Source organism: Carassius carassius, chromosome 41 (assembly GCF_963082965.1).
Source record: "Carassius carassius chromosome 41, fCarCar2.1, whole genome shotgun sequence".
Lineage (NCBI taxonomy): Eukaryota > Metazoa > Chordata > Actinopteri > Cypriniformes > Cyprinidae > Carassius > Carassius carassius.
This window is the reverse complement of record NC_081795.1, coordinates 4,265,630-4,511,057: the sequence shown is the minus strand read 5'-3', so window position 1 is coordinate 4,511,057 and position 245,428 is coordinate 4,265,630. Positions and strand designations below refer to the sequence as shown.

Here is a 245,428-nt window from a genome sequence, read left to right as displayed (position 1 = left end):
TTTAGCCAATCATACCAGTGAGCATTTACTTGAATGTCTATAAAAACAGACTGCTCTACAATAGCCTATTACTTCTAAATTGTTTGTTTTTTCTTACTAACAAAATAAGTGGACCCTATGGAAGCCTTTTTCCACCAATAAATGAACAAATTAAAACAAGGTAATTGAACCTTTTTTATTTCAGAATTGTGCGATGTAAACTTGATAAAAACTTGCAATTGTGAGTTATAAAGTCAAAATTGTGAGTATAAACTCTTTAAATCACGCAATTCTGACTTTAAAACTTGCAATTGCTTTTTATAAAGTCACGATTACCTTGTTTCATTTTTTTATTCAGTGACAGAAATGGGCTTCCATATGGACCTAAATGAACTTTATAAAATAATAATTAATAGTTCATGACACATATCGTATGTTTATTGTAATTTTTTTAAAATCATTTGTGGGCCCTATTACAACATTGAATATATGTTTTGGTGTGTTTATTTCAGTTAATTTATGGACTAAACAATACTGATATATATATATATATATATCTATATCTATATATATATATATATATATATATATATATATTTTTTTTTTTTTTTAAGTAACATCTTTACATTTAATTTGTACCATGTAGTCTAAAGGTTTAATAAAGCATGATGCAATATATTCACTGTTACTCCTTGTCGTGTGGATTTCTCTCTCAAATCATTTCAATTCAAAATTGCTTTATTGGCATGACTGTAAATGATACAATATTGCCAAAGCTTAGGATACATATACAAAATAATAGTAATAATAATAAAATAATAATATAAAAATAATAATAATATAAAAATAATAATAATTAAATGAACACTACAGTAATATAATTGAATATAACATCTTAGAAATTTTCAACTGTAACAAGTTATAACGTGAACATTTGGTACCACAGTCTTTAACTTACATAGAAACTGTTTGGGTGAGAAGACGTGCAGGTCTGAGACTGGTTCGTGTTAGGGTGCTTTCACATCTCTAGTTCGGTTCATTTGGTCTGAACCAAGGGCAAACAAATATACATTGTAGCATTTTTCAGCTTTTTTGGTTCCTTTTCACACCACACTGATTGCTTTGGTCCGAACCAGTTGAAACGAACCAAAATGCAGTCACATGACAACATCTACATCACTCATTGGCCATGACGTATTTCCTAAACTGCTTTTTCGATTGGACAGAATTTACATGTGGGAATATTCCAACATAAGAGAGAAGGCCAGCAAACAACACGGAGACAACACAACTATGGAGAGACGACTGCATGGGCTGGTTTTGTCCCTGGCCATAATCTAGTACATTGTTTGTATACACCACAATATGCAAACAATAAATTTCTATAATGAAGTGCGGATGCGACTTGAAAACCATGTTCTAATGCACTGCAAAAGGCGAGAGGGCATCGCTCGTAACTTCAAGCGGAGGCGTGCATTAATTCTTCTTAACACTGACATACTCATGGTTATCTTACCAAATTTCTATGATGCTCTGCACCTCCTCACTACTCCAAGTTTGTCCACGAGCTGCCATGCTAAAGTGCAAACTGTCAACATACACTTCCTCATCCCATAATGCAGAGCGCAGCTGACTATGGCAGCTGGTTTAGTCCAAAAATGATCAGTACTTTTTGCAGTTGGGTCAGATCGCGTTCTCACCACAAACGAACCGCTCCAGAGTTCGTTTGAAAGCGTACCGAGACCACCACTTCAAGCAGGTCTCGGTACACGTGTTTGGTCCGCTTTTAGTCCGCACCCGAGTGTGATTGCTGCTTTCACACCTGCCCAAACGAAATGCACCAAACGGGGAAACAAACTCTGGTACGATTCAACCGAACTAAATGAGGCAGGTGTGAAAGCACCCTTAGTACAGTTAGTCTGGTTAGTAGGTCTCGAGCTGACTGGGCGGACTCTTTTCGGCGTTCAGTTCTTGGGTTTTTATTGCTTTAAAATGTAGTGATTCTGTGGGACTTGATTTAGATGCATCCAGAATTTGAAGGATCTTTATGCATATTAATAATCGATGTGAATTGTCCTAATTCTGCCCTATGCATTGTTGGGTGTAGACTGAACTGATATCTGTATTCCTGACATCTACTCTCTCTCAAGATTCAAGATTTAAGTAGATTTACTGAAAAAGTGAAAGTGAAAGTCGTGACATTTGCCAAGTATGGTTACCCAAACTCGGAATTGATGCATTTAACCCATCCAATTGCACACACACAGCAGTGAGAAGTGAACACACCATGAACACACACCCGGAGCATTCACGCTCTCTCACCTTCAACTCCTGCCAGCACCAAAACTCGAACCGGTAACCTTCTGGTAACTACTGTCTGTCTAACCATTAGGCCACAGCTGCCCCTGGGATGGTAAAAAGGTAACTTTGCATTACCAAAGCATATAAACATTTAAGTAAACATTTAACAGAAATATACATTAAAATAGAAGTATATAATGTCTAAACTGTATACCTGTATACAGTAAATGAAAATACTATATAAAAAAAAATTCTAATAAAGAGACTGGAGAACAACTGGATCCTTTAATGTCAGTTTTTGTGTGTTCTGCAGTGACTTCTTCTATTCTTACTTGTGGTTCTGTTCTACTGCTTATCTTTTTATCATGGAAGGACTTATGGTCACTGAGTCTATGGAAGCATATGGGTTGCATTATTCAATTTGGAATGTAATATGCAAAAAGAAAATGCAATATGTAAAATGACAATGCATTTCTGTATTTACATTTACATTTTCCAATACATTTGTGCAACGTTTGGTGCAAAAGGAAAATGAAAATTTCATTACATAATTTTCATTCGCCATTTCATACACCAGTTTTAATATGTAAAATGAATACTAATTTTAACGATTTATAAGTTGCAAAATGAAAATGAAAATGTATTACAGAAATTATTAGATATGTGTAATATGTTCAAGCTAAAACTGTAGCAAAATGATCATTTAAATGCTATTTTTCTTAAATGCATTAACACTCACAGTCGAGACACTTACGATTGCATTTTCATTCAGTGTCCCGCAATGAATGTAGCAAAATTCAATGTGCACATTGAAAATGCATTCCGAGCCGATCACGTGTCCGCCCCCTCGCGCCATGTCAATCACTGCGTGAACAAGGCGGGGCTTGCAGAAGGTCGAGAGACTCAAATCTCAAGAAGAGGATTCAAGTGAGAGAACATGGATAAGACAGTTGGCCCGTGTACGTTTTCATCATTTCGGTTTATGGCTTCAATATTACATTCGCACTTGTGGGCGGAGCTGAAACGCTGCTTTCATCTGATTGGTCGAATCGCTCCAGCTTCAGCTCGGTCTTTTCATTCTTTCAGGCAGAATAAGAGTCAGTGCGAGTGAAGCACTGTAATGTCTGAAACCACCGCTCACTGGTAATTAGCATACTATTTTAATCAGATGTAGCTGGGCACATCATTCGTGCTGCTGCGACTTGCAAGAGACCCCGTTAAATTATTTCTAGGTTGTATACTGTATTGTATGAATATTGTCCCACTGATAAAAATAGTGCAAATAGTTCTGTCTCCTTGGATAACAGTGAAGTTGAAATAAATATAGTTAAATTTATGAAATAAAATAAAATAGGATTTCTTGGGAGGGTAAGTCTGGCAAGTTAAATTAAATTATTTCTAGGTTATAGTATTGTATTAATATTGTCCCACATAAAAACAGTGCAAATAGTTCTGTCTCCTTGGATAACAGTGAAGTGGAAATAAATATAGTTAAATTTATGAAATAAAATAAAATAGGATTTCTTGGGAAGGTAAGTCTGGCCAGTTATACAGCAACACGAGTCAGACGAGTCTGAAGATCTGAGCTGAATTTGGTGAAACATTAAAGTTCTAGTCTGTGTCAATTACTCTCATAATAAATAATAATAATAATAATAATGTTAGCCGTATTTTTCGGTATAAGTTGCATCAGTCCAAAAATACGTCATAACGAGGAAAAAAACATATATAAGTCACATTGGATTATTAAATCGCATTTATTCAGAACCAAGAAAAAACATTACTGTCTACAGCCGCGAGAGGGCGCTCTGGGGTAGGCTACAGGAGCACTGAGCAGCATAGAGCTGATTTTACTATTTTTATTTAGAAATGTAGCTATATTAATTTTTACAATTATTTATTAATGTCACACACACATACCTAGTACCTTATGACTTAAAATATGAGAGTGGTAAATGTTACACACATGGAACTGTTCAGTCTATTATTGATTTTTATTTTTTATTTTTATTTTATTTTTATTTTTTTTATTATCCAAAGAGAGAGAACTATTTGCACTGTATTTATCAGTGGGACAATATTCATACAATACTACAACCTAGAAATAATTTGCAGGTCGCAGCAGCACGAATTATGTGCCCAGCTACATCTGATTCAAATATTTGTCATGATTCTGCCTTCATGTCCTGATTTTTTCTCTAGTCTTGAGGCAGGATCATGACAGACCCGTGTTTTGTGTACAAGCACATGGCCTTGTCTTTGGGCCATGTGCTTGTGTTGTCTCGTTTCCTTGCCCCGCCCCCCTTGTTACCCTAGTTTTGTCATCATTGATTTACCTGTTCCACCTGTTGTGTTCATTATTAGCCTCCCTTTATAAACCCCTTGTGTTTCTCTGTCCTTTGTCGGTTCATTGTCAAACATTGTCTAATATTGTCAAAGACTGTCTAACATTGCATGTCAATCTATGTGAGATCTGTCTGTGAGTACGTCTATTGTAAGTCTTGTCTAAGTAGAAGTGTGATCCTGTTTTTGTTATAGTGTAGTTTGTCAAGTGTTAGTCTAGTTTATCTCCTGTCAGTCTTGCCCTTGTTTTGCCCCCTCGTGGGTTTTGTTTTCCTGTTTTGTGTACAATAAACTGTGTTGGTGTGACTAATGTCTGCATTTGGGTTCATCCTCCACCTTCCACGTGACAGAATGAACCGACCAATAAGGAACCCAGCAGACAGTATGTCCTCCTATGAGCACAACTCAGACGACCTTGCACAATGGTGGCAGAGGGCTATCGACGATGCAAGGAATGGCAAGCTGCCAATTCCTCCCCAGGGAGAGCGGTCCCTGGGAGAATACGCTCGGGTCGCGAATGAGAGGAGGCGGTTTCTACCAGATAGTCTCTTCAACCGCTACCTCATAGCGGGCCTCAACGCTCCTCCACCCCTGGCAGAACGGGAGAGGCTGGTCTGCTGCTCATTTGGCGACATGGTGGATTGTTTGTCGCGGGGGTCCACCTTATTGTCACCATCACCCAGGCTGTCAGTGATCCCGGAAGGTCATGTCCTGGCTGTGGTTACCCAGGGGAATCAGGCGGGCTCCACTTCCACCCCTGAGGCTTCAGTCGTCCCCGAAGGTCTCCGTGGCAAACGAGGGAGACGGATTTCGTGGGATTCTTCGTCCGAGTCCTCCTCGACTGAGTCAGCGCTGCCTGTGACTGCCCTCCCAACTCGGGTCACAGATCCCGCTGAGCCTCTCCGGCTGGTCACAAGTCCGGCTATGACTACCACACCGCGATCTAAGAGAAAGAGGAGGAAAAGGGAGCCTCTCGCCCTTCATCTCTGCCAGTCCCAGAGCCCGCAACGGCAAGCGCTGTTCCCGAGCCCGCAACGGCAAGCGCTGTTCCCGAGCCCGCAACGGCAAGCGCTGTTCCCGAGCCCGCAACGGCAAGCGCTGTTCCCGAGCCCGCAACGGCAAGCGCTGTTCCCGAGCCCGCTACGGCAAGCGCTGTTCCCGAGCCCGCTACGGCAAGCGCTGTTCCCGAGCCCGCTACGGCAAGCGCTGTTCCCGAGCCCGCTACGGCAAGCGCTGTTCCCGAGCCCGCTACGGCAAGCGCTGTTCCCGAGCCCACTGTCGTGAGTGCTGCAGAGAGCAGCGGCCGATTCAGCTGCCGTGAGCGCCGAACCCCAGTCAGCTGCCGTGAGCGCTGTTCCAGAGACGGCTACAGACAACGCTGTTTCCAAGGCGGAGATGTGGAGCGTGGGATCAGAGTCAGATTCGGTGAGCTCCATTCCTCTCTCCGGTCCTCGGCCGCCTGCTACACCCCCAGTCATGTGTCCTGTTGTGTCCCCTGCTGTTCCCCCGGTCTGGCTTCCTGTTTCTTCGCCCTCTGTACCCTTGAGCGTTTCCCCGGTCACCCCTGTCACCACATCACCCCAGACTGTTTCCCCCAAGTCACCTCATGTGTCTCCAGCCAAGTGCCCCCGGGTCCCCAGTCCTCCGCCCACGTCTCGGCGACCCAAGACCCCCAATCCTCCCATCCACCCTGGACTGCCCCCTAAGGACTTTGTGTTTCCCCCACCTCCTCTGCCTTGTTTATTGTTTTTGATTTTGCACCCTAACCCGTGTTTTGTGTACAAGCACATGGCCTTGTCTTTGGGCCATGTGCTTGTGTTGTCTCGTTTCCTTGCCCCGCCCCCCTTGTTACCCTAGTTTTGTCATCATTGATTTACCTGTTCCACCTGTTGTGTTCATTATTAGCCTCCCTTTATAAACCCCTTGTGTTTCTCTGTCCTTTGTCGGTACATTGTCTAATATTGTCAAAGACCGTCTAACATTGCATGTCAATCTATGTGAGATCTGTCTGTGAGTATGTCTATTGTAAGTCTTGTCTAAGTAGAAGTGTGATCCTGTTGTTGTTATAGTGTAGTTTGTCAAGTGTTAGTCTAGTTTATCTCTCGTCAGTCTTGCCCTTGTTTTGCCCCCTCGTGGGTTTTGTTTTCCAGTTTTGTGTACAATAAACTGTTGCTGTGACTACTGTCTGCATTTGGGTTCATACTCCACCTTCCACGTGACAATATTATGCTAATTAAGAGTGAGACTAGTTTTAGACATTTTCCAAACTTTTGGCCTGTACTGTATCCCCCCCAAAACTGCACAACTGTAGAGTAAAACATTAATAAAAAAGTGATAAAAAATGCGTCTTAAAACTGACATGATTGTACAAAATCACAGTCTGGGGACTCAGAACTCAGAACAACTGCTAACATTAAGTTTAAGGTAAAAATAACTGCCAAGAAATTATAGTATCTTACTCCTATGCAATAAATTGTTCTTTCACTACATCTCTTTACCTCTGTCTTTATCCTCTTCTCTTCTTTTTGGCACTGTATCTATCGCAAACTATGCTCATTTATAATGTGTCATGTAAATTCGGCCTTCCGTCACAATCAGGAAACTTTCACCGTGTCTAGAACTGGCGCGAGCTGCCAGGCCCGTTTCTACGAGCTGTGTGTTAACAAAAGCAGTGCTATCTACATTGGATGCGGCGTCGGGCCCGCTACACAACAAATTACCAACAACTGATCGTGCGCACTCTGTTTCTGACACTAGATTTAATTATATCGCATGGAATCGATCTTACTGCTATAGATATTGTACGTCAAAGTGATGATGTTACAGACCATTTCCTTGTATCGTGCATGCTGCGTATAACTGATATTAACTATATGTCTCAGCGTTACCGTCTGGGCAGAACTATTGTTCCAGCCACCAAAGACAGACTCGCAAATAACCTGCCTGATCTATCTCAACTGCTATTTGTACCCAAAAATACACATGAATTAGACGAAATTACTGACAACATGGGCACTATTTTCTCTAATACATTAGAAGCTGTTGCCCCCATCAAATTGAAAAAGGTGAAAAACGTACTGTGCCATGGTATAACAGTAATACTCACTCTCTCAAGAAAGTAACTCGTAGTCTTGAACGCAAATGGAAAAAAACTAACTTAGAAGTTTTTAGAATTGCATGGAAAAACAGTATGTCCAGCTATAGACAGGCTCTAAAAACTGCTAGGGCAGAGCATATACACAAACAATCCAAGGTTTTTATTTAGCAGAGTGGCTAAGTAAAAAAATTACCAGACGCCACCTGATTCAAATATTCCACCAACGTTAAATAGTAATGACTTTATGAATTTCTTCACTGATAAAATAGATAACATTAGAAATACAATAGCGAATGTAGATTCTACAGCGTCCAACACTTCAGTTTCATCCATCGCACCCAAAGATAAACTGCAGTGCTTTACAAATATAGGACAGGAAGAGCTAAATAAACTTATCACTGTATCTAAACCAACAACATGTTTATTAGATTCTGTACCCACTAAATTACTTAAAGAGCGGTTACCTGTAGCCGAAGAACCGCTTCTCAATATCATTAACTCGTCGTTATCTTTAGGTCACGTCCCAAAACCATTCAAGCTGGCGGTTATCAAGCCTCTTATTAAGAAACCAAAACTAGATCCTAGTGTACTGGCAAATTATAGGCCTATTTCAAATCTTCCATTTATGTATAAAATTTTAGAAAAATTTGTGTCTGCTCAATTGAGCACATTCCTGCACAAAAATGATCTGTATGAAGAATTTCAGTCAGGTTTTAGGCCCCACCATAGCACAGAAACTGCACTTGTTAAAATAAAAAATGACCTGCTCCTTGCGTCAGATCAAGGCTGCATCTCATTTCTAGTCTTACTTGATCTTAGTGCTGCGTTCGACACCATAGATCATGACATACTCATAGATCGATTACAAAACTATACAGGTATTCAAGGGCAGGCTCTAAGATGGTTTAGATCCTACCTGTCCAATCGCTACCATTTCGTTTACTTAAATGGGATGTCATCTCATTTATCATCAGTAAAATATGGAGTGCCACAAGGATCCGTCCTAGGTCCCCTTCTATTTTCAATATACATGCTGCCCCTTGGTAATATTATTAGAAAATACGGAATTAGCTTCCACTGTTATGCTGATGATACTCAGCTATATATCTCTATGAGACCAGATGAAACTTCCCAATTATCTAAGCTAACAGAGTGTGCTAAAAATGTAAAAGATTGGATGACAAATAATTTTCTCCAATTAAATTCAGATAAGACAGAGATATTAATTATTGGACCAAAAAACACTAAACAGAATCTCATAGATTACAATCTGCAACTAGACGGATGTACTGTTACTTCCTCCACAGTCAGAAATTTGGGTGTTATATTGGACAGCAATTTGTCTTTTGAAAATCATATTTCCAATGTTACACAAACTGCATTCTTCCATCTTAGAAACATTGCCAAGCTACGAAACATGTTATCTGTTTCTGATGCAGAAAAGCTAGTTCATGCTTTCATGACCTCTAGACTGGACTATTGTAATGCACTTCTAGGTGGTTGTCCTGCTTCATCAATAAACAAGCTACAGGTAGTCCAAAATGCAGCAGCTAGAGTCCCTACGAGGTCAAGAAAATATGATCATATTACCCCAATTTTACAGTCTCTGCACTGGCTACCTATTAAGTTCCGTATCAGTTACAAATTATCATTACCTACCTATAAGGCCCTAAATGGTTTAGCTCCTGCGTACCTAACTAGCCTTCTACCACGCTACAACCCATCACGCACCCTAAGGTCACAAAACACTGGACTTTTGGTAGTTCCTAGGATAGCAAAGTCCACTAAAGGAGGTAGAGCTTTCTCACATTTGGCTCCCAAACTCTGGAATAACCTTCCTGATAATGTTCGGGGTTCAGACACACTCTCTCTGTTTAAATCTAGATTAAAAACACATCTCTTTCGCCAAGCATACGAATAATGTATCTTTTAAATTGTGAGTGTAGTTGCATCTGATCAAATGTGCATTTTTATTCATTAGCTTGTGTTAAACTAATTTTACTTTGTTGGATCAGCAGCTATGCTAATGATGTCTCTATTTTGTTTCTATGTTTTGCCACGGGAACTAGGATTTACACAAGCTCCAGTCTGGATCCAGAACACCTGAGAAGAGATGATGCCTACCCTCAGAGGACCCCAGATCATGCTAACCTTGAATCAACAAACAGAACTAACAAATATTGCTACATGTGTGACTGCATCATATAATAACTATTAATTAATAATATTGATAGTTCATCGTCTAGCTGACTACGTCTTGTATCATTATTATTATTATTTATTTATTTATTTATTTTTATTATTTTTTCTAAAATCCTGTCAAACGTGCACAAATTACTAGCTACTACTAAATATTGTAGAAACATAATTTTCTGTAAAGTTGCTTTGTAACGATTTGTATTGTAAAAAGCGCTACACAAATAAATTTGAATTGAATTGAATTGACGCACTTCAAGCACTCGAAGGGCGGGGGAAGATTGAAGAGCCGGACTTTTTTTTTTTTTTTTTTTTGCTTTATTTGGTAGAATTTCGAATTAATGGTTTTTAAATAGTAGCCTAATATGAAAAAAATGTGTAAAAAAAAAATTTCACTCGTTCACTCATTCTGGCGCCCCTATGGATGAGTGGCGCCCTTAGCATTTGCCTATATCGCCTATGCCGCGGGCCGGCCCTGAATGTGCACATTGAATTTTGCTACATTCATTGCGGGACACTGAATGAAAATGCAATCGTAAGTGTCTTGACTGTGAGTGTTAATGCATTTAAGAAAAATAGCATTTAAATGATCATTTTGCCACAGTTTTTGCTTGAACATGTTATACATATCTTATCATTTCTGTAATACATTTTCATTTTAATTTTGCAACTTATAAAGCGTTACAATTAGTATTCATTTTACATATTAAAACTGGTGTATGAAATGGCAAATGAAAATTATGTAATTTAATTTCCATTTTCATTTTGCACCAAACGTTGCACAAATGTATTGCAAAATGTATATGTAAATACAGAAATGCATTGTCATTTTACATATTGCATTGTCATTTTGAATATTACATCCCAAATTGAATAATGCTACCCATATGCTTCCATATGAATCTGTACATGGTGAGGTATTTTCTTAGTTTAGAGTCTGCTACTGTGTTTAGGTATTTTGCCAATTTATATTCTCTGTTTAGAGACATATAGCATTCTAATTTACTTTGCTCAGCTTTTGTTTCTGTCCAATGTTTCAGATATTTCTCTTTCTGTGTTTTAATGATTTAGTCTAGCTGGGGTTTTGGATTGTCATATCAGTTCTGAGACCAGCTGTAGAGTTGTGACGTTCGCGAACGAACCGATTCTTTTGAACGGCTCATAAACATGAACGATGGGAGCCGAGTCGCGGCTGGAGGGGAGCCGTTCTTTCCGTCGTTCTTTTTTCCTATGCGTATTTCACACAGATGCACACAAATGAGCTCCTCCGCGAGACAGAACAGTTATAGGGGGAGGGGCGCACCCAGCGCAGGCCAACCCTTTATAGCGTGATGATATTAGTTATTAGTTGTGCATGTTCATTGCAGCCCACTTTGTTATTGTTCATTGACTTGAAGGGGCTGATGTCCTATTTGCAAAGTTTACAGTAGTAATAGTATGTAGTAGACATTTCCATTTTATTTATTCTAATTTTATCTACTTTAAATATTTTTTGTTTTCTATCAAAATGTGTGATAACAATGTTCTTGTGTGAAAGTGTTTCTAGTAAAAGCTGTTTTGCACAGAAATTCATTGCAGCCGGCTTTGTTTTTGATGTTTATTTGAGTAGGTATTGTATGAATAACATAAGTCAACGTAGCTTTACACACACACACACACACACACACACACACACACACACACACACACACACACACACACACACACACACACTTTGTACTAAAGGTAAATCCAAAATAGTGATGTCACTGTCTAAGCAGAGGGATTTGTGCAACCCTATGGAATATAGTCCACACATGACAAATGAGGTAATAATCAATATTTCAGAATAATTCAAACTCAGATATTGGTGTGTGATATCTGAGTTTTAATTATTTGGCTACAAATCTCACCTCATCATTCCTCCCAGTGATTATTTCCAGGATAAACTGAGATGCCCCCAAGCTGGCTTCTTAAAACTGACTAAATATTTAAAAAGAGCCAAAAGAGCCGTTCTTTTGAACGGCTCTTTGAAAGGAACGGATCGCGAAGATCCGGATCCCCTCAAAGAGCCATAAATCCCATCACTAACCAGCTGGCTGAGGGGGCTTTTCTCTGGGTTCAGTTCTTGGTAGCAGGGGCTAAAGACACCCAGCTCTCTGATGCTGATGTTGTTGGTTCACACAATATAAATTGTGCAATTATTGTCTGTTGAACACAATTAATAATAATAATAATAATAATAATAATAATAAAACTGTTTAGGAGTTATGTGTTGGCAAGCATAAATGGGGACATTTGGTGACTTGAAACTGTGATTAATGGTCAAAAAAAATGTGAAAATGACTGGGGTGTTTAGTGGGCGGCGGGATGGAGGCGGGGGGGTGGCGGCGATGGGGGCGGTACTTGGGTTAATGTCCCCTCCAATGTAAAAAACATACCTACGCCCTTGTTTAAGGCTTTATGGTGGACGGTCTCAGTATGACTTCTTTTTAGGTGCACGTGTATTTAATCTCTCTCTCTCTCTCTCTCTCTCTCTCTCTCTCTCTCTCTCTCTCGCTGTGAGTTCGCGCATGCGCATCCGTGGGCGTTTGTGGAACGGGTAGAGTGAATCAGAGCGTGACCGTTTTTTTCTCATCTTTACGGTCTGTTACTTTTATTTTATTATGTGCGTATTGTTGTTATATCTTGTTGTATCTTGTTGTTTTGGTGTGTGAGTGATTGTCGAGGGAAAGGTGGGTTTGGCGGGGTTACACAGTTATTTTTAGCAATGGCTAGCTCAGTGGAAGTTAGAAAGTTGTTGGATATATGGTCTGCATCAAGGATGAAAAGCGTGCCTGTCTTCATTTTAGAAAATACTGACAAAGTAAATTTGCTTGTTGAAAAAGGAATAACACTGAATGATAGCTTTGTGAAAGCGATCCTCTCCTTAATCCAATCAGAAAGTTTTGTTGTCAAATGTCCTTTCATTATAGAAAGGGAACTTTCAAGACATGGTCTGATTGTCTCAGCCATAAAAAAAGATCACTTTAGGCTGTAAATCACCATTGTTGAAACGTTGTTTCGTTTAGGAGACAAGTATATGGTACTGAAGAGTGGTGAAGAGGAATTGAATATATTTTCTGAAGTTCAAGATCGATGGGTTTGTGAATTTTGCATCAACTGAAAACTTAAGTGTTACATAACTCGAAGGGTTATGGGTGTGGCAAAGAAGCTCTATTGCGTTCATGTCCAGAAAAAGAAACTCAAAATAACGGTACTGAGGGGCTGAGGAAGAAAATAGCACAGAACTATAGTGAGTGGTTACAATAGAAAAGAGTCTGAGAAATAATTATTGGTAAGGATGTGCATGAAAGTGTAGAGGATAATATGAAGGAAACACAGGAAAGTGAAGAAAATGATTTCATTGAGCTAGACGGAGAATAGGTTCAGATATGAGGAAAGGATCTTTAAAGTTCCAACAATTAAGAGAAAAACAAATCAGTTTAAGTTAGTGCCTAAATCAAGGAAAAATGCAGAATATTGATACAACTAAGGAAATTGGTGGAGAATTTTACAGTGCTGATGAATTATCACTTTCAGACAGTGAGAGAAAATCTTCTGATTCATTCACTAATGTGAATATGAAGATAGATTTTAGTGGTTTGGAGAAAGTGAGAAGTATTCTGCAGTCTACTGAGGGGAAGTGGAATGTTGAAGTCACTCTGATCAAACGTTTGTTTATTGAATCAGCAAGATTTTTGATGAGACAGAGGGGACGTCTATCTATCCAATCTAGGTGTACCGGCTGAAAAAAAAAATATTATGGTGGAATAATAATAAAAATGTGTTTGGTTGGTGCTTTTTGATTTACTTTGTCCTAATGAGTAATTTTAAAATCTCGTACATCAGTTTAAATGGAGTGAGAGAGGCTGCTAAAAGAGCATCATCATATGATATTTTGAAAATGAAAAATATAGCATTTGTTCAAGAAACTTATAGTGCACCAGGTAATGTAGTAGAGTGGCAAAAAGGAATTGGATCATCGTATCTGTCTTAGTCATAAAAGTGTTTTCCAGAAGGTAGAACAAAAAATAGAAGGGAGATTATTAAAAGTTACAGTGAAATATGAAAAGATGACACTTGAATTGATTAATGTTTATGTGCCAGTAAATGCCTCAGATTTTTTTTTATGATACACTTGCTAATACAATTCAGCAATGTGAAGATCATTATTTGACACTTGGTGGAGATTTTAACTGTACTGCCAGTGATAATGATAGGAATCATTTGGAGCCTCATGGCCCTTCAAGGCGAAGAATGTTACAACTCATTGTATCAAACGAATAACAATATAAGTCAGTATACACATGTTAGAGAAAATCACATTGCTTTAACAAGGTTGGATAGATTTTATTGTTATAAATTACAATCTCAGTGTTTAAAAATTTGCCATATATTTGGTAATTTATGGTATATATGGTGTTTGGTGAGATCAGGGTTGGGAAGCTGGGATTACATAAAGAAAGTGTTTTGGACAGATTGTAAGAGAAATGATTGGAAAGTAATTATTTTTTTTTTTTTATGAAGGAGTTCGGAAATCATGGTGTTTGATGAAAATAACAAGGTCTATTGATGTAAAATATTTACATTGGTTGTTAGAACCATCTGATGAATGGATCTATATTGAATTTGTCTTCCGAGCTACCATCATGGTTTGAACAAAAAAAAAAAAAAAAAAAAAAAAAAATGCACAGATCATAATAATAAAGGACTTGGTGGAAGTGGCTGGAAAGGATTTAAGTAATATTGTTGCATTGACTCATAAACTTGGACTTCGTTCTGAATGAATAGTTTGAGAGATGTTGAAAAAATTTTGAAGTTCCATATCTGAAGAAGAATGGATGCTTCTATATGATTATTCAATATTACAACAAAGACCAGAAGCAGAAGACAATTTTCCAGCAATGATTACTCCGGACTTACCAGATACGGAAATTAACTGTCCTTTAACAGTATCAAACAATTTGAAGGATAGAAATATTAAGCTTATTTGTGGAAAATATTTTTATAAAGTATGTTTAAAAGTGTTGAACAAAAAACATTTTGTACATCGTTCTGGTTATTCATTGTGAAAGTAATTAATGTGTTGCTAACTTGCTACTAATTTTAAACCAATGTGGGGTACACTGAAAAAAGTTTTCCAAGCAGTACGTCATCCAATTAATTATTTCTCTTTCAATTAAATTGACCATTATTTGTATGCAGCGGACAAAACTGCGCTTGAACCTCGTGTAATTGTAAAGTTTTTACTCATACAGCGGAGGCGAGACGATGGTGGCACTAATATGGTGAGTGCAATAATTTAACAACCACTTTTAATAGGCATGGCTATTGTTAGAAAGTAAATTTAAAGTAATTAATAGTATAAATACAAAATTTATAAGTATACTTCTGTTCTATCTAGGTTCAGAGGCCTCTTAACGACTATCTTGTTTTTGAAGGAAGAAGAAATGCTTTGGAAGTGTAAGGACTGTATGGTCCTCATAACTGTGAAAAGAGAGCATAGCTAATGTTATATTAAACCTATCCCCTGGTTTCACAGAAAAGTTTCAGACTAAGATGCATGTTCAAGCTGTCTTGAAATGAAAATATCTTGTACTGACACCTCTTAAAATATGTCAGTGCTATTGTCGTGTTTAAGGCATTTTTATAGAAGTTATTTAAATATAATGATTCAACCAAGACCTTTTCCTGGCTTAAGCTAAGCCATGTCTGTGAAACCCTGTCTCTATGTTCAAACATAGAAGTTATAACAATGTTGTTGTTCACATCAGGCATGTACATACATTTAAATTTTTGGGTGTTGATGGCGCAGTGGATAAGACACATGCCTTTGGTGTGAAGGACCCGGGTTTGAATCCACTGTGAGACACCAATGTGTCCCTGAGCAAGACACTTGACCCCTAGTTGCTCCAGAGGCGTGTGACCTCTGACATATATAGCAATTGTAAGTCACTTTGGATAAAAGCGTCAGCTAAATGAAAAATGAATAAAAATAAATGAAAATTATTTTATGCACTAAAATGTACACTTATGCCACCTCACAGCAGAACTCCAGATCAGCTGTATGTCGTGTGGGTGAACGGAGACCTGTTCTGAGGAGGATCACTTTATTGAAAGCTACACTGCACAATTAAAAATATAAACCCTTAAGTCAGATGCTCTTATAAAGACTGTAACTTTAATGTTTGATCTTCACAGAAAAGTTGTCAATGACAAGCCTGACATCACCCACATCACCACACATTTTTACAGTAAACCAGGTATGTATAAGTGCATTCATCCCATGTTTTATTTGCCATAATTATAAGATTCCAACTTGTGAAAAGAATTCATGTTCTTGTAGAACTCATTAATTACCATCTGTAATCTGGGAATTTTCTGAGAGTTTCTACTTGTACCACATGACCACTGTACCTGACTGCTGCAGATTAATTTAGGCATCAATATTGATGCCATAGAAACAAACAGTTCCCGGTCCAAGGACATGAACTGCTCTAATTACATAATACTGTCTTGAGTATTTGCCAACAGCATTATCTAACTGGCTTGATAATGTCTTTATAGGATGCAGCTGACAAAACCGAATCCAGTAAGAATCCTCAGCGTTGATCAAGCAAGTCCTCATCTAACCCATCCAGAGTGGGAATCATCTTGGAAGAAAACTTGTAAGTGATGAACCGACCGTTCTCAGGCCTTCTATGTCCATGTTTTCAGACTGATTTATGCCCTGCACCTGGACTAAGTGTTTGAAAAGCACTTTATATTTTATTCACCAGGTAATGCTCAACCTCGGAAAAGGTGAGTTAGCACCTAAAATTCAATACCACTGTAAACCTGAACGTTCAAATTAAATAGATTAAGTAGTGTATACTCAAAGTTTTAGAAAAGGTTCTACTAACTTAATCATTTCAAGTTGGTGTAACATGGTCTTCCTTTTTGAGTAATTTTAACTGATATTTTTTGATTAAATGGAACTTTTTTGTGAATAAGTAAGCATAACTTAAAAGCATAAATTAAATACAACTTAATAGAAATACATAAATTTTACTTAAGTAATTACATGCTAAGAATAATGAAGTCCTGTTATTTCTATTGTTTCAAATAGAGATGATTTTAAAATAAACGTAATTTTATAGTATCTATATATATATATATATATATATATATACAGTGGGGCTCGAAAGTTTGGGCACCCTTTGCAGAATCTGTGAAAATGAGAGTAATTTTAAAAAAATAAGAGAGATCATACTAAATGCATGTTATATTTTATTTAGTACTGTCCTGAGTAAGATATAAGATACATAAGATACACATAAGATATCTTCCTCGACTGATGGCCTTATTCAGACAAAAAGCATCAAAAACTGGAACGATATCAGATGCTCTGGCTGAAATTGTAAAAATCCACGATGAACAGGTAAATAGATTATTACACATTTCATAGGTTGAACCAGTGGAACATTGTGATTTTTGCAACTTTTGTCTGCCATTTGTCTGATTGCATTAAATATGTGAACAGGTTATTTGTGGACATATGTCCTGATTGGACTGTTTAAAATCAGCTTTGTTCAGTAAGCTCTTTAGTATATACAATTCTGTTTTTATCTAAATACAACGTAAAACCGAACAGTGAAATTAATTAAATAAAATGAGTTACTGTCACTCAAATAATGATGAGAGTTCATTAAACTTAATTGAAATAAGTTTTGTAAACTCAAAATGTTGCTGTAGTAGGTGAACTTAATGTGATTGCTTTGCATCAGACAACAAGTAAAATAAATGTAGAAATTAAGTGTTATTTTGTGTATTTTTACATAAGATCAACATAGAGAGACATAAAATGGTACTTGTGTTATGTGATTTACATAGTTTTCTGTTATGTTGGTTTTGTAGTGTTTCCATTGTTGTGAAGAGTAGAGCCTGTGGTTAGGTTGAGGATGGACAGATAAACTTAAAGGCTACATAGTGCATGTTGTTTGACTATTTACATGCAAATATTGTGAGTCTTTTTGGCAACTACACTGTAAAATCTAATAATTTGGGCTTACTTAAAAAAAGCATGCAAACTGATTGCTTTGAAAAAACTAAGTAAAGTGAAATAGGAATAGTATGTTGTACTGACAAATACTTAGTATAGTTAACTTACACAAGAGTTCTAGTAACTAAAAAAGAACTGTAGGGGGTACTTGATCCTTTCATTTAGGTTTACTCGTGACTTAGTATAGCTACTCACTGACTCCCAGAATGCATTGCGCAGAATAAATTATGCAGTTGCTTTGTTTTAAAGTTGTTGTTTTTATTTACCAATTTTATTTGCTGTCTTGTGTCAGCAGTAGCACAACAAAAAGAGCAAATAAAATTGATATTGTTACAATTAATGAAAATAAATTAAATTTAATTGTTACCATTGTTGTGATTCCCGTGATGAATGTTTAAGTCTGTGTGTGACTTCAGCATATTACCACTCACTATTTAAGGATTATATAAAAAGCATATCAAGGTATTTATGAAATATAAAATCTCAAAAAGGTCATTATTAAACAACACACATAAAATGCTTTAATTAAAAAATAGATCACTTTATAAGAGCAATCTATTTATTACTTTTCTTTAAAATCAAATTCAAAGAATTCATGATCAAAGAATTCATGATCAAAGAATTCATGATGCATTTCTCCATTAATAGAGAGAAAATTATAGTAACATTAATTAAGTTTCAAGTGCCCAACCAAAGGGAACGCTACTCACTATAGTGGTGAGCTAAAAAAAAAAAAACCCGGCAATTAGCAACATATTAGTGCACTGCTGCCTCTCACTGGTTTATTAATGTCATTGGTTCCTTTGTGGCTACTTGAATATTTTAAGTAAGTGTCACTCAAAACAGTAAGTAAATTGTTTTATTTGCCTTGAAAGTAGTTGAAACTTAATAAAACCTAGTAAGTATAACAACTAAGTAAAGATAACTAATTAACTCTAAGTAAGGTAAACTATTGGATTTTACAGTGTACATTACATGCCAGTGTACTAACTGTACACAGTGTACTAGTTTGACTAACTCCTTAGAGTTACAAATGATCTGCTCTCATCTGATCGTGGGTGTATCTCTCTATTAGTTTTATTGGATCTTAGTGCTGCGTTTGACACAATTGACCACAACATTCTTTTGCATATACTTGAACACTTTGTTGGCATCAGTGGAAGTGCATTAGCATGGTTTAAATCATACTTATATGACCGCCATCAGTTCGTAGCAGTGAATGAAGATGTATCCTATCGATCACAAGTGCAGTATGGAGTACCTCAAGGCTCAGTACTAGGGCCGCTACTCTTCACGCTTTATATGTTACCCTTGGGAGATATCATCAAGAAACATGGTGTTAGCTTTCACTGTTATGCTGATGATACTCAGCTCTATATTTCTTCGCAGCCCGGTGAAACACACCAATTTGAAAAACGAATGGATTGCATAGTCTTTATACAAAACTGGATGACGAGTAATTTCTTACTGCTAAATTCTGAAAAAACAGAGGTGTTAATTATAGGACCTAAAAACTCCGCTTGTAATAACCTAGAACACTGTCTAAGACTTGATGGTTGCTTTGTCAATTCTTCGTCATCAGTTAGGAACCTAGGTGTGCTATTTGATCGCAATCTTTCCTTAGAAAGCCACGTTTCTAGCATTTGTAAAACTGCATTTTTCCATCTCAAAAATATATCTAAATTACGGCCTATGCTCTCAATGTCAAATGCAGAAATGTTAATCCATGCATTTATGACCTCAAGGTTAGATTATTGTAATGCTTTATTGGGTGGTTGTTCTGCACGCTTAGTAAACAAACTACAGCTAGTCCAAAATGCAGCAGCAAGAGTTCTTACTAGAACCAGGAAGTATGACCATATTAGCCCGGTCCTGTCAACACTGCACTGGCTCCCTATCAAGCATCGTATAGATTTTAAAATATTGCTTATTACTTATAAAGCCCTGAATGGTTTAGAACCTCAGTATTTGAATGAGCTCCTTTTACATTATAATCCTCTATGTCCGCTACGTTCTCAAAACTCAGGCAATTTGATAATACCTAGAATATCAAAATCAACTGCGGGCGGCAGATCCTTTTCCTATTTGGCGCCTAAACTCTGGAATAACCTACCTAACATTGTTCGGGAGGCAGAAACACTCTTGCAGTTTAAATCTAGATTAAAGACCCATCTCTTTAACCTGGCATACACATAACATACTAATATGCTTTTATTATCAAAATCCGTTAAAGGATTTTTAGGCTGCATTAATTAGATAAACCGGAACTGGAAACACTTCCCATAACACCCTATGTACTTGCTACATCATTAGAAAAATGGCATCTACGCTAATATTTGCCTGTTTCTCTCTTGTTCCAAGGTCACCGTGGCCACCAGATCCAGTCTGTGTCCAGATCAGAGGGTCACTGCAGTCACCCGGGTCCAGTACGTATCCAGACCAGATGGTGGATCAGCACCTAGAAAGGACCTCTACATCCCTGAAAGACAGCGGAGACCAGGACAACTAGAGCCCCAGATACAGATCCCCTGTAAAGACCTTGTCTCAGAGGAGCACCAGGACAAAACCACAGGAAACAGATGATTCTTCTGCACAATCTTACTTTGCTGCAGCCTGGAATTGAACTACTGGTTTCGTCTGGTCAGAGTTTTGAGAAGCAACTGGGAAGGATTTGTTGTGAAAACCTGGCAACCCTGATCTGAACGCACGTGCTTGAGATATACTTCTAATTACAGGAGCATCTTTACTGATGAGATGTGCATGAAAATCGCATTCGATTTTTTGCACAGCCCTAGTACTCAAACAGTACACTGACTGAACTGCTGTGAAGAGAGAACTGAAGATGGACACCGAGCCGAGCCAGATAACGAACAACAGACTGACTCGTTCACGAGTCAAGAACCGGTTGCATCGGTTTTCGGATCACCAGTAGTTCTTTCGGACAGTTCGATTCAATAAATCAGTTGAAGAAAACGGTTCACCGGTTCTTTTGCGCTCGACGTAATGGCGTCATTGGCGATGATTGCCCTTGATTCAAGCCTTCGGTTTACCAGCGCTCATAACAATAGCACAGAATCAATTCAGAATCAATCACCAAAAGAATCAGTTCGATTCAGACGCTCTGTGTGTCGGTCTGCTTCACGCTGAATCACACATGTGCAGTATCATCAGCTCCTCGGTTCTCGAATCGGACACATCTGACAGAAACTGTTCTTGACTTGAGAACGAGTCATTATCTGGCTCGGCTCAATGTTCATCTTCAGTTCTCTCTTCACAGCAGTTCAGTCAGTGTACTGTTTGAGTAAATGAATTACTTGGGGATATTGGTTTGTTTAAACTCAGAGGGAGTGTCAGCCACATTAAAAAAGTTAGCAGCTTAAGTCATTTGTGGATTAATGCGTATTGGAGACGCGAACCGTTTAAAACGATTCAGTTCTATTTGGTGAACTGGTTCAAAAAGATCCGGTTACATCGAATGACTCATTCGCTAACCGGATATCACAAACTGCTTTGTTTTGAACTCTCTCACAACAGACACAGAAGAGAAGACAATGATGAATAAAGTCGTATCTTTTGCTATTTTTGGACCAAAATGTGTTTTCGATGCTTCAAAATATTCTGACTGACCCTCTGATGTCACATGGACTACTTTGATGATGTTTTTCTTACCTTTCTGGACATGGACAGTATACCGTACACACAGTTTCAATGGAGGGACTGAGAGCTCTCGGACTAAATCTAAAATATCTTAAACTGTGTTCCGAAGATAAATAAAGGTCTTACTGGTTTGGAACGACATGAGGGTGAATTATTAATAACATAATTATAATTTTTGGGTGAACTATCCCTTTAAGTTGTTATTTTATATTGGTTTCCAGCAATGAATTAATGTATCCCTGGTGGTAAAAAATAAAATAAAATCTTATGTTGTTGCCAAAATAATTTGTTCTAATGTTACCGCTGTATTTATTTATTTAAAAAAAAAAAAAAATTCTGATTAGGGTGATGCAGTGCAAGATATGCCGATTTGAACACCCTGCCCAGGAGGTCCTTTTGAAACATGACCAATTGTGCCACTTCCAGGGAAGATATTGCCAACTACCCTGCCTCTACACAGAGTGCATCTGCTCCTTTAAAGTCGGCATGAAATCAAATTTGACAAATCTTCTTTTTATATGTAATATTGTAGTGTTTATTATAAATTATTTATCTGTGCACTTCATTATTTTTTTTAAATTCATGTACCCTTATAATCTTTAATCAAATACATTACCCTACCATCCCCCCTCGAAACGACCTCTCTTCTCTTTCAGTCACGTGCCATGGCGAAAGGGTGCGGCCAGAGCCGATGAGGGTGCGGCTATAGGTGTCTGTCTCGTTTCTGCACCGCCTCTCAGAGAAACTTGTCAGTGTCATTTTGTTTGCAATGCCCAACCTCCAACGAAACCAAGCCCCGCCCTACATTTTTTTCTAATTTCAGAAGCCGTTTAACTCGGATATACGTCACAGCAAGGAAAAAATGAAAATCTCAACTACCATTTCATGCCGACTTTAAAACCACTGGCGGAAATCTCACCTTTTAAGATCACACAAGTGCTTATCTTCACTTGAGAGTCACTTAACATTGAATGCTGAATTGTGTGACTTTAAGGAAATTTGTAAAACATCCTATTACGCCAAACATGTAAGCAGAGGTGGGTAGTAACGAGTTACATTTACTTCGTTACATTTACTTGAGTAATCTTTTGGGGTAACAATACTTTTCGGAGTATATTTAAAGATGGGTACTTTTACTCTTACTTGAGTAAATTTTTGGGGAAAAATCTGTACTTTTACTCCGTTACTGTGGGCCACGCTCCTCTCGTTACTTTATCTTAATGCAATAAATGTTATAAATGCTTCAGTTTATTCCAAACGCGCCGTCTACTTTTCTCTGGGCAATGAGAGATGCCCATTCGCGAATGATTCATTCTTTTGAGTCAATTCTGTTCAAAGGCTTGATCAAACCAATTGGCAAACGAGTGAATTGGTTCATGAATCAGTTTGAATGATTCGTTCAGTTCCCTGCCGCGTGCGCTGAGCGTCTAAAGCGGTTCACTCAGAGTTGTAACGTTTAAGATCATCAGCAGCGTTGAAAACGGGGCTATGGAACTGCACTGAATTGAAAGCAAATCTGCAAAGGCTATTATTTGTTTGTGATGGAGATCCTTATTAGATGAACACCGCGTGTGCTGTCTACTGTTTAACAGATAATAACTTGGGCTACATTCGATAACAGTACACGATACCACTGTGACATTAGTTTGTTGTACGTGTGTGGCTTATAACAGAGGGGAGTCAAGTTGAATGCAGCTACCAAAAGACAAAAAATAGCCGTTATTAATTTGAATACAATCACACCGGTGCGAGTACGTTCAGCAAGTCATATCATCAGCTGCTAAATTCAGATCTGTGATCGCTTGCTGGCGCTGAGCTAGAGACAGACATGTTTTTACACATGATTCTGTTGAGCTTTTGAATGCATTGGCCAATCAGAGGTGTTCCGATGAGTCGGTCGCTAAACTTCACTCGCTCGTGACTGAATACCTCTTTCTGGCAAATTCACTCATCAGAAACAACAATGTGCAGATGTGTGTAAGAATCTATAATCAAGATATTGATTTCACAGTGTTAACAGTATCAGTGATTTTAATGGGAGTTTCTGAGAGTGATTGAACTCTAGACTGTCAGTGAAAATGATCTTTAATAATGTAAATGTTATTTGCTCTCTTTCTGAACAATGAAAGATTAGAAGCAATATTTATATCAAATTAACTTTCAATGTTAAATTCACATTTAATTTAAAGTCAGTCGTATTAAAAATATGTTATGGCATGACACCTATATCTGTTACTTAAGTAAACAGACAGGGTTTTATAATAAATTACATAAATTGGAGTAAAGGCTGATGAAATATATACATTTATACACACACACATATATTTTATCTATATATCTAAATAAAAATAGGCTCAGTATATATATGACCCAAAGTAACTAGTAACTAACTACTTGAGTAGATTTTTTTATCTGATACTCTTTTACGCTTACTCAAGTAACTATTCAATACTAGTACTTTTACTTTTACTTGAGTACAGTTTTTGGGTACTCTACCCAACTCTGCATATAAGGAGCCATTTAAAAAAAATCATGAAACTTTAAGATGCCCTTTTAGCCAGTGTGGTTTTTAAAACACATCTGATTTCATCGTCCAGTGGTCACAGAAGTCAAAAACATTTTTGCTTTTCCATTACAGACTTTAAAGCAAATATCATTATTCAAAATGCAGAACCAAAACACAGTGAGCCACAAACTCTTTGTTGCTATGCACACACTTTTATCACCATTGCAGTTAATTTTATATTGCTTGTGATAGATATGAAGGACAGATATGAAAGCCAAAACATTTTTGACTGGACCCATTGTTATTTTTGCACATTATTTTGGACTTGAATTTTGTGATAGTTTTTGTTTGATGCTTTCCCAATTTAATTAACTGTGTAGAAGTTTTTAATTTTGCAACACAAATGAAAAATAAGATAAAAACTTTAAATTGTAATTTATTTTATTGCGACTTGATTTGGTTTGTGATTTAAACTTGCTGTTCTACAAAAAAAAAATATATATAAAAAAAATAGGCTATTTAAAGATTTTTTTTGAGGACCAATGTTGTACTGACTAGCATTTAATAAATTAATTCACTCATATTGGATTGACAGTTTTGTGCTGAACTTTAAACTGCTTTAATAAAACCTAAAGTTCTGAAGCTGCACTGTAAAAACCAAAAAAAAAAAAAAGTTCAGAGCTCAAAAACCTCCGGAAGCTGGTTACCTTAAACTCAAGTTTTGTCAACTTTTTTTTTTTTTTTTTTTAAGCAACTTCAACTATCAGGTTTTGTAAACTTATGGAGTTTTTATCATTTAAAAATGAAGTAAACTCAAAAATCTGCTGAAGCTGGTTGCCTTAGTGATAAGTTGGGGCAACTTAAAATTTTAAGGCAACCAGCTTCAGCAGATTTTTGAGTTTGCTCAACTTAAAGGTCAATTAGTTGTAGAAACTTTTGTGCATGTTTAATCAACATAATATATTAAGTTAAGTTAACTTTTAGTTAAACTTTCAATTTTGTGTTTAGTTGACTTAGTCATAAGTTGGGCCAACTTAAAATTTTAAGTCAACTAAACACAAAATTGAAAGTTTAACTAAAAGTTCACTTAACTTAATATATTATGTTGATTAAACATGCACAAAAGTTTGTACAACTAATTGACCTTTAAGTTGAGCGAACTCAAAAATCTGCTGAAGCTGGTTGCCTTAAATTTTAAGTTGGCCCAACTTATGATTTTTTACAGTGTACAGAAGTCTTAGCTTTATAGCATAGACTGACTAAAATTTGATCATGATGTAACAGCCTTATTTGGAAAAAATTAAAATGTTCCTCTCTGACACTGTCATAGTCATAGCAAAGAGCGTTCACGCCTCCTTTTATAGGTTCTTCTTCATATAACTGTGTAGTGTTTTTGTCTTTTACAGTCCACATTTCGCAGCGCTTGGCATAGAACTTTTCTATCCAATCCATTTGTTTGTGAATGAGACTTCATTAAGAAGGTAAGAATGAAAATTAAAGTATATTACATTTTATTTAACCAATGTCTTTAAGGTTTCATTTTCCATAAATTTTAGCCCAATTTGTCTTGATTTGGTGGCTCCACTTATAGCATAAAGTGACGGAAAACAACCATTTAGTCTTGGGGAAAATTTGTTATAATCTGTTTTTTTTTTCTTTCCTTTGTTTTTGTACATGTAAAACAAGTTATTTTTGTTTTTATTTAAGGGCCACCCCAGGAACATGATGGGACCTCTGCTACTTAAATTGCTTTTACAAGGTATAGCATCAGTTTTCCATCTCTTTTACTTCATACATGTAGATGCTGTATACAGTACATCAAATCTAAAAAGGCTATTTAAGAAATGTATTTAAAGTGGCAGCTTTTTTCAGGTCCGGTCTTTATTTGTGAACACTTCTGTTCTATCTTTCCCATTGCTCCCTCATGGTAATTGTACTGTTTATGATTGTGCATAAAATCTGTGATTGCAGATAAGAAGATTAGATATTTACATTAGATAAGACAAGGAATTTGACAGTCACCAGTGTATGCACTTCTCAGATATTTCCAGACCACAGGCAACGCATTCAGCACTCGCAAAAAAAAAGCGCCAACCAATGCCACCAGATACGGACGAGGAAAAAAACTGACACAACAACATCTAAAAAAAAAAACAAGTGTTTGCTAGCGTTGGTCTGAGTGTGAATAAAATAATTAGAATAATACGTGATGGATGCTATAATACTGATTAAATGTTGGGAAGTGTTCTGGATATTGGGTGGCATGCAATAACCAGTATAAATATAAATGCAGTAATAAAAATTTAGTTTTGACCGAACCGGGCTAATAAGGTCATACTTCCTGGTTCTAGTGAGGACTCTAGCTGCTGTATTTTGGACCAGTCAAATCAGCATAAGTGAATAAATTAATAAGTTTTCAACCACCACCTGACATTAGTCCACCCAACATTTAATGTTTGTGCAAAGAACACGTGGTTAGAAAACAAAAATAAATATTTTTGAAAAAAATTGCTTAATCTTCCTGCCATGAATGTTCTCCAACTTTTGTTCCACAGGTGTTCTGCTGTTTGATGCTTTGGCATGGTATGTGAATATGCCATCGGAAATTCATGGCCTCAAAGGTTCCTGTCTGGTCATACCATGTTCTTTCTACTACTCATCATACCCACCCAATGACCCACGTAGAGTTGTTTGGTATCAGTGGGTCTCTAGAGGTTATCCTTTAGTTTATGATCCATGGTATCCAAGTTATGTCATTGAGAAATTCAGATTGAAAACTGCTTTATATGGTGATCCATCAAAAAGGGATTGCAGTCTGTTGATTAAAAATCTGGACACGTCTCACCATGGAGAGAAATTATATGCATGGATTGACCCTGAAAATGTTGGACGGTCCACCTTCAAATTTTATGACGTCACCTCAACTATTGTTGTTGACAGTAAGTATATATTCCTGTGGTGGTCAATAATATGAAGGACTAAAAATGACAGAAGGAAAAATAAATAAATAAAAGTAGAAATAAATAAATGCAGAAATAATAGTGAAAATAAATACATTTTGGTAATATAAATGGCTATTTCTGTATTTTTGCATGTATTTGTTTATTTATGCATTTCTATATGTATTCATTTATGTATTTATTTATTTATTTCTACATTTATTTATTTCTGTATTCTCTAACCAATCCTGCTTCAGACTGATGTTGGCACCCCTTCTCAATTAGCATACAGGCGCAGGGAAAAATAAATGTGGAAATACAGAAATAAATAAATGTAAAAATGTGGAAATACAGGAATAAATGTAGAAATGTGGATATACAGAAATAAATAAATGTAGAAATATGTATATATATATATATATTTTTTTTTTTTTTTTTTTTATATATATATATATATATATATATATAATACAGAAATATAATACAGAAATAGCCATGTTGTATTACCAAAATTTATTTATTTTCACTATTATTTCTGCATTTTTTTATTTCTACTTTTATTTATTTATTTATTTTTCCTTCTGTCATTTTTAGTCCTTCATACAATAATATCCATAACAATAGATCCATTGACTTTCTTCTAACCAATTTTTGGGTTTAAACTGATATGATATTTTAATTCCAATGTTTATGTCAATTGTAGCTCAGCCACAGCAGCCCAGCATTTATATTTATGGAGGTGAAAGGACAGGTGACAAAGTCACAGTAGCCTGTTCAACTTTCCACACGTGTCCATATAGCAAACCAACAATAACTCTGAACGGTGTCGAAGGATCTGACGGAATCAGGGATGAGTCTGTTAAGAACAATCTATGGAAAATCACTTTGGAACGAAAAGGTATCATAATGACAGAGCGCTCGACTATTAAGTGTTCAGTAACACATTATGGTGGCATAATAGTGACAGCTACAAAGGACAAAAGTGCAGAATGTAAGTAAACACGAATTTGAACTGTTATGTAGTTTTAAGTCCACTATCCATGTCACAGGGGAACCTATTACAAGTTTTCAGTTCAATTTCAGGTGTTCATCATAAAATAACGATTGAGCCTGAACTGGCAGATGTCACAGAGGGCATCACAAAGAACTTCATTTGTAGCGTCTACCATTCCTGCCAGAAAGAGAATCCAACCATCACATGGAACTATGAGAACATGCAGGTCACAACAAGGAACAAAAAACTCCCTGGTTTAAATCAGATCAGCTATTCCAACATAACCTTTCTGGCTGCAAAAGAGGACCATGGAAATAAACTGATTTGCACCGTAAAATTTTCTGGAGCAGACTTTGATGCATCCGTTGTTTTACGTGTACAACGTTAGTAATCTTACATTAAATGCATTGTGGTCTTGTTCAAATTTTTATAATTGATTCATTTTGAATCTGCAAAAGCAAAAAACAAATCGTGTGCTGACTGCCATGAAGATGGTGAAAATTATAAGGTCTGAAAAAGATGCAATGCAAGTATATGAACACGAAGGCTTTGAGCTACTGTATGAAAGTATTTGTGCAACCAAATGTTCACATACTTGCATGACATACTGTATTTTTCTAGCATAAAGCACAAATACAAGAGTTTATTTAAGAGGAACCCAACAATAACTAAAACTTTATAAACCTAAGCTTATTGTTTTCTACTAATTGTCTTACAGAGTATCAAAAACCAGCCAGTCCAATGCAGAATGAAAGTACGTTTTTATGTTTATTCTCAGATTAACAGTGTATGATTAGAAATTTCATTTTCATTTCTGTGATAACCGATTAATCCACTATATGGTGTCACATATAATTATAGCTCATTTCCAGTATGTGGCAGGTGTGATTCCCAAGATCACTGCACTGCCTCATTCATGTGTGGTAATACCGTGCAGTTTCAAGATGGAAGAGGAATATGTCACTCAACTTCGGGTTCTTTGGGTCAACAAAAAAGGTGGCTACATGTTTCACACCGACCCAGTCGATGTCTTGGACAACTTCAAAGGACGCACAAGACTCCTCGGAAACCCAGATGAACATAACTGTACTGTGGAGATGGATAATGTGAAAACTCATGACAACGGGCCGTTCTGCGTCCAAGCAGAAAGAGAAAATGAGAGATACAGCTTCAACAACAGCTGTGTGTTCCTAATAATGCTGGGTGAGGAAATATCACATACTTTTGAAAGTGTTTTTCATCCATGACATTCCTGAACTAATATAAACATTTTGTGATTTTTATTATAAAGCATCTCCCGACAAACCTGTGATGTCATCCCTCCCTGAAGACATCGAGCCCGGGACACGAGTCACCATCAAATGCTCAGTCAATCACACATGCTCCTCTCACCCTCCCCAAATCACCTGGAACATCCCAACAGCCCGAGAAACTATCAGCCACAGTCACATGGGTGGAGGCGTCTGGGAAACAGTGTCCTCTGTGACCTTTATTCCAACTGGATATGAAGAGAAAGATGATATTGTCTGCACTGCCAACTTTTGGGGAGGTAGAACACAGGAAAATACTGGCTTCCTCAGTATTAGACGTACGTACAGACTGATAGATGTTTTCATATTACTGGTCAAACAGAAACTGTACTTCATGATTTGTAAGAATTGTGACTTTTAATAGTTTAAAAAATCTAATTATCATAGGAGTTCAAGTGGTTGGAATTGGGCCTTATGTTATTGGATCGTCACTTGTGTTCATCCTAATTTGCATATTTGCTGGAGTCTTCATTTATAAGAGACGACAAAAGTAAGTTTACTTATTTATTTCTGGCTTATGCTTATTCTTCAAAATGTCTGTTGTAACCTGTATCTTAAACCATCTAGCAACACTAATAATTCTGAAGTGCACCGTTTTCTGCTTATAACTCGAAAGTACATGGAGACCAATTTTATCCAGACATTATAATACGGATGGTGATATTACATTTACGAATCTGCTACTGCTGTGCTTAGTTTCTGTTTTTATCAGTCAGCATTGACAACTTCTCATTGTCTTCACATTGTCATTATCGATTGTAGACGGCCTCATCAGGATATGCAAGGTTCACTAACACGATCTGAGCCAAGGTATGTATGACATACTCATTTATGTTTTCAATTAGTTTTTACACATTGATTCGTGTTCACGAAAGTCTCTGTATGAATGCCAACAGTAAAGATTTTCTGATTTGTAGTACACTAGCAATTTTAACCCTTTTCTTTAAAATAGGAGATCAATGTGGAACAGATTCTCAAGGTTGGACTTGACATTTTCTCATCTTTGCATCTGTATCTTTTTTTTTCTTCTTATCCTGAGACTATTTAAACATTTTCCCCCAGTCATTTTAGTATGCCTGAAGGAAGAATAGCTTGGATTAACAGGGGAAACAGGAGTGATACCAGGCAAGCACAAAACGAAAGAAAATCTGATTAGTGTTGGTTCTTACCAGTGAATTAACTAGTGCTATCTACAGGTACACTGGAGATGCTCCAGGAAGACCACCAAAGCCTGAACAAAGGCAGGTTGAAAATATATTTAACGTAACTGTAATTAACCATAAATTATGTTAACAATTAATCATATTTTACATTACCTGATTAAACATTACATGACAAACACATCTCAACAGACGGAGCATCTGGAGTCAATTTTCTAGGTAATCAGTATTCACTTTTTTTTAATCATTGTGTTTCATTATTAAATAATAAAACCCTTCAATTTGTTAATTTTTTTTCTCTTTTTGTTGTAGACGCCAATCACCCAGAACCAATACAAATCTGAGAGCAGAATACAAGTTAGTATTTTATTTAAAAAAAAAACATATTAATAATAATATCAGTTATATTTTACACTACAGAGTTTTAAAAATTAATGGTTGTCATTGTATATTAAACAGAGATGAGAAAGTATTTTCCCAAAGTGGCATCACTGATGAACCTTCTCTCTTCACAGGGCAAACAACACACGTACAGTGTCAGGAAACAAGCCTTTCTCCAAACCTCATATGCCATCACCAAAGAGGTACAGTGCATTTCAACCACATACAGTATGAATCCTTCAGTATTTACATCACACCACAAAATAATATTGAATAAAGTCAGAGTGTCAAATTAAACGTCAGTGCCACTTCAGGATTCCTTCCACTTTAAAATTGATCTTTATAACAGAAAAAACAATGATAGATTTTCTTTAAACTGTAGTTTGGTCATTACAAATGTACCAAATGAACACAGTTTATTGTAATATCAATGTATTCATACATTATAATACATAAACCCTGTATGTGCTGGCATACGGGTCTATGAATAGTCTATTAAATTCATATACAGTAGCTTAACAGTTGTTATGATAAATGTAAACATGCAATTTTTAAATTCTTATTTTCCCCATGCACTTCAGTGAGTCAAAACCCTACCATGTGAGTAAATTTGTTTGTTTTCTGTGATTTATATGCTATTCACTGACTTCTGCATATCTTAAATTTTCGTTTAAGGGTTATGATCATGATGCTGATTTCACCAACCTATATGGAAATGTCTTATGAAAATGTTACATCAGGGCTGTGCATGTGCTCTGACAGGTGGATGACATGTCCAGATTGCATAATTTCCTCATCCTGTTCAACATTGTTTAAACCCAAAACAAATATTCTGAAATTAACAAACTGAAACGTATTTTTACTGACTTTTAACATACTTTCTGTCTTAACCACTAAACAGCTTAAAAATCTTGAGCACTTAATCAGTCAAACTCAATCCAAAAAAAAAAAAAAAAGCGCTATACAAATAAATAAACTTGAAATAACATTTTGGTAAAATGGCCAGAAAGTATTAAACAACCTTTTTCAAAATACATTCTTTTCAAAGTTTGGATAAATGTATTTTTCTAATTAAATAAATTCATTGAATTACTTAAGAATGTGGAATACTGAAGTGCCGCAATAGAGTCCCCAAATAGCCTAAAAACTAGAGATGTAACAATCTTTATTTTTAATATTTATTTTGCCCCAGAGTCATTTAATGTTGATTATTTACAGATATAGTCCTGATCTGATGTTTGTATTTTCGTAGGGTTGTGATAACAGCTTTGTAATTTTAGTGGTATTATTTTAGTGGCATTTAGTGGTAATGTAATGTCTTTTTGATAAAACGTGTTTTTACATTTGTAATGAGGGTGCTGATGCAGCATTAGAATCCATATGCAGAAGTTTATTGCAAATATCCAACAACAAACACGTGGAAACAAGCAGAGGGTTGAGAAGTCAAGCAGTCCGATCTTACAACAATCCAAGGGATGATCTAAGAGACGTTAGTGAGAAGCCAGGCAGAGAAGTCAAACCTTGAGATCAGTCCACACAAGCAAACAATCCAGAAAGGGAAATCCGTGGAATCAATGGTCAGAGAACGAGGCAGAATCATACACATGCAGACAACCAGAATAACAGGTAAACGCTTGGTAAGGCAGGGTAAACTGGCAATACTTCGCGATGAGAAAGCACATGGTTCCAGCTTAAGTAGTCCCAAACAGGAAGTGAATGTAGAAGCAGCAGAGGGAGCGCTCAGTCAGTACTCGGGTGATGGCTCCCTCTGCTGGCTTGGCATTACAGAACCCCTCCCTCTAGGAGCGACTCCTGGAGCTCGACGAGGACGTCCCTGCGGTCGGGGTGCTGGACGGTCAGGTCTAGCTCGATGGAATTCCTCTGTGAGCGATGGATCCAGAATGTCGTTGGCGGCCACCCATGACCTCTCCTCAGGTCCATAGCCCTCCCAGTCCACCAGATATTGGAGCTGACCCCCTCTACGCCGAGAGTCCAGTAACTCCTTTACTTGGTAGGCGGGCATACCACCTACATCCAGGGGTGGCAGTGGTTCTGGGGTTACCTGGCCGGGGTCAGCCTCCGGGTGGACCGGTTTGAGAAGGGACACATGAAAAGAGGGAGAGATACGGTAGTTAGCAGGAAGCTCCAGCTGGTACGTTACCTCATTAATACGTCTGAGAATCTTGAAAGGGCCTACGTACCTAGGGCTGAGCTTCCTGCTGGGCAGCCGCAGCTTGATGTCCCTCGTAGAGAGCCGGACCCGCTGTCCAGGTTCGTAGGGAGGGTGTGGACGTCGGCGTCTGTTGGCCTGGATCTCCGGATTCCTTATAGCCCGTTGAAGACGCACATGAGCACTGTCCCACACCCTCTCACTACGTTTAATCCAGTCGTCAACTGCCGGAACCGAGGAAGGTTCACCTGACCATGGGAACATAGGGGGCTGATACCCCAGGACACACTGGAAGGGGGTGAGGCCTGTAGATGCATGAGTGAGAGAATTCTGGGCATATTCGGCCCAGGGAAGAAACTCTGACCACCTATGTTGTTCCCTACTACAATAGGTTCGTAGTTATCGGCCAATCTCCTGGTTGAGTCTCTCCACCTGGCCGTTGCTCTGAGGATGGTATCCAGACGTGAGGCTAACCTTAATATCCAATTGCTTGCAAAATGTTTTCCAGACTTGGGAGGTGAATTGTGTTCCTCTGTCGCTGACAATGTCCTCAGGTAAGCCATAGATACGAAATACATGGTTAAAGAGAGCTAAAGCTGTTTCCATGGCAGTAGGTAATCCTTTTAATGGAATTAACCGGCATGACTTTGAGAATCTGTCGATGACTAGAATGGTTGTGAATCCGTCAGATGGTGGCAGGTCAGTGATGAAGTCAATGAGAAATGCACATCTCTTCTCAGGTTCAAATCGATCCTGTTGAAACTCAAAATATAGCTTTCCTTGTCGAATGAATCCTTTGCATTGTTCAGCAGAGCCATCAAACTTATTAGGAAGAGCAAAGCTTACCGTTGAAGGCGTGGGAGGAGGAAGAGATCGTACGTAGAGCATCAGGTGTTCGTTGATTGATTGTAGCTTTGCAAGTTGTTCCTGAGAATTCTTCAGAATCTCGCTTTGGTAAGCGAATGCGGCTTGTAAGTTGGAAACCTCCGCTGGATTCACGGTAGGCGAAGTATTCTGTAATGAGGGCGCTGATGCAGCATTAGAATCCATATGCAGAAGTTTATTGCAAATATCCAACAACAAACACGTGGAAACAGGCAGAGGGTTGATAAGTCAAGCAGTCCGATCTTACAACAATCCAAGGGATGATCCAAGAGACGTTAGTGAGAAGCCAGGCAGAGAAGTCAAACCTTGAGATCAGTCCACACAAGCAAACAATCCAGAAAGGGAAATCCGTGGAATCAATGGTCAGAGAACAAGACAGAATCATACACATGCAGACAATCAGAATAACAGGTAAACGCTTGGTAAGGCAGGGTAAACTGGCAATACTTCGCGATGAGAAAGCACATGGTTCCAGCTTAAGTAGTCCCAAACAGGAAGTGAATGTAGAAGCAGCAGAGGGAGCGCTCAGTCAGTACTCGGGTGATGGCTCCCTCTGCTGGCTTGGCATTACAACATTTAACATTTGAAAACTCATGTCTGAAGAATCAGTGATTAATTATTATGTTTAACTGTATTATGAACAGAGTATTGATTTTTTTTTTGTAAATACTTTGTGCCTTATTTTAAAACAAGGCAGCAAACTTTTTGTATCATTAAAATCAAATGTTATTGTTTTTGTGTAAGAATCTTCAGTATGTTCATAAGCGACTAACACAATGTTCATTTATTTTAAAATGTTTCGCTACATTTCTCCAGCTTGTGGTTCTATAAATGAATGCTCATCAGAGCAGTTGTAGGAGGTGGTTATCACACATTCATCTGTAGAAAGATAGCTATGATTAAATGTCAAACTGCATTATTTACATTTTTCAGTTCCTCATTTTGATTTAGAAAGTCTGTTTGGAGTAGATGGGAAGGTACCCACACACTGCCTTGTCAGTTTGTTAAGGGCATTGTCTTGTCATACGCAAGAATAGGCTTTCTATTTGAGCCTGGTATCTGCTTCTAGTCTGAAAAACAAATAAATAAAAAATATTAAAAACTGGGTCACTATTGTACCAAAAAAAAGTTTATTTATGTTTAGGGATCAAATTAGTTACATAAACATGGATCTAAAACATGAACAGTAAGCTATGCAGGCACCCAGTCTTCTGTCACTGTCTTCTGTGATTGTTGTGTTTGTTTGGTGCCATGTGCTTTTGTCCTGTCTCTTTTCTTACCCCGCCTATCTTGTTACCTCATCATTGTTTTAGTTGCTACACCTGTGTTTCTCCCTTGCTCCCGGACTCATTTACCTTCACGCTGCACACCTGTCTCTCAATCACACACACAGCTGTTGCTCATTGTCATGGACTATATATTCTGGTCTCACACATAGTGATGGCAAAATCGAGGCCTCGTGAACCAATGAAACAGTTGAACCAAATGTGCCATATTGTTTCGAGGCTTCGAATCAATCCGACACCCGTTTCAACGGTGACACCTAGTGGTCACTTGCAGGTGTTGATCTGAAACAACCTTGACGAGCCATTAAAAAAATGTTGTTTTTTTATTATTATAATGTTCTAATATGTGAAGCTTGTAACCTATAGGCTCCTCAATGTGCATAATGTTATTTTGGTCATGAAAAATGAACATTAATAAAAGAAATCAAGCCACAATGTCTCACTTTTTTAGAGATTTTTATTCAAAAATATTAATTTATCTGCTGTGGAAGGACTTAGCCTACTTCTTTTTTTACAGATAATTTCTCCAGCCTTTGAAAAAATCCTCTCACAAGGGACACTTGTTGCTGGCATACAAAGATATTTTTTTGCAAGGACATACAAATGAGGAAAGATTACTGCTCTCTCTTTCCAGTAAGTTAGTGGATCATGAGTTCTGGGCAAATACGCATCGTTGATGTATTTTTTCACTTCCACTGTGGCATCAGCTGTAGCATTGTGTATCATCTTGGTTTGATGGATGCGAGTATCAAAAAGTTCCCATAAACTGTCCTGTGTTTCTACTGGTGTTGATGTTGATGGTGATGGTGATGATGATGATGATGGGTGTGATGTTGACATTTCTGGGTCTGAATAAAAATGAAAACAGCAATTAGTAACAAATCCTAAACTGACGGCATATATGAAGGATATATTATATTACATGATTCAGATTACATAACATAACACAGACTGAAACTGCTCACCAGGATTTGTGTTTGAACGCATCAGTGAAGCACGCTCCAGTGTGATATGCTTTTCAGCTTCCTGGGCTTTGGCAGTATTTCCAAATGCCACATTTTTGAACCTTGGGTCCAGCAGTTTAGCCAGTGCCAAGGCTCTAAAACTCTCATAACCTCCACATCTGGAGTGCAGACCTTCTTGCAGATGTGAGCCTATGAGCCAAAACAGGAGAAACACATATTTATAATAATGACAATAATATGACAGTTATGGCCAATCACATGGGTAGTATGGTCATTGTGGCCTACCTAATTGAACAGTTGATTCCTGCGTTGCATTTCCTTTTTTCTGTGCAAGCTTGTGCTGCAACATCCTGTACAGTGGTATAAGCTTTGAAGCAGACACTCTCTTTTCCTCTGACATCTCTGTTGTTGCGAGTTTGAATGGTTGCAGTATTGACAATGATTGTTCAATAATGTCATAATCAATACTTGTCAGGGGAGCAGTATCATTGTTTAAGTTGGAAAGTGCAGCAGCCACTGGTTCACGTTGGTCATACAAGCGCTGTAGCATGTCAAATGTGCTGTTCCATCTCGTGTCAACCTCCTGTATCAGTTTCAGAGTTGGTCTTCCCATCAAGCTCTGCATCTCCACAAGCTTGTCCTTTGCTTTGCAGCTGGATCTGAACAACCCCACTATCTTTCTGGCCTTCTGTCGTATTTCATTGATGACTGGGGTTTGATCTAGTGCCTTTTTCACAATAAAATTTAAAGTATGAGCAAAACATGGGACATGGCGAAGGTGGAGTAGCTGGGCACTTAGGATCATGTTAGATGCATTGTCAGTCACCATGCACTGAACTTTGGAGGTTATTCCCCACTCAGCCATTAGCAAGGCTTTAGCCTCCATGAGATGCTGGGCTGTGTGGGTTTGGTAAAACCTCCTTACACCCAGTACAACAGTTGCCATTTTTGCCTCTGGTGTTATGTAATGGCAAGTCACACCAAGATATCCATCCATATTAATGGAGGACCACATGTCAGCTGTAAGGCTAACAAATTCTGCCTTTTGTAGGTCCTCCATTGTCTTCTCCTTGGCTTTGTTGTACTTTTCGCTGACCATTATTTTAAGCACCTTCCGGGATGGGAGGACATAGCTTGGATCAAGCTTGTTCACAAATGCCCTGAATCCCTCATCGTCCACGATGGTGAAGGGCTGCAGATCCTTCACCACCATGTTTATAAGAGCCTCATCCAATTCCCTCTGTCTGACTTTTAAAAGAGAAGACAAAACATACTTTCAGACAAATACATTGGAAAAATACAGCTTCAATTAGTGCACATCTATTAAAAGTATAGCCTATTGGTTCATTATTTGGAAACCTTCCAGTGTTTATAATCAGTGCTTTATATAACTTATAAACTTTATAAACAGTGTCCCAAAAGGTTGTAATTATATTTCAATTATAATTATATCCCAAACAATGCATACCTTGCTTAGATGGCCCAGCAGTGTCAGTAGCAGGCCTAGGTACAGGGGGAATGCCATCCTCTGCACCCTGCAAAATGGCAGGATGAGTGCTCCTCAAATGGCGCATCATGGATGATGTATTGTTGCAGTAGGCTAGCTGCCGATCACAATACACACATCTCACTTTATTTGGGGTTTCTAAATGGAAATGCTCCCACACCACAGATGTACGGCATCTCTTCTGGGGAGCTTCCATTTTATCTATCTATCCAAATCTATCTATCTATATATGAATCGATCTATGTATCTAGATATGTATCTATATATGTATCTATCTATAATATATGTATTTATATATGTATCTGTAATCTATCTATATATGTATCTATCTATTAATCTAGCTGTCTATATATATTTATATCTATGTATCTATTAATGTGTCACTATATGTATACTCTGTCTATCTCTAGCCTCTCAGTCAATGTGTTGTGTAAATTTAAATGTAAGTCTAAATTGCCTATAACTAATCAAATCGCACTATGTCACTATATCACCAAAAATCCGCTATCTCAAAGTCAAACTCCTCTCACAAAAACCCACGAGGTCAAAATGCGTTTATTTCACTTTTATACAGATGTGCGATTGTGTGGTCTGTTCCCGACCGTTCCAATCAAACGCTGATTCGGCGGACCACACCTGATGAAACAATTAGTGAAACACTTCGAGGCTTCGTTTGGTCATAGTCACGTGACATGGGTGTTTCGAATCACGCTTCGGATCAGTGTTTCGACACATCTGCGCTTCGGGATCTCGCAAAGCTTCGGAACGACTGTTTCGCTTTAGCCATCCTTACTCACACACCACTCTGTCTGGCTGTATTAATTGTGATTTGTTGGTTGTTGCTTGTCCTTCTTGTTTTACATTAATTACAAAAATTACAAAGAGTAATTTCTTCCCTGCACTTGGACCCAGACCCTGTTTCTTCCTCTGCGCGTCCTACCGCGCCGTGACCGATCCTAAAGATTAATAACTATTATTCCTACATTCTAAAAGAGAGGTCAGGGACATCTATTGATTGGAATTATGACCATAGGTAAGTTTAACAAAGTTTGTTAAATATTGGTATAATTGAGAGAATCTGATAACAGTAATATCAGTATTTTCCTCATGAAAATATTTTTAGTTATATATATATAACTACTGTAGAAACAGAATAAAGAGTTCAAGGGTCAAGTGTGGAAAAAAATTGTCTTTAGCCATTTCTTGAAGATGCTGCAATCAGATCAGGCTGGTGGGTCAATCCACCACCAGGGAACAGTTAAGGTAAAAGTCTGTGAAAATGATTTTGTCGTTGAAATCATGATCCGCACTCACAAAAACAGTCCTTATTTTAATTTTATTTTACGTTCATCGTTGATGGGAAAAGACACAAACGTTTCAGCTCAAAGCCTTCTTCAGTGTCCAAAGCAATTCAATCCCTCCACCCCCTTTTCAAATGACTAATTATATTGCTGTCATCATTCATTAGCCAATGTTCAATTACTGAAATCATTATATCATTTCCATTTAAATATTAGACAATTTCATGTAGCCCAACATAGATTATCACCTCCAAAAGTACACCACACAATATATCTGTGATAAAAACAATAAATATCTGGGATCTTATATTTATAACTATTGTAAAAAAACAACCATTAGTATCTACTCCACCAATTCACTTAAAAATGAAAAATTCAATGATTTAAAACATCAGAAATACATCGTCATAAACGATCATTGTTTTCCACGCTGCAGTAGATACTCAAGATTTATTGTCCAAAGTATTATTTATGAATTCGTCCAATTATAATTCATTATAGGAAGACAGAGTTCCTCAACAGTGCAATATGGGGTCAGTGACCTATAAGTTTATAATTACAAAATGCTTCTTGTTTCAATAGTCCTTTATTTATATTAGCTGATCTACATTACTCCAAAACTTCCTTGATTCCTGTTTTGTTCAGTCCTTAAAATTTCTCAGTGCAGTCTTAACATGTCTGTCTTTATTCATCTTAACAACAACCCAAGTTTGTTTTTCTTAAACTTTAATTGCTATGTGTCCAACATATAACACATAACACAGTGTCATCTAGTGGCATCTTAGAGTAAATGGCACACTCACTTGATATCATTGCACCCCCCTTTTTAAAAAAAAAAAATATATAAACAGTAGCCTTAGTACAGTATTATTTTGTAACCTCTTATGTTGCACTCAGTATAACATTATAACTCGAAGTTTATGTTTGCACATTTTATGTAGTTAATACACATGATTAACTACCAACATGAAATTTAGCTGTTTCTTTCAGTTTTTTTAATGCATCTTGTACAGTAGATCTTCTAAGTGTATGGCAGTTTGATGTTTGTGTGTATATGTTCGTATCAGTGTTGCAGTCATTTGTTGTGTACAATGCAGTTGATTCTGACTTCACATTGCATTGATTCGGGTCATTCACTTCTTTTTCAGTCTTTTAAAGATCACGTCTATTCTGTCTGAAGATTTGTCCACCATCTGTTTTCACAGTGTAAAATATTGGCTACTTCTTGCATAACTGTGGCCTTCTTGCTCCAACTCTCGTCACTTTTGATTCTGACAACATCATCCCTCACCAAGGGCTGTAGATACTTTGCAGCCATCTCATAGTAGTAATTTTGTCACACTTCAGTTACTTGAGTTCCTGCTTTACTTTCACATTTGCTTTTTGTTTTGAACAAGAGGGCAGTGTAGTGCGAATCATCTCGGCTGGGGCCATACCACACTTTACAATTCAGGGCAATTTGAGTAGTAATCAATCACCACTAGGTAGTTGTTGACTTTCGGATGGAAGAGATCCATTCCCACCTTCTCCCAAGGTGATGTTGGTAAATCTGCTATTGTAATTGGCTCCTTAGTTTGCTTTTTTATATATTTAACCTGTGTCACACTGTCTCACCATCTTTTTGACATCTTTGTTTCTTTCAGGCCAAAAGACTGTATCTCTTGCTGTCCTTTAACATTTTTCTACACCGAGATAACCTTCGTGAATTCTGTGTAGTATGTCTTGTTTCATGCTTTGTAGAATAACCAAACCATTTTTTTTTATAGAAGGATTCTATCCACCACACATAGATCACCTCTGATGTCCTGAAATCTTGGAGATGAACTGGTAGGCCACCCAGTATACATCTCGTCGACAGCTTGAGATGTTTTTTTTTTTTCTGGTTCAGGAGTGGCTTGGTTTTAGGAATGTGAGAGCTGTAGCCCATTTCCTGAAGATGTCTGACTGTGGTGACTCTTGATGCGCTGACTCCATCTTCATTCCACTCCTTGTGAAGCTCTCTCAAGTTCTTAAATCAACTTTTCCTGATAGTCTTGCCAAGGCTGGGTTCATCACTGTTGCTTGTGCACGTTTTCCTACCACACTTTTTCATTCCAGTCGACTTTCTATGAATATGTTATAGCACTCTGTGAACAGCCCGCCCTTTTAGCAATGACCTTCTGCAATTAAAAAAAAAAAAAAAAGTTCCATGAAAAACCAAAAAGGGGGTTATGCGTTGATGCCATAAAATAACTATTTTTGGTTCCCTGAAGAACCATTTTTGAAAGGTTCTTTAAACTGCATTTCATAAGCTCTTTACTTGTACTCTGCATAATGACAATAAAGTTGAATCTAATCTAATCTAAAGAACTGTTGTTTTTCTTGGTGCCATAAAGCACCTTTTCTGTTACAACAAATCCTTTTTAAAGGTTCTTCAAAGAACAACTGATGAATAGGCTTTTTATGGCCCCATTTCTTCCAGATCGATATCCTTACATTTATTATATTATCAATTATAAATTAATAATAATACCAATACAAATATAAATCCAGAAGTAACAAGACTTGACAAGATGTATGATTAAAATGTTTATTGTATTTACAGTATACAGTCGTGGCCAAAAGTTTTGAGAATAACATAAATATTGGAAATTGGAAAAGTTGCTGCTTAAGTATTTATAATAGCAATTTGCATATACTCCAGAATGTTATGAAGATTGATCAGATGAATTACATAGTCCTTCTTTGCCATGAAAATTAACTTAATCCCAAAAAAAACTGTCATTAAACCTGTCACCTGTCATTGCTGTCATTAAAGGACATGCCGAGATCATTTCAGTAATCGTCTTTATTAACTCGGGTGAGAATGTTGACGAGCACAAGGCTGGAGATCATTATGTCAGGCTGATTGGGTTAGAATGGCAGACTTGACATGTTAAAATGAGGGTGATGCTTGAAATCATTGTTCTTCCATTGTTAACCATGGTGACCTGCAAAGAAACGCGTGCAGCCATCATTGCGTTGCATAAAAATGGCTTCACAGGCAAGGATATTGTGGCTACTAAGATTGCACCTAAATCAACAATTTATAGGATCATCAAGAACTTCAAGGAAAGAGGTTCAATTCTTGTAAAGAAGGCTTCAGGACGTCCAAGAAAGTCCAGCAAGCGCCAGAATGGTCTCCTAAAGAGGATTCAGCTGCAGGATCTGAGTGCCACCAGTGCAGAGCTTGCTCAGGAATGGCAGCAGGCAGGTGTGAGCGCATCTGCACGCACAGTGAGGCCAAGACTTTTGGAAGATGGCCTGGTGTCAAGAAGGGCAGCAAAGAAGCCACTTCTCACAAAAAAAACATCAGGGACAGATTGATCTTCTGCAGAAAGTATAGTGAATGGACTGCTGAGGACTGGGGCAAAGTCATATTCTCCGATGAAGCCCCTTTCCGATTGTTTGGGGCATCTGGAAAAAGGCTTGTCCGGAGAAGAAAAGGTGAGCGCTACCATCAGTCCTGTGTCATGCCAACAGTAAAGCATCCTGACACCATTCATGTGTGGGGTTGCTTCTCATCCAAGGGAGTGGGCTCACTCACAATTCTGTCCAAAAACACAGCCATGAATAAAGAATGGTACCAAAACACGCTCCAACAGCAACATCTTCCAACAATCCAATAACAGTTTGGTGAAGAACAATGCATTTTCCAGCACGATGGAGCACCGTGCCATAAGGCAAAAGTGATAACTAAGTGGCTCGGGGACCAGAATGTTGAAATTTTGGGTCCATGGCCTGGAAACTCCCCAGATCTTAATCCCATTGAGAACTTGTGGTCAATCCTCAAGAGGTGGTTGGACAAACAAAAACCCACTAATTCTGACAAACTCCAAGAAGTGATTATGAAAGAATGGGTTGCTATCAGTCAGGATTTTTTCCCCAGAAGTTGATTGAGAGCATGCCCAGTCGAATTGCAGAGGTCCTGAAAAAGAAGGGCCAACACTGCAAATACTGACTCTTTGCATAAATGTCATGTAATTGTCAGTACAAGTGTACAAGTGTTTGTTATTGTATTTCAGTACATCATAGAAACAACTGAAACAAAGATCTAAAAGCAGTTTAGCAGCAAACTTTTTGAAAACTAATATTTATGTCATTCTCAAAACTTTTGGCCACGACTGTACATCAATGCAGTATATATCATACCTCAATACTGTTTATATGTGTTTAATAGGGATGTGTACAAGTACTAGAGTACTCAGACTTGACAGCAATAATTCATCATTTTTTTTTTCAAAGTCACTACAATCATTGGTTACTTGATCAACCATCGCAGTCAAGTCTGAGTACTTGATGATAACCTGACTTTATATATTTCTCTTTTTTTAAATTTTTTTTTTTTTTTTTTTTTTTTTTTTTAATGGCAGCATTTTGGGTTGTACCTGAGCTCTGACTAGTTCGTGTTAGAACCGCATTTCCAAGACCATTTCTTTCAGAAACTTAGAAATTTTGGAGCTTCTCTTCTGTTGTAGAGATATTATATCATCACTCCTGAAACCACAGAACAATTTTTATCAATATTTTTTCACCACGAAAGATAAAATCATACTTCATGCAAGTATGTGAACATTTGGTTGCATGGGCGTAGGTTTAGGAGGGGGACGCTAGGTACTAGTCCCTATCAATATTTTGAGATTACAAATTTGTCCCCAGCTTTATTTAGCAAGCTCATTTGAACTGCTATTTGGATCGATTCTAACGGCCAGGACGACTACAGTGCAAGAAATGGCGTTATTTGATTGGCGGCGGGGTATCTGACAGGCTACACGCGCTTTAAAACGTGTTAATAAAACGTTTGGTTGTTCAGCATTACACTCTCAGGTGTTTTTTTTTTTCTTTTGAGAGTGCATTTTTGAGATTATACAGTTATACTAGCTCTTTAGGGACAGTATACAGGATGGTATATCAGGGTCAGGATACAATATAATGAGATGAAGTAGATTCACTTCTGTATTGTAATATTCTGTATTGCCAACAGTCTGAAATAAAAAAGGAAATCACCATTAAATCACTGGTATCTTACAACAAGAATTCCGGGGGGCGTTGGGGTATGGGGGTGTCCCCACCAAAGCTGAGACCAAACCTACGCCCATGTTTGGTTGAACACATGCTTTCACAGGTCAAAGTCTCTGTGTTCATATACTTGCATTGCATATCTTTTTCAGGCCTTATAATCTTCACCATCTTCATGGCAGTCAGCACATAATTTGTTTCTTGCTTTTGCAGATTCAAAATAAATTTTGAATTTTGAACTCGTTGTGACCTGCATGTTCTCATAGTTCCATGTGATGGTTGGATTCTCTTTCTGGCAGGAATGGAAGACACTACAAATGAAGTTTTTTGTGACTCCCTCTGTGACATCTGCCAGTTCAAGCTCAATCGTTATTTTATGACGAACACCTGAAATTCAACTGAAAACTTGTAATAGGTTCCACTGTGACATTAATAGTGGACTTATAGTTACATAACTGTTCAAATTTGTGTGAACTCACATTCTGCACTTTTGTCCTTTGTAGCTGTCACTATTATGCCACCATAATGTGTTACTGAACACTTAATAGTCGAGCGCTCTGTCATTATGACACCTGTTCGTGTCAAAGTGATTTTCCACAGATTGTCATTAATATACTTCTACACCATTCAGAGTTATTGTTGGTTTGCTGTATGCAGGGTTGCCAACTCTCACGCATCTGGCATGACACTCACGCTTTCAGCATCAATCTCACGCTGAAGTCCAAGCGTGGGTGTCATGCCAGATGCGTGAGAGTTGGCAACCGTGTGTATGGACACGTGTGGAAAGCAGAACAGGCTACTGTAATTGTGTCACCCGTCCTTTCACCTTCATAAATATAAATGCTGGTCTGCTGTGGCTGTGCTACAATTGACATAAACATTGGAATTAATACATCATATCAGTTTTAACCCAACAATTGGTTAGAAGATAGTCAATGGGTCTATTGTTATGATTATTATTGACCACCTGTAACACCAAGCCAGCAGAGGGAGCCCTCACCCAAGTACTGACCGTGCTCCACTCCCTCTGCTTTCACTTCCAGTTTGACTCTCATATAAACTGAGACCTGTCCATGTGCGAATCACAAATTATTTCCAGTTCATCTGCCTTACCAAGCGTTATTCTAACACTGTTACTGATTGCTTACCTGTGTATGATCCTGTCTAACTTCTTGACTCATGGTATTTGTACTCTCCCAATTTGGTTTTGACGCCTGACAGGACTGGGGGGTATTCCAGAAAGCAGGTTATGTGACATACCTGGGTATGTTTCCAAAAACAGAGGTAACTTTCTGGGTATGTATGTAACCATAGCAACTGACTCTCTGAAGATAACCTGCTCGAGAGCAGGTTATGTTTCAGTGTAACTTCGTTTCAGAAGGTTGGTGAGCATGGCGTGCCCTTTTGACGAGGATCCTGTGGACGTACAGTGTGTCTGGCACTTAAACAGCTGTTACCCACGTTTGTACAGTTCCCTGGCCATAAACCTCTGCTTGTTATTAAAGACGAATTCCACAGAGTGGCAGGTTTGTCCTTTGTAGTAAAATATATGACGCAGTCACGCATATTTAATATTTAGTCATATTATTAATATCTATACATGTATTCATTATGCACACACTTCATACTTCCATAACTTTGTTTCAGGGTTTCCAAATGTAATTGGGTGCATTGATGGCACTCACATTCCTATTAAAGCTCCATCAATAAATGAGGGAGACTATGTTAATAGGAAATCTATTCATAGTATCAATGTGCAGGTAACAACTTAATTTTTCCCCTTCTTAAAATCATCAAAGTCATTACTTTTTCCACTAACTATAGGTGACTAATATGTGAGGCAACCCAAATCATCACCAATGTCGAGGCAAAATGGCCAGGATCTGTGCATGATGCCAGAATTTTCCGCGAGTCATCATTATGCCAGACATTTCAGCAGGGTATGATTTGCTTTATACAATTTTTGTTTTTCCGTTTTTTCTATATTTGTGTTGTACACTTCAATCATTACAGGACAGTACAATGGTTACTTGCTGGGGGACAGAGGATACCCTTGTCTGCCCTATTTAATGACACCCTACCCTGAACCTGAGCCTGGACCACAGACACGGTTTAACCTGGCTCACAGCCGAACACGGGCCAAGGTGGAGATGACTATAGGGATCCTCAAATCTCGGTTTCAGTGTCTGCTGGGCTACGGGTTAGTCCAGAGAGGGCATGCAACATTATTGTGGCTTGTGTTGTGCTTCACAATATTGCCACTATAAGAGGAGAGAGCCACCCTCCTTGTATTGAGGAAGATGGCCCAGAGGAACACAGACAGATTTTAGAGGCCAATAGAGACGGAAGACTTTGAGACAGGATTTGTCAAAATTACTTTTATTAGTTTTTTCTTTGCACTGGTCTGCCAGGCAGTTTATTTCTTCATTTCCTGAAAAACAATAAAAGTACAATTCATTAAAATGTTTTTTTTTTTTATATTGCTTTACACATACATACATACAGACAGACAGACAGACAGACAGACAGATAGATAGAGACAGACACAGACAGACAGACCACTTTTAACATGCAACAGATTAATATTCAGACAAGTTCTCACCTTAAGGCGATTCTCAAGTAATTCTATTTCAAGTGCTGCTTTTTTAATGAGGAGCCTTTTCTCTTCCATTTGAAGCTGTATAAGGTCCATCTCCATGTCACTTTTTCTTATTTGTTTTTGAAGATGGACCTTATACAGCTCCTTTGCTGGCAACTAAGGTGGAAAAATGTAATAAATGAGATTGTTTGGTCAGACAATAAAATTCAAATATGGACACATGGACACAAGTTCTTACCCTGCTTAGATTGTGTGCTGAGGCTGAAGGACCCTCATCAGTGGGCAAATCCCTAGGTATGTACTATGAAAGGACAATGACCTTTTGTTTGTTACTCGAATGCAAAAAGGGGCCATACATCATAATGGCATGCATCATACCTCAGTGGATCTACCAGCATTGTCCACTTCTGTCACAGCAGATGTGGTCTCTTCATCGTCATCATCATCTTCATCCTACAAGACAAATATTCAAGTATACATTATTTGGCAAAAAAAAAAAAAAAAAAAGTACCTGACAACAAATCACTTACAACTGTGACAGACTGTGTTCTTTCTGGAGAGTCCAATAATACAATCCGTCCATCAGTATCTATAAGAACACACAACCCGTTAAATTCTCAATATTATCAAAGAAAATAATACATCATATGCAGTTAAATAAAATAAGCCTACATAAAAAATTAATCTTGTTCAAAAAGCCTTTAAGTGACAGAGATTTATTAATAATTAATATATTAATTTATCAGGGCAAAAAATTAAAACAAATCATAGAGGTAAACTTACATGTCACCCTTTTTTCACCATCACTTGTGGTGCATAGTATGTGTGATGAACTGCCCCCTGGAATGCCAGCAACCACTGGTCGCCCTTTATTAAGGGACAGAGCCAGCTCCTCAGATGGGGTGAGGGGAGGTGGTGGTGGCCCCCCGCCAGTTAGACGGGCTTCAGTCTTTTTTCTGTTAGCTGCATGACAGAATGAATATACTAAATCCTGTTATAATAATAGTTCAGTAATTGTGTAATCAAATATTACCTTTTTGCAGAATGTTTTTGTGTTTCATTTTGACTTGGCTTAAAGTTCTTGTGGCTCCAGAAGGATTACACCTTATTAAATAAGAAATATACATTATTATTTCAAGCTAAAGAAATAAATGGCAGGAAAAGTAAATGCTTTCATAGTGATTTAACCTATTCAAAAGGATGTATAAGTCATACTTCATTATTTTGCATTTCAATAAAACGGGAGCCAATACCAAATTTGTAAATTAATACACTCACGCATTTACTCTGTCCGTTATTTTTTGCCAAGCCAGCTCTCTTGCTTTAGCCGATGCAGCTGTATTGCTTCTTTTTAATATTATTGGCTTAAACTCCTCATAAGCATGCATTAAAACTTCCAACTCCGCCTCTGTGAAATTCGCCGCTCTCTTTTTTTCGCTTTGAGTTTCCATGGTGACTCGTGAAATCTGCGATCCATTGAAAATGTCTTTATACATGCACCATGCACGCGCATTAACTCTGGGTAACCAGTCAGAGGTTGATTAAACTAACTCTTCTCAGGTGTTTTGGAACCGACATACTCGTGGTATGCCTGTTTAGGGTAAATCAACCCAGAGGTTATAGTTTATTAAATGGTAAGTTAACCAAGCTTTCTGGAATACCCCCCTGATGTTTGTACTTGGACTCATTGTCTGCCCTTGTCTCTGCTCCTGCCCTTGTGTATGATGAAAGATCGGCTTGCTTCTCTGGTTTTGACTCTCTGTCTGTTTATCGACATTTGTTTGAAGCCTTGACCTTTTAATAAACTTCCACTCATGGATTCTATCCAAACTCCTGAGTCTCTGTTACACCACCACAATAATATTTACATACTGTCAACAACAATAGTTGAGGTGACGGTATAAAATGCGTAGGTGCACCATCCAACATTTTCAGGGTCAATCCATGCATATAATTTCTCTTCATGGTAGAACAGTTCCAGGTATTCAATCAACAGACTGAAAAACTGAAGGATAACCTCTAGAGACTGATACCACACAACTCTACATGGGTCTTTGGGTGGGTATGATGTGTAGTAGAAAGAACATGGTATGACCAGACTAGAACCTTTGAGGCCATGAATTTCCAATGGTATACATACCATGCCAAAGTATCAAACAGCAGAACACCTGTGGAACAAAAGTTGGAGAACATTAATGGCAGGAAGATTAAGCAAATTTTTCGAAAGTATTTATTTTTGTTTTCTAGCCACATGTTCTCTGCACATTCTCAATATTGTGTACCTCCAAAGCGATTAAAGAAATAAAAATGTCAGGTGGTGGTTGAAAATTACCTGAAAAAAAAAAAAAAATTCACTTATTTTGATTTGCCCTGCTTGCTTAATAGATAATACAGCTGTCCAAAATACAGCAAGTAGAGTCCACGTTAGAACCAGGAAGTATGACCTTTTAAAATGCATGGATAATTAAACCTTAAAGCATTTGTTAAATAAAATGTAATATACTTTTATTTTTAATCTTATTTTCTTAAACAAGTCTCAATCACAAACACATGGATTGGATAGAAAAGTTCTATGCCAAGCACTGCGGAATGTGGAAACTGTAAAAGACAAAAACATTACACCGTTATATGAAGAAGAACCTATAAAAGGAGGCGTGAACGTTTTTTTCTATGACTCAGAGTGTCAGAGAGGAATATTTTATTTTCTTCCAAATAAGGCTGTCACACCTAGTCTTGTATCATGATCAAATTTTAGTCAGTCTATGCTAATTAAAGCTAAGACTGCTGTATAGTCCTCTCTGTACACATACACATTAAAATGGTCAATTTTTCAAGCGTTAGGTTTTGAAATAACTTGAATAGTACAGTATGTGCTGCTTGATAAAACTAGACAAACCCTTTAGATGCAAATAAAGAATAAAACAACATCAGTCATCGCCCTGGTTAAGTAAGTTTAGGGATGTATGGTACATTTTACATGCTAAACTTTGACAGTTGTTAAATTGATTTGATGAGGTGTTATAAGTACCGAAATCACAAAAATCCCCTAAAATACATGTAAATACTTTTTAGTTGTGTTTAGAAAGTTGTAATGCCTGTCATGGTATTGCTAAATGAGGTAACAGATAAAATGTTCTGGTCTTGATCTAGACAGTTGTGAATATACAAATGATAGATTGGTTGTTTATTCATGGGTTATTTTTTGTAACTCATTTCAATAGTGATTTTAAAAAGCAGGTACATTCTTTGACTAAGAAACGTCCAGAGTTTAAGATATGACATTCTGCTTGGTTAAAATTATATCCTGAAAACACCTTTGCTTCCATAGGGTCCACTTATTTTGTTATCAAGAAAAAACTAACAATTTAGAAGTAACAGGCTATTTTCGATCCTGGTTTTGACCCTCTGTGTAGAGCAGTCTGTTTTTTTAGGTGGGGCCCATTCAAGTAAATGCTCACTGGTTTGATTGGCAAAATACGCTGTTAGAATCACACAGAAGTTTATCAAATCTCCACAGAGGTACAGTATCTCTCTATGGTTTTGTTAGAGTAATCCTGTGTCTGCATCTTTCTAGCCTTTCCTCTTCTCTAACTACATGTGCATTTCAGTGGGTGGATGTAAAGAGGCAATAATATAGAAGTAGCTGTTGGTCTTGTTCTGCAGAGGTAATCTTTTATTGAAAATATATGATGCCACAATGGGACAAATTTCAGAACGAGACAAGATTAAGTCCAGCTAAAAGTTACAATTTTTCTCACATATTAAAATGATAGCATTATATATATATAACTATTATGTAAATTATTTTATGCAATGTAAGCATCATAGCAATATGTAAATACAGCAATACTGTAGAATATGCATGTGTAGGCATTATAGGTTAGTCTTAAAATGCAACACACAGTTATACAACAGGCTCCTCCCCTGATGTCAAGTCTACAGTGTTCGTCTAAAATGTGTCATTTTCATATAATTTCATATGAAGGTCTGCTGTGTTGGTGTAATCATCATCATAATTGGGATCCTTAATGGAAAAATAAAAATAAAGAAATCAGATTTAATATGAAATATCAAATTGCAGTTAAGAGTAGTGAGATAAAATGTATGAACAACAAGAAATCAAGATCTAAACAAAAGATGTTAACAATACCAAAAAGATTAGTAATGGAAAAGTTATGATAAAGTATGTACTCACAGAATATGATTTGGCCTCACTGAGGTGAATCATGTGAAAAATAATTTTTAAATAAATAAATAAATACATTGATCACAGCAGCTGGCTTATTTGTATTTATTTTTTAGTAGAGGGGGGTACAAAGACATTCTGAATGTAACTAAAATAAAACATTGATAAAAATCAAATTACACAAGATACTGGACTGTTGTAGTAAAGAGAATATTTGAGTACTGAGTCCAAATACGAGTCATTCAATGCCATGATTCTTTCCAATCAGTAAGATATGCTTCATACCTCTTTGGTGATGGCATTCGAGTTTTGGAGAAAGGCTTGTTTCCTGACACTGTACATACGTTGTTTGCCCTGTTAAGATTCAGAAACCTCTGTCATACTCCAGTAATGACAAAAAAGAACAAAAAAACTAAGGTATATTGAAGTAATTGTCCATAACACGTTGGATGTGGAAGGAAAAAATATTTTTATATATTCATTCTATTTATATAATCATACATGTACCATTTCATCAGTTCATTCATCTCTGAGAAGCGAACCCATGACATTGGCATTGCTAGGGCCATGCTTTACCGTTTTACAGGATAAACATTCACAAATTTTTTTTACTGGCATCAGACTTTTATTGATGTATAATACTATGATAAATCAAATCTGGTAAATAATCCTTGAAATATATATATATATATATATAATTTACAAATACGGTAGTCATCTATAATAAACATGCAGATACTTACTTAACGTAAAATTTCCTGTCAAATTGAACCCCTTGACCTCTCCTTGAAAATAAAGGAAAATTTGTATTTAGGATCAGCAACATATTTATATAAGTGTGTAAATATTTATATAATTATATTAAAATATTTACATAAATATTTATATAAATGGGGAAGTCTAATGGTTATAGAGTCGGGCTCGCAATCCAAGGGTTGGGAGTTCAAGTCTCGGGCCGGCAGGAATTGTGGGTGGGGGGAGTGCATGTACAGTTCTCTCTCCACCTTCAATACCACGACTTAGGTGCCCTTGAGCAAGGCACCGAACCCCAACTGCTCCCCGGGCGCCGCAGCATAAATGGCTGCCCACTGCTCGGGGTGTGTGTTCACAGTGTGTGTGTGCACTTTGGATGGGTTAAAAGCAGAGCATGAATTCCGAGTATGGGTCACCGTACTTGGCTGTATGTCACGTAACTTTCACTTTTTTTTTTTAGATTTAATCTAGTCATATTGTCATTTACAGATAAATGTTTGACAGCTACCACGCACATCTACAATGATAGACATTGAAAAGTGTTAATTTAACAGCTTGTGAAACAGTAATGAAACATTTCTATCTCTATTTAAAAACTAATGCTGTATTCTGTGCTGTATATAGACTTCTTTAGAACAGCTATGTGGCCAATTTTTTTATAATTAAAGATACTGTAAGCAGCACATGTTACACATAATAATAGGGAACACTCATTCACTATTTTTCCCTCAATAATTCCTAATTTGCTGCTTATTAATGGTTAGTAAGGTAGTAGAACAGAGGTAGGATTATGGATGTAGAATAATGTAGAATAATAGTGAATAAGTGTAGAATAGGGCTGGGCGATATATATAATGATATGATCATGCGCACCTAGTCAGTAAATCCGGTTTTGTGATTAACACTAAATCGCCATCACCTGCTTTCAAATGGAGTGGCATTTAATAGACAGAGCCATAGATCACTGACAAGCTACAGAATATCGCGTTCATTATCGAAGGCAATTCATCTTGGATAATGAACGTGATATTGCGTAGCTTGTCAGTGATCTACAGCACTGTCTATTAAATGCCTCTCCATTTAAAAGCAGGTGATGACGATTTAGCGGTAATCACGGAACCGGATTTACAGACTAGGTGCACATGATCATATCGTTAGATTTAAAGCCCAGCCCTAATGTAGAACAATGCATAAATCTGCTTGAAAGATCAAAGACCATTTTTAAAATAACTGTATTCTTTCATAATCGTATGAAAGCATAAAGTCGTATACACCTAGGATGACTTCAAGGCTAATTTTAATTTTTGGGTGAACAAACCCTTTAAACTTTAAGTGCTATTACTTTTGAAAATTACATGTCAACCATAAAAGCAAATATCAAATAGATCTGTTATGTTCTGGTTTGTTGCAGAAGAACACATTAGACGCTGTTGTGTACTTGCCTCTGCTCTCTGCCACCAGGACCACTGCTGCCGTCACCTGAACGAAACCTGGTGATCACATAGAAGAATGACAAGATCATTCATAACTGATGGAGGCTGCTCAATGCAATGCAGTTTAAAAACAATCATATATATACTGATTACCTGCGAGACAGTCTTGATAGTCGACTCCGCATTCTAAAATACATTTAAGACTTAATAAAACAATTATGATGATTTATACTTTCAGTCACATTGTTGACGTATTGTGTCTTATTGTCATGTTTTATTGTCGTGTTTTAACTATTCTAATTAGGAACTGTATTATTAGATCATGAAAACAGATCTGTGTGCTTTTATCAGCAGGAAGCATCTTTAAACAAAGACCATAGACTATAGTTTAATATCTGTCTTTATATCTTTTTATAATAGAAAAATTATTTACTAATACATTTTGTTATATTGTACCATATTAATAACACAATTCATTTTATATTTCTTTCTTATGTATCTTCTATTCATTTTCTATATATAAAAAAATAACATTGACTCAAAAAAGCCTCATTTTAAAAGAATTTTAAAGTCAGACTGAGGAACAATAATGTTCCGAGGTAAAACCGCTGGTAATGCTCACCCATTGCCATTTCTGGATTCGAGATCTGCAATGCGCTTCCTGGGAATGATTTAAGACATAAAAATAAATAAACAGATAAATGAATAAATAAATAAAATCACTGAAACATACAAGAATGTCATAATGCATTCTCAAATCCTCACACAAAAGTGCAGTCTTTTAACAGAAATGATTCATTTGTACATTGTTTTTATTCACAGTGTAAAACATGTTTGAGAATGTTTATGTTTGTGTGTGTGTGTGTGTGTGTGTATATATATATATATATATATATATATATATATATATATATATATATATATATATATATATATTAGTCACTGATATTTATGTTAATTATATATTTATAAGTCGGTTCCAGACTCACTTGTATCTCATGACAATGAGGAAACACAGTAATCCAACCAAAAGAGCAGCTCCAAGACCAGAGATGGTTGGAATGAGGATGTGACTGAGAGTTGCTTGTTCTGGTAAAAGTAAATATTAACAATAATACAACTAATAATAATAATTGTAATTATTATTATTTTTATTAATATAATATTTTTATTATAATAACCTAGAATAAAATTTTCTACAAGTATAAACATTATTTACACATAACAGTTTTATTGTTATACCTTTCACAAAGATACGGTGAGTCACTGTCATTTCTCCCTTGACATTCCCGTGGTGCTTGACTGTGCATGCGACAGCGCTGTGATCGTCCTGTTTTTGAGGGGTGAAGGTCAGTACAGACTGTGTTTCCCAGTTTCCATGACCAATGTTCTTGTAGCTCATGATGACTTTTCCAGTGTGGTTCCAGGTGAGAGTGGGCTGGTGGGACGGACAGCTGTGCCGGACAGAGCATGTGAAGACTGCAGGTTCACCCTCCTGCACAGACTGCTCGGCCTGCAGCTCTGGTTTTGATGCTTGCTCTGTAAATGCATTTGGAATGATTCACATTTTGGGCAGTTTTCTTATTTTGTGTCCTCTTTAGTTGTTATAATCACAGATTGGAAGCTCAAAAGCAAACTTACCGATCATTTTAATCGACACACAGTTTTCCACAAAGGAGTACTTGTCTTTTTTAGATGTTTCTAATTCCACTCTGAAACAATACGGCCCGTTGTCATGGTTTTTGACCTCATCAATCTCCAAGGAGCAGTTGAAACCACCCAGTGAACCAATCAGTTTTGTACGACCCTTGAAACTGTCTTTAACCTTCGTAGTGTCTTTGTGAAAAATAATATCATCCCAGTTGTCCTTCGTGTGCCATATAGCTCTAATACGATCAGAGGGCTGTTCTTGAACGGGGTATTTGAATGAACAGGGCAACACGACACAAGATGAGACCAGAGCCTTCATTTCAGGCTCTACAGTTACCTTCCAGACATCAGCAAACACGCCAGCGCAAAAAACTGCAAAATAGTAAGTATAAAATTAATGAAAAATTCTGATTTCAAATAAATAAATAATAAAAAAAAATAATTAAAATTTGCTGTTGATTTATTAATCAACACAAGATGCAGGTGACTTTCTTCATTCAGTACAACAGCAAAGTTATTTTTTAGTTGAACCCAGTGGTACTTAGTAATTCATAAAATGCAAGTCCAGAGCTACAATCACTTTGTGTGTCTTATGAAGCAAACAATCAGTTTGTGAAAGAAACAGAACATTATTTGAAATTTTCTTTTTCTTTTTTCATATGAACAATGTACTGTTCAGTACATAATGAGCGTGAGCCTGCAGGACCATTTGCCTGAGGCTGGATTAGGAAACAATGTTGTAAATAATGTTCAGTTTCTCACACAAACTGATCCTTTTGACTCATAAGACCTTAATAAATTGCCAGGAGTTAAGAGGATTCATTTATTGTTCTTGTATCTGCCTTTTTGACTCTGAAGTGATGGTAGCCATGGACTTGCACATTATGAAACAAAAAATCCTCTTTACTGTTCCACTGAAAAATGTCATCTTGAATGGCCTGATGGGAATTTAACAGTAAATTTCCATTTCTTGGTGAAATATTCCTTTAATAAACTTTTTAAACATTTGAATAGAAACATTATTTCTAATAAATTCATTTATTTATATAATGAATGGAAAGAAAGCTTTAACATCATACTATGAAGCCAGTAGAGAAAAATTCCTGTCAGCACATCCATGATGGACTGGACTCTAGAAACTGAAGAGGAAAAAAAACAATATTGATTTCTAAGCACTTACAATCATTTTTGTCTAGGGCACTGGAGAGACAGTAATTACACTGTCACATAATTATATAGAGTTTCTATGCATTAACCTGAGAGTTTAACAGGGACAATAGTAAATTAAAACTAATAATAAATAATACACACTTATGAACTCTCTCTCTATATATATATATATATATATATATATATATATATATATATATATATATATATATTAGTGGTGGGCATATATAAACATTTTTTAATCTAGATTAATATCACTGTAATCTTGGAATTAATCTAGATTAAAATGGCTCATTTGAATTCTGACAAAGGCATTCAGAATATGTGTGCTACCCAAATAAAATAATGCTTAAAAGTAAGTCTTTTAGAACGGGTTTCTCAAGCCAGGTGGTGCATTAGACCAGGGGCTCATCTCCTCTTTCCAAAATGCATCACAAAGTGCTTGAGAAAGCTGTAAAGAAATTCCACATTGCACAAGGTGCAAACAACCTTACGCCTGTTACACACCTGTTGCACACTCCGTCTGCAGTGCATATGTGTTTCGTATTTTTTTACGCACCCATGTTAACGGATTCCAGCGTTCACGCGGTTGCAGTCCGTCAGTGCGTTCCAGGAGCGGTGCGTCTGCAGCAGTGCAGTGATTGTTTACGTACTGAGTAGCGGACTGCAAACGCGTCCTGTGTGAAAGCACAATGAGTATGAGTCCGTGCTGCTTCTGCACCACATACGTAACGCACACGGACTGCATTTGCACTGCAGACAGATTATGTGTGAAACAGGCATGAGTCTTGTTGAGGTTTCCATTGGGAAGCTTCTTAAACAAAAAAATTTCCCTTATGCAAACCCGGCGGCTTCAGCTGCATCCATGTTAACACGTCACGTTTGATGTAGTGAAGTGTCGTTCTTGAACGATTTGTTCATTTCTTTAATGTGACTCGAGAAGAACGAATCGTCTCGGGGAGGGCAATATTCTATAGGTTCTGTTCTGCTAGTAGTAATTCACCTGTGTCAGTCAATGCAGTCTTGAGCCGGAAAGAGAATTGCTTAGTTCATAGTTCAGGTTTAAAGACTCGTTTTCGCCCCATACAGTGCAATTCGGTTAGGCATACATCCGCACTAAAATATCAAGGTGAAAGTCATCATAGCTCGCCTAGTATAGACCCAGCTCTCAAACCAACTTTGAGAATAGATTAACGGCGATATTTTTTTTATCACCCAATAAGAGTCACCTGTTAACTGTCACGATCATTAGATGGAGTGCCCATGAACTTCAGTAGAGGGCACTCCAATCAGGACCATTCCACATTCAACCACCAGATGTCACTCGGACTCTAGCACCTCTCATCTGTTGCACCACACCCGAACTACATTCCCCATGAGTCACTGCATCACAATCACCCTGCCACACCTGCACATCATTCATCAGCCAATTTCCTTGCCACACCTTCACCTTATTTACACACACATAAAAGCAGCACACTCACTCCCACTCTCTGTGAAGTCTTGTTTAGCCAATCTGACATTTCTGAGCGTTTTCCTTGTGTTTTCCTTCTGTACCTGACCTTTGGATTGTTTATACTGACTCTGATTCTCTGCTGCTTGCCCCCGACATCTGCCTGTTTCTGTTATCGATTCTGGTTATCCCTACATACCTGACGCCATTACTGATCATTGCCTGTCTGACCATTCTCATCATTAAAGTTCTGCACATGGATCCGAACGTCTCTGTCTCATCATTACAGAAGACTTCGCCAAACCAGGATCCAGCAGCTTTATTGAACCCCAGACCAGGTATGGAGCCAGCTCAAAGTTCATTCAACCCTGTAGGTGTGCTTTGCTCCATTTTTCAAGATGGCTGACCAATTGAGCTCTTTGTGGAGGAATTCATCCAGTATAGTCACCTTTTGCCTGGGGATGAGGATCTGGTAAAGGACTGTTTCTGGAGTCGTCTTGACGATAAGATCAGCTTAAGTTTACCAGAAGAAGACCCTAGCTGGACCCTGGGACAGTTTATTGACTTTGTATTGCAGTTTTGTGGCTCTCCCTTTACACTTGAGAAGGTCACTTCTCCAAGGTATCCAGCTCCTATCCGTTCGGTGGTCCCTGTACCTGAGCTTCGGCATAAGATGGCCGCCAGCCCAGCGCCGCTGCACAAGATGGTCGCCAGCCCAGCGCCGCTGCACAAAATGGCTGCCAGCCCAGTGCCGCTGCACAAGATTTAGGGAAGTTGTGGCCTAATGGTTAGAGAGTCGGACTCCCAATCGAAAGGTTGTGAGTTCGAGTCCTGGGCCGGCAGGAATTGTGGGTGGGGGGAGTGCATGTACAGTTCTCTCTCCACCTTCAATACCACGACTTAGGTGCCCTTGAGCAAGGCATCGAACCCCCAACTGCTCCCCGGGCGCCGCAGCATAAATGGCTGCCCACTGCTCCGGGTGTGTGTTCACAGTGTGTGTGTGTGTTCACTGCTCTGTGTCTGTGCATTTCGGATGGGTTAAATGCAGAGCACAAATTCTGAGTATGGGTCACCATACTTGGCTGAATGTCACGTCATGTCATGTCAAGATGGCAGCCACGGTCGACTTTCCAGAGTCATGTCAGGTCCCCGTCGACTTTCCAGAGTCAAGTCAGGTCCCCGTCGACTTTCCAGAGTCAGATCAAGTCACCACTAACACACAAGAGCCAAGGGAAACAACAGTTAAACTTCATGAGTCTAGTCAAGTCTCCGCTGACCGTCCAGAGTCAGGTCAAGTCACCATTAACACCCATGAGTCAAGTAAAACCACAGTTAAACTTCATGAGTCTAGTCAGCTCACCATTGATCAGGTCCCTGTTGATTTCCCGGAGTTGAGTGAGGTTCTGGTTGACCCTCCAAAGTCGAGTCAGGTGCTCATGGACCCTCCAGAGTCAGGGTTAGTCACCATCGATCTTCCAGTGTCAGGGTTAGTCCCCGTCGACCTTTCAGAGTAAGGGTTAGTCACCTTTGACCTTCCAGAGTCAGGGCTAGTTCCTGTTGACCTTCCAGAGTCGAGTCACGTTCCAGTTGATTCCCCAGAATCAAGTCAGATTCTGGTTAACCTTCCAGAGTCGAGTCAGGTGCCCATTGACTTTCCAGAGTTGAGTCAGGTTCCGGTTGACCCTCCAGAGTCGAGTCAGGTGCTCATGGACCCTCCAGAGTCAGGGTTAGTCACCGTCGACCCTCCAGAGTCAGGGCTAGTTCCTGTGGACCTTCCAGAGTCGAATCAGGTGACCGTTGAATTTTCTGAGTCAGGGTTAGTCGCCGTCGACCCTCCAGAGTCAGGGTTAGTCGCCGTCGACCTTCCAGAGTCAGGGTTATTCACCGTTGACCCTCCAGAGTCAGGGCTAGTTCCTGTGGACCTTCCAAAGTTGAGGCTAGTCCCCGTTGACCTTTCAGAGTCAAGTCAAGTCACTGGTGATCTTCAAGGACAGAGTCAAGTCACTGGTGATCTTCAAGGACAGAGTCAAGTCACTGGTGATCTTCAAGGACAGAGTCAAGTCACTGGTGATTTTCAAGGACAGAGTCAAGTCACTGGTGATCTTCATGAGCCAAGTCAAGTCACAGTTGATCTTCATAGTCAAGTCACAGTTGATCTTAATAGTCAAGTCACAGTTGATCTTCATGAGCAAAGTCAAGTCACCATTGACCTCCTTGAGCCAAGTCAAGTCACAGTTGATCCTCAGGAACCAAGGCAAGTCACCAATGATCTTCATGAGCAAAGTCAAGTCACCATTAACCTCTGTGAACTAAGTCAAGTCACAGTCAATCTTCAGGAACCCAGTCAAGTCACAGTCGATCTTCATGAATCCAGTCAAATCACCACTGATCTACCAGAGCCTCGTCACATCTCAGCCACACTTCCAGAGCTCTTGTCCTATTCTGTCACGGCCATGGAGGCCGTCTATGAGCTCTCATTCATTCCAGTCATGGCTACGGAGGTCCTCCATGAACTCACCGCCTGCCCTGTCACGGCCATGGAGGCCATCTACCATCTCATCACGGCCACGGAGACCGCTATTAACCTGTTTATGTTCTCTGTTTCAGTCCCACCTGACCAGACTTGCTTTCCGGTGCCATCAACTCCACTGTGGTGGTCCTCTGCTCTGCCCTGGTGGACCTCTGTCATGTCTGCTCAACTATGGTGGTCTTCAGCTCCGCCCTGGTGGGCTTCTGTCCCCTCTTCTCAGCTGTGGTGGTCGTCTGCTCCACCCTGGAGGGCTTTTGTCTCCTCTTCTCAGCTGTGGTGGTCGTCTGCCCCACCCTGGTGGGCTCCAACGCCACCTGCTCTGCCTTGGTGGACCCCTGTTCCCGAGTTAGGCCCACGGCGGGTTCCTGTTACAGAGTTAGGCCCATGGCGGGTTCCTGTTCCCGAGTTAAGCCCATGGCAGGTCCCTGTTTCCCCTGTCAGGCCCAGGAAGGGCCCTTGTTTCCCATATCAGGTCCAGGAGAGGCTACTGATCTCCATGTTAGGCCCAGTTCTGCCTGCTCTGCCCCGGTCCTCGACCACTGCACTTCCTCATGGACCTGGCCCTCCGTCCCTCCCCCTGTTCCGCTCCACCTCCCTCCCAGATTGTTTTGAGCATCTGCAAGCCGCTCCTTTGGGGGGGGGGGGCTATGTCATTGGAGTGCCCTCTACTGAAGTTCATGGGCACTCCAATCAGGACCATTCCACATCAACCACCAGATGTCACTCGGACTCTATGAGTCACTGCATCACAATCACCCTGCCACACCTGCACATCATTCATCAGCCAATTTCCTTGCCACACCTGCACCTCATTTACACACACATAAAAGCAGCACACTCACTCCCACTCTCTGCAAAGTCTTGTTTAGCCAGTCTGACATTTCCGAGCGTTTTCCTTGTGTTTTCCTTCTGTACCTGACCTTTGGATTGTTTATACCGACTCTGATTCTCTGCTGCTTGCTCCCGACATCTGCCTGTTCTGTTACCGATTCTGGTTATCCCTACATACCTGGCGCCGTTACTGATCATTGCCTGTCTGACCATTCTCATCATTAAAGTTCTGCACATGGATCCGAACGTCTCTGTCTCATCATTACATTTACGCAGCACGTTAATGCCGATAACGGCCCAACACTAATATATATACCTATATATATATATATATATATAAAATAATCATAAATACAAAAAGATTCTCGCAGAAATTTCTAGATGTCATGTTTTTATTGGCTTTTTCGGTTTTCTGAGATGCTCAGAAATTGCAATAACCCCTACATCTACATCCAAGATGGCGCCGCACATGGCTGCTTCAGTGCTTGGCTCTCCAGTGTTTGTACTGTTTTTGTTCGTTTTTCCTGTTTTTTGTTTAACAAACACGATCAGTTTCACCAGGGATGAACTGCTGAACATTCGGCAGAACACACCACATGATATTTTTCCGGATTTCTATTATACAGACGTTTTACTGAACATTGTTATCGGAGGAGCAGCGGCGCTGATCAAGCGCTTCAGGACGCGCAGATGGGGAAAGCGAGCGGGAGCGCTCGTCAGACTCAGGAAGCGCGGATTTCGAACGCCGTTGCCTAGCATCCATCTCGCAAATCTCCGCTCTCTACCCAACAAAACGGACGAACTGCTTCTGCTCTCTCGGACAAATAAGGATTTCTCTCACTCTGCTGCTCTGTGTTTCACGGAAACCTGGCTGAATGACGCCATACCGGACAGCGCACTCCATCTGCCGGACTTTCAGCTGTTTAGAGCGGATCGCGACGCAGAATCAACGGGGAAATCGCGCGGCGGCGGGACATGCTTTTACATCAATGAACGGTGGTGTACAGATGTAACTGTGTTAAAGAAGATGTGCTGTCCTGATCTAGAAACACAGTTTATCAACTGCAAGCCGTTCTATTCGCCGCGGGAGTTTCACTCGTTCATTCTGGTTAGTGTTTACATCCCTCCTCAAGCACAAGTAAGTCTGGCTTTACAGAAACTCGCTGATCAGATCACAGACACAGAACAACAACACCCGGACTCTGTTTTAATCATTCTTGGGGACTTTAATAAAGCCAATCTCTCCCGTGAACTGCCAAAATACAGACAGCATGTTACCTGTCCCACCAGAGACAGTAATATACTGGATCACTGTTACACCACAATAAAGGATGCATATCACTCTGTTCCACGAGCAGCTTTGGGACGTTCGGATCACTGTCTGGTTCATCTTATACCGACCTACAAGCAGAAACTTAAATCTGCTAAACCTGTAGTAAAGACTGTGAAGAGATGGACCAGCGAAACAGAGCAGGATTTACAATCTTGTTTTGACATCACAGACTGGAGCGTTTTTGAAGCTGCTACCACCGATCTGGACGAACTCACAGAGACTGTAACATCCTATATTAGTTTCTGTGAGGATATATGCATTCCTACCAGGACTTATTTAACATTCAACAATGATAAGCCATGGTTTACAGTAAAACTCAGACACCTTCGTCAGGCCAAAGAGGATGCCTACAGAAATGGGGACAGGGTCTTGTACAATCAGGCCAGGAACACACTGAACAAAGAGATTAGAGCGGCTAAAAAGACCTATGCTAAAAAGTTGGAAGACCAGTTTACTTCCAACGACTCTACTTCAGTTTGGAGAGGACTGAGATTCATCACAAACTACAAGACACCATCCCCTTGCACTGAGGCTAATCAACGACTTGCTAACGACCTGAATGAGTTTTATTGTAGATTTGAAACCCCCAACACCCACTTTGACCATCTCCCTACACAACCATTAACACCTCCTGCAATCCCCCTCTCCATACCTCCTGCTCTTCAAATCTGTGAAGATGATGTGCGCCAGGTCTTCAAGAAAAACAAAAGAAGAAAAGCACCAGGCCCAGATGGCGTTACACCAGCCTGTCTGAAAATCTGTGCTGACCAGCTGGCCCCCATCTTTTCACAGATCTTCAACAGATCTCTGGAGTTGTGTGAAGTGCCTTCCTGCTTCAAACGCTCCACCATAATCCCCATTCCAAAGAAACCCAAGATAACAGGACTTAACGACTACAGACCTGTGGCTCTAACGTCTGTCGTCATGAAGTCGTTTGAAAAACTGGTTCTGGCTTATCTGAAGGACATCACTGGACCCTTACTGGACCCCCTGCAGTTTGCGTACCGAGCAAACAGGTCCGTGGATGATGCAATCAACATGGCATTGCACTTCATCCTGCAACATCTGGACAAAACAGGGACTTATGTGAGGATCCTGTTTGTGGACTTTAGTTCGGCTTTCAACACCATCATCCCAACAACCCTCCAGACCAAACTGACCCAGCTCTCTGTTCCTAGCTCTATCTGTCAGTGGATCACCAGCTTTCTGACAGATAGGCAACAGTTAGTGAGACTGGGGAAATTCATGTCAAACAGCTGCTCCACCAACACTGGTGCCCCTCAGGGATGTGTTCTCTCCCCTCTGCTCTTCTCCCTGTACACCAACGACTGCACCTCTAAAGACCCCTCTGTCAAGCTCCTGAAGTTTGCAGACGACACTACAGTCATCGGCCTCATCCAGGACGGTGACGAGTCTGCTTACAGACAGGAGGTTGAGCAGCTGGCTGTCTGGTGCAGTCTTAACAACCTGGAGCTGAACACGCTCAAAACAGTGGAGATGACTGTGGACTTTAGGAGAAACCCCCCTGCACTTTCCCCACTCACCATCATGAACAGCACTGTGGCTGCAGTGGAGTCATTCAGATTCCTGGGAACCACCATCTCTCAGGACCTGAAGTGGGACAATCACATTGGCTCCATTGTGAAAAAAGCCCAACAAAGGTTGTACTTCCTTCGCCAGCTGAGGAAGTTTAACCTGCCACAGGAGCTGCTGAAACAGTTCTACTCAGCCGTCATTGAGTCAGTCCTGTGTACTTCAATTACTGTCTGGTTTGGTTCAGCTACAAAATCAGATATCAGAAGACTACAGAGAACTGTTCGGACTGCTGAAAGGATTATTGGTGCTCCCCTGCCCACCCTCCAAGAACTGTACACATCCAGAGTGAGGAAAAGGACTCAGAAAATCACTCTGGATCCCTCACATCCAAGTCACCCCATCTTTGAACTTTTGCCATCTGGCCGGCGCCTCAGAGCCGCAAATACAAGAACAGCAAGGCACAAGAATAGTTTCTTCCCCCAGGCAATCTACCTCATGAACAGTTAAATGTTTCCCACTTAAACTTATGCTTATGCAAAAATGTGCAATATCCTTATATTTATTTGTTACCCCTCCATCCTAGAACATTCCTGCATCTCACTCAATCCTATTCCATTATCATTTATAGCACAATTGTTTATACACTTATTTATTTGCCAATTTGTAATTCTCCCGTAATTTTTTTTTTTTTTTTTTTTTTTTTTTTTTTCTGTGTGTTGTTGTGTGTCTGTTTACTGGAAGCTTATGTCACTAAAACAAATTCCTTGTATGCGCAAGCATACTTGGCAATAAAGCTCTTTCTGATTCTGATTCTGATTCTGACATTAAACCCCAAACTCCACTTGACAATCTCTGAAACAAAACTATCGCTTACTTCATTAAATAAAGTAAGATCGATCAAGACGACTTCGTCGACGACTTTTGGTTCCAAAAACCCTTATAAACTGATCCTTGCTCAATCAGGCTTACCCGCAGAAAAAATTTTCAGCCACTCATTTCACATTGGGGCAGCAACTTCAGCAGCTCGGTCATTGGTCATCAGACATTTAAAAAAAAAAATTGATTAATCAGAGGCTCTCCTTCCCAATGCAGTCAGTTATCGCTTCTCTGGTCAAAGTAAGGGCCCTCCGGCCATCGTTAAAAATCTCCTCGCCTATTCAGCATCGGACAGGCTCTCTCTTCCTGTGCAGCAGGGCAGTGGCTCCCTTCGGTCGCAGTGTGAGCCTTTCGTGTGTTATTGAGTTGCACTACGTGCTCAGTGGCGGACGGGGTTTTCCCTCCCAGTGTAGCAGAGCCACAGGCCCCCTTCAGTCGTTGTGACAGCCCTCCATCCGATGCATCAAATCACGCCTCGTATCCAGTCGCAAGGGGGACTCTCCTTCCCGGTGGAGTAGAGCCGCTAGTTCCCTTCGGTCGCAGTAGGAGCCCTCCATCTGACACATCAAACCACACCTCGAATCTTCTTGCCTATTCAGCATCTGACGGGGCTCTCCCTTCCAGTGCAGCAGCATGTTGCAAGCTCAATGGTGGTCAGGGATCTCCCTCTCAGTGTAGTAGAGCTGTTGGCTCCCTTCGGTCGAAGTGAGAGCCCTCCATCAGACGCATCAAACCATGCTTCGCATTCAGTCGCAAGGGGGACTCTCCCTTCCGCTGCAGCAGAGCCGCAGCTCCCTTCGGACACAGCAAGAGTCCCTCCATCAGTCACATTTTTCTGCTTATTCAGCATCGGACAGGGCTCTCCCTTCCGGTGCAGCAGGGCCGTGGCTCCCATTGGTCGCTGTAAGAGCCCTCCATCCGACGCTTCAAATCATGCCTCATATCCAGTCGCAAGGGGGACTCTCCCTTCCAGTGCAGCAGAGCCGCAGCTCCCTTCGGAGGCAGTGAGAGTCCCTCCATCAGTCACATTTTCTTGCTTACTCTGCATCGGAAGGGGGTCCCCTACCGGTGCAGCAGACCCACGATTCCCTTCGGTCGCTGGGTGAACCAAACTCCCGATGTCACGGAGGGCTCGCCAGTAAGACGTTGTGAGCCACAGCTCTCGTCGAACTCTGCACGGGCTCTCCCTGTCGCTCTGCACTTTTCTCTCTTCTCAGCATGCATATTTTCGGGGGCAACTAAATTTAGCTCTCTGGCTGTTGTCTTATGCCTTTTAAGCTTCTTTTGGGGAGTTCTTTGGGTTCGGGCTATGCCACGGGCCTGGACCCCTCCCCAAGGACAGGACGCCAAAATATGCTTACTATCCACTTTCAGATTAGATGTAACGGTGAACTCGTGAAATGGGGTTTTATTAACAAAGTTCGGGAGGAGCACGATCAGATAGTCATCCAATTTGGCACAGGTGCATTTCGTTTAGCTAACTATCTTAACTAGCACAACAAGTGTACATATATCCAGCCTTCTTACCTCCTGTCCTACGACGTATTTTCGGCATCCGTCCTCCACCCCAACTCCTCACTTCTAATCTATTTTATCCCAAATTAGGGATAGGGGGAGTTCTTTGGGTTTGGACTATGCTCCGGGCCCGGACCCCTCCCCCAGGACAGCACGCCAAAATATGCTTACTATTCGCTTTCAGATTAGATGTAAGGATGAACTCGTGAACTAAAAATAAAATAAAACTCATAAAACTTCATAAAAACGATGTATTCAGATTTTTGACATTCACAAATGACAAAAACACAACTAACATCACTATAACTTTAAAATTATGGAACATTGTTTAATATTTTTATTATAAAAAAAAAAAAAATGAATAGAACACTACAATAGTATCTCAATGATACCAAAATAACCTGTTTGGTCATGTTTCCTGTTCCAGTCCTAAACTAACTGTTTAGTTAATTTGGTTCCAGCTGTGTGTCCCACTGTGTCATGTGTTTAAATAGTGTTCCCTGTGTTTAGTTCTCGGCCCACCGTTAAATGTCAAATGTGTTTTAGGTCCTGTGTATACCTGTTGATGATTAAATGCTATATCTTGAAGAATTCTCATGTGTCTCGTAATGCTTTCTCAAATGAAACGTGACACACTGCTTCCCTGGAGATAAAAATTGGAACTGAAGAATTATAATTTATTGATCATAATGATGCAAGTGGAATCAGTTGATAATGAAGGATGTTGGCCAGTGATATTTGTTGATATGAGAATAACAATAATAGTAATCAGTGATTACTTGAAGTGAATCCACAGAATACCAATGAGATCTAATAAGTCAGACAGTCTATACAAGTCTAACACCATTCAAGAGCAGGTTAAAGATGGCTTGGGAGAGCAAGTGTGATTTTTTATTAATTTATTTTTTGATTCCGTTACTATGTTCAGTTCTCTAGAAATATGTATTTGAGCAAACAATACTTTGCAAAGAAAAGGATATGATAATTAAAGAAAGAATGATAAATGTGTATCTAATATGAATAACACGCTAGATTATGTTTTATTTATATAGCACATTTTTTAAAAAAAGGGACGTTGGCCAAAGTGTTTTGCAAATCAGATAAAACATATCTGCAATAATCCATAAGCAATCAAACATGAGACAAATGAAATGGAAATTAAGTGTATGATAGTAATGTGTAATATATGAAATGACAGCTATGTTTATTTAGAATTTTCTCATTCATCACATTTACTTATAAAATAAAATAAAATTAGATAGATAGATAGATGATAGATAGATAGATAGATAGATAGATAGATAGATAGATAGATAGATAGATAGATAGATATAAATATTCATATATTCTTATTATCAGAACAAATGTCCATTTATTTTACCACAATTTTAATAATTATTACACAAAGTATTAAAAAGAAAGAGAGCCTACCTTATCTTTTAGATTGTGAGTAATGTGCCTTGACTGACTGACTGACTGAATGACTGACTGAACTTTAACGCAAACCAGGGATATAAACTGCCTGAAAAAACAACAGGAAGTACGTTTAATACCACAGATCTCTGAGAATTAAGACCCTTATTTCATTTCTCGTATTTAAGGATGTTGTGCTGAAGAGCATCAGAGCTTATAAGTTCAGATCTAAAAGTCAACGAATGTGTACTTGACTTGACAAACTTTGAAATGAAGAGAAAATGAGAAAATGAAAGAAACAATGTAAATGGAGAACAAGAAGACTGAGTTTGTTAGGTCCCTTGAAGCTGCAAACACACAGACTTGCTATTAAAAACTCAAATTACATTCTTGGTGGCAAAATAGATCTTTTAGCAAAAATTTAATTAATGTTAAAATTTACTCATCCTTATATCGTTCCAAACCTGCCTGACCAGCTGGTTTTACCAGGTTTTAGTTGCTGTTTTCTCTCAAAATCAGCTGGGTTTACCTTTAAAAAAAAAATTAAAAAAAAAATAATTAAAAAAAAAAAAATATATATATATATATATATATATATATAAATTGGCTGGTTTTGACTGGTTGTTTGCGTTTTTTTTTTTTAATATAAATCAGCTGAAGATCGAGAAATTTATAAAAGTGTTTGTTTTTTTGCTAAATTAATTGCTAAGAAGCAAATGTCCATCTAAAATAAACCCAGGTAAAGTCCCAAGTGAATGCCTTTCTTTATTTACTTTTGCACGTAATGAGTGTGTGGTCATGCTGAATGGTTTATGCATGTCCATGTTTTGTAATTACAGTGGAAGAAAACAAATGAACTCATAGTCTGTTATGTGTCATTCTTTGATTCTCAGAGCATAACATGCCATCATGGGTAATGAAACAAAGGCCTCTGATAACCCAGGAATAGGTTTTAAAAATTAAAAAGCTCACCAAGAATGTCAGAATAAATCCCCTTTTGAGGAAACCCTGCAGAAAGACAAGAAACAAGAAAACAAAACAAGCAAGAAAAATAAATAAATAAATACATCTGCACTAGAAGCCTGAGCAAGAACCATTTTCAGTGCACAGCTGGGAAATGTGCAACCCTTTACCTTTGTAAAGGAGAAAAATGCATTAAGCAATGAGTATATTGACTGTTGTAGGAGCTCTTGAAGCAGTAGATTTAATCAGATGTGATACAAAGTTAAGAAAATTATGTTTCACTCAAATCTTTAAATCAGCCCTGAGAAGTTCCTGTTTGTCTTAAAAATGGAACTTCCTCTTTTTCATTGTGCAGTAGCCACAAATCTGATTAACTTCCTTTCCTCACACTATGTCTGTCACTATGCTAAAACATTTCACTTGTGCAGTTTCTTCATTAGGACGACAAGGTGACACACCATCCAGGTGCAAAAGAGGTTTTTATTTTTTTTCTATCACATTCAACCATGGTGTAATGCTAGCTATCACTGTTCTGCCTCTGGATCTATAGTTCAATCACACACGTCACCTCCCCTCCCCTTTTTGTGCGATTTCACTCGGACCAAGAATTGCCCAGAGTGTTCTCATAGACTTCCATACAAAGATTGATTGTTTCTTTCTGAACTGCAGGCACTGCAATGAAATCTATATGGGTTCCGGGAGGGCTAGCACTGACATGCTTTCGTCATCATAAATAACCTTAAATTGTGCAGCGATTGGTGGGAACGAAAGACCTCTATTAATAATTTTTAGCAGGAGGCCTCAAGTTTAGGTCCTTGTCCGACAACTTATCAAAATTCTCAGGCTGAGTCTGTCTGTAGCCTGTTTCTCTCTCTCTCTCTCTCTCTCTCTCTCTCTCTCTGCTGCAGAAGATTAGAAGATTGTCTAGTGGCCGTGAGTGTAGTTTGTCTGAGCTACGCAAGGGGAGGATCCCTGTTGGATGATTTCAGCAACAGTGAAGTGGAGATAGCTAAGATAGTGGCTGACGAAAATGACATGCCCGTAATCACGCAGCAAGAGTTGAGTTCAGAGTAGATTAATGTAAAAGAGGTCCATGAGGAAGGGTTTAAAGTGCTTGGGGATTTCATTGGGAAAAATCGTTATATGGAGAAAAATTGGGAAGGTTTAATTGACAAAGTGTCTGGCCGTTTACATAAGTGGAGGTGGATTCTCCTAAATCTCATATAGGGCTAGAGTGCTTATTATTAATAACTTGGCAGCATCTATGCTGTGGCATCGGTTAAATGTACTCGATCCACCAGAAAATCCTATTGCAACATCTGCAAAAGATTTTTGTTTATTTTTTTGGGGACCGTTTCCCCCTGCAATTCTTTACTTGAAGGAGGTCAGGGGTTGATCAATTTAGCAGACAAAGTTAAAACTAAGAGCCTGAAAGTTGCTCAGACTTTACTTTATGATAGGGAGCTTTCTACACCATGGGTGTCTTTTGGCTTGGTTTTGCTTTAAACTTTTGGTGGTTTTTCCCTTGACAAACAATTGTTTTTGATGTCCCAGTCAGTAGTGTAGCCAGAAAAGAGACTCTGGGTGTGTATATGAAAATCTGGGTGTGCCACATTTATTGTCAGTTTACTGTGCAAAATTATTAACCCTAACCATAACCATGCCAAACATAACCATAAAACTATATAAAATAATATAGCTGCAAGCAGCAATACAAGACCTGCGAGGCACAGCAAGCACAGCCAGCACATCAAGTACATTTAAGCACCAAGAGCAGTGCGGAGCCTGAAGGTCAAAACATCAGAAATCAGGGACAGTACTTTTATGCGGCTCGACCTGAAGAACATTTGAGCAAATGTTGGACAATTTTGAAGGAGGAGTTTTTTTTCTGTAGACAGGAGTGCAGGAGTCACATCTATTGATGTTGGGCCTGGGGAGGGAGAAACATCCTCATCAGATGTAACGTTAGGCCTTGTGTTCGGCTGTCCATCAAGCCGAGGTTTTTTGCTAAAAAAAATTAAGAAGGGAGCTCTGCGACATATTGCTAGCTAGCAATGTGCAATCAAAAATTCTCTGTTTATATTATAGACAGAAAGGTTTATATGCGGCAAAGATCTCTGGGAAACTGCTGGGGTCACAGTCAGCTGCTGTTTGCTGATTGGTTGGCAGTCTGAATGTCGCCAGATATTTTTTTAACGAAAATAATTTAAAATGTAAATTACATTTTAACATTTTGAGCATTATGTCACCATATATTGGATTCTTATTTCTGTGCCCCTGAGAGTATGATTTAGAATGTTCAGTGGCGTCACAGAACTGCCAGGTTCAAACTGTTTTCGCGCGTTGGCTGGCGCTGAGCCAGAAACGGACACGCTCAGCGCTTGTCATATATGTTTATTTTAGGTTTCATACATTTAAATATACATAATTATTAGTAAAACAATACATTGGTAGTTTGTAAAATACACACTGATGTCTATGGAAGCAGCAAAAACTATCTATCTATTCAAATATAATTTGCCGATGTGTTTTATTCATATATCAGACACACAGAACAATAAAGTTTACTCTATTCTTCTCCCAGTTCAACAGCCACTTACTTTCATGTATTTCGGGAGAAACTGGGGAATTCAAGTGCTGTAGCTACGTTACGTTAAATCCGGCTGACAGAACCCTGAACTGCAGCACTGATCTCGATATAGATCAAGATCATTTATAAAGGTTTTTAAACGAAGAATCGGAATATCAGAGAGTTGACATGGTAAGCAAGTTTGTGAATATATCTTAATAAAAAAAACGAAATAAAACGAATAGCGATACGTGTCACATGACAATCATGACGCGTTGCCATTGAAACAAAGGGTCAGTTAATATATTTGTAAGTTAGGCGTGAAAGGGTTTATTTAAAAATATATATTTTCTAAGTAAACAACAATAGCCCAAGTTTAGTAAACATTTTTTATTGAGACTAAAAAATAATTCTGCATCTATTTTTAGGTGTGCCAGGTGCCACTGTGGGTGGCACCGGCACACCCTGGCACACCCGTGGCTACGCCACTGGTCCCAGTATAGTTGGAATTTTATATCCAATGTAAACTTCTATGTCTCCGTTCAAAATTCCTGGACCGTTCTTAAGGGATTTAGACAAGAAAATTACCATTTTGGCCTGAATGAACCATTGTGTTATTAACCCTATCTTGGTGGTAATGTTTGTACATCTAACTAGGGCTGTGCAATTAATCGAAAAAATTATTCGATTTCGATTTTGACCTCCAACGATTATGAAAATCCAATAATCGAGATAAAATGAGTATTGTTCCCCATTCCTCCCCCTTTTGCAGCGCTGTGCTTTCATTCCTCCATAAAAGCCCAATTTCCCATGCAAATCAGTAAAATCAACGTGACATTTGCAAAATGGGATGTGCTTGAATTATCTAAGAATATTTATTCATGTTTTAAAAGGCAGGGGAGAAAATATTCCCCTAAGGATTGAGACACCATTACTATGCCATCACACGTCATCATTCATCGTCTAGCTCTTACAATACACACATATAGGCCTACTGGTGTGCTGGTGTGCATTAGAGCCTTTAATTATTGTTCTGTATTAATGAGCTGCTTACTGACACACGCACATACCGGAAATCGTGCAGCTCACACATCCAGAAGAAAATAAACTTGTCAACACTGCCTGCCCCACGACTTTTATTAAATACAGTTTAAATACTGAATCGCTACATTATATTTTCCAGCGACGAGAGGATACAATCGCTGTTCAGTGTTGCCAAGTCAGCTTATTATACGTGACTTTGGGCTTGTTTTTCTGTAAAGTTGCTTACAAATATTGGTAGTCGTGGGTCGCGTTTTTTTGGGCTTGTTTATTTGGGCTTGTTCTCAGATACATAATAAGTTGTCAAGCAGATATTTTCTATATGTTATTTAAACGTGGGAGCTCTAGCCTGTTCTCTCTGTCCCTCCCTTTTCCCCATACACACAGGAGACAGCAGAGTTTTTTTTCCCCACCCACATCCTGCTTCTAATTGGCTCTGACCCAGATGGCAACGAGTACTAGCCAATCAGATGCAGAGCAGGACAATCTGTTTTTTTTTTCTGGTTAGGAAAACGTCGTCAGTGAGTGACGTAAACTTTAAATAGATGCGTGTGAGTTGCGACTGATGGTGACTGAATGGACTGTAGGAGAGTTTTTATTATGCAGTAGTAAATAAATAATTTGTGATTTCTAATTATTGGGGGGATTAGCCCCCATCAATGTCTACGGCAGTTATCGTCCTGATCAGACACATGCTGTGGCACTATCATGCAGTCTGTGATATGACGTTAGCAAATATTATCGATTTTTTGCAAACATTTCTTTGAGTAACATGATCGTTAATATGAACTCACAATTGAATGTAACATAAAACAAATGATTACTTTTTAAAATCTTTATTTATGCCAAAAAAGCTTACATTTATGTGTCTTTTTGTTTGCTGTAGCAGCTTTGTTGCCGAGATAATTCATACCCCTTTGTTTGAAGTGTGGTCCTGAGAAATCTTCGTTTGAAGGGCTATCTGGCCCTTACCCTTACACCTGCAACCAAAAGAGAATCGAGACAGGAAAGGGGAAGGGCTAGGGGTAGAATTGGGATTGGGCCTTAAAGTCATCTTTAAGCTAAATCGGTCAAGCACATGCAAAAATGTGTTTATTCATGTATACATTTGTCGGTCATGTAATAAATGAATGTAAAGAGTTGAGAATGAAAATACGCTTGTAACAGTAATTTGGATCCGTGTGGCTCTTAAAGTGACAGCAGGCTATATTTTATTTTACATTTGGTTATTCATTTATCCAGTAGGCTGTACCACCCCTTAAGAAAATTAACAATTTTACTACAAATAAAACCAAAAAACCATGGTTACTATAGTTAAACCATGGTAACCACCAGTGTTGGGAGTAACAGCATTTAAGTATAACGGCGTTACTAACGGAGTTTAATTTTCAGTAACGGAGTAATCTAATTAATTACTTTTCCCATCGTTGCAACGCGGTTATCTTTACTGAGAATGTAAAGTGTCGCGTTACTACAATTTGGTTGAGTATAGAGCGAGGTGTCATGCTTTGGCTAGTGGCTTGCCATCAGCTGCCTGACACCGTCAAGTAGTTCCAAATCCGATGATGATTGGCTGGGTGGGCGGTGCCCTGCTCACTCTGTCTCACTGCACGCTCTGACAACCACTAAACACAAGACAGCATCAGCGATAATGGCGTTCTCGAACTGGAAGTACTGGAAATTAAAGGCGAGAATGTTTCTGTAACATGCACGGTATGCCAGGAAAAAAAGACTTTATCCACGTCTGCCTCAAGCAACTCAAATCTTATGAACAACCTCACATCAACACATGCTATGTTACTGTACTGAATATTTAATGCTGTGTTGTTTTAAACTCAAATGTGCGGATTATTTAAAAATGTGTTTTGCCGATTTTCAGAGGTTGTCTGTTCGCGTCTTTGCATTGACTTGCATCTATTCGCGTCTGAGTTGGATAGTGTTCTGTTTATTGTGCAGTAACTTTAGGCCTAATATACAGTTACAGAGATTTGCACTAATGGCCAGGTTTCCCTTTGTTTCTTTTTACCCAAGTTTAAATTTGTTTTTCTTAATTTTGTACTTGAATTTTATTTTCAATATTTATTTTTTATATGTTTTTATTTCTATGCATCATATGGCAGGCTGCAACCTATCGAGTTCAAGTAAAAATACAACATTTTCTAAAATACTTATAGTGTTTTTATTCTTCAATCAGTTAATATAAACATCTTATATATTAAAGATGTTATTGGACGTAATAGCGTGATAGAACATAAAAATAATGTCACAGTTACTTTGCTTAGTAACTATTTACTTTTACAATGTGGTAACTGAGTTACTAACTCAATTACATTTTGGGAAAAGTAATTTATAACTGTAACTAATTTCTTTTTTCAAGTAAGATGACCAACACTGGTAACCACAAATTAACCATGGTTTTGCTATATTAATCATAGTTTGACCATGGTATTTGTAGTAAATCTGTGGTTATACAAACGGTAGTCAACATGCCAAAAAACCATGGGTTACTACAGTTTTAATTTAATAAAACCATGGTTATTTTTCGTAAGGTATGCTACATGAACCTTTACATATGAACTGCAATAAATACAAAACTAAAGCCAAACTTAAACTGAAATAAGGCATTAATAATAAATGGTATAGTAAATAAATGAAATAATCATACCCGCAAGAGACTTGCATAGAAAAAAAAAAAAAAGCACAGTTTGTTTAATTTGTATCTTTTTATTCTATTGTAGTTGTTCCTTTGCTTTTTTATTACTGACAGTTTAATTATTTTCAATAATTTTGAGGACTTTTTGTTTGTTTGAAATTCCGCTGGTCTCTACAATGTAGAAGTCATAGCAAGTCAAGTCAAGTCTGCTTTATTGTCAATTCTTCCACATGTACAGTACATACATACAGAGAATTGAAATTGCGTTATTCTCAGACCCTTGGTGCATACAGATAACACATTAAATACAGATAATAAAATATAAAGTACAACTATACAAATAGGTCATGTAAAAAGAAAGACAAGTAAAGCAGCACATGGTAGATAGATTGCAAACCAGTGAAGTAAACAGTGCAGTAAATAAGCAACCTTATTTACAGGAAATACATATTTGATATGTGTCACTATCTTTAAATAAATCACTCACATAAAGTTTGGGTCATATGGCCCCCTCATGATCATGTTAGATAATAATGATTACAATATTTACCAAAATAATTGTGATTATAATTTTTGCCATACTCGAGCAGCCCTACATCTAACATCATTGTTAAAACATTTATGGAGAAGGGTTTGACAAAAGTTGTACATCTGATTGATATCGATTCCAGAAAATGGAGACCAACAATTGAAATTTGTAAACGAGTGGGATTTAGGTCTGTGAGGATGGTGGAACATTTAAACGGTCTGAAAGCTGCTTTTTCTTCTCAATTTCTACATTTTGTATTTTTTTCTGTCTGGTGAATTGATGAAATGTTCCTTCCTTAAGTTATTTTTGTCCCCAAAGGGTTGCACAGTGACAAATAGGGGAAGTTGTTGAAGTTCAAGGGGATACAAGAGCTTGATTTTCAAGCTGTTGAAAAAAAAAGTTTTATCAGATGTGTGTAAATATTGATTATTTTGAAGATATTACTCATAGATGTAATACAAAATGGAAGGAACATCTAATGGTTTCTGATGATCTTTCTCCTTCTTGGAGATTATTGTATAAAGGTCCACTTCCCAAATGCTCTGGAGATTTGCAGTGGAGAATATTGCACTGTGTGTTAACTACAAATAGTTTTGTTTCCAAGTTCAGAATGTCTGTTTAATCACCCTGTATTTTTTGTACCAAACCAGACACTGTGTTTCATGTTTTTGCTGAATGTTCCAGGCTAGTGCCACTGTTTACAGTATTTGAAAGAATACTTGGGATTTAGCTTTTTGTTTTAACAAGATATATTTTTTATTTATTTATGGATGCTAGTATTCGAAAACAAACAAAGAACAGTGTATTTTGGCAAATGTTATATCTGAACAAGCTAAATTAGCCATTTGGAAGACCTATATAATGGCTCTTGAGAGGAAAAACATCAAAGACTGCAAATGTTTACTGCTTTTGGTTGAATAGCGGATCAGGGTGGAAAATAAATGTTATCAAATGACAAAGAATTTACTTGAATTTGAGTTTTAATGGTGTGTGAATGGTGCTTTATTGTCAGTATGTGAAGATGAGACGATAATGTTTAACTGGTAATGTTTGTGTAACACACGGACACTGGGACAGAAGGTAAAAGCGAGTTAAAGTTTATTGTGGGTGTTTTGAGCTGAGTACGGGAGAGATGCAGAGGATATGGTAAACTGATGAAGCTGGTCCCGGTAATATGAATAGGATGGGGATTTCCAGAGCCGTCGGTGGGGTGACCAAGAGAACAGACACGTTGCACACACCTTGGAGAATGGGTCACAGGAGACACTCGGGAGAGACGCTGGAGAGACACTGGAGAACCACAGGGGTCTAGGAGAAGGAGTCAATGAAAGGTAAGTAGCAAGGTTTGTCCTGGGTCAATACAGGTAGCTTAACAACAGGAGAGGTTCCGCTATGCACCTACGAGATCGGACAACTGAGTGACTGAGGTGTGTGTTTTTATGTGGAGGTGACCTGATGGGATAATTGTGCACAGGTGCCAGTGTTTAGAATTCTGGTGAATTTTATTTACTTATTTTATATACATATGTATATATACACACATATATAGTTACTATTGTTGCTTGGAGCATTTTTTGTTTAAAGTTTTTGTCTTTTAAAATAACAAACAAGAGGCCTATGGAATTACATCTGCTTCAATAATAATGAACGAAACTTTATAAAACTGAACGTAACTTTTTCAGAAACTATCAAAAATATGCCATTACAAAAGAAGAAAAACACTATGAAAATGAAAAAAATGAACTCAGTCACACAAATTTAAAAGATTCTTCAAATATGCTTCATTCTTTGTTAATGTTTTTCAAAGATTCGTTTTCGCAAATCGTGGATTCTGAATGCATTGCCACAGATTTCGCTTATGTTTGCAGTTTTTTGTTTGATGTTTTGACACAAAATTCTCGTGGGGGCGGGGTTAACAGTGATCTACTCTGATTGGATAGTGAGCTTTTGACGGACAGGTGCTCTCTGACCGGGAAGTAGCCTACAGACGTCACTCAGTGGCGTGCATATTGGAAACCTCTCGTGGTGATTTTTATTACTAAATATGTAAATAATATTTGATCTTCGATCGTCTCAGTCTATAAAGATGAGCTCCTGTCCTTCAAGGCAGCTTGAAGTAAGCTTGTGTTACTGAATGACAATAATAACCCACAACAAACTGTAGCACACTGTTACATGAAAAACTACTATAAATGTTATTGGTTACTTCAGTAACACAAGCTTACTTCAAGCTGCCTTGAAGGACAAGCGGAGGAGGAAGACGATGCCGCTCTGTGTCTCTCCTGAGAGCCTATCTTTACAGACTGAGATGATAAAAGTTCAAATATTATTTACATATTTAGTAAAACAAAGCAGGACGTATTGCATACAAATCACCGCGAGAGCTTTTTTTCTTTTTCTTTTTTTATTAATGCAGAGAACAAGAACATACAAAAGTATAAACATACATCACATAATATCAACCACAAAAAAAACTACAAAAATACAATAAAGATTCAAATAGAACTAAAGAAAAGAGGGCCAAAATCTAAACAAAATTACACAAGGAGATCAAAGGCAGAGCAAATTAACAGTCCTTATAGCTTTCTTATTAGACACTTCAAATAGTTTTCCATTTCTTTTAGTAAAACAGAGAAGATAGGTTTACAGTTGGAGAATTTGCATTTGTGAATGTGAAATTTGTTTAGAAAATTTTTAATTAATAACAAAACTGATATTTTCATTTGTGGGGTCAGAGTCATAATACCCAAATATAATGTTTTTCATATGTACTGAGAAGCCTGGTAACATCTTACACTACCAATATTGACAAACACACCAATATCATCCCAAAGTATCTGAGTGTAGTGACATGACCAAAATAAGTGTACAGTTTCTTCAGAACCGGAACACAAAGAGAATGAAAGATCAATGTCAGATTTAAATCTTTGTATAAACTTCTTTACAGGGTAGGCCCTGTGTATAAGCTTAAAAGAAATTAATTTCACTTTGTCTGTGAAAAATAATTTTTGTGGTAGAGACCAAATTTTATCAACGCGAGAGCTTTCCAATATGCGCGCCACTGAGTGGCGTCTGTACTTCCCGGTCAGAGAGCAGCTGTCCATCAAAAGCTCACTATCCAATCAGAGTAGATCACCGTTAACCCCGCCCCCACGAGAAGTTTGTGTCAAAAATCCAAACGAAAAACTGCGAACCGTAAGCAAAATCTGTGGCAATGCATTCAGAATCCATGATTAGCGAAAACAAATCTTTGAAAAACATTAACAAAGAATGAAGCATATTTGAGGAGCCTATTAAATTTGTGTGACTGAGTTCATTTTTTTCATTTTTTTTTTTGTTTTTCTTCTTTTGTAATGGCATATTTTTGATAGTTTCTGAAAAAGTTATGTTCATTTTTATAAAGTTTTGTTCATTTTTATTGAAGCAAATGTATTTCCATAGAGGCCATGGCCAACAGTGAGTTAACAACATTTGATCTATTAAACCTCTCAAATCAACACTTGACTTGCCCAAACAGGGAGTGTAAGGTGTGTATGTGTCAATCCCTCCACCCCCTTTTCAAATCACTAATTATATCGATTGAGTGATATTTTATTAGTCTTCCTCTACTTTAACCAAAGTACTGGGTTTGTGTAGCCTATACTCTGTCCACCAGGAATACATTTTTCTTAATTAATTTCTCTACCTATTGCTAATGATGGATGATTTTTTAATCTTTTGTATTCTACATTCTTACCCCAATTCATTGTTTGAGCAGGGAAAAAGGGGGAAATGCTGTTAAATTTAAGCAAAGGACATGAGTAATAATTTTTTTTGAAGCCACATTCACTTCTCAGTATTGTAGTTTCTGATGGTTACAAAGAACAACTGGAGACCAAAATAAAACCAAAGATAGACAGAAAGTCCCTGCAATTTAATTGGTAAACCAGTGTTTCTACAGGCGAACATTTCCATTCTTAAGACAACAATTCTGAGAATGACAGGACATTTGTTACTTTATTTCATTTATCAAAGTAGAGTCAGTTTTCTTTCACATTTACATTCAAAAACTTTATTTTAAGGTATCTTTATTACACATTACATGTACTTACTATTATGATAACAATTCATTATGCATAAAAAAATGCAAGTAAACCTAAGACAAACCCTAATCCTAACCATATAGTAAGTACATGTATTTAATTCATATTACTCTGTACTAAAATGTATAATTTCACTGTAACAAGGACACCTTAAAATAAAGTGTAACTTTACATTTTAGCTTCTGTACATTTATTTATACAATTAAATGATAAATGAATGATAAATGCCACATATATAAGTGCAAAATAAAATGCAATAACGTTAATAACAGTTCAGAAAACAATATAAACTATTCAAATGACTGCTGACTTGAATTAAGAATTCATTATAATAATTACACTCTTGAAACTTTGTGTTTGCAGTGGTCACTTTTCAGTTTGCTATTTTTCATATTGTAGTGTATTATTCTAATAATAAAAGTAGTAATAATATAAATGTTATTAAACTGAATGTAAAAACAGACAGCTGCCATTAATGCTCTCCAACGTCCCACATGTGTTCTGCTGTATGATGCTTTGGGATGGGAAAAAACAATGGGAAAATCACGGCCTCAAAGGTTCCTTTCTGGTCATACCATGTTCTTTCAGCTACACATCATACCCACCCAAAGACCTATGTACTGTTGTGTGGTATCAGTCTGTCTCTTATGGATACCCTTTAGTTTATGATCCATGTATCCAAATTATGTCACTGAGCAATTTAGAGGAAATACTTATTTATATGGAAACTCAAGTTGGGATTGCAGTCTGCTGATCAAAAACCTGGATACGTCCCACCATGGAGAGAAAAAATATGCATGATAATGAAATGGACAATGAGTATTTTAAAAATGGCCTGTGGAAAATCACTCTGACATGCACAGGTGTCATAAAAACAGAAAGCATTAACATTCAGTGTTCTGTAACATATCATTGTGGCATAACAGTGACAGCTACAAAAGACAAAATGCACAGTGTAAGTGATGTATGGAAATATTGTATGTGGATTTTTGCTGTCAGATTTGTTTGGATCATTATGAGAATTTGAATTGTGCACTAATAAAATTGCCTACTCGTTATAGCCTGTGTCTATAAAGATACAGACTCGCACTGAATTGGACTGAAGACTATTAGGCATGTGTGTTACATTGCTCCATCACTCGTGTTCCTCCTCGCTTGCTGTTTGTGTTTGTATGTTACTTTAGGCTAACATTATTTCTTCATTAATTGAGAGTTAAATAAGTAAATAAGTATTTATCTTATTTATTATTTAGCTTCTCACATTGCATTTATTGATTGTAGACAGCCTATTAATGATACGCAAGATTCATTAGAACCATTTGAACAGAGTATTGTATTCACTTCTTATTAAATTAATTTACTTGAAAACCCATAAATCAACAACCTACAATTTCCTAAAGTCAAACAGTATTTGAAGTTATCCTAACTTGTATTCTGAAGCACAGTGTAGAAAACTTGATGTTTGAAACTGCAGCTGGAATCGCTTGCCAGGTCAATGCTGAACAGGGTATGGATCTGTCTCGGACTGAAAGCACTCTCTGCAGTAACCAAGCTTCTCATCAGCAGAAAAAAATAAAAGGCTAGGCTCACCTTTGCTGAGGAGCATGTTGTGTAGTGAGAGGAAAACTGGTCCAAAGCTTACTTTAGTGATGAGAGCAAGTTTAATTTATTTGGGTCTGATGGGAAACTTTTTGTTTGGCATCAAACTGGGAAAAGACTGAAGCCTAAGCGCTTAAAGAAGTCAGTGAAAGGTGGAGGAGGAAGTTTAATAGTTTGAGGGATGTTTTCTGCAGCAGGAGTTGAGCCTCATATACAGCTACAAGGCAGGGTGAATGCAAATGTTCATCAGAACCTCCTTCAGCAACAACAAACCCACTACAGTTACCGAACTATGGAGGAAACTGGAAGAAGAGTGGAACTAGATCACACCAGCACAGTGTGAGGAACTAGTGATCGCCTACGGCCGCAGATGTCCTTAGGTCATTCAAAGCAGGGGCCTCTACACTTTCTACTAATTTCTGACAGCCCTCCATAATCTTTTTTCGTGCTACAGTGGTTACTATTTTCTAGTTTTGATCACTGTTTCTTCCACAAAACAAATATTTTTCCAGATTTTTTTTTATTTTATTTTTTCAATGTTAGTGGAACAGTGGTATACCAACAGCTAATATTCCTTCAAATTTTGAGTGATTGAGATTAAAAATATAGAGTTAATAGGAATTAACAAAAGTTCAGAGCAGGGGCACACCACAAACAATCACCTGACTTCTAAAATCCTTCATATATTGAGAGTGAGGAGTCAGGTGCCGATTTGGGTTGATTTTGGCAGGGTCTGAGCCGGTCTGCCATGACGGTAGGAGATGCTATCGGTTGCCTGGGGCAACACCTTCAGAACTTCACAGAGGCACGACTATACATTCCAGAGCTCTTTCATTTTTGCGCATTTATTATTTCAGCAGGACAGAGACGGATCCACGAATACGAGAAAGAAAAGGAAGAAAGTATTCAATTCAATTCAATTCAATTTTATTTGTATAGCGCTTTTTACAATACAAATCGTTACAAAGCAATTTTACAGAAATTTATGTTTCTACAATATTTAGTAGTAGCTAGTAGTTTGTGCACGTTTGACAGGATTTTAGAAAAAAATTAAAATAAAAATAAAATAATAATAATACAAGACGTAGTCAGCTAGACGATGAACTATCAATATTATTAATTAATAGTTATTATATGATGCAGTCACACATCTAGCAATAACTGTTAGTTCTGTTTGTTGATTCAAGGTTAGCATCATCTGGGGTCCTCTAAGGGTCAGCATCATCTCTTCTCAGGTGTTCTGGATCCAGACTGGAGCTTGTGTAAACATAGAAACAAAATAGAGACATCATTAGCATAGCTGCTGATCCAACAAAGTAAAATTAGTTTAACCCAAGCTAATGAATAAGAATGCACATTTGATCAGATGCAACTACACTCACAATTTAAGAGATACATTATTCGTATGCTTGGCGAAAGAGATGTGTTTTTAATCTAAATTTAAACAGAGAGAGTGTGTCTGAACCCTGAACATTATCAGGAAGGCTATTCCAGAGTTTGGGAGCCAAATGTGAGAAAGCTCTACCTCCTTTAGTGGACTTTGCCATCCTAGGAACTACCAAAAGTCCAGCGTTTTGTGACCTTAGGGTGCGTGATGGGTTGTAACGTGGTAGAAGGCTAGTTAGGTACGCAGGAGCTAAACCATTTAGGGCCTTATAGGTAAGTAATGATAATTTGTAACTAATACGGAACTTAATAGGTAGCCAGTGCAGAGACTGTAAAATTGGGGTAATATGATCATATTTTCTTGACCTCGTAAGGACTCTAGCTGCTGCATTTTGGACTACCTGTAGCTTGTTTATTGACGAAGCAGGACAACCACCTAGAAGTGCATTACAATAGTCTAGTCTAGAGGTAATAAATGCATGAACTAGCTTTTCTGCATCAGAAACAGATAACATGTTTCGTAGCTTGGCAATGTTTCTAAGATGGAAGAATGCAGTTTTTGTAACATTGGAAATATGATTTTCAAAAGACAAATTGCTGTCTAATATAACACCCAGATTTCTGACTGTAGAGGAAGTAACAGTACATCCTTCTAGTTGCAGATTGTAATCTACAAGATTCTGTGTAGTGTTTTTTGGTCCAATAATTAATATCTCTGTCTTATCTGAATTTAATTGGAGAAAATTATTTGTCATCCAATCTTTTTTAACACACTCTGTTAGCTTAGATAATTGGGAAGTTTCATCTGGTCTCGTTGAGATATACAGCTGAGTATCATCAGCATAACAGTGGAAGCTAATTCCGTATTTTCTAATAATATTATAAAGGGGCAACATGTATATTGAAAATAGAAGGGGACCTAGGACGGATCCTTGTGGCACTCCATATTTTACTGATGATAAATGAGATGACACCCCATTTAAGTAAACAAAATGGTAGCGATCGGACAGGTAGGATCTAAACAATCTTAGAGCCTGCCCTTGAATACCTGTATAGTTTTGTAATCGATCTATGAGTATGTCATGATCTATGGTGTCGAACGCAGCACTAAGATCAAGTAAGACTAGAAATGAGATGCAGCCTTGATCTGACGCAAGGAGCAGGTCATTTGTAATTTTAACAAGTGCAGTTTCTGTGCTATGGTGGGGCCTAAAACCTGACTGAAATTCTTCATACAGATCATTTTTATGCAGGAAGGTGCTCAATTGAGCAGACACAACTTTTTCTAAAATTTTAGACATAAATGGAAGATTTGAAATAGGCCTATAATTTGCCAGTACACTAGGATCTAGTTTTGGTTTCTTAATGAGAGGCTTGATAACCGGTAATGGTTTTGGGACGTGACCTAAAGATAATGATGAGTTAATGATATTGAGAAGCAGTTCTTCGGCTACAGGTAACAACTCTTTCATTAATTTAGTGGGTACAGGATCTAATAAACATGTTGTTGGTTTAGATACAGTGATAAGTTTATTTAGCTCTTCCTGACCTATATTTGTAAAGCACTGCAGTTTATCTTTGGGTGCTATGGATGAAACTGAAGTGTTAGACGCTGTAGAATCTACATTCGCTATTGTATTTTTAATGTTATCTATTTTATCAGTGGAGAAATTCATAAAGTCATTACTATTTAACGTTGGTGGAATATTTGAATCAGGTGGCGTCTGGTCATTTGTTAATTTAGCCACTGTGCTAAATAAAAACCTTGGATTGTTTTGGTTATTTTCAATGAGTTTGTGGATATGCTCTGCCCTAGCAGTTTTTAGAGCCTGTCTATAGCTGGACATACTGTTTTCCCATGCAATTCTAAAAACTTCCAAGTCAGTTTTTCTCCATTTGCGTTCAAGACTACGAGTTACTTTCTTGAGAGAGTGAGTATTACTGTTATACCATGGCACAGTACGTTTTTCTCTAACCTTTTTAAATTTGATGGGGACAACAGCTTATAATGTATTAGAGAAAATAGTGCCCATGTTGTCAGTAATTTCGTCTAATTCATGTGTATTTTTGGGTACAAATAGCAGTTGAGATAGATCAGGCAGGTTATTTGCGAATCTTTCTTTGGTGGCTGGAAAAATAGATCTGCCCAGACGGTAACGCTGAGACATATAGTTAATATCAGTTATACGCAGCATGCACGATACAAGGAAATGGTCTGTAACATCATCGCTTTGAGGTACAATATCTATAGCAGTAAGATCGATTCCATGCGATATAATTAAATCTAGTGTATGATTAAAACGATGAGTGGGCCCGGTGACATTTTGCTTGACTCCAAAAGAGTTTATTAGGTCAGTAAACGCAAGTCCTAATGTATCATTTGTATTATCAACGTGAATATTAAAATCTCCCATGATTAGCGCCTTATCAACTGTAACCAGAAGGTCTGAGAGAAAATCTGAAAATTCTTTTAGGAATTCTGTATACGGCCCTGGTGGTCTATACACAGTAGCCAGAGCAAGAGATACATTAGATTTCTTTTGCATGTCTGACAGTGTAACATTTAGCAGAAGTATTTCAAAAGAGTTAAACCTGTATCCTGTTTTCTGGGTAACATTGAGAATATCACTATATATTGTTGGAACACCGCCGCCACGACCAGTCTGACGGGGCTCATGCTTATAACAGTAGTTTGGTGGAGTAGACTCATTTAGACCAAAATAATCATTTGGTTTTAGCCAGGTTTCAGTCAAGCAGAGTACATCAAAACTATTATCTGTGATAACTGCTTTTGGTGTGAGTGATCTAATATTTATGAGCCCAAACTTTAAAAAATGTTTTTGTTCATTTACTTTACATTTTACTGATCTAATTACAATAAGATTTTTTCTAGATCCTACATTATATTTTGACCTCACTATTCGGGGAACAGACACAGTCTTAATAGTTTTTACAGCGCAAGTACTTTTATCATTTAAGTGGGTGGAACAAAACTCATCATAATAGTTATCTGAGAATTGTCTTAGTAGTCACATGGAGCGAAGTGTCCTGGAGATGTTGTCAGAAAGCAGCTCCGCTCCGATTCTGCTGGGGTGTAATCCATCAGCGCAAAACAGCCTAGGGACGCTCCCAGAAAAGATTCCAGTTATTAACAAATAGCAGTTTCTGTTCTTTAGACCATGACAACAACCATTCATTTAAAGCAAAAAGTCTACTGAACCTTTCGTGTCCTCGTCGATACGTGGGCAGTGGTCCTGACACGACGATCATCGCCGCGGGCTGCGAACCGTCTCGATCAGGCTGCTGAAATCCCTCTTCAGCCTCTCCGTCTGCCGCAGCGTGGTGTCGTTAACCCCGGCGTGAAGAACGACCGCTCTGGGGCTTTCGTCGGCCTTCAGGATCGCGGGTATCTGCACAGAAACATCGAGAAAACGAACACCAGGCAAACAATGAGTGTGCACTTTACCTTCGGCTAACGTAGCACGGACGTTGATTCCAGCGCGGCTCTCCGCTCTCTCAGCTGGGCATGCCTCACCTCCAGGTCGCGAATCTGCTTCCCCACGGCCTCGAGCTCGAACTGCACAGAATGCAGCTCGAGCGTTACCCCACCTGCAATCAAAGGTAGACATTCATCCGCCATTAAAGCAAGTGACAGTGAGTACAGCAGTGGTAATGTGTGTGAATAGAGTATTAGCAATGTAAGCGCAGTTAGCAGCAACCACGCTTGCTGATGCTAACGGGCTATAAGCTAAAAGCGGACCCGGGAGATCAAAATAAAACTAGTGATAACGAGGCGCTGATTGTTTTTGTTGTAGAATACAATAGAGGATATATTCACACGTTATATAAACGGAAACGATGGTGTATAAAATTGATTTTTAAGTTAAAAATAGTCGATAAAAAGAATATAGTGACGGAGGTCAAACGCAGTACAGAGGCCAACAACAAACAGGAAGTGACGGTTCCTGTAAAGCAATGCAATGCAAAAAGTTAAGGCGAAAGAAAGGGGACCTTACAGAAACAAGCTCACACCAATAATAGATAATTCACAATGTCCATATATGTGCGTGGAGGTAAATGGTTCAGGTCTCTGTGCCACTCCGCTGCAGGGAGCTCGTATGGGTCGATATTTTGGATGTCTGAGAGCTTCTCCAAATACAGCTGTTTTGCGCTTGGTGTAACCTAAAAAAAAACTGTATTCATTTGTTCCTATGTTTCCCATATGTATCGTGTGAGGTATTGGAGCAGTTTTTTAACGCAGCAGTGACTTCCAGGCATGGTGCGAACAGTGCGAAATTTGCGAAAGCCTCCTCTACTACCGAGTTAACAACACAGGTAAACAATCATGTTTGGCCGCCGGGATCCTGCCAACAGGGCGGAGACTGTCATATCGATGGCACTATGTACTATGACGACAACTCCTCACTCTCAATACCGGGCCACATCACACCGCACTGCTAGTCTCGTTCTCTCGAAGGACAGATGGACTCACCTGGTCTGGACGGCGCTCTGTTCGATTCAGTATCACTGGTGGCACTTGAGGATCACCTCTCATCGTCCCGATCACAGTATTTTTCCGAGCGATTGCATTTGGTCTCGCACATTCTGGCCCACGAGCATCTACTCACAGGCTCATCTCTCATCATCTCATCAGGGAGGATTCTCCACCCTCGCCGTCAGTGAGATCCACGGGCCGAGATCGCCATCATCGCTTGCATGGTGGACACAGAAACTGAATTCTCACTCTCCTCATGAGCCGCTTCTCTTATGCTTCCTCAGCGCTCTCATTGCACGTCTATCAGAATCCAGAGCCAAGGACAGCTGAACCACGGGTCACCTTCAACACGCACTTAAATCCAAGGTATCCAATTCAATCATGCAGATAACAAACAGTTATTTCAACTATATTCAGTATCAATAAAACTTCTGTCATGACAAACTTTGAGCCTCAGCACTTCTGGCAACTCCTAGGGAGTCACTCTCCGTCACACGTGATGTCACTAGAATTCTCCTCTACAGCATAAAACTGCAGCGCCCCCTAGCGGCAGGCAAGACGTAATTCCACCTGCATTCACTCAACCTGATCTCTCTTCTCTATGCTCACAGTTTGCTCATAAATCTCCACTAACAAACATCCTTTCATCTCAACATCAATTCCTATACTCTTCCTTTCAGCTGATTACAGCAAATATGGCTCACAGCCCAAAGACGAGCAGGCTGGTTAAATTGAACATTCTAAATTGGTTCCCCCTTGATTCATATGTATTACAGACTTGTGTATGGATTGATTTATGTATTAACTGATTTTCGCCATGAAATATAGCCACATATGCTGGTATGGCTTAATAGGTAAATAAACAAACAATCATCAATACGGCTCCATGTTTTCTAATTAATTCTAAAGCTGCTTCTAAATTCCAGATGCCCATTCACTGTCCCTCATGTCTTGGGTATTCTCTAGTCTTTGCTCAGGCAGACCAGCCGGTCTCCCTTCAACCTCCAATTATATTTTAAAATCTTCTTTTCATTCTCTCCCTCCCAACCTCCTTTCCTCCCTGAATCTTACAATACACCCCACTCACGAACATCCTTTCATCCCAACATACTTTTTTCCCCCCTAAATTCAGCTGTTTACAGGAATATGGCCCTGTGTCTCTAATTATCTCGAACAAATCTGACATCAACCGTGTCATAATGTTGTTACTTCTGCTCAAATAGCATTATTAAAACCACAGCTAACACCACCACCACCATGACGGTACCTCCGGTGGACGAACACACAGATAACAACAGCACCACCACTACAGCACCTCAGCGGTTGAGCCTGCAGCTAACCGGACCACCACAGCAGCGCCTCAGGTGGACAATCATACAGCTACCAACAGCACCACTACGGCAGCACCTCAGGTGGACGATCATACAACCGCACCACCATGGCAGCGCCTCAGGTGGACGATCATTCAGCTAACAACAGCACCACCACGACACCGCCTCAGGTGGACAATCCCACAGCTAACAACAGCACCACCACAGCAGCACCTCAGGTGGACGAGTCTGCAGCTAACAACAGCACCACCACGGAAGCACCTCAGGTGGACGAGCATGCAGCTAACAACAGCACCAACACGGCAGCACCTCAGGTGGATGAGCCTGCAGCTAATAACAGCACCGTTATCTTATTCAGGCTAGATCAGTCTGTGCGAACGTGCAGTCATAAGAGTGTTTCTATAGCAACCGGGACACTTCTAATGGCAGCTGCAGTGACGCGCTGACTTACTGTTCGGCTCTTTCATTCAAAAGGCGGGGCTTCATGTGATTGAGCGACCTATTTAGGATTGCATATTCTATAGTTTTTGGTCACACAGACCAGCCGCTATTCCATCAACCTCCAATTCAATTTCCAAAATCTCTTTCCATTCTCCCCCTCCCTCACTCCCTTCCTGCATCTTGCAACACACCCCACTCACAAACATCCTTTCATCCCAACATCCCTTCTTCCACCCTTCCTTTAGCCTGTTCTCCCTCTCTTTACCTCTCAATCGCACTCTCTCCCTACCTCCCCCTACTTCCTCCCCATCCTATATCCTCTCATCCTAAATCCCCCTCCCCCAGTCAATAACATCCTTCCTACCACCCTTCTCTCAGCCATTGTCAGGGCTGCCTCTCGTCTAACTGCAGGCGGCTTCACACCTGTGCATTCTGTGATGGAGCCATGTGAGAAACTCCTGCTCTCATAACCTTACGACACCAGCAGGCTGACTTGCAAAGCTCCTCTGCACTTCTATCAAGAACCTGACATAGTCGACAGGCCACTAGCAGAAGAGGCTGATTTAAATCAACTTCTCTTCTCTCCATGACACTCTCATTCCAACCATTAACCATATCATCACAACCACAGAATACTCATTCACTTAGCATATCACTAAATGCCAAGTCTTGCCTATCCATCAAGAATCCGGTGAGGCCTCTGGGAAGGTGCCATTAATTCATCGTGAGCCTAATTCATTTGCAGAAGCAGTCCTAGGACATTGGTCTCTCTTTCCGAAGCTACAAAGGATTCTCACTAACAACCATAGTCTCCTTAAGTTTTTCACCTCCTCGAAGACTTCAGATAGTTGCACCTTCATCTGCACCACCATAATGAGTATATCCACACTAATCTACATTTCACTGAACTCTACCTTCCATTATCAGAGTAGAAACCTCTAAGTCTTACACTTCACCTGAGCAAGGCAGATGTACTAAGCGTCAGCTACCAGGACTTCTAGGCCACCTTAACAATGCCATCCAGATAATACCTCGAGTAAATCCTTCGCGTCAGACATTCTGTCAAAAGCAGAAACCATCCCTTCCCCTACAACAGAGTCACATTAGATAAACACGCAATGGACTTTTGCATCAGGCAACAAATGGAACAACATTTTGTTACATAATATCTACATCTCTCATCCTGGCTGCATACAAATGTATACTGATGCAACACCCTAAATAGACTTCAGCAGTTAATATGGGGGCTGCCAGGTTGATTCTGAACATCAATTCAATTCCTACAAACACCAGTCAAGAGCAGTCTCCACAGCATAATGAAATGTCTCCCATAGTCATAACAGCCATCCTTTGGGGGTTTAAATAGTCTGAATATACTCAACTGCTCAGACTATGCAGCAGAAGTTGAAACCTTAAACAAGGGACGATTATGTTTGGCAGTTCTGCAATTCATGCATAGGCCCACTTAAGCTAATCAACAACAGTTACTTCTCCAAGCAACTCCTATACCAAGACTGCTCAATCTCGTAAGCGACTCTTTGTCTCATTTCCCATTTCAGAAGTTAGACTTGGCTCCGGAATAAACATGCATTCCTCACTGGTCATACCACAGACCAAACACCAAACAGGCTTCCCAAGAAGCCATTCTTAATTGCCTTGCTCCAAGCATGATCTCCAGGATACCTATCCAGCTGGAACTGTCTCAAAGCTTCCTTTCCCATCGACCGACCCGCCGTCCATCTACAACTTAACATCCTATGCTCATTCCTTCCTCAGATCCCCACGTGCATTTTAAACCTCCTTGCAAGGGATCTATTCCTACGAATGACCACTGGCTATGATTGCCCAGCTTCTTTCATTCTCACACATTCCTACTTCTAAATGCTTAAGAAAATAAGAACCTGCATTAACCATCTAACGCCTGAACTAATCGGCCTCTGCATCCTCTCCATATGATCAGGCATACCCCCACTTTGACTCTCTCTGAGTCATCAATTCAAGATGCCCTGATCAACCTGAACATCATCCTATTCCCTCGACCCCTTCATCCCATTCCCTTGACCCCTTCGTCCTCTTTCTACTCTTCCTCAGTATCTTAGTGTCACGGTTGAGGAATTCATTGACGATCCCTTGCACTGTGGGTGTGTATTTTATAAATGAATGTGTGTGTGTGTGTGTGTGTGTGTGTGTGGGCGTGGTAGCTGATGATCCTCCGGGAATTCAGCAACAGGTGTTGGTCATTACCACGGTCTACTTATACTCACCTCATGCGTCTTGTGTTTGTCAGATCGTTGTTTTATGGATGTACCTGTTGTGTTCCTGTCTCTTCGGCTCCTCGTGTCTCCGTTCGCTGTTGCAGTATATGTCTTCACTATTAACCAACACTAGATTCACCACTTCACGTCAGACCCTCGGATCGAGTTGTCCATGCAAGCCTGCGCTGCCTAGTCATCGTCATCATCGGAGATACCATCACGTTCTGAAGGACCTGTGTTCTGCTTTGGCATCTTCCAGCATTCCTGAGAACTGTGTCTGCTTCTCCTTGATTCACTCTGAGACTGGTGCTATTCATCCTAATAAAAGGATCTGTTTGACTTGCTATTGTCTCCTCTATCCTTACGTTACAGAACGATCTGACCGTGCAGGGGGCAGCAAGCGGATCTGATGTCATTGAATATTTCGCACACAACACAGCCCGTATGGAGCAGCAGGAGGAGAATCTCGCTGCAACTGGAAGAGTGATGCAGGCTTTGGTAGCGCAGGTGTGACACAGCCCATTGCGCCCAACCCACCGCCGATTTCCCCCGCATCTGTCCGTCAATATGAGCCGCGTCTGCCGACTCCGGAGAGTTATTCTGGTGAGCCAAGTTATTGTAGAGCTTTTTTGACTAAGTGCTCAATGTTTTTGCTCTCCAACCCCAGACATTTTGCACTGAAGATTCGAAGGTGGCTTTCGTGCTTACACTGCTGTCCGGACGTGCGGCACTATTTCTCAGCGGCACTCGTTCGCGGCACTCTCGGAGGAGATGAGAAGGGTGTTTGACCGGGCAGTCGCAGGCAGAGAGGCGGCTTGCCAGCTCTCAGACATCCGCCAGGGAGAAAGATCCGTCGCCGACTATTCCATCGAGTTTCACACCCTGGACCTGCCAGAGAAACTCAATGATCTGATCGAACTGGCCTTAAGAGTGGACGCACGCCTGCATCGGTTGGAACAACACACTCGTACGACACAGAGGAGCTTTGGGATCTCCCCACTCAACGCTTGTGATGTGGTCAGTCCCGTCGACGATCACGAGTCCATGCATGTGGGTTGAGCCCGGCTCTCCCGGGAGGAGAGAGAGAGAAGGAGATCCCGAGGATTGTGCCTCTACTGTGGCGGATCTGGACATTTTCTCAATAATTGCTCAGTAAATGAGCGGGCCCCGCAGTGAAGAAGAGGTTTCTGTCAGGCGGGGTCTCCATCCAGAAAGCCTCTTCCACCCTCCTCCCGGTGAGATTGCAGTGGGCAACTTGGTCACAACACAGTCAAGCTCTTCTCGACTCTGGGGCGGAAGGTAACTTTATGGACTGGTCATTGGCACAACAGCTTCAGATACCCACCATACCTCTCACTAACAAAATCTCAGTCAACACACTCAATGGTCAATAGTTACCCACAGTATCTCACACTACCAGTCTGATAACACTCATCACATCCAGCAATCATTCTGAAGAACTGTCATTTCTCCTCATGGACTCCCCTCAGGTTCCCATTGTCCTCGGCCACCCCTGGTTGGTGAAGCATAATCCCAGGGTGGACTGGGGACATAACTCTGTTTCTGCCTGGAGCACTGAGTGTTATGCATCTTGTTTAGTGTCTGCCGTTGGTGTCTTCAGCCTTCGAGAGGTTGCAGGGAGCATCGGTCTTCACAAAACTGGAATTACGTAATGCTTATCATTTGGTCCGCATCTGGAAGGGGAATGAATGGAAGACCGCATTTAACACCCCTAGGGGGCACTTTGAATACTTGGTTATGCCTTTCGGGCTCTCCAATAGCCCAGCGGTTTTCCAGGCACTCGCCAATGATGTGCTGAGAGACATGGTCGATCAGTTCATTTATGTCTACCTGGATGACATATTGATTTTTTCTTCGCCTCTCCAGGAACACGTTCAGCATGTCAGACGAGTGCTTCAGAGGTAGTTAGAGAATGGGCTTTTTGTCAAAGCGGAGAAATGCGCTTTTCATGCACAGTCTGTCCCTTTCCTAGGTTACGTCATTTCTTCTGAGGGAGTCCGTATGGATCCTGTCAAAGTTAAGGCTGTGGTGAATTGGCCAAGTCCAGATTCCCATAAGGCCCTACAGAGGTTTCTGGGGTTCGCCAATTTTTACAGACGTTTTATTCATAATTACAGCCAACTAGCCATGCCTCTGACTGCCTTGACCTCCCCCAGAACGACGTTCAGGTGGTCCGAAACAGCCAAAGCTGTATTCACCAACCTAAAGAGCTGCTTCGTTTCGGCTCCCATTCTTACGACCCCTGACCGGTCACGTCAGTTCGTAGTGGAAGTCGATGCGTCATAGATGGGGGTAGGCACAGTGCTTTCTCAGCGCTCTTCTTCAGATGACAAGATGCATCCTTGCGCGTTCTTTTCTCATCGTTTGTCGCCTACCAAACATAACTATGACATTGGTAACAGGGAGTTGTTGGCAGTCAAGTTAGCATTGGAAGAATGGTGACATTGGTTAGAAGGGTCGGGGGTACCTTTTATCGTCTGGACTGATCACAAGAACTTAGAATACATTCAATCTGCCAAAAGACTCAACTCCAGGCAGGCTCGGTGGGCTCTTTTTTCGGTCATAATGACATTACTCTTTCGTACTGTCCGGGTTCTAAAAACATGAAACTCGATTCGTTATCTCGTATTTTTGATCCATCCAAATGCTCGGCTACTCCCGAGTGTATTTTACCGGAGACTCTATTCATCTCCACACTCCGATGGGAGGTCGAATCGAAGGTCAAGACGGCCTTAGAAGGGGTAACGCCTCCGTCCCGGTGCCCACCGAACCGATTGTTTGTGCCGGAGGAATTATGGTCTGACGTTATTCAATAGTTACGGTCGACCCAGGAGTAAATCTTACTAGATTTCTAGTTAAGTAACGATTCTGGTGGCCATCTATGGCTTGCGACATTCGAGATTTTGTTTTGGCCTGCTCGATCTGTGCGATGGGTAAGACTTCCAATCGACCCCCAGATGGGCTTCATCAACCGCTGTCTGTCCCTTCGAGACCCTGGTCCCACATAGCACTAGATTTTGTTACCGCCCTCCCGCCATCCCAAGGCAACACGGTTGTTTTAACCGTAGTGGACCGGTTCTCGAAGTTCGACTCGTTTTATTCCCTTGCCCAAATTGCCTTCAGCCAAGGAAACAGCGGTGACTGTCATCGATCACGTCTTTCGGTTACATGGCCTCCCGACGGATGTGGTCTCTGACAGGGGATCCCAAGTTGTCTCCAAATTTTGGCAAAAATTTTGTAAATTACTGGGGGCCACTGTCAGTTTATCTTCGGGTTACCACCCCCAGAGCAACGGGCAGACCGAGAGAGCCAACCAAGATTTGGAGAGAATGTTGCGATGTATTGCCGCCAAGAATCCTTCCTCTTGGTGTCAACAACTCTCAATGGTGGAGTACGCCCACAACTCGCAACCTGTGTCATCCACTGGCCTATCTCCATTTGAGGGTAGCTTAGGGTACCAGCCACCTATTTTTCCTAGTCTGGAATCCAAAGTCGTGGTCCCCTCCGCCCACGCTTTTGTCCAGAGGTGTCGTCGTACAAGGACCAGTACGATGACTCTGCTCCAAGTAAGGGCGCGCACCAAGGTTAAGGCCGATCACCACCATTCAAGACCTCCCGTGTATGTTGTCGGTTCCAAAGTGTGGCTTTCTACTAACAACATTCCACTCCATTCCATTTCTAATAAGCTAGCTCCCAAATTCATTGGCCCATTTCCTGTCACCAAAATCATTAGTCCGGTGACAGTTCGCCTTAAACTCCATCCTGCTTACAGAAGAATTCATCCCGTGTTCCATGTTTCCAAATTAAAACCCGTATTTTATTCACCCATTAATCCGCCAGCCCCGGTGCCCCCACCGCCGCGACTCGTAGATGGGGAACCCACTTATTCGGTAAATCGAATTCTGGACTCAAGACTTCAGTATCTGGTGGACTGGGAGGGTTACGGTCCGGAGGAGAGAAGTTGGGTTCCTGCTAGGGACATTCTGGATCAGTCCCTTATTGATGATTACTATCAACAGATAGGTTCCTCTGGGAGCTCCGGGAGGCGCTCCTAGAGGGAGGGGTACTGTCACGGTTGAGGAATTCATTGATGATCCCTTGCACTGTGGGTGTGTATTTTATGAATGAATGTGTGTGTGTGTGTGTGTGTTGGTGTGTGTGTGGGTGTGTGTGTGTGGGCGTGGTCGCTGATGATCCTCCGGGAAATCAGCGACGTGTGTTGGTCATTACCACGGTCTACTTATACTCACTTCATGCGTCTTGTGTTTGTCAGATCGTTGTTTTATGTATGTACCTGTTGTGTTCCTGTCTCTTCGGCTCTTCATGTCTCCTGGTTTGTCTCCGTCTGGAAGTTCGCCGTTGCAGTATATGTCTTCACTATTCACCAACACTGGATTCACCACTTCACGTCAGACCCTCGGATCGAGTTGTCCATGCAAGCCTGCGCTGCCTAGTCATCATCATCATCGGAGATACCATCACATTCTGAAGGACCTGTGTTCTGCTTTGGCATCTTCCAGCATTCCTGAGAACTGTGTCTGCTTCTCCTTGATTCACTCTGAGACTGGTGCTATTCATCCTAATAAAAGGATCTGTTTGACTTGCTATTGTCTCCTCTATCCTTAAGTTACACTTAGGTTGTCTGTGGTGTGGTCCTAGCTTGTGAATTGGAGTTAATTGGTATAAACAAAAGTTTGGAGCAGGGGCACGCCCCAAACAATCACCTGACTTCTAAAAACCTCATTAGGATCAAGGGGTGTACGAAATGTGCTATATAAATAAGCTTGCCTTGAATTGATAAGCCAGGACAATATCATCCACTATCTAGTGGGATAACCTCTGCTTGGAGACAGCCTTTCCCTTCTGCTGGCCTCCGTAACAGACAAAGAGCTGGTCTGAGGTCCTAAGGCACCGAGTTCTGTCCACGTAGGTGCGGAGCGCACGTACTGGACAGAGCAGCGCCAGGGCTGGGTCTGCCTCCTCCCCGACCCTCTTCACTGAAGCCAAAGCCGCCAGGATCACAGTTTTCAAAGATAAAAACTTTAGCTCTACTGAGAGCAAGGGTTTGAAGGGAGCTGCAGTGCTGATAGAACCACTGCGAGGTCCCAAGAGGGGACTTGTTGAGGGCGAGGCGGATTGAGCCTCCTTGCTCCTCTCAGGAACCTGATGATCAGATCGTGCCCCCCCAAAGACTTACCTTCAACAGGGTCATGGTGAGCCGAAATGGCGGCCACATAGACCTTGAGGGTGAAAGGAGACAGCCTTCGTTCCAACCCCTCCTGAAGAAAGGAAAGCACTGACCCAATCAGACATTTCCAGGGGTCCTCACACCGTGAAGAACACCAAGTGACGAAGAGGTTCCACCAAGTGACGAAGAGGCAACCATGAGGACCTGCTCTTCGTCCTCCCTGATCTTGCACAACATCTGTGCAAGAAGGCTCACTGGGGGAAACATATACTTGCGCAGGCCCAGCGGCCAGCTGTGTGCCAGGGCGTCCATGCCGGGGTGCCCTCGGTCAGGGAGTAAAACAACTGGCAGTGGGAATTTTCTGGAGAGGCAAACAGGTCTACCTGAGCGTCTCCGAAGTGCTCCCAAATCAGCTGAACTGACTGGGGGTGGAGTCTCCATTCACCGGGGCGAGACTGCTGCCGTGAGAGCTTGTCGGTTGCACGATTGGCCCTGCCCGGAATGTGAATGGCACGAAGTGACCTCAGATGCTTGTGACTCCACAAGAGGAGATGGCGAGCGAGTTGCGACATGTGGCGGGAGCGTAGACCACCCTGACGGTTGATGTACGCTACGGTCGCAGTGTTGTCCGTGCGGACCAGAACGTGCTTGTCCTTCAGCAGGGCCCTGAAGCGGTGCAGAGCAAGACGTACTGCTAGCAACTCGAGGCAATTGACATGCCACTGAAGTCGGGGTCCTGTCCAGGAGCCCTACGCAGCATGCCCGTTGCACATGGCACCCCAGCCCGTGGCAGAGGCATCTGTTGACACAACAACATGTCTGGACACCAGTTCTAGGGGCACGCTGGCCCGTAGAAACGAGGGGTCCAACCACGGGGTGAAGTTTTGGTGGCAGGCCGGAGTGATGGTCACTCGGAGCGTGCCCTGTTGCCATGCCCATCTCGGGACTCGGTCGTGAAGCCAGTGCTAAAGCGGTCTCATATGGAGTAACCTGAGCGGTATGACCGCCGCTGCGGACGCCATATGCCCCAGGAGCCTCTGAAACAATTTCAGTGGAACGCTCTCTTGCCCTCGAATTGTCTCAGGCAATTTAGCAGTGACTGCGCGCGCTCGTTCGTAAGCCGCGTGAACATGGCGACCGAGTCTATTTCCATACCGAGAAAAGAGATCCTCTGCACAGGGGAGAGCTTGCTCTTTTCCCAGTTGACCTGAAGACCCAGTCGGGCGAGGTGTCTGAGTACCAAATCCCTGTGCTCACATAACCGCTCTCGAAAGTGAGCTAGGATCAGCCAGTCATCGAGGTAGTTGAGGATACGGACACCTTGTTCCCTGAGAGGAGCCAGGGCTCCCTCCGCGACCTTCATAAAGATGCGGGGAGACAGGGCCAACCCGAATGGGAGAACCTTGTACTGATATGCCTGCCCCTTGAAAGCAAACCGAAGAAACGGTCTGTGTCGAGGAAGAATGGAGACATGAAAGTCCGCATCCTTCAGGTCAATCGCTGCAAACCAATCCATCGGACGAATGCATTCGAAAATGCGTTTGGGCATTAGCACCTTGAACGGGAGTCTGTGCAGAGCTCGGTTCAAGGCACGCAAGTACAGAATTGGCCGTAACCCACCTGTCTTCTTGGGTACTATGAAGTAAGGGCTGTAAAAGCCCTCCACCTCCAGGGTGGAGGCAGCAGAGGGCCACCAGGGCAGGATGTGTCTGATAGCCTCGGACTGCTTCTGGGCGACAGAGAACTGCTGGGCAAAGCTCTCTACTGTGTCATCGAAGAGGCCATCCTGGGAGACCGGGGAGTTGAGGAGCTGAGCCCGGTCAGGCTCCCTCATGTCTGCCAGGTTCAGCCATAGGTGGCGCTCCTGGACCACCAAAGTGGACATCACCTGACCCAAGGAACGCGCAGTGACCTTCGTCGCCCGTAGAGCGAGGTCAGTAGCAGTGCACGCCTCCTGCAAAACCCCTGGGTCAGCACTGCCCTCGTGCAGCTGCCAGAGCAGTTTGGACTGATAGACCTGAAGTGAGGCCAGGGCATGCAGGGCAGAAGTGGCCTGGCCCGCAGCTCTGTAAGCCTTGGCCACAAGCATGGATGAGAACTTACAGGCCTTGGAGGGCAGCTTGGGACCACCACGCCAAGCGGAGGCGCTCTGTGGACACAATTGCATCGCAACAGAACGCTCCACCGGGGGAATCCCAGCATACCCCTTGGCCGGCCCGCCATCGAGGTCAGTGAAGGCGGAGGAAGTACCAGAACGGTTTCGGGCAGTTAAAGGTGCCTTCCATGAACTGGTTACCTCCTGGTGCACTTCCGGGAAGAAAGGAACCAGAAGGGGGTGCTGGCGATCCGCATGAGCAGCCCCCAGGAACCAATCATCCAGCCTCGAGCGCTCAGGACAGGATGGAGGGTTCCACTCAAGCCCAATGCTCTCCGCTGCCCGGGAAAGCACGGCCGTCAGCTCGGGATCGGACTCGGACAATGCTGGCACTCCCGAGGGAGGCAACGCAGCCAAATCCTCATCTCCAGAGAACTCAAGCCCGCCTTGTGATGCGGCGATCGACATACAGTCCTCTTCGCGAGGCCCGAATGAGATGTCAGGAGCCTGAGAGGGTCCAGGAAAACTCATCCGGAAACTCGACAGGCTGCGGCGTATGTGAGGGGTGTGTGGCCTGAGGAGGTTGGCTCGTCGGGGAAGCCCACACGGTAGCCCTCAGATCACCCTGGCCACCAACCGAAGTAGCCCTCTTACGAGAAGAATATCTAGAACGGAGTGTGGCAGAGGGGACTCTATACATGAGCCATCCGCAAACGCAGTCTCAGCGTGCTGGAAGCCCAGACACGTGACACAGTGATCGTGACCGTCACGAGGAGCGATTTATCGACCGCAAGCAGAAACACAAGGGCGAAATGACCCAAATCGGCCCGTATCTCTTTTGTGAAAGGAAATTGCTCTTTCAGAGGTGTTGAATCGCTCAAGGGGAATGCGGGATCTGTCGCAGGAAACCCAGACGAACCGCTGAATCACCCCGTCACACCAACACCAGCTCTTGCTTGTAACACTCCGGTGATTGAAGCAAGCGATGTGCTCGGCTCCGAAGCGAAAGCTTGAATGCGAGTTGCTCACGTTTCTCCTTATATACCCGCTCTGCGGGGCGGCGCTCGCGATGCAAATCCCACAGACCAAGGTACTTTGTGTACCATTGGCTCGTTTTGTACCACTCGAAGGTAATTGGGCTCTCGGGCGAGATCCCATTTGTAACGTCGAACGTGACCGACTGAAAGGGAACAAAGGGACACCAATGGTCTAAATAAAATATTAACATGTATTTAATCTGTTGTTGCATCAAAATGTGAAATAAACAGGCAGGAAACAACAGAAACATCTATTTTCTAAAAATAACTCACATTAGTGTGACATGGAATCAGAGATGTTTGGAATCCAATTGCAGTAGTTTAATATAGAATGATCAAACAGGCAGTAATCCAATTACTGCATCGAGTATGTAAAGGGATATCCAGAATCAGTAACAGTACAGAGGTTGGGGCAGGCAGCAGAGAATCAAAGGCTGTATACACAATACAAAATCAGATACGGAGAGCACAAACACTAGAGAAACGCTCAGAAATGCTAGATGGGGCTAAACAAGACTTCGCAATCACTGAGATTCCAAACACAGTATATATTTGGGAGCGGTAATGGGGAACACCTGGTGGTGATTAGCCCTACGCACGGGATTATGGGAAATGGAGTTGGGAATGGAAATACAAGAGTCCCGAGTGGAGTGCCCTCTACTGGAGTTCATGGGCACTCTAGATGATGATTGTGACATAGCCCACCAGGGTGGAGCAGAGGACAACCACAGCTGAGCAGCTTGTCCAGAAGCCCACCAGGGCGGAGCAGAGGACCACCACAGCCGAGCAGCTGGGCCAGCAGCCCACCAGGGTGGAGCAGAGAACCACCATAGTGGAGTCGATGGCACAGGAGAGCAAGTCTGGTCAGGTACGACTGAAACGGAGAACATAAACAGATTAATGACGGCATCTGTGGTCATTAGAAGGTGGTTAGAGAGTTCCCAAACGGCCTCCCTAGCCATGACAGGGCAGCCAGAGAGTTCATGGGTGGCCTCCGTGGCCTTGACAGGACAGGCGGTGGGCTGGTGGATGGCCACTGTAGCCGTGCCAGGACAGGCAGTGAGTTTATGGATGTTCTTGTGGCCTTGACAGGACAGGACAAGAGTTCCTGGATGGAAACTACTGACACCTCCGAAGGTTCTGCAGCAGTTCCCTCTGGAGGTTCCACCACAGTAACAGTCTCCTTGACCGCAACACAACAGGCTGAGATAACATTGCTGGGTGCAACAGACAGGTTGAGATAAGACTCTGGATGATTAGCTGTGATGAAACGAGGCTCTGGAAGCTCAGCTGAGACGTGACGAGGCTCTGGAAGCTCAGCCTCGCCACGATTTTAAAACTAAATGATTTTCCAAAAGGCTTTGTTGAATAAACATGAGCACGTACTGGACGTTTAATAATAATAATAATTCCTTACATTTATATGTTTAAATATCAAAACGAGGCACAGATGTTTTTATATCACTGTATTTCTGAAGTAAGACTTGCATGTTATATGCCTGATACAGCAGCGTTTGTGAGCTCAGCCCTGCTTTGTTTACAGCGGTTACTGGGAAATTTCTCACTCTTTAAAGCATCTCCTTCTTAACATTTTTTCCATGTTTTATTTTTAATAGTAAATCCCCTTTGTTTACCAAAAAATAAAGTTTGCTTAATTTTCAATATTTAAAAGAAAATCTAAATGAATGTTTTGTGGCTTCATTTGATAACCAGAAAAATTTAAATACACAACAGAATTTCTGAGGGGAAAAAACAAACATTTCATAAGGCTATTTTAAGAAAACTTGAATAAATGAAGTTATAATTATTCATTTAAATAATTACACATGCTAAAAAAAAGAAAAAATATGGTGAAGAAAAAAAAAAGAGACATTTCATAGGGCCCTAAACATGTAAAAAAAAAAATTACTTTTAATAAATAGCTGTGAAAATGTATTTAAAAAAATGGAATCCAGAAAATTTTTAACTGAAAACGGAATTTGGAAAAATTAAACAGATTTTATACAGTAGGTCCCTAAAAAAAGTAAAGTAATGAAGTTATTTAAAAAAAAAATAGTAACTAGTAAAAGTAATCTCATTACAATTTACAGAAGTAACTGGTTACATTTTGAGTAACTACCCCAACATGGTCCACTGTACAATGAAACGAGATGCACTGGCGCTGCACAGACCAATCAGTGTATGACAAAGTACCGGGAGCACGATTCAAAAGCTCAAATCATCCGCTCTCCAATCACTCTTGCAGAACTGTCATACGCAAGTGCAATGAAGATTTAATGTACCAAGTTCACAACAGAACCGAGAATAAACAGAAAGCCACACGATGAATAAGGACAGATCTCTCGTGGCCAGGGATCAGGTTCCTAAACCAGACAGCAGGAGAGCGTGACGCAGGGACTGAGATGGGCAATCCTGAGGTAAGTTGAGGAGGTGGAGAACCCACGGTGAGTGCAGAAGTGAAGTGATCCGCCTTGAATGAAACAGAAAACGATCAAGGCTGATAAAAAAAAAAAACACGATGAAAGACAGGACAATAAATAGGGAGCCGGAAATGAGTGGCAGCTGCAGCTAATGGAACAACTGGTGGACATGCCCACATGAAACAATCAGTGATAATGAGACACACACATTACCCTACCCACATAAGATCAAAATGAGACAACTGTTCTACCAACCGTGACACGAATTCATTAAAAGTGATGATTCATTCAAGAGCATCCCATTATGTGCTGCAGGTGATTCTTGGTGGTGCAAAAAAAGACAAAGTAGATGCCATTATTGTATAAGTAAGTTACCTATAATATACAATAACTATTATAGGTAAGTTACTGGGTTTTTTTTTTTTTACTTTATTGATCAAAACAGTAACACTCATGAAAATCAACCAGCAAACATTTTATTTGTAATTGACTTTTTACATTCAGATGGGATATTTATCATCAACACAAAGACTTTGTAATACTTACAACATCACAAATGTTTCTGGAGTCTTAAGTAGGTTGTGTTTAGGTTAAAGTGTTATTAGTTAAAATCTTCTACTTATTTATTTTTATTTTTTACAAAACCAATACATTGTATGGCAACAACATTTTTCTAAACCTCATATGTCCTCACCAAAGAGGTACAGATGCATTTGAAACCCATTTGTTACACTGCAAAATAAGACCATTACATTTTAGTTTTTGAACCGTTGTAATAAAAATTCTTGTGCCACTTCAAAGATTCTTTACCATAACAGTTGCCATAATGATTACAGAAATGTATGTGAATTTGTTTAAAATTTTTTTTATTATATTTTACTATGCACAACAGTGAACCTAAATCCTACTCCGTGAGTATCCCATTATTAAACAGTCAAAAACTTATTCTGATTATATGATTTCAAATGCTGTTATAAAATATGTTATTGGCTGACCTCTGTATCCTTTTTATTTTTACAAATATATTAATGGTTATGATTCTGATGCTGAATACACCAACATTGATGGACTCAATGAAACGTCTAATGATGATGAAGTTTGTCACAGTTTTTTTTTATGCTCTAAATGCATACATACAGAAGATGATATATATATTTTCCAAATAGCCAGTCTGCTTTTCTTACTCCGTCAAGATGCTTGTATTGAGTTTGTTGTTGACTTGCGTTGATTTTACATAGATGTTGTTGTCTCTGCTCTTCGCTGCTTTTTATCAATGTTTTCCATAATTTTTGTGTGAGAACATAACCATAAGCATAACAATAAAAACAGATAAGAACATTCAATCCATTCTTATACCTTGATTTATTTGCATAAATTATCAGTGGGTGGACATGCTCATTCTAAACCAACACATTTGATTAGACAAAAATATGTAGTGCAGGTTAAGTCATATTATACTATATTATATTGTTATACTGTACTATATACTACTAAAGTGTGTGGTACGTGTATCGATGTGGAAGCTCCTGACACCAAGACAAATTCCTTGTGTGTTCTCTTTTGTCCGTCACAAATGGTTGTGTTGTCATGAAATACTATATTTGACTGAGCTGTCATAAAACAAGTGTGTTGGTGTAATATTTTTGGAAGCTTGACAAGACAAGGAAGACAGGAAATATTTTTCATCCTGGGGGTGGAACTCGCATCAAAATACAACACACACACACACAGACACACACACACACACACATACATACATACATATACAGAATGGTCTTTCAGTTTGGTTCACTAGGCTACACAATTATGGGGATGACTGCTGATCTGACAGATGTCCTGAAGACAATCATTGACACCATTCAAAAGGAGGGTAAGCAACAACAATTAATTGCCAAAGAAGCTGGCTGTTCACAGAGTGCTGTATTCAAGCATGTTAACAGAAAGTTGAGTAGAATGTAAAAGTGTAGAAGAAAAAGATGCACAACCAACCGAGAGAACCACAGCCTTATGAGGATTGTCAAGCAAAATTTATTCAAGAATTTGAGTGAACTTCACAAGGAATGGACTGAGGCTTGGGTCAAGGCATTAAGAGTTACACATCATACAGAAGTGTTAAGGAATTTGGCTACAGTTGTCATATTCCTCTTGTTAAGCCACTCCTGAACCACAGACAATGTCAGAGGCGTCTTACCTGGGCTAAGGAGAAGAAGAACTGGACTGGTGCCCAGTGGTCCAAAGTCCTCTTTTCAGATGAGAGCAAGTTTTGCATTTCATTTGAAAACCAAGGTCCTGGAGTCTGGAGGAAGGGTGGAGAAGCTCATAGCCCAAGATTCTTGAAGTCCAGTGTTAAGTTTCTACAGTCTGTGATGATTTGGGGTGCAATGTCAGTTCCACTCATTCTCTACCATAGGAGAGGAAGAATTGTATAAACTTGTTAAATCATCTAAACCAACAACATGTATGTTAGACCCTATACCATCTAAGCTCCTGAAAGAGGTGCTTCCAGAAGTCATAGATCCTCTTCTGACTATTATTAATTCCTCATTGTCATTAGGACATGTCCCCAAAACCTTCAAACTGGCTGTTATTAAGCCTCTCATCAAAAAACCACAACTTGACCCCAAAGAACTAGTTAATTATAGACCAATCTCGAATCTCCCTTTTCTGTCCAAGATACTAGAAAAGGTGGTATCCACACAATTATATTCCTTCTTAGAGAAAAATGGTATATGTGAGGATTTCCAGTCAGGATTTAGACCGTATCATAGTACTGAGACTGCTCTTCTTAGAGTTACAAATGATCTGCTCTTATCATCTGATCGTGGGTGTATCTCTCTATTAGTTTTATTGGATCTTAGTGCTGCGTTTGACACAATTGACCACAACATTCTTTTGCATAGACTTGAATACTTTGTTGGCATCAGTGGAAGTGCATTAGCATGGTTTAAATCGTACTTATATGACCGCCATCAGTTCGTAGCAGTGAATGAAGATGTATCCTATCGATCACAAGTGCAGTATGGAGTACCTCAAGGCTCAGTACTAGGGCTGCTACTCTTCACGCTTTATATGTTACCCTTGGGAGATATCATCAGGAAACATGGTGTTAGCTTTCACTGTTATGCTGATGATACTCAGCTCTATATTTCTTCGCAGCCCAGTGAAACACACCAATTTGAAAAACTAATGGATTGCATAGTCGATATAAAAAACTGGATGACGAGTAATTTCTTACTGCTAAATTCTGAAAAAAACAGAGGTGTTAATTATAGGGCCTAAAAACTCGTAATAACCTAGAACACTGTCTAAGACTTGATGGTTGCTCTGTCAATTCTTCATCATCAGTTAGGAACCTAGGTGTGCTACTTGATCGCAATCTTTCCTTAGAAAGCCACGTTTCTAGCATTTGTAAAACTGCATTTTTCCATCTCAAAAATATATCTAAATTACGGCCTATGCTCTCAATGTCAAATGCAGAAATGTTAATCCACGCATTTATGACCTCAAGGTTAGATTATTGTAATGCTTTATTGGGTGGTTGTTCTGCACGCTTAGTAAACAAACTACAGCTAGTCCAAAATGCAGCAGCAAGAGTTCTTACTAGAACCAGGAAGTATGACCATATTAGCCCGGTCCTGTCAACACTGCACTGGCTCCCTATCAAGCATCGCATAGATTTTAAAATATTGCTTATTACTTATAAAGCCCTGAATGGTTTAGCACCTCAGTATTTGAATGAGCTCCTTTTACATTATAACCCTCTACGTCCGCTACGTTCTCAAAACTCAGGCAATTTGATAATACCTAGAATATCAAAATCAACTGCAGGCGGCAGATCCATTTCCTATTTGGCGCCCAAACTCTGGAATAACCTACCTAACATTGTTCGGGAGGCAGACACACTCTTGCAGTTTAAATCTAGATTAAAGACCCATCTCTTTAACCTGGCATACACATAACAAACGAATATGCTTTTATTATCCAAATCCGTTAAAGGATTTTTAGGCTGCATTAATTAGGTAAACCGGAACCAGAAACACTTCCCATAACAACCTATGTACTTGCTACATCATTAGAAGAATGGCATCTACGCTAATATTTGTCTGTTTCTCTCTTGTTCCGAGGTCACCGTGGCCACCAGATCCACTCTGTGTCCAGATCAGAGGGTCACTGCAGTCACCCGGATCCAGTACGTATCCAGACCAGATGGTGGATCAGCACCTAGAAAGGACCTCTACATCCATGAAAGACAGCGGAGACCAGGACAACTAGAGCCCCAGATACAGATGCCCTGTGAAGACCTTGTCTCAGAGGAGCACCAGGACAAGACCACAGGAAACAGATAATTCTTCTGCACAATCTGACTTTGCTGCAGTCTGGAATTGAACTAATGGTTTCGTCTGGTCAGAGGAGAACTGGCCCCCCAACTGAGCCTGGTTTCTCCCAAGGTTTTTTTCTCCATTCTGTCACCGATGGAGTTTCGGTTCCTTGCCGCTGTCGCCTCTGGCTTGCTTAGTTGGGGACACTTCATCTACAGCGACATCGTTGACTTGATTGCAAATAAATGCACAGACACTATTTAACTGAACAGAGATGACATAACTGAATCCAATGATGAACTGCCTTTAACTATCATTTTTGCATTATTGACACTGTTTTCCTAATGAATGTTGTTCAGTTGCTTTGACGCAATGTATTTTGTTTAAAGCGCTATATAAATAAAGGTGACATTGACATTGACATGTACAGTAAATCAACAAACAGAAGGCCAACAATTCACTAAAAATGTTTTTGTTTTATTGGTCTTATGAAGTATTCTAATTTGTTGAGATAGTGAACTGGTGGGTTTTTGGTAAATGTGAGCCACAATCATCACAATTTAACGAACCAAAGACTTAAACTACTTCAGACTGTGTGCATTGAATTTATTCAATAACAAGTTTGACAATTTGAGCTGAATTACTGAAATGAACTTTTCCACACCATTCTAATTAATATATGGCCTGAGCTCTAATCAGCGTTGCCCTGGAAACAGAGCAGACACACCTGCACATTACAGGCTGAGCGGTCACACCCGCAGCCCATCAGAAGCAGGCTTTATAAGCAGCGTCGTCAAACACAGAGGTGAGAGATGTCTCCAAAAGACTCATCTAACCATTCTCTGTGTTTCCCCTCCAGACAGCAGCGTGTGACCGCCAGCCTGCTAAAGACACGGACCTCACGGACCCACACAGCACTGCGCACCAAAGGAGGAAGAGAAGGCTGAGCACTGAGCGCCGGAACCCCCTTACGTTGGCTATTTTCCCCAACACCACCTCAATAAAATCCACCCTTTTGGGTACTTATCTTGATCCTCGTGTCGTGTGCTTCTTCACCCCGTCACAATATATATATAAGTAACACTTTAGTATAGGGTCCAATTCTCACTAATAACTAGTTGCTTATTAGCATGCCTATTATTGACATATTGTTATTTTATATAGTGCATTCAAACTTTATATAGTGCAGGCAAAATCAAATTATTGGCCTGCTTGTTAAAATAGTTAGATTTCAAATTCCGTTTTAAGTCTTTTGGCCCCATCTTCTTTATATATAAACACTGCACATTGACGCAGTCAAATTTCACACGTTCTGTTTAAAGACTTTTGTTTCCGTCCATCTTCCATCGTATGTCAGATGAAACTGTGGTATTCATTTACACAGACACAACATGCAGACTTGTTAGCAGCATGCACTGACTGGTTGTCACCTTTATTTATGCTGTTTACTGTTAGATTCATTCATAAAGAGTAAAAATGTCCAAAGTTTATAATTGTTATTGACAGTTTTACTGCGATTTCAATATATATCGATTTTTCACCCAGCCCTAGGCAAAACTTCATCCACCACTGGATGCCTTCATTGAGGCAGTTGGGTGGACCATAAAAGAGCATAACTTTTCACTTCTTGTTGTATTCAATGCATATTCAATGTTGAAATGATGTTGTGCAGTGTCAGGAAACAAGGCTTTATAACATGCCATTGTCAAAGGCCTTTCTTGTAATATGTATAGCTTCTGTCATGAGTAACTTTTTTTCAGCAATTCTAACACCTCAGCCCCAGATAAAAATAAAAAAAACACCAACAAACCCCTTCTCTATTTTCTATGACTCTGAGTCTATAGATGTCACACTTCTTAATATTTTTCTCACTTTTATTTTCCCCTTTTTCACATTTTGCAGTAGAGGTTTCATCCAGTTGACTTATTTGCAAGTCAGACTGCCAATAAGGTATGTATAAAAAGGATAAGAATATATTACAATTGATGTATCATTTTAAAATAGATTTTTGGATAACGTAGGATAAAACAAATTACTTAAGATTTTACTTTCTATAAATTTTACCATCCTGTTTTCTTGATTCTGTGGTCAAAATTTTATTGATAGCATTCAAAAATTGAAAAGAACCATTTAGGATGTGCACCAGACAATGTCTCTTTACATGTAAAACAACAGTTGTTTTTGATTTCACCTCAGGGCCAACCTGGGAACATGATGGGACCTCTGCTACTTCATCTGCTTTTACAAGGTATAGCATGTTTTCCTCACTTCTTCATGTAATAAAGGCAGCTGACAAGGGTATACAGTATTTAAAAAAATGTCACTGTAGACTAGCAGACTACTAAATCTGTGGCTAAATTTAAGCACATGCATTTTTAGAGCCTTGATGAAGTTGGTTGGTAAAACAATTCTGTATTTATGTGAGATCAGCCAAGGAATTCTTAGCCAACATAATTTTGATTTAACATAATAACACTGTACACTCTTAAAAACAGTACCAGAAAATGTTTCTTCAGCTTGTAACAATAGCAGAACCCTTTTTGTGCTAAATAGAACCCTTTTTATAGGCTTCCATAAAGAACAATGATTTGAAAGTGCTACAAAGAACCTTAATCGTGCAATAAATAACATTTTTAATGATAGCTTATTTTCATTAATATTAGTATATTAGTATATTTATATAATTAATATTCGTTTTATTAATAATATTTGAATAAATTGTTGATTACGATTTGGTGGTTGTAGGATGTGACAACCAAAAGTTTACAAAAACTGAGTTTAGAGATACAATGTGCCTCCTTCCATTTGTTTATTTAAAAACAATTGTTTATGAAGGCCAAAAGTAGCATGTGAGCACCACACAAAGTTATGTTTATGCAAAAATAAATAAATACATTAAAAATAAATATATCTAACAATATGGACCAAAAAATAAATATCATTGTTACTTATTGGAAATGGAGAAAGAAGTAGCTATCCTTAACTGAACAGAGCTGGTCTTAATTACACGATATTTTAAACAAAAAAAGAGAAAAAGACATGATTGGTAGGAAACCTGTTACAGTTTAAATGTAAAATAATAGACATTTAAAGAGGTCATTTGATGCTTTTTAAAAGATCATTATTTTGTGTATTTAGTGTTTTAGAATATATTGACATGCTTTAATGTAAAATAAAAAATTAAATAAAAACATCATTGTCCTTAGTTTTACCATCAGCTCAAGCCCGAAAGAGGAACAGAGTTGCGTGAAAGACACAGTTGAAGCCCGGTTGAAATTTATTCATATAGTTTGGGTATTCATTTGGTTTAGTAATATTTCCTTAATATTATTTTCTAATATTTTATTTATATACATGTATTGTATGTGTATTGGTTTCCTTGTATAATATTATTTTCATTGAAAAGGAAGGAAAATGTATGATTATGTGTTGAGTTAAAAGTACTTGCCACTGTTAAGAGCTGGGATTGGTTATATGTTGGGGGAGTGACGTCCGGGAAGAAGAGGTGATGGCTGGAAGATCGTTCATGTCTGAGAACTAGTTTGATAAAAGATACCATTTTAGGACAGTTGTCCATACGAGAACTGATTTAAAGTTGGTAAAATGTTGTTTGAACGTGTGGGGATAGTAATTTCCCCTTTGATTGTCAAATGACTGAGTAGCGCTATTCTCAAGAAACAGCGCTTATCACACGTGAGAGACGCGAGGTCGCGTGAGTGGAAAACTACCGTGAATCGTCTCTCTTACCGAATCCAAAGAAGACATCCCAGATAGCGCCCTGAGATACCAGGGATTCTCAGTGGTTCCTCTGGCAGCGTTGGACGAGTTCACTGATCTGCCGTCAGTTGTTTGGACCGCAATTCCCCTCGTGCTGGAAAGTGTGTGCGTCATGAAAGCCGGGCTCTAACGATCGGTAAGACAGTTATTTTGTTTACTCATTGAGTGAAGCGGCAACCTGTTTTGTGCCTCAACGAACCCCAGCATCGTATCAGGCCTGTATCAGGGTATTTATTTTATTTAAATTTGTATATTTGAATTGACACCCGGGTGTTTTTGATTACTGTTAGGGAATGTTTTGTGAGCCGTAACCGTTGTGTAGAGACAACAAAGACTCGTTGAACTTGAGTATACTAATCAACACATTGGTGATATTGGTGGCATTTTGTGTTTACTGTCCATCTTATTAGTTTATCTGTTATATAAATAACCAGAGTGATACGGAATATTAATACAGTGTTGTATTTGTAAATTGTTGATTTGAGTTTGAAGGAGGAAAGATCCTTTTGTTGTAAAACTTTAAAGGGTTAACTTTTATTTTATCTCCAATTGCTATTTGATTTTTTAAATTTTTTTATTTGAGTAAACTACTAAAAGTTTATATTTTATTTCTGACTCTGTGGTTATTGTAGTCTATTATTAAGCACACTAATTGAAAAGATAAGGGTTTATTGAAATAAAATTAATAATATTCAGAGGCTACTTAGAGAGATCTAAAAATAAACTTACCCAGGGCCCCTCCCACTTAAATCGAAGGGAGAAGGGCGCTACACAGTGATGAAGCTTGTACTGTATGTGTTTGCAGTACACTAGCCACAGACATTTAAGACAGCTGATTCTACTGTGTGACCCTTTCTCTCTCTCTCTCACACACACACAAACATGCACAAAACTCTGCATTTGAACATTCAATTGTGCAAATACTTAAACTTATAACAAAAAATACTTACAGTAGCTGATTCAGAAGCGCCAGATTGATAGCAAAGTCAGAATGATCTCCTACTAGGTTCAGGAGAGGGTTGTCCATAAAATATGTTGCTGTTCTGTTGTAAGTAATTATAAAGATTCCTTTTGGGAGGCCAAATAAAGTGCTTTTGCTCTCACCCTAACACACAGCATCTCCCTAAAATGGCTGCTTCAACACTCACTGTGGTAACTGAAACCACATCTTCTTTCTTTGCGTGAACATTTGGGTGGTATTACGCAAATATTTCCACATAGTGAAGCAGACATGTGGGGGTGTGTTTGACTGAGCAAATTTAGGGGGACTTGGCAGAGTCTTAACTTTGATAAAGAATATCTGGTAACACTTTCTATGAAGCCTGTATTTATAATACATTATATGGGTATTCTTAAGGCATTATAATGAATGCATAATGCATTATATTAAAAAAAATATAATATGTTGTATCATCTTATAAATATTCAAAGACAGTTGTAATATATTATAATATTTACTTATTTGTGTTTATAGCTTTTAAGAGTATGATGATTTGTAACACAATGGACACACTGCATCCACTTTTACAATGGATTATATTTATCATAGCTATAATGTATTATAAGTCTCATATCTTGCCATTTTTCTGATGCTACTTTACTTAAAGCAGTCAAATACCACATATAAGTAGTAGTAGTTGTAGTAATAATAATAATAATACTTTTTTTCTCGCTCTCAAACAGCCATAAGATCAGATATCAGATACCAGATTAATATGTGATGCCATATAAAATATAGCTTTTTTTTCCATCTCTCAAGCTCTCATCAATTAATTAACATTAGCTCCACAGAAAACCCTCAAATAATACTCTAACCACTCACCATTTCCATATCTTTCTGAAGACAAGAAGGGCAAACAAGTTGCACTGATTAATAAAAAACAAAGATCAACCAATGTGAAAACTTCATAACGTAAGAGATCTTTGCTGTCTGTCTCAGGTAAGGGTGGCGCTAAGTGGTCATCGCCCGCAATCAATGTTTAAAAATTCTAATTTCAAAGCATTTATTCAATAAAAAGTAATGTATTTAACAATTTGTGATAACATAATATTCATTTCATAAAATCTGTAGTACAGTGGGAAACATAAATTAAATAGAAATGTAAGTTTTTGCTGCTCTAGTCGTCTTCCCTCCCAAGCTGCAGTCTTGAAGTATAACTTGGCCACCATCCATTATGGGTGCACCTGGCACACTTACTCAAATCTTACTGAAACAAACAGCGGATGGGTCTCTGTCTAGATCGGGGTGACATAAGGATGACACAAATATATAGTTTATGTACAAACTGGAAATATTTATTCAGCAATCTGTGCTAAAACATCACCTGTACGGAACATTGTTGTGTGGAACATGGTTAGTCTACATTACAATACAGCAATCTTAAATGATAAAAATTAATAAAAACAGTTAAAATGACTAAAGTGTAAATTAAGTAACGTCAATTAAGTAAAAATGTGTTAATTGTGTATAATTACAGACCTCTGGACGTTTTCTTCATGTTAGCAAGTCCTCTGATAACATAGGCCTTAGTGTTCACCAATATTAAAGTCTGACATAGATCTAAGGATCAATAAAAACACAAAACCATTAGGTTGTCAAGTACACAGTTTAATAAGAAATTATTTTATTAGTAGAACAGTTTGATAGCACAGTGTGACATACCTTGATGAGGTTTTTGAGGATAACAGCAAGCAATATGTGTCTGCATCGACCATCTTGATGTTTTCAGTTCTGAACTCCAGAAAAAAATTCATTTCCACGGACGTGACCGGATCCACTCTGTGACTGTAGTTCCCGCCCATTGAATCCGTGCCCGGGCTGGATCCGTGTTACAGTGGTTGTAACGTGGATTTGCTGGTTTGAAAATTGATCCGGCTCTGAGTCATCTGCTGTCTGGGTCGAAATAAATTGCTTTCAAACTCTCTTGTGTGTTTTTGTGTGCACGCTCTAGTTTTAAATGATAAAACCAAATGTTTCTATTTACAACGTGTTTCTGCAGCATTGAGTATTGTAGCCAATCACAGGCATCTCTGTTGAAAGTACTGGCAAATCAGAGCTGATTATATCAGAAGTTTTCACGTGAGTGAGCTCGGCCATTTGTGCTATAAGGGAAGTACCTGCTCAGTGTCTTTACATACTTACTACTACAGTTACAAGTTTTGTTTGTCTAGGGGCAAAACGTCCACGTATACTGTTTCAGGAATGACAAATGCAAGTGAAAAAAATATTGCAAGTGTATCTAATAAATTATGCGGCGAATCATTTCTATTGATTGACAGTGATAACTAGCAATGGACGAAATGGAACATCTGACACGCCGATGTCAAAAATAGAGCTGTGTAAAAAGGGATATCAACTTTTTCACCCATGATGAGTCCATGGATGTTTCTAATCCATTAATTCATAGCCTATAATAACAGAAAGAAACATTGTGCATTTATGCCATTGTAAAGTGTTTAAAGTGGGCCTCACCCTCTCTATGTATGAAGCGATATGATAGAACAAGTCCATCTCTAAAAACCTAGAAAAACACACACAAAAACAACACGTAATTTAAAGTAGGTTTGCATGGAAAACATGTGCTAGTCAAATCACTATACAGCAGATAATGCATTTCTATGAAGTACTTTTGTGATTGAAAGCAGAAAATATATTGTTTGAAAACAATAAAGAAAATATACTGTATATTTTTATAAGTTTCATTAATCTACCACACAGCCATTGATGCTCTTAAACATTTGTCCCACAGGTGTTCTACTGTATGATGCTGTGGGATGGGAAGTGAGAATCCCAAAGGAAATTCACGATCTCAGATGTTCCTGTCTGGTCATACCATGTTCTTTCAGCTACACATCATACCCACCCAATGACCCAAGTAGAGTTGTGTGGTATCAGTGGGTCTCTAAAGGTTATCCTTTAGTTTACGATCCTTTGTATGCAAACGATGTCATTGATAAATTCAAAGGTAAAACTGATTTATATAGAGAATCGGGTGAATGCAGTCTGCTGATTACCAGACTGGAACAGTCCCACCATGGAGAGAAAATATATGCATAGATTGACCCTGAAAATGTTCGATGGCGCACCTACGCATTTTATGATGTCACCTCTACAGTTCTCATTGATGGTATGTAAATATTATTGAATTACTTACACAATAAAACCTGTGACTGCTGCGAAATATTGTGTGGTCAGTAACAATTGAAATAAGAAAATGCTTCTTCAAAGTTTATGTATTTTCAAAACATCAAACATAATAACATTGTATGAAATTGATTTAAAATGAAGCACAAATTACTTGCCTGTCTGATGTGAAAGCTGGGCTGTCTTAAATTTTTCTTAATTTCAATGAGAGTAAAACTTAAATAATTTTCAATAATGTCTAGTCTTGTCTCTCCGGTCATCCACCCAGAGATTGTTGTATCCCAAAGTCGAAGCTAATCTGCAGGGCTGACCGTGCTTTCTTAGTAGCTGCCACCAAACAGTGGAATGCTCTACCCTTCAGGATTAGATCTGCATCATCGCTATCTGTTTTTCTTTGGTTTAGCATATTATTTATGATAATTAGTTTTTTTTGTCAGTATTCGCTATCGTCTGTTATGTCTTTTTCTCTGTTTTATCATATTTTTTTCATTGTGCAGCACACTGATCAACCTATGTTGTGCTTAATAGTGCTATATAATTAAAATTGACATTGACATGACAATTCATTTGCGCCAAAACCATAAATACAACCGCCTCAGAAACCTTATTGTTACTTATTGTTTTCTACTGATTCTCTCACAGAGTATAAGAAACCAGTCCAGATCCTGAATGAAAGTATGTGGTTTTCCCCCTGGCACCATATTTTCTTATTTATATTATTGTCCTGTACTCATAGGCCTTTTGATAATAAGCAACAATACCTTCAGTTCTGTAATATTTATTAATCCATTATAATATATATCATTTTAGCTCATTTCCAGTATGTGGCAGATGTGATACCCAAGATCACTGCACTGCCTCATTCATGTGTGGTAATACCGTGTAGTTTCAAGATGGAGGAATATGTCACTCGTCTTCGGGTTGTTTGGGTCACTGAAGGAGGTGGCTACATGTTTCACACGGATCCAGTCGATGTCTTAAACAACTTCAAAGGCCACACAAGACTCCTCGGAAACCCAGATGAACATAACTGTACTGTGGAGATGGATAATGTGCAAACTCATGACAACGGGCCATTCTGCTTCCGGGCAGACAAAGGAAGCAAAAAATACAGCTTCAACAACAGCTGTGTGTCCATTATTATGCAAGGTGAGGAAATATAACTAATCATTTAGGTTAGCATACTTCTGAAAACTTAACAACAACCTTTAGAACAACTCTATTTCATGCATCACATTCCAAAACTAATATAATGTCTTTGTGTTTTTTATTATAAAGCATCTCCCGACAAACCTGTGATGTCATCCCTCCCTGAAGACATCGAGCCCAAGACACGCATCGCCGTCAAATGCTCAGTCAACCACACTTGCTCCTCTCACCCTCCCCAAATCACCTGGAGCGTCCCAACAGCCCGAGACACTATCAGCCACAGTCACATGGGTGGAGGCGTCTGGGAAACAGTGTCCTCTGTGACCTTTGTTCCAACTGGATATGAAGAGAAAGATGAAATTGTTTGCACTGCCAACTTTTGGGGCGGTAGAACACAGGAAAACACTGGCTTCCTTAGTATTAGACGTAAGTACAGACTGATGTTAATGGGATTGCCTTGTGCATGTTAGACGCTTTGGACCATTTATAATATGATTGGTCAACTGTATTTCATGATGTGACTGTTAATCGTTTTAACAATAATTGTATTATAGGAGTTCAGGGGCTTAGATTGGAGACTATTGGGTCTAGTATCATTGCTCCCACACTTGTGTTCATTCTCATTTGCGTTCTTGTGGGAGTCTTCATATATAAAATGCGACAGAGGTATGATTTTTTTTTTTACTTATATTTCAGAATGTTCTTATATTTTTATATAATTTTAGGTCTCCATAGCCTTATCCAGATGGAAATAGTTTTACATGGAAAGGTGGGGTTGAATGGTTATTACTAGAGCTTCTGAGATGTACCATCTCAGTGGACCTAACTGATATAATAAGCAACATATTATAAACATCTTGTATTATAAGCAACTTAGTATATACAGGAAGCAATGTGGAATGCAGTGAGGAGATGGCGGTGCATAAATGAAGTTACCCCTCCCACTTCTGGTAGTAGGAGATTTCTTATCCTTTGTAAATTGGTTAATATTACAGACAGTAAAATTGCTGCATCTACCATTGTAAAACTAATCTCATTCAAATGGAGCTTAAGTCAAACCATCTAGAGCCACCAGCAGGTCAAAGTTGCACTGATTTCTGCTTGTAACTTACATTTTGTTAAAGACATACTTTTTTGAACTCTGGATACTTTATCAGATCATCCCGAACTTTAGGTCAAAGAATGTGAGACAGTATCATTTTTAACCGTTCTAATGTAACAGCAAGAACGCCAAAGTAAAACTGTATCTCACTTTTACATTCTCATTACTGATTGTAGACCGCTTCATCCAGATCTGCAAGGGTCACAATCTGAACGGAGGTATGTGCAGTATGACATTAATTTGTCAATTTTCACTTATTAATTAATTAACATTAAAACCTTTGGATTTATAATACACTAGCAATTTTAACTCTGTTCTCTGATGTAGGAGGTCAGTTTGGAACAGATTATCAAGGTGAGGTTTTCTTTACTAAACTTATATTTTTCTATTTGTATTTGTTCCTGAGACTAAATTTAACGTTTCTCTCCCAGTCGTTTAAGAACGCCTGACAGAAGTGATAGAAGGCAAGTATACCAGAGAAAGGTCAGAAAAGTTAGTGTCAGTATTTATTTCTAATGAACTAACTAGTGCCATCAACAGGGACACTGGAGATGCTACTCGAAGAAATATGAGGCTTGAACAAAGGCAGGTTGAAAATATAATTCTACATATAATTATAATTTGTATTGCGTTTGTACTCAAACTACTTAAACGTCACATCTTTCATCAGACGGAGCATCTGGAGCTGATTTTCTGGGTTATGAATATTCACATTTTTGTATTAATTTCATGCGTTTCATAAAAAAATCTTCAGGACAGTATTTCAAAAAAGAAAGATAATAATAACAAAAAGGATTTCCATAAGAAAGTAGTTTTTATACATAAAGTACACATATGAATGATAATTAAAATTAATAAAATGTACAGGTGAATATTGATTGTTATTGATTGTACTGTACATTTAATTAACTACGAAAATTATTTCTCAATTTACCTCGCAACATTACACTTCAGCCACTCAGGCTGTCATTTCGCACCACAGTGTTGAAATATTAAGAGGAAATCATTTTTTCAAATGTTCTACAATTGCATTTTCACACTGAACAGAGGAAGTATTTAAATGTTAAATACAATTCCTCACAGCATCACACATTTTTTTGCATCTATCCCCCACTGACTAATGAAACTCTCTTCACAGAACAAACAACATTTGTACGGTGTCAGAAAACAAGCCTTTCTCCAAACCTCTTATGCTGTCACCAAAGAGGTCAGTGCATTGAACCACATCTATGTTTCTTAAAAGGGTCATGAACTGCATTTTTCTTCTACGCTTATAATGTTCTTTGAGGGCCAATTACAATGTTAGCAAGATTTTTACATCACTTAGAAGTAATTTAGAAGTTCTGTCCTGTTTTTGAACCTGGATGCGAGTAGTGCAATTTAACACAACTAGAGACAGAACTAATTACAATCATGATTCTGTCTACACTGGATGCAGCGCTGCAAACCTCCAACAGTAAACGGATGCCCTGTTCTACTTCTGATGCTCATGCTACTGTACTTAGAACATAAAGAAATAGATTATGCACTAATGAGCAACTTTGAGTTCTGAAACTTACTGATGTTTTTATATCACAATGACCTCTGATGTGAATTGATTTCTCAATTCATGACCCCTTAAAGGCCTAAAATCATTACACAGCATGTTACACTGCAAAACAATACTTATTCAGTTTCTGAGGAAAATAATACTTTAGTTTCTTCCTGATAACTTTAACTCAACAGTTGCCATGATGATGAATACAGATATTTGTTTTTTTCTATTCATTTTCACCATGCACCTCAGTGAGCCAAAATCCTCAGTGAGTATATTTTTATTTCAACCAATAATCAACTGGAAATTGATTGAAATTTCAAAAGCTGCCCCAGAATATGTTATTGACTGACTTCTGTGTCCTTTTTTTCTTTTCTTTTTTATATTACATTAAGGGTTATGATTATGAGGCTGTTTACTCCAACATGGAAGATCTCAACGTGTATGGAAATATCTGATGATAATGAACAACACAAAGTTCAACAGTTTGTTTTTTGTTTTTTTTAATGCTCAAAATAATATTAATCAGACTTTATGCTTTCAAATGTTATCGCTCTTTTTGACTCTGTAGCTTGTGTTGTCTTAACTGATTTTATTAATGTTGTTGTCTCTGTTCTACTCTGCCATTTATCAACACTTTTCAGCATTTTTGTGAAAAAAAATTACTATAAATATAAACATTCCATCCTATTTAGCACCTTGATGATTTATCAGTTCATTGTACTTATCAATATCATTCTGCATGTTAAGTTTCTAAAATATGCTGCATATTGTGAAACAAATTTGCACCAATGTATACAATTCTTACACTGTTAGTATTGACAGAAATCTGCATGAACATAATGTGATTAAACCAAATGTTTTTAGAAATAATAATCGTTGTTACCATGATTGTAAAAGGAAACAAGTATAACCCCATCAAGCACAATAGCAGGTCCAGAATGAATGAAAAGTAGAAAGGCTAATGAGAACAAGTTTAGAAACAGGTTTGCAACTTAATCAGGAATGACAACAAATGGGTATCAGGGACAAATGAAACAGGAACAAAACATGAGAAACTGAAGGAAGTGAAACGTGCTGAAGGGGTGAGAGAAAGGGATAGAGTTTAAATGACTATGGAAAGCAGCAGTATCCACCCTGTTCCGAAAGAGTGTGTTCCATTTCAGGAACTCGAGCTGCGTCGAAACGCTTTTGGGGAACGTCCCTGACGAGACCGACTCTGAATATCGTGTGCAATCAGTCCATCGGAAAGGCGTGACGTCACGGGCGGGGTGACGTAGCGACCAGGAAGCTATAAAAGCACGTGCCGTGCAGCTGGCTTCAGCTTCGAATCTGTCAGCAAGCGCTCTGTGTGTGCATGTCAAAAGTCTGTCCTGTTGGTCCTATTTATTGTTGTCTGTCCCTTAGCTTAAAAAGATCGCTAAAACAGCTCAATATGCTTAAGCAAAAGCAAAAGACCAAACATTTGAAGGGCGATTCCAAGCCACGTTACAGATTGTGTGTTCCTCCCTGCTCTCGCTACATTACGAGCGGGGATACACACAGGCTGTGCGTGGCTTGCCTGGGATCGAAGCACGCTGAGTCGGCTCTCGAGGGGGCCGACTGCCCGCATTGCGAACGTTTGTCAATGCGGACGCTTCTATCCCGGAGGGCTCTCTTCGAGGAGGGAGCCTTCACCAGCGTTCCTAGTGGTGCTGGCCCCGCTTCTGCCGAGGCTGCTGCACTCGTGGGGTTCGCAGGTGGATCTGTCAGAAGGAATGGAGACGGGCCAGTCCTTATCTCCTTCCTCATCTGCCAGATCCGGCGCCCAAACCCTGGGTTCGGAAGCACGCTCGTCGGTTTCTTCCCCCCAGGGTGAGGGATCAGCTCTTCACCTCTCGTCCTCCGAGGAGGTCGATGTGGAGACTGTTGCTGGGGATTCGCCACCCCTGTCGCCCCAGTATGAGGAGCTTTTGGAGGTGGTCATGCGTGCAGTAGATAAATTAAAAATCGACTGGCCTGCGGAGAAACAGACTGAGCCGCAGAGAAGCAAATTAGACGAACGCTTTCTGCGGCCGAAGCAACCACCTCCGCGTCGGAGCCTTCCGTATTTTCCCGATCTCCATGATGAGTTATCGAGATCGTGGAATCACCCGTATTCGACCCGCCTCTTTGGCCCTGATTCACTATATTATGGCAACGTGATGGGGCTGGGAGAGCGTGGTTATAGAGCGATGCCACGGGTCGAACAGACGCTCGCGGGCTATCTGTCACCCGGTTCGGCCTCGTCTCTAAAGGCTCCGACATTGCCCACTAAGCCGCTTCGAGTTGCATCATCGCTAGTGGGCAAAGGTTATGTGGCAGCAGGTCAGGCTGGGGTGTGCCTTCATACTATGGCAGTCCTGCAAGCTTATCAGGCTGACCTGCTGAGAGATGTCGATGAGGGGGAGGGGATTAAGTCTGAAGATATTGAAGAACTCAGAAAGACCGCTGATCTCTCCCTCCGCGCCACTAAGGAGACTGCTCGCGCAATTGGGCGGTCTATGGCAGCCTTAGTGGCCGCGGAGAGGCATTTGTGGCTGACCCTGTCAGAAATTAAAGAACGAGACAGGGTCTGCCTCCTGGACGCCCCGCTTCAATCTTTGGGCCTGTTCGGCGACACAGTTAATACTGTCGTCGACAGGTTCCAGGAGGCACACAAGCAGGCGGCGGCGTTCCAGAGTTTCCTCCCTCGTCGCTCTCGTGGTGCATCTGGGCGGGAGATGACCACGCCACATACCGGCTCCTCACACCGGGAAGCGCAAAAGCAGTCGGGGGCTTCTAGGGCAAAAACCGATTTAAGATCTGTCATCGAAGCCCGGAAGTCCTCGACGAAAAGATCCTGACGCCAGGATCCAGAGGGTAGCCCCTGCTGGGGTAGAGCGCGGTTCACCTCATTATACGGTGCCCGTCTCACCTCAGTACCCTCAGGAGGTCGGTCTGCCAACCCTGCCAGAGCTTCAGGGCGCAGCGGCCTCCAGCGAGCGCCACCCCCAGTTACTTCCGCCCGTGAGCGTAGCGGAGCTGGGATGCTCGCCGCCCCTTCGGGGGCCTCTTACACCAGAGGTCAGTCTCGAGAGACTGATTCCCTTAGTAGATTATTTAGCAGCGTGGAAGCTACTGCCAAATGTATCTCAATGGGTCCTGCGTACAATAGAAAGAGGCTATTGCATTCAGTTCGGTCATCCACCACCGAAGTTCAACGGGGTTACACCGACTGTGGTCGGCCCCCAGCAGGCTCTGGTTATGGAACAAGAAGTGAATACCCTATTAAGGAAGGAGGCCATCGAGGTGGTCCCTCCTCTAGACAGGAAATCCGGATTTTACAGCCGGTATTTCATAGTTCCAAAAAAGTGATGGGGGGTTGCGTCCGATCTTAGACTTACGTCTCCTGAACCGCTCAGTTATGTCCCTGAAGTTCAAGATGCTCACTGTCAACCAGGTTGTAGCTCAAATCAGATCCGAGGACTGGTTTGTCACAATAGATCTCAAAGACGCATACTTCCACATAGCCATCCTTCCACAACACAGGAAGTTTCTGAGGTTCGCTTTCGGGGGCAAAGCTTATCAATATCGAGTACTTCCCTTTGGCCTCGCACTCTCACCCCGCAAGTTCACGAAATGTATGGATGCGGCTCTGGTATCCCTCCGTATGCTGGGCATCCGCATTTTAAATTATATCGACGATTGGTTGATCCTAGCTCAATCAGAGCAGATGGCGGCTCGACATCGAGATGCCGTTCTCGCACACATGGGGGAGCTGGATTTGAGACTAAACGCCAAGAAGAGTGTACTTTCTCCAGTTCAGAGAACCACCTATCTAGGCGTAGTGTGGAATTCGACCACGATGCAGGCACGCTTGTCTCCTGCTCGGATCGAGTCGATCCTCACATCAGTCGAGAGAGTAAAAGAAGGCCAGTCACTCACTGTCAAACAATTCCAGAGATTGTTAGGGCTGATGGCAGCTGCGTCCAACGTGATACCTTTTGGCCTGCTGTATATGAGACCCCTACAGTGGTGGCTCAAGTCCAAGGGCTTTTCCCCGAGGGGAAATCCACTTCGAGTTATCAAGGTCACGCGGCGGTGCCTTCGTGCCTTAGACATGTGGACGAAACCTTGGTTCTTGAATCAGGGCCCGGTGCTGGGAGTTCCTTGTCGCCGTGTAACGCTAGCGACAGATGCGTCCCTCACCGGTTGGGGTGCGGTTATGAGCGGCCACCCTGCCCGCGGTCTGTGGAGTGGTCGCCATCTAACATGGCACATCAATTGCCTAGAGATACTAGCGGTCTATCGAGCATTGAAATATTTCCTCCCAGACCTGAGAGGTCACCATGTGTTGGTGCGCACCGACAACACATCAGTGGTCTCGTATATCAATCACCAGGGGGGTCTGCATTCGCGCCCCTTGTACAAGCTGGCACACCAGATCCTTCTGTGGTCCCAGGGCAAACTCCTCTCGATCAGAGCAGTGTATATTCCTGGGAGATTGAATGTGGGAGCAGACATACTGTCGAGACAGGGGCCGAGGCCCGGGGAATGGATGCTTCACCCCGAGGTGGTGAAGCAGATATGGAGAGTATTTGGCACAGCCCAGGTGGACCTCTTTGCGACTCAGGAGACATCGCAATGTCCCCTCTGGTTCTCTCTAGTTCATCCAGCTCCTCTGGGACTGGACGCTATGGTACAGACCTGGCCGAGGCTTCTTCTGTACGCTTTTCCCCCATCGCTCTGCTCCCGGGAGTTCTGGCGAGAGTACGCCGGGACGGGGCCCGTCTACTACTAGTAGCCCCGTTCTGGCCGGGCCGAGTATGGTTCTCAGATCTAGTCTCGCTCCTCGACGGCTCTCCGTGGGAGATACCGATCAGGACAGACCTACTCTCACAGGCGCAGGGCACGATAATTCACCCTCGCCCGGAGTTGTGGAAGCTGTGGGTGTGGCCCCTGAGGGGGCACAGCTGTTAGCAGCTGGTCTCTCAACCGAGGTTGTTGAGACCCTACTCCAATCCAGAGCTCCCTCTACGAGGAAACTGTACGCCCTGAAGTGGAAGCTCTTCACTTCATGGTGCAGAGACCGCCAGCTTGACCGGGCAGACTGCCCAGTTGGTACAGTTCTGGAGTTTTTACAAGCCAGGCTCTCTGCGGGGTTATCCCACTCCACCTTAAAGGTTTACATGGCGGCCATAGCTGCTTTCCATGTCCCTTTCAATGGTCAGTCAGTGGGTAGACACCCCCTAGTTACACGTTTCCTCCGCGGTGCGCTGAGGCTGAGACCTCCAGTACGATCCCGTGTTCCCCCCTGGGATTTGGTTGTGGTTCTAGAGGCTCTTTGTAAAGCTCCATTCGAGCCAATACAAGATATCTCAGATAGACATCTGACACTTAAAACTGCCCTGTTACTGGCAATCACCTCACTAAAGAGAGTTGGAGATCTTCAGGCCCTTTCGGTGGCCCCCACTTACTTAGACTTTGCCCCTGGTATGGCCAAAGCATTCTTATACCCTCGAGCGGGTTACGTTCCGAAGGTTCCCTCTGTTACACCACAACCTATCGTACTGCAGGCCTTCTGTCCTCCTCCCTTTCGGGAGCCAGACCAAGAGAAGCTAAACTGTATGTGTCCAGTGCGAGCACTGGACGCATACGTCCACAGAGCTGCCCTGTGGAGAAAATCAGACCAATTTCTTGTTTGCTACGGTCCTTCTAACAAGGGTTCTCCTGCCACCAAGCAGACCCTTAGTCGTTGGATAGTCGAGGCTATCAACGTCTCCTATGAGTCCTCTGGTCTTCCCCCTCCTTTGGGTGCCAAGGCTCACTTTACTCGGGGTATGGCGGCCTCCAAGGCCTTCTCAGCAGGTGTGTCCCTCTTGGACATCTGCAATGCTGCGGGGTGGTCCACGCCCTCCACATTTGTCCGATTTTACGATCTTGACATGCGAGCCACGCCGGGCTCTTCTGTTCTCTCGTCTTAGCTGTGCTCTTTTGACTACACACTAGGCAGGGATTTGGAAGTCTGGCAGCGTGGGCACATCGTTCCCCAAAAGCGTTTCGACGCAGCTCGAGTTCCTGAAAAGGAACGTCTCAAGGTTACGTATGTAACCCTAGTTCCTTGAAGGAACGAGACGCTGCGTCGTAGAGCCATACTCCCGGCACCCCTGCCGGCGCTTGCTTCCCTACTCGAAGCTGAAGCCAGCTGCACGGCACGTGCTTTTATAGCTTCCTGGTCGCTACGTCACCCCGCCCGTGACGTCACGCCTTTCCGATGGACTGATTGCACACTATATTCAGAGTCGGTCTCATCAGGGACGTTCCCCAAAAGCGTTTCGACGCAGCGTCTCGTTCCTTCAAGGAACTAGGGTTACATACGTAACCTTGAGACGTTTTTAATTATGGGTGGCACTTCCTGTTTACAGGACTTACATAAAAAAAATCACTGAAACAAATAATTACAAAGCATACCCAGTGCTCACTGGACTGGAGACTATTGGTCTTTACATCGTAACACCGTCACTTGTGTTCCGTCTGGTTTGTATACTTGTTGGAGTCATCATATACATGAAGCGACAAAGGTAACTATTTGTGCATGTTTCTTTAGGCCAAGCACTCCTAAACGTTTTTTATTTTTTTTATTTATTTTTTTCTTTCAGCTGAACCCCTTAGAGGTAAAATATTTACCCCTGTGAGATTTAAAGTTAATATTTAAATAATATAACAACACATGTATGATCGACTTATTTTGGTATAATAAATATTATTTTGCACTTTTCTGCAACATTTCATTTCATATACAAATGTTTTATAGTGCTACTGTTAAAAGCTTTCAGTCGTAAAACTGAAAGAAAAAAAAAAGAGAAAAAGTCTTTGCATTGACTTTATAAAACAAGTGGATTCAAAAATCCAATAAGATTTAATATAATAATAGGAATAATAATAGTCAGGGGTCAATTGTTTTAATTTTTTTGCCAAGAGAATAGGGTGGTAACTGTACAATCAGTAAACTATTATGTTCGCGTGCACTGGGAATCATATCTCAACTGAAGACCACATATTACTAATTTCACATACAGAACACCGTGAATATGACAGACTTTACACCTTTTATCTGAGAAATAAATGTTTGCATTTGAGGAGTGCTAGCAAATGTTTATTAGATTTTCTGAGAACAAATTAGATGTGTAATAAGTTGTTGTATCACTTACCATATACTGTATGTAAATGCTCATTGGATGATAAACAGGAAGTAATGTTTATAACGTTTATGCATTCAGTCTCTTTCACTTCGCTGCTTTATTAGATAATCTTTAATCATCTGATTTTCTGTTTCTTCTTTTAAAAGTTATCATTTAAAGGTTTCAATAACTTTGAGTAATACTGATATGATGATACTTGATGATTACTTTTAGTCAATATGCAAACAATCATGTGGATGTGGAGCAGTCAGGAATGAAAGGCATACATCTGGAGGACAAATCAAATGGGAATAGACGAAGTAGAAATCAAACGAAAGAGGAAAACTCACAGCATCACCTTCTGTTCTCACATATGGCATCTGTCCCCAGGTCAAAAGATGCAATGTCAGGAAACGAGCCTTTCTCCAAACCTTATATGCCATCACAAAAGAGGTACAGCACATCTGAACCCATGTACATTATTAATAAGATGTTTTTGGTATTTAAATGCAATAGCCACCTCAGTGATTGAAAATCCTGCACGGCAGAAAACATCTTTGAGAAATTCTTATTGAAATATGTTATTAACTTATACCTGGCTATCTGTTCTCTCTTTAAATATTTCTATTAAGAATAATGATTAAGCTGAATACACCAACATGGACGAACTCAACATGTATGGAGATAGGCTAACTGATGAAAACACCATCAAAGGTTCAATACAGTGTTTTTTTTTTAAGATTAAAAATAATAACTGTAAATATAATTGTCTATTTTTAGAATTCCAGCAAACAAGCAAAACAACTGATTTTGTTTATGTTTATGAATTATATATTTATATGCAATATTATACTGAAGGTTTTATTTTTTTTTTACTACTTTTGTAGCTGACTATTAAATATGATTGAATATTATCACGTTCAGACAGTGACATACCAAACAAAGAGTCAGGCTTTATCTTATAAATGCTTTTAAAGGAATCGAAAGAAAATTATGTGAATGTTGTCAGTCACCAGCCTGAGAGTAGCAGTATGCGGACAGCGCCACCTACTGGTCAAGAAATCATATAAATTGGACATTCCGAGTAAATTAAAAAACGGAGCTGACACCGCTTTTTCGGTTTTCATCAGTCATCATGGCCAGTGAATTATTATTAGTTAGTGTAGACACATCAATATATGGAAGGGCACAAACATAATCTGAATTGCCTATATTCATGTTAAAAATGATAACAATGTGAAATGGATAGGCTACCGAAAAAACATCTTATCGTTCTGGAAATGTAATTTAACAAACTTAAATAAGTCCAAAGTCTGTTACTGGCTCAGTAGTTTGTATTAAATTGGCCAATAACATGAATTTATCATACATGATTATGTACCTTTTTTATGATGTGTCTCTCTTGGCAGGTTGTGGTTAGAAGGAATACAAAAACCGGAAGTATATGCCTATTGGATTGTATTTTATGAACGTCTACACCTACCCCAAACCTAAACCTAACCCTTAAAATAATGCAAAAATAATGTTTTACAATGTGGGGGAAATTACGCTATGTTGATGTGCCTTTCCCCATATTTTTTGTTGTATCCCATCTAGCCAGAGGGCATGTCTCATACGAAGAAAAAAAGAAAAGAAAAAAAAAATACTTTTATACGCTATTATAACCAAAGTTTACAACCAAACACAGAAACTGTACTTGTTTATGTTGTTTTTATTTATTTATTGGATTTCATTTTGATGGCGTAACGGGGGGAAATAATAACATTTTGGATCAATTCAGTTTTGGTTTCGGTTCGATTTTGATTTCAATAGCCTACTGTAGGCCTACATACTGACTGAGCGCAGTAGACCCTCTGATTTACTGTTGACGTGGACGTGTGTCAAACAGTTTTGGAACGACACAAAGGTGAGTAAATGAAGACAGAATATTCATTTTTGGTTAAACTAGCTATTCCTTTAAAGATATTTTTCAGCTCGTTGGTCTCTTTTGTATTTGCCCCTCTCACATGCAAGTATAATTCCTAAATACAAACCAGAATATTTATATTTGTGATTTTTCTTTACAGCAAAGCTTGTCCGTCGACCGCTTGGTAAATCCGCTATTCTGGAATGTGAAAAAGGCGTTCTTCCACACTTTCGCATTTGGTCCGCTTACTGATCTACATGTTAATAGGTTAATATATCTGAACATTACTGAAACCTATACAGTGGCAGTGTCCTTGGAAAAAAAATATATGTATTGTTAAGAAATCAATAACCTAACTTTTTTTGTTCTTTTTCTTTTGCTGCGTTTTGGCCTCTTTAGTTTCTAGAATCCAGTCCAGCATGGCTGTGCGGTCAGGTGTTCTTCTGTACTGGTTTCACGGTATGTTTATAAATCATTATTTTCATATATTATATTATTTTTGAATGTTGTGCACTGTAAACTCCAATAAACACAAACAAACTAACAAAAAAAAAACTGCAAATCCGATTGCTTTAAACTTTAAGTTAAATGTAATGTATTCCAATAACATTTACTGTAACTTGGAATTTTTTAGTCGTATACTTGAACTGTGATCAGATTTACTTATTAAAACCATGCAAACCGATTGCCTTTAAAAGACTAAGTAATAGTACACATGCTAACATAAACAACAGAGAGAGAATATATAATTATATAATTAAAAATCAACTAATTGTTGTACTTCAAGTAAATTAAATTAAGTCGATTGAAAAGTGTTGGGACATTTGTTAGTGTTATTCAAATGTATTTTATTTTTAAAAGTTTATTAACTTTTATTGTTATTATTTTACAGTTTTTTGCGCTGGCGTGTTTGCTGATGTTTGGAAGGTAACTGTAGAGTCTGAAATGGAGGCTCTGGTCTCATCTTGTGTCGTGTTGCCCTGTTCATTCAAATACCCCGTTCAAGAACAGCCCTCTTATCGTATTAGAGCTATATGGCACACGAAGGACAACTGGAATGATATTATTTTTCACAAAGACCCTACGAAGGTTAAAGACAGTTTCAAGGGTCGTACAAAACTGATTGGTTCACTGGGTGGTTCCAACTGCTCCTTGGAGATTGATGAGGTCAAAAACCACGACAACGGGCCATATTGTTTGAGAGTGGAATTAGAAACATCTGAAAAAGTCAAGTACTCTTTTGTGGAAAACTGTGTGTCGATTAAAATGATCGGTAAGTAAGTTATTTTTTGAGCTCTCAACCTGTGACTACAACAATGAAATGGGGTACAAAATAAGAAAATGGCCTAAAAATGGCAAGTAACTAAATAATTACAAGGTGATCTTGTTTCTGCTTTTGTTTACTCATTGAAATATGTTTTTTTTTATTCATTCCAAATGCATTTACAGAGCAAGCATCAAAACCAGAGCTGCAGGCCGAGCAGTCTGTGCAGGAGGGTGAACCTGCAGTCTTCACATGCTCTGTCCGGCACAGCTGTCCGTCCCACCAGCCCACTCTCACCTGGAACCACACTGGAACATCCGTCATGAGCTACAAGAACATTGGTCATGGAAACTGGGAAACACAGTCTGTACTGACCTTCACCGCTAAAAAAGAGGACGATCACACCTCTATCACATGCACAGTCAAACACTACGGGAATGTCGAGGGCGAAATGACAGTGACTCACCGTACCTTTGTGAAAGGTATAACAATAAAACTGTTCTGGGTATGTATTGTTTTGTGTATTGTGTGAGTAATTAAGTGTTTTTTTTCTACCAGAACAAGCAACTCTCAGCCACATTCTCATACCAGTAATCTCTGGTCTTGGATCTGCTCTTTTGTTTGGATTACTGTGTTTCTTCATTGCCAAGAAGAGATACGAGTGAGTCTGAAACGGACTTCTACATAAATGTCACTGACTAATATTAGAGAAGACATCCCTGAAAATGGTTTACACTGTAATTGTAATGAATGGAAATTAATTAATTTGCATTTTAAAATAAAATTCTCAAAGATAAATCTAACAGTAAAATATGAAAATCTATCAAAACAAATTTGGGCTCATCTGGCTACAGAATTGCTCTTGCAACATTTCTTTAAATACTCCAAAACAAAGACAAAACATCCTTCTAATGGAGGCATGAACTAACAATTAGGATTTACCATAATCAAGGTCCAGATCTGGAGAGTTTACACCTCAAGGGCGACAGAATGTAATCACCAGGAAATCACAGGAAGAAGACACACACTCCACAGTAAGCAAAATATCTCAAAACTCCTAAAATCTTTAATACCTCGTTATTTACTTCTCTTGGGATGAAGACAGGTGGACTGGGACCAAAAATATCTACTGGGAAATTTCGTAGACCACTGGCCCTCAGTGGTCAAAAAAAAAAAAAAAAACTACTAACATCATAGAACCCTTGCAAAATTATTTTATATATATTAAGAAAGCCAACGCTACTGGTCACATCTGCTAATTCCCGTCTGTGTCTAGCTTTGACGACATGTGCTTCAGTTTATTTCACCTGTAGTAGTGTTGTCACGGTACCAAAATTTCAGTATTCGGTACCGATACCAGTGAAAATCCACAGTTCTCGGTACCAATTTCGGTACCAAATCAAAACACAAAAATATGCTAATAAAAAAAATCAAAATAAAAACTTTTTATCACTAATAAATAAAACCAATGCCATTCTTTATACTTATTTACAATTGTATTTAACATTTTTCTACAAATAATATAATTATGAAAAACAGTAAACAAGTTTCACTCAAATTTAATTTGTCTTTTAATTTATGAAATTTAAACACATTTAATTTTTTGGTAAATACAGGGGATTTGTTATTAAAATTAAAAACATGGAAGAAATACTGTGTGATTCATTTCTTTTTAAAAAATTAAGTTTTATTATTTTTTTCAACAGTAGTAGCAGTATCACATACATTCTTCTAAATATTTCTAGCACAATGCCTTTATGTAAAAATTAACTTTTATTTTGATGGGTTGCTGTGAATACCTTTAAATTGATACTGGTTTTAATCAAATGAAATGGTAAAATGCTTGTGAAGTGGGAGCATGTTATTTTGGAGCATGTGTCAGGGAGTAATAGAGGATGAACCAGTCCTACAGGTAATTCCAGATCCACTTCACCTAGTGAGCCAAGCTTTAGAACATTCAGAATGGATATTGACAGATCAATTGGACAGCACTTCTGGAAAGCTGAGAGAGGAGAATTATGTTTTGCAAAGGCAATCTAGCAAGCTCACTGAGATTATTTCTGCATTCCAAGGGATGCATCAACAGAATGCAGCACTTTGGCATGAGCTTCAAAGCTTGAAATCGAAGCGGAGATTCTTCACCTTAGTCAATCACTCCAACAATACCACCACCACACTCTCACCCTCCAGCAGTCAACCTTCAGCCTCCACAGCTGAACTGCACAAAACCAGCTCCATGCTGCCACCACCAGACACTAAAGGCTTTTCACACTGCGCTTAACCCCGGGTTATTGTCCTTTTTTAAACACCCGCTTTTAACCCTGGGTAAAGAAACATTTCACACCTGTAATTTGAAAGCAGTGTTAACCCTGCATTGTGGTGCTAAGTTTATTCAGTGTGAAACGGAGCAGTGTTTGCTTGTTGGTGCTGGATGCTTGGCAACAGACAGCCAATCAGAAATTGAGCAGCGAGGCTCATGTCACGACAGTAACAGGAAACGTGCGTTGTGTAAACAGCTAAATTAAGAAATATCAAAAGATGTGTGAACTGGAGTAATGAGGAGGTGTATTATTCTTACAGTTATGTTCAGAAAAGTCTGTTGAAGACAAATTGGATGTCATGTTCAGAGTATTTAAGGAACTGATTACTTAAACTGGCAAGATGTGGGCAAAGCTGTGTAAACAGGTAGTCCACTGTTCGTTTAATCAGTGACAGTGACACCGCAAATATGCAAATAAGAAAATTAACCCAGGGTTTAGGTAATGCAAAGTGTGAAATGTCTGATAATGGATACCCAGTATTAACAGTTAACCCAAGTTATAGTATGAGCAGTGTGAAACAATATTACAGATAACCCAGGATCCCATTTATCCAGGGTTTACGACGATCCAGGGTTAAGAATTTCAAGTTTATGAAGCTCTTAAAACAGCCATGCCTGGCTTTGCCAGAGCTGACGAGGATCTGAGGAACATGAACCTTTCTTCCTCTTCACATGAGAGAGCTTCCTTTACAGCACATTATGGCAACTCACCTCAATTCAGGTATGCTAACTCTCCCCCATTTTTTCAGCCAGCTGCCTGAATTTGTGGTCCCTTCACAGGAATGGAGGAGGCCAGCTAACACAGAATACAGTTCAGATAATCTATTACCTTTATCTACTCAGGATGTCTTCTGACAATAGGGAGCTTTCAAGACTGAGAATTACTTTGGAGAACACCCTGCCTGATGATTCCACACAACACTTCAACTTACTATTCCCACCTCGCACACACAAAAAGATAAATAAATAAAAGAAAAAGAAAAAAAAATAATAAAAAAGGGAAAGGCAAGGATGAAGGGAACATAGTGATGATAAAAAGAAAGGAAGGAGGAAAGGATGTGTTTGTTCAAATTTCATTAGCATGTGTTGTAGCTATAATTCTGTGAATAAAGCCAGTATTTAAATGTTTTTCTTGGAACCAGAAACATAAGGACCTGGAATAAGCCAAATGCATATACTTTGGATTCAAGATTTGCAATATTGTTTCATTAACATGTTTTATTAGCATAATAATACAAGCATATAATAAACTACTTTTACTGTTTATATTATATATATATATATATATATATATATATATGTGCGTGTGTGTGTGTGTGTGTGTGTGTGTTTTACTCTGGCAGTGAGCGTTATTTTCTATTCAAATATGGTGATTCACAAGTTGCTCTTGTTTTTTAACTGAATAAATAAATAAATAAATATCCGATGGGCAACCATTTACCTCCTTCGACGTATTTTGTAGATGGTCCCTAAACGCTAGCGCGTCACTGCTTGTGATCTCTGCTTGCTTTATGGTTCCAACATGTTGAGGCGGATTAAAACAAACAAGCTACCATCTGTATTCAGTTTTTCGTATGAATACTGTAGAAATAAGGCATTTTTATACAGTTATACTCATCCACTAAGGATCTATTTACGTTTTTCTTCGCTGAATATTTAAAAGTTCAACGTCATCCCGCAAGCCAAGTATATCAAGGTATTAGACTTTTCGTCTCATAAAAATAGTAGCCTATGTGTGTGTGTGTGTGTATAATTATATATATACTGTATATATATATATATATATATATATATATATATATATACCGTAATTCCTCAAATAAAGACCGGGCCTTTATTTACCTGAACTGCAGAAGGTAACAGGCTTTTATTTGAAGCAGGCTTTTATTAGAGGCAGGCCTTTATTTCTAATTCAATCTGTTTGTTAAGTAATTGTTTTAAATAAACTGTTTTAAATTAAAAGCGATAGCATTCCAGTGGACAGAGATCATAACATTAGTACAGAACCAGTTCAAAATCAGACGCGCTCTGTGTCAGTCTGCTTCACGCTGAATCACGCATGCGCAGTATCATCAACTCCTCGGTTCTTGAATCAGACCAACGCTGGACGCGTCTGACAGAAATGCTTCTCGGTTCAGTGTACTGGTGATCCGAAAGCTGATGCAATCGGTTCTTAACTCGAGAACGAGAAACGCGTGCGGCCCGGTCCAAAAATAAGGCTACTGACTTGTCGCGGGAATTCACCGTACAGTTGCCATTAGCCACTGAGTTTACCACTGCCAGGCCGGCGGTGCATCAGTATACACACTCACCTCACGCAGCGAACGACTCACTTTCCTCAGCGAACGACTCACTTTCCTCACGCAGCGAACGACTCACTTTCCTCACGCAGCGAACGACTCACTTTCCTCAGCGAACGACTCACTTTCCTCACGCAGCGAATGACTCACTTTCCTCAGCGAACGACTCACTTTCCTCGCGTAGCGAACGACTCACTTTCCTCAGTGAACGAATCACTTTCCTCACGCAGCAAACGACTCACGCAGCAAACGACTCACTTTCCTCAGTGAATAGGTGTGTTCGACATCGGCTGCGGCTGGATGCAACCGATCGGCGAGAGTAGCCGCGTGCAGGTGGGGAGGAGCTGTTTAAGATGTGTGTATAAGTGGTGTTTTGGAAGGGTGTCTTCCAAAACAAGATAACATATTGGATATATAATTTAGCAGTATGACATGGGTGTTTCTGCTAATACAAAATGATAAAAGTAACCTATAAAAAAAATTCCCTGGTGGGTATGTGATTTTTAAGAAGGTTTCAGCAACAAGATTTACAGTACCCTCCTGCTGAGCTCTCTTTAACATTTTAAACATAACACCACTGATTTTCATATACAGAAAAGCACAATTCTGTTGGATTTATATTGTGATATAGACCAACTATTTGAAAGTGAACAGAATGTTGTCAAGTTGTTAAATTGAAGTTACAGCAAGTTGTTAGCAGTTTGCTAACCACATGCAGGTGAAGTATAAACACAGCAAAATAAAATAGAGAATATGAAGAAACCAAACAAATGGAGGAACATAATGTATTATATATCATTTGTATAGGAGCATACATTTATGACCACATTAGATTGTATGTTTTTAAGTTTAACATTTTAGTTATTAAAAATGCTCATTTGAATAGGTTATGCTGCTGAATACTGTAAAAGGTCTGTATAAAAAAGAAAGTCATGCAAAATAAACATACACAAACTTTATATTAACAATAAAGTAAATACAGTAAAACAATATTTAATATGATTTATAAGATGAAGACGACATAAAAAGTATTGAACTGTTTTAAAAGTCCATATGAGAATTTCTGAAACTGAAGTCCTCGCAATAAACTTAAAATGCACGTCATCGGTGTCATCAGTGAATCCAGCCAATCGTGGATCAGTTGTGTCGTCATCAGAACCTGTGCAGCCGCTCTTCAGAAGCTGCGCTGGCTGAGTTCTCCGGCTACTCTCGAATCGCTCTCGCGGTACTTTGATGGCACACGTCACAGTCACGTGGCGTCAGCACTGTATCAAGTCGGACAAAATTTCTAACCGGCAGGGACTGCTTCAAGTCAGCCGACGATCGGTCTGCGCAGAGCTGCATGAAGTCGAACAAGCCTAAAGACTCACGCAGCGAACGACTCACTTTCCTCAGCGAATGACTCATGCAGCGAACGACTCACTTTCCTCACGCAGCCGGCGACTCACATTCCGCGGCCAGAGACCCACTTTCCGCGGCCGGAGACCCACTTTCCACAGCCGGAGACTCACTTTCCTCACGCAGCAGACCACTGACTCTCTTTTCATGTAGGGACCGAATATTATAATTAAAGTGACTTCTATATTACATCCAAAAGAATATTTAGATATAATATTTAAATATTCAAAAATGTGTACATTTCAATAAAATGAAATAATTGTCTATTGCAAATTTGTGAATGCATGGTTAACTTTTTTTCTCCAGTCACTAGGCTATACTGAGATGTTTTAAAAAATCTATATTTTGTAAAAAATAATAAAAAATAAACCTGAACTATATTCTAAACATCTGTATTTTCATAGAATTTCATAAGTAGGCTAATAAATAAATAATGTTTAAAAAAATATGATATAAACTATTATAATATATAGTGAGAGCTAAACTAAGCAATAAAAATAAAATAAAAATAAAATTATATTCATATGTATATTAATATTATATATTCAAATTTATTTATACAGTGGTCGAATTTTATTTTTTTTTTAGGGGGGATAGAGTCTTTTTCTTGTTCCTGGTCCTGTAGCTAATTTTTCATAATGATTACGAATTACAAAATCATAATTTTTTAAAAACGTTTTATTGAAAATTTTGCCTTATTAAATGAAACTGATTAATTTTGGTAAATATTTTGCTAAATGTGATTTTGTGCTGGTAGTAGGCTAGTGCTGGGCACCTTGTCTGGTTTAGGCCTTTCATGGATAAATAATGATGACAATAAAACCGCCAGTAGGTGACAGCAAATCCATGGTTTAAGTATTTATTGAATCGTTCAAATCACTCTTTTCGTTCAAAACGGCTGATTCCATTCACCCCAACCCTCCCCCCACCCCCCCACCCGAAAAAGACTCTATCCCCCCAAAACACTTTTAAAATTCGACCACTGTATAAATAAATTTGAATATATAATATGAATATACATATGAATATAAATTAAATTACAGTAAAGATTAAAAGATTAATAATTTAGTTTTTAAGTAACGTTTCCTGGGGTCCACAGTTTATAAAAACGTAGTACTGGGGTTTTAGCTGTTTGCTTTACACCTCGACCTAACCTGTGCCTTTTTTGCTTAGCTTAGCTCTCACTATATATTATAATAGTTTATATCATATTTTTTTAAACACTATTTATTTATTAGCCTACTTATTTATGAAATTGTATGAAAATACAGATGTTTAGATTATAGTTCAGGTTTATTTTTTATTATTTTTTACAAAATATAGATTTTTTTAAAATATCTCAGTATAGCCTAGTGACTGCAGAAAAAAAAAAAGTTAACCATGCATTCACAAATTTGCAATAGACAATTTCATTTTATTGAAATGTACACATTTTTGAATATTTAAATATTATATCTAATTATTCTTTTGGATGTAATATAGAAGTCACTTTAATTATAATATTCGGTCCCTACATGAAGAGAGAGCAGGGGCGTAGGAGCGATTTTGAACCTGGGGGGGAAAGTATATCTGGGAAATTCCCCAGATTTATATATATATATATATATATAAAGCACTTTAATGCTCATTTCTAATGAACATTTGTTTTCTAATTTATTAAATATTGATGAATATATATATATATACCGGCTTTATATCAGCCATCAGCCACCCTGCTCTCTATGATTTCGGCATCGGCCATCAAAAAGCCAATATCTGTGGACCACTACAGTAAACGCAATGTAGTAAAGGTGGAAATATTAAAAATGGAATCAGCTGTTAAATGTAGAATATCACAGAATCTGACAAAATTGGAATAAAAAAAAAAAGGATTTCAAAGAGCCCTATGTAGCTTTTCATTATAAAGCTCCAGCGATAAACTATTTTTACATTTAAATATATATTCGTATTTTTCGGACTATAAGTCGCACTTAAATATAAGTCGCATCAGCCCTCTCGTGGCTGTAGACGGCAATGTTTTAACTTGATTCATTTCTCTTGGTTCATGTCAAATTAATTTTGATAAATAAGTCGCACCTGACTATAAGTCAAAGGACAAGCCAAACTATGAAAGAAAGTGCGACTTATAGTCTGGAAAATACGGTAATCATAACAACAACTAGTTAAATTAGGAAAGTAACATGTTTGAGGACACAGAACTGGTTGCAAACTCTGATGACATGCCGTTGGCCTAATTTTACTGACCTAAAGTACTTTTACTATGTGAATTTTAGAATATACTGTATGTAGCTATCCATACAACTTACAAGCTCGTTCTCCTATGTCCTGTTCCTCTTAAAGTATTGTAGGATACTCATCTCTGTGTGAACATTTTGACTAATGTTACTTCTACATAGTTTATGGACACGTATCAATGGCACATTGAATTCACATTAGCGAATTAGTTATCATTTGCCTGTTTTACACAACATAAAATTAAAACATTTGCTTCTAAGGTGGCTAAATTTGACAGTTTTTAAAAATACAATAAAACTAATGATCAAACTGAAAACCAGCAATCTCCCTCAAATACAAAGTGCATCTGTGAATAATGTTGTTTAACGTTAGTTGTAACGTTAAAATCAACCGTCCAAATTCGGCAGATCCAGCTGATGTATTCCAGCCCAAAAACGGTTCAAAAACCGCCAAAATGCACACAAAACCACCAAAAATATGTTATCACTGATCAGTATTTATTTCAGTATTTTTACTTCCACGTTTTTCTTTTCTACTATGTTACGGTTGGTTACATTTACATACAAGAAATAAACACTGGCTGCCGAAGCATACATAAAATAAACCGTTTTATGTGTATTAGCGCCACCTTTTGGACTGGAGTGTTGCCCTCCTTATAAATAAATGATGCCATCAAAACCCTATGGCGAAATGACAATATCCTCCACACACTCGTTGATAAGGCGGCCTCTTGTATCTTTGCTAGTCGATATTATTTCATCCAGTGACATGATGGGTTTTAACTTCATTCAGGAGATTTTGGGTAACTGCACAACTGACAGACTTTGAGCGCACTGCCAACGGTGCGTGTGTGTGTGTGTGTGTAACCATAGCGACAAAACTACCAACTTTCGGAACCTGCACTTAAGCCTATAATTTAGTTTTAAAAAAATTAAATATGCATTTAAAAGTTTCAGAATGGATTAATTTGGAGACTCTGAAATCGGCAGAGATAAGCAGGCAATGCAAAACAAAATCTGACATTGGGAAATAGTGAGGGGGACAAAACTTAGATTTTGAAATGTGGGGGGGACGTGTCCATACGCCCATGAGAGAGAGTCAGTGGTCTGCTGTGTGAGGAAAGAGAGTCTCCGGCTGTGGAAAGTGGGTCTCCGGCTGCGCAAAGTGAGTCGCCGGCTGCGCAAAGTGAGTCGCCGGCTGCGTGAGGAAAGTGATTCGTTCGCTGAGGAAAGTGAGTCGTTCGCTGCGTGAGGAAACTGAGTCATCAGTAGCCTTATTTTTGGACCGGGCCGCACGCTATACGGCAGTGGGCGTGTTGGTTCGTTATCTGGCTCTGCTGATTATCCACACAAATTTCCCCAGGCCTTTATTTAAGATCGGCCTTTATTTCTACGTGTTGAGTAAAAATCAATTGCTTGCAAATACAAATTTGTAATGAGATTACAAAGCTATATTGTTGCTTTTCACAAAGTAGAAAAAAATATAGTGATAGTGGTCGGGGGCGTGGTAAAAAATGCTTTTTACTGAATTGTTGGAACTGACAAGCTGAGAGCATTCGATTGATTTTATAAAACAGTGAAAAAAAAAATTCTCCTTAGCTAAGTGATTTCAGGAAGTAATTGTATCACAAGTTTGTTATAACATGAGAAGCAAATAATTGTTCACAAATAAAATAATTTAATATGAAACTAATATTAATACTAATACTTAACATATAATAATATGAAAACTATACCTGCAAAAGCAAATGAAGTGTATGTAGGTGCCTGAAGTGGCCATGGAAAGTTTTGGGAGGATTCCCAGTAAGCAGCTCGACAAACGTTGTTCAGGACACGGAAAGCACAAGTCTCATAGTTCATTTTCACTAAGACACACAGAAATATGTTCAAGCCGTGCTCGTACAGACGAAATCCCTATTTGTATCAGGGTGTAATTTGAAAAAGCTTTGTCCGGGTCCACTTCCAAATTCAGATCCCCCCTCCTCATGCACCATTGAAAGATGTTTGTGTCAGGGTTATTATAGTTTTGCATTTTTAACCCCTTCAAGCATGGTGTTCACATTTTTGGACAGTTGATTTAACTCCATAGTGTTATTTTATCATGGTAATTTTCTCCAAATAACTTGAAGGCTGTGTCAGTAGATTGACAACAATATTGTAACAGTGGCTACTATTTTGCATCCCAAATATTCATTGCTTGATAGCGATAGACATGTGCTAAATGCCCCAGGCCTATCTGTGAAAAACTTTTATACAAGGAGGTCAATTGATGTAAAAAAAAAAAAAAATTTATGTACAGTAAAGTATGTAAGTATTTTATAAACTAAAATTTAGAATAAATTGTAGTTTAAATTCACCATAAACCAACTGTCCACGTATGTGGACATCTTGCAACAGTGGAGTCAGATTGCATAAAATCTTTTTTCAAAGATGTTATGAATTGTCTTATATTGTAACAAAACAGACATTTAACAAATATATCAACATAAATAGTTATTTAAAATGACATATTATAGCATTAAATGGCAAGTTTACACACACATATGGAGATAAATTAGCATTTTGTCTTCCTAACAGTCACAGCATAGATCAAGGAGTCAGTACAGAATAATAGGGAATATCCCAGAGGGACAAGGATGGAAATATAACTTGTTACAATCAGCAGTGAATGTTTTCATGTTATGATGAACACCTAAAATTGAAATGAAATCTTGTAATAGGCCCAACTTAAGTGAACCTGTTGTAATGACACACAAAGCATGTAGCTACTCACATGTGACACTTTTGTCTGGTGTACTGTTATGCCACTGTGATGTGTTCCTAAACACTCAATAGTTGAGTTTTCTGCCTTTAAGACACCTGTGTGTGTCAGAGTGATTTTCCACAGGCCGTTTTTAGTATGCTCATGCTTTGTTTGATCAGACTCTTCTGTACCGTTCAGAGTGATTGTTGGTTTGCTGTATGGACACATGTGGAAAGTTGAACATTCTACTGTTTTGGTGTCACCCTTCCTTTCACACCCATAAATAAATGATGCTGGGCTGCTGTGGCCTTTCTATAATTCACAAAAATATTAAAATTATTACATCATATCACCTTGATAACAAAAATGTGATTCAAAATGAATTTGGAAAATGTCTGAATTGCATTAGATAAAAAGTGGCATCTGCAAACAAATATAGTAATAGAGCTTTTCTCAGAATCAACTTCCCTTTTCTGAGCCACATTTTAAATAGTTTTAACCAACTGGTCATGAGGTCTTTTTTTGTTTGTGTGCATGTATGAAGTCAGTTCCTCTCATTTCCTGTCATGGCAAAATAAGCAAGGGCTGCCCAATAATGATTAAATCTATATTCCCAATTATTTTCCAATAAACTGATATTAATCTTGATTATAGTCAATATAGAAATGTAAAAAAATTATTGTAAAAATTAGTGTACATGTGTCTGAGCTTTATTACATTTCAACAATCCTGAGGTTTGCTTGCAGATTTAGTTTCAGTTTGCATTTAGTTTGCATTTTATGTTAAAAACAACTATGTATACAATCATAGTCAATACAAATTATTTTGGGGAAGAAAACTATTTTGATGATCTGTTGGGAAATGTGTTGAATGTGACTGACACGTGGTGTTTCTTCTCTGGCAAATTCATTTAAAAGCCTAAATTTAAGCCTAAAACAAGCAGTGTTGGTTGCAGAGCAGTGGTTCCGAACCTTTTTCAGCTCGCGGCCCACACAACCACACACATATGTTTGCGCGGCCCACTTCAAAAAATTAACTGACCCCGCTATTGTTGGGTTAATAACTAACTACTCAGAAGCTAGATTGTTAACTGTATTTGTTGAATGAACTAGGGCTGCGATATGGACAAAAATTTCTTTGATCAATTTTGCGATTGTGTCACACCGATATACAGTATGTATATGCGGTCAGCAGCGAGAGCACATAAATATAACGCGAAAGCACATTAAAATAATGCACGAGCGCGAATCTCTCTGTTCGCACGCAGATTTCCTTTAGGCTGTCACAAAACCAGACGTACTTGCTCAGATACACGCTGCTCTGCGCGGAGAGAGTGTGCGTACTTAAAACGTTTCTCCTCTCACTTAAACTGCGTCCTGTGCACTCACAACTCTCTCTATGCTCATGTGTTAGATATTAATTATTTTCGCACGTTTTTATTTCTAGCCTTTTACCGCATGCAGTGTGAACGCTTTGATCCGTTAACATGGGCTCGGAAAAAAGGCGCATCACAGACAGTGTGTGAACCTGGAGTTATGCCCAGGCATATGCCCAGTCTGTACGAGGCTGACTCCAGCTCCTTATTCGCCAGCTCCTTATTCGCCAAACTATCCGTTCCACCTTAAAAATGTTGAGCGGTTGTTAATCCTTCCCCCTCAGTGCTATTGGTTGTATTTTTTAAAGGAACAGTTGCACAAAAATGGCATGCTTTAGACAGCAGTTAACAATGAACGTTAAAAATATATAGTTCTGTAAAAATGTATTGTATGTTTCAATAAGTGATGCTCGTGAGTGATTCAGGCAGAGTTCTTTTTTAATTTAAACTCAATGCCTTACTCAATGTTTTTTCAACATATCCTGTATGAATGGAACAAGATAATATTGTTTGCCGCTCTTATGTAATTTTTATTAAAATGTATCCATTACTGTAAAAGATTAAATAAACATATACATTATTTAACTGTCGCACAAAATCTTGTATTACTGCAATTTCTGATGTGCTGTTGAAGAAACATGTGCCCTACTCAACTGTATTCTGACAAAGCATGTTGGGCATGTTATCATTTTGTTATTTCAAAGATTCTCAAAAAAGGAGCACCTACAGGGCAAGAGTAATTCACTCTATAACGAAATCCTGCATTAGAACATTTTCTGATATTTTGTTATGGAACTATGATCCAGAGAATATGCCTTCAATAGAAACTTTATGGGCCGAAAAATCATATTGGGCATGTCATCATTTTCTTGTTTCAAAGGTTCCCAAAAAAAGAAGCACGTATAGGGCAAGAGTAATTCACTCTCTACTGAAATCCTGCATTAGAACATCTTCTGATGTTTTATTTTTGAAATATACCCCAGAGAAAATGCCCTCCAAACCATCTGTGTATGCCGAAAAAGCATATTGGGCATGTCATAATTTTCTTATTTCAAAGGTTCTCAAAAAACGGAGCATGTAGAGGGCAAGAGTAATTCACTCTCTAACGAGATCCTGCATTAGAACATTTTCTGATGTTTTATTATGCAAACATAACCCAGAGAATATGCCCTCAATAGCAACTTTATGGGCCGAAAAAGCATATTGGGCATGTCATCATTTTCTTGTTTAAAATGATCTCAAAAAAAGGAGTACGTACAGGGCAAGAGTAATTCACTCTCTAACGAGATCCTGCATTAGAACATTTTCTGATGTTTTATTATGGAAACATAACCCAGAAAACATGCCCTCAATAGCAACTCTATGGGCCGAAAAAGCATATTGGGCATGTCATCATTTTCTTGTTTCAAAGGTTCTCAAAAAAAGGAGCATGTAGAGGGCAAGAGTAACTCACTCTCTAACGAGATCCTGTATTAGAACATTTTCTGATGTTTTATTATGGAAATATAACCCAGAGAAAATGCCCTCCAAAGCAACTGTATATGCGGCAAAGCATATTGGGCATGTCATAATTTTCTTATTTCAAAGTTTCTTAAAAAACTGAGCATGTAGAGGGCAAGAGTAATTCACTCTCTAACGAGATCCTGCATTAGAACATTTTCTGATGTTTTATTATGGAAATATGACCCAGAGAAAATGCCCTCAATAGCAACTTTATGGGCCGAAAAGCATATTTGGCATGTCATCATTTTCTTGTTTCAAAGGTTCTCAAAAAAAGGAGCATGTAGAGGGCAAGAGTAACTCACTCTCTAACGAGATCCTGTATTAGAACATTTTCTGATGTTTTATTATGGAAATATAACCCAGAGAAAATGCCCTCCAAAGCAACTGTATATGCGGCAAAGCATATTGGGCATGTCATAATTTTCTTATTTCAAAGTTTCTTAAAAAACTGAGCATGTAGAGGGCAAGAGTAATTCACTCTCTAACGAGATCCTGCATTAGAACATTTTCTGATGTTTTATTATGGAAATATGACCCAGAGAAAATGCCCTCAATAGCAACTTTATGGGCCGAAAAGCATATTTGGCATGTCATAATTTTTTTTGTTTCAAAGGTTCTCAAAAAAAGGAGCAGGTAGAGGGCAAGAGTAGTTTACTCTCTAACGAGATCCTGCATTAGAACATTTTCTGATGATTTATTGCGGAAATATGACCCAGAGAAAATGCCCTCCAAAGGAACTGTATATGCGAAAAAGCATATTGGGCATGTCATCATTTTCTTATTTCAAAGGTTCTCAAAAAAAGGAGCACGTAAAAGGCAAGAGTAATTCACTCTCTAATGAGTTCCTGCATTAGAACATTTTCTGATGTTTTATTATGGAAATATTACCCAGAAAAAATGCCCTCCAAAGCATCTGTATATGCCGAAAACGCATATTGGGCATGTCATAATTTTCTTATTTCAAAGGTTCTCAAAAAATGGAGCATGTAGAGGGCAAGAGTAATTCACTCTCTAACGAGACCCTGCATTAGAACATTTTCTAATATTTTATTATTGAAATATAACCCAGAGAAAATGCCCTCCAAAGCAACTGTATATGCGACCAAAGCATATTGGGCATGTCATAATTTTCTTATTTCAAAGGTTCTCAAAAAACAGAGCATGTAGAGGGCAAGAGTAATTCACTCTCTAACGAAATCCTGCATTAGAACATTTTCTGATGTTTTATTATGGAAATATAACCCAGAGAAAATTCCCCCAAAGCAACTTTATGGGCCGAAAAGCATATTTGTCATGTCATAATTTTCTTGTTTCAAAGGTTCTCAAAAAAAAGGATTACGTGGAGGGCAAGAGTAATTCACTCTCTAAAGAACACCTACATTAGAACATTTTCTGATGTTTTATTATGGAAATATTACCCAGAGAAAATTCCCCCAAAGCAACTTTATGGGTCGAAAACCATATCTGACATGTCATAATTTTCTTGTTTAAAAGGATCTCAAAAAAAGGAGCACGTACAGGGCAAGAGTAATTCACTGTCTTACAAGATCGTTCATTAGAACATTTTCTGATGTTTTATTATGGAAATGTAACCCAGACAATATGCCCTCAATAGCAACTTTATGGGCCGAAAAAGCCTATTGGGTACGTCATCATTTTCTTGTTTCAAAGATTCTCAAAAAAGGAGCATGTAGAGGGCAAGAGTAACTCACTCTCTAACGAGATCCTGTATTAGAACATTTTCTGATGTTTTATTATGGAAATATAACCCAGAGAAAATGCCCTCCAAAGCAACTGTATATGCGGCAAAGCATATTGGGCATGTCATAATTTTCTTATTTCAAAGTTTCTTAAAAAACTGAGCATGTAGAGGGCAAGAGTACTTCACTCTCTAACTAAATCCTGCATTAGAACATTTTCTGATGTTTGATTATGGACATATAACCCAGAGAAAATGCCCTCAATAGCAAATTTATGGGCCGAAAAGCATATTGGGCATGTCATAATTTTTTGTATTAAAGGTTCTCAAAAAAAGGTAAGCCACACACTTAATTAAAACAAAATTACAGAAATGGCTACATATTTGTACTGCCAATGTTCTACAGCTTTGGGCCCGGTTCCCCGATAACGCTCACTCTTAGCGCACTAAGAAGACATCGAAAGATATATCTTACCAAAGTTGTTTATGTTTCTAAGTGTGTTCCCCTAAGTGTCCCTTAGGAAGCTTCTTAACACGCTGCCGCTTACGTTCGACGTTACAAAAGCACTGTCCCAAGTGAAAGTGCTGAATTAGTATGCATCGATTGCTCAGGAATCAATTTTCCATTTCACGCGAAGGTGCATTACAGCGTTAAGAAAGACAACACGTTCAATGCAAATGAAACATTCCTCAAATTATTCCAGTAACATTTTGTAGCAAGGTTCAGTGATCAAAGAGGAAGGAGACCGGGGTCGGCTTGCTGAGGCTCAAGGAAGATTTTATTATTTTTAAAAAGAAAACAAAACAGAAAACAAAGTCGCGCCACATGTGCATAAACACTCCCGTTCACTCGTCCCTAAGGATTCACTTTCAGCGCTGCTGCTGCTGCGTCCTTCCCCGAGTCCTCAGGTCTCTCGCCCTTCTCCGGATGTCGTGCGGCTTAAATACCGGTTCCCCACGCCAATCACTGCAACAAGATCCAGCTGTTACTTGTCTCTCACCTGAACCACTTACCACCGCTCGCCTCTTCATTCGCTCTCCCGTTGCAGACTTCGCTAAACAACGCTTCCCCCGCCACACATTTATTTTAACATAGTTTGTTATCAGTAAAATATAGACTATAAATTAAATTATAAAATGGTCAGTAATATGTTCACACCATATGTTGTGACGGTTAGATGAACAGAGTATACCTCGCTAATCATCCCTCTCCACCCTCCTTATCCCATTGTGCCACTTGTGCCGCTTCTTGACATGGGTTTAACGACCTCTAAAAATTATGTAATACACTTCTATACTAATGGTAAGGTACTTTACAATCAGAATTGATTGGCAAGCAGCTGCAGTTACTTCTGTTTAATGTGGTATTGATTGCCATTGGTTAATGTTTTCAATAAAAAGCAACCTATCTACAATAAACCGAGAGAGTTATATACAGAATATGGTGGGGAAGCAACATAAAAAAAAAGGTCACCAAGCTTCTCGTCAGAGGAACTTGAAGTTTTGCTGGACCTTGCGACCTAGTCGGAGATCACAACCCTATATATATATATATATGGTCTACTATAAACTGCACATTTATGGCCGCGTATCCCTTTCACGATATGTACGCCAGATCAATCACTGATGGATTGGCTATAGGGACGAGTGTGCCATCCAACAGGCCCAAGACTCTGGGGATGCCAGCAATGTCATGACAGCCCTGCTGCACCTCCTGGACCTCCTGACGTGTTGCCGCCAGCCAGATGTAATCCCCGGCATGGCACAGAGGGGCGTTGGTGACAGTGTGGACGCACCTCCACACCGAGGTCTTGATTAGGCCGTAGCCCTCTCCCACAACCTCGATGAAGCTCTCTGTAGCAAAAAACCCTAGCACTGCAAGCAGCTGGACTTCAGGGCATACAGCAAAATTATTAAAAGGATTATTAGGAACACTTGTTCAATTTCTCATTAATGCAATTATCTAATCAACCAATCACATGGCAGTTGCTTCAAAGCATTTAGGGGTGTGGTCCTGGTCAACACAATCTCCTGAACTCCAAACCGAATGTCAGAATGGGAAAGAAAGGTGATTTAAGCAATTTTGAGCGTGGCATGTTTGTTGGTGCCAGACGGGCTGGTCTGAGTATTTCACAATATGCTCAGTTACTGGGATTTTCACACACAACCATTTCTAGGGTTTACAAAGAATGGTGTGAAAAGGGAAAAACATTCAGTATGCGGCAGTCCTGTGGGCAAAAATGCCTTGTTGATGCTAGATGTCAGAGGAGAAAGGGCTGACTGATTCAAGCTGATAGAAGAGCAACTTTGACTGAAATAACCACTCGTTACAACCAAGGTATGCAGCAAAGCATTTTTGAAGCCACAACATGCACAACCTTGAGGCGGATGGGCTACAACAGCAGAAGACCCCACCGGGTACCACTCATCTCCACTACAAATAGGAAAAAGAGGCTACAATTTGCACAAGCTCACAAAGCTCGAATCATTTCAAATTGGTTTCTGAACATGACAATAAGTTCACTGTACTAAAATGGCCCCCACAGTCACCAGATCTCAACCCAATAGAGCATCTTTGGGATGTGGTGGAACGGGAGCTTCGTGCCCTGGATGTGCATCCCACAAATCTCCATCAACTGCAAGATGATATCCTATCGAACCCCTCCCAGAACCTACGTGGGAGGGGTTCTGAACATCATATTTTCAAAACAACATACAAAAATGTTGTAATTAGAGATTGTAATACTCTACATTGCCTTTTTTTAAACTTTCAAATAATGTAAGTTTGCACTCCATTGATACAATGTCAACATATACGGTTACCTAGGTGGGCCAAGTTCTGAGCTTCATATTTTTATTATAAAATGTTTTTATGCACGATTTCATTAGATAATGAATTGTGAATTATTATTATTATTATTATTGGGAACTTGTAAAATATTTAAGTTGTGATTCCCACTACACTGTAGGCATATACAGTTGCTTTGGAGGGCATTTTCTCTGGGTTATATTTCCATGATAAAACATCAGAAAATGTTCTAATACAGGATCTCGTTAGAGAATGAATTACTCTTGCCCTCTACGTGCTCCTTTTTTTGAGAACCTTTGAAACAAGAAAATGTTGTCATGCCCAATACGCTTTTTCGGCATATACAGATGCTTTGGAGGGCATTTTCTCTAGGTTATATTTCCGTAATACATCATCAGAAAATGTTCTAATGCAGGATCTCGTTAGAGAATGAATTACTCTTGCCCTCTACGTGCTCCTTTTTTTGAGAACCTTTGAAACAAAAAAAATATGACATGGCAAATATGCTTTTTGTCCCATAAAGTTGCTATTGAGGGAATTTTCTCTGGGTCATATTTCCATAATAAAACATCAGAAAATGTCCTGATGTAGGATCTCGTTAGAGAGTGCATTAATCTTGCCCTCTACATGCTCCTTCTTTGAGAACCTTTGAAACAAGAACATTATGACATGTCAAATATGCTTTTCCGGCCCATAAAGTTGCTTTTGAGGGCATTTTCTCTGGGTCATATTTCCTAAATAAAACATCAGAAAATGTTTTAATGCAGGATCTCGTTAGATAGTGAATTTCTCTTGCCCTCTACGTGCTCCTTTTTTTGAGAACCTTTGAAACAAAAAAATTATGACATGCCAAATATGCTTTTCGGCCCATAAAGTTGCTATTGAGGGCATTTTCTCTGGGTCATATTTCCATAATAAAACATCAGAAAATGTTCTAATGCAGGATCTCGTTAGAGAGTGAATTACTCTTGCCCTCCACATGCTCATTTTTTGAGAACCTTTGAAACAAGAAAATGTTGACATGCCCAATATGCTTTTTCTGCCCATAAAGTTGCTCTGGGGGCATTTTCTCTGGGTTATATTTCCATAATGAAACATCAGAAGATGCTCTAATGCAGGATGTCGTTAGAGAGTGAATCACTCTTGCCCTCTACGTGCTCCTTTTTTTGAGAACCTTTGCAAACAAAAAAATTATGACATTCCAAATATGCTTTTCGGCCCATAAAGTTGCTATTGAGGGCATTTTCTCTGGTTCATATTTCCATAATAAAACATCAGAAAAAGTTCTAATGCAGGATCTCGTTAGAGAGTGAATTACTCTTGCCCTCTACGTGCTCCCTTTTTTGAGAACCTTTGAAACAAGAAAATGTCATGCACAATATGCTTTTTCGGCATATACAGATGCTTTGGAGGGCATTTTCTCTGGGTTATATTTCCGTAATACATCATCAGAAAATGTTCTAATGCAGGATCTTGTTAGAGAATGAATTACTCTTGCCCTCTACGTGCTCCTTTTTTTGAGAACCTTTGAAACAAAAAAAATTATGACATGGCAAATATGCTTTTTGTCCCATAAACTTGCTATTGAGGGAATTTTCTCTGGGTCATATTTCCATAATAAAACATCAGAAAATGTCCTGATGCAGGATCTCGTTAGAGAGTGCATTAATCATGCCCTCTACATGCTCCTTTTTTTGAGAACCTTTGAAACAAGAATATTATGACATGGCAAATATGCTTTTCCAGCCCATAAAGTTGCTATTGAGAGCATATTCTCTAGGTTATATTTCCTTAATAAAACATCAGAAAATGTTCTAATGCAGGATATTGTTAGAGAGTCAATTACTCTTGCCCTCTACGTGCTCCTTTTTTTGAGAACCTTTGAAACAAGAATATTATGACATGGCAAATATGCTTTCCCAGCCCATAAAGTTGCTATTGAGAGCATATTCTCTAGGTTATATTTCCATAATAAAACATCAGAAAATGTTCTAATGCAGGCTATTGTTAGAGAGTCAATTACTCTTGCCCTCTACGTGCTCCTTTTTTTGAGAACCTTTGAAACAAGAAAATTATGACATGCCCAATATGCTTTTTCGGCCCATAAAGTTGCTTTTGAGGGCATTTTCTCTGGGTCATATGTCCTAAATAAAACATCAGAAAATGTTCTAATGCAGGATCTCGTTAGAGAGTGAATTAATCTTGCCCTCTACGTGCTCCTTTTTTTGAGAACCTTTGAAACAAGAAAATCTTGCCATGCCCAATATGCTTTTTCGGCATATACAGATGCTTTGGAGGGCATTTTCTCTGGGTTATATTTCCGTAATACATCATCAGAAAATGTTCTAATGCAGGATCTCGTTAGAGAATGAATTACTCTTGCCCTCTACGTGCTCCTTTTTTTGAGAACCTTTGAAACAAAAAAAATTATGACATGGCAAATATGCTTTTTGTCCCATAAACTTGCTATTGAGGGAATTTTCTCTGGGTCATATTTCCATAATAAAACATCAGAAAATGTCCTGATGCAGGATCTCGTTAGAGAGTGCATTAATCTTGCCCTCTACATGCTCCTTTTTTGAGAACCTTTGAAACAAGAATATTATGACATGCCAAATATGCTTTTCCAGCCCATAAAGTTGCTATTGAGAGCATTTTCTCTAGGTTATATTTCCATAATAAAACATCAGAAAATGTTCTAATGCAGGATATTATTAGAGAGTCAATTACTCTTGCCCTCTACGTGCTCCTTTTTTTGAGAACCTTTGAAACAAAAAAAATTATGACATGGCAAATATGCTTTTTGTCCCATAAACTTGCTATTGAGGGAATTTTCTCTGGGTCATATTTCCATAATAAAACATCAGAAAATGTCCTGATGCAGGATCTCGTTAGAGAGTGCATTAATCATGCCCTCTACATGCTCCTTTTTTTGAGAACCTTTGAAACAAGAATATTATGACATGGCAAATATGCTTTTCCAGCCCATAAAGTTGCTATTGAGAGTATATTCTCTAGGTTATATTTCCATAATAAAACATCAGAAAATGTTCTAATGCAGGATATTGTTAGAGAGTCAATTATTCTTGCCCTCTACGTGCTCCTTTTTTTGAGAACCTTTGAAACAAGAATATTATGACATGGCAAATATGCTTTTCCAGCCCATAAAGTTGCTATTGAGAGCATATTCTCTAGGTTATATTTCCATAATAAAACATCAGAAAATGTTCTAATGCAGGATATTGTTAGAGAGTCAATTACTCTTGCCCTCTACGTGCTCCTTTTTTTGAGAACCTTTGAAACAAGAAAATTATGACATGCCCAATATGCTTTTTTGGCCCATAAAGTTGCTTTTGAGGGCATTTTCTCTGGGTCATATTTCCTAAATAAAACATCAGAAAATGTTCTAATGCAGGATCTCGTTAGAGAGTGAATTAATCTTGCCCTCTACGTGCTCCTTTTTTTTGAGAACCTTTAAAACAAGAAAATCTTGCCATGCCCAATATGCTTTTTCGGCATATACAGATGCTTTGGAGGGCATTTTCTCTGGGTTATATTTCCGTAATACATCATCAGAAAATGTTCTAATGCAGGATCTCGTTAGAGAATGAATTACTCTTGCCCTCTACGTGCTCCTTTTTTTGAGAACCTTTGAAACAAAAAAAATTATGACATGGCAAATATGCTTTTTGTCCTATAAACTTGCTATTGAGGGAATTTTCTCTGGGTCATATTTCCATAATAAAACATCAGAAAATGTCCTGATGCAGGATCTCGTTAGAGATTGCATTAATCTTGCCCTCTACATGCTCCTTTTTTGAGAACCTTTGAAACAAGAATATTATGACATGCCAAATATGCTTTTCCAGCCCATAAAGTTGCTATTGAGAGCATTTTCTCTAGGTTATATTTCCATAATAAAACATCAGAAGATGTTCTAATGCAGGATATTATTAGAGAGTCAATTACTCTTGCCCTCTACGTGCTCCTTTTTTTGAGAACCTTTGAAACAAGAAAATTATGACATGCCCAATATGCTTTTTCGGCCCATAAAGTTGCTTTTGAGGGCATTTTCTCGGGGTCATATTTCCATAATAAAACATCAGAAAATGTTCTAATGCAGGATCTCGTTAGAGAGTGAATTACTCTTGCCCTCTACGTGCTCCTTTTTTGAGAACCTTTGAAACAAAAAAATTATGACATGCCAAATATGCTTTTCGGGCCATAAAGTTGCGATTGAGGGCATTTTCTCTGGGTCATATATCCTAAATAAAACATCAGAAAATGTTCTAATGCAGGATCTCGTTAGAGAGTGAATTACTCTTGCCCTCTACGTGCTCCTTTTTTGAGAACCTTTGCAACAAAAAAATTATGACATGCCAAATATGCTTTTCGGCCCATAAAGTTGCTATTGAGGGCATTTTCTCTGGGTCATATTTCCATAATAAAACATCAGAAAATGTTCTAATGCAGGATCTCGTTAGAAAGTGAATTACTCTTGCCCTCCACATGCTCATTTTTTGAGAACCTTTGAAACAAGAAAATGATGACATGCCCAATATGCTTTTTCGGCCCATAAAGTTGCTCTGGGGGCATTTTCTCTGGGTTATATTTCCATAATAAAACATCAGAAGATATTCTAATGCAGGATTTCGTTAGAGAGTGAATTACTCTTGCCCTCTACGTGCTCCTTTTTTTGAGAACCTTTGCAACAAAAAAATTATGACATGCCAAATATAGTTTTCGGCCCATAAAGTTGCTATTGAGGGCATTTTCTCTGGATTACATTTCCAAAATAAAACATCAGAAAATGTTCTAATGCAGGATCTCGTTAGAGAGTGAATTACTCTTGCCCTCTACGTGCTCCGTTTTTTGAGAACCTTGGAAATAAGAAAATTATGACATGCCCAATATGCTTTGTCGCCTATACAGTTGCTTTGGAGGGCATTTTTTCTGGATTATATTTCCATAATAAAACATCAGAAAATGTTCTAATGCAGGATCTCATGAGAGAGTGAATTACTCTTGCCCTCTACGTACACCTTTTTTGTGAACCTTTGAAAAAAAGAAAATTATGACATGCCAAATATGCTTTTCCGGCCCATAAAGTTGCTATTGAGCATTTTCTCTGGGTTATATTTCCATAATAAAACATCAGAAAATGTTCTAATGCAGGATATTGTTAGAGAGTGAATTACTCTTGCACTCTACGTGCTCCTTTTTTTGAGAACCTTTGAAACTAAAAAATTATGACATGCCAAATATGCTTTTTGTCCCATAAAGTTGCTATTGAGGGCATTTTCTCTGAGTCACGTTTCCATAATAAAACATCAGAAAATGTTCTAATTCAGGATTTCGTTAGAGAGTGAATTACTCTTGCCCTCTACGTACTCCTTTTTTGAGAACCTTTAAAACAATAAAATTATGACATGCCAAATATGCTTTTCCGGCCCATAAAGCTGCTATTGAGAGCATTTTCTCTGGGTCATATTTCCATAATAAAACATCAGAAAATGTTCTAATGCAGGATATTGTTAGAGAGTCAATTACTCTTGCCCTCTACGTGCTCCTTTTTGTGAGAACCTTTGAAACAAGAAAATTTTTATCATGCCCAATATGCTTTTTCGGCAAATACAGATGCTTTGGAGGGCATTTTCTCTGGATCATAGTTCCATAACAACATATCAGAAAATGTTCTAATGCAGGATTTCGTTATAGAGTGAATTACTCTTGCCCTGTAGGTGCTCCTTTTTTGAGAACCTTTGAAATAACAAAGTGATGACATGACCAATATGTTTTGTCAGAATACAGTTAAATAGGGCACGTTTCTTCAACAGCACATCAGAAATTGCAGTAATACAAGATTTTGTGCGACAGTTAAATAATGTATATGTTTATTTAATCTTTTTCAGTAATGGATACATTTTAATAAAGACTACATAAGAGCTGCAAACAATATTATCTTGTTCCATTCATACAGGGTATGTTGAAAAAGACATTGAGTAAGGCATGGAGTTTAAATTAAAAAAAGAACTCTGCCTGAATCACTCACGGGTATCACTTATTGAAACATACAATACATTTTTAAAGAACTATATATTTTTAATGTTCATTGTTAACTGCTGTCTGAAACATGCCATTTTTGTGCAACTGTTCCTTTAAAAAATACAACCAATAGCACTGAGGGGGAAGGATTAACAACCGCTCGACATTTTTAAGGTGGAACGGATAGTTTGGCGAATAAGGAGCTGGCGAATAAGGAGCTGGAGTCAGCCTCGTCCAGTCTGTTCAGTTCTCGCGCCAGGCGCAATGCATTCTGATTGGATCGGATAGTACTGCGGGAGGTCAGGGCCGCGGAAAATCGTGCTATAAAGCGATTTAGAAATCGCGCACGCTCAAATCCTGATTTTATGACCATTTCTATAAATCGCACAGCCCTAGAATTGACTGGAAATGAACAGAAAATAACTCTAGCTGGCACCGCTCAGCAAAACGGGAAAACCAGATCCAGGCAGAGCTCGGCAGCGACAGTCACTGGAGTAAGCAGTCAGGAGAAAACACAACAGCCATTTATGCATGTTTGAATTTGTTGTTCTGTAGCATATGCAGCAAAAATATCTAAGATAAATTGGTGGTTTATTCTTAAACCAATCAGCGAGCTCGAATAGTGGAAGCATAGTAACAGTTTAATATTTCTTTTTTGTTATTTAATTATATATATGAAATGATGTTATGTTATGACTTAGACATTTTTACATATATTAACACTATTATTTATTTTAATAGTAATTGGCGGCCCACCTGCAATACCACCGCGGACCACAGGTTGAAAACCACTGCTGTAGAGGACTGTCTATGACTGCAATGGAAAGTGAGCAGTTATGAAATGATACTGATGGCATTAACACTTACCACACATTGTGGTCTATTAATGTATGGAACAAATGCAAATTTGTAAAATTTTAAAAATAGTTATAGGTGATAAAAAGCACATACTTATATGGATTAAAGCATAGGGAATAAACACAAAACTTTTTATATTTATTACCTAGAAAATTGGCTCCAGATGCCCTGTCTGTTGAGAGATTGACTTTAGGATAAATGCTTCTCATATATTTGGCTTCTCTCCAAATATATCTTCAAATTAATTTGAAACTGTCCTGTGATACATGCAATACATCTAAACTGAAAGTCCATACATAAAACACATAAAACACTTTTATGACGCCAAATGTGCCTCTTGGCGTCGCAATTTCGACGCACTACGACCTTCATTCAAGCATGTACGTCTGCAGACTGCAAGACAGGGCCGTAACTTGAAAGAGGCGTAACTTGAAGCTGTCCAAATCACACAGAACCACCCGAGATCTCAAAACGATAAATTGTGGACAATATGGCGGCTTTAATTAGGGCACAGAGTAGAATATTTATTATGTTTTAAGGGAGGCAGGGGTTTTAGGCAGGATTTGCTGCATGATGTGTGTGTAGATATTAATGTTAGGGGACAATGTGAGCAGAGCTGGGTACATTTAATTTAGCAAGAAGAGCCACAATAGCTTCTTTTTCAAGTGCAATATGGAGAGTTAATACTTACAAAATACTAACATTAATTTACCTTGCTGTTAGAGTTTGCTAGTAACACTGAGAAAAAAAAATCACATCTTGTGATTTTAAAGCATATTTACTTATAATTAAGAAATTTTTGAAAACCAATATTAAAAAACATGAAATTCACAGCAATATCACTACTAGGTAAAATATTTAATCTAAAAAAGAAAAACACTAGAAGTGAATAAGACTGTATCAATGAAAAACACATTGCGATCATGAATTTTGAAAAAGACTAAATTCACACAGCGATGACATTTCTATCCATCTCAAACCATTTTAAGTGCAAAGTAACAATGAGGAAAAGTCAAACAATAACAACATAACAAAAATGAATATTAAAGAGGATGAAACTCATATAGCAATAACATTGCTAATACAGGGCTCCACATTAAGCTTTTATATAAGCTTGTCCTTTGGACAAGTAAATCAGTTCTTCACTTGGCAGAGTAAAAAAGTTACTTGTCCGGGGAAAAAAGTGATTTTTTTTTTTGCACAAATGAAATTTATTCTGAAGCAGTCTAATCAGTGCTCTATCAGGTATTACCTTAATCAGTATATTTTTGATATTTGCCTTAAATTGATTGCTGTTACACTTTCTAACTTAAAAAGATTAAACTTTCTAACTTTTAAAAATTAAATGTAGATGTCTACATTTACATTGACTTCTTACATGTTATCCTTACATTAAATTACAATAATAAGACATTATGGTTGTTATTATTATTAAAATGAAATCAGTATCAACAAACTTCCTCTGTCCAAATTTATACATTATGTTATTATATTAATTTTTTACTTTTTTTGACATACAAAATATGAAATGTTGGAAAAATACACTGATACTTTTAAATATGATATTTAACCACCAGTAGGTGGTGACAAGTCACTGTCTTAATGAGTGAATCGTTGATTCAACCGATTCGGTCAAACGGCTGATTCATTCAATAAATGAAGCAAGTAAACGTTTTTATGAATGACTCACTGAATCATTGACTCATTTAAAAATGAATCATTTAGTAACGAAAGAATCTTGCTCGCAGATGTCCGACTGTTCTGCTTTGGCTTTGCTTTGAACTATTTTTTGTTTGAAGTGGAACAAAAACGACCCATAATGTGTCTAAAATGTAAGTTAATATTACTTGTTTATTTAACTGAAGATGTATTTATACAATCACAAAATCACAAAATCAATATCACATTTGCAATCGAGCTGAAAGTCGGAAAAACATCACTCCTGGTCGTGTGATATTGCACATATTTTACAGAATATTTATATTTTTTGAACCGCAGTGTTTCTTTGTGTGTGCTGTTCTTATAGTTTTGATTTCTCCGCGAGCCTCAACTGACGCGACCTTGATACTGTCAATACATTATCTGTTATTAGTCACCGTTTACACTGAAAGTAATACAATCTGAATCATTTACTTCAAAGTTTCGGTGATGCCCTAGTTATTGTTTGTTATAAAAATTTTGATCAGGTTGCAAGTACAATTCTCTTTCACTTGCCCTTTCACAAATTCCACTTGTCCCGGACAAGCGTTAATGTCGAGCCCTGGCTAATATAGAGACCATTTCCAGGTCAAATATTTCATCTCAAAACACCTTAAAGGTCCCATGACATGGATTATTTCCTTTTCTTTAAATGCTTTTTAATGTTTCCTTAGGTGTAATTATTTTGTTAGTATGATTTTTACATTTAAAATTTAGAAATAAAAAGCATTTGTATATCCTGATATTTGCCCTCTGGCTTGAATGCTCTGTTTGAAGGGGCGTGTCTGCTGTGACATCTTTGCATTTGAAATGCGTATTACATGTGGAACCCCTCTCAAATATATATACAGGGCTCTCAAGTGTCACGCATTGAGCGTGACAGTCACTAATTTCGGTCTTTTGTCACGCACTCCCGCCACACATTGTATTTCTCACGCAGAAAAAGTATTTATAATATATTTAATATGCCGCAGCGCCCAAAAGTTATCTGGTCGCGCCGCTCTCACTATGGAAACCGGCAGGAATCAAGCGCTTCTCCCCTGGAGTTCTTAATCGAGCCTGCCACTTATCAGCCAATCAAAAAAAAGAAATAGGCTACACAATAGCCAATCAGAAAATAGCACTATTGTATCAGGGTAAGATTTTACGCAACAACCAATGAAAAAAAAGCATCCTGGAATTGTTCACCATCTTCCTCGTTCACCCACAGAGGAAACCACTGGAGCCCCGAGCATCACTTTGAGCACAAAGTAAGTAATGATCTCCTGTTACAACAAATTCACAACTTGTTTGACACAAACAATGACAACTTGACTGCTGTTAGAGAATGTTTCCAGATAATTAGCATCAGTTTTTCATGAGTGTCTGTTACTTAGCCAACAGTTTTACAGCCTGTTCACTGACAACATCTGCTCAGAACAAGTAACGTTAGTCTAGGCCTAGTCATATTTTCGTTATCACACGATGACTGAGATATTGCCACATTATAAATATATCTCTCTCCAATAGGCTTAATAATTTTATTAGCACTAAATTAATTAAAGTGTATTGCATAGTCGATGTTATAGGTCACTTTTAAAATCATGTCATATTTTATAATTATATAATCCTGGCCATGGATGCATTAATCATTGCATCTGTCTTTCAAAGATGTCAGGTAAAAGGCAACTAAGCATCCTTTCATTCACCCTGAGAGGAAAGCCCCCCCAAAAGAGCAGGTTACAGGATGCTGGCCCAGAGAAGGTGGCGAAAATGGTAGGAGTCCAAAAAGGCAACAAACACTTACAACAAACAACACCAGTCATAATCTCTCTCTCTCTCTCTCTCTCACAAACACTCGCACTCAAACACACACACACACACACACACACAAAATTTAGAAATGGAAAATGAATAAACACTTTGTATTTGGTTAAATTGTCAGTGTCATGTGTCAAATATTTTCTTCTGGGGGGGGGGGGGGGGGTGTCACTCTTGCCTGTCTTCAAAACTTGAGAGCCCTGTATATATATATATATATATATATATATATATATATATATATATATATATATATATATATATATATATATATAATATTATTATTATTATTATTATTATTATTACAGCTGTCGAGATTAACGAATTGTGGATTTGTTGATTATATAATTATTTTTTTCGATCTTTTCCCATCACATGAAAGGCTGCAGTGATGAGCATTGAGTAGACAGAGTCTGTTTATCGCTTGAATGCATTCATCTCGTCATTATTGCAACACGTTTTCTCTCACAAAATGCTTTCACCACAACTAACAGCAAACACATGAATACAGTAAGAGCTCCGTTGTGCAGCATAACAGCATCATTCATTGTAACGGCAGTTTGGGCAAGAGTGCAGATATACTCGCGATGTGTGAGAGCTCCGAAAAAATTGAGCTTTTTTTGATCGCTCTCTGTAGTTAAATCACAATTTAAATAACAGATTTGTTTCATGCTACTAAGAGAAACAACGTGAAGTTGATTGTTGTCACTGGCTTGATTCACTGATGCAAAAACAGTATTAAACGATTTAGAAAGAAAGTCTGTGTGAACCTGAATAATTAGCTAACGTTACACATCAGAAATCACTGATCACAGATCAGGCATTAATGAACACTGTTACTCACTGTTTGTGGCGGTGCTGTCGAATCCATATCATAAAAGTCTGTTTGTAACGCCTGTCCTGACATTGCGACTGAATTATATGTAAATATTTGGGCGGCAAAGCAGAGAAAGGGGAGGTAACAATTCTTCTTGCAACGTCACAAAGAGGAGATTCCAGATCAGCCCGTTTGAGCTTCCATTTTCTCAAAGGCAGAGAAAGATAGCAAAATCTCGATTTGCACCGATTAAAATTTCTAGAAACTTGGGGACCATATACAGGCTATGGGAACTCATATTAATGTTAAAAAACCTCAGAAAGTGACATTTTCATGCCATAGGACCTTTAAGTGCATAAGGTAATGTTAGTAACAATGAAGAAAAATCAACATTACAAAAATATATTAAAGGACATGAAATTCCCAGCAATAACTTTGATAGGTCAAAGAATTCCATGGGCAGCAAATTATTCCATGGTAGGCAGAGTTTACACTGAATAGTTAAAATTTTCCCGTGTCTTTCTTTAAAAATTAAATGATGTCTGAACATCCAGTGATTAAAGGCTGCGTTCCCCTCCATTTTCCACTGTCTTGTTGCTGGTTTATTCCTTTTACTGTCTATGATTTATTCCGAGCTGGATTCTGATACCCCTCCCCCTCTCCGCCGGAAAAACTCGAAGAATCACGAACGAATATAAACGGCAGGTTTATTAGGAAAGAATATAAACGTTACAAAAAGAAAGAAATTTAGGAGAATCAATGAATTGTGAACGACTTATTACCATTGTGTAAATAATATGTAATCATGTAATCCATAAAAAAGTAACTGTAGTCTGATTACGAGTATTTTAAAAAGTAGTTTACTCTAATTACAAGTACTTCAGTTTTGGAATCTGATTACGTAATCCAGATTACATGTAATCCGTTACTACCCATCTCTGAATGTGAGAGATGTGTACGTTTTAGTAAGAAAACGTATTATCTGTTCCACACTCCGGAACAGAAGAGGGCGGTAATGCACCAATAAGATGGATGCCAAGCGAGGTTAAACTGGAAAGAAGACGAATATGACAGCTTGCTGTGAGAGACAACGGTCGAGAATATTTTTTTTCTCCCGAAATAATTATTTAAATTGAAGTGTATAAGTCATTTTCATACAGTGGTACTGTTTTTGGAGTTAATAATTTATTAAAACTAAGGCGTAAAGTAAGCAACATATAAGCAAAAGGTCTAAAGACACTATCCCCAGGTTTCACAGGCTTAATTTAAACCCTCTGTGACCTACATAATATAGCATATTTGTGATTTTGCTGTAAACATGTTTTATAATGCATAACTAACAGGGGAGCTCCATTAAGTACACGATTCAATAGTGGATTTACATAACCCCATATATACTTGAAGACTATTACTAAAATGTCTATTTATCATCTGATCGGATAATGTTTGATAAGTATTGTAGATGAGCACATCTAACAGACACGGAACAGGTGTCTGAGTGATGTGTGTGTGTGATATTGTGTAGAATTCACTTTTGTCAACACTGTTATAGATGAGTGTAAGTCATGTAAACAAACAAATCTACATAAAGTAACTAAACAAAAGTTATCTATTTTATTTGTCCATTTGCAATATTGATAATTTAAGGAACATTTGTGTGTTATGAGTTATATCAGTTATTAAATCAACATGTAAACGCAGTATATCACAGATAAATGATAGAGGAGACTGACTCTTCTCTGGATGTTACAGGGACAGATGAGACACCTGTGTGTTTATCTGATGAAGGAATGCTGCCATCAAAGGATTACACTAAAAAAATATATGAAACATTTTAAATCTTAAGTTTTATTTTATTTTAATTAATGTACTTTTAAACAACTATTGCACCTCTTTTCTTATTCTTGATTTCTATGCATTTGCTGCAGATCTTTTGTGGTGGTGCAGGACCTGCAAGGAAAGGGAAAAAAAAGGGAAAACCTGAAACAAAAGAATAATGTAATGACTTTTTGTATTGTGTATGTGTATTTTTGTAAGACATGAAAATGTCTGTAGACTGGTGTGTGCACTGAGAATGGAGAAGACCACAGCATCATCCTGGAAATGATCGAGAGTCACAGATGAGACACTCCCTCACTCCACCTGCCCTTTACTGTCTCATCAGGACCAGATGCTGCTGTGATGTCTTCATCCTCAGTGACCTCAGAGCCAGTGAGAGCATCTAGAGAAAGACCACAAGACACTGAGGATGTGAATTTAGTAAAGTTTTTTCGGCTGGTTACTGTTTAAACAATGAAGGCTGACTTTCAGAAGCTTAAAAATCATCATCAAAAAATGTGATGGAGCTTTTATCTGAAGTGATTGACAGTGCTCTTATTACAGGGGCCTACAATCCCCTGATCAACCTGGAGAAGAGAGCCTTGCTCAAGGACACACTGGTGTTCCTGTGGCTCAAGTGGTAGAGCATTGCGTTAGCAGTGCAAGGTTGTGTGTTCAAATACCAGGGAACACATGTTAGGTAAAAACTGTTAGTCTGAATGCACTGTAATTCGCTTTGGATAAATGTATAATTTATTTATAAATTTGAACCACTTCAGTGGTTTAGCCCACTACAAAAGTAATAAATCAATGCAAGTACTTGTAAACTCTGTTTAAATGTTTTTCAGGTAGTCATGCTCATGGGGTGCAGGCACACGAAAGTTTGGAGCAGACACAGCAGTCAGATTGTTATGCACGTATTCCCCTGCTCTAGCTTCAAGGTTGTGTGGTTCAGAGAGCCGTCATCAAGGTCTTCCTCATCCTGTTGCTCAATGACATCCCAGGACGTGCCGCCGCTTCATCAAGGAAACGTGAGCGTGTTAACTTGTGACCTATTATGAAAATAAACCATAGCAGAACCCTGACTACATTTTAAGGTTTGTGATGCTAAAGAACATTTCATGACGTCTCAGACAACTGTACATTTATGGCTACTGTGGTTTAATTATAAACGCTATCGTTAACTCATATTTACCATAGTAAAATAATTTTCTTTGCCTCTTTATTTTTGTATACTGTAAAAACTTCAACCACATTGAAGTATTTTTTGAAAAAAAAAACATGAATAAAGGTTGAAATATTATATTAGAAGTTGTACTTATATTTTTTTTTTGTAAAGTTATCCAAAGGAATCATTAGCTAATCAAAAAAGAACATTAGATTAATAATTTATTTTAATAAAAATAATCGTTAGATTAGTCGACTAATCGAAAAAATTATCGTTAGATTAGTCGACAGAAAAAATAATCATTAGTTGCAGCTCTAGAATGAAACTTTGTTTCATGTGTTGTTGACTTGTACATGTATGCATTTATTGTGATGCTAACTTTTATACATTATTTTAATCATTTAGACATGTTTTTTGTTTATCAGTAAATAAAATATAAATATTTTATCCATTCATGTATTAATTGCTTGACTGAAAATAGATGTATTCACATCGACTGCATTTGTTTAACTAGTATATATTCAGTGGCGGATTTAGCAAATTGGGGGCCCAAGGCGAAGGTATGTATGGGGCCCCCCCATCCGATTTTTAAAAAAGAGCGAAAAAAAAAAAAAGACTGAATTGTGGATAGGCAGGTAAAGCTAATCTACGGGGAAGTGAAGTTTGAAGAGGAGAAAAAAAAAACTTCCCCTTTGAACCCTGCATACACTTCTTTACTCCAAAATGAAGATGGAAAGCAGAGACCACACAAAGTGTAGCACTACACAAACTAATAGTCACGATTGAACCCAACAGATAACAGATAACAAAATTTGCCAAAATGCCAGGAAAACCAGCACTGTTTATTATTTTTATAAGAGCAAATTAACATAACCAGCAAGACAAGTAGTAAGGGTAAACCCCCACAAACAGCCATATACTTAGCAAATATTGCATTCTACAAACAAACCCATGTACAAGATACAGGATATTGTAAGTGAATTGACATTACATTTGAGATTGAACATTTCAAACATTCTACAAACAAACCTATGTACATGATAGTGTGTGTGTGTGTGTGAGAGAGAGAGGGCTGAAGTTGCAATTGCCATTGCATAAGCAGACCCATGTACAGGATACAGGGTATGACAGAAAGTGTGTGTGTGTGTGTGTGTCATTGTCTGAGTGAGTGAGTGAGTGTCTGTGAGTGAGTGTGAGTGTCTGAGTGAGTGAGTGAGTGAGTGTCTGTGAGTGAGTGTGAGTGTCTGAGTGAGTGAGTGTCTGTGAGTGAGTGTGAGTGTCTGAGTGAGTGAGTGTCTGTGAGTGAGTGTGAGTGTCTGAGTGAGTGTCTGTGAGTGTCTGAGTGAGTGAGTGTCTGTGAGTGAGTGTCTGTGAGTGAGTGTGAGTGTCTGAGTGAGTGAGTGTCTGTGAGTGAGTGTGAGTGTCTGAGTGAGTGAGTGTCTGTGAGTTTCTGAGTGAGTGTCTGTGAGTGAGTGTCTGTGAGTGTCTGAGTGAGTGTCTGTGAGTGTCTGTGAGTGAGTGTCTGTGAGTGTCTGTGAGTGAGTGTCTGTGAGTGAGTGAGTGAGTGTCTGTGAGTGTCTGAGTGAGTGAGTGTCTGTGAGTTTCTGAGTGAGTGTCTGAGTGAGTGAGTGTCTGTGAGTGTCTGAGTGAGTGAGTGTCTGTGAGTGTCTGAGTGAGTGAGTGTCTGAGTGAGTGAGTGTCTGTGAGTGTCTGAGTGAGTGTCTGAGTGAGTGAGTGAGTGTCTGTGAGTTTCTGAGTGAGTGTCTGTGAGTGAGTGTCTGTGAGTGTCTGAGTGAGTGTCTGAGTGAGTGAGTGAGTGAGTGTCTGTGAGTTTCTGAGTGAGTGTCTGTGAGTGAGTGACTGTGAGTGTCTGAGTGAGTGAGTGAGTGAGTGAGTGTCTGAGTGAGTGAGTGTCTGTGAGTGTCTGAGTGAGTGAGTGAGTGTCTGTGAGTTTCTGAGTGAGTGTCTGTGAGTGAGTGTCTGTGAGTGTCTGAGTGAGTGACTGTGAGTGTCTGAGTGAGTGAGTGAGTGAGTGTCTGAGTGAGTGAGTGTCTGTGAGTGTCTGAGTGAGTGAGTGTGAGTGTCTGAGTGAGCGAGTGTGTGAGTGAGTGAGTGAGTGAGTGTCTGTGAGTGTCTGAGTGAGTGAGTGAGTGTCTGTGAGTTTCTGAGTGAGTGTCTGTGAGTGAGTGTCTGTGAGTGTCTGAGTGAGTGACTGTGAGTGTCTGAGTGAGTGAGTGAGTGAGTGTCTGAGTGAGTGAGTGTCTGTGAGTGTCTGAGTGAGTGAGTGTGAGTGAGTGTCTGTGAGTGTCTGAGTGAGTGACTGTGAGTGTCTGAGTGAGTGAGTGAGTGAGTGTCTGAGTGAGTGAGTGTCTGTGAGTGTCTGAGTGAGTGAGTGAGTGTCTGTGAGTTTCTGAGTGAGTGTCTGTGAGTGAGTGTCTGTGAGTGTCTGTCAGCAAGCCCACAGTGCTTTGGTTGGTGGCAGCAGGATTAGCACAGCTAGGGCTATTACTACACTGTAAAAAAAAGAATTGTAATTTTAACAGTAAAAAACTGTAAAAAAGCAACGGAAATGCTTAACAGTATGTTAATTAATTGCTTAACAGTATGTACCCTTACAGTGAAAAACTGTAATAGCTCTCACAGGACATTTCATGTAATTTTACTGTAAAATACTGTTAAATGTACAGATTTTGGAAGAACACTGTTAAAAAAAAATACCATAAACTTACCATTGCATTTACCGTACCTTACCGTAAAAATAAAAATAAAATTTAAGGTATAAAACTGGAAGCTGTGGTTGCCAATACTTTACCGTAAAAAATACTTTAGAAACATTTATGTTTAATGGCATTGAACTAAATTTTACCGTAAAAAAACATTGTGGCTATTTATTGATGATGGCATAATCGTCATGTAGTGGCCTGATTCACTGAGCTCATAAAGAGTCTTATCTTTCATTGTATGGGGAATGTTTAATACTAATTAATATTTCATGTTTTTGAGTATTATAGCTCTGTGACCCTACCGCATGCAAGCTAGCAGTGACAAACAGGTAATCTGAAGAACTTTAAAAACACACGATGTACAAAAAAGGATTAAAACTTCTAACGTTATATGAGTTAGCCTAGATCAACACAGACATCAAGAATCGGCGTATGAATCTCAACAACGGTGACAATCAACAAAATAATCAGATAAAACTCTGAACATCACAAAACAAGTTACTAAAAAGTTGCAACAAAAACAACAGCAAAAATAAAAGCAGATAATAATAATAAAAGAAAATACTAAGGCAATTCAGCATAATTTATTCATGCTGCAATGCATGTTGGGAGATATTGATTGAGTTTTGATTGATGGCTCCCATCATGCACTGCACTTATATCCCCGTTGTTGAGATTCATATGCTGAATCTTGATGTCTGTGTATGTCTGAAAAATACAGTAGTTCAAACCTTTATTGTGCAAATTTTTTTTACAGATTCTTCAGATTATCACAACACGGATGGATCACATGCTGTAGAATCATAAGTCTACTACAATTAACTTAGTTTAAAAAAAAAAGGTAAATTTCACAGGGTTATTTTAAATTGTGTTGTTGTTGTTGTTTTTTTGCCCGTAAATTTAAGTCCCGTAAAACATAAAAGGTTGCCACCATTTTTTTTTCATGGTAAAATACATCAGCCACATCTGCCGTTTTTTTTTTTTTACCGTAAATTTCACCGTTTTTACACTAACAGTAGAACTAGGCTAGGCGGTTGACTCACCAAATCCCCGTCATCGGTGTCAAAATGGCCATCACTGGACAACTCTTCCACCTCATCTGTGTCAACCTCGATAACTCTGTCGGTGACGGCGGGCAGCAACAACGTGATGTCCTCATTGTCTTGGTCAGCGTTATCCTCCTCCTCACCTAGCGCCACTTCACAGCTAACGTTAGCTGCTGCTGCTGCTGCTGTAATGTTAGCGCTTTGGATGTTGTTGTTCCAGTCTGTATTAGCAGCCGTAAAAAAGTGTGTCAACTTTGGCAGCGTTGCCAAATATTTATTGTTTGGCGTCTTTTCGCTTTTTTCTTTTAATTGACCCGCTTTCGTAACTTCTTTTCATTTTCCCGTTTTGATTTGCCTTGCGTCGTCTCTGTGTATTTCTCAGTCCTCCTGTCACTGACTGTGTGTTTATCTTTCGCGCCGCGCAGCGTTATGGACTAGTCCATTTCATTGTGAAAACAGGGGGTGTATGTGTAGGGACAGATAACCATGAACTGGACATTTTAACCACTACTTCAACGTTTCAACGTATTTCTTAAGAATATTAATAAAGTGTACCTTGCTTTTGAAGCATTCATGATGATAAGGGGCCTTTTCTTTTTTTTTTTTTTTTGAGGTTTGTTGGGGGCCCCCCTTCTACGACCGCTGGTAGGGGGCCCCAAGCAGCCGCCTACCTATGCCTCTATGTTAAGACCGCCACTGTATATATTCATGTATAGCTATGTCACAAAAGAAAATAAATTTTGCTTCTTTTACTAAAATGGAATTTTAAGAAAAAAAATTTGCATTTATCGTTATTATTGCATGGTAAGTGTTGGGGTGGGCAAAAGATGCAATTCATTATGGGGTAATGTTACTTTTCGAGTAGTAATACTTACATTTTTAGAGTATCAAATCAACAGTCTTCTCCAAAGGTGAGATCTTCGAGCAGCTGATCGACATATCCTTTGTGCAGATGTTGCAGAGTCGCTGTGTGGAGTTAGTGCACCTGACCCTCTTTTTTATTATTATTGCCAAATTATTACATAAAACATCATGGTAAGATGGTTGTATCCAACAATAAACAATCATAATGCCATAAAACAGTAAATAAAAAAATGAATGTGTTCATCATAGTATGAAATAATATACAAGAAAAACATTTTTCACGTAAAATAATTGAAATAAATATTCAAGATATTATGATTTTGGGTTTTCTAATTATAAAAGGATGCTTTAAGGATAACACTTGATCACATTAGTGGAGTTAAAAAAATATAAAAAATTAAAATCAACAGTATTGGCTATACTACAATCACAAAATAAAAAGGCAGCCGTTTCTGCAACAAGACCACAACATGGGCAATGTTTTTCATTATCAAGATACTTACAAATACATTAATTAAACCTGTCACCTATATCTTTTACGTTTTTGTGCTTGTTTTAACTTTGTTACATGATCAACATAGCGGATGATGATATACAAATTGCATTCATACTTCATACATACGCATTTAGGCTATAGAGTATGTACTCTTTTAGCGCTCGTTAAGTTAGTACTTATTGAAATTAAGGGTATGCGGTTTTGAACGCATCCCGACAAAGTCTCGTTTTGACATCTCGTGTGGTTCTGTGTGATTTGAACAACTTCAAGTTACGCCTCTTTCCTCAAGTTACGCCCACTTCAAGTTACGCCCCTGTCTTGCAGTCTGCACAGACCCTTCACTGCTTTCAGTGAGAAACATTTGGCGTCAGTATTTCGACGCGAGGGCATATATCGGGCGCCGTTTGTAAAGCTGCTCATGCTGAAAATAACAGCAACATTTTGTCACATTTAGCTTCAAATAATTTTTAAAAAACTGGTATGAATTTTTGACGGTCACTTTTTAGCACATTTACAACAATATTTGTCAACTTAGAGACATTTTAAATAGTTAAATATAAATATTAAATGTTACACCTAAATGTTAAATGTTAAATCTAAATGCTAAATGTTAAATCTAAATGTTAAATCTAAATCTAAATGTTAAATCTAAATCTAAATGTTAAATATAAATTTAAATCTAAATGTTAAATCTAAATGATAAATATAAATGGTAAATCTAAATGTTAAATATAAATCTAAATATAAATGTTAAATCTAAATGTTAAATCTAAATCTAAATGCTAAATCTAAATGTTGAATCTAAATGTTAAATCTAAATCTAAATGTTGAATCTAAATGTTTCGGTTGAAACTAAATATTTAGCTAATATGCAAATTCAAAATGCCGGAAGTGCCAAAATAAAAGCTCGATGAGGTCAGTGTGTGTTTATAGCATTGTGTTAAATAAGGAACGAATAAAAAGCATCTCATCCGAGGAAATTGACTCAGCTTGGACCCTAGTTTTTTTTTTGTGACAGCGCCACCTACCGTATTGGATCAACATTAATTAAAGATGGACAACGTGGACAGCAATCAGACGGTGAGTACCGATATTTAATAAGTTCCCTTTCATAGGTCACTTCGATGCTGCGGTGACGTCACCGGTATGGTATGGGAACACCCCTCGATGTGACGAATGTCTGAAGCCCTATACCATCCCGCCAATCTTATTGGCCTAATAGCGTTTGGCACCGCCCTACACATGCGTACGCATCGTATACCTGAGTGCCGCGCACTATTTAGCTCAGATTTCATTCCTTCAGGAAAGCGAATCATCTGTGCCCTAAGGAAACCATCTCGCGTTCTCAGAGGTTTTTCTTAGAGCAGTGTTTAACTCCTCTTCGCGGACGCGATGAGTCAACGAAAGGTAAGAGCCATATAATGGGTTTATCACGAGGAAGCACTCATAAGAGGTTCGTTAGCAGCCTCTCTACATGTTCTCTCCGTGATAGCCTACGGCTACAGTTAAAAAAAAAAAAAAAAGTATCCACGCTCTGGAGTGTATTTCTATAAGTCGCCTCGAGTCTAACCCCCACCGTTTCGCTTCTGCGGTCGCCGAGGCCCCGCACGAGGTGGTGGTTTGGGGCGATATGTGCGGTTTGACTATGAGTACAGTAATGCACTGGAGTTTTTCCACTTGCTCGCTCTCCCCCACTCGAGAGTATTAATCAGCAGATTTGCTTTTTCAAATTATGTTTGTCCAACCGCGGCTTCGAACTCTGAGTAGGCTCTGGCCGCCTGTCCGAGCGGACAGGAGAAACGCGCCTCCCCTTCCTCAGTGAGCTATTTATTGTAGTTACCCGCGTGGTGGATAAACTATCCCCCCCTCCCCCTGTGCCACTACCCTTCTCACAGACCTCCACCAAGAGATTTCGAGGTCCTGGAAGCAGCCTTAATCAGCGCACGTCACGAACGGCGTGGGTTTCGACACCATTGCTGACATGGCGGACTGCTGTTATACAGCGATGCCGCTATTGAACGAACTCTCTAGCCGAACGGATCGCGCCGAACTCGGCCGCGGCCTAAAGTCTCGTCGAAGGCGTGTCGAGTCGTGTCTAATCTCGGCAAATTTACTTCACTTTATGGCGGTTCTTAATGAGAAAGCCTCTCGTCCTCAATCCCCACACTCTAACATTGACTGTCTCGCAGCAAAGGCACCTCGAGCGTCATTGGATTGAGCTATCACTTGAGCGCCCCCTCAGACACCCTCTCACTAGCGGTGTGGCCCGATGTTTATCTTGTTGGATTAAATCCTGCCGTGGATACGCTTCAGGATTATACACAACGAAACGCAGCTACTTTGATGCATGCGCTTTCCTTCCTGTTCACCAGGGAGTGCTGTTGGACTGCTAATGCACATCCAACCCTCTCACTGCAGTCGCCACGCTCTAACATTGACTGTCTCGCAGCAAAGGCACCTCGAGCATCATTGGATTGAGCTATCACTTGAGCGCCCCCTCAGACACCCTGCACAATCCAGCCTTCAGTGTCTGAGGGACGGCACAAGAGTCTGACAAAGACGCCCAGTTTATGAACGGCTGACAGCTGCCGCGTTCTCGCTAGCGGCATGGCCCGATGTTTATCTTGTTGGATTAAATCCTGCCATGGATACGCTTCAGGATTATACACAACGAAACGCAGCGACTTTGACGCATGCGCTTCCCTTCCTGTTCGCCAGGGACTGTGCCCTCCACTAGAGAGTGCTGTTGGACTGCTAATGCACATCCAACCCTCTCACTGCAGTCCCCACGCTCTAACACTGACTGCCTCGCAGCATCATTGGATCGAGCTATCACTTGAGCGCCCCCTCAGACACTCTGCACAATCCAGCCTTCAGAGTTGAGGGACGGAACAAGAGGCTGACTAAAACAGCCTGTTTATGACGGCTCACACAGCTGCTGTAATCACGCTAGAGGCGTGGCCCGATGTTCATTTTGTTGGATTTAATTCTGCTGCGGATACGCTTCAGGATTAGACACAACAAAACGTAGTGACTTTTACACATGCGCTTTCCTTGCTTACGGACGCTGTGAGCTTTCCGTGCTCGGACTTTAATGCATGTGGGAACGCTGCAAGCGGAGGCTTGGAAACCACTACGTTTTATGGGCCGCAAGGTAGCGCTTGCCCGGCATTTTCACTATGAGTGTTACGCACAATTCATCACGGATACCCCATTCAGTTCTTCTTTCGGCTTAGCCTTGGCTCATCGAGTATTTTCGAAACGCCTGGACGCAGTTCTGGCCCTGTTGCGGCCCCAGGGCGTTCGTGTATTGAATTGCCTGGACGATTGGCTGGTGTTAAGCACAATCGCAGACTCAAGCACACTCCCATCGGGATCTTGTGCTGAATCATCTAAACAGCCTGGGCTTATGCACGAATTTCTAGAAGAGTGTTTTAATTCCCTCTCAGCGGATAACCTTCTGGAATAAACTTGGACTCTCACGCGATGACAGCAAGACTATCTCTCCCGCGCGCTCAGTCTCTCACGTCATGCGTACGTCACTTCAAGTGGGTCGCACACTGACGGTGAGTTTGTGCCTCAGACTTTTAGGTCTAATGGTAGCGGCATACCCTGTAATCCGTCTGGGCTTACTTCATATGCACCCTTTTCAGTGGTGGACGACAAGCCGGAACATTTCACCCCGTTTTCTTCCGCATCGGAAGAAACATGCCTAAAACATCCAAAGTAGTTTGACCAATAACATGCAGGTATGTTACATAATCAACCAATCGTGGCGTGTGATAAGGTGAGATCTACAGAGAACGATCAGAGTAATGCAAATACACGTACATGTTAGGTGTTTGTTCGTTCATTCAACTTGAAGCGTCGCTGCGCACCAATCATTGTATGACACTTATGAATGCCATACAATGATCGATCTGCAAAGCACAAACAGCCAAAATCTGGATATTTTAGGCAATATAAAAATCCTGGTAAGGACGTGTCCTGGGAAAATGGCTCATATGGTCACCCTATAGTTGCCTATAAGTATTGTTATGGTGCAAAAAGTCAAACTTCAGAGGCATGTCATCAATAACCTTTAATGGAATGTAAATGTACATCCAAGTTTAGCTGCAGGAATCTGCGAGGGCAATGGACAAGAACATTGGTGGAGGCTAAAAAACAATTAGCCTTGTATGGTTGTCTATATACAAGAAAGATTATAGTGCTGTCAAAATGAATGATTAATCCAAGTGATTAATCAAAAACTAAAAATGAAAAAATAACTCATAATCCTGATACCTTCTTGATTGATAGCTTCCTGTATTTGCTATGTCCAGTCTGTGTGTGTGTGTGGGGGGGGGGGTAACGAGTTACAAAGTTGGTATAGCCTACTTATCACAACATTGTCAATCGCGTCGTCAATCGCAAACGATAATTTATTAAAACGTCTCGCTACCGAACTACCTACAGTAGCTTAATTTGTGGAGGACGAAGAGAAAGCACCCATTTGGTAAATGAGCCAGTGAGAAATAATCCATTGCCATTTCGATACTTTTAAAACGGTACCGGCGCCTAAACGGTGCCTGAACCGATACTTAAAAAAAAAGACCCACAAAAAAACTATGGATAACATTAAAGAACATTACAAATATTTAAAATAAATACATAGCTTTCACTTTGGATGCTCTTATTTCCCAAGTTATGCTTAATCTAAGGCTAATAAATGTATTTCATAATCTGGGTCATTACTTAATACAAAAACCACACATTATGTTTCGACTGTATCTCTGTCACTTACTCTGATATTTAGTTAAGATGAGTGCTGTCTGTCACTGTCTTTAATCCATTCTGTGAATGACTGTATGCTCATTCTTTATAAAATAGCAACACGTTTGTAAAGTAGAGTACTGTGCAAAAGTCTAAGGCACATTAGTATTTTCACCCCAAAAAAGGGTTTTAAGCCAGTTATTTATATATAGTGTGTCAGTAGGAAATATCAGTTTGCCATTAATTTTATTAATAATCTAGTGCGATTTTGAATGCACAAGCAGTCTGACAACGGCGAAATGAATGTTTGGAAATTTAAACATATTTTATACTGAAACAGCAAAGTATATAAATAACTGGCCGAACACCATTCTTTAGTGAAAATACTAACGTGCCCAAGACTTTTGCACAGTAGCTGGTGTATGTATAAAGTACGTACGATTAAATTAAGTATATTTAAATAAGTGTAAGTGTTCGTTCATATGTGTTAATGGCTAGGTTTTTGCTGGAGGAAACAGCCGTTTAGTGATGAGCGGTGAACGCAGCGAAAACTTTACAGAAGATGAGAAACCGACTGCTCCCTCGTGACCTTTTGTAAACTGTATTTATGACAAAGAACTGCACAGATACGGATATTCTAACAATCTTTCGATAAACACATACCTTGTGTCCTCTGTGTTTGTTTCCGCTCGCACTGCTCCGCCGCGGTCTGCGGATTGAAGAGCGCGCTGAAAGACGGAGAGGAGACCGGTCTGACGCCGGTTTCATATGAAACTTAAGGGGACTGACTCTGAGGCGATCACAAATTTGTATACAGTTTATGGAGCTAAATGCTACAGCCCCGCTAAAAAAGCCTAGCGATGCCCGTGCTTCTTGTGTACATTTCGGAGAACCAGGACAAACATTTCAATCGATCGCTCAGGCATTTAAAAGGCACCGAAATCTGCTTCCTCTTATTCAGTTAGGTGCATACCGGTTCCATATCCAACCTTAATTTTAAGAAATATATTTTTTGATAAACGAACCCAAAACTGGCTATGTCCTGGCTGGAGTGTGACGTGATTTGTGTCATGTGCAGGTGCGATGGATCGCGTACAAACCAATAGGGTGTCGGAATGGTATCTGTTTATACTTCTCATCCAACCACAATCAAATTCACTCCATCCGGATGGCGCGATTTGTCTGGATAGTTTTTTTTTTTTTTTTTTTTTTTTGAATGATGACAAGCCGGAATGAAAACAAGACGAAATGAAATAGCAGTAACGAAGCTATTTTTAAAATGTAAGGAGTAGAAAGTACAGATACTTGCGTGAAAATGTAAGGAGTAGAAGTAAAAAGTCGTCTAAAAAATAATTACTCAAGTAAAGTATAGATACCCCAAATTTCTACTTAAGTAATGTAACGAAGTATTTGTACTTCGTTACTTGACACCTCTGCACACTTGTCATCTTTGCACTTGACCACTTGATTACTTATTTGACGTCTTTCCTGTATTTTATTTGACGTCTTTCCTGTATTTGGCCTAGTGTTCGAGCGAGCATGATGACCACAAGTGTGTGTCGAACTTTTCATGACCTGATGGTAGTGGTTCCCAATCCTGGTCCTGGAAAACCGCAACACTGCACGGTTTTGGTGTCTCTCTTATCTGACACACACTCCTTTGAGGTCTTGGTGCAGTCAAAACAAAATTATGGCCAAATTGCCTACATGCTTGTTAAAATAGTTAAATTTCACATGTTCCGTTTACAGTCTTTTGGCCCCATCCGCTTTATATACAAACAGTGCACATTGGTTAAATTTCACACGTTCTGTTTAAAGACTTTTGTTTCCGTCTATCGTATATCAGATGAATCTGTGGTTCCCTTTCGAGAGTACTCTCGTACTGCGTAAGCTAGCTTACGCTATGGGAAAAGGTCCCCTTTTCTCGAGAATATGAAGCCAAAAATTATCCTTAATTTTTAAATAATGTAAAACGCAGTGCTGCAGCACAGCAGACCCAAGCGAAGCGGCTCGCGCGCTTATTGGCTGTGCTGCGGCAACTGCAGCAACCTATGGTGAGGCGGCGGAGAGTAACGAACCAATGGGGGCGCTTCGCGCCCATTGGACGTCAGAGCGCGCCAAAATAGGCGTGGCTGGAACTATATAAGCCACCGCTTCACCATAGGGATCAGATTTCATCTCCTTCAGCGATCTCACCTGCACTTCGCTGTCTTCTCCGGAGAAGCCTCTACACGCCGTCGAAAAGCCTCTCAGCGGGATAGCACTGCAACGCAGATCTGAGGACGCCGGCTCGTGCTTCATCTCGACGCCGCCTTCAGCACTCGCTTCCTGCTGCGCCATCCGGCGTGACTATATCCTTTTCAAAGCTAGTGTGTTTGCCGCTGCATCACACTTTTTTTTCCTCCAGAATTCGAGGCGTTGTTTCAAATGCCTCGGGCCTGCGCTTCCTGCCGAGGCCCTCTGCCCAGCGAGGACCGCCACATCATCTGTGTCTCCTGCCTGGGCCGCGAGCATGCTGAGAGCGCACTCTTCAAGGGCGGCTGCCCTGAGTGCGACGACATGGCTATATCGACCCTGCGGGCTCGATTAGCTCAAACCAGCCACGATGCTCCACCCGCTCCGCCTCTTCTCTCTCAAGTGCTGCGTAAGAAACGCCGCGATCAGAGAATGCCTGAGCATACTGCTACACGCGAGCTCACGCCGGAACACTCCCCGCGTGCCTCGCCCGCTCTCTCTCCTTCGCCTGTCCTCTTCGTGGACGAGCAGCGCCAGTCCCTGCTCACCAGCGCCCCCTTCTCCTTCGGAGCGCCTGAGGCGGAAGAGGACAGACACGACAGCCTTTCTCTCGCCGCGTCCAGTAGTGAGGAATGGTCGGGCTCCATTGCGGCCCCCCCCTCCCTCTACAGCACCCAGCTGCACCGGACAACGCGCCGATATCGACGCGGAGCTTACTCGCGTGCTTACAAGGGCTGTCAGCGACCTTCAGCTCGACTGGTCTTCTCCAGACGAGCCCGCCAAAAGCTGGCTGGATGAATGGTTCCTGCAGGGGCGCCCTTTGGCCCCTCCGCAAAGAAATGCCCCCTTCTTCCCGGAAGTTCACAATGAACTCACGAAGTCGTGGAAAGCCCCATTCTCCACACTCTTGAATACTTCTGTCTCGTCAGCGCTCTCCTCTGTCGACGGCGCCCGAGACCACGGTTACGAGAGCCTCCCCCCTCTCGAGGAGGCTATTGCTGCACACCTCTGCCCGCCCTCAGCCGCTGGATGGCGGTCGAAGCCTGTGCATCCATCCAAGCCGTGCCGCACCACCTCAGCTCTCGCTGGCCGAGCTTACACCTCCGCTGGTCAAGCTGCTTCGGCTCTACACACCATGGCTGTGCTGCAGGTTTTTCAGGCCAGACTTCTCCGTAACCTGGACGAGTCTGCCCCAGATACCTATGACTTTAAAGATCTCCGCAGCACTACTGATCTAGCCCTTCGTGCGACAAAGACCACAGCACAAGCGATCGGCCGAAGCATGGCAAGCCTCGCTGTTTTAGAGCGACACCTCTGGCTCACGCTCACGGAGATGAAAGACGCCGACAAATCCGCCTTTCTCGACTCTCCTATCTCGCCTTTCGGCCTCTTTGGCCAGTCAGTTAAAGGTTTCGCTGAACGCGTCACTGAGGCTCAGAAAACGTCACAGGCAATGAGACACTTCCTGCCGAAACGCTCTAGCTCTGCTGCGGGACGCCGTAGAAATGCGCCGCCCCCTCAGACCTCGAAGCCATCGCAGCCAGACTTACAGTCTCGCCCAGCGACCAAAACCCAGCACCGCTCTCGCTCTACGAGCCGCAAACCGCCAGAGAGACGGGGACCTCGGCCCAGGATTGTGCTGAACCCCGAGCCTCCGAAGCCCTCCTGACCTTCGGGCTGAAAAGACCGTGGTTAAGTCCCGCTGCGGCCGGACCACCACACAAGAAACCTCACATGCTTCCTCCAATCCCCTCACTAAAGGCGGTTGGAGATGTCTATACTGCAGTAAACGAGCCTGTTACAATGCACGCACGCCTGCACACAAACGCCATTTTCACGGCGACCTCAATAAAGCACAAAAAGAGCTTTTTCTATGTAGGCAGTGTGCCCACTACACAGTACGCACCCCTGCATGTATACACACTCCCCCAAGTGTCACAAAGACTCACTCGGGTCTCCTTTCATGGCCACCTTCCCGCTCGCGCCGGAGGTGCTCTAAATGTAGCGCGCGTGCCCACTTCTCAGTGCGCAACCCTACAAATAAGCGCTGTCACCACAGTGTCACAAGCACAGCATACTCGAGCTACTGGTCCCCTCATAACAGGCGGCCAGTGCCCGAAGCACATTCAATCCATAGTCGCACGAGACGCTGCATGGCAGGCCATCCCCGGCATATCAAATTGGGTTTTGAATATAATAAAACGAGGTTACTCGCTCCAGTTCGCTCGCAGACCGCCGCGCTTTCGCGCCATGGTCGAAACGAAAGTGAAAAGCGAAATGACACACGTCCTTCGCGCCGAACTGATAAACCTTCTTGCAAAAGGGGCGATAGAAACTGTCCCCCCTGCGCAGCGCGAGTCAGGCTTTTACAGCCGCTACTTCCTCGTACCAAAAAAGGATGGCGGTCTCAGACCCATCCTAGATCTCAGACGTTTGAACAAAGCACTTATGACGCGATCGTTCAAAATGTTAACTACCAAACAAATACTCGCGCAAATTCGCCCGAGGGATTGGTTTTTCTCAGTGGATCTGAAAGACGCTTACTTTCACATTCAAATAGCACCCCATCACAGGCCATTCTTGAGATTCGCCTTCGAGGGGCAGACTTATCAGTACATGGTTCTTCCATTCGGCCTCTCCGTAGCGCCCCGTACGTTTACACGGTGCATGGATGCCGCTCTCGCACCCCTGAGAATTCGGGGAGTGCGAGTATTGAACTACCTCGACGACTGGCTAGTTTTAGCCCATTCCGAGGAACTACTGACGACACACAGATCCTGGATCCTCAGCCATTTAGAATGCCTGGGTCTCACGATCAACACTGTCAAGAGCGCTCTGTCTCCCAGCCAGAGGATTTCCTTTTTGGGGATAGACATAGACTCTGTGACATGTACAGCGCGTCTGACGTCACAGCGCGCTCTCACTATTCAGCATTTAGCCGTGTCGTTCAAAGCCGGGTCTCTTTACCCACTCAAACGATTTCAGGAAATGCTAGGTCTGATGGCATCAGCCTCTGCGGTTCTCAAACTGGGCCTGCTGCGCATGCGCCCACTACAGCGTTGGCTGAGAGACCATGTTCCAGCGCGCGCCTGGATTTCCGGCCGCGCGCGCATCAGGGTGACCCACGGCTGCATCACAGCTCTGGCCCCTTGGAAAATAGCCAACTGGTATCAGTTAGGCGTAAGCACGGGCGCTGTCTCGAAATGGAAAGTAGTCTCGACAGATGCATCCAACCTCGGTTGGGGCGCCCTGTACGAGGGCAGGTCTGCCTCCGGCCTCTGGTCGAGCCCGGAGCGACTATTACACATAAACTGTCTGGAGATGATAGCGGTCGAACTATCCCTGAGAGCTTTCCTCCCATTTTTAAAGGGCCACCACGTTCTGGTCAGATCAGACAGCATGTCAGTGGTGGCCTACATAAATCGCCAGGGTGGTGTCAGGTCAGAAACCTTGCACACCCTGACCGAGCGTCTTCTGACATGGGCACATTACAATCTGCGCTCGCTAAAGGCAGCGCATGTACCTGGCATCCTGAACCGGGGCCCGGACATGCTTTCCAGGGCGAATGTTCCCCCTGGGGAGTGGTCTCTTCACCCACAGACGGTTCAGTTGATGTGGAGCATCTTCGGCAGGGCAGAGGTCGACCTCTTCGCCTCAGAAGACAACGCTCATTGCCCAATATATTTTTCAAAGAGCAGGGACGCGCTGGCCCTCGATTGGCCCAGACGCCCGCTTTATGCCTTCCCACCGGTCGCGATGCTACCGCAGGTCATCGATCGGGTCAGGAAGAGCAGATGTGCTATGCTGCTGGTAGCCCCACTCTGGACGACCCAACCTTGGTTCTCCGAGCTGATGCAGCTGTCCAGTACAGCCCCATGGCCAATACCGCTGCGGAAAGATCTCCTCACGCAGCTGAAGGGCGCGCTCTGGCATCCCCACCCCGAACTTTGGGCCCTTCATGTATGCCCCCTCAACGGGTACCCGGGAACCTCCCTGAGGGAGTGTTAAAGACCATTACGGAAGCCAGAGTGCCCTCAACCAGGCGCCTATACGCGCAGAAATGGTCAGTGTTCTCCACCTGGTGCGGGACACGGATCCTAGACCCACACTTATGTGACGTGACGGAGATACTCTCCTTCCTACAGGAGCGTTTAGATGCGGTCAGATCCCCGTCTACGCTCAAAGTGTATGTGGCAGCCATTGCAGCTTCTCATGCTCCGGTGGCCGGCTTATCACTGGGAAAAAACGAACTGGTCATTCGTTTCCTTAAGGGAGCTCGTCGGATGAACCCTCCCCGACCCCCTTCAATCCCTTCCTGGGACCTGTCTACGGTCCTAGAGGCCTTAAAGGGCCCCCCTTTTGAACCGCTTCAGTCTGTCGATATGAAGCTTCTTTCGTTCAAAACCGCTTTTCTACTGGCTCTGGCCTCAGTCAAGCGAGTGGGGGATTTACATGCGCTATCTGTAAGCGCTGACTGTCTCGAGTTTGGGCCTAATGACTCCAGAGTCATTCTCAGACCAAGACACGGCTATGTCCCCAAGGTGCTCTCAACACCGTTCAGAGCGCAGGTCATCTCGCTGTCAGCCCTTTCCTCGCAAAGCGACGAAAGCAACGCGAGCTTCATCTGCCCCGTCAGGGCTCTTAAAACCTATATTGCGCGCTCCGCCTTATTCAGGAGGTCGGACCAGCTCTTCATATGCTTTGGTGGGCGCACTCGAGGTCTCGCCACCACGAAGCAAAGCCTATCGCGATGGATAGTAGACACTATCTCGCTGGCTTACAAATCTAAGGGCCTTCACTGCCCGTTCGGCATCAGAGCCCATTCCACCCGAGGTATGGCCTCGTCATGGGCGTGGTCCTGCGGGATACCACTGGATGATATCTGTGCGGCGGCAGGCTGGGCCTCTCCGTCCACATTTATTAGATTCTATAATCTGCAAGTCCCTGCCCTGCAGGCCAGGGTACTTTCTATATAGACGTGCTAAGCCTTATCACGTCCCCCTTTTTTTGTTCCCTATATAAAGCTCACTAAGGTTGGCTGTTGGGACTGGGATTTCTCCTGCTATAAAGCCCCGAGCTCTCGCCTCGGGCTGTGACAGGTCGAAGTTCCCGAGCACGCACGGCGTTTTACATTGTGTTCCCATAGCGTAAGCTAGCTTACGCAGTACGAGAGTACTCTCGAAAGGGAACGTACTCGGTTACTAACGTAACCTCGGTTCCCTGAGATGAGGGAACGAGTACTGCGTAACCTGCCGTGCTATGTGCTCGGACCGGGTGATCGCTTCAGTCGATTTAAAACCTGATCCCTATGGTGAAGCGGTGGCTTATATAGTTCCAGCCACGCCTATTTTGGCGTGCTCTGACGTCCAATGGGCGCGAAGCGCCCCCATTGGTTCGTTACTCTCCGCCGCCTCACCATAGGTTGCTGCAGTTGCCGCAGCACAGCCAATAAGCGCGCGAGCCGCTTCGCTTGGGTCTGCTGTGCTGCAGCACTGCATTTTACATTATTTAAAAATTAAGGATAATTTTTGGCTTCATATTCTCGAGAAAAGGGGACCTTTTCCCATAGCGTAAGCTAGCTTACGCAGTACTCGTTCCCTCATCTCAGGGAACCGAGGTTACGTTAGTAACCGAGTACGTATTCATTTACACAGACACAACATGCAGACTTGTTAGCAACTATTTTTGCTGTTTACTGTTAGATTAATTCATAAAAAGTAAAAATGTTGAAAAGTTTATAATTGTTATTGACAGTTTTAACTGTGATTTCAATATATTGATTATCACGCAGCCCTAGTTCCATTAGACCAAATTTCCAGCAAAACTTCCACCACTGGATGCTTTCATTGAGGCAGTTAGGTGTACCATAAAAGAGCATCATTTATTGTTGTATTCAATGCATATTCAATGTAGAAATGATGTTGTGCAGTACCAGGAAATGAGGCATTTTATAGCCTTGTATGTCATCATCAATATATATAGCATCTGTCCTGAGCACCTTTTTTTATTCAGCAATTCTAACACCTCAGCCTCAGATAAAAAAAAAAAAAACTTCTCTATATGACTCTGTCTATAGGTCACACTTCTTAATATTGTTTCTCACTTCTTTTTCTATTTCTTGGTATCTCACAGTAGATGTTTCATCCAGTTGACTTATTTGCAAGTCAGACTGCCAAGAAGGTATGTATAAAAAGGATAAGAATATTACATTTGATGTAGCATTTTAAAGTGATTTTTGGATAACTATGCTAAAATCTATAAATTTTAGCATTCTGTTTTCTTTATTTTGTGGTCAAAATTCCATTGGTAGCATTCAGAAATTTAAAAGAACCATTAAGGATGTGCACCAGACAATGTCTCTTGGATGACATTTCTATCTTCGGTTTATTTTGAAATTGAAATTTAACATGTAAAACAACAGTTGTTTCTGATTTCACCGCAGGGTAAACCTGGGAACATGATGGGACCTCTGCTACTTGGTCTGCTTTTACAAGGTATGGCTTGTTTTCCTCACTTCTTCATATAATAAAGGCAGCTGACAAGGGTATACAGTATGAAAGAAGTCACTGTAGATATTTTTCTAATATTTTTTAACCTCAGAGGTCAGGTTTTTCCACACCTTTATTTCTGAAGATTTCCATTGTCTTGTGCTTCTTCTTTGTCATTTAACTGTGTTGCACAACTGGCAGGCTAATAAGTCTGTGGCTAAATTTAAGCCCATGCATTTTTAGAGCCTTGCTTCAGTTGGTTGGTAAAACGATTTTGTATTTTTCTGAGATCAGCCAACCAATTCTTAGCCAACATAATTTCGATTTAACATAATAACACTGTACACTCTTAAGAAAAATGGTTCTAAACAGTACCAGAAAAGGTACTTTTTGTGCTAAATAGAACCCTTTTTATAGGGTTCCATAAAGAACAATTCTTTGAAAGTGCTATAAAGAACCTTTTTAATGATAGATTATTTGCATTAATATTATATTAGTATATTTTTATAATTGATATAAATGTTTATGTAAAAACAATTGTTAATGAATGCCATAAGTAGCATGTGGCCACTACACAATGCTATGTTTATGCAAAAATAAATAAATAAATAAATCTAACAATATGGACCAAAAAATAAATATCTTTGTTACTTAGTGGAGATGGAGAAAAAAGTAGCTATCCTTAACTGAACAGAGCTGGTCACACTTACATGTTATCTTAAACTAAAAAGAGAAAAAGACATGACTGGTAGGAAACCATGTAAATCCCGTGTTAAAACAGAGAAACAAGTAGATAAATAATTAGCGGAGCTGCTGTTCCAACCAAGTAAAATTAATGTGTTTAACCCAAGCTAAATAATAATAATGCACATTTGATCAGATAAAACTGCAATCACAAATTATGAGATGCATTATTCGAATGCTTAGCGAAAGAGATGTGTTTTTAATCTAGATTTAAACAGAGAGAGTGTGTCTGAGTTTGGGAGCCAAATGCGAATAAGCTCTATCTTGTTTTTTTACTTAGGTCTAAAGGCACACAATTAGAAAAAACTTAAAAAAAAATATATACAAAATATACAAAAAAAAAAAAACATTAAGACACAATTGGACACAAAACTCTTTCCATCAATACAATATAATCAATACAGCTCCCTCCCTCTCCTCCTCTCATTTTCCACAAGCGTAATCAGAAGTTCTGTAAACAAAAAACCAACAAAGTAATCCAAATGTAAAGATGTTTTTAAGAAACCAAACCACTTGGAAATCATGTGTAACTCAAAGCTATGTTGAAACGAAAGACTAACCCTGCCTCTCCCACCAATTTACAATTGCTTGGTGACTCACTTACGACCTCTTCACTGCTAGCCAGCAAATAAATACAACCACATCCACAAAATGACATTTAGACAAAAGATTTGGTTGTCAAGAAACGTTGTTGGTCTCAGGAAACCTGTTAATAATTGAAAATGTCGACTGTGGTATCACTTTAGAGTAGAGGGCAGCCATGAAACACACAGCTACGCTGCAATGTTAAGCGTTTCTCAAAACGTGAAGCTACAATTTAAACATCGGCATCAGCACAAATCATAGCCACGTTAATAAGGTTTTTATTTGTAAATCTGTCAAGAATTCAGCAAGTTACGAGCATTTTAGTTGGCGTATGTCACTCACCTTCCGTCCACAGCAGCAGGGAGCAGCAGCGCAGTCTCCTGACCTAAGATGGCCGCCAAGTGACGACATCTAGCCTTTCTATACATGTCTATGCTATGGGCTAGGTGCACAAGATGGCGCCGGTGAGCTTCAACGACGCGAGTGTGTGCATACTTACTTCCGGTCTTGCGACGCTCGCATTGACTGTAAGGGAAACTTACATACGAAACTTGGCTAGATGTATATAATTAATGTTTTTCAAATTTAACAGCGGATAGTGGTATATCAAAACATGGGGAAACATCCTCCCTACATTTTGCGTACCTCTGTGTGGAAATTCATCAAGATACAACGCGGAGATTGCTTTATTCTTCTGTTGATTATGCGGATCAGCGTCAGGTCAGGTCCACTGGGATTTCTTCTTTCAAACACAAACCACTCAAATATGCAATACTTTTCATTTTCTTAGAGCTGGTTTTGTTCTGACTGTTATGTAAGATCAATGTTTCAGACTGTCGAACAAGACGCACAGAGATTTCTGATAAAGCATGTTTTATTAACTTTATTTGTTAACAATTTATAACTGTACAATTCCAGAGTTTGGGAGCCAAATGTTTTAATTTAAAATATTTTAAAACTGATCATTCGAGTCTAAAATGATTCAGCGGGCTGTACTAAAGATATTACTGGCCTTATAGACGGTTTCATCGGGCGCACGCGCCTGGACCTAAGTTAACTTCCGGTCTGTGTTGTGTATATATCGGTCTGGCTGCGGTGCCTTCTACAAACGCAGTTCCCTTTCATAGGTCACTTCGATGCTGCGGTGACGTCACCACGTATGGGTACACCTTCGGTGTGACGAATGTCTGAAGCCCTATAGCATCCCGCCAATCCTATTGGCCAAATAGCGCGTGGCACCGCCCAGCATGCGTAGGCATATATATACCTGGTGCCGCGCGCCATTTACCTCAGATTTCATTCCTTCAGTACGAAGCGAATCTTCTGTGCCCTATTGTCTCGCGTTCTCAGCGAGAACTGGTCGGACACCTGCGCAGCCCCGGAGGCCTTTACCCTTTTTCCCGGACCTCCACCAGGAGGTTTCGAGGTCCTGGAAACAGCCGCTTGCGGCGCGCATCACGAACACTGCGGCTGCGGATTTCGCCACCATTTCGGGCATGGCGAGTCATGGCTATACAGCGATACAGCCGGTGGAAGAGACTCTCGCCGAACATCTTGCGCCTTATTCGGCCGCGGCGTGGAAGTCCCGCCCCCTCCTCCCCTCGAAGGCGTGTCGAGTCACGTCTAGTTTAGTGGGAAAATCCTATATGGCCGCTGGCCAAGCGGCTGCTTCGCTTCATTCTATGGCGGTCCTTCAGGCCTACCAAGCGGAGCTGTTAAAAGGATTGGACGAGGGGGACAGCATTACACCTGAGGCGGTCAAGGAACTACGGCGAGCAACTGATTTGGCGCTTCGTGCTACCAAACATACTGCTCGAGCAGTGGGCCGTTCCATGGCTGGATTAATTACGGTTGAGCGCCACCTCTGGCTTAATCTCACCGATATAAAGGAAAAGGATAAATCTTTCCTCATGGACGCCCCTGTGTCTAAGGACGGTTTATTTGGAGAGGCTGTTACTTCAGTGGTGGAGAAGTTCAGAGCAGCGAAACAGCAATCAGCCGCTTTCCGCCAGCTGATTCCCCGCAGACCCAGAGAGGTTGAACGCCGTCAGGCGCCCGCGCGTTCTCGCTCAACCTCCTCTCACCGCCAGCGAGTACCCTCTCAAAAAGAGCCTTCACCTATGGCGCCCCTTCGCAAGGACTGGGGCCCTAGGGTTGTTCCACCGGCTCAACAACGCTAGCGAAAAAAATTGAACCTGAGTTCGACGGCCAGTGCCTCTCGTTCTCGGGCACCTAACAGCAGCTCCTGATTTTTTCGCTGCCTGCCAGGGACTGTGCCCTCCGCTAGAGAGCGCTGTTGGACCGCTTTCGCGCATCCAACACTCTCATTGCAGTCCCCACGCTCAAACCCTGACTGTTTCGCCGCAAACAGCGCCTCGAACAGCATTGGAGCGACACTATGCACGATCCAGTTTTCAGAGCTCGAGGAGCGCTTCAAAGGGTCGTCATCGAACGGCCCGTCATGACGGCTCGCACAGCCGCCGCTGTTTCGCTAGCGGCAGAGCCCGATGCTCAATCTGTTGGCCTAATTCCTGCCGTGGACACGTTTCAGGATTACGTACAACGAGATGCAACGGCTGCTATGCATATACTTCCCCTGTGCACGAACACCGTGAGTCTTTCGTGCCCGGACATTTCTATGTGTGCAACAGCGTTGCAGGAAACGAACATTTTGAAACCGCTAATATTGTTTCGGGCCGCGTGGGAACGCTTGCCCGGCATTTCTCAATGGGTGTTACGCACAATTTGTCACGGATACACCATTCAGTTTCGGAAAGGCCCGCCCCCTTTCCGCGGAATTCTCTCCACGGTGATGAAACCGATGGACATGGCGGTGCTGAGACAGGAAATGTTAGCTCTACTGAGCAAAGGGGCTATAGAAGAAGTACACCTCTCTCAGATGGAGTCAGGGTTTTACAGCCGTTATTTTGTGGTACCAAAAAAGGACGGCGGATTATGACCCATTCTGGATTTACGCCGTCTGAATCTTGCACTCAGGTCGAGCAAATTCAAGATGTTGACGGTAAAATCTATTTTGTCTCAGATTCAACCAAACGACTGGTTTGTCACGATCGATCTGAAGGATGCTTATTTTCATATTCAGATCATCGAGAGACACCGGAAGTTCCTCAGATTCGCTTTGGAGGGCAAAGCGTATCAGTACCGCGTTCTTCCCTTTGGCTTAGCGCTAGCTCCCCGTACATTCTCAAAATGCATGGACGCAGCTCTGGCCCCGTTGCGGCTCCGGGGCGTCCGTGTGTTAAACTATCTGGACGACTGGCTGGTGTTAGCGCAATCTCAGACTCAAGCACACTCTCATCGAGATATTGTGCTGAATCATTTACACAGCCTGGGTTTACGCACAAACTTCCAGAAAAGTGTGTTAGTCCCCTCTCAACGGATTACTTTTCTGGGAATAGAATTGGACTCTCGCGCGATGACAGCAAAGCTTTCTGTCCCGCGCGCTCAGTCGATTACGTCATGCGTTCAGCACTTCAGGGCGGGTCATGCAGTGACTGTGAGACTGTGCCTCAGACTGCTAGGTCTAATGGCGGCGGCGCTTCCCGTGATTCATCTGGGTTTGCTTTACATGCGCCCGTTTCAGTGGTGGACGAAACGACAGAATATTTCACCCCGTTGTTCTCCGCATCGAACGATCTCGGTGACGCGGAGGTGTGTGATGTCGTTAAAACAATGGACATCAGCCGAATTTCTCCTCACCGGGGTTCGGCTGGGAATTTGTGCTTCCCGAGAGACTGTCACGACAGATGCGTCTTTGACCGGGTGGGGAGCTGTTTGTCAGGGGCGCCCAGCCCACGGAGTGTGGACAGCGGCACAACGCAGCTGGCACATAAACAAATTGGAATTACTGGCGGTTTTTCTGGCTCTCCAGTATTTTTCGAGTCTACTGACCGGCCGTCATGTGCTTCTCAGAATGGACAACACTGCGGTCGTGGCTTATCTGAACCATCAGGGAGGATTACGTTCTCGCCCCCTGTGCAGGCTGGCGAGGCGTATTCTTCTTTGGTCTCACGACAGATTTCTGTCGATCCGGGCTGTTCACATCCCCGGACGACTGAACTTCGGAGCGGATTTACTATCCAGACAGGCTCTGGAACAAGGGGAATGGAGATTACACCCCCAAACGGTGAATCACCTATGGCGTATTTTCGGGGAAGCGAAAGTGGATTTATTCGCGTCGAGCACAACTACGCATTGCCTGCTATGGTTCTCCCTATGCCCTCCATCACCCCTGGGCCTGGATGCGCTAGCTCACAGCTGGCCCAGGACCAGTTTGTATGCGTTTCCTCCGATTCGGCTGGTCCCAGCGGTATTATGCAGAATACGGCGGGACAGAGTGGGACAGCTGCTGTTGGTGGCTCCGCGATGGCACACACAGCCGTGGTTTGCGGATCTCATCAATCTGTTAGCGGGCTCTCCGGTTGAGATTCCCCTCAGACGGGATTTATTATCGCAAGCACAGGGACGGATCTGGCATCCGAGGCCAGATCTGTGGAACCTGTGGGCGTGGCCTCTGAGCGGAGTAAGTTGATATGTCCCGGTCTTTCTGCTGAAACTACCGCGACTATACTGAACTCTAGAGCAGTTTCTACGAGACGCTTATATGCTTTCAAGTGGAAACTGTTTATGACATGGTGTGAAACTCATGATGTGGATCCAGTTTACTGCCCTGTGGCTTCAGTACTGGAGTTTCTTCAAGACCGTTTTTCGGAGGGATTGACACCAGCCACCCTGAAGGTTTATGTGGTGGCTATCTCAGCTCACCATGAGCATATAGGTGGTGTTTCAGTGGGTCGTCATCCACTGGTTTCTCGCTTTATACAGGGTGCGCGACGGTTGAGACCTTTCCGCCCTGTGCGAGTTCCTTCATGGGATTTATCCATTGTGTTACTGGGTTTGTCAGGGCATCCGTTTGAGCCCCTGGAAACTGTATCGGATAAGCTCCTGACTCTGAAGACACTTCTTCTCATGGCTTTATCCTCCCTCAAGAGAGTTGGGGATTTACAGGCTCTCTCTGTTTCACCCTCGTGCATGGAGTTTGCACCAGGCTCTGTGAAAGTGTTGTTGCGACCTAGGCCTAATTATGTTCCTAAGGTCGCGTCTAATCCTTTTCATTTTCAGCAGGTGGTCCTGGAGGCTTTTTCTCCTGCTGCGACAGAGTCTGGAGATCTAAGTCTTTGCCCTGTGAGGGCGTTGAAGACTTATGTGGATCGCACTGCCCCATGGCGTGAGTCTGACCAGCTGTTTGTCTGTTTTGGACATAAGAATAAGGGCCATGCAGTTACGAAACAGCGCATGTCCCATTGGCTGGTGGAGGCTATTTCCTTGGCCTATGAGGCGCGCGGGCTCGCTTCGCCCTTAGGAGTAAAAGGTCATTCCACAAGAGCAGTGGCTTCTTCTCAAGCCTTTCTCAGTGGATCTTCTTTGAATGATATCTGTGCTGCGGCAGGCTGGTCCTCACAGAGCACTTTTATCAGGTCTTACAGTCTGGATGTGAGGATGGCTCCTGGCTCCCGGGTTCTCTCCGCTTGAGCAGATGCTTCCTTAGATCCAAGCTATCAGGTACGTCAGGCGTGATGGTATAGCGTTCCCATACGTGGTGACGTCACCGCAGCATCGAAGTGACCTATGAAAGGGAACATCTCGGTTACGTATGTAACCTTGGTTCCCTGAATAGGGAACGAGATGCTGCGGTTCTGGCCGTGTCATACCTTGATAACTTTCTTATCTTCTTCGTCATGAAATCTGAGGTAAATGGCGCGCGGCTCCAGGTATATATATGCCTACGCATGCTGGGCGGTGCCACGCGCTATTTGGCCAATAGGATTGGCGGGATGGTATAGGGCTTCAGACATTCGTCACACCGAAGGTGTTCCCATACGTGGTGACGTCACCGCAGCATCTCGTTCCCTATTCAGGGAACCAAGGTTACATACATAACCGAGATGTTAAAGTCAATGTGATGAGTAGACTGAAGTTGGGGTCAGGTGGTTGTGCTGTGGGATGTGTTTCCCATACATTTATTTATTTTTGGAGACTCGCCACAATTTTAAAACTGATCGATTTTCAAAAAGGCTTCGTTGAATAAACATGAGTAATGTACTGCACGTTTAATAATAACAATTCCTTACATTTATATGTTTAAATATCAAAACAAAGCAGAGGTGTTTTTATATCACTGTATTACTGAAGGAAGACTTGCATGTTATATGCCTGATAAACAGTGTTGGGGATTAACTAGTTACATGTAACGGCGTTACGTAATTTAATTACAAAATTATTGTAACTGTAATTAGTTACAGTTACTACGAAAAAATGAGTAATTAAATTACAGTTACTTATGAAATTTTTAACGATTACAAAGGGGATTACATTTGAAAATTTACACGCATCCACATACAGATTTAACTGATTTCTTTCCCAAATTGCACTGACTATACGCCCTAATAATTTCCGGGATGCGGAAATACAGTTCGTAGAATCCAGTCATAAAAACGAAATGCCTAACGCGGACGGAATATGCCACATTTTGGATGACTAAATCAAAAGTAGGTCAGTACACTTGAATCAAAACATGACATGGACTAGTGTCTGTGAATATTAAGCCCCAAAAATGCAATATATGACTTCCACATTCTGCGTGTCTGTGGAAATCAGGCGCGGACTGGACACCGGGAGAACCGGGACAATTCCCGGTGACCTGGCAGCCGATTTTGCCCCACTATTTAATATCATTATTGTATAATTGCCTGCCGAATGTACTAAAGCGATCATTTGCGAATCCGCCATTTGATAATTAAATCTCTAAATCATGAATTGTTAGTCATGACTCGCGCGCTCTCCGCTCCTCCGCCAAACGGTTTGGATCAGACTCCGAGTAATCAATGCGAGAGAGAGAGAGAGAGAGAGAGAAAGAGAAAGAAAGAAAAAATAGAGTGGACAGCTGGAGCAGAGAAGCAGAACTACTGTTCAGGGTTTCAGGTCAGTTTCATCTGTAAAGATGCTTTTTTGTCTTTGTTTTTTTATTTATTTAATCAAGCAGCAGCACGTTGCTCATCAGTCATCACTCAAAATACTATATAAAGGACATCATTATTATCTGTTGTAATGATACAGTAGTAATTTAGCTGAAAAAAAAATCAGATTTTTTTATAGGTTTAGGGGGAGCTACGACAGACAACAACACAACCCTTACGAAAATTAACGTTTTAATATTTAACTATAAATCCAGAGAAAATGGTTACTGTTGTTCAACTGTGATAACCAAAAATGTAAAATTATTTTACAAATGTATTTATTTAAAAATAAATACAAATCCATTTGCAAAAAAAAAAAATTACTCAAGATTATTTTACTTTTATATAGGCTAATAAAGGCATGGTTAATTTTTGTAAGGGAAGAATATGGATTATATATAGGATTTTTCTATAAAGATATTGTAGTATTGTAGAGAGTATTGTATTGTAAAGTATAGTTTTGTTCAATCTTGAGTATTAAAGTCATGAGAGAGATGCATAACAGGGCAAAATAAAGAAACTGAAGAGAAAAATGGAAGTGAAGGTGCAGTTCAGGAGAGAACTTTTAATTATTTTGCATGTCCCCAAATTAAAGATTTAAAATAGATAAAAAATAGTTTTGTCCATGAATTTGTTTGTATGAGTTTGAATTTTCCAGTCTGATTTTTTTTCCCAGTCCGCCCCTCCTGTAAATTAATGGCAAAGACATGGTTTCATTTTCTACACATAGGCCTGCTGAAGCTCGCAGTGTTTTCAACCCCTGCCGCCTCAATATAGGAGTACATGAGCACATAAACATAATTTCTAGAACTGCTCTGTGTCACTTCATGTGCATTTTACTTATTTTGAGAAATCTATCATCATATACAAAGAGACAGCAGTTTAAAAGAAACACCAATGTTTAGGATTTTATTACACAGAATACGTCACATGCTTATTAGATAACTGTATTTAAGTTGATGTATATGCTTTTATTTATTATTCTTTAATTTTCACAAATTTACAAAAGTAATCAAAAAGTACTCAAAAGTAATTAGTTACATTACTTTAATAAAGTAATTGAAAAAGTTACACTACTATTATATTTTAAACAGGGTAACTTGTAATCTGTAACCTATTACATTTCCAAAGTAACCTTCCCAACACTGCTGATAAAGCAGCTTGTGAGCGTACCAGCTCTGCTTTGTTTACAGCTGTTACTGGGGAAACCTCTATTTCTCGCCCTTTATGTCTATGCTTTAAAACATCTCCTGCTGGCAAAGAATGAATTTGCATTTTCATTAAGTCCGCCTGATCCACGCGGCAAACATATTTTGTTTGTTTATCAAAAAATATCTACTCTAGAGGGACTTGGCTGTTGTTATTGAGTTGTTACTATTTGGAAGTCTATCGGAAGTTAAGTTAGGTCCACAAAAGCGCGCATGCAAAGTAACGTTTGTTTATGTTGTTGCTGTTGAAACCGTCTATACAGCAGTTTCGGTTTCTAATAAGAAAAAATAGATTCCATTAGCGCCACCTTTTGTCGGCTGTCAACGTCACTTTATCTGACACTTTTTCTTTGATGATGAATCAGCAGGCCGACAGCCATTGGATGGACGGCTGGTCTGGACTTCTCCAGAACGTCCAGATGGCCAGTCCGTCCCTGGATGTGTTCACTTCTCACTACTGTGTGTGTACACTTAGATGGATTAAATGCAGAGCAACAATTCTGAGTATATAAGTTACCATACTTGGCAAATGTCACGACTTTCACTTTCACAACTCATGAAGAATTGAGGTGAATTGCCCTAATGTTGAACATTTTTTGCATTTCAGATTTCTGTGACATATTGCGATAGCTAAAACATTAATTCCACACCTAATACCATTTTAAAACCTCCAGGATGGTTCCTAAATAAATCAAAAGAGAAAATGCAGATACCACATTCATAAATTAATTGATAGACATATTATTGCTCTTAGTGCAAGTCATCTGAGAAAATCTGCAGCTTCCTAATGTGGGACAGATGTGTTCCTAATGTGGGACACTGATAATAAAAGGCCAAAATCACCTTTCATGTAGAAAAGTCAAATCTTAAAAGTTAGAATTTCTCTTGGTTATGAATGGATAGATGACCAAACATCATCAAACAAATAAAACAATATGAAAGTTTTGATGCATTTATTTTAAGGAATTAAGCAACTATTATTGACCTGTGTTATGTTATGTGGATAGAATTCCTGACTGTTTTCTAGTTCAACAAACACATACAACCACAGCAGGCATAACCTAGGCCTATTTGAAGACGAAATATAAAACCATAGTTGAGGCTTTAGGTTAAGTTAAGCTTAACTTTAGGCTAGATCAGACTTGATTCAGAATTCATGAACGTGCAGTGAACTGCTAAAACATTTAAGACCAATTTGCCTAATCATTTCTCTTTTACTAAAAAAACATACAATCTTAACTGTCTTCTTGAAAACACCTAGCAGCTAGCCTGCATAAACTTTGAGAACTACCTAAATAAAAAAAACCTACAGACTTTAACTCATTACATCTCTGAAAACAAGCAGTCATTTGCATGTCAAGACACCACCTTTATCATCTGTAATCCCATGTGCAGTAACAGCATTCTAATATTCCATAACAACACTAAAACCCTGTAAATAATTATTTTTGCACCACAAACCATGCCCCTCCATACATTTTAGTACTGTCCCACATTAGGCTAATCATACTGTCCCACTTTTCGAAACCATATTTCCTAAAATGGGAAAGTAGGGAATTTGATTAAAATTTAAAATACATAGTTTATACAAGTTATACTACTTTTAATGGAGAAACATTAATATGCACATTAGGCCAAAAAGTAGCAGGAAGTATCCCCAAATACAAACCATTCTATCTTGACCCGCTATATTTTTCTTTTCCGCAAAGCTTGTCCATCATCCACTTGGTAAATCCACTATTCTGGAATGTGAAAAAAGGTGTTCTTCCACACTTTCCCAGCTAACAGCAAAGGTTCGCACTTAGTGCGCTTTGTGATGTAGGTGTTAATAGGTTAATATATTTGAACCTTACTGAAATCTATACAGTGGCAGTGTCCTAGGAAAAAGTGTCCTTAATTTTTTATTTATTTATTATTATTATTATTTTATCATTTTCTGCATTTTTGCCTCTTCAGTTTCTAGAGCTCAGTCCAGCATGTGTGTGCGGTCAGGTGTTCTTAGTACTGGTTTCACCGTATGTTTTTAAGGCACTTTTTATATATATATATTATAGGAATAAATTCTTTTTAAATGTTGTGCACTGTAAACTCTAATTAGTTAACCTAAAAAAAAAGCAAACCCGATTGCCTTAAACTAATTTTAAGTTAAATGTAATGTATTCCAATACTCCTTTAAAATTATTTATATTAAAACTTCAACTTATTGAAATGTATTTTATTTTAAAAAGTTAATTAACTTTTACATTTTTTATTTTGCAGTTTTTTGCGCTGGCGTGTTTGCTGATGTCTGGAAGGTAACTGTAGAGCCTGAAATGAAGGCTCTGGTCTCATCTTGTGTCGTGTTGCCCTGTTCATTCAAATACCCCGTTCAAGAACACCCCTCTGATCGTATTAGAGCTATATGGCACACGAAGGACAACTGGAATGATATTATTTTTCACAAAGACCCTACGAAGGTTAAAGACAGTTTCAAGGGTCGTACAAAACTGATTGGTTCACTGGGTGGTTCCAACTGCTCCTTGGAGATTTATGAGGTCAAAAACCACGACAACGGGCCGTATTGTTTCAGAGTGGAATTAGAAACATCTAAAAAAGACAAGTACTCCTTTGTGGAAAACTGTGTGTCGATTAAAATGATCGGTAAGTAAGTGATCTTTTGAGCTCTCAACCTGTGACTACAACTAAACATGGTACAAAATAAGAAAACTGCCAAAAATGTGAATCATTCCAAATGCATTTACAGAGCAAGCATCAAAACCAGAGCTGCAGGCCGAACAGTCTGTGCAGGAGGGTGAACCTGCAGTCTTCACATGCTCTGTCCGGCACACCTGTCCGTCCCACCAGCCCACTCTCACCTGGAACCACACTGGAAAAGTCATCATGAGCTACAAGAACATTGGTCATGGAAACTGGGAAACACAGTCTGTACTGACCTTCACCCCTCAAAAACAGGACGATCACAGCGCTGTCGCATGCACAGTCAAGCATCACGGGAATGTCAAGGGAGAAATGACAGAGACTCACCGTATCTTTGTGAAAGGTATAACAATAAAACTGTTCTGGGTATGTATTGTTTTGTGTATTGTGTGAGTAATTAAGTGTTTTTTTTCTACCAGAACAAGCAACTCTCAGCCACATTCTCATACCAGTAATCTCTGGTCTTGGATCTGCTCTTTTGTTTGGATTACTGTGTTTCTTCATTGCCAAGAAGAGATACGAGTGAGTCTGAAACGGACTTCTACATAAATATCACTGACTAATATTAGAGAAGACATCCCTGAAAATGGTTTTCACTGTTATTGTAATGAATGAAAATGAATTAATTTGCATTTTAAAATCAAATTCTCAAAGATAAATCTAAGAGTAAAATACGAAAAATCTGACATAACAAATTTGGGCTCATCTGGCTACAGAATCGTTCTTGCAACATTTCTTTAAATACTCCAAAACAAAGACAAAACATCCTTCTAATGGAGGCATGAACTAATAATTAGGATTTACCATAATCAAGGTCCAGATCTGGAGAGTTTACACCTCAAGGGCGACAGAATGTAATCACCAGGAAATCACAGGAAGAAGACACACACTCCACAGTAAGCAAAATATCTCAAAACTCCTAAAATCTGTAATACCTTGTGATTTACTTATCTTGGGATGAAGACGGGGGCAGAGTGGGACCAACAAATCTACTGGGAAACACTAGCCCATAGGGGTCAAAATATAAAAATAAATAAATAAATAAAATAACAAAAAAAAATTGCTAAAGAAAATTATATACTACTAACATCATAGAACCCTTGCAAAACGAATCTTTAATGTGACTCGGGAAGAACGAGACGTCTCTGGGGTGATTTGTTGAGTCGCACATTCTATAGGTTCTGTTCCGCTAGTAGTAATTCACCTGTGTCAGTCAATGCAGTCTTGAGCCGGAAAGAGAATTGATTGGTTCATAGTTCGGGACTATCAGGTTTTTGACTCTTTCTTAATCACGTGACAGACCCATACGCTAAACCAATGCAATCTGAGCCGGAAAGAGAATTGATTAGTTCATCTCATGAGTCTTTCGGGTCGAGTTGTTCCGTAATCACTTGACAGACCCATATGCTAAAACCAGTGCAGTCTGAGCCGGAAAGAGAATTGATTAGTTAATCTCATGAGTCTTCGGGTCGAGTCGTTCCTTAATCACATGACAGACCCAAGTAAATTCTTGGTAATACGTAAATTCACCCCGTCTGTGTTTGCGAAGCGACAAGGATCGAATCGCGGAATCCAGTCAAAAATGGAACTTGCTGTATAAAGCAAAACGTCATGGCTATTTTTGAATGAATAAATCTAAAGTAGGGCTGTACAATGAATCAAATATTAACATGGACTAGTGTATATGAATATTAAGATAAAAGAGACTACAATTGTTCTACGAGTCTCTGGGAATGAGTGCTCAATATGTGCATTTTTGTCATTCAAATACACACGGTGCTCGCAGTGTTTTCCCCCACGCCAACTCCACCCTCGCCACGCCCCCAGCTATGACTATATGCCGACTGTATGTATTGGCCAGCGGCCCACCGGGAAAAGTGCCAGTGCTCCAGACCTTTAGAGATAAATAATATACAGGTTTGTTTCCGCAGTTACAGTTTCTGTACCTTTTTTCTGAGAGTGTAGTGAGTGTTCACAATTAGAAATAAACAGATTTCGGGCAAGTTTCGGGTGATTTTAACATTTACAGAGAAAACAGAGTTTAATTGCATCTTGATTTGGATGAGGATTTGCAAGAGAGTGTTCAAATGCTAATTTCCAGAAAAGTCCTTTTCCTTCTCAGAGAGCAGCCCTCTCTGGGTGTGAGCTTGGCACCAGCCTTACAATATAATAATACAGTCCTTAAGAAGAATGTTCATTGTAACAATAAGAACACATAAGTAAATAATATAATTGAAAGTAAGTCGAGAATGTCTTTGTGTGTGTGTGTGTGTGTGTGTGTGTGTGATCACCAGGTTTTGTTCAGGAGCCAGTGAACAGAGGCAAATAGCCTATCCAGCAGCTTCTAATGCATTCTTCTGCAACAAACCAGGACAAAACACCTCCTCTGGTGATAAAATACTGAATCTATGCATGTTTTTGATTATATTCACAGTATAATCCAGTTATTTTATGACTTTAGAAGGAATTGAAGACAGGATTGGATATCATCTGTAATCCGTTATTTGTATGAAAAAATGGTTTGTCAAAAGTTTATGTATCAAGGAATTATTTTTGATTAATCTGCTCTTCGTGCTCAGATGCAGTTTTATACCTTTCACACAAAATGTGTTTCACAATATAGATCAGCACCATCAGAAATATTTTGTAAAATGTTAATTATCAATATGGTATTTATGGTAAACAGCATGTTGTTTTTGTTGTTGTAACAGAAAAAAAAAAAAAAAAAAAATAATAATATATATATATATATATATATATATATATATATATATATACAGTACAGACCAAAAGTTTGGACACAACTTCTCATTCAAAGAGTTTTCTTTATTTTCATTAAAATTGTAGATTCACACTGAAGGCATCAAAACTATGAATTAACACATGTAGAATTATATATGGAATTATATACATAACAAAAAAGTGTAAAACAACTGAAAATATGTCATATTCTAGGTTCTTCAAAGTAGCCACCTTTAGCTTTGATTACTGCTTTGCACACTCTTGGCATTCTCTTGATGAGCTTCAAGAGGTAGTCACCTGAAATGGTCTTCCAACAGTCTTGAAGGAGTTCCCCGAGAGATGCTTAGCACTTGTTGGCCCTTTTGCCTAATGTCTGCGGTCCAGCTCACCCCTAAACCATCTCGATTGGGTTCAGGTCCGGTGACTGTGGAGGCCAGGTTATCTGGCGCAGCACCCCATCACTCTCCTTCTTGGTCAAATAGCCCTTGATGCCTTCAGTGTGACTCTACAATTTTCATAGTCATGAAAAGTTAACGCCGATAATGGCCCACCACTAATATATATATATATATATATATATATATATATATATATATATATATATATATATATATATATAAAATATTTATACTGTATATATATATATATATATATATATATATATATATATACACCAGATCTCACACACAGACTACGGGGCCATTGAATGCTTGAATCTGTTGGCTGACGAACGTTCTGATGTGTGCAAATACAATTATTTTCTGGGAAACACACGGCCAGCGTAGTTCCAGGCAGCTCTCTTGACCGCATTACAGTTCCATATCACTTGTTAACATGTAAAAACGCAGTTTGTCAGCGCTGCCCTGATGATTTTATCAGTTAGCTTATATACCTAGTGTAGCAACTTAAAGGCTACACATGAAATTTCTCAGTAGCGATGTAATAACATCGCTGTTTAGAGACGCTGCAGCAGAAGAGTGTAGAGATGCACAGAGGTATGTTAGCCTAATTCACACAAGCTCTCTCTCTCTTACTCTCTCTCTGTTTGTCTCTGTCTCTCTCGCTCTTTTTTTAATAACTTTATTAATAACTGCAATAGAATGCTATCAACAGCTCTAATCTCCCTTATCAGCTTTAATCCTTAAACAGGCAAGAGTGGAAAATGATAAGCAAAAAATATTTTCATGGCATTTTTTTTATCATCTGAGCTTAAAGGAACACTCCGACTTTTTGGGACTTTAGCTTATTCACAGTATCCCCCAGAGTTAGATAAGTCCATACATACCTTTTTTTATTTCTGTGCGTTCTGTAAGTGTTATTTGACGCACCCACCGCTAGCCTAGCTTAGCACAAAGACTGGATGTAAATGGATACTGGTAGCATAGTAATCCCAATAAGTGACAAAATAATGCAAACATTTTCCTATTTACATGTTGTGATCTGTATAGTCACAGCGTGTACAAATAACAAGGCTATATGAGACAGAGAGCATTTTTAATCGTATAAATACTGGGAACTATATTCTCACTAGGCGTAGGAGCACAGCTAACGTTACTTGGGTGGAGTGGCTACTTGGTCGGAGTGATTAGCGCAGCACCCAAAACGCGCCGTGGTGAGGAGAAGAGAGTTCGCTCAGAGTTGGAGTAATAGTCATGGGCATAATCATGGGTGTTCGCTGTATTGTAAAGAACTGCGACAATAAACAGGGGAGACCAGGTATTACTATGATGTTTCATAGAATTCCAACCACAAACGCTGACCTGATAAATCGATGGCTACTTGCTCTGGAAATAGATCCAAACACACCTGTAAACACCATCACAAAGTATTTCGTTTGCTCTGAACATTTTACTGTAGACGACTATTTTGAAAAAATGCAAGTTGCCACACGGACCATGAAACGTGTGCTAAAGGATACAGCCATCCCATCGATAATAAAGACAGGACAAATTGGATCACCTGTTGCTGCGGTAAGTGTTCCGTTATGTTTTGAGATGACTAACATTAGCCATACTGTAACAGTGCCTTGCTAATGTAATATAACCTTAGTAGTGACACTATTACGTGAATAGGGGGTCCGTGTATCCCCTTTATTGTTATTATTGTGACACACTGTATGCAATGGCTATACTACAATTTCATTGAACTATGAATGATCATTATAACAAAATCACTTACTTGGTGGCCAGCTGACCATTAGGTTCACTCGGCATGGGGCGTTTCTTCCAGTTGATCTTGTCACAATGGGTAAAAAAAAGACAACTGCCGGGTGTATTACTAGGGCAGAGAAATCTTCCGTGGTAGTGACGCAAATATTCTGGATCTTGGTTTGATACACAGTAAAATTCCTCTGAGTCTGCCAATTCCTCAAAGTAAGCCATGATCACGAGTCACGTCAAGCTAGTTAGTCACGTTTGTTTTGTTTACGGTCCCGTGTGCTGCGCTAATCACTCCGCCCAAGTAGCCACTCCGCCCAAGTAACGTTATCTGTGCTCCTACGCCTAGTGAGAATATAGTTCCCAGTATTTATACGATTAAAAATGGTCTCTGTCTCATATAGCCTTGTTATTTGTACACGCTGTGACTATACAGATCACAACATGTAAATAGGAAAATGTTTGCATTATTTTGTCACTTATTGGGATTACTATGCTACCAGTATCCATTTACATCCAGTCTTTGTGCTAAGCTAGGCTAGCGGTGGGTGCGTCAAATAACACTTACGGAACGCACAGAAATAAAAAAGGTATGTATGGACTTATCTAACTCTGGGGGATACTGTGAATACGCTAAAGTCCCAAAAAGTCGGAGTGTTCCTTTAAGTAAAACATATCCAAAATAATTTTTTAAATATTTGATATATTTTAGATTTTATGAGTTGTGACTCCCAGTTCACTTTGCCTGATTAGGGTATAAAAAAGGACTAAGTCATTAATCTGTTAACTGTTACTGGCCTACTTGCCACTGCATGCTTAAAACAATTATATCCTATACTTTACCTAAGGTTGGTCTCTTTTTAAAGAAAAAAATGTGCAGATTTTGGCAAAAGTTTTTTTGAAGTATCTAAAAGTTATAGAAGTTTAAATGTACTGTAAATAATATGCGCTATATTCATTTTATTTTATTTATTATTAATATTTTACATAACAGGTTTTACTCTAAAATTGGTATAAAATTAAAGCCTTGTGTCTAAATAAGTTATTTTACAAATTTAAAGTTGATATGAAAAAAAATTGAGGTTCCTGTGAGATTTTATTTAGGGTGTCATACCACACACAGCCACTGGGAGTCATCAGAACTATTTTGAATTTTTCTTAATGATTTTTTCTCTAGATTTCTCTGTGAATTTTACTTCTATCTCAAAATAACCACCAAATGTGAAATCCTGAGACTCAGACCTTTCCAATGATATGTTTGTTGCCAAGATTATAAAAGTTTTGGTTCTAGAAGACCGTAATGCATTATGTTTTATGACACTTGACCCTGCCCACTAAGGGGGAGGTGACCGCCATTAGAATTTAAAGTACCATTTTCATGGTAAAGCAATGTCCAATTCCAAAATGGTTTTCACAGGATGAATCTTGGGCTTCTAAGCTTTCAAATGATTTATGATGATTACCAAAAGATTTTACAGAGAAAAAGACAACAAAGGCAGAAAAATCATTAATTAAACAACACTCAGTGTTGGTGTTGTATCAGACACGTGCAATTAACATTAGGCTATATAAAAAACAAGCTCAAATGGAGTTAACAAGGTCTTTGGCTGGCGAATGAGGAGATCAGTGTTTTGTCCACTTCTGAGGCAAGTGCAGCACATTATATGCCACAATCACCTTTTACATGTTAGGATATAACGTTTATTGTTGCTATGGGCGCTTAGTTTTTTCTTGTTGTTTAATATACTTAGCCAAAATCTCATGATATAAACGATTAAGCACTTATGCACAGCAGGATATTTCAAACGTACAAAAGTATTTTTGCTAGATGGCAAAAAAACTAATTCTCCAGTCTTCAAGCACACACAAACAATAGCCTTAACAGACATAATGTTTGAGTAAAGAAAATGCTGTACTATTCAAGCAGTTATTTGTTTACTATACGGTGCCCGTATGGTGACTTTTCGCTTTACTTAGTTTTGTCGTGGCCACGTCATAATAACATAACTCGTGTGAACGTGATAATATGTCTTGGCCACTTTTGTCGAGGTAACAACATCATTATGTCGTGGCCTCGAGATGCTATGTTGAGGGAACGACATGTTTTTCTCATGGCCACGAGTTTAATGCGTAAACAAACCTGAATGACCATAGCAACCCAGGATTTATTATGGAATCATTAATAATTTATTTTTAATTAAGAAATTATTATATGATTTATACATATAAAATGTATGCATTTACATTTGATGCTTTTATGACATTTTATGTTAATGTGGAGCATTTACAGTACGCTATTATTAACAAAAGTATTCAGGATATTAAGTAAAGAGAATATTAAGAGAAAAAAAGAATATAAACGAAATAAAAAAATAACCGATAATAATAGGCTAATAATAATAATAATAATAATAATAATAATGTACACATATTATGTGGGAAAGACTATCATTTAATGGACTTACAAAACTGTAGGATGGATAAAAAAAGTTTTCATATTTTATTATGCACTTTATGTAATATTTATTTATGATAAACTTCATTTGAATACTGATGATCGCATGTAATACAGCCCAATAGCCAAAGCATATGGTTAATATAATAATTACTTAATTTAAAATAAAATATTAATGATTCCATCTCTGATAATCCTGGGTTGCTATGGTCACGCAGGTTTGTTTACACATTAAACTCGTGGCCACGAGAAAAACATTTCGTTCCTTCAACATAGCATCTCGAGGCCACGACATAAGGATGTTGTTACCTCGACAAAATGATCTCGTGGCCACGACATATGACATTCCCACGAGTTAATATGAAGTTCCGACAAATTAATATCTCGTGGCCACGAAATATTATCACGTTCCCACGAGTTATTATTTCGTGGCCGCGACAAACTAAGTAAACCGAACAAGTCGCCTCACGGGCACCGTAGTTTACCCATGCTTTGCAGATAAGCGGAGATCTGTTTCTATCTAAAATTAGATGCTGTAAATTTCAAGTTATAACTGCAAATTTAATGTAGTGTCCATGTCACAGTTATGGACTTTTTTTTCTGTTCCTTTTGCATCTTCCTTATTTGGTCTTTTTCCTTTTCTTGTTTAGTTAATTGATTGATTGATCAATCCGTCACCCGTCTCAACGGTGACACCTAGTGGCCACTTGCAGGTGTTGATCTGAAACAACAAGCCATTAAAAATGTGATGTTTTTATTATCATTGTCTTTTTCTGATATGTGAAGCTTGTAACCTGTAGGCTTCTTACTGTGCATATTGTTATTTTGGTCATGAAAAATGAATATTAATAAAATAAATCAAGCCACAATGTCTCACTTTTTTTAAAGATGTTTATTCAAAAATATTAATTTCTCTGCTGTGGAAGGACTTAGCCTACTTCTTTTTTTTCATACAGATAATTTCTCCAGCCTTCGAAAAAATCCTCTCACAAGGTACACTTGTTGATGGCATGCATATATGTTTTTCAGCAAGGACATACAAATTAGGAAAGTTTACTGCTCTCTCTTTCAATTAGGGAATCATGAGTTCTGGGCAAAAACGCATCATGGGGGTATTTTTCCACTTCCACTGTAGCATCAGCTGTAGCATTGTGTATAATCTGGGTTACATGGATACGTTTATCAAAAAATTCCCAGAAACTGTCCTGTGTTTTTCTACTGGTGTTGATGGTGATGATTATGGCGATGATGGGCCTGATGATGAAAACAGCAATTAGTAACAAATCCTACACTGACAGCATATATGAAGTCAGCATCTCTTCTGGGGAGCCTCCATTTGTATTGATCTATCTATCTATTTTAATCTATTTATCTATGTATCTACCTATATATATATATATATATATATATATATATATATATATATATATATTAATCTATTTGCCTATATACAGTATATTTCTATCTATGCATCTATTAAAGGTACAATTTGTAACATATTTGCAGTAAAATATCCAAAAACCACTAGGCTAGTGTTATATATTTTGTCCAGCTGATTACTAACAATATCTCTAATGTAATCATGAGAAAATTCCATACAGTAAAATAAATGGACACAACAACCCCATTGGATTCAATGGAGAAAAATGAAGTCAATAGAAGCAAGCACTTCCTGGGGGTCGGGCGTACTGCGCAGACTCAAACTGAGCTTGATGACGTAAATGTCACGTGAGCAACCTGTACGTCTTCTAATCGCTGTGCTAAGAGAAATCTGAATCACCCACCGAATCTTCCAGAGAAGGCGAGCGTGAACAGGAGCAAATTTTGGTAAGTATTCTGATTAATTATCTCCCTTGACTTTATACCTCCACGTCCCCCCGATAGGCTCATAGACAGAAAAAAGATTGCCTGCGAGCTTCTCCTCCTGTCCATACGGTAATTTCTCTACTGTGCGACAGAGAGTCACTGGTTATGACACAATCGTTAGCCTATTTTTTACAAAAACTGCTTCTACGGGACCCAAGGTAATGGAGCCTTTTATACATTTTCATGTTTCTTTAGAAATAATTAATGGACAAATGGAGTCTTTAAACGCCTCGGATGTAAAGTTAATGGCAAAGCCCAGGGGTGCTTCAAAAAAAATATGAAACCCTGCCCCCCTGGGAAATTCCCATTCTAAATAGTGACACGGGGCAGTGCAGTCGCCTGTCAATTACGTTAGTTACCCTTCGTTACCGCCTTTACTGACAGAAACCATGTGACAACAGTGTCGTGGACAAATGCGGAAGTAGCTTCGCGGCAAACTTCAACAAGAAAGAGATGCCGATCTCGCTTGTGTTTTACTCGACAGGTGACTTGTTTTTATTCGTATCTTTACAGAAAATGTATGCTATTATAACGATCAACAAGATTAGTATTATGGGGCATACACGCCAAACGCGGGGCATCGCATCTCTAGACCCGCGCAAGGATGCATCTGATCCATAGTCTGATCGCGTCTTTCCATTGACTTTGTATGTAATCCACTCGCGCAAATCGGTGAACTCGCGTTAAATCCATGATTTATCTTTTCGTCTGATTGATGGCCGTCAGCGGTTGGGTAGAAGACAACAAATCCCATCGTTCCACACTCCTCCTTAGCGTCATCAAACCACACGATTGTTATTGTTTTGATAATGCGCCCTCTAATGGCAGGTCCTACAACCTGTAGCTTTAATGTGTCACTATATGTATATTCTGTCCATCTCTAGCCTATCAGTCAGTGTGTTAATTTAAATGTAACCCTACATATAACTAAACAAATCACACTATAAATGTCACTATATCACCAAATATCCGCTATCTCAAAATCAGACAGGTCAAGATGCGTTGACTTCACTTTTATACAGATGTGCGATTGTGTGGTCAATACCCAACCATGTCAATCAAACGCTGATTCGGCGGACCATGCCACCTGTCGAAACACTTGTGAAACACTTCGAGGCCGCAGTCATGTGACATGGGCGTTTTGAATCACGCCTCGGATCAGTGTTTCGAAACATCTGCGCTTCGGGCAGGCCTGGACTGGGACAAAAATCGCCCCGGGCATTTTTGCCCAGACCGGCCCACTATATGATCATAAACACCACCCATCTTTGCACGCCCTTAATTATATGCATACCAACTCCTATTCATTAAAACCACTAATGCCATGTAATGAGTGAGTATAGGAACGAGTGAGAGTTAACAGATGAAACAAGTCAAAATTTTATATTTATTAATACAGTTGAACTATACTCCACAGCGCTGAATCCTAAAACAAGCTATAAGCATCTCTGGCATAGCAATACCAGTGTTTCTTACAGGATTTTTGTTAAAGCTATGGTGGTGTGTCCTCGGTCCTTCTAGTGGGGTTCGGGGACATGCCCCCCCGTGAGAAAATTTTGTGCATTTTAATGTTAAATTCATTAATCTGGTGCACTTTGAGAGTTCAAAATTAAAAGCTCCAACCCATATTCAGTGTGCAAATTAAACAAAGAAAAATTCAAACCTCGTTTAGTTACAGTGTCTATTTACATTACACCTATACATAATAATAGTTATAATATTAATCCAATGACAGTAATAGCCATATTTTGTAAAACAAATGCACAAAAAAATAAAGGAAACTTTCTTAATTAGTTGTACCAATTTCTATACGTGAAAGAGATAAGCACATGATCTTTTATTTTGACGCAAACTGCATCAAGCTTTTATTTTGGCGGAAAACATTGGTTTACAAACGCCTCTTATTAAATTTCTAGTGAATTGCGGTAATCGTCAACTATGCAGATGTGGAAATAATCTACACTCATGACATGGCCTAAGTGTTTTGAAAGTAGTTATGCTTACCGCAGGCTCTACACTTTCTCATCTCTCTCCTGATCCTCCGTCCTCACTATCATCATCTGCCACAGGAGCTGATGAAGGTCAGAAAACATATATTTTGACACAGTTTACAGTGTCTGCTTTAAGGGCCTGGTTCTATTTTTTCACGCTATTTATCTGCACATTCCTTGCGTTTCTTCTCCATCTTTTTTTACAGATACACACTGACACTGCTGCCGCTCGCTCACTCCTTTAAAGTTGTGATTGGGCCAGCCCAGTGTCAATCAAGAAAAGAGCCAATGGGCCACTGATCTACGTGTTTCATGGGCTGGTCTGTCAGAAAAAAAAAACTAACACTGACTTTGACCAATGCATTTCACCGGCACAAACCCAGCGCCGCCAATTAAGCAAAACAAAACGAATGGGCCGCCGATGTACAAATTTTATGGGCCGTTTAAAAAAAAAAAAAAAAAAAAAAAAAAAAGTATGAGTATGAGATATCGGCCCAAAAAGCACATCGGCCCACCGGGCAAATGCCCGGTATGCCCAATGGCCAGTCCAGCCATGGCTTCGGGATCTCGCAAAGCTTCGGAACGTCTGTTTCACGTCAGCCATCCCTAGCGCTGAGGTGTTTGAGTCAGAGCGGTCGGAGGTTGGAGTGATATATAAAGGATTTCCTTGAGCTCGCAAACCGGGTGAGTTATCACGCATCGTTCCTGGGCGTTTGTTTTTTTTGTCGGGCTGGACGAAGACACAATCTGCTGCACTCTTCCTGGTGGTGATTTTCCCCTTGATCGAGCTCATTAATCTTGTCTCATTAATCCTGACTTCGAAGTGGAAGAAGTTCAAATCAAGAACGGCCCAAATTTCCTCGTCCAGTCCCCTCAGGAACGGGTCGTGTTTCGCCTGCTCACCCCAAACCGGGAACCTCTACATACCGCTCCAACAGCTCCTCCCATCTACCCAAACCCAACCCAGTATCCTTCCGAGCTCAGCTGTTTTCCTCAGCTGGTCAATGCAGCAGCCCGTGGCGAAGTCAAGGCCGCCGCATTCAGCAAAGCCAGTGTCAACGTCCACGATCCCCACTTCTGCTGCACTGAAGACATGAGCACCTGCGACTCATATGGCAAGCTGTATATATAATAAACCGCCCTCTCCTCCAGAATATCCTTCATTATCAGCTCTAATATCATAGACATTGCATTACCCCCAGATTTCTTATAACCCAATAATAATCCTCTTCCCAGATTCCCCTCTAGGACACTTCCCTGAGCCTCCTTCACCTCCTAGGTGTCCTACGCCTCCACTGGTTCCGTCCATCCCTTCTTCATCTCCTGAGCACCCCGACTTAATCCCACGGCGGGCTCCCAATCCCCAGTTAAGCCCACAGCCACTAGACTGACCTATCCTCGCCATCAGGAAAGTCTGGGAGCTCCAGATAAATAATAGCCAGGGTTCTAAATTAACTTTTTTTGATCTAAAGTTACCAGCCAATCAGAATTTCCACTAGCCATTTTTTTCGATAAAAATAACAAATTATGAGTGCCACTGAATGCATTTGATCATTTTATTAACATTGTTGGCATGAAAAACACATATAAAGTACAATGCATACAACAAAATATACACTGACTCAAATTTAAAATTTTTAGTTCCCACCACAAAATTGCTTGTTTTGTTTTTTTCTTTCGCGTAACTTACATGCGGCAATCCTGACAAAGCATTACGACAGTCTTGTGATCAAACACAAGCCATTCGTGACCCGTCAGCCATTTGGCATTAAATTTTATTTTCTTTGTTTCTCTGTCGATATCCTCATCCCCTGCCTCGTTCCTCTTTTCGCCCCCAGAAATCTGTCCCAACCACCGCCGCATTTAGTTTAATCTTAATTTCTTTGTTTAATAGCTAACTCCCTCCTCTTTCAGTTTATGCTCCCTGCTCTGGCTTCATTCGTTCTTCTTCTTGTGTTTTCTGTTGGATGCTCTATTCGTTTCCATGTTTTTTCACGCTGATTTCACTGCAAACTGCGTGCAGCCAATGGGCATATGAAACGTCATCACGTAGCATTACAGCAAAGTGTTCATGGGAAATGTAGGAAGTGCTGCCAGGGGGATAAATGACCGAGAACAGAGCCTCATGTCATGCATCACCAGCCAAACTGGCTAGTAAGTTTTAATTAACACCCGCCAAAATGAATTTTAACCCGCATTTGGCGGGTGTTAATTTAGAACCCTGGTAATAGCCTACAAGCTGGAGTGATTATGCAAGATCAGCCATCTACAAAGTACAAAACAAAGCATAAAAGCTCAATTATTTTATCCAAACGCTTCACTCTAATAAAATAATGAATGAATAAAGCAAGCTAGTAAATAGTTCACTTTAAATGTTAGATATAGAGCATTTCTTTCACATAGAGATGTTAATCAAAATAATACAATTAATTCTGTACAAAATATTACTTAGTTGAAGGAATACGAAACATATATGTGTGTGTGTATATATATATATATATATATATATATATATATATATATATATATATATATATATATATATATATATATATATATATATATATATATATATATTTAACGTAACAGATGGACACTTGATCATAATAATTTATTGCAGATGTTTCAAAGAGCAGTACAACAGTAATCCAAATGACGATGCATTTCAGTTGCAATTCACTCTGGCAGAATATAATATAATCGTGAGGAGCAGGCAATAATTTAAATTGTTAAATGCTGAAAATACTATCCTGATCCACTCCGTCAAGGCGCGCGTTTCTCATTCAAAACACACATCACCGGAAACACAGCATGTCGCAATCTATGACGAAACCGGCGAGAGCCAATTAGCGTTAGATATAACTAAATAAAACTTCTTAACGGCACATTTTTTAATTGTTACTATAGCTACAGAGTAAGGAGATACATATCGCCGAATGCGCTGTTCCTCACACCAAGCATCACATGGATACAGGATTTAAATAAAAATAAAATACTTTCATGATCATTTTATTTAATGCTTGTGCATGACAGCATACTAATAAAAATGATGTGCCCCATGGTAAACCAAATAAATAATTCATGATAATGGTTAAATGAAGTCTCTCTCTTTCTTTCTCTCTCTCTTTCCATGTAAGGATTCTAAGATTATTTGTCTCATGAATAATAATATAACACTGAATAAAATTATAATTAAGTGCAGTTTAATGCACTTGAATGATTTGCTTAATCTGTCATTCTGTTTTGACTTGCCATTTCAAAGACTACATTTTAACAATACTACACTTCATTAAAATGTCTGTCATAATTTATCAAGGAAGAAGGAAATATCTACCAATAGGCAGTGTGAGAACCAACTGCACGGTAAGGATAAAAGTAGCCTAAAGTTAGTGTAATGGCTATAAACTACAAACATCATAAACCAGCCTGTTTAGACAATATCTAATATCATGTCTGGAAATATTTAAATTCAACTCAATTTGTATTTAAAGTGATCACAACTCAATAAATACATTCTGAGTTACAAAATATTATGCTTTAATTTAATGTTACGTAATTACTTGATCTTCATTTTGTTGCTTATGATGAGAAAATTTGTGAGATTCATTTAGCATGCAAAAACTCATGATTGGCCAATGTGTTCATACTCAACAGAACCATGTGTGATTGATTTCAAAAATGCGATGTGACATGAGCAGCTCTTCATTTATTACAGCAATCAACACTTTTCTTCAAATTTTTATTTTCATTAGTTTCATATTTATACATTTTTTGAAAAACCAGGGGGCACCACGTTGGTTTAATAAAATTGGACTGTCGTAAATAATGCGTATAGTAGCAGATTAATAACTTCTTCAAAAAATGTATTCAAAATCACAATAATGTCACATTATCATTATCAAACAAAAGAAAGTGGTTAATTTTTTTAATCACTTTAAGCAGTATTTGTTGTACATTTCTCTGACATGCTGCTGTTAAGATATAAGAATTACTTATTTTGTTCTCCATCTTTGCTTGATGTTTGATACACATAAAAACTTTTTAAAAGCACAGCTACTTTTCGACATGATTGTATATTGCCTTTGGGAAATGTTTGGGAAAGGCCAGGATTGGAATCCACTGTCTTAAGAAAATTTTATTGAGTTTAATAAATGTTTTTTCTTAATTTAGTGGTAAGAACTCAATTGAGAGCAAAAAGATTTAGAAAGTCCCTATAGTGTGATATTTATGTTGATTTAAATTCTTTTCACTTTGCATTAAAATGTTATTATTGTTATTATTATTATTTGTAAGACAATAGTTTTTTTATTTCAACTTTTATTTCATGGGCAAACCCAGGACCATGATGGGACTTCTGCTTTTTCAATTGCTTTTACAAGGTAAAAGAATCTGTTTTCCTCACTTCTACTGTACCTATAGTGGATGCAACTGAGAAGGTGAAGGAGTGGATGCCGAGTTGACATATCCTTCATACTGATATTAATTATATTATTACCTGATTTCTTGTTTGACTATTAATCAAGTTATGGCAAGAGTGAAATGTGTAACCTTATGTGCGCTTATGAGATATTAAAGAATCCTGGTCTACCCTGTATTTCTTTTCCTCAAGATTAATGTCCACATATTATGTGTGTGTATCCAACCGTAATGATAAGACACTCACCAGTGCTAGAAAGCCTTGAATTTTAGATAAGTTCTCTGTGTGTTAGTATCTGTCTGTACAGGGAGAAGCTCAGACAGTCCCAGGACAAACGATCAACTGCCAGTGTCCAGCGTATCAGATATACGTCTTTGGAGAGTTTATCTAGGTTTAGGAACCAATCAGAATCTTGTTGACTTATGTATTGACGCAATTAGTATCCTCTGTCAGGGTATAACTGTGGTTGATTTTGAGTTGTACGAGAGCGGCCTACGAACTCCGTCGAGAGTATTGAAGCTGACATCTGCTGATGAAATTGCAAACTATTTTCTTCAAGTAAAATTATTATTATTAATTGAACTCATCTCTGACTCCTGGTCTTCATTGTGACATATCTGGTCCTTGGGTTTTAACTGTAAATTCCCCTACAAAGGGTATACATTATGATAACTGTCACTGATTTTTTTAACTGCCCCTATTATAATACTAATTGTATTGGAGGTCTCCTACAACTGGTTTACATGTATCAAAGGTTCAACATCAATGCACTTCACCTTGATGGGTGGTGATTCGACAACAACTGAAACAACTAATCGTTAAAATCATTAATAATTGATACTGAGATTAATTCACAACAAATTAACTATTCAAAACTGATTAATCTTCCACTCAGCTATTAATGTTATTTAACTTTTGTCCCAAAGGTGTTCTGCTGTATGATGCTTTGGGATGGGAAGTGACAATGCCAAAGGAAATGCACGGTCTCAGAGGTTCCTGTCTGGTCATACCATGTTCTTTCAGCTACACATCATACCCACCCAATGACCCATGTAGAGTTGTGTGGTATCAGTTGGTCTCTAGAGGTTATCCTTTAGTTTATGATCCATGGCATCCAAATTATGTCATTGAGAAGTTCAGATGGAAAACTGATTTATAGCTGAGTCATCAAGTAGGGATTGCAGTACCTCATAGGACATCATAAAATGCGCACCTATGCATTTTATGATGTCACGTCTACAATCTTTGTCGATAGAAAGTAAATACTGTTGTAATAATATTCCTGTAATATGTGATAGTCCAAATGTATTGAAAAAAAGTGTGTAGACAAAATTATCTCTCAGAAATTTATAGTAAATTTCACAAGCAATTACAAAGAAATGGCAAGTCAAATATTGAAAGCATTTTGAAGTAGAAAAACTAAAAGGGTATTTCATTTTAAATGCATACTCCAATAATCTTTGTCTTATTTAAACAAAAAAAAAATTGTAATAGTTTTGTAGCCATATTGACTTTATTTGAACAATTTTTAAATAACATCAAAAAAGGCAATTCATGATAAACCACATTTTAATAATTATTTCTTTTTTCATCTTTATCTAAAAATAATGGCAAGCACGGGCAAGTTGGAGTTCGATATCCACTGCAATATCTTGCTCAGTGTAAAGCTACAGCTAGTCTGTTTTTTCTTTCCATACTGTCATTTTTGCTGTTTGCTGAAACTACAGGTGCTGGTCATATAATTACAATATCATCAAAAAGTTGATTTATTTCACTAATTCCATTCAAAAAGTGAAACTTGTATATTATATTCATTCATTACACAAAAGTATTAAAGCTCAGACACGTTGATGTGAAAGTGCAATCATTTTCTAAATTTCTAAAATGACTATAACCATGACTAATAATTGTTATTGTATTTCTTTTAGCCAAATAATTGGAAATATCGATTTAACCATTATTGTTCAGCCCTTGCTTACTTTGCCGTGAGATGACATGAGAGGAACTGACTTCATACATCCACAAAAAAATTAACCCCATGACAAGTTAGTTGAAACAATTTAAAAAGTGGCTCAACAAAGGGAAGAAAATTATGGAAAAAGACACTTTTTATCTAATGCAATTCAGACATTTACTAAATACATTTTGGAGCCACTGTATGATATTATGTAATAATTTGAATGTTTTTGTGAATTATAGAAAAGCCACAGCAGCCCATCATCAGTATTTATGGAGGTGAAAAGATGGGTGATGCCATCACAGTAGAATGTTCAACTCTCCACACGTGTCCACAGAGCAAACCAACAATCACTCTGAGCGGTGTAGAAGGATCTGATCAAACAAAGGATGAACATATTAAAAACGGCCTGTGGAAAATCACTCTGACACGAACAGGTGTCTTAAAGGCAGAAAGCTTGACTATTATGTGTTCAGTAGCACATTATGGTGGCATAACAGTGACAACTGAAGGAGTCAAAATGTGAGTAAACAAATATGAAATGCTTTGTGTTATGTTAGTTATAAGTTCACTTTAAACAGTTGGACCTATTACAAGATTTCAGTTCAATTTCAGGTGTTCATTATAAAATAATGATTGAGCCTGAACTGGCAGATGTCCCATAGGGCGTCACAAAGAACTTCATTTGTAGTGTCTACCATTCCTGCCAGAAAGAGGATCCAACCATCACATGGAACTATGAGAACATGCAGGTCACAACGGGGAGCAAAACACTTTCAGGTTTAGATCGGATCACCTACTTTAACATAACCTTTCTGGGTGCAAAAGAAGACCATGGGAAGGAGTTGAAATGTATTGCATATTTTACTGGAGGAAACATTACAATATCTGTTGTTTTACATGTACAACGTCAGTAATGTTTTAGCTTCATGTATGATATGTGCAGAGGCAACCTTTCCAATTCGGAGGCAGCACTTTCTATCTATCTTTTTAAACAGAACTATTTTAACAATCATGGACAAAAACAGTGTTCCTCTCTTAGCCCCTCAGCTCTTGGACAGTGTGATGACCTGTCCTTGAGAGCAATGAAATAAAAATTAGAGAACAATGATTAGATTTTTATTTTTTTTTTCGAGCACAGGCGGACTCCCATTCTGATGTAAGGCCCATTATAAGTGAAATGGCTGAGAAATAGCAAAGGCCCCTGGATCGCTCAACACGTTCTAAACTGCCATCAGGCAGTGAAGCCACCGGAAGTCACAGCTAAAACAATGACCTAAAATCACCCGATGTGAAGCAAATCAGTCAAACGGGATTAGTTTTTATGTTATGTGAATATGAATTAATGTTTACTTCAGATGTTATGTGCGGTGTTCACGGTCTTTTGGGGCAGGATAAGCGGTATGTTTAAACCATTTAGGTGGGTGTCTGCTGCGCTCTGATGACACATGTAACAATCCTACACAAATTATAGCTTATTTCTTTATGAACATGATTATTCAGGAATTATTGAACATGAACATTTTAGTATCAGTAATTAATATATTACAATGAATAATACAGTAGCCTCTGTTAATATTGCTCTGTAATGAAATGAAAACTTTAACTTGCTATCTTGGGAATAAAGCTTTTTTTTCTATAGGTGTGGTCAAATAGAAACTGTACTTCATGATATGTGTGAGATATGACTAATAATCCTTTTATAATTATATCATCATAGGGGCTCAAGGTGTTGGATTTTGGCCATATATTGTAGTATCTTCCCTTGTCTTCATCCTTATTTGTGTAATTACTGGAGTCTTCATATATAAAAGGCGACACAGGTTTGTATGTTTTTTGGCTTATACTTATGCTTTAGAAAAAAGAAATTCAAACACATCCTGTATTGAACATTTATCAGATCATCCCCAAATCTGGGTCAGATGATCTTGAGACAGTTCTGGTCAAAAATTAGTAATTTCAGACCATAACATCAATGATCCCAAACAGAAAGGGAAGTAATGTCCCATACTGTATGCATATAACATTATGATATAAAGGGGCCACAAACACAATCTGAACAGAGGTATTAAACATAATTACACAAAATGCAATATTTACCTAATTGGGGTCATTTCATGTTTAATCATTAAATAATATAATTATTTTTTTTAATGTGATTATGATTTTCTTTCTTTTTTGCAGGCACCAATCCGACAGAACATATGCAAATATGAGAGCAGAATACAAGTGAATACTATTTTTTTCTTTAAAAATAAGAATACATTAGAATTCCATTACATATTTCTACCAAAAAATAGAAAAAATAAAAAACACTTGATAAGTAACATTAATATTTAAATATACAGGTGAACATTGATTCAGTTATTGACTGTGACAGGCCATCATTTTGATATCACCACAGTGCTGCTGACACATTTGACAAATGTTTTACAGTTATTTTTGCATACTGAAGTGAAATTCACAGCTTCACTCATTCTTCCTTCTACACACCACTCATCGATAAACCTTCTCTCTTTACAGGTCAAACAACATTTGCATTGTGTCAGGAAACGTGCCTTTATCCAAGCGTTTTATGTTGTCAACCAAAGAGGTACAGAATATTTGAACCACAAATGTCTAAATTAATTAAACAGTGTGTTATACAGCAAAATAATAATATTCAGTATACAGAATGATAAACATAATACAAATTCTGATGCTACTTCAAGATTCTTTTTCTTTAGTGTGTTATGTAGCTAATTGGGCATGTATAAGATCTGCAAAGTTATAAAGCTCAGTCTCTTCGGCTGACTGAAATCTGGCGAAAATGCCCTAAATGGATTCTCCCTCAAACTTCTCTATTTGAAAATGTTTACACAATTCTGACCAAACTTAAACGCAAAGAAACATTAAAGCATGCTAACATATTTTATTACACCAAATACACAAAACAATGATCTTTGGAAATAGAATCATATGACACCTTTAACTTAACAGCTGCCATGATAAATGCAGATGATAAATGTGATTGTTTATTTTTTTTTCACCATGCACCTCAGTGAAACAAAATCATACTCAGTGAGTATATTATTTATTTTTACAATCATTTCCTTAAAATGTGGAAAACATTCAATATTCTGAAATAAGTTGTTGTCTGACCTCTGTGTCTGTGTTATTTTTTACATTAAGGGCGATTATGAGGCTGTTTACAACAACATGGGCAAGCTCAGCGTGTATTAAAATGCCTGATGATGATGATGAACAAAACAAAATATGCTTAGCATAATGTATGCTTTAAAAAATATAAAAGTCTGTAGCAGGTATTGACTTTATCAATGCTTTCCAGTATGTTTGTGTGGGAACATAAAGAGTTGGCTTTTCAATCCAGATTTAAACTGACAGAGTGTGTCTGCCTCCCAAACAACGTTAGTAAGACTGTTTGAGCACTAAATAGAAAAAAAGATTATTTTGCCCACCGTTGATTTTGATTTTCTAGTTATTATCAACTGGCCAGAATTTAGATACAACAGTGAACTTGAAGGAGTATAAAGCAATAGGAGCACGCTTAAGTACTGAGGAGCTAAACCATTCAGGGCTTTAAGTATTTAGCAAGATTTTAAAACGTATATGATGCTTATCGGCAGCCAGTGCAGTGTTTACTAAACCAGGCTTATATGACCATAATTCTAGCTTCTGCATTTCGGATGAGCTGGAGTCTGTTTATTAAGAACAACCACTCAGTAAAGCATTACAATAATCTAGCCTTGAATTCATGAATTCACTTTCTGGCATTTGACATTGAAAGCATAATTTAGAGATTTTGTAAGATGGAAAAACAATCTGTATTTAATGAAGTGCTATATTAATAAAGGTGACTTCACTTTTGATTATTATGCGTTTTATGTATGGACTTTCAGTTTAGAGGTACTGCATGTATCACAGGACAATTTCAAATTAATTTGAAGATATATTCGGAGATCAAAACTATTTATGAGAAACATTTATCTTAAAGTCAATCTCTCAACAGACGGAGCATCTGGAGCCAATTTTCTAGGTAATAAATATAAAAAGTTCTGTGTTTATTCCCTATGCTTTATAATTAAATAATAAAATAATCCAATTTGATAACTTTTTCCCCCAATCCTCCAGAACCAATGCAAATCTGAGAGCAGAATACAAGCCTAAACTTTTTACAAACCATGTAATACTATTCAATCTGTGAGCAGAGTGTCATAATAAAAGTTCCTATGCTACTTCCTGATTCCTTTAACTTAAGAGTTGCCTTGACAAATGCAGATATGTTGTTGTTTTTTCCACCATGCACCTCAGCAAACCAAAATCCTACTCAGTTACTCAGTAAGTGTTTTATTTATTTATACCATTACTTTATTAAACTGTTGAAAACATAGGCCTATTTGGTTTAAAATGCTAAGTTATTGACACCTCTGAGTCCCTATTTTTTCTTGATATATTACATTAAGCATTATGATTATGAGGCTGATTATGCCCACATGGATAATCTCAATGTGCATGGAAATATATATATATATTTTTACTTTCATGCTCAAAATAAATACATACAGTAGATTGCATACTATCAGAAACATAGTCTGAGTCTGTAGCGTGTATTGATTTTATTAATGTTGTTGTCTCTGCTGCCATTTATCAACAGTTGCCAGCATGTTTGTGAGAACATAAGTATAAATAAATATGGCATTACAAATTACCATCCAGTTTAGCACCTCGATTTATATATTAATCCATCTATCACCCAAAACGAATTTGCATTTGTTCCACACATTAATAGACCAAAATGAGTGGTAGGTGTTAATGACATCAGTATCATTTCATAACTGCTCACTTTCCATTGCAGTCATAGACAGTCCTCTACAGCAACCAACACTGCTTGTTTTAGGCTTACATTTAGGCTTTTAAATGAATTTGCCAGAGAAGAAACACCACGTGTCAGTCACATTCAACACATTTTCCAACAGATCATCAAAATAGTTTTCTTCCCCAAAATATTTTTAATTGACTATGATAATACACAAAGTTGTTTTTAACATAAAATGCAAACTAAATGCAAACTGAAACTAAATCTGCAAGCAAACCTCAGGATTGTTGAAATGTAATAAAGCTCAGACACACGCTTGTGTGAAGTGCAATATTTTTTTCATGATTAATATCTGTTTATTGACATTCTTGTGCAAAATATTTGGGAATATAGATTTAATCATTATTGGGCAGCCCTTGCTTATTTTGCCATGACAGGAAATGAGAGGAACTGACTTCATACATGCACACAAACAAAAAAAAGACCTCATGACCAGTTGGTTAAAACTATTTAAAAAGTGGCTCAGGAAAGGGAAGTTGATTCTGAGAAAACCTCTATTACTATATTTGTTTGCAGATGCCACTTTTTATCTAATGCAATTCAGAAATTTTCCAAATTCATTTTGAAGCCATTGTAGTTATCAAAGTGATATGATGTAATAATTTGAATATTTTTGTGAATTATAGAAAGGCCACAGCAGCCCAGCATCAGTATTTCTGAAGATGAATGGAGAAAACTCAACTATTGAGTGTTTAGGAACACATCATAGTGGCATAACAGTGATAGCTACACAAGACAAAAGTGTCAATGTGAGTAACAGCATGCTTTATGTGCCATTTTTGCAAAATTTGCAAGATTTCAGTTCAATTTCAGGTGTTCATCATAACATAATGATAGGGATTACATACAAGTCTAAACCTATTAGCAAATGAACAAATCATGGAAAACATTCACTGCTGATTGTAACAAGTTATATTTTCACCCTTGTCCCTCTGGGATATTCCCTATTATTCTGTACTGACTCCTTGATATATGCTGTGACTGTTAGGAAGACAAAATGCTAATTTATCTCCATATGCATGTGTAAACTTGCCATTTAATGCTATAATATGTCATTTAAAATAACTATTTATGTTGATATATTTGTTAAATGTCTGTTTTGTTACAATATAAGACAATTCATAACATATTTGAAAAAATAGAATAGATATACTAGCAGGTTACAGATAAGACTTCTACAATCTGACTCTACTATTGCAAGATGTCCACATACGTGGACAGTTGGTTTATGGTGAATTTAAACTACAATTTACTCTAAATTTTAGTTTATAAAATACTTACATATTTACTGTACAATTTTTTTTTTTTTTTACATCAGTTGACCTCCTTGTATAAAAGTTTTTCACAGATAGGCCTGGGACATTTAGCACATGTCTATCGCTATCAAGCAATGAATATTTGGAATACAAGGTAGTAGCCACTGTTACAATATTGTTGTCAATCTACTGACACCGCCTTCAAGTCGTTTGGAGAAAATTACCATGATAAAATAACCCTATGGAGTTAAATCAACTGTCCAAAAATGTGAACACCATGCTTGAAGGGGTTAAAAATGCAAAACTATAATAACCCTGACACAAACATCTTTCAATGGTGCATGAGGAGGGGGGATCTGAATTTGGAGGTGGACCCGGACAAAGCTTTTTCAAATTACACCCTGATACAAATAGGGATTTCCTCTGTATGAGCACGGCTTGAACATATTTCTGTGTGTCTTAGTGAAAATGAACTACAGAGACTTGTGCTTTCCGTGTCCTGAACAACGTTTGTCGAGCTGCTTACTGGGAATCCTCCCAAAACTTTCCATGGCCACTTCAGGCCCCTACGTACACTTAATATGCTTTTTCAGCAATAGTGGCTATTTTTTTTAATTAATAATTGTTTTTACGTTGCAGTAGAAAAAAAAAAGAATAATCTGAAAACACGCCCCTGTCTGCTTTATTATATTATTGTGAATGTGAAGTGAGGACGGCATGGTAAAAAAAAAAAAAATTCTTTATGAAGTAACTCTGACGTCATCAATATCATTTACTTTAAGCACTGCCACTTATTGGTCTAGCCCCCCTTGGCACCGGTAGAAAAAAAATTATGGGGCCGTGCCTGTAGCAATACGAGTAATTTATTCGAATTTTGTCTCATCCATGTTTCATCATATTGTTACAATATGCAATACTTGTTACAATGCAATACTTAAGATACTTTTATACTATATGCATTTATCTTTGGAATTTCATATCTTTTGGGCAAGTTGGTTGAGCAAACAACTGCACTGAAGTATCTTTCTGAATCACACACACACACACACACACACATACAGTACATATATATATATATATATATATATATATATATATATATATATATATATATATATATATATAATAAGCTGATTGGTAAACATTTGTCTACTACTTTTGTACCTGACTATTAAAAATTATTCAGTCATATTATGAATTATTATTCATATTAAATTATTTTATTTGTGAAAAATTATTTGCTTCTCATGTTATAACAAACGTGTGATACAATTACTTCCTGAAATCACTTAGCCTGGGAGACTGTTTTTATTTTATTTTTTTTATTTTTATTTAATTCACTGTTTTATGAAATCAATCAAATGCTCTCAGCTTGGCTGTTCCAACAATTCAGTAAAAAGCAATTGCTTTACAGTGGCAAATACAAATTTGTAATGAAATTACAAAGCTATATTGCTGCATTTCACAAAGTAGTAAAGAAAAAAAATTCAAGAATTGATCACACAAATATATGGTACATTGATACATAATAAAACAGTATTTTTTAAACAAATCTATCCATCTATCTATCTATCTATCTATCTATCTATCTATCTATCTATCTATCTATCTATCTATCTATCTATCTATCTATCTATCTATCTATCTATCTATCTATCTCTCTCTCTCTCTCTCTCTCTATATATATATATATATATATATATATATATATAAAACACTCTTATAGAATCATTATTTATATATTTTAACTTTAAAATAACACTATATAGAATAAAAATATAAGTATAATACAGGTTAAGAATAAAACACTTGGTATTAATACTTAAGTTGGACATTCCTTGTGGTTATGCTTTTATGGCTGAATATACAGTTCTGTCTTCTTCATCAGAGCTTGAACTGCTAAGGTGGCTCTTCTGATTATGTCTGGGTTGATTAGCAGCAGGCTTGGCAGGACAAGACACAGTGGAGTAATTCACCTCATCTTCTTCACTGGTATCAGATTCCCAGTCCATATTTGTGAATGGAAGCTTTGGCACACATGCAGAAGAAACATTCTCATAATCTGGATTTTCTGTTTGGGAATTCTAGGAAGATAATAAAACAAATGTTCTCAATATACAGTTGTTGTATGTAAAAGTGCTCCATATAATTTCTGGTTTATCCTTATTGTGAACAATTTATTGTTGTTCTGAAGACATATGGTAATAGAATACAACTATTCTGAACGTGACATGACATCTGACATGAGACAATCAGCAAGAGACAAAAAAAAATTGTTTATATATATATATATATATATGTGTGTATGTGTGTGTGTGTGTGTGTGTGTGTGTGTTTATATATATATATATAAAACATTTCTGATTATTATCAATTAAAAAAAATGTGCTACTTCATATTTTGCGTGGAATTGATTCTGCACATTATTTTTCAGGATTTTATGATGAATATAAAGTTTAATGTACAGCATTTATTTGCATTCATCAAATATATTAATTAAATTTGTTAATGTATTTATTCAATCGAAATCACTTTAAATGTCTTCACTCACTTTTTGCCACTTTCATGCATAATGAATACAATTAATAATTCCTCTCTTTTTAAAATCTTATACAAATGTTTGAGTGGTAAACAAAACTGTTTCTAACATTTATAATAATGAGAAATGTTTCTTGAGCAGCAAATCAGCATATTATAATGATTTCTGAAGGAATATGTGACACTGAAACTTCTTTGTAAACAACAACAGATTAATAAACATTTCTAATGAAGAATGTTGCGTTCCCAAATGTGCCCAAATCGTGTTTTTTTTTTTTCTATTACCATGAACTACTACAGTAAGACTATAATAAGCATTATATATTATATATTTTAGACGTGTCGGGTCAGATTTCGCAGCAAATTGCATACCTAATCAATTCACCTGTATGTGTCTCGTCATATCCGTAAACAGAGAAGTAGGTCTGGATATTCTGGCGCGCTTATGGTGTGGGGGCAACATAAAGCTGGAACATATTGTCACAACGAGCGAGAAATATTGATCATGGACCGTGAAAGCGATCGAAATCAGCAGCTTTAAATTCAAAGAAACTCGAAGAGAGCAGAGAAGGCAAAAAGGGAAAGCGAGTTCCCTAAAAATTAGGGAAGGTCCCTAATAAAACCCGGAATAACATTTGGTGATGAGAACTCCCGAGATTGGAATGGATTTAAAACCAACCAGAGATGATTATTTCGTGGTACTCAACAGGTAAGATATTTTATTTGACTCATAGATAATAACAAAAAAGAGTCATTTCATTATGGGTGCTGTGTTGGATTTCATTTTCAAGGATGCATTGCGTGAATTATAAACATATGTCACCAAATTACTACCCGAATTTTGATTTCTGCTACAGGTCTCAAAATAGTTGGGACGGGGCATGTTTACCATGGTGTAGCATCTCCTTTTCTTTTCAAAACAGTTTGAAGACGTCTGGGCATTGAGGATATGAGTTGCTGGAGTTTTGCTGTTGGAATTTGGTCCCATTCTTGCCTTATATAGATTTCCAGCTGCTGAAGAGTTCGTGGTCATCTTTGACGTATTTTTCGTTTAATGATGCGCCAAATGTTCTCTATAGGTGAAAGATCTGGACTGCAGGCAGACCAGGTTAGCACCCAGACTCTTCTACGACGAAGCCATGCTGTTGTTATAGCTGCAGTATGTGGTTTTGCATTGTCCTGCTGAAATAAACAAGGCCTTCCCTGAAATAGACGTTGTTTGGAGGGAAGCATATGTTGCTCTAAAACCTTTATATACCTTTCAGCATTCACAGAGCCTTCCAAAACATGCAAGCTGCCCATACCGTATGCACTTATGCACCCCCATACCATCAGAGATGCTGGCTTTTGAACTGAACGCTGATAACATGCTGGAAGGTCTTCCTCCTCTTTAGCCCGGAGGACACGGCGTCCGTGATTTCCAACAAGAATGTCAAATTTGGACTCGTCTGACCATAAAACACTATTCCACTTTGAAATAGTCCGTTTTAAATGAGCCTTGGCCCACAGGACACGACGGGCCAAGTCTTTTGATGATGTTATGCACTGTAGATGATGAGATTTGCAAATTCTTTGCAATTTGACGTTGAGGAACATTTTTCCACAATTTTTTTACGCAGTCTTTCACAGATTGGAGAGCCTCTGCCCATCTTTACTTCTGAGAGACTCTGCTTCTCCAAGACAAAGCTTTTATAGCTAATCATGTTACAGACCTGATATTAATTAACTTAATTGATCACTAGATGTTCTCCCAGCTGAATCTTTTCAAAACTGCTGGCTTTTTTAGCCATTTGTTGCCCCCGTGCCAACTTTTTTGAGACCTGTAGCAGGCATTAAATTTTAAATGAGCTAATTAAGTGGATAAAAGTGTAAAATTTCTCAGTTTAAACATTTGCTACGTTATCTATGTTCTATTGTGAATAAAATATTGGCTCATGTGATTTGAAATTCCTTTAGTTTTCATTTTATTAAAATTTAAAAAACGTCCCAACTTTTCCGGAATTCGGGTTGTAATAATTAACTTACAGTAGCTACGTCTTTTCTTCCTTTTAAACGTTTTCAGCTGTATAAATAGACAACTTTATCTATTGAACCTGTGTTTTGATTGCGTTTCATTCACAAAGTTTTTTTTCTTTCAACCGCTACTTTTAATATACGGACGTATTCCGATGAAGGCTTACCGTTGTCTGCTTATTCTTTGACACCACAGCGTAGACTGACGAACTTTCAGGTACTCTAAAATCACAACCAAACATTTAAAAGCATCTTTAGTCATATATTTAAATGATCATGGAAATTTGACTTTTTCCCCTGATTTCATAATAAGTATAAAGCTTTAACTGATGTTTGACTGATTTTCATTTTCCCTATTCGCTTTACCTTTTTCCTGGCTCATTTTGTCCCTTGAAATCAAGAGTGACATAGTTTAGGGTAGCTGCGTCATTGTCCATATATCCAGTTTTTTCTTGTTTGGGGGACTGTTTTCCCTGTTAGAGAAAGAGAAAAAAAAACATCACATAACATGTGATATTGATGTTTCAATGACCTCCTGTTCCAAAAAAAACCAACAACAACATTCTCTCACCGGTTTCATCTGTGGCAGTTTAATAGCAGCGTACACCGTGTGGATATTAGATTTCGGCCTTAAGAGAAAAACAGATTAATTAATTTTATTGCACAAAGCTGATGTCTCCATCAATTCTGCTGCTATTACCTTGGATCAAGGTCTTGGACTTGTGTAGGATCTTGGGAATGGGGTGTCGGACGTGATTGACCAACCCTTCCGTAACCTGGATCAGGAATGTCTTCCGCTGACAGATTTTCCTGGGTATTATTACGTGATCCCTAATTGTTTAAAAATTCCAAAAAAAAAAAAAACAGGATTTATCTCTTAAGAAAACAGAAATATTTTATTGTTTAAAAATGCATATTAAGGTGATTTCAGTAAACTGTAAGTAGCCCTATTGCGAAACAAACAGAAGTAAAATGACCAATAAAAGTAAGCTTGTCACTGTTGAAGAGCGTGACAGGAATACTGGAAAAAAGCACAATGGATTATCTGCTCCACTTTGCTGATTTGATCTTGCCTTGATGATAGTCCTGTAAAATAAGAAGCACAATAACTGGAATAACTTCCAACTTCAAACTCAATACCTAATAGAACTACTAATTACACAGATGAACTAATAAATGATACAAGCTTATTTAGTGATATTTTTCACTTAAATAACCTTTGGGATAAAAAAGAGGAATGCACCTGCGTATCAGAAAGATGGCCAAAACAATGAGAATCAACAGGAGAATGATGGGTAAGAAGATCTGGCAGAACAACGTGAGAGAGTTACCTAAATGAAGAGGTTTTTAAGACATTAAGACTCAACCCTTTATGACTTAAATATAACCTAAAAATTCATGAATTAACCCAGTTAACCAAGAAGTACAACATGTTGAAGTATTTGGCTTTAAACATGCATTGTATAATTGTATTTTTTTATAGCTGTTATATTAATAGCTAGTGGTTGATAGAGGTATTGCAGTCCAAAGTCAAAATATTGGAAAAAGTTGTTTCTGCTGCCCACTGGACACTCACACCTTATCCAACTGTAAATTTATGAATTGATATATCAATGTTTCAATATGCCTCTGTTCATAGAGCTTTTTAGATGGATGACAAGGCATTTTAGGTCAGATAGAATCCAGGATCTCTGACCCAGTTTGTTTGCTGGCTTCCATGGCCACAATATGCTGTGCTTTCCACCAACTGCCAACCCGGGCTGTTGAAATATTATTGATTAAATTGGCAGTGGGTGGAATAACACATTTCAAAGCAGAACAACTGGCTTTTGCATTGTTTTTCAGAGAAACAAGTATGTGATGCGTGCCTAAGTGTATAAACATAATGGAATTTTTTTTGCTTTCATAAAGGTTTTCATTAAGATTTAATAGAATGATATGCAGAAAACTATCCTACACCCTGAAAGATATCAGTAAAATATAAGGTAAATAAATCGCTTGGTCATTATGGTTACACCAAAGAGACAGTTGAAGTGGTTAAAGTCTGGCGGAAGAAGTTCTAGAAGAGCAAAACGCAGCTAACATTTTATTCTAATTTGAGTAATTTGGTAAATACATTTTTATGAGGTGTTATTTCATACTCACTGCTGATAAATAACTTGATGCTTTTGGATTGTGATTTTCCGATAGCATTGTCTGCTGTACAGTAATACATTCCTGGGCTCTTTTGCCAAACAGTGAAGTTCTGCTGGTGTGATAGTACCGTGGTGTTGTCCTCCTCTCTGTACCATTTGTAGTCAGTGACGGGAGGATTCGCATCTGCACTGCAGGTCAGATAGACTGGAATCTCCCAATTCCTCTGAGTTGAAGTTGTCATGTTATGGACAATATTCATGTTTGGAGCATCTATAGAAAAGCAGGCAAACAGACATGAATACTCATAATGTTAAGTAGATGGAAAGCATTGATTATGTGCTTTGTTATAATTGAAAGCCGTGGACAACAACATATTTTTGGACTGTGTAATATTACCTAGTTATCTTGACAAACTCATTCATTTCACTAGGCAAACTAAGCAAAAACTTTGGTCTATCTTATATCTGCCACAAAACTCAAATTCGAAAAATTAAGAACATTTTTGCCTCAAAAAGCTGAAGTGTGTCATAACTAGAAGAAAAGAGTACTCACACTTGACCTTGATCTCTACAGATGAGGATTCTGTTTTCCCAAAGGAATTATGAGCAATACAGATGTACTGACCAGAATCAGTGATTTTCAGAGAGGTAAATTGTAGTTCCTGTTTATGTCCGACTGTGTTTATCGCCCCATTAAAGCGTTTCTTCCACTCATATGAGGATGGAGCAGGTTTGGAGTGAGCCTCACATGTAAGGGTCAGCTCACTCCCAGATGTCTGTTCTCCTTTAGAACTTACACTCACATATTTAGGTGCATCTATACACACATGATATATAAAAAGATCCAAATTATTTTTGTTGAAGTAATCCTATTTAACAGTTTGGTCGCTTTTAAGGAAATTAAAGCATCTCATACCCCTCAAAAGTCCTTCAAATGTCTTTTAAATAATTGTACTTATTTAAATTTTGATTATTACTTACGCAACACAATTAGCTCTTGTTCAGTTCCAGAATTTCCTTCTGAATTTCCTGCTTTGCATGTGTACATCCCTGAATCTGACTCAGAGACATTGAAGTAGAGAGTCAACATGTTTGCAGATGGAGTGCTGTTCACTCGATTCTTCTGAACAGATCTCAGATCACCCCGAGGTCCTGTCACTGTGAGCTGTGAGTCAGGAAAGCTTTGAACTGAGCAGATAATGGAGATCACTTCAAACTCTCTCACTTCCTCCTTCATGATCAATCTGAGATTAGTTGGAGGATCTAAAGAGTTCAAAAGAAAAAGTGACAAAAATTATTTGGCTATTCATGAAATCATCAACTTTGATTAGTTAAGATATAGATTTTAGAGCGAAACAGACTTACAAAGCACATCAACTTTAATGGTTTGTGATCTTGTGCCAATAGTGTTGGTAACATCACATGTGTACTGCCCTGCATGTTGAACGGTCACATTCTTAATATTTAACTGTCCAGTTTCTATTGATAACGGGAAAGAAGACAGTCCAGGTTTGTGCTTCCATGTGTACATGTGTGACGAAGGGTTAGCATCAGCCGAGCAAGTCAAAGTCAGTGGAAAGCCCACTTTTACAAAGGTCGAGCCCTCGATTTTGATGTTTCTTGGTGAATCTGTGAGAACATAAAACAAACATTTAGAAGAGCGTCACACTCAGTAAAATATAATATAATATTAACACGTTTTGGTAAAAATATATTATTGTAACTTATTTATGTGAAGTGATTTATCCTCTAACATGCTTTTACATTTAAAGCATTTTAAAATTTTAATTAGTTTATTCTGCAGAATTTTTCCAAATGACAATGAGTAATGTTAACTTTTATCATCATTACATTACATTTAGCTGACGCTTTAGCTGATCATAACTTTAGTGTGATGTCATATTGAGCAAACAAACCATCAACACATTTGTTTGAAGGAACAAATAAATAATATAAAGTGCTATAAATAATGTAATACTTACACATTACAGAAACCCTGAGGTCATTTGATTTCACAGTTTTTATCCCATTATAAGCCTGGCAATAGTAAGATCCTCTGTCCTCTGCAGTAACTTCACTGATGATGAGTGTCTCGCCGGTTTTATGCAGGTCTTGGGAATTTTTGTACCATGTAAACTGATTGACTGTTGGGTTACTTTTCTGGACTGAACACATGAGTTTTAGTTGGTCTCCCTCTTTAGGATCTTTAACACTGTCCAGAGGATGAACTGTGACGCCTTGTGGACCATCTAAAAAATGTAATGCACAGGCACAAAAAATGCATGTTTAATACATTTTAAAGTAAAATGTAATTATTTTAACAGATGAAGCACTAAATTTCATAATCTTTCTTCAAAGGTATCTGTTTACATACATGTAAAACATTATACTCACACGTCACATCAATTTTAATGCTATTTGATTTCTTTGCTCCATGCTTGTTTTTAGCTTCACAGTAATATTCTCCACTGTCTTCTGGTTTCACATTAACTAGTGTCCAGTCAGAAGTTTGTTGAGCTATTTCTGTTTTCTCTTTTTTGAACCATGAGAAGCTGACATCAGGGCGTCCTGCGCTGCTGCAGGAGAGAGTGACTGAGTCTCCCTCCTTTACATCTTCAGAGCTCACGGTTGCCTTTGTGTCTTTAGGAGCATCTAGAGAAGAAAAGAGATGAAGACAGCTGCTGTGAACAATGCTCAGTCAGTGACTGTACAGTAAATATACAGTGTCTGTTCATAAACACATGATGTACACACTCACATTCCACAGACAGTAAAGTGAAGTTCCTGATCTGGCAGCTGTCCACACTCTTCGCTGGACGACAAGACAGAGTGCGTTTGTCATCTTTCCATGTCACATTGAGCTTTAATTCTGTGACCTTTCTGTCTTCTCCTTTCTCTTCGGTCAGTGTGATCATATCAGTTGACAAGGAGGAAACCCATTCTTGCTTTTGTCCTGATGTATGGATGAGCCATTCAGGATAAGAATCACAAGAACCAGATGTGGAACAGCGAACAGTCAATTCTTCTGACTCTTGGAGTGGATTTGTCAGTTCTGATTGTTCAATGTGCACCTTACAAGGATTGTCTGAAAAGAATATGGAGTGAGAACAGGTGATCCATCTCACAATTACAAATTCTGAGAAAAGGCATCAGATATAAACTCACAGTTCTTAGAAGAAAAGTACAATTTGTGAGAAATTAACTTGTAAATGTTGTAAAAGAAAGGAAAAAGTCAGAAGTGTGAGTCAAAATGTCACAGTCATGTTTATTTCCTATTATTCTGTGGCAAAGTTTGACTTTTTCCCCACTATTGCAAGTTTATATCTCACAATCCAGGCTTTTCTTCCCAGAATTGAGTTATATATCACAACTTATATCACAACTATATCACACAGTTTTTCTCACCAGTTTGTCACATAATTCAGACTTCTCTCAGAAATGTGAGTTAACTTATTTTCCCAGAATTACAAGTTCATATCTTGCAACTCAGAATTGTAAAAAAAAAAGAAAAAAACTTAAATTGTGTTATAAAGTTGCAATTACCTTTTTAATTGTACTATTATACATTTTCCATATAAGAAATACACTTTCATTATTATCAAAGCTATACTTCATCATAAAAAGAAAGGAAGAATGTTTTTCAAAACATTAAATAGTTCCAACAGTTACATAAATCAAGGGTTCATGCATAATATTCTGAAGTCATACAATAAGTTTGTGTGCATTAATCACTTAATAAATAATTAAATAATTTTTATAAGAAAGCAACCTTTATGAAAACATCAAATTAATCCTGTTCAGCAAATCATTGCTCACCTGTAACTGTGAGAGTCAGAGCATCACTGATGAACTTACTCGTGGAATAAATAAATCTAAACTTGTATTTCCCACTGTCTGTCTTTTGAAGATCGGTGATTCTTAAATCACATTTTATCCAGTTTTCATCCTGGTGTGTTTGCTGCTTCATTGATGTTGCATTGGTGATGTATTCAGCTCTGCTGGAGTAATCTGGTGACTGGGGACGTTCTTCTGTGTTACTATATACAATAGTCCCGATATAAATATTGTGCTCATATTCTGGATCTTTAAACCACAACAGTGTATATGTTTCATCCTTTTCTTTTTTGTAAGCACAGGGGATGGTCACACATGATCCTTCATTAATTTCTTCTGTTTTTTCAGGCACAATTATAAGCTTTTTATTTGAGCCGGTGCAGAAGACCGTAAGAAGAACTGCAGGAAAAACAACATCAGTGATACTTTCATTTATATTGATAAATTAGGACAATCAATAAAAAAATTCAGCATTCAGTATACCATAGAGACAATACACACCAAACAGAAGCAGAGAAATCCCTTCAGGAACCATCATTCTGTCTGCTGCTGATGAAATAAATACAGTTATACTCTGGACAGCACATTTGGTGTTTGTCGTTGTGTGTGGGTGAATATATGTTTTTTTTTTTTTTTTTGGTGGTCACAGCTGTTAATGAGTCAGTCTGTTTCTCCTTCCTTTTGTTCATCCTTGCATGCCGAAAATGTCATTTTTGCATGACAACATGCAGTTTGTTAATTACACCAAATCGTTAAATACACCTAATTGTTTTTTTATTGAACTTGTTACCTTATTTTATTCAACCTGCAATTACAGCAGCAAATGACTCATGCCTACTGCTCCATCAAGCTAAATAACTGACTGCTGTAATAACTGACTATTTTATTCCTTAAACAGTTAATCGTTTATTAGAATTTGCTGATGACACCCTAAATGTTTCTCAAACGCTATAATGACCCGATCACATGCCAAAAAATTTTTTCTCTCAAACTGAATCATAGTGCTTTTTATGCATGAGCTTTCCAGTTTTAACAGGTTATTATAGTAATCTGACAACAACCAAATGTGAAAGAAAGAGAAATATTTTACCTTCAAATCGAATCCGTTGTTCTCGATGGACGTCTTAAAAACATTCAAACCGAGAAACAAAAGGAGAACTTCACCCATGTGCATTTCTAACTTGTTATATTTGCATAGTTGAACTTTCAGACATAAAAGAAATAGGCAAAAGCACACATTCCTGGTAGAGATAAAGAGATATGTTAATTCTGTCTTCTAAGCGTGAAGCTCACTTCCTGTTACAGTGGTTAGTTCTGTTTTAAACGATTGAAAAAAATAAAACCCCCTCTAATGGACTGGTAAATGGACTGCATTTATATAGCGCTTTCAACAGACCACATGGCCATCCAAAGCGCTTTACAATTTGCCTCACATTCACCCATTCACACACCTAATGGAGGTGCCAAACTTGCTGCTACATCAGAGATGTACTCACACTAGGCGACGTATTTAGGATTAGGATGTACTGGAATTGTAGTTTGTGAGTCAAGCTGCAAATTCTTCCATCAATATCAGCTGCCTCTGTTATAATCATCTGATATGTGCAGCACAATCAAGTGAAAATTGCTGCCTGTTGTTCTTCAGAATGTCTGAAAAAAGTCTTCATAAATCACCTCCTCATTGTAATACCTGTGTCATAACCATGTCATTATAAATTTTATTATAAATTTTACATTGGTGTCCTCATAGACCACATAAACATGCTCACATGTGTGCATATGTATGTATAAACTCATACTGTATAGAGAGAGATGGGAAGAAAGATTTTTTTTTGGGGGGGGGGGGGGGGGGGGGGTCAATAGATTCCTTACCTAGTGAAAGATAAATATACAGAAATGTATTATATGTTTAAATAAATAAATTCACAATTTATTTCATGCTTAGTATACTACAAATACATTTACATATGATTTACATATTAAAGTCTGCTAAATTGGAAGAAAATCATTTTCTTAATGCTCTTTAATTGTAGGAAAGTAATGCTGAAGTCCAACTAAAGATATACTGAACTATTTGATTGTGTTAAAAGTCGAACTATTGCAAGTATACTGTACATTAGGTAAACTTTTAAATATGATCAATCGTGACATTTAAAACACATTTTAGGCTTAATATTGATAAATGTGCATTGCACACAAGTAGTAGTCCAAAAAAAGTTTAATTATAATTTTTATAATTAATTGTCAGTAAATGAACAATAAATAAAAACAATGGAATTGTAAAATATAAATAGCTAAAATCTCAGTATTTTACAAATTTTTTAGGGTTTGTAAGAAATAAAAACATGATAGCAAAAACCAACTGATTGATACTGAAGAATGAATTGCATAACTAATTATGGTGAACAATAATAATAATCCTTTCTCTGCCTTCTCTCTCTCTTATGGCCAAGCAGTAAATAAGTATATGATATACCATTAAAATGTACAATGTAAAATGTAAAATGTTACAACCTGCTAGCTATACTTCACTGACACTGAATGCTGGATATTTACATTTTCTCCATCATCATCCTGCTCTTTGTCACAAAATAAGCTTAATAATAAATCTTAAGTTACAAACTGCTGTCTTCTCGTGGTTGACCTATAGGCTTACTTGTAGTGTCAGCCATTTTGACTCATGTGCTATCCACACATTTCTCTTTGTTAAAGTGTCATAAGTTCAGTTACACCCTTTTGGCACCAACTGACTTAGTATTTTCAGTGTTAAGTCTTTTGGTTTCTAACGAATAACCAAAATCCTTATGAATTCACTTGTCCTTTTTGCAGTAGAAGGAGCTTATCAAGAGCTTTCAGTTGAAACATATACTGTACTTAGTGGGGAAATATTTATTTGATCCATAGCTGACTTAAATGTGTACACTTACAAAGAAATTAAGGATCTGCTATTTTATGGTATCTGTTTATTTTAATGTATAGAGACACAATACCACACACACACACACACACAAAAAAAACCTTATATAAAGGTTAGACATTTATTTTCCTTTCAGTGAGTGAAATAAGCATTTGATCCTTAAGCAAAACATGACTTAGTACTTGGTGCAGAAATCCTTGTTGACAGACCCAGAGGTAAGTCATTTTTTGTAGTTGGTCATGTTTGCACACATCTCAGGAGAGATTTTGATCCACTCCTCTTTACAGATCCTCTCTAAATCCTTAAAGGGGTCATATGATGCAATTTCAATTTTTCCTTTCTCTTTGGAGTGTTACAAGCTCTTGGTGCTTAAATAATATCTGTAAAGTTGCAAAGTCTCAAATCCAGATATTCTTTATCAAAGTTAAGACTATGCCACGCCCCCTTAAACGGCTCATTTAAACACACCCCCACATGTCTATGTCAGTATGTGGAAATATTTGCGTAATGCCTCAGCTTGCCTCTCTTCTTTGATCAAGTTACATACTGGTCATAATCTGTAGCTATGCTTTACATGGCTGGGACGGCAAAAATAAGCTTGGCATTCTCACTGACGCTGCCCCAATTACTTTCCCCCAACCTGTCTCATACTGGAATCATCACAACCAATATTCTGTTTAATCTGATTTTGAAATGACCAATTTGTAAGGCATTGTTCAACCTTTTCACCATTGCATCACTGCATTTTAAAATTTTTGCTTTGGGATACTGGAAAATCATTTTTTCCCATCATGTTCTTCATGTTGTTAACATCATGAAAGTATGTTGAAGTGACATGAGAGTAAGTTCACTTACACTAATAATTTTCTATCAGTTTACAGATTTGAAATGTAATTCACCACATTATTTATGGTTCAAATATGTTTGTGTATATAGGATAAAATAAACAATTAAAAATACAATTCCAAAGTGGTAATTTGGGGCTTCCTAGAGTCCTTGTGAGTCTATGTGCCAGACATACTCTACATAATGGTGCCTCTATGTAAATATACAGTAATGCATTTCAGAAAACAATTTACATAAAAAACAAAGTGGGCAAAGACAGTGGCATAATTCACTTCCTTTTCACTGGTATTGGAATCAGTCTATGAAGGCGTCGGAGCACAAGCAGCACAAACATCCTCATAATCAGGTTCCTCTCTTTGGGAATTCTGGGAAAGGAAGATATTATAGTATTGTGAGAGGTTATTATTTCAGTCTGAAGTAATTTCAGAATCATGTTTTTAGATTTTAGAAAACATGGTTCTAATATTTGTTAAACTGTAAATTTTGGTCCTATATGGAGACCATGTAACTTTGGTAAAACAAAGCAAAAAGGCCCATTCTGAATCTGTTAAACTGTTGAGTTTTTCACTCTGTTCAGCTTGTGCTGTATGGTTGGTGTAACCTGTACACGTACCTTTGACACTTTATTTTCAGAGGCTATGGTTTGGACTTCTGCATCAGTAATTTTTTTTTTTGCTGCTGAAGTGCCATGAAACATAAATATAAATGTAAAATTAACAACATTGAAAAGAGAAGCTGCCAGAAATACTTTTCAAAGTACATCACAAATTAATGATTGACTTAAAACAGAAAACTGAACTTTTCAGAGAAGTTAATGTACTGTATCTGACAAACTTTATAAAAACACAAATAAGAGCATCATGAAAGCAGCATGTGGAAGCTCATAGATTAAAATGAATACAATAAGTAGATATCATTTATTATCAATATCAAGATGGACCATTTTAATTAGCATTCCCATTTTAGGAATAAAATAAATGGTATGTGAATCAATCCTGAATGCATTTTCTAACAATTTATTCTAACAAATTATGTTTTAGAATTGAAATTAAAAATACAAATAAAATATTTAGTGATGTATATTGTTCATTCAAGTAAATGAGGACCAGGAATAAGATCATTAGACCCAGGGCCATAACTAGTGGGTTGAAAGGTGATGACGATTAAAGGGGCCCCCTAAAATTTTAACTGACTGCCAAAGGCCAGCATAAAAAGACGACCTGCTCATCGTCATGAAAGCTTTTCAATTGCATGTGTTTTAAGTCTTGCCAGTTTAAACATTTTAAAACATTCATACTCAAGACACCGAAAAACTCAACTGAGTGTTGGCGTGAGAGTGCGGTGCGCACACGGAGAGCCACGCAAATACCAAACGTACTCTTATTCACTTTCTCCCGTTCCTGAACGAATAAATAAACCTTGGCCAGTTTGAAACACAAAAAGACATGAAAAGCTGTCTAAAATGTCGATCATTATATTGGATGTATTGTCTCTTAAAGTGACTGCACCTAATTTACTAGCTGCTGTCAGTGTTCTTAATGTTCATCCAAGAAATTAAATGGGAGAAAATCACTCACTGTTCTTTACTTTGTAGTTTTTAAAATTATTAATCTATATTTAATTTATAAGGTGAAGATTATGCAATGCTATTTACATTTGATTATTCAGTTTCTGTACCTGGACAATTACAAACTTGACAAAAAACTTAAACATTGTTTAATTTGTATATTTGTGCAATTTACAAACCCCTGCTATGGACCAGATTAGTCCATTTATTGCTAAATGGAAGCGATCCAGAATGATCTGGGCTGCGTTTCCCAAAAGCATCGTAGGCCTAAATTAATCGTAGCTCCATTGGTGGCAATGGGTCTATGATGTACTTAGGCTTACAATGCTTTTGGGAAACGCAGTCCTGGGCCTTAGCAGTAATGGATCCTTAAAGAGGTCATGAATTTATATATAATTTTTCTTAATGTTTTGATATGTGAGAGGTCATTGTACTATAAAGTCTTTGTTAGTCCAAAAACAGCTTTTATTGAAACCAAACTCAGAAAATGACTTTCAGATTTTGTCATTTTATTATGACGTAATAGTGTAACAAAACCCCGCCTCTGCAGAATAAAATCAATGCCTACTACTAAATCATCATGTCTTTGGCCCCGCCCACTGGAGCGTTAGTGAGATGAGAAGGAGAGAAGAGCAATATAACGATCAATGGACGAAAAATAACATTACTTTCCAAAGAATCCTTATTCTAGGAAAGTGATTATTTATTTTTAACTACGTGGATTTCTAAGTAGAGCATTATATATTTTTTCGGTGCATTTCACTGTAGATTCTTTGGTTAATCAGTACTGTTTTGATGCAGGCTTTGCAAACAGACTTCTACTCTAGGATTATGGACCTGACAAGTAACCGTGTTCATTCTAATGCCTAATCTTAAGGCTGTCAATTACAAGGTGCAAGTTTATATTCAGTGACGCAGTCTACACTGCACAATAAATCTCTTATTTACATTTTGTTAGCATTGTTAGTTGTGATGGAAGAATTTGTGAAAGTGCAAAACTCTAGTTTCAAATTATGAGATCACTGCATTCATGTGCTCAACGGCATAAGTTAATGATCCCTTTAAGATCTTATCTGTTCTTTTGTGATTGTTGAGGTGTGATAATGGGTACTTTTATATTAAGAGAATTCAAAAAAAATACCACTTACATGTATAAATAGCTACATATTGAATAAATTAAAATACCTATTTTTGCTGACAGTTCCATAGTAATATACAGTAGTAGTAGTTTCGGATGGGAACTGGAAAAGGTAGAAAGGATCTGTTTCACTTTGTTGATCAAATCTTTCCTTGATGATTAACCTGCAAAATTAAAATAATAATATGAAAATTTTATAAAAAATTTAATTTAGAGGAAAATAATAATGGCCACACACTAAATTCGCCAAATAGAGCTGCTGCTTCACAGGGACAATACATTTAATAAATGACGAGCTGGATCATGTATTTCTTTCACTTAGATGTGGTTCTTAGTTGCACATGACCCATCAGATTCATTAAACTCAAAAATAACTTTGCAAATTTTGTATGAGTATTTAAAAGTAATGCTTTGAAAGAAAACAATAAAAGAGGACCTATACCTGTGTATCAGGAAGATGGTCGCACCAGTGAGAATCAGCAGGAGAAAGATGATGTAATAGAGCATGAGAAAGTTGCCTAAATTGAGAGAGTTAGAAAACAGATGATTCAAAGACAGTATTGCATCAAATTGTAAATCTGAATTTGGCTGTGATAATTGGGATTAAAAATTTAATAAATTATCATTAACAGTCTAGCAGTCTATGAAATTATTTAAAGGTCCCGTTTTTTCATGCTTTTTTGAAGCTTTGATTGTGTTTACAGTGTGCAATATAACATAAAAAAACATAGTATTTTTCACACAATTCATCTGTTTTAGTGACGTCATTAATGAAGGAAGTAGAGGGATGTAGAGGGTTGCCACCTTCAATACTGAGAAATAAGGGACGCCTGGGGGCGGGGACACCCCTCGGGGCCACGATGACCACAGGTCCGATGACGTGCCAGTGGTGGTAAATCACAACTTAAAACATTTTTTCATAAAAATATTAATTGCTAATGAAATTTAGTAATTGTATAAGGTGGCGTGAACACAGATTTTGGATAAAATATTTCATTGTTTGCAGACAGTAACACCATCCAAACAGTGAAACCACATAATAAATAACCGATCTACAAACATTTCTAAATTCATGTAAAACACACAATTTTTTTATTATTATTATTATTGGTAAGTTAATCTATTTTATATAGTCTATTGTTAATTCTACAGTAGCCTATTGAATAATGCAATCATTTAAATTAGTTGTTTATTTGCTTCACTTATAGACACTATATTTTTATTATTAAATATATCTATCTTATCTCTTATTAAAATAATGCTTATGTGTCTGACTGTACACCTTAACCGTAATAAACAAATCGGGGGTGAGGGGGTGGGTGGTATCTGGAGCAGCCTCCGCCATTCTTTAAAATCGACTCTCTGCCAAGAGACCCGCCCTCCACTGACTTTGATTGGCCGTAAACCTGAAACAAACCAATCAATCAAACGATGGCAGCGAGTATTACCCAGTCAGGGGCAGAATAGGACGAGTCTTCACAGAATGCCAGTGGGATGATCATCATGAGATGCTGCATTGAAGACAACTCCGAAAATACGGGACAAACCCCGTCCCGTATTGATTCAAAACGGGACACGCTATTTTAGTCTCATATACGGGACAATTCCGTATTTTAAGGGACGGGTGGCAACAATAGATGTAGTCCAAACTGGTCGTTCGATGTAGGCGAATTCTGTTGCATAAAATATCTTGCTTGGCATTGAACTTTGAGCTTTAGAATTTTACAGATATTATTTATACTCTAACAACAACATTACAGACTAACTAAAGTTTAAAACATGGGATCATGAAGAACGGGACCTTTAAAGGAGCTGTATAAGTGAAGTGATGCAAAATGTATGAAGCATAAAATGTGCAAATTAAATAACATCATTTCATAATTTCAGTTATCTGATTAAATGTTATTTCATACTCACTGCTGATAAATAACTTGATGCTTTTGGATTGTGATTTTCCGATAGCATTGTCTGCTGTACAGTAATACATTCCTGGGTTCTGAGGCCAAACAGTGAAGTTCTGCTCTTCTGATAGTACCGTGGTGTTGTCCTCCTCTCTGTACCATTTGTAGTCAGTGACGGGAGGATATGCATCTGCACTGCAGGTTAGATAGACTGGAATCTCCCAATTCCACTGAGTTAAAGCTGTCATGTTATGTACAATATTCATGTTTGGAGCATCAATAGAAAAGCAGGCAAACAGACATGAATATTTATAATTACCATTTAGTATGGGGAAAACAATGATTATGCAATTTATTGTAATAACTGAATGTCATAGCCAACAACAAATTTGAGCAGTGTAATATTAAACCATTCATTTAGCTATCATGACAAACTTAGACTGTTTAAGATAACTAAAACATTTTGGACAATCTCATATCTGTCAGTAAAGTCCAATTTCAAAGATGAAGAACATTTTTGCCTCAAAAAGCTGAAGTGTGTCATAACTAGAAGAAAAGAGTACTCACACTTGACCTTGATCTCTACAGATGAGGATTCTGTTTTCCCAATGGAATTATGAGCAATACAGATGTACTGACCAGAATCAGTGATTTTCAGAGAGGTAAATTGTAGTTCCTGTTTATGTCCGACTGTGTTTATCGCCCCATTAAAACGTTTCTTCCACTCATATGAGGATGGAGCAGGTTTGGAGTGAGCCTCACATGTAAGGGTCAGCTCACTCCCAGATGTCTGTTCTCCTTTAGAACTTACACTCACATATTTAGATGCATCTATACACACATGATATATAAAAAGATAAAAATTATTTAGTTGAAGTAATCCTATTAATCAGTTTGGTCGCTTTCAAAGAAATTAAAACATCTCAAACCCCTCAAAAGTCCTTCAAATGACTTTTAATAATTGTACATATTTAAATTTTGATTATTACTTACGCAACACAATTAGCTCTTGTTCAGTTCCAGAATTTCCTTCTGAATTTCCTGCTTTGCATGTGTACATCCCTGCATCTGACTCAGAGACATTGAAGTAGAGAGTCAACATGTTTGCAGATGGAGTGCTGTTCACTCGATTCTTCTGAACAGATCTCAGATCACCCCAAGGTCCTGTCACTGTGAGCTGTGAGTCAGGAAAGCTTTGAACCGAGCAGATAATGGAGATCACTTCAAACTCTCTCACTTCCTCCTTCATGATCAAACTGAGATTAGTTGGAGGATCTGAAGAGTTCAAAAGAAAAAGTGACAAAAATTATTTGGCTATTCATGAAATCATCAACTTTGATTAGTTAAGATATAGATTTTAGAGCGAAACAGACTTACAAAGCACATCAACTTTAATGGTGAGTGATCGTGTGCCAATAGTGTTGGTAACATCACATGTGTACTGCCCTGCATGTTGAACGGTCACATTCTTAATATTTAACTGTCCAGTTTCTATTGATAACGGGAAAGAAGACAGTCCAGGTTTGTGCTTCCATGTGTACATGTGTGACGAAGGGTTAGCATCAGCCGAGCAAGTCAAAGTCAGTGGAAAGCCCACTTTTACAAAGGTCGAGCCCTCGATTTTGATGTTTCTTGGTGAATCTGTGAGAACATAAAACAAACATTTAGAAGAGCGTCACACTCAGTAAAATATAATAAAATATTAACACGTTTTGGTAAAAATATATTATTGTAACTTATTTATGTGAAGAGATTTATCCTCTAACATGCTTTTACATTTAAAGCATTTTAAAATTTTAATTAGTTTATTCTGCAGAATTTTTCCAAATGACAATGAGTAATGTTAACTTTTATCATCATTACATTACATTTAGCTGACGCTTTAGCTGATCATAACTTTAGTTTGATGTCATATTGAGCAAACAAACCATCAACACATTTGTTTGAAGGAACAATAAATAATATAAAGTGCTGTAAATAATGTAATACTTACACATTACAGAAACCCTGAGGTCATTTGATTTCACAGTTTTTATCCCATTATAAGCCTGGCAATGGTAAGATCCTCTGTCCTCTGCAGTAACTTCACTGATGGTGAGTGTCTTGCCGGTTTTATGCAGGTCTTGGGAATTTTTGTACCATGTAAACTGATTGACTGTTGGGTTACTTTTCTGGACTGAACACATGAGTTTTAGTTGGTCTCCCTCTTTGAGATCTTTAACACTGTCCAGAGGATGAACTGTGACGCCTTGTGGACCATCTAAAAAGTGCACAGGCACAAGAAAAGCATGTTTAATACATTTTAAAGTAAAATGTAATTATTTTAACAGATGAAGCACTAAATTTTATAATCTTTATGCCTTTCTTCAAAGATATCTGTTCACATAAATTATTATACTCACACTTCACATCAATGTTAATGATATTTGATTTCTTTGCTCCATGCTTGTTTTTAGCTTCACAGTAATATTCTCCACTGTCTTCTGGTTTCACATTAACTAGTGTCCAGTCAGACATTTGTTGAGCTATTTCTGTTTTCTCGTTTTTGAACCATGAGAAGCTGACATCAGGGCGTCCTGCGCTGCTGCAGGAGAGAGTGACTGAGTCTCCCTCCTTTACATCTTCAGAGCTCACGGTTGCCTTTGTGTCTTTAGGAGCATCTAGAGAAGAAAAGAGATGAAGACAGCTGCTGTGAATAATGCTCAGTCAGTGACTGTACAGTAAATATACAGTGTCTGTTCATAAACACATGATGTACACACTCACATTCCACAGACAGTGTGATATTCCTGATCTGGCAGCTGTCCACACTCTTCGCTGGACGACAAGACAGAGTGCGGTTGTCATCTTTCCATGTCACATTGAGCTTTAATTCAGTGACTTTTCTGTCTCCTCCTTTCTCTTCAGTCAGTCTGATCATATCAGTTGACAAGGAGGAAACCCATTCTTGCTTTTGTCCTGATGTATGGATGAGCCATTCAGGATAAGAATCACAGGAACCAGATGTGGAACAGCGAACAGTCAATTCTTCTGACTCTTGGAGTGGATTTGTCAGCTCTGATGATTCAATGTGCACCTTACAAGGATTGTCTGGAATCACAAGAATAATATGGAGTGAGAACAAGTGATCCAGAACAAAGAAATCTATTTCAGTTACAAGTTCTGAGAAAATATTGCTGGATGTATGAGATGTAATCTCAGTTCTGAGAAGAAAAGCACAATTTTTGAGAAATTAACTTTTAAATGTAACAGTAAGGAAAAAGTCAGAATTGTGAGTTAAAAGAAAATCACAATCATGATTATTTCTTATTATTCTGTGGCAAAGTTTGACTTTCTCCCCACTATTGCAAGTTGATATATCACAATCTAGACCTTTCTTCCCAGAATTATATCTCACAATTCTGACTCTTTCACAAATTTCAAACACAATCTGACTCTGAAGTTCTGTTCGTAGTCATCTTCTGATTATATTTTTTGTAATATTTTGTACATATATAGTTATATTTCATACTTATATTTATATTATTTTATATATTATTTTTTTTATTATTATAATTTTTTTTTTTTTTTTTTGCCGGTTTAGCAGAACACAATGTTTTTGTCATATTAGCAAAATCCAGTAAATATATTGAGTTTAAGACCCCCAAAACTTACTGTACCCTTGTTTGACAACTGTATTTGTCAAACTGTATACACTCTAAAACTCTATTTATTTTTGTTGTTGTTTGTGACAATTCTTTGCACCAAACCTTGGCAACAGTGGGACCTTTAGTCCAACACACTAGATTAGGGGAGGCAACATCAATCCTGGAGGGCCACAGTCCTGCAGAGTTTTGCTCCAACCTTGAGATAAACTCACCTGCTTGTGGCTTTCTAGAAACACAGAGCTAGATTAGCTTCTTCAGGTGTGTTTGATTATGGTTGGAGTGAAACTCTGCAGTCATTTCTGCTCTCCAGGACTGACTTTGGCCATCGCTGCACTAGATGCTCTTAAGAACTGTTTGCTAAAGTTGTTTAGTTTAACGATTGCATCCACCTGAAAGCTCACATAACAGTCTAATTAAGTAAAATCAACAAATTTGTTAACTCAGTTATGTTTTCATGTTTTTCTTAAGCTGATTCAGTTATTACTTTTTACAGTGCACAGCAGAAATTTGCTTCCATAATTATCAAAGCTATAGTTAATTTAAAAAAATCATTTGCTCACCCTAATCTCTCTCTCTCTTGTTGTGTAATTACATAAAAATAAATGAGAGCACACCGAGTAACGAACAGGTCTCTTTACTTTTTCATTTCCTTCTCTCCCTCTCCTTCTTTTACATTTCTCCTTTTCTATGTATAGAACAATATCTCCCTCTAGTGGACATTTATCAACAAGCAATGTAATAAGAGAACACAACATCTCTCTCTCTCTCTCTCTCTCTCTCTCTCTCTCTCTCTCTCTCTCTCTCTCTCTCTCTCTCTCTCTCTCTCTCTCTCTCTCTCTCTCTCTCTCTCTCTCTCTCTCCCTCACTCTCTTACTCTCTCTCTCTCTCCCCCCCCTCTCTCTCTCGGTATTTAAAGATAACAGATAAACATATCAAGGACTCATGCACAATATTCTTGAGTCATACAATAGGTTTGTGTGTATTGATCTGCTTTGATGAGACACATGAAAACCAGTAGCTTCTTGATGAAGACTTCAAATATAGTGTTGAATCATATGAACTATTATTACTTGCTGTTTTAAATTTCTGGAGCCCTTATTTCATTGTTTAAAAAAAATAGCATAAACTTTCTGATAAATGTTTGTTTTATTTTCCACAGAGGAAAGAAAGACATGAAGGTGACTAAATGATATTTATTGTATTATTTTTAGTTTTTATAAGAAAACGGCCTTTAAGTCAAATTAAAATGAATCCCATTCAATAAACCATTGCTCACCTGTAACTGTGAGAGTCAGAGCATCACTGATGAACTTACTCGTGGAATAAATTAATCTAAACTTGTATTTCCCACTGTCTGTCTTTTGAAGATCGGTGATTCTTAAATCACATTTTATCCAGTTGTCATCCTGCTGTGTTTGCTGCTTCAGTACATTGGTGATGTATTCAGCTCTGCTGGAGTAATCTGGTGACTGGGGACGTTCTTCTGTGTTACTATATACAATAGTCCCGATATACATATTTGACTTGTCATCATATTCTGGATCTTTAAACCATAACAGTGTAAATGTTTCGTCCTTTTCTTTTTTGTAAGCACAGGGGATGGTCACACATGATCCTTCATTAATTTCTTCTGTTTTTTCAGGCACAATTATAAGCTTTTTATTTGAGCCGGTGCAGAAGACCGTAAGAAGAACTGCAGGAAAAACAACATCAGTGATACTTTCATTTATATTGATAAATTAGGACAATCATTTAGAAAAATTGTCATTCAGTATACAATAGAGACAATACACACCAAACAGAAGCAGAAGATTCCCTTCAGAAACCATCATTCTGTCTGCTGCTGATGAAATTAAGACCGTTATATTATTCCGTTGAGCTCCAGTGTCTTCAGAACAAACTCTGACAGCACATTTGGTGTTTGTGGGTGTATATATTTTGGTGGTGTCAGTTTTTCATGAGTCAGCCTGTTTCTTCTTCCTTTTTTTGCTTGTCCTTTTGGAACAGATGCATGCCCTACATGTTATTTATTTTTTTATTAATTATTGTTAAATAGTAATGATTCAAATAAATAGACAAAAGACATACTTATGGTAGATACAGTGATGTGAATTCTGTCAAACTATTCAGGAAATAAAACCGCATCTAATTGAGGTGTAAAACTGTGCTTCGAGATCAGCAGACTAATTATAGCATGGAAGAATAAACAAATAATTCAGGATGGATGTATATTATGACTATGAATGAGAGTATATACTGTAATTTATCAGAATTTACTGAATGACCAAACCACATCAAACCGGTCTGTCTTCAGTATTGGCCTATGTAATTTGTTTGTTTTTTATGTATAGTTTAGTTCACTGTAAACTCATAAACAATGAACTAAGTGTGAATGTATTTGTGTGTATTCTTGTATTGCTAGTCTAAGATCAATCAGTTTCCCTTACTTACAGTAAGCTAACTGGGGAGATTCTGATCTTTAAATCTCAGCCATTGTCACATCTACAGGAAGTAAAAAATACACAATGCTTGGCCAAAGCTTAAATGAACATGTCTGTGTGCTGTGTTTATCAGACATTAACACCCGACCAGTGGCGGAGCCAGGGTGTTATGATGGGGCGGCCAGGGAGGGGTCAGCAACCAGTCTGGGGTGGCACAGAAATCTTAATTATTTCAATATAAAAATGTGTTTGACTATAATGTACTGGACTTATTTAGTGCCTTAAAAACAACTGAGTACAATTAATTTCTGCTTAACTGCAATTGAGGTATACTGTATATGAATTTTATCAAGTACTACTGAGTGAATATGACAATTTTTGTATTATTCCTCACTTCTAGGTATTTTAATAAATTGGCTCACTATAGCTTTATTGCTCATTCAGCTTATCAAAACTCCTAAATGCTTGCTCTCCAACATCGCATACTCACGGATGAGGCATGCAGATAGTGATAAAAATGCCAGCAATCAGCAGTTGACATGAATGCCAGAATATAAAATTAGTTATTTTATGCATTTAAATGGTTTCATTTTCGTATATTTTCTAGTAGGTTATAAGTGCACTGTGCTCACATTTATTTGTGCATTAAATTACAAATAAAAAAAATACATACCAGCTTGTGTCTTGTTGTGATCTAGAATTGATATATTTTATTTGTACATGAGAGACGTTCTTGTGTGCTGCGTATACATGCACAGTTTGCAGCTTTAATCGCCATTTCATGAGCTGACGACAGAACTAGGTACTGTATGTATGCTCATAGTTTCTTCTGCGTTTTATTTATGATGAAGGGATATACAGTATATCGTGGATCCAAGCTGACAATACAGTTAGAAGAGCCATTGTTAGATCTGGTGGAGAAACCAATTCTGACCACCAGGTGTCGCTAAAGCGCACTGTGCTAAAAGCTTCGCGTAATGAACCGTTTTTCAGCATAATTTCATGAAAGCCTCAAACCCAAATGGTTCATTAAGCCTCGGTTTGCCATCACTTTAAAACACACCAACAAAATCAACACTCTGTTGCTGAGTACTGGCAACATCTCATGCTCATGCTCTTGGGTGAAGGTACATCTCACTGAATAACGCACTTGAGCTTCTTAAATACTGGCTCCTCTTGACATTGATGAGGAGCAGCTGGTAGGTCCAGTCACCTAGACTAGGACAGGGAGGAGTACAGAAAATAGGACAAAACATACAATAAAAACTCCCAGAATGTTGCTGGGTCCACTGGCAGCATATCATGAAATTCATGCACCATGAAAATAGAACACAAATTCATACAGACTGGGACGTAACATATTTATTCAAATTATTAAATTGATGCTGCCTTATTGGGTCAATAAAGCCCTCCCTACATCTATTCCATAACTTTATTAAATAGGCTTCCCATGAGACACTTCACTTAAAAATTGTTAATATTTCATTCACTTTCATTGAAAATAAACACCTTTATGATCTGATATGTGATAGGAAAAGGGAGAAGAACGAGTTCTAAATGGATTCAAATAAAAACATGAATACATGTAGAAAATGTATCCTTGTGGCATGGCTAACACAGAAGAGGTAAGCTGTCTGCGTTCAGCATATTCTCCAAAATGGCTCTACGGTGATGCGGTGAGACACAGAGGAGACAAATTGTTGTTTAAAGACATTATTTTTGTTTTGTCGGTGTACAAAAAGTATTCTTGTCGCTTCATAATGTTATGGTTGGACCTCTTATGGCAAATGGACTGATGATGCTTTTCATACTTTTCTGGATGTTGACAGTGTATTTTACTTGGCATTCTATGGGACAGTCACAGGACTCCCGGTTTTCATCCAAAATATCTTACATTTTGTTCTGAAGCTTGTACAGGTTTAGAACGACATGGGGGTAAGTGATTAATGATAAAATGTTAATTTTAGGGTGGAGTATCCCTTTAAGTAATCCCTGTGTATTCGTGTTTCCTGTATGCTCACTGTTATTCAGATGTAAGAGGGTTTGATGTTGCACATGGAATTTAACTTATGCATGCTTTGTAAAAAGCTGTGCAGTGTAAAAAGGTAATGAAAGGCTAAATAAAATCCAGTAACATTATGACCATGTAAGACATTGAAACATAACAAGAAAAGAAAACGGAACTAATTGCAATGTTTTTATATATATATTTTTAAATAGCAGAAGTGTACCATTGCCCTTTAAGTCTAAACAACATTCTAATGTTAAATAAACTCTATACAGACTTTTTACGAATAGACAGAGATGCAAATGTGTGACCTTTTGACAAGAATAGACATTTTGAAACCAAAATATGTCATTTGTGTAGATCTGATATGGGACTTTTATTATTTTTTATTATTAGTATTATTACTACAAAAATGTTTTTATTGGTTTATTCAAGTTCATGATAAAAATAATGTGAATGTGGCCTTAAAAAAATCTGCATTTGAAAAAAATTGGGGGTCATGAATTTGCATCCCTGATGGGCATTTATGATAGTTAACTATTAAAATGAACTGCACTGAAATATAATATTATATGGCATATTAATCAACTAAATAATGAAAATGAAGAGTGTTATTATTTTTAAATTAATATATTGCGTATAGTTTAAATGCTAGGGCTATAGCCCATTTAGGTATCAGTCCAAGTTGAATGTACAGAGCATGATGTGTGTTTGTGTATTGATATTGCTCAGTCTACCGTCCCTCTCCTGTTACCATAGCAACCACCTTCTCAGCATCAGAACCCATATCGTCAATAGCAGTGTTGAGTGCCTGCAGCATAACGGTGAAAGATCGGCTGACGGATCTGGCGTGTCTCGGCATGGCTAGTTCCACAAGTCTGGTTGTTGCAGTGCTGGTGTTTTTCTCGGCTTCTGCGAGTCGTCTTTTAACTTCGCTCTTGCTGACCTCCACAGAGAGAGCACAGGTGCGCAGGGCCTTCAGCCTGGCTGGGTCGAGACCCCGCTGCCTCGCCAGCCGCTGCAGAGAGTCATCGTCCAGGCAAAGTGAGATCTGAGTCTTGTTCAGAATCCGTACGGCCACCGTAGCGTCCACCATGGAGCCCACCAAAGGTACGGGAATGGCAGAAACGCCTCCGGATAATGAGGCAGCGGCCCACACCAGTGCCTTAAAGGCATCTTTCTTCTGAGTGACTAAGGAGTTGGAAAATGTAGGAAGTGCTAGAAGAAGAGCATGCGATCTGATCTCTGGAAGGTCACCTCGCATGACCTCTAAAAACTTCAGAAAGTCAAGTTTCTCCAAAGCTGAAGGTTGTACCAGAAACACCTTGGGCAGAGGAACTCCTTCTGCCTTGAGGACTTCTAAGCTTGCCTTCTTCTTCGCCTCCAGTGTTTTCTCAGTGTCCTTCATAGATGATAGTAAGATGAAGTAAACTGTCTCTTTCTGCAGCGACCTCACTTCCCTCCACACCGCCACACTGTTAACACTAGGTTTCTCTGTGAATGTGATAATGATCGAGTTGTATCTCATAACTTTGAAACGTTCGACATAGTCCTCTGCCTCAAAAGAAGCGTTGCTAGAAATAGATGGCAGATCCCAAAGGCGAAAGTCAGGATGCTTTGGATTCGGGAATACGGCTAGATCCTCTGGGGCAGCGGATGATGGAGTACGGGCTGCGGATTCATCTTCTTGGCTCAGTCCTCGAAGCGAATTTATGAAAGTGGCTTTTTCTGCATTTCTGTCTCCAATGATCGCAATGTTGATTCGGCTGATCAGCATGTCCTCCATTGCATCTCTTATATCCGTAATGTTGTTCTTTTCAATGGACTCCTTTAGTGTCTCCAGCAGGTTAAGACTCCTCAGCACATCAGCCATATCTGGTAGGGGAAAACTAATCTAAAAATACAAAGACACATCACTTACAGTGTTTGAAAGCAGATTTGGGGTTATGTGTGGTTCAGATTTTAGGAGTCTGTAAGATTTTATACTTTTATTCACCAAAAACGAATATATCAAAAGTGACAGTAAAGACATTTTTAGTATTACAAAAGTTTACATTTTAAATAAATACTGTTCTTTTGAACTTCCAATTCAACAAAATTTGATAATAACAAGAAATGTTTCTTGAGCAGCATATCAGAATGATTTATGAAGGATTATGTGATGAAGACTGGACTAATGGCTGCTGAAAACGCAGCTTTACAACACAGAACATTACATTTTAAAAAGTATTCAAATAGAAAAAACTTCATTTGAAATTGTAATAATATACTTTTTAATGTTACTGTATATTTGATCAGATAAATATCAGAGACATAAAACTTTTTTTGTTCAAAAACATTAAAAAAATCTTACAGACTGCTAACTTTGTAATGTTACTGTAACTTTATATATATATATATATATAAATATATATATATATATATATATATATATATATATATATATATATATATATATATATAAATATATATATATATATATATATATATATATATATATATATATATATATATATATATATATATATATATTACTATTTTATTTACAGTATTTCCCCATTTAAATTTTTTTTATATATAAATGTAATTTATTTACTGACAAATACAAAATCTAGTTACTCTATAAGTAGAGTAATGCTACTAGAAGAGCAAACTAAAGTGAAAATAGGTAACATACTGACACATTTTCTTTCCATAAATAGTAAAAATGAACCTTAATTAGTCATAATAAATAGGAGTAATGAAATAATGAGTATATAAATAACAGTTTTGAGGTGGTTTTCAGTGTATCCATTCTAACACATACCTTTTTTTCAGATCAGGATGACAGCCAGTGTGGTGGACCACAGAAAAATGGTTGAAAATATCAAACCACAACAAGAGAACCAAGACAGTGACACGCTCAGAGGCTATTTAAAGATTCCCTGTAGTGTGTGGAACATTCTAATCCTGTTATCTAAGGCCTAATCCTGCTCACACACACGTCACCCCTGAGGAGAATTGAGCAGGTGTGCTGATTTACAGTTCTTGAGGAATCAGCTAATGTCAAAACATACACACCCTTTAGACAATTCTAAAGATTGTGCATTTGCTCAACATCCCCAAAATGGATTACAGTTTTTCTCAATTGCTTAAACACATTGTGTTGTCCTCTGTCTATATATGGTTTGCAATTGAAGTTTCATGAAATGCACCTTTGAGCTTTTTCAGAAAACTATGTAATACATTTTGAGCAACATGGCAGTAGCAACTGATAATGTAGGAAACCACAGACAAATGTTTATAACCAGTTGTATGAATGTACCTACGCAATTGCAACTTGATCAAAAGATCAAAACTTTTTATGATGTTCACAAGTTACTAGATAATGTGGAGGTTGCAAAAGTAGTTTTGAGAATTTAATTTCTGATTCGAGAATTGCATCAAAGCCAC

The 245,428-nt window shown here is 38.9% G+C and overlaps 6 protein-coding genes and 3 long non-coding RNA genes across 14 annotated transcripts; 3 read left to right on the top strand and 6 right to left on the bottom strand.

The window, feature by feature from the left end:
- The first annotated feature begins 25,547 nt into the window (after nucleotides 1–25,547).
- LOC132123470 (sialoadhesin-like) lies at nucleotides 25,548–118,332 on the top strand. Of its 3 annotated transcripts, none has more exons than XM_059534096.1 (15): nucleotides 25,548–25,622; nucleotides 25,849–25,900; nucleotides 26,697–27,080; nucleotides 27,784–28,071; nucleotides 28,164–28,457; nucleotides 114,342–114,374; nucleotides 114,510–114,848; nucleotides 114,978–115,274; nucleotides 115,403–115,514; nucleotides 116,127–116,168; nucleotides 116,278–116,304; nucleotides 116,382–116,535; nucleotides 117,089–117,157; nucleotides 117,737–117,752; nucleotides 117,880–118,332. In XM_059534096.1, the coding sequence occupies exons 2-12, from the start codon at nucleotides 25,864–25,866 to the stop codon at nucleotides 116,464–116,466; spliced, it is 1,938 nt and encodes a 645-aa protein (XP_059390079.1). In that variant the 5' UTR covers nucleotides 25,548–25,622; nucleotides 25,849–25,863; the 3' UTR covers nucleotides 116,467–116,535; nucleotides 117,089–117,157; nucleotides 117,737–117,752; nucleotides 117,880–118,332. The 3 variants fall into 3 exon arrangements, with proteins under 3 accessions (XP_059390079.1, XP_059390078.1, XP_059390080.1); XM_059534095.1 differs by lacking the exon at nucleotides 114,342–114,374 and adding an exon at nucleotides 28,793–28,828; XM_059534097.1 differs by lacking the exons at nucleotides 114,342–114,374; nucleotides 115,403–115,514; nucleotides 116,127–116,168; ... (3 more) ...; nucleotides 117,737–117,752; nucleotides 117,880–118,332 and adding an exon at nucleotides 28,793–28,828 and having other exon boundaries at nucleotides 114,978–115,383.
- Nucleotides 46,440–48,141, bottom strand: LOC132123169 (nuclear apoptosis-inducing factor 1-like). Of its 2 annotated transcripts, XM_059533729.1 has the most exons (8): nucleotides 47,954–48,141; nucleotides 47,709–47,779; nucleotides 47,459–47,638; nucleotides 47,206–47,264; nucleotides 47,054–47,128; nucleotides 46,914–46,976; nucleotides 46,679–46,831; nucleotides 46,440–46,507 (listed from the first exon to the last, which is right to left on the bottom strand). In XM_059533729.1, exons 1-8 carry the CDS (start codon nucleotides 48,124–48,126, stop codon nucleotides 46,493–46,495), a joined length of 789 nt encoding a protein of 262 aa, XP_059389712.1. In that variant the 5' UTR covers nucleotides 48,127–48,141; the 3' UTR covers nucleotides 46,440–46,492. The 2 variants fall into 2 exon arrangements, with proteins under 2 accessions (XP_059389712.1, XP_059389713.1); XM_059533730.1 differs by lacking the exon at nucleotides 46,679–46,831.
- On the bottom strand, nucleotides 50,238–51,648 carry LOC132123282 (uncharacterized). Its single transcript, XR_009426484.1, has 4 exons — nucleotides 51,605–51,648; nucleotides 51,147–51,215; nucleotides 50,871–50,889; nucleotides 50,238–50,699 (listed from the first exon to the last, which is right to left on the bottom strand). It is a non-coding gene; the product is annotated as an uncharacterized LOC132123282 (long non-coding RNA).
- Nucleotides 53,020–55,845, bottom strand: LOC132123167 (sialic acid-binding Ig-like lectin 14). The gene is made up of 7 exons (XM_059533728.1): nucleotides 55,777–55,845; nucleotides 54,689–55,069; nucleotides 54,290–54,586; nucleotides 54,037–54,136; nucleotides 53,670–53,708; nucleotides 53,201–53,233; nucleotides 53,020–53,104 (listed from the first exon to the last, which is right to left on the bottom strand). Exons 1-7 carry the CDS (start codon nucleotides 55,814–55,816, stop codon nucleotides 53,035–53,037), a joined length of 960 nt encoding a protein of 319 aa, XP_059389711.1. The 5' UTR covers nucleotides 55,817–55,845; the 3' UTR covers nucleotides 53,020–53,034.
- Nucleotides 118,333–126,824: 8,492 nt separating the features above from the next.
- On the top strand, nucleotides 126,825–203,939 carry LOC132123471 (sialic acid-binding Ig-like lectin 14). 3 transcript variants are annotated; one of them, XR_009426518.1, is made up of 7 exons: nucleotides 126,827–127,030; nucleotides 190,858–191,238; nucleotides 191,342–191,638; nucleotides 191,715–191,817; nucleotides 192,110–192,191; nucleotides 193,590–193,684; nucleotides 203,742–203,880. XR_009426518.1 is itself a non-coding variant. In XM_059534099.1 (6 exons), the coding sequence occupies exons 1-6, from the start codon at nucleotides 126,991–126,993 to the stop codon at nucleotides 203,894–203,896; spliced, it is 1,071 nt and encodes a 356-aa protein (XP_059390082.1). In that variant the 5' UTR covers nucleotides 126,830–126,990; the 3' UTR covers nucleotides 203,897–203,939. The 3 variants fall into 3 exon arrangements, 2 of the variants coding, with proteins under 2 accessions (XP_059390083.1, XP_059390082.1); XM_059534099.1 differs by lacking the exon at nucleotides 192,110–192,191 and having other exon boundaries at nucleotides 126,830–127,030; nucleotides 203,742–203,939; XM_059534100.1 differs by lacking the exons at nucleotides 190,858–191,238; nucleotides 191,342–191,638; nucleotides 191,715–191,817; ... (1 more) ...; nucleotides 193,590–193,684; nucleotides 203,742–203,880 and adding exons at nucleotides 127,464–127,844; nucleotides 128,021–128,317; nucleotides 128,394–128,496; nucleotides 128,788–128,935 and having other exon boundaries at nucleotides 126,825–127,030.
- Nucleotides 203,940–210,513: 6,574 nt separating this feature from the next.
- LOC132123472 (uncharacterized) lies at nucleotides 210,514–212,224 on the top strand. Its single transcript, XR_009426519.1, has 4 exons — nucleotides 210,514–210,702; nucleotides 211,064–211,108; nucleotides 211,403–211,472; nucleotides 212,051–212,224. It is a non-coding gene; the product is annotated as an uncharacterized LOC132123472 (long non-coding RNA).
- Nucleotides 212,225–216,715: 4,491 nt separating this feature from the next.
- On the bottom strand, nucleotides 216,716–226,483 carry LOC132123467 (B-cell receptor CD22-like). Its single transcript, XM_059534094.1, has 16 exons — nucleotides 226,033–226,483; nucleotides 225,514–225,930; nucleotides 224,456–224,782; nucleotides 224,092–224,349; nucleotides 223,680–223,946; nucleotides 223,063–223,326; nucleotides 222,679–222,960; nucleotides 222,251–222,514; nucleotides 221,708–221,968; nucleotides 220,806–220,893; nucleotides 220,540–220,648; nucleotides 220,263–220,393; nucleotides 220,134–220,191; nucleotides 219,929–220,035; nucleotides 219,730–219,784; nucleotides 216,716–217,095 (listed from the first exon to the last, which is right to left on the bottom strand). Exons 1-16 carry the CDS (start codon nucleotides 226,067–226,069, stop codon nucleotides 216,856–216,858), a joined length of 3,165 nt encoding a protein of 1,054 aa, XP_059390077.1. The 5' UTR covers nucleotides 226,070–226,483; the 3' UTR covers nucleotides 216,716–216,855.
- Nucleotides 226,484–228,960: 2,477 nt separating this feature from the next.
- Nucleotides 228,961–234,171, bottom strand: LOC132123469 (uncharacterized). The gene is made up of 5 exons (XR_009426517.1): nucleotides 233,917–234,171; nucleotides 232,442–232,517; nucleotides 232,047–232,163; nucleotides 229,908–229,969; nucleotides 228,961–229,659 (listed from the first exon to the last, which is right to left on the bottom strand). It is a non-coding gene; the product is annotated as an uncharacterized LOC132123469 (long non-coding RNA).
- Nucleotides 234,172–242,494: 8,323 nt separating this feature from the next.
- Nucleotides 242,495–245,010, bottom strand: irgq2 (immunity-related GTPase family, q2). The gene is made up of 2 exons (XM_059533727.1): nucleotides 244,803–245,010; nucleotides 242,495–243,890 (listed from the first exon to the last, which is right to left on the bottom strand). The coding sequence occupies exon 2, from the start codon at nucleotides 243,867–243,869 to the stop codon at nucleotides 242,730–242,732; it is 1,140 nt and encodes a 379-aa protein (XP_059389710.1). The 5' UTR covers nucleotides 243,870–243,890; nucleotides 244,803–245,010; the 3' UTR covers nucleotides 242,495–242,729.
- Between the last annotated feature and the right edge of the window lie 418 nt (nucleotides 245,011–245,428).

Bases quoted from the DNA above. Each gene is read 5' to 3' on its own strand.
- LOC132123467 (XM_059534094.1), bottom strand. From the start codon at position 226,069: ATGATGGTTCCTGAAGGGATTTCTCTGCTTCTGTTTG. The intron at 225,931-226,032 runs GTGTGTATTGTC...TTTTTCCTGCAG, and splicing joins GATTTCTCTGCTTCTGTTTG to TTCTTCTTACGGTCTTCTGC. The intron at 224,783-225,513 runs GTGAGCAATGAT...TATTCTTTTCAG, and splicing joins TCTGACTCTCACAGTTACAG to ACAATCCTTGTAAGGTGCAC.
- LOC132123471 (XM_059534099.1), top strand. From the start codon at position 126,991: ATGGCTGTGCGGTCAGGTGTTCTTCTGTACTGGTTTCACG. The intron at 191,818-193,589 runs GTGAGTCTGAAA...TGTGATCACCAG, and splicing joins ATTGCCAAGAAGAGATACGA to GTTTTGTTCAGGAGCCAGTG. The intron at 193,685-203,741 runs GTGATAAAATAC...TCCTCTTCCCAG, and splicing joins AGGACAAAACACCTCCTCTG to ATTCCCCTCTAGGACACTTC.
- LOC132123470 (XM_059534095.1), top strand. From the start codon at position 25,864: ATGATGGGACCTCTGCTACTTAAATTGCTTTTACAAG. The intron at 28,829-114,509 runs GTACGTTTTTAT...ATATCATTTTAG, and splicing joins CAGTCCAATGCAGAATGAAA to CTCATTTCCAGTATGTGGCA. The intron at 114,849-114,977 runs GTGAGGAAATAT...TTTATTATAAAG, and splicing joins TGTGTCCATTATTATGCAAG to CATCTCCCGACAAACCTGTG.
- LOC132123169 (XM_059533729.1), bottom strand. From the start codon at position 48,126: ATGGAAACTCAAAGCGAAAAAAAGAGAGCGGCGAATTTCACAGAGGCG. The intron at 47,780-47,953 runs GTGAGTGTATTA...TTATTTAATAAG, and splicing joins ATAACGGACAGAGTAAATGC to GTGTAATCCTTCTGGAGCCA. The intron at 47,265-47,458 runs GTAAGTTTACCT...GTGTTCTTATAG, and splicing joins TGGTGAAAAAAGGGTGACAT to ATACTGATGGACGGATTGTA.
- LOC132123167 (XM_059533728.1), bottom strand. From the start codon at position 55,816: ATGGATGTGCTGACAGGAATTTTTCTCTACTGGCTTCATA. The intron at 54,587-54,688 runs GTAAGTTTGCTT...ATGCATTTACAG, and splicing joins TGTGTCGATTAAAATGATCG to AGCAAGCATCAAAACCAGAG. The intron at 53,105-53,200 runs GTAATCAGTATA...TGTGATCACCAG, and splicing joins CTATCAAGACTGTCTCGCAG to GTTTCGTTCAGGTGACGGCA.
- irgq2 (XM_059533727.1), bottom strand. From the start codon at position 243,869: ATGGCTGATGTGCTGAGGAGTCTTAACCTGCTGGAGACACTAAAGGAG.